The 225,913-nt window shown below is 39.4% G+C and overlaps 2 protein-coding genes across 3 annotated transcripts; one reads left to right on the plus strand and one right to left on the minus strand.

The window, feature by feature from the left end:
* Positions 1 to 13,425: 13,425 nt before the first annotated feature.
* LOC133612713 (cysteine repeat modular protein 2) lies at positions 13,426 to 74,073 on the minus strand. Its single transcript, XM_061970366.2, has 16 exons — positions 73,735 to 74,073; positions 67,775 to 67,978; positions 65,560 to 65,628; positions 65,399 to 65,441; positions 43,545 to 43,690; positions 38,588 to 38,782; positions 35,568 to 35,654; positions 35,295 to 35,496; positions 31,752 to 31,975; positions 31,432 to 31,674; positions 27,734 to 27,979; positions 25,130 to 25,325; positions 17,536 to 17,741; positions 17,337 to 17,437; positions 14,005 to 14,176; positions 13,426 to 13,943 (listed from the first exon to the last, which is right to left on the minus strand). Exons 1-16 carry the CDS (start codon positions 74,027 to 74,029, stop codon positions 13,570 to 13,572), a joined length of 3,003 nt encoding a protein of 1,000 aa, XP_061826350.1. The 5' UTR covers positions 74,030 to 74,073; the 3' UTR covers positions 13,426 to 13,569.
* A 6,962-nt stretch (positions 74,074 to 81,035) lies between these two features.
* On the plus strand, positions 81,036 to 198,749 carry otud7a (OTU deubiquitinase 7A). 2 transcript variants are annotated; one of them, XM_061970363.2, is made up of 13 exons: positions 81,036 to 81,182; positions 114,457 to 114,586; positions 123,396 to 123,549; positions 140,290 to 140,475; positions 144,735 to 144,953; positions 150,106 to 150,207; positions 153,894 to 154,021; positions 154,261 to 154,373; positions 161,308 to 161,435; positions 161,511 to 161,660; positions 192,864 to 192,978; positions 195,882 to 195,966; positions 196,039 to 198,748. In XM_061970363.2, exons 3-13 carry the CDS (start codon positions 123,465 to 123,467, stop codon positions 197,563 to 197,565), a joined length of 2,838 nt encoding a protein of 945 aa, XP_061826347.1. In that variant the 5' UTR covers positions 81,036 to 81,182; positions 114,457 to 114,586; positions 123,396 to 123,464; the 3' UTR covers positions 197,566 to 198,748. The 2 variants fall into 2 exon arrangements, with proteins under 2 accessions (XP_061826347.1, XP_061826348.1); XM_061970364.2 differs by lacking the exon at positions 114,457 to 114,586 and having other exon boundaries at positions 81,089 to 81,182; positions 196,039 to 198,749.
* The last annotated feature ends 27,164 nt before the right edge of the window (positions 198,750 to 225,913 follow it).

Consider the following 225,913-nt stretch of genomic DNA (forward strand, 5'->3'; position numbering starts at 1 on the left):
ATCTAATAACATTCTTATTGGTGTGTTTATTAATGTACTATAACAAAGTAATATACATCTATTACAAGATTATTGGTGTGTTTATTAATGTACTATAACAAAGTAATATACATCTATTACAAGATTATTGGTGTGTTTATTAATGTACTATAACAAAGTAATATACATCTATTAACAATCTTATTGGTGTGTTTATTAATGTACTATAACAAAGTAATAGACATCTATTAACAAGATTATTGGTTGTTTATTAATGTACTATAACAAAGGAGTTGTAATATACATCTATTAAACAATCTTATTGGTGTGTTTATTAATGTACTATAACAACGTAATAGACATCTATTAACAAGATTATTGGTTGTTTATTAATGTACTATAACAAAGGAGTTGTAACGTACATCTATTAACAAGATTATTGGTCTGTTTATTAATGTACTATAACAAAGTAATATACATCTATTAACAAGATTATTGGTGTGTTTATTAATGTACTATAACAAAGTAATATACATCTATTAACAAGATTATTGGTGTGTTTATTAATGTACTATAACAAAGTAATATATATCTATTAACAAGATTATTGGTGTGTTTATTAATGCACTATAACAAAGTAATATACATCTATCAACAAGTTTATTGGTGTGTTTATTAATGTACTATAACAAAGTAACACATCTATTAACAATCTTATATGGTGTGTTTATTAATGTACTATAACAAAGTAATATACATCTATTAACAAGATTATTGGTGTGTTTATTAATGTACTATAACAAAGTAAAATACATCTATTACACGATTATTGGTGTGTATTAATGTACTATAACAAATGAGTTGTAATATACATTTATTACAAGATTATTGGTGTGTTTATTAATGTACTATAACAAAATAATATACATCTATTAACAATCTTATTGGTGTGTTTATTAATGTACTATAACAAAGTAATATACATCTAATAACATTCTTATTGGTGTGTTTATTAATGTACTATAACAAAGTAATATACATCTATTACAAGATTATTGGTGTGTTTATTAATGCACTATAACAAAGTAATATACATCTATTACAAGATTATTGGTGTGTTTATTAATGTACTATAACAAAGTAATATACATCTATTAACAAGATTAGTAGTGTGTTTATTAATGTACTATAACAAAGTAATATACATCTATTAACAAGATTAGTAGTGTGTTTATTAATGTACTATAACAAAGTAATATACATCTATTAACAATCTTATTGGTGTGTTTATTAATGTACTATAACAAAGTAATATACATCTATTACAAGATTATTGGTGTGTTTATTAATGCACTATAACAAAGTAATATACATCTATTACAAGATTATTGGTGTGTTTATTAATGTACTATAACAAAGTAATATACATCTATTAACAAGATTAGTAGTGTGTTTATTAATGTACTATAACAAAGTAATATACATCTATTACAAGATTATTGGTGTGTTTATTAATGTACTACAACAAAGTAATATACATCTATTACAAGATTATTGGTGTGTTTATTAATGCACTATAACAAAGTAATATACATCTATTACAAGATTATTGGTGTGTTTATTAATGTACTATAACAAAGTAATATACATCTATTAACAAGATTAGTAGTGTGTTTATTAATGTACTATAACAAAGTAATATACATCTATTAACAAGATTAGTAGTGTGTTTATTAATGTACTATAACAAAGTAATATACATCTATTAACAATCTTATTGGTGTGTTTATTAATGTACTATAACAAAGTAATATACATCTATTAACAAGATTAGTAGTGTGTTTATTAATGTACTATAACAAAGTAATATACATCTAATAACATTCTTATTGGTGTGTTTATTAATGTACTATAACAAAGTAATATACATCTATTACAAGATTATTGGTGTGTTTATTAATGTACTATAACAAAGTAATATACATCTAATAACATTCTTATTGGTGTGTTTATTAATGTACTATAACAAAGTAATATACATCTATTAACAAGATTATTGGTGTGTTTATTAATGTACTATAACAAAGTAATATACATCTATTAACAAGATTATTGGTGTGTTTATTAATCTACTATAACAAAGTAATACACATCTATTAACAATCTTATTGCTGTGTTTATTAATATACTATAACAAAGTAATATACATCTATTAACAATCTTATTGGTGTGTTTATTAATGTACTATAACAAAGTAATAGACATTTATTAACAAGATTATTGGTTGTTTATTAATGTACTATAACAAAGTAATATACATCTAATAACATTCATATTGGTGTGTTTATTAATGTACTATAACAAAGTAATATACATCTATTAACAAGATTATTGGTGTGTTTATTAATGTACTATAACAAAGTAATATACATCTATTACAAGATTATTGGTGTGTTTATTGATGTATTACAACAAAGTAATATACATCTATTAACAAGATTATTGGTGTGTTTATTAATGTACTATAACAAAGTAATAGACATCTATTAACAATATTATTGGTGTGTTTATTAATGTACTATAACAAAGTAATAGACATCTATTAACAATATTATTGGTGTGTTTATTAATGTACTATAACAAAGTAATATACATCTATTAACAATATTTTATTGGTGTGTTTATTAATGTACTATAACAAAGTAATATACATCTATTAACAAGATTATTGGTGTGTTTATTAATGTACTATAACAAATTAATATACATCTATTAACAAGATTATTGGTGTGTTTATTAATGTACTATAACAAAGTAATATACATCTTTTAACAATCTTATTGCTGTGTTTATTTATGTACTATAACAAAGTAATAGATATTTATTAACAAGATTATTGGTTGTTTATTAATGTACTATAACAAAGTAATATACATCTATTAACAAGATTATTGGTGTGTTTATTAATGTACTACAACAAAGTAATATACATCTATTAACAAGATTATTGGTGTGTTTATTAATGTACTATAACAAAGTAATATACATCTATTGACAATCTTATTGGTGTGTTTATTAATGTACTATAACAAAGTAATAGACATTTATTACAAGATTATTGGTGTGTTTATTAATGTACTACAACAAAGTAATATACATATTTTAACAATCTTATTGGTGTGTTTAATAATGTACTATAACAAAGTAATAGACATTTATTAACAAGATTATTGGTGTGTTTATTAATGTACTATAACAAAGGAGTTGTAATATACATCTATTAACAAGATTATTAGTGTGTTTATTAATGTACTATAACAAAGTAATATACATCTATTACAAGATTATTGGTGTGTTTATTAATGTACTACAACAAAGTAATATACATCTATTAACAAGATTATTGGTGTGTTTATTAATGTACTATAACAAAGTAATATACATCTATTAACAATCTTATTGGTGTGTTTATTAATGTACTATAACAAAGTAATATACATCTATTGACAATCTTATTGGTGTGTTTATTAATGTACTATAACAAAGTAATAGACATTTATTAACAAGATTATTGGTTGTTTATTAATGTACTATAACAAATGAGTTGTAATATGCATCTATTAACAAGATTATTAGTGTGTTTATTAATTTACTATAACAAAGTAATATACATCTATTAACAATCTTATTGGTGTGTTTATTAATGTACTATAACAAAGTAATATACATCTATTAACAATCTTATTGTTGTGTTTATTAATGTACTATAACAAAGTATTAGACATTTATTAACAAGATTATTGGTTGTTTATTAATGTACTATAACAAAGTATTAGACATTTATTAACAAGATTATTGGTGTGTTTATTAATGTACTATAACAAAGTAATATTCATCTATTAACAAGATTATTGGTGTGTTTATTAATGTACTATAACAAAGGAGTTGTAATATACATCTATTAACAAGATTATTAGTGTATTCATTAATGTACTATAACAAAGTAATATACATCTATTAACAAAATTATTAGTGTATTCATTAATGTACTATAACAAAGTAATATACATCTATTAACAAGATTATTGGTGTGTTTATTAATGTACTATAACAAAGTAATATACATCTATTAACAAAATTATTAGTGTATTCATTAATGTACTATAACAAAGTAATATACATCTATTAACAATCTTATTGGTGTGTATATTAATGTACTATAACAAAGTAATAGACATCTATTAACAAGATTATTGGTGTGTTTATTAATGTACTATAAAAAAGTAATATACATCTTTTAACAAGATTATTGGTGTGTTTATTAATGTACTATAACAAAGTAATATACATCTATTAACAATCTTATTGGTGTGTTTATTAATGTACTATAACAAAGTAATATACATCTATTAACAAGATTATTGCTGTGTTTATTAATGTACTATAACAAATGAGTTGTAATATGCATCTATTAACAAGATTATTAGTGTGTTTATTAATTTACTATAACAAAGTAATATACATCTATTAACAATCTTATTGGTGTGCTTATTAATGTACTATAACAAAGTAATATACATTTTTTAACAAGATTATTGGTTGTTTATTAATGTACTATAACAAAGTAATATACATCTATTAACAAGATTATTGGTGTGTATTAATGTACTATAACAAAGGAGTTGTGATATACATCTATTACAAGATTATTGGTGTGTTTATTAATGTACTATAACAAAGTAATATACATCTATTAACAATCTTATTGGTGTGTTTATTAATGTACTATAACAAAGTAATAGACATCTATTAACAATCTTATTGGTGTGTTTATTAATGTACTATAACAAAGTAATATACATCTATTAACAAGATTATTGGTTGTTTATTAATGTACTATAACAAAGGAGTTGTAATATACATCTATTAACAAGATTATTGGTGTGTTTATTAATGTACTATAACAAAGTAATATACATCTTTTAACAATCTTATTGGTGTGTTTATTAATGTACTATAACAAAGGAATAGACATTTATTAACAAGATTATTGGTTGTATATTAATGTACAATAACAAAGTAATAGACATCTATTAACAAGATTAGTAGTGTGTTTATTAATGTACTATAACAAAGTAATATACATCTATTAACAAGATTAGTAGTGTGTTTATTAATGTACTATAACAAAGTAATAAACATCTATTAACAAGATTATTGGTGTGTTTATTAATGTACTATAACAAAGTAATATACATCTATTAACAAGATTATTGGTGTGTTTATTAATGTACTATAACAAAGTAATATATATCTATTAACAAGATTATTGGTGTGTTTATTAATGCACTATAACTAAGTAATATACATCTATTAACAAGTTTATTGGTGTGTTTATTAATGTACTATAACAAAGTAACACATCTATTAACAATCTTATATGGTGTGTTTATTAATGTACTATAACAAAGTAATATACATCTATTAACAAGATTATTGGTGTGTTTATTAATGTACTATAACAAAGTAATATACACCTATTACAAGATTATTGGTGTGTTTATTAATGTACTATAACAAAGTAATATACATCTATTAACAAGATTAGTAGTGTGTTTATTAATGTACTATAACAAAGTAATATACATCTATTAACAAGATTAGTAGTGTGTTTATTAATGTACTATAACAAAGTAATATACATCTATTAACAATCTTATTGGTGTGTTTATTAATGCACTATAACAAAGTAATATACATCTATTACAAGATTATTGGTGTGTTTATTAATGTACTATAACAAAGTAATATACATCTATTAACAAGATTAGTAGTGTGTTTATTAATGTACTATAACAAAGTAATATACATCTATTAACAAGATTAGTAGTGTGTTTATTAATGTACTATAACAAAGTAATATACATCTATTAACAATCTTATTGGTGTGTTTATTAATGTACTATAACAAAGTAATATACATCTATTAACAAGATTAGTAGTGTGTTTATTAATGTACTATAACAAAGTAATATACATCTAATAACATTCTTATTGGTGTGTTTATTAATGTACTATAAGAAAGTAATATACATCTATTACAAGATTATTGGTGTGTTTTATAATGTACTATAACAAAGTAATATACATCTAATAACATTCTTATTGGTGTGTTTATTAATGTACTATAACAAAGTAATATACATCTATTACAAGATTATTGGTGTGTTTATTAATGTACTATAACAAAGTAATATACATCTATTACAAGATTATTGGTGTGTTTATTAATGTACTATAACAAAGTAATATACATCTATTAACAATCTTATTGGTGTGTTTATTAATGTACTATAACAAAGTAATAGACATCTATTAACAAGATTATTGGTTGTTTATTAATGTACTATAACAAAGGAGTTGTAATATACATCTATTAAACAATCTTATTGGTGTGTTTATTAATGTACTATAACAACGTAATAGACATCTATTAACAAGATTATTGGTTGTTTATTAATGTACTATAACAAAGGAGTTGTAATATACATCTATTAAACAATCTTATTGGTGTGTTTATTAATGTACTATAACAACGTAATAGACATCTATTAACAAGATTATTGGTCTGTTTATTAATGTACTATAACAAAGTAATATACATCTATTAACAAGATTATTGGTGTGTTTATTAATGTACTATAACAAAGTAATATACATCTATTAACAAGATTATTGGTGTGTTTATTAATGTACTATAACAAAGTAATATATATCTATTAACAAGATTATTGGTGTGTTTATTAATGCACTATAACAAAGTAATATACATCTATCAACAAGTTTATTGGTGTGTTTATTAATGTACTATAACAAAGTAACACATCTATTAACAATCTTATATGGTGTGTTTATTAATGTACTATAACAAAGTAATATACATCTATTAACAAGATTATTGGTGTGTTTATTAATGTACTATAACAAAGTAAAATACATCTATTACACGATTATTGGTGTGTATTAATGTACTATAACAAATGAGTTGTAATATACATTTATTACAAGATTATTGGTGTGTTTATTAATGTACTATAACAAAATAATATACATCTATTAACAATCTTATTGGTGTGTTTATTAATGTACTATAACAAAGTAATATACATCTAATAACATTCTTATTGGTGTGTTTATTAATGTACTATAACAAAGTAATATACATCTATTACAAGATTATTGGTGTGTTTATTAATGCACTATAACAAAGTAATATACATCTATTACAAGATTATTGGTGTGTTTATTAATGTACTATAACAAAGTAATATACATCTATTAACAAGATTAGTAGTGTGTTTATTAATGTACTATAACAAAGTAATATACATCTATTAACAAGATTAGTAGTGTGTTTATTAATGTACTATAACAAAGTAATATACATCTATTAACAATCTTATTGGTGTGTTTATTAATGTACTATAACAAAGTAATATACATCTATTACAAGATTATTGGTGTGTTTATTAATGCACTATAACAAAGTAATATACATCTATTACAAGATTATTGGTGTGTTTATTAATGTACTATAACAAAGTAATATACATCTATTAACAAGATTAGTAGTGTGTTTATTAATGTACTATAACAAAGTAATATACATCTATTACAAGATTATTGGTGTGTTTATTAATGTACTACAACAAAGTAATATACATCTATTACAAGATTATTGGTGTGTTTATTAATGCACTATAACAAAGTAATATACATCTATTACAAGATTATTGGTGTGTTTATTAATGTACTATAACAAAGTAATATACATCTATTAACAAGATTAGTAGTGTGTTTATTAATGTACTATAACAAAGTAATATACATCTATTAACAAGATTAGTAGTGTGTTTATTAATGTACTATAACAAAGTAATATACATCTATTAACAATCTTATTGGTGTGTTTATTAATGTACTATAACAAAGTAATATACATCTATTAACAAGATTAGTAGTGTGTTTATTAATGTACTATAACAAAGTAATATACATCTAATAACATTCTTATTGGTGTGTTTATTAATGTACTATAACAAAGTAATATACATCTATTACAAGATTATTGGTGTGTTTATTAATGTACTATAACAAAGTAATATACATCTAATAACATTCTTATTGGTGTGTTTATTAATGTACTATAACAAAGTAATATACATCTATTAACAAGATTATTGGTGTGTTTATTAATGTACTATAACAAAGTAATATACATCTATTAACAATCTTATTGGTGTGTTTATTAATGTACTATAACAAAGTAATAGACATCTATTAACAAGATTATTGGTTGTTTATTAATGTACTATAACAAAGGAGTTGTAATATACATCTATTAAACAATCTTATTGGTGTGTTTATTAATGTACTATAACAAAGTAATAGACATCTATTAACAAGATTATTGGTTGTTTATTAATGTACTATAACAAAGGAGTTGTAATATACATCTATTAACAAGATTATTGGTGTGTTTATTAATGTACTATAACAAAGTAATATACATCTATTAACAAGATTATTGGTGTGTTTATTAATGTACTATAACAAAGTAATATACATCTATTAACAATCTTATTGGTGTGTTTATTAATGTACTATAACAAAGTAATAGACATCTATTAACAAGATTATTGGTTGTTTATTAATGTACTATAACAAAGGAGTTGTAATATACATCTATTAAACAATCTTATTGGTGTGTTTATTAATGTACTATAACAAAGTAATAGACATCTATTAACAAGATTATTGGTTGTTTATTAATGTACTATAACAAAGGAGTTGTAACGTACATCTATTAACAAGATTATTGGTCTGTTTATTAATGTACTATAACAAAGTAATATACATCTATTAACAAGATTATTGGTGTGTTTATTAATGTACTATAACAAAGTAATATACATCTATTAACAAGATTATTGGTGTGTTTATTAATGTACTATAACAAAGTAATATATATCTATTAACAAGATTATTGGTGTGTTTATTAATGCACTATAACAAAGTAATATACATCTATCAACAAGTTTATTGGTGTGTTTATTAATGTACTATAACAAAGTAACACATCTATTAACAATCTTATATGGTGTGTTTATTAATGTACTATAACAAAGTAATATACATCTATTAACAAGATTATTGGTGTGTTTATTAATGTACTATAACAAAGTAAAATACATATATTACACGATTATTGGTGTGTATTAATGTACTATAACAAATGAGTTGTAATATACATTTATTACAAGATTATTGGTGTGTTTATTAATGTACTATAACAAAATAATATACATCTATTAACAATCTTATTGGTGTGTTTATTAATGTACTATAACAAAGTAATATACATCTAATAACATTCTTATTGGTGTGTTTATTAATGTACTATAACAAAGTAATATACATCTATTACAAGATTATTGGTGTGTTTATTAATGTACTACAACAAAGTAATATACATCTATTACAAGATTATTGGTGTGTTTATTAATGTACTATAACAAAGTAATAGACATCTATTAACAAGATTATTGGTTGTTTATTAATGTACTATAACAAAGGAGTTGTAATATACATCTATTAACAAGATTATTGGTCTGTTTATTAATGTACTATAACAAAGTAATATACATCTATTAACAAGATTATTGGTGTGTTTATTAATGTACTATAACAAAGTAATATACATCTATTAACAATCTTATTGGTGTGTTTATTAATGTACTATAACAAAGTAATAGACATCTATTAACAAGATTATTGGTTGTTTATTAATGTACTATAACAAAGGAGTTGTAATATACATCTATTAAACAATCTTATTGGTGTGTTTATTAATGTACTATAACAAAGTAATAGACATCTATTAACAAGATTATTGGTTGTTTATTAATGTACTATAACAAAGGAGTTGTAATATACATCTATTAACAAGATTATTGGTCTGTTTATTAATGTACTATAACAAAGTAATATACATCTATTAACAAGATTATTGGTGTGTTTATTAATGTACTATAACAAAGTAATATACATCTATTAACAAGATTATTGGTGTGTTTATTAATGTACTATAACAAAGTAATATACATCTATTAACAATCTTATTGGTGTGTTTATTAATGTTCTATAACAAAGTAATATACATCTATTAACAAGATTATTGGTGTGTATTAATGTACTATAACAAAGGAGTTGTGATATACATCTATTACAAGATTATTGGTGTTTATTAATGTACTATAACAAAGTAATATACATCTATTAACAATCTTATTGGTGTGTTTATTAATGTACTATAACAAAGTAATATACATCTATTAACAAGATTATTGGTTGTTTATTAATGTACTATAACAAAGTAATATACATCTATTAACAAGATTATTTGTTGTTTATTAATGTACTATAACAAAGGAGTTGTAATATACATCTATTAACAATCTTATTGGTGTGTTTATTAATGTACTATAACAAAGTAATATACATCTATTAACAAGATTATTGGTGTGTTTATTAATGTACTACAACAAAGTAAAAGGAAAAGTTTTTTTTGTTTTGTATTTAAAAAATGTTGGGGGGGAAGAGTGTCTGTTTCTCAGTATCTGTATTATGATTTCCCTATCAAATGAATAAATACATATTATTTTAAAACATTTTAAAAATACCAACAAATTGAAGGATTAGAGTCAAATTATGACGGACACAAAAATAAAAAAAAATAAAAAAATAAAAAACACGTAAAAATCGTCTCGTTCCAGGTAGCTAGCAATGCCGCTAATTGGAGCGATTCATTTTTACCTCTAAATCACTTTAAAAATGCATTCAAAACCCGTCAACAATACTTTCTTTACGTTCTCTAACCCGTATAATAACCAAGTTGTAGCAACATTGTTACTGTAAGAGTGAACACTGAAGAACTATTTTTCTATCGTGCTTCGGTATTAGCCATAAAAGCTAACTACGGCAAGAGATAAGCTAGCTTCTACGTCAGAACGGAACGCGGTTGAGTTCGTAATACACAACACTGTGATAAAACACCAATTTGTACTGAGTAAATACCATGAACAATCATATTATAGTATCTGTAAAATATTTCAATGTTTGTTTGTACACAGCTATACAGACAGTGTATGTAGTGTAATGTATGGTGAAGTGCTGCGTGTATCATAATGACTCACTGGATGAACAGGTGTCCGTCTGGTCCAGCTGGCCGGAAAGACGTCAGTTAATTGGGGTAAATATTACATTAATTCGGCATAACTAGGCTGAAAGTTACAATTGGGGTAAATAATCCATTAATTCGGCTTAATTTGTCAGAAAGTTCCAGGTTTGCAGCGTGACCAAGTCTGCTCCAACGTTTCACCCTCCGTTCTGTCTGTAAGGCTGTCTGTCTGCTCCAACGTTTCACCCTCCTTTCGTGCTGGCTTCTAGAAGCAGCACTTCATCCTTTCATATTTAGTTTGAAAAAGATAATGTTGTCAATCTTCATTTGTCCAAAAATAGCCGTCTACGTTGTCTGTTACCAAGTCGGACATGATTACAACACACACTCGTGTTTGAGGAACAAATGTGTAACAGGAAGTCGGAAGTGCGCTGCTATGGAAACGAAAATAAATGTGCCGAAGAAATAGTTCCGTCTGTGCATAAAATGACCAAAATAAGGTAAATATTGAACATATTACATATCGTTATGAAGATGTCTGTTACTACATTATATATTTATATTATTGCAGTGTGTATATACAACGTTGATGGAGGGTTTTGCAGTCTTTAAAATCGGAAACAAAGATGTGTGTTCTTGTCTCTTATAATGATTGTGAACGATAGGCAAAATTCCCCCCAAAAACGTGCAGTTCCCCTTTAAATAAATAGTGAAGACAATTAACTATTGAGTTACTTACCAACAATTGATTGATTTCAAAATAATCAATGATTGATTTCCTTATTTTAGTATTTATTCATTGATTTAATCATCAATAGTTAATTATTGATTTAATCCTGCTATGATTTGTTTAATGATTTCATTAATTGACACACTCAACTCAATCTAATCATAATTAAAATTCGTATTTATTTACTTTGTAAAAAATACATATTTAAACAATTACTTAACATGTGTCTTTATTTAATTAATAGCAAAATGCAATCAACAATTAATTTATTCATGAAATAATGAATGAAATGACAGAATAATTTAATATAATTTTACACTAAAAACTGTATGACACATTGAAAAACAACTATATTTAATTTGGTTTGTAAAGTGGTTTTTAGTATTTATGTGTCATGTCTGTGTAATCATGTTTTGTTTTAAGTCATGTTTTGTTTAGTTTCTGGCTTTTCACTCCCTTGTCTTGTTTGCATGATTACCCATTAGTTTCACCTGTTCCACGTTTGGACTCATTGTGCACTCTTGTTTGTCACCATAGCAACCATTAGTTTTCACCTGTCACGTCACGCAACTGTTTCACGTTTTGAGTCACGCACCTGCTTTCACTAATCATGTCCATAGTATTTAAGTTCATTCATTTTCTGTTGTTCGTGCTGACGACATCCCCCCATATATGCTTCTGCACACTCTCCACACCCTTATGATCCTTGCTGCTCTTTTTTCATGCCGCTTCCATGCCAAGTAAGTTTTTGTTTATCAAGCCACAGTTAATGTTTTGTTTAATTGTTCATAGTTTCCGCCACTGTGCGTGCTTTTCATTTGTATTTTTTTTGCTATAGTCTTTTGGTTTCATAGTTTATTCTCCGCCACTGTGCGCGCTTTTCGTTTGTACTTTTTTTTATATATTAAATAAATCATGTACCTTAATTCCCGTCTCGCCCGAGCCAACTTTCCGTTGCTTCCCGGAAAAGCTAACACCCAGGACCAAGTCTTGACATTATGTATTCAAAATTAATTAAGTAAATCTTTCAATAATGATGTAGATGTCATGACACATTGAAGTTTATAATTATTAAGTCAATTATCAATTTAAATAATAATTTAAATCATACTTAATTTAATAAATTAAGTATAATACATTAAGCAAATCAATAAAATAAATCATCGAATAATGACATCAATAATCAAATAATGAAATTTAAATTAAATAAATGATTAAATAATCAAATTTAATTTAAAATGAATGACAATTTTATAACACATTTATGTATTTAATGCCAATTTTAAATGATCAATGACACATTTCATTATTTAAGTACTTACGTAAAGATGTATTTATTTATTGAATCTTGTCCCTATTTGGCCATTCATTCTTTGAGAATATACTGTGTAATAAAAGGCTTTTGTGAGATATTCATAACTCTAAATAAATATACTTTTTGTAGATATTGTCAAGATAAATTCATTCACAACTCAAATAGCAACAAATATTCATCATTTTACTTTTGAACCACTAAAACTCCTCCTATTGATACGGTGACTTGTGCCACAAAGGCTGCCATCTAGTGACCTGGCGTACACATCACAGTGTTCTCAGTTGGTACCCTTCAGGGGGGTCCGGTCTAGGACTGGTTGAGACAAGTGCTCTCGTCCACAGGATCAGCGTGGGCGTCCCGCTCGTGGATGAAACTGTAGCGCCGATACACCGAGCCTCCTCTGCTGGTGTACACCACGTCCACCTCGTCCCCGCTGTCCGGTTCAGGCACGCCGTGAGGCATGTTGGCGCTGCCGCTCAGTCTCTCGTAACTTTGCTTCCAGCAGAGCCTCTTCCTGGCTCGGGCCTTCACCAAAGCCAAGGCCAGCACAGCCAAAACCAGCACCGCCAGCAGGGCTACGGGCGCGGCCACCGAGGTGTGTTTGAGCACTCTCGATGACATGTTCATGTCGGTCACCAGCTCCTCGCCTGACCTGGGTCCGGTGATCTCCACACACAGAGCTAACACACACACACACACACACTTTTAGTAGTGAATTGTTTATGAAGATGGCGTTCGTACCTGAGCGGCTGTCACAAACACAACAGTCTGAATGGTTGCCGCCTGCCCGGCAGCAGCGGGCACAGCGACTCTCCACGGCGTGAAGACCAAAATCTTGGTGACAAATCAGACACTGGTCAGGTCTGGGACCACTGCAGTGTTTGCATGAGCGGTCACATGGCGCACAGGTTGCCTGTAAAAGTAGTTAAGGTACATTTTTTAATTTTAATTTTTGCAAAGGTGAAGAAAATAAGCAAAATAGTTGAGACACTTTGAGTCTGATCTACTTAGATCCAAAATACCAGGATAAAACTACAAAACCCAAAAGCAGTGAAGTTGTCACGTTGTGTAAATGGTAAATAAAAAGAGAATACAATGATTTGCAAATCCTTTTCAACTTATATTCAATTGAATAGACTGCAAAGACAAGATATTTAATGTTCCCACTGAGAAACTTAATTTTTTTAGGCAAATAATCATTAACTTAGAATTTAATGGCAGCAACACATTGCAAAAAAGTTGTCCCAGGTGCATTTTTACCACTGTGTTACATGGCCTTTCCTTTTAAGACACATTTTTGAAGCTTTTCAGGTGGAATTCTTTCCCATTCTTGCTTGATGTACAGCTTAAGTTGTTCAACAGTCCGGGGGTCTCCGTTGTGGTATTTTAGGCTTCATAATGCGCCACACATTTTCAATGGGAGACAGGTCTGGACTACAGGCAGGCCAGTCTAGTACCAGCACTCTTTTACTATGAAGCCCCGCTGTTGTAACACGTGGCTTGACATTGTCTTGCTGAAATAAGCAGGGGCGTCCATGATAACGTTGCTTGGATGGCAACATGTGTTGCTCCAAAACCTGTATATACCTTTCAGCATTAATGGTACCTTCACAGATGTGTAAGTTACCCATGCCTTGGGCACTAATACACCCCCATACCATCACAGATGCTGACTTTTGAACTTTGCGCCTATAACAATCTGGATGGTTCTTTTCCTCTTTGGTCCGGAGGACACGACATCCACAGTTTCCAAAAACAATTTGAAATGTGGACTCGTCAGACCACAGAACACTTTTCCACTTTGCATCAGTCCATCTTAGATGAGCTCTGGGTGTTGTTGATAAATGGCTTTGGCTTTGCATAGTAGAGTTTCAACTTGCACTTACAGATGTAGCGATCAACTGTAGTTACTGACAGTGGTTTTCTGAAGTGTTCCTGAGCCCATGTGGTGATATCCTTTACACACTGATGTCGCTTTTTGATGCAGTACCGCCTGAGGGATCGAAGGTCCGTAATATCATCGCTTACGTGCAGTGATTTCTCCATATTCCCTGAACCCTTTGACAATATTACGGACCGTAGATGGTGAAATCCCTAAATTCCTTGCAATAGCTGTTTGAGAAATGTTGTTCTTAAACTGTTGGACAATTTGCTCGCGCATTTGTTGACAAAGTGGTGACCCTCGCCCCATCCTTGTTTGTGAATGACTGAGCATTTCATGGAAGCTGCATTTATACCCAACCATGGCAACCACCTGTTCCCAATTAGCCCGTTCACCTGTGAGATGTTCCAAATAAGTGTTTTGATGAGCATTCCTCAACTTTCTCAGTCTTTTTTGCCACTTGTGCCAGCTTTTTTAAAACATGTTACAGGCATCAAATTCCAAATGAGCTAATATTTGCAAAAAATAAAAAAGTTTTCCAGTTCGAACGTTAAATATCTTGTCTTTGCAGTCTATTCAATTGAATATAAGTTGAAACGGATTTGCAAATCATTGTATTTTGTTTTTATTTACGATTTAGACAACGTGACAACTTCACTGCTTTTGGGGTTTGTATATTTGCATCCTCTCCTCCCAGTATTGTGGGCATTCTGATAATCAGCATATATTATGAATAGTCATGAAGAAATAAACATTGTATTTGATATTTTGTTTTGTAATGTTCTCTTTAAAAACATACATACTGATGTTGACTTTTTGCATGTTTTTTTAGATGGCAAATAATTACAACATTGAATATGAAAATAATGTGAATTCAAGTGATCTGTTATGTTTATGTTTGGAAATAACATGATAGTTATTTATGTGTATTGCATTGTGTTTTTTTTTGTTATAAAAAAAAAACCCAAATAATATCCTGTGACCTGCTGTGTCAAATATGATACCAATTGAAAATCATATCTGGAAATTGATTTTTGTTAAAAAAAACAAACAAACATTTGTTCAGAAGGACCAATAAAAGCTCCAGTTTTAAATAATTGGAATTTTCTGTCAATGATTTAGTGGCTCAGGCTTTAAAACCAAAATAATATCCTGTGACCTGCTGTGTCAAATATGATACATATTGAAAATCATATCTGGAAATTTATTTTTGTTAAAAAAAACAAAAAACATTTGTTCAGAAGGACCAATAAAAGCTCCAGTTTTAAATAATTGGAATTTCCTGTCAATTATTTAGTGGCTCAGGCTTTAAAACCAAAATAATATCCTGTGACCTGCTGTGTCAAATATGATACAAATTGTAAATCATATCTGGAAATTGATTGTAGTAAAAAAAAAAAAAAAAAACATTTGTTCAGAAGGACCAATAAAAGCTCCAGTTTTAAATAATTGCAATTTTCTGTCAATTATTTAGTGGCTCAGGCTTTAAAACCCAAATAATATCCTGTGACCTGCTGTGTCAAATATGATACAAATTGTAAATCATATCTGGAAATTGATTGTAGTAAAAAAAAAAAAAAAAAACATTTGTTCAGAAGGACCAATAAAAGCTCCAGTTTTAAATAATTGGAATTTTCTGTCAATTATTTAGTGGCTCAGGCTTTAAAACCAAAATAATATCCTGTGACCTGCTATGTCAAATATGATACAAATTGAAAATCGTATCTGGAAATTGATTTTTGTTAAAAAAAAAAAAACATTTGTTCAGAAGGACCAAGAGAAGCTCCAGTTTTAAATAATTGGAATTTTCTGTCAATTATTTAGTGGCTCAGCCTTTAAAACCCAAATAATATCCTATGACCTGCTGTGTCAAATATGATACAAATTGTAAATCATATCTGGAAATTGATTTTTGTTAAAAAAACAAACAAACATTTGTTCAGAAGGACCAAGATAAGCTCCAGTTTTAAATAATTGCAATTTTCTGTCAATTATTTAGTGGCTCAGGCTTTAAAAGGTTTTAAGACATTAATTTAAGCAACAACAAAAAAATCACAGGAGCCACTTGGGAGCTAAAATAGCCGTCTCCACTTAGGGAGCCGTGCCAAAAAAAACTGATAATGTAGATGACGTACTTTATAACCAAGATGTAGCAGCATCATACTGTTAATAGTTGAAATGAACAGCAAACCTCTTCAGTGAAGTACTTCCCCTCCTCACAGCGTGGATAACAGACTTTGTCCTTCAGCGTGCTGCCATTGTCGCACGTCACACAGCTCTGAGGAGAGGCGTCTGCCAAACATACGTCATCTGGTGAGGATAACCGTAAAAGCGGCCACCAATATTGACACAAAGTGCAGCACACAGTCACACATTGTGTTGGCACGTACCTGTGCAGGTGCGACAACTGATGTGGCACTGCTTGCACACCTCGTCCAGCTGGTAGAAGCGTTGTGGGCAACGTTCAACACACATCTTGGTTCCTTGCAGCTCCAGAAGAGGAGGGAGACAAGGCCGACAGGACTCTGGTCCCGGACCCGTGCACATCTCACAGGAGTGGTCGCATTTCTTACAGTGGACGCCGGCTTGGTAGTACCTGACATAAAACAATGTATGAAAACAATAAGACATTTATAAGTAGGATGTCATTTTGCAATAGCATCACAACAATAGGTACACCTGCACTACTTAAAGGGAACCTATGATAAATGTATTCTTTTCTGACATATAAATGTTGTTACAATATAGATATTTGTGTTAATACCAAAGCGTCAAATTATAAGGTTGGATGCACCTTTTTGCAAGGTTTTTGGGGTCTGGCTACATTGTGACGTCACTGCAAGGTGGACATACTCGGATGGTCTCCTGCTGGCCCCACTATGGACTGGACTCACACTATTATGTTAGATCCACTATGGACTGGACTCACACTATTATGTTAGATCCACTATGGACTGGACTCACACTATTATGTTAGATCCATTATGGACTGGACTCACACTATTATGTTAGATCCACTATGGACTGGACTCACACTATTATGTTAGATCCACTATGGACTGGACTCACACTATTATGTTAGATCCACTATGGACTGGACTCTCATTATTATGTTAGATCCACTATGGACTGGACTCTCACTATTATGTTAGATCCACTATGGACTGGACTCTCACAATATTATGTTAGATCCACTATGGACTGGACTCTCACTATTATGTTAGATCCACTATGGACTGGACTCTCACTATTATGATAGATCCACTATGGACAGGACTTTCATTATTATGTTAGATCCACTATGGACTGGACTCACACTATTATGTTAGATCCACTATGGACTGGACTCTCACTATAATGTTAGATCCACTATGGACTGGACTCTCATTATTATGTTGGATCCACTATGGACTGGACTCTCACTATAATGTTAGATCCACTATGGACTGGACTCTCATTATTATGTTAGATCCACTATGGACTGGACTCTCACTATAATGTTAGATCCACTATGGACTGGACTCTCCCTATTATGTTAGATCCACTATGGACTGGACTCTCACAATATTATGCTAGATCCACTATGGACTGGACTCTCACACTATTATGTTAGATCCACTACGGACTGGACTCTCACACTATTATGTTAGATCCACTACGGACTGGACTCTCACACTATTATGTTAGATCCACTATGGACTGGAGTCTCACTATTATGTTAGATCCACTATGGACTGGACTCTCACTATTATGTTATATCCACTATGAACTGGACTCTCACACTATTATGTTAGATCTACTATGGACTGGACTCTCACACTATTATGATAGATCCACTATGGACTGGACTCTCACAATATTACCGGTATGCTAGAACGACTATGGACTGGACTCTCACAATATTATGTTAAATCTACTATGGACTGGACTCTCACTATTATGTTAGATCCACAATGGACTGGACTCTCACACTATTATGTTAGATCCACTATGGACTGGAGTCTCACTACTATGTTAGATCCACTATGGACTGGACTCTCACTATTATGTTAGATCCACTATGGACTGGACTCTCACACTATTATGTTAGATCCACTATGGACAGGACTCTCACTATTATGTTAGATCCACTATGGACTGGACTCTCACTATTATGTTAGATCCACTATGGACTGGACTCTCACACTATTATGTTAGATCCACTATGGACTGAACTCTCACACTATTATGTTAGATCCACTATGGACTGGACTCTCACACTATTATGTTAGCTCCACTATGGACTGAGCTCTCACACTATTATGTTAGATCCACTATGGACTGGAGTCTCACACTATTATGTTAGATCCACTATGGACTGTACTCTCACACTATTATGCTAGATCCACTATGGACTGGACTCTCACAATACTTTGTTAGATCCACTATGGACTGGACTCTCACTATTATGTTAGATCCACTATGGACTGGACTCTCACAATATTATGTTAGATCCACTATGGACTGGACTCTCACACTATTATGTTAGATCCACTATGGACTGGACTCTCACACTATTATGTTAGATCCACTATGGACTGGACTCTCACTATTATGTTAGATCCACTATGGACTGGACTCTCATTATTATGTTAGATCCACTATGGACTGGACTCTCACTATTATGTTAGATCCACTATGGACTGGACTCTCACACTATTATGTTAGATCCACTATGGACTGAACTCTCACACTATTATGTTAGATCCACTATGGACTGGAGTCTCACACTATTATGTTAGATCCACTATGGACTGTACTCTCACAATATTATGCTAGATCCACTATGGACTGGACTCTCACAATATTATGTTAGATCCACTATGGACTGGACTCTCACACTATTATGTTAGATCCACTATGGACTGGACTCTCACACTATTATGTTAGATCCACTATGGACTGGACTCTCACACTATTATGTTAGATCCACTATGGACTGGACTCTCACACTATTATGTTAGATCCACTATGGACTGAACTATCACAATATTATGTTAGATCCACTCGACGTCCATTGCACCGGTCGCCCAGGGGGGGTCCCCACATCTGCGGTCCCCTCCAAGGTTTCTCATTGTCCCATCGGGTGGACTTTTTCCTTGCCCTGATGTGGGATCTGAGCCGATGATGTCGTTGTGGCTTGTGCAGCCCTTTGAGACACTTGTGATTTAGGGCTATATAAGTAAACATTGATTGATTGATCATTGATTGATTGATACTCGTTTGGACATTAAGTCAAAATCTCAGCCAAAGTGGGAGGATCTCTTCCCTCTCTGCTTCAATCTATAAAATATTACACAAAAAAGGTCAAATAAAGTATTATTTTAAATAATCCTGGCATGTGCGTAGTAACACTTGCAGTCATTAATGCTGCTAAAAATAGCAGTTTTTTTATGCAAAGTATGAATCGATGGCAAGTGTGCAGGTGTACCTAATGTTTTTTTTCGACTGCGTCTGGAAAAAAAATTCAAAATATATACAGCGCACCGGAATGTCATGTCTGTGTGATCATGTTTTTGTTTTGGTCATGTTCGGTTTTGTTTTTGGACTTTTTGTGCACTTTTGTTTTGTCACCATAGCAACCATTAGTTTTCACCTGTCACGTCACGCACCTGTTTCACGTTTTGAGTCACGCACCTGCTTTCACTAATCATGTCTATAGTATTTAAGTTCATTGTTTTCGGTTTGTCGTGCTGACGACATCTGTCAGAACTTGGACTGTGGCGTGGTTTGTTCTCCCGGGGTGCAAGTGAATTGGACCAGATGTGGCGTGAAGGTAAATACATGATTTATTTAAACACTATAACTACAAAGAAAAGGATCAAACAAAAGGCGCGCACAGGGGCGGAGGTACAAAACTAGACTATAAACACAGAACTTGCACATTGGCAGAAACTATGAACAATTAAACAAAACTTGCAAACTATGGCATGAATAAAGAAAACTTACTTGGATGAAAAAACGGCATGAAAAAGCGCAGCAAGGGTCATAAGGGTGTGTGGAGAGTATAAATGCGGGATGTCGTCAGAACGACAAACTGAAAACAATGAACTTAAATACTATAGACATGATTAGTGAAAGCAGGTGCGTGACTCAAAACGTGAAACAGGTGCGTGACGTGACAGGTGAAAACTAATGGTTGCTATGGTGACAAAACAAAAGTGCACAAAAAGTCCAAAAACAAAACCGAACATGACCAAAACAAAAACATGATCACACAGACATGACACGGAAAGTATTCACAGCCCTTCACTTTTTCCACATTTTGTCAAGTCAAAGACTGATTCCAAAGGGGAATTCAGTCATTTTTGTCCTCAAATTTCTACGGACAATACCCCATAATAACAATGTGAAAACATTTTTAAATTTAGCGAATTTATTAAAGATAAAAAACTAAAATATTACATGTACATAAAAATTCATAGTCTGCTCAATACTTTGTTGATGCCCCTTTACAGCCTCAAGTCTTTTTGAATACGATGCCACAAGCTTGGCACACCTATCTTTGGGCAGTTTTGCCCATTCCTCTTTGCAACACCTCTCAAGCTCCATAATGTTGGATGATAAGTGTTGGTTTTCATCCAGGATGTCTCTGTACATTGCTGCATTTATATTTCCCTCTATCCTAACTAGTCTAACGGTAAAATCCCCACAGCATGATGCTGCCACCACCATGCTTCACTGAAGGGATGGTATTGACCTGGTGATGAGCGGTGCCTGGTTTCCTCCAAACATTCACGCCAAAGACTTCAATCTTTGTCTCATCGGACCAGAGAACTTTGTTTCCCATTGTTGGAGAGTCTTTCAGGTGCAATTTGGCCAACCTTTTACCAAGAAATGGCTTCCTTCTGGCTTCCACAGAGGAATACGTTAGATCTGACAGAGTGACCTTCAGGTTCTTGGTCAACACCCTGACTAGACTAAGATGAATGCAGCAATGTACAGAGACATCCTGGATTCAAACCAACGCTTATCATCCAACCAAATGGAGCTTGATAGGTGCTGCAAAAAGGGATGGGAAAAAACTGCCCAAAGGTAACAAAATGTGGGAAAAAGTGAAGCGCTGTGAATTCTTTCCGGATACACAGTGAACATTTTCAAAACAATAAATGATGTTACTTTTCATTTGCAATCCGGGAACGGCTCCACAATTGAACATCTTGCAGACATACGCAAAAAGTGGGTTATAAATGTGACTTAAGAGAGCAAAATTCACAGGAAACTGACACCAAAGCATATCCAATGCACATGATCTAGAGTAGACCAGTGTTTCTTAACCATAGGGCCACCAAAAAACATATTTTTCTTAGCTGACGTCCGTATGGGCCGCAGCGGTACACCGTTGTAATGCACGTTTCCACCACTTGTGGCAGTAATGACAATGTCAAACAAACAGAAGAAATCTGAAACTAAAGTCAGTGAAGTTTCTTAATCGCAAAAATTATGACTAAAGTGGTGAAATTGTCTTTTCATTTGCACTTAAACTTTATATACAGTTTGTTTAATAAACACATATATTAATCTTATTTATTATACATTTAGTCAGGATGGATAGATGGGTGGATTTATTGCAGCACTGCGTACCGTATTTTTCGGACTATAAGTCGCTCCGGAGTATAAGTCGCACCGGCCGAAAATGCATAATAAAGAAGGGAAAAAACATATATAAGTTAAACTGGACTATAAGTCGCATTTTTGGGGGAAATTTATTTGATAAAACCCAACGCCAAGAATAGACATTTGAAATACAATTTAAAATAAATAAAGAATAGTGAACAACAGGCTGAATAAGTGTACGTTATATGAGGCATAAATAACCAACTGGTATGTTAACGTAACATATTATGGTAAGAGTCATTCAAATAACTATAACATATAGAACATGCTATACGTTTACCAAACAATCTGTCACTCCTAATCGCTAAATCCCATGAAATCTTATACGTCTAGTCTCTTACGTGAATGAGCTAAATAATATTATTTGATATTTTACGCTAATGTGTTAAGAATTTCACACATAAGTTGCTCCTAAGTATAAGTCGCACCTCCGACCAAACTATGAAAAAAACTGCGATTTATAGTCCGACAAAAACGGTAATTTACTTTTCATCAGTTTTTTTAAGTTTAAGTACATTTGATTAGTATTTATTTTTGTAATCCGCCTGACCTAAGCCTTGATAATAATCTTTGTGATTAACACATACATTCATATCGTTTGGCAAGGTTTATTTTACATTATCACCAGACCTATGTAAGCGTCAATATATACCTTGATGTTGCAGAAAAAAGACCATATATTTTTTTAACCGATTTCCGAACTCTAAATGGGTGAATTTTGGCGAATTAAACGCCTTTCTAAAATTCGCTCTCGTTGTGACGTCACATCGGGAAGCAATCCGCCATTTTCTCAAACACCGAGTCAAATCAGCTCTGTTATTTTCCGTTTTTTCGACTGTTTTCCGTACCTTGGAGACATCATGCCTCGTCGGTGTGTTGTCGGAGGGTGTAACAACACCAACAGGGACGGATTCAAGTTGCACCAGTGGCCCAAAGATGCGAAAGTGGCAAGAAATTGGACGTTTGTTCCGCACACTTTACCGACGAAAGCTATGCTACGACAGAGATGGCAAGAATATGTGGATATCCTGCGACACTCAAAGCAGATGCATTTCCAACGATAAAGTCAAAGAAATCTGCCGCCAGACCCCCAGGAAAAGAGAGCGGATGAGGGTATGTCTACAGAATATATTAATTGATGAAAACTGGGCTGTCTGCACTCTCAAAGTGCATGTTGTTGCCAAATGTATTTCATATGCTGTAAACCTAGTTCATAGTTGTTAGTTTCCTTTAATGCCAAACAAACACATACCAATCGTTGGTTAGAAGGCGATCGCCAAATTCGTCCTCGCTTTCTCCCGTGTCGCTGGCTGTCGTGTCGTTTTTGTCGGTTTCGCTTGCATACGGTTCAAACCGATATGGCTCAATAGCTTCAGTTTCTTCTTCAATTTGGTTTTCGCTACCTGCCTCCACACTACAATCATCCGTTTCAATACACGCGTAATCTGTTGAATCGCTTAAGCCGCTGAAATCCGAGTCTGAATCCAAGCTAATGTCGCTATCCATTGCTGTTCTAGCCGCCATGTTTGTTTGTATCGGCATCACTATGTGACGTCACAGGAAAATGGACGGGTATATATAACGATGGTTAAAATCAGGCACTTTGAAGCTTTTTTTAGGGCTATTGCGTGATGGGTAAAATTTTGAAAAAAACTTCGAAAAATAAAATAAGCCACTGGGAACTGATTTTTAATGGTTTTAACCCTTCTGAAATTGTGATAATGTTCCCCTTTAAACTGTGAGTAGGTTTATATATAATTATTGAACACGATTAAAAATAAAGAGTAAGATTACTAATTCAGTGTTAATTTTTGAGTGGGTCCCAGGCCCCTCTTTAGTGGAAAAGTTGGGCCCCGAGATCAAAAAGGTTAAGAACCCCTGATTTAAACCACGTGGGAGTGTTTCAAATGTATACTATAATCATCATAGGTCCCCTCTAATGAGAGAGTATTCATTTATTAAATTACATTTTTTATTAAATTAAATTTATTATTGGTGTTGTTTTGCAGTGACTACTGTACTTTATTTAGCTACATGCAGTTCTACTCTACTGCAAAACTGCGTGCTAATAATAAAAAATAAAAAATGCCAAGAAACTTATTACAATAGATCTCAAACGGATCTGGACCTAATGAGGTTGAATGTTAGTAGGATTATGGTCATAATGTGCTATTGTTGATTCATCTATCTATCTATCTATCTATCCTAAGAAAGTAACGTCCATAAATCAATTCCAGGAAGGAGAAAGCAAACAGAAACTACAAAGAGCTTACTGTACATCTCTACACAAAGTCCACACAATGGGAAATGATGACAAGGCAATCATACCCGGTAGGACAATGGCTGACACACAGATGAAGGAGGTGTAAGTATCCGGGTGCACACGCCAGGCAGTCTTTGGGCGACACCCCTGTACAGGTGGCGCACACGCGGTCACACGGTAAACAGAACCCCAGCTGGGTTCCGTCTGCCTCCTGCCTCGTCGTGTACGTACCAGCTGGACACTCGTTCACGCAAGTCCTGTCTGCAAATACACAAATTAATGCATACACACTTCTTTTTTTTTGTGCTGTACTCAACGCTAGTTCTTTACAGTTCTCACATTTTCAATAGAATGTGAGATTCTTATACACCAGTAATTATGCTGCAGACGAATTGGGCCAGTTGATGATGTCATTGACAAGAAACTGTCTTACAAGAGTATTACAAGATCCCAAAAATATGCCAATATTGGCATCAACCAGCAGAGGCAGTATTCACTCAACTTATATACTGCTGTCTAAAGCAGTGTTTTTCAACCACTGTGCCGCGGCACACTAGTATAGTCTGGTGTGCCGTGGGAGATGTTCTAATCTCACCTATTTGGGTTAAAAATATTTTTTTTGCAAACCAGTAATTCCATCCATCCATCCATCCATTTTCTACCGCTTGTCACGTTCTATAGTCTGCAAATGATGTGTTGTTGTTGAGTGTCGGTGCTGTCTAGAGCTCGGCAGAGTAACCGTGTAATACTCTTCCATATCAGTAGGTGGCAGCAGGTAGCTAATTGCTTTGTAGATGTCGGAAACAGCGGGAGGCAGGGTGCAGGTAAAAAGGTGTCTAATGCTTAAACCAAAAATAAACAAAAGGTGTGTGCCCATAAGAAAAGGCATTGAAGCTTAGGGAAGGCTATGCAGAACGAAACTAAAACTGAACTGGCTACAAAGTAAACAAAAACAGAATGCTGGACAACAGCAAAGACTTACAGTGGAGCAAAGATGGTGTCCACAATGTACATCCGAACATGACATGACAATCAACAATGTCCCCACAAAGAAGGATAAAAACAACTGAAATATTCTTGATTGCTAAAACAAAGTAGATGCGGGAAATCTCACTCAAAGGAAGACATGAAACTGCTACAGGAAAATACCAAAAAAAGAGAAAAAGTCACCAAAAAAGGAGCGCAAGACAAGAACTAAAATACTACACACAGGAAAACAGCAAAAAAAGTCCAAATAAGTCAGGGTGTGATGTGCCAGGTGGTGACAGTACACCTACTTTGAGACAAGAGCTATATTGATGCATGCTTGGTTATGCTTTAAAGTCCATCCATCCATCCATTTTCTATCGCTTGTCCCTTTCGGAATTCATATCCAACAATTGCGACAACGAGTTTGGTTTTTTAATGATTTCTGCTGGTGGTGTGCCTCCGGATTTTTTCAACGCAAAAACTGTGCCTTGGCTCAAAAAAGGTTGAAAAACACTGATCTAAAGAAGTGAAACAGGCTGTCAACATACATACATACATATATATCATACTTGCCAACCTTGAGACCTCCGATTTCAGGAGGTGGGGGGTGGGGGGGGGGGGGGGCGTGATTAAGAGGGGAGGAGTATATTTACAGCTAGAATTCACGAAGTCAAGTATTTTCTTATATATATATATCAAGAGGGACAGAGACAGCGCACAGTGCATGTGGATCACATGTTACCATGACGAGAAAACATGGAGAGACTGCCAGTTATCTAGTCTCCACCAGTTGCAGAAAATGTGCCATCAGTACAACTGGACAGTGCTGTTTCAGTTCCATCATCAGGACCATCAGTGAGTCAGACCCAAACTAGTCTCATCATTGAACCATATTCAAGGGCTGCTGAGTTGCCATCATCAGAACCCAGATCACCCACAACAAAAACCCCACCAGTGATCCGCAGTTACCCAGAAAGGTTTCGAGTACCCCCCAAAAAACTGAATCTCTGAAGACAGTATAAAAATCTGTGTTAAAGATGTACAAATACTGTTTGTATAATAAGCATGTTATTGTTTACAAATGAGGGTTAAGAGTTCAGTACTAAAAAAAAAAAAAAAGAATGTGGCTTAAGTAGAGTTTTTTAATTGAGCTGCTGCATTTTTTGGTTGGGTTGTTTGGGTGATCTATGTTTGTCTGTTGCCATCTCCTGGTGAATGTTGGCTATAGCGTACTCGGGTTACTTTTTGGTTGGCCAACGATTTACGTGGTGTTGCGCACCTGACGTCAAGTGTGTGAGTCTGTTCTGAAGTCTACAGTAAAGAGACATACTTCATCACCTCGCCTGTTTATTGCCTCCAACTCAATATATTACAACAACATTGCTCCATGCGGACCCTCCAGGTCCGCATGGAGCTGGAGGGGGCGTGGCCTCCAGGTCCGCCTGAATTTCGGGAGATTTTCGGGAGAAAATTTGTCCCGGGAGGTTTTCGGGAGAGGCGCTGAATTTCGGGAGTCTCCCGGAAAATCCGGGAGGGTTGGCAAGTATGATATACATATATATATATATATATATATATATATATATATATATATATATATATACGTATACATATAATACACACACACACAGACATATACACATATATAGATATCTAATTCCTTTTAAATCCCAAAAAGAAGAACATAAGTAGGAACTCACTGTGAAGGTATGTTGGGACAGCACAAGTGAGACACTCATGGCTGCCAGGCCCTTCGCAGGAGTAGCAGTGGCGATGGCAGCCTATGCATGTGAACTGGTCGTCGTGCAGGAAGGTCTTCGGGGGGCAGTCGCTATCACCGGTCACCCCACATAGGAGTGTGTTCGGGTCCAGCACCAGGCCCCGTTCACACTGGGTGCACTGGTTCGGGTCTGGTCCGGAGCAGCTTGTACAAGTCTGATGGCACTCTGCACATAATCCGTCATCGTCATTCAGCAGCATATGCATTTCTTTAAACAACTAGTACAAAAGCTGCATCACAAAATCAATTTATTAAATTGTCAAAGGTTCTATTCTAATGTGAGTATGTATTAACTTCTGCCATCACAATGTTTTTAATAACGGTACAGGAAATTGTTGAAGTACCATTTTAACATTGATAGTAGTCATACCACTGTAAATATAAGTCCATACCTCAACTTTAGAGTGTTTTAAGCTCATTTTTATGCTTTAAGTTGCAAGCAAAAATTTGAGTTAAAAGCATCACCGACATTAGTTAGCATAGTAAATGTCACAGGGAACCCAGTAAGATTTGACCAAAACATCCGGTCTAACTCGCTGGCATTAGTTTATAGTTAGATGTCACAAGTTATAACTGTCCTTTCATTTAATCGAGGATACGACACAGGAAGTAAGGCAGGTTACATCGCGATGAAAAGGATTTTATTTTTCTAACTATGCTATGGAAGAAAGTGAGTGTCTCACTGCTGAGAAGTGAATAATAATATTTGTATTCAAGAAATAAATCATCATAAACATGACAGTGTGTCGCCAACTGGCAAAGCAATTCAAGCCTTGTCTCCATCATACTGATGCGGAATGAGTCAATAACGCCAGTCAAGAATAGGGATGATGTTAGAAAACCGGTTCTCCCGATTGTACCATAAGAAAAGAACCGATTCCATGGATTCAAATCCCTTTTTGAGAAACGGTTCCTGTTATCGAAGAAAAGAAAAAGATTTGGTTCTTTATTCGAATCCCTGGGAACGAATCCCGTGTCACAGGAAATGTCCTGTGGCACGTCACAGGAAATGACGTAGCTCAGTCATTCGGCGGAAGATACAGAAGCAGCAACAACAATGGACCGGGAAAAAACGCTCCAAGGCATGGCTTCACTATACTAAGAAATACAAGGAGGAAACGGCTATCTGCAATTATTGCCAGGCTTCGCCTTCCTGTAAGGGGAGCAGTACAACAAACATGTTGAAACATGTTCAGGCCGTACATAACCTGAAGGTTAGAGAAAGGTGTCGTGGAGAAGCAGCGACAGAGATGACGAAGCACGCCCCTCTTCCTCTGCTTCAACCTGCAGTCCCAGTGATAGTGCCGGTGAGTAACTAACGTTAACTGTTGCCGGTTCATTTCCATATCTGCTCACTTGTAGCCTTTAGGCTAAAATAACGTTACCTCTTATGTCAACCAGGACTGCTAGACTAACATTACCTAAGCATAGTCAGTGGTAACGTTAACATTAGCCTTTTTGAATGTGTCTGACCACGTTAACGTTATCTTGTAGCCTACACCACTCCAGAGTTTGCAGGTCTGTCTAATAAATAATACAAATGAATGCAGGATTTTCCCTGCATGTATTTTTCTTAGGTGGCCCACTTAAAGGGGCACTAACAGTCAATATTTATTTATTTTATTTGATTTTTTTCTTAAAAAATAAAAGTTAGTTTTTGTTATCTGGATTCGATAAGATAATCGATAAGGAATCGGTTCGATAAGAGGATTTGATAATGGCATCGAAATCGATAATTTCTTAACAAAAATCATCCCTAGTCAAGAATATAAAATATTCGGTTGAAAAACCATCCCTGAACAGAGGAAGTGGTATGCGACAGCACCCACATTAGAGATGCGCGGTTTGCGGACACAACCGCGGAGTCCGCGGATTATCCGCGGATCGGGCGGATGAAATTTAAAAAAATAAGATTTTATCCGCTCGCGGGTCGGGTCGGGCGGATTAATTAAATTTTCTTTTTTTTTTTTCTTTTTTTTTTTTTTTGCGGGTGGCAGTTAAACCAATTGGGAAATATATATACATAGTTAAATGTTGTTACCCACATACGAAAAACGAGCAGGCACCTGCAGCATATGCCACAACAGAAGAAAAAAAAAAAAAGAGATGGACACTTTTACGGAGCGGAGGGACGCCTCGCCGGGGTCCGGGACCGAGGCTCCTTCCCCCGAGAGGGCCCCACCGGGAGCCGTAGCTGAGGCGATCCGCGAGAAGGGCCCGACGCACGTCCAGGGTCACTACCGCGCCCACCGCACCGACACCCCGCCTCGTCCGCTTTCGCCGCGGCCGGCGTCACGCGCAGCAGGTAAGCAGCTTACCTGCCCGCCACCCCCGTGGCCGGAGGCTCGTAACATGGGTCACTCCGCGCGCTCCGCCCGCGCAGCTTACCTGCTTGCTCGCAAAATGATTATTAGCATTCAGACAGGTTAAAATGTTGCTAAAACCATCACTTTTCTATCAGTCACAGTGACTTTTCAAAACAAAAATATTACAGCAAAAATCATATGGGTTGATTGACATGTTTATTCTGTAAGCTAACTTCAATAGTTTGAAATTATTTTGACAGTTAATGCCAGTTATCCTGTCAACCTTTCACAAGACTTCAATTTGTTAATTGAAAGTATAAATAGTATAAACACTTTTAACAGTATGTCGTGCTGTGAAATACAGCCGACAGGATGGCGCACCAAACACGAAGCAAGGCCATGCTGCAGGAGAACAATTAAGGACTTCTTTCATTTAAGGTTTGTGATAAACCATCAAACTCATTCGTTAAAAGGACTCTATAGTAATATAAAGCGAATTTTTCTGGACATTATCATGCAAGAAAAGTTTATTTTTGGGATCGCGATCACCGCGTAATGATTTTTAAAGGTTGCATTACATTATTAACTGTCCCATGTGATCAGCCAGTGCGATTGGAAGTCCATGCTCAATTATTGCCTCCGTAAATAAAACTTCGGCATTTATCACATCCAAAGAATCTGTTTGGGCGACGAAAAACGTTGAAAGTTTTCCACTTGTATCGCTAGCAACGGCATTAGACTTGTGTTTTTTTGTCCCAACGTGGTCTTTTACATCGCTAATTCCTCCGTGTCCGATCGAAAAATCTTGTCTGCACAAGGTGCAATTCGCGTAGTTTTCACCCTTTTTTTTAATTTTTTTATTAATATTAGATATATAACAACGGGCGGATGGCGGGCGGATGCAGTTCTGATCAAACGTTACATCGGGTGGATGGCGGATGGTTGACGACTTTCTGCCGCGGTTGCGGATGAAATAAATTGCCTATCCGCGCATCTCTAACCCACATACAACACTGTCCTTTCAACCGTTCCTAAAAGACTCTGCAATTTAGCCTCCAACAAATAACAGGAGTTAGAAACATTTGTGCCATTTGTTTACAACTGAATGGAATGCTAACGTGGGGATTCAGACTATTTTGGACTGGTAGTAGTCAATCCACAGCAATTTGGTGCATTTGCAAACAGCTAAAAATGATGTACAAAGCTTTGGAGGTTCCAGAAAAGGCCGTACATGACCTAACTAACGTGTGTGTTGACAATATAAGCATGGTTGCTAACAACACCATATTTTAACTGGCACAACAAGGCTCACCTTGACACTCTGCAGCTGCATCCTCATAGTAGGTGCCAGTCTGGCACACCTTTGAACATGTGCCCTTATAGAGTTTGGGACTGAATGTGGAGCAGGTGTCACAGTCGTCTGCCAAAGGTCCAGAACAGCTGCCACAGGTGGGGTGGCATAGACCGCAGCGGCCCACATCCAGGTCCTCATAGTAGCCCATTGGACAATTAGCCTTACATGCGCCATTTAGCATCAGGTATAAGAAACTACATTCTAAAGGGTTATGAGAGAGAAGTGGTGAACTTTCTGTTGGGATGACCTTAAGGGGAATGTTCTTCCTTCTCACTTACTGTAACAGGTCCTGTCATCGGCGCAGACGTCGCAATGTGGGGGGCAGCGTCTGCAGGTGGCGTCGTCTGCAGGGTACGTGCCCAGTGAACAGTTAAGCGTGCACACGCCGCCCTCCAAGTAGTGGCCGTCAGTGCAGGACAGACACTTTGTGCTGACAGCGTCACACGTGAGGCAGGGAGTGTTGCAGGCGTCACATGACCCCTCTGCTGTCTCAAAGTAACCCCTGGAAGAACACCAAATCACTCAGTTATTGCTTTTAACACAGCAATATTGTATTAGAAATCTGTGTTCAAAGAACTCCGGCTTATTAGTGATTCCCAGAGTCCAAAAAAAGTCTGCGGGCTATAGAGCGTTTTCTATTGGGGCTCCAGTACCCTGGAATGCCCTCCGTGTAACAGTTAGAGATGCTACCTTGAAGCATTTAAGTCCCATCTTAAAACTCATTTGTACACTCTAGCCTTTAAATAGACCCCCCTTATTGACCAGTTGATCTGCCGTTTCTTTTCTGCTCTGCCCCCCTCTCCTTCGTGGAGGGGGGGCACAGGTTCAGTGGCCACGGATAAAGCGCTGGCTGTCCAAAGTCGGGACCCAGGGTGGACCGCTCGTCTGTGTATCGGTTGGGGACGTCTCTGCGCTGCTGACCTGTCTCCATTCGGGATGGTCTCCTGCTGGCCCCACTATGGACTGGACTCTCACTATTATGTTAGATCCACTATGGACTGGACTCTCACTATTATGGTAGATCCACTATGGACTGGACTCTCACTATTATGTTAGATTCACTATGGACTCTCACACTATTATGCGAGATCCACTATGGACTGGACTCTCACTATTATGTTAGATCCACTATGGACTGGACTCTCACTATTATGGTAGATCCACTATGGACTGGACTCTCACTATTATGTTGGATCCACTATGGACTGGACTCTCACTATTATGTTAGATTCACTATGGACTGGACTCTCACACTATTATGTTAGATCCACTATGGACTGGACTCTCACTATTATGTTAGATCCATTATGGACTGGACTCTCACTATTATGTTAGATCCGCAATGGACTGGACTCTTTCAATATTATGTTAGATCCACTATGGACTTGACTCTCACACTATTATGTTAGATCCATTATGGACTGGACTCTCACTATTATGTTAGATCCACTATGGACTGGACTCTCACACTATTATGTTAGATTCACTATGGACTGGACTCTCACACTATTATGTTAGATCCACTATGGACTGGACTCTCACTATTATGTTAGATCCACCATGGACTGGACTCTTTCAATATTATGTTAGATCCACTATGGACTGGACTCTCACACGATTATGTTAGATCCACTATGGACTGGACTCTCACACTATTATGTTAGATCCATTATGGACTGGACTCTCACTATTATGTTAGAACCACTATGGACTGGACTCTCACAATATTATGTTAGATCCACTATGGACTGGACTCTCACAATATTATGCTAGATCCACTATGGACTGGACTCTCACTATTATGTTAGAACCACTATGGACTGGACTTTCACAATATTATGTTAGATCCACTATGGACTGGACTCTCACAATATTATGTTAGATCCACTATGGACTGGACTCTCACAATATTATGCTAGATCCACTCGACGTCCATTGCACCAGTCGCCCGGGGGGAGGGAGGGTCCCCACATCTGCGGTCCCCTCCAAGGTTTCTTATTGTCCCATTGGGTTGAGTTTTTCCTTGCCCTGATGTGGGATCTGAGCCGAGGATGTCGTTGTGGCTTGTGCAGCCCTTTGAGACACTCGTGATTTAGGGCTATATAAATAAACATTGATTGATTGATTGATTGATTGAAACATTGAATGTGTCTTTTTTTATATTATTCTTCCACTTGTCTCTATCAGGTGGGTGATAACCATATTGACCCGTAAAAGTTCATATGGTGATATTCTCTGACGGTTTAGGATTTACTCTGAACAACAGCTTAGTGTTTAGGTTTGTTATCTAGCGATCTTGTATCTTAATCTGCACACTTTGGTTCGTGTGAAGGGGGCCCATCCCTACGGGTTACACATGCAAATCAGCAGGTGGCGCCAAATTATTTATCTTAAGTGAGTCCGAGCTTTTCTTTCCGTCATTCACACACACAAAGGTGACCTGGAGAACATGAGCCTTCTGTACATTTCAGAATTGAATTAAGGATGTTTCCAAAATATCAATACTATCATCAGAGATGCAACGTCATCAAGCTACAGCAAATTAGCTAAGAAATATGATATCCATTTTATTGCCATCTACCATATTTTTGTTTTTACAGCAAGTTATATTATTTAACTAAATAAAAAAGCCTTCAAAAGAACTCTTCCGCCGCCTTTCTTTGCATCCAACCCGATACTGTACATTCTTGGTAGTAACATCATGTTCTTAGCGCAATCCACTATCCTTTCTTGATGCTATCTGCTTTTTAATATCAGCATAGCCATGTGAGATGTTTGTAATCTGTGCAAATATTACAGCGGACATCAGTTACAACAAGTTCTAAGGATCCGCAAATCCTCATGTGACGTCATAGGTCAACCGGAAAAGTAATTTAGTTATCCGCGCTAAAATGAAATAAGCGCATCCTTGTACTTCGCACGTAGGTGTGAAAATACAAAAAAATGAACTATTTGGGAAATCAGTGCATGGAAACGTAGTGATTGAAAAGTTTCTTAATTGCAAAAAGTATGACTAAAGTGGTGAAGCTGTATTTTCATTTTAAATACAGTTTATTTAGGTAATATCGTGGAGGGGGCGTGGCCTGCGGGCCTGCCGCGAAACGGGGTGTGCAAGGATCGGCCTCGAAGACAGCGACAGGTGAGTGGATGGCCCAGGTGGACCTTGTTATCTAATCACCTGTCGCCTTTATTAGCAGCAGCCGGGACGAGACAGTGTTGGAGTTGGAGTGGGAGCCAGAGAGAGAGAGAGACAGGACCAAAGAAAAAGACATTTTGCTGGAAAGCAAAAGGCTCTCAACATTTATGCAAATAAAACAGTGTTGTACCCTGAAATCCGGGCTCTCGTGGCAGTCCGAGGAACCCACTAGAGGGCAACCTCCACAAATATCTATATATATTATTATCATATTTTATTATTAATTCAATTACAATGTATTTTTTCACAGTGCAATTGTATATAGATGTATTTTTCTTCAATTTATATGAGTCACTTCTTTTGCCTCATATTTGATTAGTATTTATTTTGTAATCATCCTGACAATAATCTTTGTGATTAACACATGGTTTCATATCATTCCACAAGGTTTATCCTGTTAAAGTGTAAGTAGGTAAGTAGTAATTATTGGATACAATTCAAATCAAGGGTAAGATTACTAATTCAGTGTTAATATTTAGGTGGGCCCCAAAGTCAAAAATGTTAAGAACCCCCACATTAAACAGCATTGCGGTGCTCAGGGGATGTTTTTCTTTGGCATTGTTACTCAACAACACATAACATAAACAGCATTTGTAGCAATGATGAAAGTGTTATTGCAGCTTACTCTGGGCAATTTGACCAGCACATCCCTTGGTGGAGAAAGAGCTTAAAGCTGCCCTGCTTGGAGCAGCTGATGCAGTTATCGCTGGCGCCCACGCAAGCTTCGCAGTTAGGCGAGCAGCTCTCACACAGCTGAGTGGCGGAGTTAGCGTAGGAGCCGGAGGGACACTGCACCACACAAGAACTTTCCTGGTCCAGGAAATAGCCTGTGACACCACCATGCTCATGAGAGACATCATGTTTGGGATTTAAAAGCATGACAGAAAGTGTTGGTTACCTTCAAAACAAGAGGAACAATCCAGTGGTTGTGGGCCAAAGCAGGTCTTGCAGGACATGTCACAGGTGTGACATTTAGCATATTCAGCTGGAATAAAAAGAGGTATAAAAGTTATAAAATACATGCATCTCATAAATGTTAGCAGACTCCCCACATTTCAGCACCCTTTTTTTTATGGTTTATCTTCTCAAAGCAAAGTACTACCTTGGTAGTCACTTATGTTCCCACCTATTTAGACCACAATTGCTCAGTTTTGAATGATCTTTTGTGCATAATAAATAGAGAATCTTGAGCACCTTGCGATTAGATTCCGATTCTTGGGGTGATTATTCGATTCAGAATCGATTCTCGACCTAACACAATTCTTGTAATATATTATTTGGTATATAAATTATAATAGAAATGTCAGGTTCAAACACTGATGACATCTATTAAACAGACAAAGAAGCAAGGAATTAAACGGAGACAGAATTCAATTTAGCTCAATTGAGGAGAAACGTCTGGGCTGTCTCCCACCACGCTCGGACGAAAGATTGTACGCATCCTCTTTTATTTGGACTTTCCCTGTTTCTAAAGGGACAGGGGTCGTAAACAGCCGCTGCCTTTGGTCACGAAACAGTTTAAAAAAAAGGTGCCTGGAGCGGGGGTCAGGTGCTGCTTCCTCTCCGCTTTGTAGATCTCGGGTCAAGACAAAATCTTCCTGTGGATTACAATACATCAAAGAAACCGAAACCTTTATGTCGCTTCCTATCCTCCACAGTGAAGTTTTACAAGCCTTCTGCTTGGTAAGATCAAAGACAGCTTTTGTCTGCTCGCCGGCAACTCATGGCAGCACAAAGTTTTGTGATAATTTAGATACAATTATTCTGACAAAAAACTTTTCAAAACAGGCTACAGGTTACAAAAGCTCCTCTCGGCTGCTTGTGTACCACTTATACAAGCCGTGTTGGCCTTTTTACAATTACGTTTACAAAAATCACAAAATGTTAACCAATCTAATAAAAGTAAATAGAGCAACCCCATTGAGAAAACTTACAAATTCAATACTTAAAAACAAAGGAAAATCAAAAATTAATAGAAGCAACATTATCAATAATAATAATAATATCAATAATAGTTTGTAATCGTTAAATTAAAACAATGATTCTTAAAAAAACGTTTTGCAAAAAAAAACAACCCCAAAAAACATATATTTTTAAATCGATTCTCTAAAGTTATGAATCGATTAAGAATCGGAATAAATAAAAATTGTTATTTAGATGTGAATACATATTTTTAGCACCCTTAATTTAGATAATAATATATAATGCTACACAAGCTGTACACTGCATACCTCAGTGTCAATTTTGTTGACTAACAATTTCCGTCTTAGTTATTGTAATCAACCAATTTTCCCCTGACTAAAATGAGGCAAATTAAACATTTTAGTCAACAAATAATAAACAGTTAAGTTTAATTTCACTGTTTTGTACTACGTTTGTACCACTGACTGTAGAAACTTTACAGTAACGTTTTTCTGTAAAGATTCCACAATCAGCTCGGGCTTTTAGCTCGGTAGCTAGCACGTTTGTCTCTCAGGTTCGAGTCCCGAACAGAACGGAAAAGCAAAGACCGAACCAGATGGGTTACAGTAGCAGTGGAAAAAGAAGAAATGCCTGAAAAATATCTATTAATATTGATGACTAACAGTTTCCTTCCTGACCATAAAGATGAAGCTACTTTTTTGTTAAACAAATGCTTTGCTGGTTAATTTAAATAAAAGTAATTTCAAGGAAACTTTAAAAAGGCCGTTTTAATATACAGTACAGGCCAAAAGTTTGGACACAGCTTCTCATTCAATGCGTTTTCTTTATTTTCATGACTATTTACATTGTAGATTGTCACATCAAAACTATGAATGAACACATGTGGAGTTATGTACTTAACAAAAAAAGGTGAAATAACTGGAAACATGTTTTGTATTCTGGTTTCTTCAAAACAGCCACCCTTGGCTCAGATTACTGCTTTGCACACTCTTGGCATTCTCTCCATGAGCTTCACGCACACCTGTGAAGTGAAAACCATTTGAAGCTCATGGAGAGAATGCCAAAAGTGTGCAAAGCAGTAATCAGAGCAAACGGTGGCTGTTTTGAAGACACTAGAATATAAAACGTCCATCCCATCCATCCATTTTCTACCGCTTGTCCCTTTCGGGGTCGCGGGGGGTGCTGGTGCCTATATCAGCTGCATTCGGGCGGAAGGCGTAGTACACCCTGGACAAGTCGCCACCTCATCGCAGGGCGAATAAAATATAAAACATGTTTTCAGTTATTTCACTTTTTTTTGTTTAGTACATAACTCCACACGTGTTCATTCATATTTTCAATCTGTAAATAGTCATGAAAATAAAGATTGAATAAGAGGTGTGTCCAAACTTTTGACCTGTACTGTATATATTTTAGTCAACCAAATTCTAGTCAACTAAAACTAAATATAAACAACACAAAAAATAATAATTAGTCATTTTGGCTGACTAAAATATGTAATTTTGTTGATTAAAACTAGACTAAATACATATATGTTCGTCAAAAAACAGTGACTAAAACAAAATTAAAAACTGCTGTCAAAATTTACACTGGGCTACTCTAAAGTATAACCAAATTTTAATTTCTTGTCCCTTCAGACGATATACTGTGATAAAAAAAAATATTGCTGAAATGTGAAAATTGTAAGCACTTTTGCGAAAACTGTACATCGTATAAATAAAATGGTTCTTGACAATAATAGCCTGGCTGATAACATTATTGGTACTTCAGAAGTGACAAAGATCAATGTGGGTGCAGGAGCCAGGCTTTCTAGAACTGCTCCATTAAAGTGGCTCTCAGATGAGAACGTGGGTGTGCCCACTCTGCTCGAGTGCCCTCGAGCAAGACATCGACCATCAGAGAATAAACCCAGTTCGACTCTAATCTTGTGTCTGTCCAATACTAGCAGGTGGAAGGGGAAAAGTAGCCACCTTAATGGCTATGAGGAAGACTTACCATCAAAGTAGTGGCCCAATGGGCAGTTAGCCAGAGGGCACTGCCCATGAAGAGGAGGGTTTCCGGCAAGACAAAGGTCACAGTCTGTAGACCGAGGCCCGTGACATGTCTGGCAGGAGCTGTGGCAAGACTCACAGCGCCACCCAGTGGTGTCAGTGAAGGTCTGCTGCGGGCATTGTTGAACACAATTGTCTCCTAACAGGGAAGAGACAACAGTTGAAACATTTAAATCCACTATGAAAATAAATACATTGAATTATTGTGTGAATGCTCCAAAGCATTTTTTTACACCAAAATTTAAACTATTATTATTATTATTATTATTCAACTTCAACTTCAACTTTTCTCCAGATTTTGGCACACTCTACTGTCCACATTTTTCATCCGATTCAAACCGATCCAACTTTAAACTGTTCAGCCTATTCGGGAATCTCTTGACAAATTCACAGATTTCCCAGAATTCCAGGTTTTCCGGGACTTTTCCCCATTCAAAATGAATTGGCCATTTTTCAAACTTCCACCATTTCCACATTTTTCAAACAATTCAAATCATTCAACATATTCCACTCATCCTGCACATTTTTTCAAGTTCCAAAAAATTCCACGAATTCCCAGAATTCCCGTTTTTTCCAACTCGTTTTTTCACCCTTTTTTCAACCCACTTCAACCGTTCCACCGACAAATCATTCCTTTTAATCAGGACAAAAAACGAAGTTCCCGGTTTTCCGGAAATTCCAGGAATTCCGTAATACCATTTCTCAATTAAACATTTCTCGACCGATTTCAAAAATTCCAACCCCAAGCATTTTCTCATTAACTCATTCAGAAAATTCTAATTATTTTGCATCCACCATTTACACATTTTTCAAATGATTTAAATCATTCCACCTTCAACACATTCCACTCATCCTGCACATGTTTTCAAGTTCAAAAAAATTCCAGGAATTCCCAGAATTCCTCTTTTTTACAACCCATTTTTTCACCCTTTTTCAACCCACTTCAACCGTTCCACCGACAAATCATTCCTTTTAATCAGGACAAAAAACGAAGTTCCCAGTTTCCCGGAAATTCCAGGAATTCCGTAATACCATTTCTCAATTAAACATTTCTCGACCGATTTGAAAAATTCCAACCCCAAGCATTTTCTCATTAACTCATTCAGAACATTCAAATTATTTTGCATCCACCATTTACACATTTTTCAAACGATTCAAATCATTCCACCTTCAACATATTCCACTCATCCTGCACATGTTTTCAAGTTCAAAAAAATTCCAGGAATTCCCAGAATTCCCCTTTTTTCAACCCACTTCAACCGTTCCACCGACAAATCATTCCTTTTAATCAGGACAAAAAACGAAGTTCCCCGGTTCCCCCGGATTCCGTATACCATTTCTCAATTAAAAAATGTTACCACTTCAACATTTCTCGACCGATTTGAAAAATTCCAAATTCATTCAGAACATTCAAACTATTTTGCATTTTCCCAAAAATTCCCTCTTTTCCCGAAATTCCCAAATGTCCATTAAATTCCCATTGGAATGAATGGAAAATTTTTCAAAGTTCCACAACTCCCACATTTTTTTATCAACTTCAAAATATTCAGCTTGTTCAGGAATTGTGTGCCCCCTATCAACAATTGTAAAACAATTTCCTGGATTTCCTAGAATTCTCAGTTATTAGGTACATTTTCCCCATCCAAAATGAATTGGCCATTTTTCAAACTTCCACCATTTCCACATTTTTCCAAACGATTCAAATCATTCCACCTTCAATTTATTCCACTCATCCCGCGCATTTTTTCAAGTTCAAAAAAATTCCAGGAATTCCCAGATTTCCCCTTTTTTCCAACCCCTTTTTTCACCCTTTTTTCTGGTGACTACTCCTTCCACATTTTTCAACCGTTCCACCGACAAATCATTCCTTTTAATCAGAACAAAAAACAAAGTTCCCGGTTTTCCTGAAATTCCAGGAATTCTGTAATACCATTTCTCAATTACAAAATGTTACCACTTCAACATTTCTTGACCGTCCATCCATCCATCCATCTTCTTCCGCTTATCCGAGGTCGGGTCGCGGGGGCAGCAGCCTAAGCAGGGAAGCCCAGACTTCCCTCTCCCCAGCCACTTCGTCCAGCTCTTCCTGTGGGACCCCGAGGCGTTCCCAGGCCAGCCGGGAGACATAGTCTTCCCAACGTGTCCTGGGTCTTCCCCGCGGCCTCCTACCGGTCGGACGTGCCCTAAACACCTCCCTAGGGAGGCGTTCGGGTGGCATCCTGACCAGATGCCTGAACCACCTCATCTGGCTCCTCTCCATGTGGAGGAGCAGCGGCTTTACTTTGAGCTCCTCCCGGATGGCAGAGCTTCTCACCCTATCTCTAAGGGAGAGCCCCGCCACCCGGCGGAGGAAACTCATTTCGGCCGCTTGTACCCGTGATCTTGTCCTTTCGGTCATAACCCAAAGCTCATGACCATAGGTGAGGATGGGAACGTAGATCGACCGGTAAATTGAGAGCTTTGCCTTCCGGCTCAGCTCCTTCTTCACCACAACGGATCGATACAGCGTCCGCATTACTGAAGAGGCCGCACCGATCCGCCTGTCGATCTCACAATCCACTCTTCCCTCACTCCTGAACAAGACTGATTTGAAAAATTCCATGAATGAATGGGACATTTGTCAAAGTTCCACAACTCCCACATTTTTTATCAACTTCAAAATATTCAGCCTGTTCGGGAATTGTGTGCTCCCTCTCAACAATTGTAAAACAATTTCCCGGATTTCCTAGAATTCTCAGTTTTTAGGGACATTTTCCCCATCCAAAATGAACTGGCCATTTTTCAATCTTCCACCATTTCCACATTTTTCAAACGATTCAAATCATTCCACCTTCAACATATTCCACTCATCCCGTGCATTTTTTCATGTTCAAAAAAATTCCAGGAATTCCCAGATTTCCCCTTTTTTCCAACCCCTTTTTTCTGGTGACTACTCCTTCCACATTTTTCAACCGTTCCACCGACAAATCATTCCTTTTAATCAGGACAAAAAACAAAGTTCCCGGTTTTCCTGAAATTCCAGGAATTCTGTAATACCATTTCTCAATTACAAAATGTTACCACTTCAACATTTCTCGACCGATTTGAAAAATTCCAACCCCAAGTATTTTAACTCATTCAGAACATTCAAATTATTTTGCATTTTCCCAAAAATTCCCTCTTTTCCCGAAATTCCCAAATGTCCATTAAATTCCCATTGAAATGAATGGGACATTTTTCAAATTTTCACAACTCCCACATTTTTTATCAACTTCAAAATATTCAGCCTGTTCAGGAATTGTGTGATCCCTAACAGCAATTGTAAAAAAATTTCCCGGATTTCCTAGAATTCTCAGTTATTAGGGACATTTTCCCCATCCAAAATGAATTGGCCATTTTTCAAACTTCCACCATTTCCACATTTTTCCAAACGATTCAAATCATTCCACTCATCCCACGCATTTTTTCATGTTCAAAAAAATTCCAGTAATTCCCAGATTTCCCCTTTTTTCACCCTTTTTTCTGGTGACTACTCCTTCCACATTTTTCAACCGTTCCACTGACAAATCATTCCTTTTAATCAGGACAAAAAACAAAGTTCCCGGTTTTCCTGAAATTCCAGGAATTCTGTAATACCATTTCTCAATTACAAAATGTTACCACTTCAACATTTCTCGACCGATTTGAAAAATTCCAACCCCAAGTATTTTAACTCATTCAGAACATTCAAATTATTTTGCATTTTCCCAAAAATTCCCTCTTTTCCCGAAGTTCCCAAATGTCCATTAAATTCCCATTGAAATGAATGGGACATTTTTCAAAGTTCCACAACTCCCACATTTTTTATCAACTTCAAAATATTCAGCCTGTTCAGGAATTGTGTGCTCCCTCTCAACAATTGTAAAACAATTTCGCGGATTTCCTAGAATTCTCAGTTATTAGGGACATTTTCCCCATCCAAAATGAATTGGCCATTTTTCAAACTTCCACCATTTCCACATTTTTCAAACGATTCAAATCATTCCACCTTCAACATATTCCACTCATCCTACACATTTTTTCAAGTTCAAAAAAATTCCAGGAATTCCCAGAATTTCCTTTTTTTCCAACCCCTTTTTTCACATTTTTTTCTGGCGACTACTCCTTCCACATTTTTCAACCCACTTCAACCGTTCCACCGACAAATCATTCCTTTTAATCAGGACAAAAAATCCCGGTTTTCCCGAAATTCCAGGAATTCCGTAATACCAACAATTGTAAAACAATTTCCCGGATTTCTTAGAATTTTCAGTTTTTAGGGACATTTTCCCCATCCAAAATGAATCATCTATTTTTCACACTTCCACCATTCCCACATTTTTCAACCTATTCAAACCATACCAACATCAACACACTCAATTCATCCTGGACATTCAAACTAACACTTTCCCAAGTTCCAAAACCAAATTCCGGTTTTCCTGTAAATTCAAATGCTTGAACATTTAAACCATTCCAACATTCAAACTAATCTTGGATATAATACTACATTCTGTCAGCATTTCACTTTAACTTCAGAATTGGAGCATTCATACGCAATTCCTTCAGGAGTTGCCTCATCTAGTTGTTATTTTTGAGGTTATATTTATTTTTATATAATTTTAATAAGATTATGTGACATTTATCTTACCTACAACATTTTTTACAAAGAGAATACAACCTAACATGCCAATTTAAAAGCAAAAAGCCATGATTTGCATATCAGATCTTTCCCATTTGCGCACACAAACTTGATTTGCAATCCAAATGAAGACTCGTGACTGAGTGTCAACTGAATATTGCCACCTACACAGTGACTGCATGTAAAGACACTATAGTACTGCGTTGACATAAAAAAAAATGGTAATAAGAGGAGAAAATGGGAAAAAAAAGGCCAAATATGGTACCATATAAGAAGTAAGCAGGCTGGCAGGCAAGGCAGCGTGCGTCACTCCTACAGTCTGTGCAGGATGTGGGACAGGACAAACACACACCCCTGCTCCAGTCCTCATATGTGCTGCGGGGACAGTGCTTGCGACACTGGTGTCTGAAACTGGGAAGGAAAAAAGTTAATAAACAACCCGAGTGTAATACCAAACATAATATTTACGCGTACTCAACAGTAATTTGTCTAATTCCAAGCAAAGTCTATGCGAGCAAAACTGTTCAATTAATTATTGACCAAAAGTTTTGAAAGCCAATATGTTGGCCTATTGTGACATTTTAAATGGACCTTTCAAAGTGACACAATAGAAGATGAATGTTGATGGAGGCAGTTGCCGCCCACATCAAATCTGGATGAAATGACACCTGCAACTGTTTTGTTGGCAATAGAACTTCCATTCTTTTTTTTTCAAACATGTTGTGCTTATTTTTTTCCCCCCTCTCGTACGAAAAGTTAATGGCCATTTTATTTGCAGCTCAGAGGGTGACATTAAAGGGGAATTGCACTTTTTGGGGGGGAATTGTGCAAATCATTCACAATCCTTATGTAAGACAAGAACACATTTATGTTTCTTTTTTTATGCATTGTATTTTGTAAACTAGCAAATTCCCACGGAAATTTTAATGGGCCTGCTATCTGTACCCCTGGACCTCTGGCCGGGGGTCGTCGGAAGCCGCCATACTTTTAAGATGGTGCCGAGTGTCTGAATCCGTGAGTTTTAGGTGTAACTGTACAAAATGAGCTACAGAGCTAGCCTAAAACATTAAAGTTAAAGTAAAGTACCAATGATTGTCACACACACACTAGGTGTGGTGAAATGTATCCTCTGCATTTGACCCATCCCCTTGTTCACCCCCTGGGAGGTGAGGGGAGCAGTGGATAGCAGCGGTGGCCGCGCCCGGGAATCATTTTTGGTGATTTAACCCCCAATTCCAACACTTGATGCTGAGTGCCAAGCAGGGAGGTAATGGCTACCATTGTTATAGTCTTTGGTATTGACGATTGTGTTGTAAGGAGTCTTAGAACATATGGCAGACTTGAAATAGACTGGGTCAAGGGGGACAGCAAGACTTATTTTTTTTGACTTGTGCAGTGTGATTGATTGCGGGGGACATAATAGCTATTACCGTGGTAGTAACCTCTATCTTTGTTACAACTCAGATCTGAACCATTGGCATCGGAAGCAGACAACATACTCTGGTAAGTGGTGCCCATCGTCCCTTTTATGTTGTTTTGGGGGTTGACCAGACTGATACAGACTCTAAAGAAATTATTAAAATTAATGTCCTTGAGAGGGCGTTAACTACCTCTACACCCTCTGTAGCACCTAAAGTACCAGACGAAACATTAGCTGAATAAAATAAGACTATAGGAGATACAAAAGAAGTAACTCTAAATAATGGATATATGTAATTATCTGCCTCCGTCAATATGTAAGCATTAGCATGCTTACATTAAAATGTAAAACTTAAAATGTGTGCTAACGATGGCATGCTAACAGTTATCATGTCTCACATAACAAGTAACACGGCTGTAAGGTATATAGCTGCGGAAGTAAAGAAAAAAGTGAAAAAACAGCAAAAAAAAGTTAGCATGCTAATATTAGCTTGCTAGCATGCTAACGTTTGCATGCTAACAGTTAACAAGTGACACGTACCAAGTTATTTGACTCTGGGGTAAACGGAAGCAAATTTAGCTAAAACAAATATCATGCTTATGTTAGCATGCAAGCAAGCTAACACTAGTTAGCTTGTGTCGAAGGTAGACAAGTGTGTGAACAAAATGAGACGTTAAGCACCGAGCTATGTGAAAGTATGGCTGAGCTACAAGAAGAGGTAATCTTGTCTTTTTGGCGTTTGTCTCAGAGCAATCGTTTATTAAAAGGGTATGTACCCATTCAATTGGCCCAATTTTTTTTATATTTGTGAATAGCGTCACCATGGTAACAAGAAATGTTGCCAACTTAAAGTACCGCCGTAGGCGCGAGTGAGACCTTTCCGACGGTATAACATATGTGGGGGTTCGTCGGCCGGTTCGTCACGTATTAAGCATAAGAGAAACGTGCAGAACTATAATAATAAAAGTTGAAGTATGAGGAATAACAATATGGGCTTGCTGGCATTGCAGCAAGCCCATAATAAACGTTACCAAAAGTCAACTAACAAAGGAGCCAATGAGAGTCGCTCTATTACGCCTATAAAGCGCTGTAAAAAACCTACATAAATGTTTTGTTGTAAGTATATATGTAATGTAGTAACAGGCACATTCATGATCTCATGTCATATTTAGGTATTTTGCTCATTTTAAGCATACGGAGGCATATTCATTTTACAGAAGCATCACAACATTTGCTTCTCCCTTCAACAACAACAACAACACTATTAATCATGACAGATTTAATGGGAGCCATCAAAGACCACTTTTGGACAAATGATGATCTGGATTAGTATTGTGGGCGTTCTGACGATCAGCATATAGTTTGCATATTAATTAAGACAGAGACGCAAAACAGGTGCAATCCACTTTGCATACATATATATATATATATATATATATATATATATATATATATATATATATATATATATATATATATATATATATATATATATATGTATATACATATATATATATATATATACATATATATATATACATATATATACATATCTACATTTAAATATATATATATGTACATCCATATATATATATATATATATACATACATATATACATATACATACATATATATATACATATACATACATATATATACACACATACATGTATATATACATACATACATACATACATATATATATACATACATATATATACATATATATATATACATACATATATATATATATGTGTGTATATATATATATATATATATATATATATATATGTATGTATATATATATATATATATATATATATATATATATGTATGTATATGTATATATATATATACATATATTCATACATACATATATATACATCAGTGGCGTGTAAACTAGAGCCTCCGTGTTTGTTATTTTGTAGTTTCATACAGTATAGGCGACATTTATAAACCCTCGGTTACACTTTTTTAAATAGATTCAATCTTGCACGTGGAAAGTTGAAGTGAGGGCTTTAGTTGATATAACACTCCCGTCAGGGGGTGCATTAATCCAGCACAACAGCGGCGCATGGACTTCATTTATAAGTTAAGGTAAGACCATAATAACGTTTTTTTTAATTAAATGTGCTTTTTTGTGTGCTACAGTTTGTATGTGTAAAGTTAAAGTTAAGTTAAAGTACCAATGATTGTCACACACACACTAAGTGTAATGAAATTTGTCCTCTGCATTTGACCCATCCCCTTGATCACCCCCTGGGAGGTGAGGGGAGCAGTGGGCAGCAGCGGCGCCTCGCCCGGGAATAATTTTTGGTGATTTAACCCCCAATTCCAACCTTTGATGCTGAATGCCAAGCAGGGAAGAATGCTGGTATGAGCTTTTAAACATAACCTGTTAACTGCTGCCAATCAAATGGTGAATAAGATACTCTTTAGGGTTCATATGTTTGTAAATCTGACTGTGATGAAGTCAGTGCCTCACCAGCCATCAACCTCACCGCACGTCACTGATATACATACATATATATATACATACATACATACATATACATACATACATGTATATATATGTATGTATATATATATGTATGTATATATATTTACATATATACATACATTCATACATACATATATATATACATACATATATATATATATATAGATGCGCGGTTTGCGGGCACAACCGCGGAGTCCGCGGATTATCCGCGGATCGGGCGGATGAAATTAAAAAAAATTAGATTTTATCCGCGGGTCGGGTCGGGTGGTTGAAATAAAAAAAAATTAGATTTTAAATAGATTCAGGCGGGTGGCAGTTAAACCAATTCGGAAATATATATACATAGTTAAATGTTGTTACCCACATACGAAAAACGAGCAGGCACCTGCAGCATATGCCACAACAGAAGAAAGAAAAAAAAAAAGAGATGGACACTTTTACGGAGCGGAGAAGGGACGCCTCGCCGGGGTCCGGGACCGAGGCCCCTTCCCCCGAGAGGGCCCCACCGGGAGCCGTAGCTGAGGCGATCCGCGAGAAGGGCCCGACGCACGTCCAGGGTCACCACCGCGCCCACCGCACCGACACCCCGCCTCGTCCGCCTTCGCCGCGGCCAGCGTCACCCGCAGCAGGTAAGCAGCTTACCTGCCCGCCACCCCCGTGGCCGGGGGCTCGTAACAGGGGTCACTCCGCGCGCTCCGCCCGCGCAGCTTACCTGCCCGCCACCCCCATTGCCGGGGGCGCGTAACAGGGGTCACTCCGCGCGCAGTGCGCTCACGAAAGGGGTGGGGCTCACCCTGGTTGATATAGACAGCAGCTGGACGGTGGCCATGGAAGTCGGAACCCGCTAAGGAGTGTGTAACAACCCACCCGCCGAATCAACTAGCCCTGAAAATGGATGGCGCTGGAGCGTCGGGCTCATACGCGGCCGTCGCCGGCAACGAGACGCGCTTGGAGGTGCGCTCAGCGCGGCTCCCATATGATTGCGCACTGGTGTGCGTCTGGGTCGTGACAGCGTGGCACGCGAATGTCTGCATTGCATTGGATCAGTCTCCTTTCTTTAACAGGCAAAAGCTTTATAACCTCACTAATGCCTTGCATCGTCTATATTAGATATATAACAACGGGCGGGTGCGGGCGGATGCGGTTCTGATCAAATGTTACATCGGGTGGATGGCGGATGGTTGACGACTTTCTGATGCGGTTGCGGATGAAATAATTGCCTATCCGCGCATCTCTAATACATACACATTTTACCGACCAATGTGGCCCCTGAGTAAAAATAATTGCCCATGCCTGATATAGCAGCTCAAGCTGGTTAGCTCTATGTCAATCAATCAATCAATGAAAGTTGATTTATATAGCCCTTAATCACAAGTGTCTCAAAGGGCTGCACAAGCCACAACGACATCCTCGGCTCAGATCCCAGGGCCACTAAAAATAGTTTGTCTGCGTTAGCCTCTATAATAACAATATCGCTAAAACTTGGTTAATATTCAGGTCACGAGATGTAAATGCAGTATTGTTGGTGGTGAGAAGACAAGAATCAGCTGCCAGGAGGAGATCGTTAGTGATTTGTTTACAAGTGCTGTGCAGGGTCACACCAGACTGGAATTTAACAGTATGTGGGAGTGAAGCTGGGAGGAGACATTTTTTATCAAGGATGAATGGTAAATTTGAAATGTGACGAAGGTTGTTGAAATTATTTGGATCTGAGACAGGTTTTTTCACAATTGGCGTTATGGCTGCTGTTCTGAAGGCTGAGGGGAACATTTCTAGGTGTGAGGGAAGAATGGATGATATCAGCGATGAGGTGGATCAGTGAGGGGAGGCAGGCTTTAACCACAGCAGTGGGGAAATTATCTAAATGACAGGTGGATTAATAACACATTCATTCAATCACAAGCTGATTCAATGTTATTGAATAATAATAAGCTTCAAAACATCGCAACTTTTGCTGCAACTTTCTGAAAAAGCTGACACAAATTCAGGCGTTTAGGGCTGCAACAATAAAAATAAAAAAAGTGTGAAAGATTCTGGAAGGACTGACTGCAAATGAAGAACTACTCTTATTTTCTTGTGATAGAGTGATTGGAGCACATACTTGTTGGTCACAAAAAACAATCATGAAGTTTGCTTCTTTTATGAATTTATTATGGGTCTACTAAAAATTTGAGCAAATCTGCTGGGTCAAAAGTATACATACAGCAGTTTTGCTAGATACAATTTAATATGAAAAAAGACAACCACAATGTATCCCATAGGACATTGCTTACATGTCCCTTGGCAAGTTTCACTGCAATAAGGTCTTATCTTTGTCCATGTGATGTGAGATGAAACAATAATTGAGCTGTTTGGCCACAATACACAGCAATATGTTTGGAGGAGAAAAGGTGAGGCCTTTAATCCCAGGAACACCATTCCCACCGTCAAGCATGGTGGTGGTAGTATTACGCTCTGCGCATGTTTTGCTGCCAATGGAACTGGTGCTTCAAATGGGACAATGAAAAAGAAGGATTACCTCCAAATTCTTCAGGACAACCTAAAATCATCAGCCCGGAGCTTGGGTCTTGGGCACAGTTGGGTGTTCCAACAGGACAATGACCCCAAACACACGTCAAAAGTGGTAAAGGGATGGCTAAATCAGGCTAGAATGAATGTTTTAGAATGGCCTTCCCAATGTGGACAATGCTGAAGAAACAAGTCCATGTCAGAAAACCATCAAATTTAGCTGAACTGCACCAATTTTGTCAAGAGGAGTAGACAAAAAGTCAACCAGAAGCTTGTGGATGGCTACCAAAAGCACCTTATTGCAATGAAACTTGTCAAGGGACATGTAAGCAAATATTAACATTGCTGTATGTATACTTTTGACCCAGCACATTTGCTCACATTTTCAGTAGACCCATAATAAATTCACAAAAGAAGCAAACTTCATGAATGTTTTTTGTGACCAACAAGTATGTGCTCCAATCACTCTATCACAAAAAAAATAAGAGTTGTAGAAATGATTGGAAACTCAAGACAGCCATGACATTATGTTCTTTACAAGTGTATGTAAACTTTTGATCGCGACTGTATATGTATATATATATATATATATATATATATATATATATATATATATATATATATATCAGTGACGTGCGGAGCGGTTGATGGCTGGTGAGGCACTGACTTCATCACAGTCAGATTTACAAACATATGAACCCTAAAGAGTATCTTATTCACCATTTGATTGGCAGCAGTGAACGGGTTATGTGTAAAAGCTCATACCAGCATTCTTCCCTGCTTGGCACTCAGCATCAAGGGTTGGAATTGGGGGTTAAATCACCAAAATTTATTCCCGGGCGCGGCGCCGCTGCTGCCCACTGCTCCCCTCATCTCCCAGGGGGTGATCAAGGGGATGGGTCAAATGCAGAGGACAAATTTCACCACACCGTGTGTGTGTGTGACAATCATTGGTACTTTAACTTAACTTTAACTTTACACATACAAACTGTAGCACACAAAAAAGCACATTTAATTAAAAAAAACGTTATTATGGTCTTACCTTTACTTATAAGTGCGGGAACAGTGGTGTTCGTGTTGGAGGAGTTGTGAATGAATGAAATATGAAATCCGTGCTGCAGTCTGCAGGTGTACCTAATGTTGTGTCCCTGCAGTCGTTCGCGGCGCCTCCAACGCAAGCATTGTTGTTTTTGCACTTTTTGGCGTCTTGTTGAGTGACTTTTTTGAGTGGGTTCAGTCTTGCACGTGGAGGGCTTGGGTGTGGGCTTTGGTTGGTGTGGCGCTCCCGTCGAGGGGTGCGTTCTACGGCGAAGGTGCATTAACCGGCACCAGGAGGCGGGATTACGCGAGCCTCACACAGTGCGCCTTCGCAGCAGTTTTATGATTGCTCAGCACAAGAAATATGTTACACACATACAGTTGTTGACAAAATACACTGTACATTATATACCTCAGCTAACTAAACTATGGAAATGTATAATATAGTTCATATAGCAATACGGTCTCACTGCACAGCAGGCCAGTAGTTAGCCGAGTCCGCAATCCATGTTGAGGCACAACTCAGTGACGTGCCTCAACTGGCTGCTGATCACCGCACCGTCTCTTCTCAGTATTTGAACGGCAAATGTGAAAATTCAGCGATTTTGAATAAAAATAATCTAAAACTGGTGAAGTTAAATGGAAAATAACTTTATAGTATAATCACTGGATACATATAACAATTTAATTAATTTTTTTTCTTTTTACATTTTTTTTCTTTCCATGATGGCAGGTGAGGCCCCGCCTCACCTGCCTCTAGTGACCGCACGTCACTGATATATATATATATATATATATATATATATATATATATATATATATATATATATATATATATATATATATATATATATATATATATATATATATATATATATATATATATATATGTCTTAATAAGGTTATCCAAAAAATAGTGCTCGATACCGTAGTAGAGCGCAATATATGTATGTGTGGGAAAAAAAATCACAAGACTATTTCATCTCTACAGGCCTGTTTCATGAGGGGGGTACCCTCAATCATCAGGAGATTTTAATGGGAGCATTCGCATACCATGGTTTATATAGGGCACAGAGTGGGTGGGTACAGGCTGGCCTAGGGGCGTGGTGGTTGGCTCATGTGTTACCTAGGAGGTGTTTCCGTCTATGGCGGCATGTTGTTACAATTTCGCTGCGCTTGTTGAGGGATGACAGGTCTGGACGGTAAATAATAAACAGTTTCTCTTTCAAGCATAGGTTGCATCTTTTATTACCACTATTGTAAGGTCTGCTGGATGCAAGAATTTGCCATGTTATTGAATATTCAACATTATTGTCTTTGAGGTCCCAAATGTGTTTGCTGAGTTCTGTGGTATTTCGCAGGTTTTTGTTCCTGAAAGAAGCCTTGTGATTGTTCCATCTGGTTTTGAATTCACCCTCGGTTAATCCTACATATGTGTCGGATGTGTTAATGTCCTTGCGTATTACCTTAGATTGGTAGACAACTGATGTTTGTAAGCACCCCCCGTTGAGGGGGCAATCAGGTTTCTTTCGACAGTTACATGCTTTGTTGGTTTTGGAGTCGCTCTGACTGGGGGTCGACGGCTCATTTGCAATTGTTTTGTTGTGGTTTGAGATGATTTGTCGTATATTGTTCATGCAGCTGTAGCTCAATTTAATGTTGTTCTTGTTGAATACTTTTCTTAGGTTGTTGTCTTTGGGAAAGTGTTTGTCAATCAGATTGAGGAATTTGTGTCCAATGTTCGTTGAGACGTTTTTGCTGTATGGGGGGTTGTACCAGATGATGTCGTTTCGTTTTCTGTTCTTTTTTGGCTGGTTTCCTGGCGTGGGTTCATAGGTGAGGGTGAAATTGTATCCGCTTTCATCAAGGGCTTTTTGGTACGGGGGGGTTGCTTGGTCAAATTCAGCTTTGCTAGATGACAGCATCGATAGCCTTTTATTGATTCCGGTAGGTATTCTTTTCGTGGTGGTGGGTGGGTGGTTGCTGTCATGGTGCACGTATTGGAGTGTTGTGTTGGGTTTCGTGAATGGTTGGTAGCTGTTATTTCTCAGGTTGAAAGTGACGTCAAGGAAGTTGACGGTTTGCTTGTTGGCTTCAATCGTGATCCGTAGGCCGTTCTCTTTGAAAATTTGGCATAAGCGCTTCTTGGTATTCTCGCTGCTCCTTGGCGGGGCGCGACACACTGCCAGTCCGTCATCACGGTAAATACCAAGGTTCAGATTGAGGCTAGCGAGCTGGGAGAGGAGGAAACTCCCAATGAGTTCACACGTTTCTGCTCCGTCAAAACTTCCCATAGTGACGTCAAATGTTGCATTGTTCTTTTTTTGCCATGGTGTACTGTTGTGGATGAGAATGGAGTTTTTTGCGTGGATGATGATGTTTCTTTCGTTGCCTGTGATTGAGTCGTAGTCTGAGGCGAAGTCTAGTGCTTGAGTCAGTAGGTCTTGCGTGATGGAAGGGTAAAATTCCTCGATATCAAAGGAGATAAAGTTGTGCTGTTGTTTGTCTTGGATGTTGTTGAACCATTTAATTACTGCTGCTGTATTTCTCCATTGGTTGAGTGGTGTTTTGTCCTTGATTTTTGTGTTGACTCTGTCCAGGATTATTTTGCTGATGTTTCCTATTTCAGATTTAGTTGGGTTTATTAGTCGGCATGTTGGGTTATTTGCGAAGTTGGGTTTGTGGTCCTTCAATGTGATGAAGGCTTCCTTGTTCGCAAATAACCCAACATGCCGACTAATAAACCCAACTAAATCTGAAATAGGAAAAATCAGCAAAATAATCCTGGACAGAGTCAACACAAAAATCAAGGACAAAACACCACTCAACCAATGGAGAAATACAGCAGCAGTAATTAAATGGTTCAACAACATCCAAGACAAACAACAGCACAACTTTATCTCCTTTGATATCGAGGAATTTTACCCTTCCATCACGCAAGACCTACTGACTCAAGCACTAGACTTCGCCTCAGACTACGACTCAATCACAGGCAACGAAAGAAACATCATCATCCACGCAAAAAACTCCATTCTCATCCACAACAGTACACCATGGCAAAAAAAGAACAATGCAACATTTGACGTCACTATGGGAAGTTTTGACGGAGCAGAAACGTGTGAACTCGTTGGGAGTTTCCTCCTCTCCCAGCTCGCTAGCCTCAATCTGAACCTTGGTATTTACCGTGATGACGGACTGGCAGTGTGTCGCGCCCCGCCAAGGAGCAGCGAGAATACCAAGAAGCGCATATGCCAAATTTTCAAAGAGAACGGCCTACGGATCACGATTGAAGCCAACAAGCAAACCGTCAACTTCCCTGACGTCACTTTTAACCTGAGAAATAACAGCTACCAACCATTCACGAAACCCAACACAACACTCCAATACGTGCACCATGACAGCAACCACCCACCCACCACCACGAAAAGAATACCTACCGGAATCAATAAAAGGCTATTGATGCTGTCATCTAGCAAAGCTGAATTTGACCAAGCAACCCCCCCCGTACCAAAAAGCCCTTGATGAAAGCGGATACAATTTCACCCTCACCTATGAACCCACGCCAGGAAACCAGCCAAAAAAGAACAGAAAACGAAACGACATCATCTGGTACAACCCCCCATACAGCAAAGACGTCTCAACGAACATTGGACACAAATTCCTCAATCTGATTGACAAACACTTTCCCAAAGACAACAACCTAAGAAAAGTATTCAACAAGAACAACATTAAATTGAGCTACAGCTGCATGAACAATATACGACAAATCATCTCAAACCACAACAAAACAATTGCAAATGAGCCGTCGACCCCCAGTCAGAGCGACTCCAAAACCAACAAAGCATGTAACTGTCGAAAGAAACCTGATTGTCCCCTCAACGGGGGGTGCTTACAAACATCAGTTGTCTACCAATCTAAGGTAATACGCAAGGACATTAACACATCCGACACATATGTAGGATTAACCGAGGGTGAATTCAAAACCAGATGGAACAATCACAAGGCTTCTTTCAGGAACAAAAACCTGCGAAATACCACAGAACTCAGCAAACACATTTGGGACCTCAAAGACAATAATGTTGAATATTCAATAACATGGCAAATTCTTGCATCCAGCACACCTTACAATAGTGGTAATAAAAGATGCAACCTATGCTTGAAAGAGAAACTGTTTATTATTTACCGTCCAGACCTGTCATCCCTCAACAAGCGCAGCGAAATTGTAACAACATGCCGCCATAGACGGAAACACCTCCTAGGTAACACATGAGCCAATCACCACGCCCCTAGGCCAGCCTGTACCCACCCACTCTGTGCCCTATATAAACCATGGTATGCGAATGCTCCCATTAAAATCTCCTGATGATTGAGGGTACCCCCCTCATGAAACAGGCCTGTAGAGATGAAATAGTCTTGTGATTTTTTTTCCCACACATACATATATATATATATATATATATATATATATATATATATATATATATATATATATATATATATATATATATATATATATATTAAGTTAAAGTTAAAGTACCAATGATTGTCACACTACACACATATATATATATAGATAGATAGGCCAAATTATTTTAAGCCAATGTGGCCCCTGAATCAAAAAGTTTGGGGTCCCCTGATGTAATGAGTAAACATACACTTGCCTATGTCAAAGCAAGTAACATTTTCAAACTTTTGAGGCATATTTTTCCAGAAAATTTGAGAGGTTCCACTTTACTTCCGAAAAGCCAAATTCTGAAAGGCAGCGAGCTCATTAGCCACAATCCGGTAATCCTCTCAGTGTGTTGTGCCGACTTCCCCTATAAGAGTCTGACCACTGGCTGCAATCTCTTGTGGCGTTGCCATGGCGCTAAGATGCATTGGTTGTTTGAGGGGGAACAGCTGGAGGCGCCGCGCCGCATCCATCAAGTCCCGCAACAATAGCAGCTGGCTTGGACCCGACGCCGTCTCTGAAAACGCACCACTTGAGAAACTGCGGGATGTTTGAGGACCCCTCTGTGCAAATATTAGACTCTCCATTCCACCGAGACACAACAGCATTACCAAAGCAACGCCTCTTCCCTTCCCTGTGTGCGTGTACGTTCGCTGAAACACGCCGTGGGCGCACCATCAAGTTAAGCTGAAGGCGAGGAGACAAACCTGTTGAGTGTTGTCTCAGTCATTTCTTATTTCCTTAGAGAGGAAGCTAAATGTCAATAAATGCCAAACATCCATCATTTCTTCACAGAGCCAGACCACTCCAACACGCTCATTACTTTCACATCAGCGACTTATACCACAAAAAAAAAAAAAAAAAGACAACCACAATGTATCCCAGAGGACATTCTCCATCTGTTTTTGATGACAATTGCCAATTATAACATTTTAATTAGGGCTGGGCAATAAACCCAAAACAATTAGGGTTGTACGGTACACTAGTATAGTATTAGTATAGTACTAGTACTAGTACCGCGATACTAATGAATCATATTCGGTACTATACCGCCTCTAAAAAGTACTGGTCCCCCGCCCCTCTTTTTTTTAAATGGGTATTACGGCGCATCGTCACATTGTGACATTGCTGGTTTTACGAGCAGAGAAGCATGTTCGGCAGCGCACACACACAGAGTACCTACAAGCGGACAATTAAGTGGAAACAGAAAAGGGAGAATGGACGCATTTTGGCCTAAAAAGTAAAGACAAAGGTGAAGTTATAACACTGAAGTGTCCTCAGGAAGAGGTGCTTTAATACATGGCTAGCGTCCATCCGCAGTCGGCAGTGTTTTAGCTACTTCTAAACTACTAATCCTCGCCTCCATGGCGGCAAATAAAGTAAGTTGCTTACAAGTAGCATTATCACTGGAGGATGAAGAATAGCTAAACATGCTTCACTACACACCGTAGGAGGATACAATAGCTCACCGGTGTCACAATGTAAACAAACACCATGGGTGGATCTACACCTGACATCCATTGTAATGATACCAAGTACAAGAGCGTATCTAGTCGATATTAGTATGATTAGATCGATATTTTTTAACGGCACAACATTTTTTTCCCTTTTTAAAATTCATATTATGTTTAGGGAATAAGCGGTAGAAAATGGATGGATGGATGGATTATGTTTATAAACTCAGTAAACACGTCCCTGGACACATGAGGATTTTGAATATGACCGATGTATGATCCTGTAACTACTTGGTATCGGATCGATACCTAAATTTGTGGTATGATCCAAAACTAATGTAAAGTAACCAAACAAGAGAAGAATAAGTGATTATTACATTTTAACAGAAGTGTAGATAGAACATGTTAAAACAAAAAATAAGCAGATATTAACTGTAAATGAACAAGTAGATTAATAATTACATACCTGCCAACTTTTGAAATCAGAAAAACCTAGTAGCCAAGGTCCAGGGGCCGCAGGCCCCGGTAGGTCCAGGACAAAGTCCTGGTGGGGGGTTCAGGTTCGCCCCCCGACGCAAAATGATTATTAGCATTCAGACAGGTTAAAATGTTGCTAAAACCATCACTTTTCTATCAGTCACAGTGACTTTTCAAAACAAAAATATTACAGCAAAAATCATATGGGTTGATTGACATGTTTATTCTGTAAGCTAACTTCAATAGTTTGAAATTATTTTGACAGTTAATGCCAGTTATCCTGTCAACCTTTCACAAGACTTCAATTTGTTAATTGAAAGTATAAACAGTGTAAACACTTTTTACAGTAAACAAATGGTAAAACAGTACTAAACAATTCCATTAAAAAAAAAATTGGTGTCATTATTAACTTTCTGTCCAAGCTTGTATAATCTACTGCCTTGTTCAATTGTAAAAAATATTCTGTGCCTAAAATTCACATTTCTATCACAATTATCATACTGTAAACATGGTAAGCTAACTTCATTAAAATTAATAGTCCTGTCAATAGCATGGAATTACAATTCAAATGTAGTTTTTTTGTAAGCCTTTCAAAAGAATTCAAAATATGAAAAATTAATGAAAATTAATTTAAGCCATCAGACACTTGAAAAGTGGCACATCACATCTCTAATGTAATCATTTTAACTTTTCAACAGAAATAGCACTGCAAAAATATTAAGGACATACTTCTGTATTTAGGTAGTTATGCTGTCAACATTTAACAAGATTTCTTCAACTTGGACTTGAAAGCATAAATAGTATAAACACTTTTAACAGTATAACAGTACTAAACAATTCCAATAGATAACATTGGTGTCATTACCTTTTTGTGGCTAAAATCCGAAAAACGTTGAAAGTTTTCCACTTGTATCGCTAGTAACGGCATTAGACGTGTGTTTTTTTGTCCCAACGTGGTCTTTTACATCGCTAATTCCTTCGTGTCTGATCGAAAAATCTTGTCTGCACAAGGTGCAATTCGCGTAGTTTTCACCCTTTTTGGAACGGATAATTATTCCCGGATAGGCTTTTGAATATTTTTCACGGAATGACTGCAGTTTTCTTTTCGGTTTAAGACTCGTTTGCGATTTTTCTCCGGCTGATTCCATGATCGTTCGCTCGTTTGGAAACAATGGCCTCGTGCTTGGCAGCGGTGCTATAAATAGCCTCGCGCATGGCATTCGGAATGGCTCGATAGGAAGTTACGGGAAGCAGTGTCGATTGTCATTGTTGTTACGCGATTTCGTGAATAAAACTTAAAAAAATAAAATAAAATGTAATTAATGAAAAATCTTATTTTTTATCACTGCAACCGTAACCCGGAATAGGTTGATGAAAACCGTACTAATTACGGGAAAACCGGAGTAGTTGGCAGGTATGTAATTAATTTTTACAGCTTGTCCCTCATAATTTTGACAAAATATTATAATGGAAATATGTTACTGCATACGTCAGCAGACTAATTAGGAGCCTTTGTTTGCTTACTTACTACTAAAAGACAAGTTGTCTAGTATGTTCACTATTTTATTTAATGACAAAATTACAATAATAAACATATGTTTAATGTACCCAATAATGACATTTTTTTGTGGTCCTCTTTATTTAGAAAAGTACCGAAAAGTATCGAAATGCATTTTGGTACCGGTGCCGAAATATTGGTATCTGGACAACCCTACCCTTGACAAAAAATACATATTTCAATCAAAAATAACATTCTGATGTATTCACATCTCACTTATTCGCAATTATAACTTTGAAACATGACATTCGTGTATTAGTTAACATTACCTTTTACCACTCTGTAGTGTCATTTCCAACTGAAAGACACCAGATAAAAAATAAAAAAAATAATTTGACTTAAAATTTTGCCAGGGCATTTATAATTTTATGGCTTACTAATACAAAATGTTGCACACGCGCACATATATGTTGAAGAAGAGCAGTAAACTGTCATCCCATGTTGACTTTTACCTTACAATCACCTGCTGCTGTGATTCACAAGTGGTGACACAAACACACCAGCTCCTCCCTTCTCTTTGCACACACCTATTATTACCTGTTTGAAGCAAACCTTTCCCTCTGAGCTCCCAATGGCTCAGGTAACAGTGTTGCAATCTGAATAGAAGGTAACCGGACTCACATAATACCAGAAAGTGGGGGAGAAGCTCACAATCAGAGGTCTGTTTAAGCTCTCTAACCGCTGATACAAAGTAAAAGGGAGATTGATTAGTGGGAAGTGAAACACTGAAAATATTATATAAAATGTATTTTGCGACACAAGGTCATTTCAAGGGGGAATTTCACAGCAGCTTTGAGTGCAGCTGTCCTAACAGTTGTTTCATTTTGACCAAAATAGGCTACACAAGTCAAACCTTTGTACTTCCAACCACCTTCATGTCTGTAAATCATGCGGGGCTTCAGATCAGTGCTTGCTTTTAACTTATAATTTTTCTTGTAATGAAATCACATGACCGTGATGGTAAGGAGAAATAGAACCGGAAATGGGACTGACTGCAACGTAGCAAATATCTATATTCGTCCAGTACAACATAGATAAAACAATTCATTAGACCAGGGGTCAGCAACCCGTCGATCGCGATCCACCAGTTGATCTTTGGGACCTTATCGGTTGATCGCGAAAATATTAGAAACATTTTTTTTTATCAATATGACATTAGTGACACCCCCACCCAGAGTAGGATTGTCCTGATACCAATATTTTGGTACAGGTACAAAAATGTATTTTGATACCTTTCTAAATAATAATAAAGGGGACCACAAAAAATGGCATTATTGTCTTTATTTTAACAAAGAATCTTAAGGTACATTAAACATATGTTTCTTATTGCAATTTAGTCCTTAAATAAAATAATGAACATACTAAACAACTTGTCTTTTAGTAGTAAGTAAACAAACAAAGACTCCTAATTAGTTTGCTGACATATGCAGTAACATATTGTGTCATTTATCATTTTATTATTTTGTCAAAATTATGAGGGACAAACTGTAAAAAATTATTATTCATCTACTTGTTCATTTACTGTTAATATCTGCTTACTTTCTGTTTCAACATGTTCTATCTACACTTCTGTTAAAATGTAATAATCACTTATTTTTCTGCTGTTTGATACTTTACATTAGTTTTGGATGATACCACACATTTGGGTATCGATCCGATACCAAGTAGTTACAGGATCATACATTGGTCATATTCAAAGTCCTCATGTGTCCAGGGACATATTTCCTGAGTTTATAAACATAATATGAATTTTAAAAAGGAAAAAAGATTTTGTGACGTTAAAAATTATCAATGTAATCATAGTAGTATCGACTAGATCAAATCAAATCAAATCAAATCGAATCAACTTTATTTATAAAGCACATTTAAAATTTACCACAGGGGTAGCCAAAGTGCTGTACAATGGACAGGTTAAAAGATAAAACGAGTACCGAGCAAACACAACACAACACAAACAGAACACGATAAAAAATAAATAAATAAAATAGAATAAATAAAAACATAAAAACATAAAAACAGGTTCACAGCAGGTGTATTATGGGGCGCCATTGCAGGATGGATATCACTCAGTGTTAAAAGCCATGGAATAAAAGTATGTTTTTAAGAGAGATTTAAAAACAGGAAGAGAGGAGGCTTGTCTAACACTCAGGGGTAGGTCGTTCCAGAGCTTGGGAGCAGCAACGGCGAAAGCTCTGTCACCTCTAAGCTTCAGCCTTGTGTCAGGGACCGTCAGTAGCAGCTGATCGGCTGATCTTAAGGATCGGGTGGGGCAGTAAGGCTGAAGGAGGTCTGAGAGATAGGTTGGCGCGCGGTTGTTTAGACATTTAAAAACAAATAAAAGGAGTTTAAAATGTATTCGATAACGCACAGGGAGCCAGTGAAGGGACGCTAAAATAGGGGTGATGTGCTCACGTCTGCGGGTCTGTGTTAGCAGACGAGCAGCAGAGTTCTGCACAAGCTGCAGGCGGGCGAGAGAGGCCTGGCTAATGCCTACATACAGGGCATTACAGTAATCAAGACGAGTCGAGATAAAGGCGTGGATTAATTTCTCAAGATCATGTCCTGATAGAAGCGGTTTCACTTTCGCTATTTGGCGTAATTGATAAAAGCTTTTTTGTACGACGCTGCTGATTTGTTTTTCGAATTTAAAATCTGAGTCGAACTTTACCCCCAGGTTTGTGACACAGTCGCTGAGATACGGGGTCAGAGTGCCGAGGTCAACGTTGGGGGAGGGAGAGCGACTTGGACCGAACAACATAACTTCTGTTTTATCTTCATTTAGGCTCAGGAAGTTAGCTGAAAGCCAGACTTTGATGTCGTGCAGGCAGTCAATAAGACGTTGGACCGTGTTATTTTGTGCCATGGGAAAATAAATCTGGCAATCATCGGCGTAAAAATGAAATGCAATACTGTACTTCCTAAAAATAGAACCAAGGGGGAGAAGGTAAAGCGCAAATACAATTGGGGCAAGGATTGAGCCCTGGGGGACCCCATGTGGTAAAGGAGCTGTGGAAGACATAAAACTGTCTACTTTTACACAAAAACTCCTGTCGGTTAGGTACGACCGGAACCAGTTGAGGGCGGCGCCCTTAATGCCCACACAGTTCTCAAGACGAGTGATTAAGGTGGCGTGGTCGATGGTGTCGAACGCAGCAGACAGATCTAAAAGCACCAGGACAACATATTTACCAGAATCAGTTGACAGGAGGATATCGTTAAAAACTTTTAGAAGCGCTGACTCTGTGCTGTGGAGGGCTTTGAAACCGGACTGGAACAGCTCAGTGATACCATTATCCTCTAAGAAGGGCAACAACTGACTGTAGACAACCTTCTCTAATATTTTGGAAATGTATGGAAGATTAGAGATAGGTCTGAGGTTAGAGACTAGAGACGCTCTTGTACTTGGCATCATTACAGTGGATGTCAGGTGTAGATCTACCCATGACATTTGTTTACATTGTGATGGCGGTGAGCTATTGTATCCTCCTACGGTGTGTAGTGAAGCATGTTTACCTATTCCTTGTCCTGCAGGGATGATACTTGTAAGAAACGTACTTTATTTATCGCCATGGAGACGAGGATTAGTGATTTAGAAGTAGCTAAAACACTGCAGACTGCGCCTGGACGTTAGCCGCTAGCTCGCTAGCCATGTCTTAAAGCACCTCTTCCTGAGGGTGTTTCAGTGTTATAACTCCACCTTTATCTTTACTTTTTAAACCAAAATGCGTCCGTTCTCCCTTTTCTGTCTACACACTGTGTCTGCTTGTAAGTACTCTGTGATTGTGCGCTGCCGAACATGCTCCTCTGATCGTAAAACCAGTGTCGTCACAACGTGAAGACGACGCGCCGTCATGCCCGTTATAAAAAAAAAAGGGAGGCAGGCACTGGTACTTTTTAGAGGCGGTATAGTACCGAATATGATTCATTAGTATCGCAGTACTATACTAGTACCGGTATACCGTACAACCCTCCCGGAAAGTGAGCAATAAGCACGCATTTTAACCCCTGAACACGTCTGCACGCTTTTCCTCTCTTCAACCTCACATCCCACTCTCGACACCGCAAAATATATTGCAGCCTCCTCTGATAACAATACAGTATGTACAGTACCACAATATGCAATTTGGTAGAACCATTTGCCATAAACCATAAATAGAACCATTTCAAAACGGATTAAAAAGGCCCTCAATTTGGCTGCTGACGTATGCCGTAACATATTGCATCATTTGCGGTTGTATTAGTTTGTTCAAATATTAATAATTCACTTGATAATTCAATGTTAATATTTTGGCTACTTTCTGTTGTTAGATGGTTCTATCTACGCTTATGTTCAAATGTAATTATTCTTATTATTCTGTTGTTTGGATACTTTACATTAGCTTTAAGCAATACCACATATGTAGATGTCCAATACCAAGTAATTACAGGGGCAGTATTGGTCATATTAATGCTAATACTCATACTTGAAATGTTTAAATCATTGAATGATTACATTATTTATCACAATTATAATCAGACAAAAACACAGGATGTTGGTGTAACACTATCAATTAAATATTTAAAAGATTTCCTAATATTGGCTCTGATTTAAATATTTACTTGTTTGCTGTTAAAGCACCCCTGTGACCAGGGACTTGTTTTCTGGGTTTGTAAAAAATAACAAAAACAACAACATTTTTTGAGATAGTGAATGTGGAGGGGGGCGTGGTCGGCAAGGGAGTGTGTATGGCCCGGCTTCGAAGCCCAGCTGACAGGTGAGTAGATTGCCCAGCTGGGGATAGCTATCTAATCACCTGTCTCCTTTATCAGCAGCGTCCGAGGCCATGAGGGGGAGAGAGGAGCAGACACGCACGAGTGAGCAGGAGGCCGCGAGCGAGACAAACCGAGAACATTGCCCAACATAAAAAGGAAAATAAAAGACTTGTTGAACCTTGGATTTGGGTCACAAGGATTCTGTCGGTCCCCGGGGAACCCACACATAAAGACTTCCGCAGTGAACAATTATCGATCTAACAACTGTGGTATCGACCGTATTGTTATGAGGTGGTCCAATACAGCGACCGTCGTGTTCCCAGGATGCGAAAAGACAGGAAACGGCAGAACAAGCGTACAGGTCAGAGTCTTTTAACTTCATATAAAAGGTGAAAAGCAAAAACGACGTGCCGCTTGGAAGCGCACAGAAAGAACAGAAAAAGCTGGGCGAGGTTAGCAAACGTGAACTGTTGCATAAAGCGAACAACAAGAAAGTCTTACCGTAGCGCTAAGCAAATAGTAGCCAAAAGCAATCCCACATAATTTTCGCATAGAAAGTATGCACAAGGAAACCAAAGTAATTGTTGCATAGCGTGAACGGCGAGACGGGTATAGAACAGAGCGTAATTAGTGCCGCCAGCAGGTGGGGACACTAATAATAAACAGAAACTAGCAACCAGAACATAAACAAAGCAAGAAGCGCTGAAACAGAAACAGACTCAAAACCAAAGAGAATAACAACAAAAAGCATGACAAAGCATTACCTGACACACACTGTATTCTGTTACTATACTTGGTATCGTTACTCTCGATATGTGTATCATTCAAGAGCTCGAACTGAGCATTTAGCATTTAGCATGGCTTATTGTATCCTTCTCTGGTGTGTAGTGTAGCATGTTTCGCTAGGGATGACACTTGTAAAAAACCTGGAAGCGAGAATGCTGACTTAGAAGTGCCTTTGCAATGTGGAGGGACATTAGCCGCTCACGAGGACGTTACATTGCGTTGAGGATGGGTTTGTACGCTTGTTGCTGTCAAATTTGCAGACACAGCGAAGTATGTGTCATCAATATGCATTTTCTTGATATGACGATTGCATTAAAATTTATATCGTCGGTCATCCATTCATATTTATATAATTTATATGATATATTGTCTGTATCGAGTAACCCTATTAGGTAGACAATTTGATAAGCATATACAAATACTGTAGATTTACTGAGGTCATGCTAGCGGCGAATGGCTAGCATAGAAATGATGAGAAAAGCCTGTCGAACAAACATTTTCTTGTTCACTGGCTGTGAAGTTTTGTTTGGCATCTTCAAATGATAAGGAGATTTATTTTATTTAAATTTATCTGGATTGTTTTAAGACTGGTAAACTTCTCCACGTAAAAATCAATTAAAGTTAAAGTACCAATGATTGTCACACACACACTTGGTGTGGCGAAATTATTCTCTGCATTTGACCCATCACCCTTGCTCACCCCCTGGGAGGTGAGGGGAGCAGTGAGCAGCAGCGGTGGCCGCGCCCGGGAATCATTTTTGGTGATTCAAACCCCAATTCCAACCCTTGATGCTGAGTGCCAAGCAGGGAGGTAATGGCTCTCATTTTTATAGTCTTTGGTATGACTCGGGCGGGGTTTGAACTCACAACCTACTGACCCCAGGGCAGACACTCTAACCACTAGGCCACTGAGTAGGTTAATGAACTTTATAATATTTACAGGATCATGGGTATGGATTACGGGATTGTTTTGCAACGTCTTGAATTTGAGATTCCAGTATTTTTACTTTCCGAATCAATTTCTAAACGGTATAAAAACGTTCTCCCCCCAAGGTCTTTCCATTGTATCCTATTTTTAAAAAACCAGAGTAATGACTAAAGACACCTTCATCATAAGAGAGTTAGAAACTGTCACTCAGTAAAAGATCAAATGAAAGGAAAATAAAAAAAACTCACAGAAAATAACCTTCGGCACAGCTGTTGCACATCTCTGGCTCTTCTGTAAAAAAAAATGGAAGAATGACAACAGTGTTGCACTGAGTTTCATAGATGTACATGACCTTCAGTGCAATAATACACAAGAATGCCAAAGTAGGACTTTTATGAGTGACTTTTACCTGTGGAACATGTTTTACAGCCTATTTCACAGTCAATGCACTCGCCGGTGTCAGGATCCTGAACCTGTCCTGGAACACAGACATGCAAATCTTACCATCTGTAGCATTTCTAATGACTTTTTTGCATCTAAGTTCCATTTTTAATACAATGAATATGGTAAATGATCGCATTAAAGGGGACCTATTATGCAAAACCAACTTTTCCTAACTAATGGTACCTGTTTTGGCGTATTTGGGATCCGCATACTTTGAAATCAAACCATGGAGGTTTCGGAGATATTTATAAAACTATCTCGCCTTCCTTCATACTTCCTCCAAACGAGTTGTTTGGAATTCGCCCCACTTGTGACATTTTCCCCATTGGTGCCGTAAACAGATATCTCCATACATGGTAAAGTTTTACCAGAAGAGCTTTGCGCAAGTCTGCCATTGTAGTCAATAGGTGTCATAATAATTGTATCTAAGTTATCACAAAACTTTGTGTTTCCATGAGTTCCCGGCAAGAAGACAAAAGCTGTCTTTGATCTTACCAATCAAAAGGCTTGTAAAACTCCACTGTGTAGGATGGGATGTGACATGAAGGTGTCGGTTTCTTTGATGTATTGTAATCCACAGAAAGTTTTTGTCTTGACCCAAGATCTACAAAGCGGAGAGGAAGCAGGACCTGACCCCCATCCAGGCACCTTTCCTTTGAACAGTTTTGTAACCAGAGGTCACGGCTGTTTACGACCCCCGTCCCTTTAGAAACAGCTGTTGCCATGTAATCAGGGAAAGTCCAAATAAAAGAGGAGACGTACAATCTTTCGTCAGAGCGTGGTGGAAGACTGTACAAAGAGTACAGCCCAGACGTTTCTCCTCAATTAAGCTCTCTGTTTAATTCCTTGCTTCTTTGTCTGTTTAATAGATGTCATCAGTGTTTGAACCTGACAATAGGTTCCTTATTTTTCATATATATATATATATTGTAGCTGAGATAGGCTCCAGCGCCCCCCGCGACCCCAAAGGGAATAAGCGGTAGAAAATGGATGGATGGATGGATGGATATATATATATATAAAACCCTAACCAAGGGTTAGGGTTAGGGCTAGGGTTAGGATTATGGTTAGAGTTAGCGTTGGGGTTAGGGTTAGATATACACATATACAGTATGTATATATATACAGTATATACAGTATATATATATATATATATATATATATTTTTTATTTTATTTTTTTAACAAAATGGATTAAGCGTCAAATAGACAGGTGTGTTGTGTTATTTTCCTTCTGCTCATTTAGGGTTAGTTTTGATGCCTTCAGTGACAACCTACAATGTGAATAGTCATGAAAATAAAGAAAACGCATTGAATAAGAAGGTGTGTCCAAATTTATGGCCTGTACTGTATATATACACATATACAGTATTTATATATACATACATATATATATATATATATATATATATATATATATATATATATATATATATATATATATATATATGTATATATATATATATATATATATATATATATACATATGTACATACCCTAACCCTAACCCTAAGGGTTTTATTTATATATTTACAAAATGGATTTAGCGTCATATATACAGGTGTGTTGTGTTCTTTTCCTTCTGGTCATATATATATATATATATACACAGTATATGTATATATATATACACACATTCATATATATACACACACACATTTATATATATATATATATATACACACACATATGTACATATATATATATATATATATATATATATATATATATATATATATATATATATATATATATATGTGCAGCAAACTAATTTTGCCATTGAGCTTGCTACAATTCTCTGGGGATAGCTTCCCCTGTAGCTTAGCTACATTTAATTGGGGGTAAATAGTAGCATAGTTAACTACATTTCCCAAGAAGCTTGCCCATCACTGGTTCTAACTTATATCAGGCTGTAGACTCGATATAGAAGCGCTAAAAACTAAAATATGGCTGACCTGGAGAAGACACAGTTTAAGTGGAGTTATGTAAATAAGAAGAAATGGCTTGAAGATGGTCTGTCAAACAAAATGTATGCAACAATTTGACCAAGGAACCACCATTACATGTTATGTAGATCCCAAAGAAGTGTTTTCAATTTAGAAAAAAAACATAATATGATCCCTTTAAGTAACAGTGTGTCAATGCAACTAACTGTAACACAAGATTTAGCTTCTCGTTTACCTATATCACAGAGCGCTGTTTGGCAAAGCCCATTGTGGAGTTTGTAGTGTTCTCGACATTTGGCACATATGTTGCCATCTGTGCAGAGTTCACAGTTGGCTTTGCAGGGCAGGCAGGCATAGTGACCCCTGTCAGGATACAGTCCCCGCGGGCAGTGGGTCCGACAGCGACCTTGGTGGAGGAAACGTTCCTGTCCATCTTCATCTGAGCAGGAGGAAAAGAACACAACACACCTGTTTATGTGACGCCTAATCCATTTTCTTCTCCAAGGATAATGCCATTAACCTGAACAAATCCCTACATGGCATCCCTTTTCCAAAAATGTTGTGGATGAAGGAAGTTTGGCAAAAACAAAATGTGTTTTATGTGGTTTTCAAAATGTTTTGTTTTGGTTGTACACAGCTGAGCTAGCCAGACTGCGTATGTACTGTAGATGTACTAACACACATGTGTCATGTCTGTGTGACCATGTTTTGTTTTGTTTTGTTTAGTTATTGGACTCTTTAGTTTCTGGCTTTTCACTCCCTTGTCTTGTTTCCATGGTTACCCATTAGTTTCACCTGTTTCACGTTTGGACTCATTGTGCACTCTTGTTTGTCACCATAGCAACCCATTAGTTTTCACCTGTCACGTCACGCACCTGTTTCACGTTTTGAGTCACGCACCTGTTTTCGTTAATCATGTCTGGAGTATTTAAGTTCATTGTTTTCAGTTTGTCTTGCTGGCGACATCCCGCATTTATGCTTCTGCACACTTTCCACACACCCTTAAGACCCTTGCTGCTCTTTTTTCATGCCGGTTTCTCGTCCAAGTAAGTTTTCTTTATTCATGCCATAGTTTGCCAGTTTTGTTTAATTGTTCATAGTTTCTGCCTTTGTGCAAGTTTTGTGTTTATAGTCAAGTTTTGTACTTCCGCCCTTGTGCGCGCTTTTCGTTTGTTCTTTTTTTTTTATATATAGTGTTAAAATAAATCATGTACTCCCCTTCACGCCACATCTGGTCCAAATCTTTTGCACCTCGGGAGAACAAACCACGCCACAGTCCAAGTCGTGACAGCATGACGTGCTGCGTGTATCATGATCGATATTAAAGTGGCTCACTCAATAGACAGTTGTTCGTCTGGTCCAGCTGGGTAAGCAATCCATTTATGTCGAAATAGCTTGTCTCCAAGTTCCATATTTATAGCTTCAAAATCGTTTTCACCCCCTTTCCCGGCTTCCTAACGTTTCACTCTTCCTTCGTGCTCGCTTCTATAAGCAGCAGTATATTCAGCTTCAAAAAGATAAGGTTGTGAGTCCTCATTTGTCCAAAAATATTCATCTTTGTTGTCTGTTACCAAGTCTGCCATTGTTAGAAAACACACTCATGTTTGATTCCAAAAGTCGGAACACACATGTTGCCAGAAGTCAGACGTGCGTTGCTATGGAAACAGAAATCAATGCGCGTGATAAATCAGTCCCGGAAATAATTGAAATATTGAACATATTACATATTGTTATCAATGTTTCTGTTACTACATTATTTATATACTTGCAGTGTGTATATAAAACGTTGCTGGAGGGTTTAGAAGTTGTTGTAGAGGGCTTTGAAGGCTACAACGGTGACCCCCTTTACCCACATCTTTCTAGTATTTTTTAATCATCTATAAAATCTTTAAAAAAAAAAATAAAAAAAAGACATGCATGTTCTTGCCTCTTATAATGATTGTGAACGATAGGCAAAATTAAAAAAAAAAAAGCGCAGATCCCTATAACTCAGAGCTGGACAAATATTTTGACTCGGGGGCCACATTGAGAGAAGAAAATGTGTCTGGGGGGCCAAGGTGTATGTGTGTATACACATTTAGCTGTAAAATAATAAGTATGTGTACCTTTTTTTTCAGGAACACTAATACCAAAAGTCACAATGTCCGATAGAGTTCCATGACAGACCACCTCAAAAAAACGGAATGGAATGTTATAGTTTTTTACTGAATGAGACACCCAAAATGTACATTGAAATAAAGAAAGTGGGATTTACAAAATAAACTATGAACAATAAAACACTGAATACTAACAACATATGAATGTCGCTCCTCTTTTACTTCTCAGACCAAGCAAAACGCAACAAAAATTTTAAAACCAGCAAAATATGAATGCAAAGTCTAATAAACACCTACAATATGATATATTATCATGTAAAAATCTGCTTCCGCATCTGTTTCTGATAAACGTGTTTCTCGGGCTGGCTGCTCTGAAAACAAACCCCGCCCACTCTGGTTTGTTCTTCGTCTGAGCTGCTGTGGCATAGATTACCGTAATAACTCCTATAACACCCAAAAGTGCAGATTTCGACCATTGAAATACTTTGTATAGTTCAAGATTTACGGTCATTTAAAAACAGCACTGCACATCATAATGGCGGCGACAGTTTTAGAATAGAATACAATAGAATAGAAAGTACTTTATTGATCCCTGGGGGAAATTCAGCACCACAGTTTGCTCAAAATAGACAATAAACACTTAGGTATTTTTTTTACATGTGAATAATATAAATACAGTCTATTATACAGCATTATTCACATATGAATAATATAAATACAGTCTATTATACAGCATTATTCACATGTGAATAATATAAATACAGTCTATTATACAGCATTATTCACATGTGAATAATATAAATACAGTCTACTATACAGCATTATTCACATGTGAATAACATAAATACAGTCTATTATACAGCATTATTCCCATGTGAATAACATAAATACAGTCTATTATACAGCATTATTCACATGTGAATAATATAAATACAGTCTATTATACAGCATTATTCACATGTGAATAATATAAATACAGTCTACTATACAGCATTATTCACATGTGAATAACATAAATACAGTCTATTATACAGCATTATTCACATGTGAATAACATAAATACAGTCTACTATACAGCATTATTCACATGTGAATAACATAAATACAGTCTATTATACAGCATTATTCACATGTGAATAACATAAATACAGTCTATTATACAGCATTATTTACATGTGAATAATATAAATACGTTATACATTTACAGTACATGTACAGTCAAAGGAACATATGCATTACACAGTCTGATGGCTGTCGGTATGAAGGATGTTATTGTTCATAGTTAATATTGTAAATCCCACTTTCTTTATTTTCATGTACATTTTGGGTGTCTCATTTTGATGTTAAAGTTGGGGGCCGTATTTTCCCCAGATCTGCTTTAACTCGTGTTCGATTCTCAGTCAGGGCACATTTTCCAATTTACGAGTTAATAAAACCTAATACTTGGGTTGATACAGAATCAGGTTTTTAATCGGAATTGCCAAACATACAAAAGGTGTTAACATGTCTGAAAATGTTCCCAAATATTTACAATACTGTATTCGGATTTAATACAGGAATATGTGCCCATGTAAACATAGGCAATGCATATCATGTCTCACTTACTGAGAACCTCAAATTTCGATACAAAACCGTGTGTTGTGCTATTGTACACAACTTGCTAAGCCCTACGTTGCTCATACATGCTGTGGGCTAAGCATTGACACCTGAGGGACCCCTAGAAGCAGCCGGGTCACAATATTACCTTAAAAAGTTGAGTTGGGACAGGAGAGTAACCACAGGCTGCACCTGTTATTGGCACTGCTCCACACACACTACATGACAATAGACATTGCAGAGTCTGGCGAGGACCGTGATGTTTGATGCTCTTTGATTAACAACATCAAAGCTGTATACCGCATAAACAATCACTATACTGCAGAATACAACTGTGACAACCACACAAGTCTGTGTGAAGCAGAGAGGTTAAGCCCAGTGAACTGCTCAGGTAATTCTAGCCAAAGGGGATATTTTTTTTCCCCTTTCCCTCGGATTATAACAAAGAGCCTATTCTGACATGATCAGATTACACTGAAAATGTTGGAGAAAAATGATCACACCTACACTTTTTTAAGAATGTCAATGGTACTGCTGTGACTTGAGATGCTAGGAAGGGCACCTGTGATTGTTTAACAAGGGTAAATGTTAAACCACAAACTACTTTGGAATGTTTTTTTACTGGTCATCCATTACATTTTGAATTCACCTGATAGGAATGTTCTTATGTTCTTTCATCTAGATAAAGTCAAATAGAAGAAGCTATACAGCAACCTATGATGAAACAATAATCAATGTATTCGCTCTATAAAGATAAGCACTACAATACACATCAGACAGACAGGAGTAGCAAGAGTGTCAATATTCTTTCATTGTAAAAAAAATAAAAATAAAATAAAAGTCCATCCCATACAAGCAAAACTATACTGTGTACCAGACCTGGGCAAAATACGGCCCGCGGCCCATTAAGATTTTCGATCAGGCCCGCCGGACGTTCTACATAATTTTTTTTAGACCTTTAACATCAAAACTGTGGCCGCCATTATGATGTGCAGTGCTGTTTTAAAATTACCGTAAGTCTTGAACTATAGAAAGTATTTCAATGGTTGAAATCTGCGCTTTTGGGTGTTATAGGAGTTATTACGGTAATCTACGTCACAGCAGCTCAGACCAGGCACAAAGCAGAGTGGGTGAGGTTTGTTTACAGAGCAGCCAGCCCCAAACACATGTGTCAGAAACAGATGCGGAAGCAGATTTTTACAACTAAGTTCTGCATAAAAGTGATAATATATCATATTGTAGGTGTGTATAACACTTTGCGTTCATATTTTGCTGTTTTTGACATTTTTGTTGTGTTTTGCTTGATGGTAAAAGATGTCTATCGAGGAGCTGGTCTGAGAAGTACATGAGGAGCGACGTTCATATGTTGTTAATATTCAGTGTTTTATTGTTCATAGTAGGGTTGTACCGGTATTAGTATAGTACCGCGATACTAATAAATCATATTCGGTACTATACCGCCTCTAAAAAGTACTGGCCGATTCTAGTCTAGTCAATACTACTATGATTACATCGGTATTTATTTAGCATCAGAAAATCTTTTTTTTAAAATTTTTTTTATTGATATTATGTTTATAGACTCAGTAAATATGTCCCTGGACACCTGAGGACTTTGAATATGACCAATGTATGATCCTGTAACTACTTGGTATTGGATCGATATCTAAATTTGTGGTATCATCCAAAACTAATGTAAAGCATCCAAACAACAGAAGAATAAGTGTGTATTACATTTTAACAGAAGTGTACATAGAAGATGTTAAAAGAGAAAGTAAGCAGATATTAACAGTAAATTAACAAGTAGATTAATAATTAATTTTCCACTGCTTGTCCTTAATAATGTTGACAAAATAATAGGTAGATAAATGACACAATATGTTACTGCATACGTCAGCAGACTAATTAGGAGCCTTTGTTTGTTTACTTACTACTAAAACACAAGTTGCCTTGTATGTTCACTTTTTTATTTAAGGAAATTGCAATAATAAACATATGTTTAATGTACCGTAAGATTTTGTGTTAAAATAAAGCCAATAATGCAATTTTTTGTGGTGCTCTTTATTTAGAAAAGTATCGAAAAGTACCGAAAAGTATCGAATTACAAAAAACTTGGTATTGGGACAACACAATCTAGGTTCATAGTTAATATTGTAAATCCCACTTTCCTTATTTTAATGTACATTTTGGGTGTCCCATTCAGTAAAAAACTGTAAAATTCCATTCCGTTTATTTGAGGTGGCCTGTCATAACGTTTTTAGAACTCTATCGGACATTGTGACTTTTGGTATTAGTGTTCCTGAAAAAAAGGGACCCAAACACACATACTGTACAGCATATTTTTTTTACAGCTAAATGTGCATACATCATTTATACACACATACACATTGGCCCCCCCAGACACATTTTCTTCTCTCAATGTGGCCCCCCGAGTCAAAATATTTGCCCAGCTCTCCTATATGCTTTTTCTTTAGGCGATCCAACTTTACTGGACATTCTTACTCACCCACTCCACAGGTAGTGCATTCAAACAGCTCATGCCCCTGGCACTCAAAGCAGGTGGGATGACAGAGGACGCACTGGCTCTTCAGCAGAAACTGTCCGCTCGGGCAAGGCGATGGAGCTTTGCAGCCAGCGTGAGAAACACAGCAACACAGGAGGAAGATGATCCGGATCGCACCGGAGAAGAAGCGGAAGACGAAGAGGGACCTCATTGCCGTGGGAGCCGGGGGACTTTTGTGCGGCAGCAAGTGGGGAAGAGGAGGCAGCGCTGCTGACCGACTCCCACCGACGCAGTGCATGCAGCAAGTGAGGCACTCTCTCTCACACACACACACACACACACACACACACACACACACACACACACACACACACACACACACACACACACACACACACACACACACTCGTTCTTGTATTTCTTACCTTCTTGAGACCTCTGAAAAATGCCTACCTCTTTAGACCACCCTTTCTAGATATATTTGTATTTACAACATTAATAATATACATACTATGCAAATATAAAAAAGGTAAGTTTTTGTACATTTTTAGACTTGTTTTGTTTCTAATTGGTTTTTAATCTTCATTATTTACTACAAGAGTCTCTTTATACATTTTTAATTTTTTTAATTTTTATTCATTTTGGCCAAAGGGGGCCCATTTCAATTTCTTACACACACTTGTTATTTCATATGTTGACCAGAGGGGGAACCCTTTTAAAACCGACAAGCAGTCAATTTGAAAAAAAATCCCTCCTTTTTGGGACCACCCTCATTTTGATAGATTTCACCACCAAGGGTGCAAATCCATCCATCCATTTTCTACCGCTTATCCATTTCGGGTCGCGGGGGTGCTGGAGCCTATCTTAGCACCCCCGGGGATGAATAGGCAAGTCCTTCTTTAGCTGCCGTCTTGTTTTATCGAATATTACTGCCTTTGCAGCTGTCAATGTTTACTTTTTTATGCACATTAAATCAACAAAAAATCCTGACTTTGGAGCAATGTTCACAGACTCTAGTATTTGGCTCTCTATTAGATGCAATGGTTTTCCGTATTGGGACCATGATTTCGGTCCGGACTTGTTCACCGGTCCTCATATGGAAGGTACTTTTCCTTGTTGATGTCTCAAGTAGGGTAGAAATACAACACACACACACACACACACACACACACACACACACACACACACACACACACACACACACACACACACACACACACACACACACACACACACACACACACACTCGTTCTTGTATTTCTTACCTTCTTGAGACCTCTGAAAAATGCCTACCTCTTTAGACCACCCTTTCTAGATATATTTGTATTTACAACATTAATAATATACATACTATGCAAATATAAAAAAGGTAAGTTTTTGTACATTTTTAGACTTGTTTTGTTTCTAATTGGTTTTTAATCTTCATTATTTACTACAAGAGTCTCTTTATACATTTTTAATTTTTTTAATTTTTATTCATTTTGGCCAAAGGGGGCACATTTCAATTTCTTACACACACTTGTTATTTCATATGTTGACCAGATAGGGAACACTTTTAAAACCGACACACAGTCAATTTGAAAAAAATCCCTCCTTTTTGGGACCACCCTCATTTTGATAGAATTTCACCACCAAGGGTGCAAATCCATCCATCCATCCCATCCATCCATCCATTTTCTACCGCTTATCCCTTTCGGGTCACGGGGGGTGCTGGAGCCTATCTCAGCACCCCCGGGAATGAATAGGCAAGTCCTTCTTTAGCTGCCGTCTTGTTTTATCGAATATTGCTGCCTTTGCAGCTGTCAATGTTTACTTTTTTATGCACATTAAATCAACAAAAAATCCTGACTTTGGAGCAATGTTCACAGACTCTAGTATTTGGCTCTCTACTAGATGCAATGGTTTTCCGTATTGGGACCATGATTTCGGTCCGGACTTGTTCACCGGTCCTCATATGGAAAGTACTTTTCCTTGTTGATGTTTCAAGTAGGGTAGAAATACAACACACACACACACACACACACACACACACACACACACACACACACACACACACACACACACACACACACACACACACACACACTATTGTATTTGTTACCTTCTTGAGAACTCCGAAAAATGCTTACCTCTTTAGGACCACCCTTTCTAGATATACACTATATTGCCAAAAGTATTTGGCCACCTGCCTTGACTCACATATGAACTTGAAGTGCCATCCCATTCCTAACCCATAGGGTTCAATATGATGTCGGTCCACCATTTGCAGCTATTACAGCTTCAACTCTTCTGGTAAGGCTGTCCACAAGGTTGCGGAGTGTGCTTATAGGAATTTTTCGACCGTTCTTCCAAAAGCACATTGGTGAGATGTTTACTTTTGTATGCACATTAAATCAACAAAAAATCCTGGCTTTGGAGCAATGTTCACAGACTCTAGTATTTGGCTCTCTATTAGATGCAGTGGTTTTCCGTATTGGGACCATGATTTCGGTCCGGACTTGTTCACCGGTCCTCATATGGAAGGTACTTTTCCTTGTTGATGTCTCAAGTAGGGTAGAAATACAACACACACACACACACACACACACACACACACACACACACACACACACAAACACACACACACACACACACACACACACACACACACACACACACACACACACACACACACACACACACACTCGTTCTTGTATTTCTTACCTTCTTGAGACCTCTGAAAAATGCCTACCTCTTTAGACCACCCTTTCTAGATATATAAAGATTTGTATTTACAACATTAATAATATACATACTATGCAAATATAAAAAAGGTAAGTTTTTGTACATTTTTAGACTTGTTTTGTTTCTAATTGGTTTTTAATCTTCATTATTTACTACAAGAGTCTCTTTATACATTTTTAATTTTTTAAATTTTTATTCATTTTGGCCAAAGGGGGCCCATTTCAATTTCTTACACACACTTGTTATTTCATATGTTGACCAGATAGGGAACACTTTTAAAACCGACACACAGTCAATTTGAAAAAAATCCCTCCTTTTTGGGACCACCCTCATTTTGATAGATTTCACCACCAAGGGTGCAAATCCATCCATCCATTTTCTACCGCTTATCCCTTTCGGGTCACGGGGGGTGCTGGAGCCTATCTCAGCACCCCCGGGAATGAATAGGCAAGTCCTTCTTTAGCTGCCGTCTTGTTTTATCGAATATTACTGCCTTTGCAGCTGTCAATGTTTACTTTTTTATGCACATTAAATCAACAAAAAATCCTGACTTTGGAGCAATGTTCACAGACTCTAGTATTTGGCTCTCTATTAGATGCAATGGTTTTCCGTATTGGGACCATGATTTCGGTCCGGACTTGTTCACCGGTCCTCATATGGAAGGTACTTTTCCTTGTTGATGTCTCAAGTAGGGTAGAAATACAAGAACACACACACACACACACACACACACACACACACATACACACACACACACACACACACACACACACACACACACACACTCGTTCTTGTATTTCTTACCTTCTTGAGACCTCTGAAAAATGCCTACCTCTTTAGACCACCCTTTCTAGATATATAAAGATTTGTATTTACAACATTAATAATATACATACTATGCAAATATAAAAAAGGTAAGTTTTTGTACATTTTTAGACTTGTTTTGTTTCTAATTGGTTTTTAATCTTCATTATTTACTACAAGAGTCTCTTTATACATTTTTAATTTTTTAAATTTTTATTCATTTTGGCCAAAGGGGGCCCATTTCAATTTCTTACACACACTTGTTATTTCATATGTTGACCAGATAGGGAACACTTTTAAAACCGACACACAGTCAATTTGAAAAAAATCCCTCCTTTTTGGGACCACCCTAATTTTGATAGATTTTACCACCAGGGGTGCAAATCCATCCATCCATTTTCTACCGCTTATCCCTTTCTAGTCACGGGGGGTGCTGGAGCCTATCTCAGCACCCCCGGGGATGAATAGGCAAGTCCTTCTTTAGCTGCCGTCTTGTTTTATCGAATATTACTGCCTTTGCAGCTGTCAATGTTTACTTTTTTATGCACATTAAATCAACAAAAAATCCTGACTTTGGAGCAATGTTCACAGACTCTAGTATTTGGCTCTCTATTAGATGCAATGGTTTTCCGTATTCGGACCATGATTTTGGTCCGGACTTGTTTACCGGTCCTCATATGGAAGGTACTTTTCCTTGTTGATATCTCAAGTAGGGTAGAAATACAACACACACACACACACACACACACACACACTATTGTATTTGTTACCTTCTTGAGAACTCCGAAAAATGCTTACCTCCTTAGGACCACCCTTTCTAGATATACACTATATTGCCAAAAGTATTTGGCCACCTGCCTTGACTCACATATGAACTTGAAGTGCCATCCCATTCCTAACCCATAGGGTTCAATATGATGTGGGTCCACCTTTTGCAGCTAGTACAGCTTCATCTCTTCTGGGAAGGCCGTCCACAAGGTTGCGGAGTGTGCTTATAGGAATTTTCGACCGTTCTTCCAAAAGCACATTGGTGAGATGTTTACTTTTGTATGCACATTAAATCAACAAAAAATCCTGACTTTGGAGCAATGTTCACAGGCTCTAGTATTTGGCTCTCTATTAGATGCAATGGAGGGCTTCACGGTGGCAGAGGGGTTAGTGCATCTGCCTCACAATACGAAGGTCCTGAGTAGTCTTGGGTTCAATCCCGGGCTCGGGATCTTTCTGTGTGGAGTTTGCATGTTCTCCCCGTGACTGCGTGGGTTCCCTCCGGGTACTCCGGCTTCCTCCCACCTCCAAAGACATGCACCTGGGGATAAGTTGATTGGCAACACTAAATTGGCCCTAGTGTGTGGATGTGAGTGTGAATGTTGTCTGTCTATCTGTGTTGGCCCTGCGATGAGGTAGCGACTTGTCCAGGGTGTACCCCGCCTTCCGCCCGATTGTAGCTGAGATAGGCTCCAGCGCCCCCCGCGACCCCAAAGGGAATAAGCGGTAGAAAATGGATGGATGGATGGATAGATGCAATGGTTTTCCGTATTCGGACCATGGTTTCGGTCCGGACTTGTTCACCGGTCCTCATATGGAAGGTACTTTTCCTTGTTGATGTCTCAAGTAGGGTAGAAATACAACACACACACACACACACACACTATTGTATTTGTTACCTTCTTGAGAACTCCGAAAAATGCTTACCTCTTTAGGATCACCCTTTCTAGATATACACTATATTGCCAAAAGTATTTGGCCACCTGCCTTGACTCACATATGAACTTGAAGTGCCATCCCATTCCTAACCCATAGGGTTCAATATGATGTCGGTCCACCATTTGCAGCTATTACAGCTTCAACTCTTCTGGGAAGGCTGTCCACAAGGTTGCGGAGTGTGCTTGTAGGAATTTTCGACCGTTCTTCCAAAAGCACATTGGTGAGATGTTTACTTTTGTATGCACATTAAATCATACTTGTCAACCTTGAGACCTCCGATTTCGGGAGGTGGGGGTTGGGGGGTGGGGGCGTGGTTGGGGGCGTGGTTAAGAGGGGAGGAGTATATTGACAGCTAGAATTCACCAAGTCAAGCATTCCATACACACACACACACACACACATATATATATATATATATATATATATATATATATATATATATATATATATATATATATATATATATATATATATATATATATATATATATATATATATACATATATATATATATATACACATCCTGAAAATATGCAAACAAAACTGTGTTTAGATAATTGATACTTCAAACTTGCATAAATAAATCTTAATGAATGTAACATAACTTGGCTTCTGAGAGCTTCAAAATGTAATGAATAAAATGCTAAAATTGTTGATAAACAAGCAATTATTTTAATAATTAGATATGGTCATTTTAAATGAATTACTATGATCATTTAAAATTAATTATTTCAAACATGTTCATTTAAATGTATAATTCTATGGCTGGATGTAATAAGGAGTCAGAAAAAATACAAATAAAAATACAATTAATTTTTATGTTTTTAGCAAAATATAGTAACAATTTATTTTATTTTTTATTTTTTAATTAACAAATATATTTATTTGTTGGTAAGATAAACATAATAATACAATTTATCTCTAGTCTGGATGATTTAGTTCTTGTCACCCTGTTGTCCTCCCGTCATGAAAAAAGGCTGTCCTCACTTAGGTCTGCATGGAGCTGGAGGGGGCGTGGCCTCCAGCTCCGGCTGAAAACCGGAAGATTTTCGGGAGAATATTTGTCCCGGGAGGTTTTCGGGAGAGGCGCTGAATTTCGGGAGTCTCCCGGAAAATTCGGGAGGGTTGGCAAGTATGCATTAAATCAACAAAAAATCCTGACTTTGGAGCAATGTTCACAGACTCTAGTATTTGGCTCTCTATTAGATGCAATGGTTTTCCGTATTGGGACCATGATTTCGGTCCGGACTTGTTCACACCTCCTCATATGGAAGCTACTTTTCCAAGTTGATGTCTCAAGAAGGGTATGAATACAAGAACACACCCACACACACACACACACACACACACACACACACACACACACACACTGGGCTCTTAATGTGAATAAGCATGGATTAATAATGTTGACAAATAGCTATCGTTTTGGTTGTTTACATATGTGTAAATGTGCATGCATGCATCCAAAATATGTGCTTGTTAAACCAGCTGACCTAGATTCACCCAAAAAACAAATCTAGGTCGCGCCCGGTTTATTGTGGTTTAATACGACTGTAGGTAGTGCGATTCTGTGGTTTACAACTCAGATAGCGATACAAACACAACATGCAGTATTAATGGGGGAATCATAAAATATGTAAAAATCAAAACTGAAACAATGCGTGGTAATGTATCACATTATAGACGAATACCTTGTTCATTTTTATCATATATTCATATTGTATGTGTGTTTGTTACTCTGGGAAAAGAATGCCTGCCACCAACGTTTACTCTTAAACAATTCAAGTTTTCTGCGTATAAATGCATTATAAGAAGAAAAAAAAGTTGTATTTAGTAGCAAAGCTACCACAGTGTGTCACAACATACCCGCTGAATTGTCTTGTTGGAAGTCTGAAGTTGAGATAATTTTTTTTTTTTTTTTTTACTCAGGCACTACAGCGGCCTCTCGCGGGCTTTCGGGTCCTGCTCACGCTCGCCTACGTGCGCGCATGCGCGCTCGGTCCGAGCCGACCGGTGGTTTACGTCACACGGCAGCCGGAGGGGGGCGTGGCTTAAACTCTGCTGCAGCGGAGGAATATGACATGGGGATGAGCAACTGTGAGAGAGAAAGACCGAGAGAGGTGGGAGGGAGGCGGCCAGGCAGGAATTAACGGTTCGTCAAGCAGCCCCGGGACTTGAAAACGTTACAATGGGGAGCAATGACTGACGACAGAACGGTAAGACACGCTCGGGTTTTAATATTTTGTAAGGGGTTTAGGGGGGCTTCCCATCAAGGACCGACAGGCCCTGTTCTACGGCTTCCGCGCACAATAGGTTAGCACTGCGGACAGGTGCACCTGTCTTGATATGCGTCTACGTGCCTCCATGCGTGCAACTTTAGCGTTTATTCTCGCTTTAAGGCTCAAACATGCAGACGAATAACGGCGAGTGATGGCGAAGACTCGGACGCTGTTAACATGGATGCGAGGCTCTGTGTGCTTAGTCACATTGAGATGTTTGTGATGTACAGTGGCAATGTAACATGTACACGGGAATTGTCACAGCGTTATTTTTGGTAATGGTGGCCCGTTTTCAAAGCACTAAAGCATGAGCTCACTCAACTGAAATGTGTCGCCACACACACGGAGAAAATCATAATAAGCAGTTGTTGTGTCATTAAAGTGCAGACGTGCAGAATGAGTAGTTTTGCATCTGCTCTTCATACATTTCTTTAATCAATGACCTGGTTTATGTTGTCTCTTTCCTCAGTAGGTGTCTCAATTTATGACAAAACTGCTCTATATTTTGCTTGGTAATTGTTATATATTATATAAAAAATATAACATATCAGTATATAACATATACTGTATATATAATATGTAAATATTACATCCATCCATCCATCCATCCATCTTCTTCCGCTTATCCGAGGTCGGATCGCGGGGGCAGCAGCCTAAGCAGGGAAGCCCAGACTTCCCTCTCCCCCGCCACATTGTCCAGCTCCTCCCGGGGGACCCCGAGGCGTTCCCAGGCCAGCCAGGAGAGATAGTCTTCCAAACATGTCCTGGGTCTTCCCCGTGGCCTCCTACCGGTCGGACGTGCCCGAAACACCTCCCTAGGGAGGCGTTCGGGTGGCATCCTGACCAGATGCCCGAACCACATCATCTGGCTCCTCTCCATGTGGAGGAGCAACTTTGAGCTCCTCCCGGATGACGGAGCTTCTCACCCTATCTCGAAGGGAGAAACTCATTTCGGCCGCGTGTACCCGTGATTTTGTCCTTTTGGTCATAACCCAAAGCTCATGACCATAGGTGAGGATGGGAACGTAGATCGACTGGTAAATTGAGAGTTTTGCCTTCCGGCTCAGCTTCTTCTTCACCACAACGGATATTGTGGTGATATTATATAAATATTACATATATGTTATATTTTATATTGCTACTACGGTTAGGGGTGTAACGGTACACAAAAATTTTGGTTTGGTACGTACCTCGGTTTAGAGGTCACGGTTCGGTTCATTTTCGGTACAGTAAGAAAACAACAAAATATACATTGTTGGGTTATTTATTTACCAAATTTGCAAAATCTTCCACCAAAAATATTTTTCTTAGTGGAATATTTGATTGGATAGGTAAATAATTCATAATAACATTTATTTTGATTCAATATTATGTTTGAAAGAAAAAAAAACAGCTTTGTTTTTAGTCAACATTGCAACCTTTTCTAAATTACATTTAACCTTTAAGCTTTTTTATTTCACTTTTGTTATGTTTTTGTTTATTTTAATAGTATTTTTAGAATGTGCCGTGGGCCTTTAAAACATTAGCTGTGGGCCGCAAATGGCCTCCGGGGCACACTTCTGACACCCCTGTTATAGATAATAAAAAATTAAATGTGATAAATCTATGGATAAAAAGCAGAGCCTGGCGACGCATGCGTGTTTATCATAACTCTCTCTCTCTCTCTGTCTCTGCCCCTCCCTCACCAATGCTGCTTTGATTGATTGATTGAGACTTTTATTAGTAGGTTGCACAGTGAAGTACATATTCCGTACAATTGACCACTAAATGGTAACACCCAAATAAGTTTTTCAACTTGTTTAAGTCGGGGTCCACTTAAATTGATTCATGATACAGATATATACTATCAGATATATACTATCATCATAATACAGTCACCACACAAGATAATCACATTGAATTATTTACATTATTTACAATCCGCTCAATTTGTTTTGTTTTTAACCCCTTCTTAACCCTGAACGTACATTGAAAATACACGCAACCCTAACTCAAAATGCCGGACATTTGAGGTATTTAAGAAACTCCGCCCTGACAGTTCCGCAAAAGAGGACATGTCCGGTGAAAAGAGGACGTATGGTCAGTCTATCCTAGCCCGTTAGCTGCTAGCATGCCGTGTGTTGTGCCTCGGTGTGCATTGTTTACACAACGTGCGTTACGCTACTTAATTTGTCCGTGTGGTAACTCGTTCGGTACACCTCCGAACCGAAACGGTTCAATACAAATACACGTACCGTTACACCCCTAACTACGGTACATTTTTAGTCTTACTTTATACCTGCATTATCCTTTCCATCCATACCCTTTCCATCCTTTGTAAGTGAGCTACTGTGTGGAACAATTTCCCTTGTGGATCATTAAAGTTTGTCGGTAGTTAGGGGTGTCCAAACGTACGGCCGGAGGGCCCGCGAAGAGGTTTTATCCGGCCCGCGGGATGAGTTAGCTAAGTATAAATATCAACCCTATAATTTTTTAATGAAAGAAACAGCTGTTCTAAATGTGTCCACTTGAGGTCGCAATAGCAATTCTTTGTATTTTTGTAGATGATGCTACATGTGTACAAAATAAACCACATGTTGTTATTGCACCAGTCGAGGAAAACGATCAAAATACATAAATAACATACTGTAATTTGATTTTGATATAATTTTTTTACCTTGATAGATTGAAAATTAACACCAAAAAAGGGACAAGCGGTAGAAAATGGATGGATGGATGGATGGAGTTGACTGATGAACATTATCACATAAAGTATTCAGAAAATATAAATAACGACAAATAAAGATACAATACTATTAACCGCAACATGTAATTGTAAAAAAAACTATTAAGTATAAAAATTAACCCTGTAATTTTTGAATGAAAGAAACAGCTGTTCTAAATGTGTCCACTAGAGGTCACAATAGCAATTCTTTGTATTTTTGTAGATGATGCTACATATGTACAAAATAAACCACATGTTGTTATTGCACCAGTCGAGGAAAACGATCAAAATACATAAATAACATACTGTAATTTGATTTTGATAAAAATTTTTTATCTTGATAGATTGAAAATTAACACCAAAAAAGGGACAAACGGTAGAAAATGGATGGATGGATGGAGTTGACTGATGAACATTATCACATAAAGTATTCAGAAAATATAAATAACGACAAATAAAGATAGAATACTATTAACCGCAACATGTAAGTGTAAAAAAAACTATTAAGTATAAAAATTAACCCTGTAATTTTTGAATGAAAGAAACAGCTGTTCTAAATGTGTCCACTTGAGGTCGCAATAGCAATTCTTTGTATTTTTGTAGATGATGCTACATATGTACAAAATAAACCACATGTTGTTAGTGCACCAGTCGAGGAAAACGATCAAAATACATAAATAACATACTGTAATTTGATTTTGATATAATTTTTTTATCTTGATAGATTGAAAATTAACACCAAAAAAGGGACAAACGGTAGAAAATGGATGGATGGATGGAGTTGACTGATGAACATTATCACATAAAGTATTCAGAAAATATAAATAACGACAAATAAAGATAGAATACTATTAACCGCAACATGTAAGTGTAAAAAAAACTATTAAGTATAAAAATTAACCCCGTAATTTTTGAATGAAAGAAACAGCTGTTCTAAATGTGTCCACTTGAGGTCGCAATAGCAATTCTTTGTATTTTTGTAGATGATGCTACATATGTACAAAATAAACCACATGTTGTTAGTGCACCAGTCGAGGAAAACGATCAAAATACATAAATAACAAACTGTAATTTGATTTTGATATAATTTTTTTATCTTGATAGATTGAAAATTAACACCAAAAAAGGGACAAACGGTAGAAAATGGATGGATGGATGGAGTTGACTGATGAACATTATCACATAAAGTATTCAGAAAATATAAATAACGACAAATAAAGATAGAATACTATTAACCGCAACATGTAAGTGTAAAAAAAACTATTAAGTATAAAAATTAACCCCGTAATTTTTGAATGAAAGAAACAGCTGTTCTAAATGTGTCCACTTGAGGTCGCAATAGCAATTCTTTGTATTTTTGTAGATGATGCTACATATGTACAAAATAAACCACATGTTGTTAGTGCACCAGTCGAGGAAAACGATCAAAATACATAAATAACAAACTGTAATTTGATTTTGATATAATTTTTTTATCTTGATAGATTGAAAATTAACACCAAAAAAGGGACAAACGGTAGAAAATGGATGGATGGATGGAGTTGACTGATGAACATTATCACATAAAGTATTCAGAAAATATAAATAACGACAAATAAAGATACAATACTATTAACCGCAACATGTAAGTGTAAAAAAAACTATTAAGTATAAAAATTAACCCTGTAATTTTTTAATGAAAGAGACAGCTGTTGTAAATGTGTCCACTAGAGGTCGCAATAGCAATTTTTTGTATTTTTGTAGATGATGCTACATATGTACAAAATAAACCACATGTTGTTAGTGCACCAGTCGAGGAAAACGATCAAAATACATAAATAACATACTGTAATTTGATTTTGATATAATTTTTTTATCTTGATAGATTGAAAATTAACACCAAAAAAGGGACAAACGGTAGAAAATGGATGGATGGATGGAGTTGACTGATGAACATTATCACATAAAGTATTCAGAAAATATAAATAACGACAAATAAAGATACAATACTATTAACCGCAACATGTAAGTGTAAAAAAAACTATTAAGTATAAAAATTAACCCTGTAATTTTTGAATGAAAGAAACAGCTGTTCTAAATGTGTCCACTTGAGGTCGCAATAGCAATTCTTTGTATTTTTGTAGATGATGCTACATATGTACAAAATAAACCACATGTTGTTATTGCACCAGTCGAGGAAAACGATCAAAATACATAAATAGCATACTGTAATTTGATTTTGATATAATTTTTTTATCTTGATAGATTGAAAATTAACACCATAAAAGGGACAAACGGTAGAAAATGGATGGATGGATGGAGTTGACTGATGAACATTATCACATAAAGTATTCAGAAAATATAAATAACGACAAATAAAGATAGAATACTATTAACCGCAACATGTAAGTGTAAAAAAAACTATTAAGTATAAAAATTAACCCTGTAATTTTTGAATGAAAGAAACAGCTGTTTTAAATGTGTCCACTAGAGGTCGCAATAGCAATTCTTTGTATTTTTGTAGATGATGCTACACATGTACAAAATAAACCACATGTTGTTATTGCACCAGTCTAGGAAAACGATCAAAATACATAAATAACATACCGTAATTTGATTTTGATATAATTTTTTTTATCTTGATAGATTGAAAATTAACACCAAAAAAGGGACAAACGGTAGAAAATGGATGGATGGATGGAGTTGACTGATGAACATTATCACATAAAGTATTCAGAAAATATAAATAACAACAAATAAAGATACAATACTATTAACCACAACATGTAAGTGTAAAAAAACTATTAAGTATAAAAATTAACCCTGTAATTTTTGAATGAAAGAAACAGATGTTGTAAATGTGTCCACTAGAGGTCGCAATAGCAATTCTTTGTATTTTTGTAGATGATGCTACATATGTACAAAATAAACCACATGTTGTTAGTGCACCAGTCGAGGAAAACGATCAAAATACATAAATAACATACTGTAATTTGATTTTGATATAATTTTTTTATCTTGATAGATTGAAAATTAACACCATAAAAGGGACAAACGGTAGAAAATGGATGGATGGATGGAGTTGACTGATCAACATTATCACATAAAGTATTCAGAAAATATAAATAACGACAAATAAAGATACAATACTATTAACCACAACATGTAAGTGTAAAAAAACTATTAAGTATAAAAATTAACCCTGTAATTTTTGAATGAAAGAAACAGCTGTTCTAAATGTGTCCACTAGAGGTCGCAATAGCAATTCTTTGTATTTTTGTAGATGATGCTACATATGTACAAAATAAACCACATGTTGTTAGTGCACCAGTCGAGGAAAACGATCAAAATACATAAATAACATACTGTAATTTGATTTTGATATAATTTTTTTATCTTGATAGATTGAAAATTAACACCAAAAAAGGGACAAACGGTAGAAAATGGATGGATGGATGGAGTTGACTGATGAACATTATCACATAAAGTATTCAGAAAATATAAATAACGACAAATAAAGATACAATACTATTAACCGCAACATGTAAGTGTAAAAAAAACTATTAAGTATAAAAATTAACCCTGTAATTTTTGAATGAAAGAAACAGATGTTGTAAATGTGTCCACTAGAGGTCGCAATAGCAATTTTTTGTATTTTTGTAGATGATGCTACATATGTACAAAATAAACCACATGTTGTTAGTGCACCAGTCGAGGAAAACGATCAAAATACATAAATAACATACTGTAATTTGATTTTGATAAACATTTTTTATCTTGATAGATTGAAAATTAACACCAAAAAAGGGACAAACGGTAGAAAATGGATGGATGGATGGAGTTGACTGATGAACATTATCACATAAAGTATTCAGAAAATATAAATAACGACAAATAAGGATAGAATACTATTAACCGCAACATAAGTGTAAAAAAAACAAACACAGATTTGTACAATTTCAGAATGTGCTTATTCTATTTTTAAACAAAGAAAACAATCTGATGTTGTCTTTATTTTTAAGTTGTCATGACGTGATTTTACCAGTCCGGCCCACTTGGGAGGAGATTTGACACCCCTGGTCTAAGTCTAAGTCTAAGCCTCCTGTATCATTTTTGCAGCATTACACATCTGCATTACACAAACACTCAAATTGAAAATCCTTCTGTCAGTGTCGCTCCTTGGTTTTCAACCTATCCCCTGCTTTTGGTGAAGGCGGTCAGCTGATTTGGATAAGCCAGGCGCATGAGTGCCATGCCATCCCATGCCGAGTTCCACAGATGGCTCAAAGCTTGGCACCCGATCATTTACCGCTGAGAATTATGTTCATGTCAGTGATATTTAGCTGCAGAAAACCAAGACAGCAATAGATGATGACTAGTGTTGAACTCAGCTCATACTTCCATGTCACTCACGCCCGATGCCCGGTGGCATTCCTTTGGGAAGATGCCTACCAACTGCCTACTATCCTGAGTAAACAAAACAACCCTATCATAAGCTTTAATTGTAGAAAAAAAATCAACAACATTGGTTTCCTTAAAAAAACAAAGCACCTGCTAGCTATGGCTTTGTGTTATGTTTCGACACAGGAAAACTTTGGCCTTCATTTGAAAAGAAATAAGTCAAGAGCCCCATGTAATCAACGTCCAATCACTGCAGCGCTTTAAAGTGGACCCTGTGCTTCAGACGTCTCGACGGGCGAGGAGGCGAAGTCAAGTGTCTGCCAGAACGTAAAGAGAGAGAGAGAGAGAGAGAGGTCATCCAGACGCCACGAAGGGGGCTCGTCTGTTTTGACTCTTGGAATATTAAAAAAAGAAGTAAGGAGCTATTGTTCCCAGGGTAGCCTTACAAATGTTTGTATGCCAACAAATGTACAGTCATGGGGAATAATGAGTACCGTATTTTTCGGACTATAAGTCGCAGTTTTTTTCATAGTTTGGCCGGGGGTGCGACTTATACTCAGGAGCGACTTATGTGTGAAATTATTAACACATTACCGTAAAATATCAAATAATATTATTTAGCTCATTCACGTAAGAGACTAGATGTATAAGATTTCATGGGATTTAGCAATTAGGAGTGACAGATTGTTTGGTAAACATATAGCATGTTCTATATGTTTTAGTTATTTGAATGACTCTGACCATAATATGTTACGTTAACATACCAGTTGGTTATTTATGCCTCATATAACGTACACTTATTCAGCCTGTTGTTCACTATTCTTTATTTATTTTAAATTGCCTTTCAAATGTCAATTCTTGGTGTTGGCTTTTATCAAATAAATTTCCCCCAAAAATGCGACTTATACTCCAGTGCGACTTATATATGGTCTTTTCCTTCTTTATTATGCATTTTCGGCAGGTGCGACTTATACTGCGGTGCGACTTATACTCCGAAAAATACGGTACATCTCTCGGTTAATTTTTCAAAAGATTGAAAATGAACGTTCGTATTACCCACTATGGGGTGTGCTCAAAATGCTTTGGAAGACATTTTAGCACACATGTAATACAGATGTCCTTGTCAATGACTTATGGGCAATTAGTGACTAAGTCTCGTTTGTGTCACGGCAGACGTCTTGTTTTCCCCCCAACATTGCTCAGGTTTTATGGACTTGTGCATGTAAGTCTTCTGAAAGTGTGTACAAAATGCCTTAAAGATACGTTTTGCTATTACCTGGTTTTTCCATCATCCAGAGGTCATGCAAATATGATAAAAATATTCTGAAAAAATACGCCTCCAAATGCGGAAAGCTTTGGAGTTCGAACTGTAACCGACCTTCTCTCTGCAAGCATCAAAGCAGTTCGACCTCGGTCCGTTCTAACTGGCATTTGAACCGATTGTGTTTGACCCCAAAAGGCTTAATGCTGACTTAACTACAGGTTGTCACTAGATACAGTAGATGACTTACCAAATATGTCCTCTACTCAAGTACTGTAGGATTATTCTACTACTGTATTCTGACGGACAGCTTTTTATCTCTAATGTTTATTAGCACTGCTTTGTTTACTAATTTGTACACCAAAACCTCTGCTGGTTTGCATGTTTTGAACCCGCATCTGACCAATGAGAGAACATACTGGTCTCACATGGTTTGTTGTGATGCTTTTGGTTTGTGCCGATAGTATCCTGTGTGAAAAGAAAACATTAAAGGGGAACATTATCACCAGACCTATGTAAGCGTCAATATATACCTTGATGTTGCAGAAAAAAGACCATATATTTTTTTAACCGATTTCCGAACTCTAAATGGGTGAATTTTGGCGAATTAAACGCCTTTCTAATATTTGCTCTCGGAGCGATGACGTCACAACGGGAAGCAATCCGCCATTTTCTCAAACACCGAGTCAAATCAGCTCTGTTATTTTCTGTTTTTTCGACTGTTTTCCGTACCTTGGAGACATCATGCCTCGTCGGTGTGTTGTCGGAGGGTGTAACAACACGAACAGGGACGGATTCAAGTTGCACCAGTGGCCCAAAGATGCGAAAGTGGCAAGAAATTGGACGTTTGTTCCGCACACTTTACCGACGAAAGCTATGCTACGACAGAGATGGCAAGAATGTGTGGATATCCTGCGACACTCAAAGCAGATGCATTCCCAACGATAAAGTCAAAGAAATCTGCCGCCAGACCCCCATTGAATCTGCCGGAGTGTATGAGCAATTCAGGGACAAAGGACCTCGGTAGCACGGCAAGCAATGGTGGCAGTTTGTTCCCGCAGACGAGCGAGCTAAACCCCCTGGATGTCTTGGCTCACACCGTCCCTTATGCCACCGAAGATGATCAAGAGAAGAATATCGACCCTAGCTTCCCTGGCCTGCTGACATCAACTCCAAAACTGGACAGATCAGCTTTCAGGAAAAGAGCGCGGATGAGGGTATGTCTACAGAATATATTAATTTATGAAAATTGGGCTGTCTGCACTCTCAAAGTGCATGTTGTTGCCAAATGTATTTCATATGCTGTAAACCTAGTTCATAGTTGTTAGTTTCCTTTAATGCCAAACAAACACATACCAATCGTTGGTTAAAAGGCGATCGCCGAATTCGTCCTCGCTTTCTCCCGTGTCGCTGGCTGTCGTGTCGTTTTCGTCGGTTTCGCTTGCATACGGTTATGGCTCAATAGCTTCAGTTTCTTTTTCAATTTCGTTTTCGCCACCTGCCTCCACACTACGACCATCCGTATCAATACATGCGTAATATGTTGAATCGCTTAAGCCGCTGAAATCCGAGTCTGAATCCGAGCCAATGTCGCTATAGCTTGCTGTTCTTTCCGCCATGTTTGTTTGTGTTGGCTTCACTATGTGACGTCACAGGAAAATGGACGGGTGTATATAACGATGGTTAAAATCAGGCACTTTGAAGCTTTTTTTAGGGATATTGCGTGATGGGTAAAATTTTGAAAAAAACTTCGAAAAATATAATAAGCCACTGGGAACTGATTTTTAATGGTTTTAACCATTCTGAAATTGTGATAATGTTCCCCTTGAAACCAAGTTGGGAAACTGATGTATAACATACATACTATCTCATTGAACAGTTCTCTCAGAATCTTGGTTGAAATGTGTGTGGCTCAAGTGCCGAAAAGAGACCTGTATCAATTTGACCAATTCGACCCTAAAATCTTATGAATGATATGATTCAAACCTAAATGCCATCTTTTCCCCTTCTATATTCAATACTGAGTCAGTGTTAAGTCTTTTTTGAAGCAGGCTGCATTATGTTTCAGTCAAACTGAGCTGTTTGAACTGTGAAAGTATTAAACTAACTGCGGTACCACTTTCACCTTGAAAGTCACATTTGTCTGCTAATTGCATAGATTTGAAAAGATATCTAGTTTTAATGATATGAAGCCGAGCTTTACCAGACAGCTTCATATATCCCCGCTGCCCGTGTGGCTTTGACATTTTGATGACTTCATAACAGACTAGTATGATATTTATCATGACAGAGCCTAATTCAAGATGCATTGATCTTTGCTATTATTATGTAAAGCAATTAATGGTTTATGACATTCTAATTAACCCTACATTGTCACAAACAATGATATATCTGAAACATTTCCATGTAAGCCAAAGCTGGTTTTATTATTAAGGCTTTTCCATTATAGTTTTTTAAGCTTCCTCGTTTTTTAGCCGTGCGAAAAGTCCAAAGCCATACATGGAAATAAAATCCCCCTGATGTAGTATAAATGGGAATTTAATTGAATCATACCTCTTAAAGATTTGGATTTCAAACTGCGTATGATCTAAACTAAGCAAACATCAAATGATTAAATCTGGGTTTGCTTTTTCTTTGTCTTTTTTGCACTTATTTCAAAAAGATGGATGACATTTTGTATTCACGTTACGTCAATGTTTATTTATATAGCCCTAAATTACAAGTGTCTCAAAGGGCTGCACAAGCCACAACGACATCCTCGGTATAGAGCCCACATAAGGGCAAGGAAAAACTCACCCCAGTGGGACGTCGATGTGAATGACTATGAAAAACCTTGGAGAGGACCGCATTTGTGGGTAGCCCCCCCCCCCTAGGGGAGACCGAAAGCAATGGATGTCGAGTGGGTCTGACATAATATTGTGAAAGTCCAGTCCATAGTGGATCCAACATAATAGTGAGAGTCCAGTCCATAGTGGGGCCAGCAGGAAACCATCCCGAGCGGAGACGGGTCAGCAGCGCAGATATGTCCCCAACCGATGCACAGGCGAGCGGTCCACCCCGGGTCCCGACTCTGCACAGCCAGCACTTCATCCATGGCCACCGGACCTGTGTAACTCCCCCTCCACAAGGGAGAGGGGGGCAGAGGAGAAAATAAAATAAACGGCAGATCAACTGGTCTAAAAAGGGGGTCTATTTAAAGGCTAGTGTATACAAATGAGTTTTAAGATGGGACTTAAATGCTTCTACTGAGGTAGCATCTCTAATTGTTACCGGGAGGGCATTCCATAGTACTGGAGCCCCAATAGAAAACGCTCTATAGCCCGCAGACTTTTTTGGGCTCTGGGAATCACTAATAAGTCGGAGTTCTTTGAACGCAGATTTCTTGTCGGGACATATATTACAATACAATCGGCAAGATAGGCTGGAGCTAGACCGTGTAGTATTTTATACGTAAGTAGTAAAACGTTAGAGTCACATCTTAAGATATTACGGAGATGAAAGAAGGCCGTTTTAGTAACACTCTTAATGTGTGACTCAAACGAGAGAGTTGGGTCGAAGATGATACCCAGATTCTTTACTGATTCGCCTTGTGTAAATGTTTGGTTGTCAAATGTTAAGGTGGTATTATTAAATAAATGTCGGTGTTTAGCAGGACCGATAATCAGCATTTCCGTTTTATTGGCGTTGAGTTGCAAGAAGTTAGCGGACATCCATTGTTTAATTTCATTGAGACACGCCACATGCCTCCAGCTGACTGCAATCCGGCGTGTTGGTCAGCTTTAGGGGCATGTAGAGTTGGGTGTCATCAGCATAACAATGAAAGCTAACACCGTATTTGCGTATGATGTCGCTTAGCGGCAGCATGTATATACTAAAGAGTGCAGGGCCAAGGACCGAACCCTGAGGAACTCCGCACGTTACCTTAACATAGTCCGAGGTCACATTATTATGGGAGACGCACTGCATCCTGTCAGTAAGATAAGAGTTAAACCACGACAAGGCTAAGTCTGACATACCAATACGTGTTTTGATACGCTCTAATAAAATATTATGATCGACGGTATCGAAAGCAGCGCTAAGATCAAGAAGCAGCAACATAGATGACGCATCAGAATTCATCGTTAGCAGTAGATCATTAGTCATTTTTGCGAGGGCTGTCTCCGTAGAGTGATTTGCCCTGAAACCGGATTGAAAAGGTTCACAGAGATTGTTAGACACTAAGGTGTACACAGGAAGCCAGTGCAGGTGAGCCAGTATAGGCGTAATATGATCAAACTTTCTTGTTCTTGTCAAAAGTCTAGCAGCCGCATTTTGTACCAACTGTAATCTTTTAATGATAGACATAGGGAGATCCGAAAATAAAACGTTACAGTAATCGAGACGAGACGTAACGAACGCATGAATAATGATCTCAGCGTCGCTAGTGGACAAAATGGAACGAATTTTAGCGATATTACGGAGATGAAAGAAGGCCGTTTTAGTAACACTCTTAATGTGTGACTCAAACGAGAGAGTTGGGTCGAAGATAATACCCAGATTCTTTACCGAGTCGCCTTGTGTAATTGTTTGTGTACGTAAACGCAGTAAAGCTTTCCGCACTTGTTGTCAAAAGAATCTTTATTGGACAAGTATGTAACAGACAAGACATTTGACTTGGTATTGTGCTCAAGGTTTTATTGTTTAATTTTTGCTCCCTTGTCAGTCAGTCTGGAAAGAGGTTTGTTGCAGAAGACATTTACCCCACCAGGGTCAAGCGGGCACAGCTATTCCCCGCCTTGCCTCGATTCACCGGCGCTGGGACGTTTTTCTGAGATCAAACAGCACACAGTTGCACAGTATGTCGTTGGTGGCTCAATTCAGATTCATGAAAACCCACAGTGTAGGTCATTTTCTTTCACTCTGAAAAGGAGGTCAGACCTCCATTTCTTTGTGAAAAAAGCCCTGTTGGAAGCTCTCCATTTTGTCTAGCGCTTTTTTTCTACTGAAGAAGGCACTATACAGAAAACGCAGGTTGAAATCTGTTGCTTAGCTGTCGCTTACTCTCGATCTTAAGATGAGAAAACAAATGTTCTGCTCTCTGCGAGTGTCTCATCGAATGCTTGACAAACAAAAGAATGACAGCTTGTGGAGTAGAAGCTCGAGTAACTGTGCCCTTTTCTCAACTGCAGTAATACCGCACCCGTTAGCCGCTGAAACAAAAGAGAGGAAATTGGAAATGACTTCGGGTCAACAGGGAGAGTAGCTTATTTTTTGGACACTGTGCTGCCCTAATAAATAAGTGAAGTAGTATTTGATTACTTGACTGAACATTTAGCCAAACCTGCTACCTCTGGACATTGCTGACCTGCTCAGTGGTTAGAGTGTCCGCCCTGAGATCGGTAGGTCGTGAGTTCAAACCCCGGCCGAGTCATACCAAAGACTATAAAAATGGGACCCATTACCTCCCTGCTTGGCACTGAGCATCAAGGGTTGGAATTGGGGGTTAAATCACCAAAAATGTTTCCCGGGCGCGGCCACCGCCGCTGCCCGCTGCTCCCCTCACCTCCCAGGGGGTGAACAAGGGGATGGGTCAAATGTAGAGAATCATTTCGCCACACCTTGTGTGTGTGTGACAATCATTGGTACTTTAACTTTATACTGTATACTCCATAGTCTCCACTGTGCGGCATTGGTCTTTTAACAAATAGCTCATTGAAGACCCTTATTCTAATCCAGACCTGGGCAAAATACGGCCCGCTTGCCACATGTGGCCCATTAAGATTTTCAATCCGGCCCGCCGGAAATTCGACATTATTTTTTTAGACCTTTAACATCAAAACTGTAGCCGCTGTTTTGATGTGCAGTGCTGTTTTTGAAATGACTAAGTCTTGAACTATAGAAAGTATTTCAATGGTTGAAATCTGCGCTTTTGGGTGATATAGGAGTTATTACGGTAATCTACGTCACAGCAGCTCAGACCAGAAACAAAGCAGAGTGGGCGGAGTTTGTTTTCAGAGCAGCCAGCCCCAAACGTGCGTGTCAGAAACAGATGCGGAAGCAGATTTGTACAACAAATGTCTGCATAAAAGTGATAATATATCATATTGGAGGTGTTTATTACACTTTGCATTCATATTTTGCTGTTTTTTACATTTTTGTTGTGTTTTGCTTGATTGTAAAAGATGTCTATCAAGGAGGGATGTTCATATGTTGTTAATATTCAGTGTTTTATTGTTCATAGTTGATATTGTAAATCCCACTTTCTTTGTTTTCATATACATTTTGGGTGTCCCATTCAGTAAAAAAATTTAAAATTCCATTCTGTTTTTTTGAGGTGGTCTGTCATAACGTTTTTAGAATTCTATCGAACATTGTGACTTTTGGTGCTAGTGTTCCTGAAAAAAAGGGACCCAAACACATACTGTACAGCATATTTTTACAGCTAAATGTGTATGTGGAGGGGGGCGTGGTCTGCGGGCCTGCCGCGGAGCGGGATGTGGAAGGACCGGCCTCGAAGCACAGCTGGCAGGTGATTGGATGATCAGCCGCAGCTGGGTAATCCAATCACTTCGAGGCCGGTCCTTCCACACCCCGCTCCGCGGCAGGCCCGCAGACCACGCCCCCCTCCACAGTGTATATATCATTTATACACACATACACATTGGCCCCCCAGACACATTTTTTCTCTCCCCGAGTCAAAATATTTGCCCAGCTCTGTTCTAATCCATTGTTGTTTGTTAGCCTGTCAATTTGCTCAAAATCCGACAAAATTCTCAAGATAACATGCTCAAAGGACTAAACTAACCCAAACAGGCCAAAGTGAAATGCACTTTGGGTTCCAAGTGAGCTGGTGAGAACTCCTAAGAATGTTTGCAAATTTCTCTCAGCATAAACTCAATAGCAAACACAAGCTGGCCTGTTTTTCTGCTCGGCAATCAGAAAATAAATACACAGATGAGTACCGCTTTAGCTTTGTACAATTTCCATACTGACACTTTATTATGTTTATTCTCCTTTTTTGCAACTTCTTCATATGTTCAGAAGGGGAAGAATGTTCTGTTTTCGAGGGGGATTTCACTTTTTTAGCCCTCGCTGTGTGCTCGTAACTTCCGTTTGGAAATTTCCCAGTGGAGAGAGCAGGGTTTGGTTGCAGTGATAGTAGATCTGGGGTGGACTGACATTTAAGAGGGGTTATGATCTTTTGCTGTGCCCCTCAGCAACCACATCTTTGTTTTGGCCAAACGCTGCACACAGCTGAGCCCAAGCTTGGACTCGGCCATAAGGTCACATGTAACAAATGTTGGCTTCTGTGTTCGCTTGTGGTGTAGACATGCTATACCTGTCAACCTTGCTGTTTTCGAAGGGAAATCCGGTTTTATGTCCTTCTTTCCCGGCGTCTATCCACTCAACTGAAGCCTTGTTACAGGATTCAAGCATATGAACAACACGAGAGAGATGGATGGACAAAAAGACTGGGGTTGCAATGATTCATTTGATAAGAAAAAAAAAACAATTTATATTCTGTTCCTTCGATTAATTGTTTAATGAGTGTAACTTACAAAAATGTATCAATCAATCAATCAATGTTTATAAAACCTGAACTGCGTGGAGTGCCCAGAGTTTTAAATTTGCCGACATACTGTAGTTTCAGCAGATCCTTGGCAATAGGGCGCACATGAGAACAGTGATGTGTGGAGAGTTTTTGTTTTTATTAATTCACACATGCTAAAAGTGCAATTTCAATGTTGATGATGTGAATTTGGTAGAAAACAAGAATAAAGGTTATGGCAAGCAGAACAATATTTGTTCATTAGTACTGTATTTTTCCTAAAATACACATTGAGGCTATAAAGTGTGTTTTAACCGATTACTTGATTATTCAAATAATCTAATCCAGGGGTGTCAAACTTGTTTTCATTGAGGGCCACGTCGCAGTTATGTCTGCCCTCAGAGGGCTACTTGTAAATATGATTTTTTTTTTTTTTTAAGTAAGGCTTCGGCTCATGATATTGCATTATTGTCTAAGCATTTGATTATTCGCTTCTTTTACGTTCACTTAAAAAAACCAAAATAGATTTTAGTGTAAAAACCTTGCTCAGTTGCTAGAATTTTATCGTAAAAGTTGCAGTGGTTTTTTACGGCATATATGGGGAGAAGGAAGTCTGGGCGTCTCTGCTTAGGCTGCTGCCCCCTCGATCCAACCTCGGATAAGCGGAAGAAAATGGATGGATGGATGGAATGGAAAAACAGTACCACTCTTTATTTACAGTAAAATCTAGAGTGGTTGATTTTATAGTGTATTACTGTAAACACAAACAGTACCAAAGTTGTTTTGTAGTAAAAACAAAAACTGGCAGCTCAGTTGCCAGAATTTTACCGTAAAGTCTATTGTCATTTTTACAGTGCACAATTTGATAGCTTGCTTTAAAATCATAAGTCAAGCTGATATTCAAGTGCTTATTTTTATTTTTTTTTAAAGTTTTGCATTTTGTTGCATTATTAGATAATATTACATTTTAATAAAGATATGTATATAAAGATTAAATATATGTATGTAAAGATAAGCATGCAGTTCATGTATCTTTTGAATATCAAATTGAAAAGAACAAATACATTTAGTAAGAAAATATTCTTTATTAAAGTATATTATTACCATTTCGCGAGCCATATAAAATGTTGTGGCGGGCCAGATATGGCCCTCGGGCCTTGAGTTTGACACCTGTGATCTAATCGATAGAATACTTGATTACTAAAATAATTGATAGCTAGAGCCCTATTAAAGACGTCGGAAAAACATCCCTGTTAAAAACCAAACCTGTAAAAAACTTGACAAATAGGAGACTTATTATCTTTACATAAAGAAAAGCAGGCAGCTTCTCACACATACTTTATGGTGGAAATAAATGGCGTGAGTCAGCTTAAAAAAATGTCTCAACTATAAGTGCCATGAAGGAGACTAGAATTGTTTTTAATTTTCATTTACACAATATTAGATGGTTCCTCACTGGGAACTCGTTATAACCTGCCAAATACAGTAAGTGTGCCAGGGTGGACCGTGGATAGCATAGTGGTAAATGACATGTTCTTGTTACACAAGAGACATGGGTTCAGGTCCCGTTCAGGCCAATAACAAATACATATTAATTAAAAGCATACTTGCCAACCCTCCCGGATTTTCCGGGAGACTCCCGAAATTCAGCGCCTCTCCCGAAAACCTCCCGGGACAAATTTTCTCCCGAAAATCTCTCGAAATTCAGGCGGAGCTGGAGGCCACGCCCCCTCCAGCTCCATGCGGACCTGAGTCCGCTTTCCCACGATATAAACAGTGTGCCTGCCCAATCACATTATAACTGTAGAATGATTGAGGGCGAGTTCTTGGTTTCTTATGTGGGTTTATTGTTAGGCAGTTTCATTAACGTCCTCCCAGCGCGGTAACAACACACAACAACAGCAGTCATGTTTTTGTCTACCGTAAAGCAGTTCGTCTGCCGTAAACAGCAATGTTGTGACACTCTTAAACAGGACAATACTGCCATCTATAACATCAATAACATATACGGCTTTTAGAGAGTGCAGTGCACAACTGCGCACACAACATGAGACGAAGCAGAAGAACGAGGAAGATACAGCCATGGCGACGCCGACGACGAGTAAGATGAAGAAATACGCTTTGTTGCACCTTTCCTGCCTGAGTCCGGCGATTAGTTGCAAATCTTGCTTTATTGATTGCTTGCACACAGCCAATCCAACACAAAACAAACTAGTCCCGCCCGCACTCACTCTACCGCTCCCTCTCTTCTCTCGCCCACACACTCACTGACGTCACCCACCTCACACGCTCACCTATTAAAGGGCCACACACACACACATACGCTACTCTCATAACAGCTTGTAAGTTCCAAGCCGCAGCTGCGATTGGACCTGGATAGCCTCCAGGAAGAAGTAGTGGACTACCAAGTGCTTGGCACTGAAGATCTTCCTCAGGAAGCAAAGATTGACCGGTTTTGGGCCATGCTAGGGAGAGATGGAAGACTGCAGACTCTAATGCATTTGATGAAAGCACTTTTGTGCGTGCCACACAGCAATGCATCATCAGAGAGGGTGTTCAGCATGGTTAGAAAAATAGTGACAGAGAATAGAACAAGGATGGACAATTCAACCCTTAACTCAACAATGAGTAGATGAGTGTTATGTGTGTGTATATGTGTAAATAAATGAACACTGAAATTCAAGTATTTATTTTATTTATATATACATATATATAATTAAAAAAAAAAATATATATATATAGCTAGAATTCACTGAAAGTCAAGTATTTCTTAGATATATATATATATATATATATGAAATACTTGACTTGGTGAATTCTAGCTGTAAATATACTCCTCCCTTCTTAACCTCGCCCCCGCCCCACCCCCGACCACGCCTACCCCACCCCCTCCCCCCACCTCCGAAATCGAAGGTCTCAAGGTTGGCAAGTATGATTAAAACAAAAAACATTTGTATTGGTTTAACGGGAATTTCTGATGGAAATGACAATTTTGCCCATTTTCCCGAAAAAAAACTCCCCTATTTTGAAATAGAATTGTTTTGATGTAGGTAAACATTGTTGTTGTCTTCCTCAGGTCACTAGTGTGCTTTCTTTGTAGCGCAACACTGATTGAAACATACCTCTTAAGATTCCTGTCCTAACAACAAGTCCCAGTTCCATGCACACGCTTGCTGATCTCGCAGTGTGCAGCGTGGCAATGAGATGTAAAGTGACATTATTGCTTCCTGCAGCATTTCTCGCCGAGCATGTGAAGCATGGGAGTCTAGACTTAAAAGCCCAGGAGTTGTAAAAGGAGAGCAGCCACGTCACGTCTGTGTAATGATGTTTGCAAATGGATCAGAATGACTGTGGCCTCCTGTTTTCGGCATTTTCCAGAGGGTAGATACCCTGTGGCCAGGAGCTGATAAGCAGCTGTCTGTGCCTATACTGCACAGTCACCCCCCCCAATGGCAAAAGCAAGGTGTGTGTAAGGTGATGGTGTGTTGTTGTGTGTTTGAGGCCACAGGTGTACAGTTATTTAAAAACAACATTTATTATGCTATGCTTTTTGACCATAGATTATTAGTGTTACTTAAATGTGCACTTCAGCATGGCTGAAAGTCGATGCTGATATCTATTTTGTCTTTTGTTTGTTTATTTATATTCATTGCACACCAAATTAGATTTTTTTTGCCCTCAAGTGACTCAGATCTGATTTTTTTGGGCCAGTCTAAATGCTCCAAAGGGCTTCAAATCTGATCTTTTTGCATGACATTTAGGCCACATCAGGAGATAGTCCGAACCCGATTGGAATCTGATATTTTCAATTGTAAGTTCAGTCTAAATCAGTGGTCCCCAACCACTGGGCCGCGGCCCGGTACCAATCCGTGGATCGGTTGGTACCGGCCCGCACAAGTAAAAAAAAAAAAAAAAAAAAAAAATCAACATAAAAAAACACAAGATACACTTACAATTAGTGCACCAACCCAAACAACCTCCCTCCACTCATTCACACAAAAGGGTTGTTTCTTTCTGTTATTAATATTTCTGGTTCCTACATTATATATCAATATAGATCAATACAGTCTGCAGGGATACAGTCCATAAGCACACATGATTGTATTTTTTTTATGACAAAAAAGGAAAAAAAATACCATACCAAATGCACCCCACTCTAAACCCCCAGTGAACCTGGCGGTGTTTCTGGGTGTTGTTGATAAGTGGCTTTCGCTTTGCATAGTAGAGTGTTACTTGCACTTACAGATGTAGCGACCAACTGTAATTACTGACAGTTGTGTTCCTGAGCCCGTGTGGTGATATCCTTTACACACTGATGTCGCTTTTTGATGCAATACCGCCTGAGGGATCCAAGGTCCGTAATATCGCTTAAGTGCAGTGATTTCTCCAGAATCTCTGATAAAATTCCTTGCATTAGCTCTTTGAGAAATGTTGTTCTTGAACACTTGTACAATTTACTCAAGCATTTGTTGACAAAGTGGTGACCCTCGCCCCATCCTTGTTTGTGAATGACTGAGCATTTCATGGAAGCTGCTTTTATACCCAATCATGGCACCCACCTGATCCCAATTAGCCTGTGCACCTGTGGGATGTTCCACATAAGTGTTTGATGAGCATTCCTCAACTTTCTCAGTCTTTTTTGCCACTTGTGCCAGCTTTTTTGAAACATGTTGCAGGCATCAAATTCCAAATGAGCTAATATTTGCCAAAAAATAACGTTTTCCAGTGTGAACATTAAATATCTTGTCTTTGCAGTCTATTTAATTGAATATAAGTTGAAAAGGATTTGCAAATCATTGTGTTCTGTTTTTATTTACCATTTACACAACGTGACAACTTGATTGGCAACACTAAATTGGCCCTAGTGTGTGAATGTGAGTGTGAATGTTGTCTGTCTATCTGTGTTGGCCCTGTGATGAGGTGGCGACTTGTCCAAGGTGTACCCCCGCCTTCCGCCCGTAGCTGAGATAGGCTCCAGCGCCCCCCACGGCCCCGAAGGGAATAGGCGGTAGGAAATGGATGGATGGATGGACAACTTCACTGCTTTTGGGTTTTGGAATATATAAATATATATTTTGATCCCGAAGAAATAGCGATTGTTGAAGGACCAGGATTGACGCTTACATGTTACGAACATTGCGTAAGTTGTTTACCCAAGTGAGTTGAAAAATAAAGCTAACGTAGATCCACACAGATGTTCGTGTGTTGCCTCTACTTAACAGTAGTGAAGTGAGTTATATTTATATAGCGCTTTTCTCTAGTGACTCAAAGCGCTTTTACATAGTGAAACCCAATATCTAAGTTACATATAAACCAGTGTGGGTGGCACTGGGAGCAGGTGGGTAAAGTGTCTTGCCCAAGGACACAACGACAGTGACTAGGATGGCGGAAGCGGGGATCGAACCTGGAACCCTCAAATTGCTGGCACGGCCACTCTGCCAACCGAGCTATACCGCCCCAGTAGTGATGTGTTGGTTGAGAACGAGAGCCGGGCGACGGGAGCCGGCTCTCGATCAAGAGCGATTTCTTTTTAATTGTCTTTTAAAGCCACATAGGTGATTGCCGTTTTATCGATTTAAGATGAGTGACCGCAGGAAAAGGAGTAAGATTTGGACACATATTAAAGTGTTAGACAGAGTGTACACTTTGTAAAATAAAAATGTCATATCTAGCAAGCGCCACAAACAACCAGCACAGGTACCGTATTTTTCGGAGTATAAGTCGCACCGGAGTATAAGTCGCATCTGCCGAAAATGCATAATAAAGAAGAAAAAAAATAATATAAGTCACACTAGAGTATAAGTCACATTTTTTGGGGAAATTTATTTGATAAAAGCCAACACCAAGAATAGACATTTGAAAGGCAATTTAAAATAAATAAAGTATGGTGAACAACAGGCTGAATAAGTGTACGTTATATGAGGCATAAATAACCAACTGAGAACGTGCCTGGTATGTTAACGTAACATATTATGGTAAGAGTCATTCAAATAACTATAACATATAGAACATGCTATACGTTTACCAAACAATCTGTCACTCCTAATCGCTAAATCCCATGAAATCTTATACGTCTAGTCTCTTACGTGAATGAGCTAAATAATATTATTTGATATTTTACGCTATTGTGTTAATAATTTCACACATAAGTTACTCCTGAGTATAAGTCGCACCCCCCCGGCCAAACTATGAAAAAAACTGCGATTTATAGTCCGAAAAATACGGTATATGCGGACTAATCCTCCAACAGTGCAATTAATGGAGTTGGAAAAAAGTCCAGCAAGGGACTCTGCTAATTAAGGTCCTGCAACTGTTGCTGCTCCTATGTGTGGAGCATCAGCTAGTATGTCAATCACCACCACAGCAACCTAGTACACTTACATCCCAGGACTCTATGAGACATTTTTTGCAAAAGGCTATGACCCCAGGAAAACAAGACTCAATTGATGAGAAACTTTTACAAATTAAAAAAGGGATTTTTTTATTTAAAGTTAATTTATGTATATGTAAAGTTTATTAATAAAGGCATATAAATACTACACATATTTTATATTTGATATTTTTTACATTAGTTATGTATTTTACACATTATTTGATAATACATTAATTTAAGCCAGTGTTTTTCAACCACTGTGTGCCGTGAGATACAGTCTGGTGTGCCGTGGGAGATTATCTAATTTCACCTATTTGAGTTAAAAATATTTTTTTGCAAACCAGTAATTCCATCCATCCATCCATCCATTTTCTACAGCTTGTCACGTTCTATAGTCTGCAAATGATGTGTTGTTGTTGAGTGTCGGTGCTGTCTAGAGCTCGGCAGAGTAACCGTGTAATACTCTTCCACATCAGTAGGTGGCAGCAGGTAGCTAATTGCTTTGTAGATGTCGGAAACAGCTAGAGGCGGTGTGCAGGTAAAAAGGTGTCTAATGCTTAAACCAAAAATAAACAAAAGGTGAGTGCCCATAAGAAAAGGCATTGAAGCTTAGGGAAGGCTATGCAGAACGAAACTAAAACTGAACTGGCTACAAAGTAAACAAAAACAGAATGCTGGACAACAGCAAAGACTTACAGTGGAGCAAAGATGGCGTCCACAATGTACATCCGAACATGACATGACAATCAACAATGTCCCCACAAAGAAGGATAAAAACAAATGAAATATTCTTGATTGCTAAAACAAAGTAGATGCGGGAAATCTCGCTCAAAGGAAGACATGAAACTGCTACAGGAAAATACCAAAACGAGAAAAAGCCACCAAAATAGGAGCGCAAGACAAGAACTAAAACACTACACAGGAAAACAGCAAAAAACTCAAACTAAGTCAGGGTGTGATGTGCCAGGTGGTGACCGTACACCTACTTCGAGACAAGAGCTATAGTGATGCATGCTTGGTTATGGTTTAAAGTCCATCCATCCAGCCATTTTCTACCGCTTGTCCCTTTCGGAAGTCATATCCAACGATTTTTTATTGTCAACTGAGTTTGGTTTTTTAATGATTTCTGCTGGTGGTGTGCCTCCGGATTTTTTCAACGCAAAAACTGTGCCTTGGCTCAAAAAAGGTTGAAAAACACTGATTTAAGCATCAAGAAATCTGAGGAGCCACTTGGGAGCCGAAAGAGTTGGCTCTTTTTAGTGAGCCCAGCCAAAAAAGAACCGGAATTCCCATCACTACTTAACAGCAGTGGCGGGCTGTGCGTTTCTCACCGAGGCCTTCAGTGATGTCCTACTTAGTGCGACTTCACCGTAATTGATGTCACCACATGGACACGGCTGGAGATACTATACAGAAACACACTTGCACACTACTGTCCATTGAATCCCCTCAACTGTGTACAAAACGGTCTATTTTTTTGGCGAATTTATCATTCAATAAACCCGCTTCAGCAATTAAAACATATCTGACGTGGTACTGTCAAAATCAAAAGAATTGTAAAAAGTAAATGAAACATGAAAAAATAAAAAAATTGAATATTTGAACTCACAATTTGTAGCACCCATTCGACGCTGTATAAGCCAGTGGTACCGCTCGTAGTGAAAGTGGCGGGCAAACCATTACACCGCTTCCGGTGTCGGTCGACATCGTCTCACAAGATGTAGTTTCTCTTAAGTATCCTTCTTGAAAATGGCCTTGCAAATATATATCTGCCACCTAATCAACATTTTGCTCTGCTTCTTTGTGAGTACCGGCGAGTTTTCTGTGGCTTTCTATGGCTCGTATGGCTCCGGTGCCACTTCCTGTTTTTCGCAACTTGTGATTGGATACTCACTTGGGACTCCCAAGTGAGTATCCAATCACGGCGTAAGGCACTGACAACAACTCGTGATCTGATTGGCTATGGCCATTATCCATCAACTGTATGTGCCCGTTCACTTACAGTACACAGACGCCTGCATTGTTGATTCTGAATGTCCCGGGCAGGTTTCGTACAGCATGGCAACATAAGCTAGCTGAATTCTGATTGGATACAAACTCTAACTTAAAAACAACAGCACTGGAAGGAGCATAATATGACGTGAAGAGAATATGAATACGTTTAGATACTTAGGAAAAGTAAATTAAAAATTACTTTATTTTGTGTGGTGTTCGGGTCTGTGGGACCTGTTTTCCTTTTTTTATTAAAAGAAAAACGATACAATTAATTAATTTTTCAAACTGAGACTCACTGACTTTGGCTCATTTTATGTGAAGACCATGACCACACACCATACACCCCCCCCCTACACATTTCTATTACATATAAGATGTCCGGGTCCACTGGACCCGGGGCTAATAGAAGTGTGGAAATTGATGTTCTGTGTACACTCTTAGAAATAAGGGTTCTAAAAGGGTTCTTCTACAAGGGCTGAGGTTCTAACTGGAACCATTTGCTTCTGAAAAACCCTTTCCCGAAGAAAGGGTTTTTCAAGGGTTCTTGGTAACGCTAATGGTTCCAGTAAGAACCATTTTGATCCAGAGAACCCTTTAAAACCCCTTTTCTGAATAATTGGTTTTAAAAGGGTTCTCACTAACACTAAGGGTTCCAGAAAGAACTATTTTGATCCAGAGAACCGTTTTTGGAAGAAAGAGTTCTTCAGGGATTGTTGAAAGCATGGGTAAGATCCTGTGTCACCAGGGACATACTTCCTGATAACATTTGCCAATAATGGTGCCTATCTTTAAATAAATGTTTTTCTCATTAAAATGTTTTGAATGTTTGTTCAATGTCAACATGATAAATGACCACAATATAATATGAACTAAACTGATCTGTAGAATACAATATGGTTCTTTATAGAACCCTCAGAAGACAAGACGGTTATCGGTGAAAACCTTTGAAAAGGGATGTTTTTAGAACCCCCTGTGTCAGATCTAGATGAAACCCTTGAAACATGAAAGAGTTCTTTGTGGAACTCCCTGTGTGAGTTCTAGATGAAACCCTTGAAACTTGAAAGGGTTCTTAGTGGAACTCCCTGCATAGGTTCTAGATGAAACCCTTGACAAACGAAAGGGTTCTTAGTGGAACTCCCTGTGTATGTTCTAGATGAAACCCTTGAAATACGAAAGGGTTCTTAGTGGAACTCCCTGCGTGGGTTCTAGATGAAAGTCTTGAAATACAAAAGGGTTCTTAGTGGAACTCCCTGTGTGGGTTCTAGATGAAACCCTTGAAATACGAAAGGGTTCTTAGTGGAACTCCCTGCGTGGGTTCTAGAAGAAAGACTTGAAATACAAAAGGGTTCTTAGTGGAACTCCCTGTGTGGGTTCTAGATGAAACCCTTGAAATACGAAAGGGTTCTTAGTGGAACTCCCTGCGTGGGTTCTTTGTAGAACCTCTCATGGGGGGTTCTGGGTGGAACCTTACACACACAGTTCTAGGTAGAACCCTCCAAAAGGGTTCCAGGTGGAACCTTTATAAAAAGGTTCTACCTGGAGCCAAAAAGGGTTCTCCTATGAGGACGAGCCGAAGAACCATATATGGTTCTACTTAGCACTTTTATTTCTAAGAGTGTACCACACACACACACACACACACACACACACACACACACACACACACACACACAGCAGGCCTAGACAGGAGGAGGACAGAGTGTAGGTACACAGAACATCAGAGGGCCAAATGTGCGAGAAAATGAGAGCAGACAGTGTTGACAAACAATATTGCAACCTTGTGTGGGAACCGCAGGTGCAGAAACGCAAAAGAAGAATCCCTGTGGGATGCAGAAACTGGCAGAGAAATTTTCCGTGCAACGTTCATATTGTTGTTACTTGCGTTTGTGGGTCTGATGGTCCCACAATCAAACACTTTTATGTTAAAATACTGAACAGATAACATCTGTTCAGTATTTTAACATAAAAGTGTTTGATTGTGAGGCATTGAAAGCCAAAAAATGCTACGGGTCCATCAGACCCACAAACGCTGGCTGAGTAACAACAATATGAACATTACACAAAGGTTAATTATGATGATGATTTCTGGTTATTTATTTATCATTTATTATGTTAGGCCAGCAGAGAAGGCCTTGCTCGCCCTGACGGCACACCACTGATATATATCCATTCATACATTATATTACTTTAATTTATTTGTACGTAAAAAAAACACGTTGTGTTGTTAAGCTGTTGCGACTTGTATTTTATTTTGTCGTAGTACTAGTAGCGACTTCCTTGTTCAGTTAGTCAACTTCCTTTGTTTTTACTTTATCGAATTGCACATGCAAGTGGCGTTGAGGCCACATTGCAGCCTGTGCATGTTTTTACTGAAGTCTCACAAAGATCACATTTTATTTGCAGTGTAAACAGTCAGATGGAAAAATCTGATTTGGGCCACTTTGGCCTTCAGTGTAAATATAGTCATGGAGACAGAATGGGATGTCACCTTTTTGTCAAGACTTGGCCCTTGGGGTTTGTTTTTCCGGAAGGCAACGGAAAATTGGCGCGGGCAAGACGTGAGTGTGAGTACATGTTTAATATTCAAACTCAAAAAGCTCAAAAAGGTATAAACAAAAGGCGCTCACAGCAGAGGTAAAATAACTTGGCTATGAAAACAAAAGGCGCGCACAAAGGCGGAAAACTATGAACAAGAAACAAAAACTTACTTGGCATGGAACTGTGAACATGACACGAAGAAGAGTGATCATAAAGTGTGCAGAGCATAAATGTGGTTTCGCCAGGCTGACCAACAGAAAATGAAAAGCTTAAATAACACAGACATGATTAACAACAGGTGCGTGACTCAAAACGTGAAACAGGTGCGTGACATGACAGGTGCAAAAACTAATGGGTTGCTATGGTGACAAAACAAACAAAAGTGCACAAAAAGTCCAAAAACAAAACCGAACATGACTAAAACAAAACATGATCACACAGACATGACACTTTTTTGTTTTTGGTCAAGTTACTGTCCAATAACCATGATTTACACAGCTCATGAAAACTTCACCTATGTCTGATATCTTCTATAAATGAATGTGTTTCATCACTTTTCTCTTGACCATGCCGTACTAAAATAAGTACAGCAATGTAGCATAATTCCAAAAAGACAAATAATGCAAGAATAATAGATTTTCTCAATTCAAGCTATAAATATACCTGTAAGAATCTGCGGCCACAAACCTTCACCTTCACATGTATCTTCCTATAATGGAGACGAAGGCGTGCAAATATGAGTACAAGTCACCTCCCACTTGCTGCATCTCTCTGCCTTGCACGTGGGTGACTATTAACTCACTGCGCTTGGCTATGATGCCCATGTATATGCAGTGAATTTAGAGCAAAACAACAGGACATCGGAGGAAAAATAAAATCCTTCTCTTGGCTTTTGCTTTTGTCATTTTGCAGAGGCGGTAGTGCCATGTAGTCAAAGCAGCATGTGTTCATGCGTAGTGCGAGAGAGGTACATTTAATTTCATGTCGTCCATCATTTGCGAGTTCATGTGTTAGTGTTGCATGATTTAAACCTCAGTCCTTACAGGGTTGTGGATGACATGTAAAGAATGGCAATTTTGTGACCCACAGTGACTTGACTTAATGCAATCACTAACGTATGGGCTTCTCAGGAGAAAGCCGATAAGAGACGAACACTAATTGGCTGCAAGGTCATTTTCCCCAGTGGTCTTGGACCCAAATGCTTGTATTTGAACCTAAAGATTAAATGTACAACCTGTGGTCTTTTTTATGTTTTGAGAAGACAATGGCGTAGATTAGTGGTCCCCAACCACCGGGCCGTGGATCGATTGGTACCGGGCCGCACAAGAAATTTAAAGGGGAACATTATCACAATTTCAGAATTGTTAAAACCATTAAAAATCAGTTCCCAGTGGCTTATTATATTTTTCGAAGTTTTTTTCAAAATTTTACCCATCATGCAATATCCCTAAAAAAAGCTTCAAAGTGCCTGATTTTTAACCACCCGTCCATTTTCCTGTGACGTCACATAGTGAAGCCAACACAAACAAACATGGTGGAAAGAACAGCAAGCTATAGCGACATTAGCTCGGATTCAGACTCGGATTTCAGCGGTTTAAGCGATTCAACAGATTACGAATGTATTGAAACGGATGGTTGTAGTGTGGAGGCAGGTAGCGAAAACGAAATTGAAGAAGAAACTGAAGCTATTGAGCCATATCGGTTTGAACCGTATGCAAGCGAAACCGACGAAAACGACACGACAGCCAGCGACACGGGGGAAAGCGAGGACGAATTCGGCGATCGCCTTCTAACCAACGATTGGTATGTGTTTGTTTGGCATTAAAGGAAACTAACAACTATGAACTAGGTTTACAGCATATGAAATACATTTGGCAACGACATGCACTTTGAGAGTGCAGACAGCCCAATTTTCATCAATTAATATATTCTGTAGACATACCCTCATCCGCGCTCTTTTCCTGAAAGCTGATCTGTCCAGTTTTGGAGTTGATGTCAGCAGGCCAGGGAAGCTTGGGTCGATATTCTTCTCTTGATCATCTTCGGTGGCATAAGGGACGGTGTGAGCCATGACATCCAGGGGGTTTAGCTCGCTCGTCTGCGGGAACAAACTGCCGTCATTGCTTGCCATGCTAGCGAGGTCCTTTGTCCCTGAATTGCTCACACACTCCGGCAGATTCAATGGGGGTCTGGCGGCAGATTTCTTTGACTTTATCGTTGGAAATGCATCTGCTTTGAGTGTCGCAGGATATCCACACATTCTTGCCATCTCTGTCGTAGCATAGCTTTCGTCGGTAAAGTGTGCGGAACAAACGTCCAATTTCTTGCCACTTTCGCATCTTTGGGCCACTGGTGCAACTTGAATCCGTCCCTGTTCGTGTTGTTACACCCTCCGACAACACACCGACGAGGCATGATGTCTCCAAGGTACGGAAAACAGTCGAAAAAACTGAAAATAACAGAGCTGATTTGACTCGGTGTTTGAGAAAATGGCGGATTGCTTCCCGATGTGACGCCACGTTGTGACGTCATCGCTCCGAGAGCGAATATTAGAAAGGCGTTTAATTCGCCAAAATTCACCCATTTAGAGTTCGGAAATCGGTTAAAAAAATATATGGTCTTTTTTCTGCAACATCAAGGTATATATTGACGCTTACATAGGTCTGGTGATAATGTTCCCCTTTAAAAAAATATTTTTTATTTTATTTTTTTTAAATTAAATCAACATAAAAAACACAAGATACACTTACAAACAGTGCACCAACCCAAAAAACCTCCCACCCCCATTTACACTCATTCACACTCATTCGCACAAAAGGGTTGTTTCTTTCTGTTATTAATATTTCTGGTTCCTACATTATATATCAATATAGATCAATGCAGTCAGTAGGTATACAGTCCGTAAGCACACATGATTGTATTTTCTTATGACAAAAAAAAATCCATACAACACTTTTTTTTTTGACGATACCAAAATAATACCTTACTGTAGCCTTAATACCGTGATATTGTACCGTGACATTTTGACATTGTTACATCCCTAGTATTGACACATGCATGTGACTGCTATTGATGTTTTTCCATTGGCAAACCTTTGTCCTACAAACCACGAATTCTAGAACCTGGTCAATGCCACTTCCAAGCCATTGTATTTAAACAAAAAAATTATAACCGTATTATGTATGTCCTTTTATGGGTTCTGTCCAAAACATCAATTAATTTATGTTGGGTTCATTTAGATATAAGTCTTTATTTACACTTAAATTGGACTTTCAAAGCTGTCATAAGAATGGAACTCTCGACGAACCACTGCTCGTAAAGAGCTGAGAGCATATTCAATCTCGGCCCTTTCCACATTCCAAGACGAAAATACAGGTGACACTCATTCTTCTACATTTTTTGTTCTTTAACGTGTCTTGTTCCGACCGTTTTGCGCAGTAGAAAAGCAGCAATGGTTTAGAATATTGTTGTTTTTTTTTGCTTCTACGACAAATTTTGTGTCAACACATCAAATTTGTTGATCTAAACATGTCACATGACCTCTGCTGGTTGTGTGTCATTCACTGGAAGATAACATCCACAATAGTGACCCCTCCGTGCCTTAAGCAACATCAGCATGTTGACACATTGTTGTGTATAAGCAAAAGCTAGCGTTTCACTTTTTCTAACCAGGTTTGTGTTGTTTTCTCATGCATGTCGGCATTTTGTTGAGTGAACAGTGATGATTCTGTCCAATGAATACGATTGGGCTGATGGACTGTAAAATGGCAAAGATTTCACCATGCTTTATACCTACCGTATTTTTCGGACCATAGGGCGCATTGCCGATGAGCGGGTTGAGTCAGGTCTATTTTCATACAAAAGGTGCACCGGATTTTAAGGCGCATTAAAGGGGTCATATTATGATTTTTTTTCTAAATGCAAAATACTTCCTTGTGGTCTACATAACATGTAATGGTGGTTCTTTGGTCAAAATGTTGCTTAGATTATGTTTTACAGACCATTTTCTAGTAGCTTTCTGAGCATCTCTTCAAGATGCGCCGTTTTGTGGGCGGTCTTATTTACGTGGCTCACCTTTGACAGCGTCTTCTCCCCGTCATCTTTGTTGTAGCGGTGGAGCGTGCAAGGACGGGAGTGGAAGAAGTGTCAAAAGATGGAGCTAACGGTTTCAATGACATTCAGACTTTACTTCAATCAAGCAGCATCTTCTCATCCGTGGCTCAATAATGCCGGGAATGTGTCCCGTGAAAAACCGTCCGACCGTAACCCTCTAATAACTACAGTTTCGTGTGTGGATTATGTAAACCAGGGGTGCTCACACTTTTTCTGCAGGCGAGCTACTTTTCAATTGATCAAGTCGTGGGGATCTACCTCATTCATATATATAATTTATATTTACTTATTCATGAAATATATGTTTTTGGTAACAAGTTAAAGGTGTTTAATGATAATGCAAGCATGTTTAACACATATAGTTAATATTGTTAAAAAATTAAAGGTGTTTAATGATAATACAAGTATGTTTAATACATATAGTTAATATTGTTAACAAGTTAAAGGTGTTTAAAGATAATGCAAGCATGTTTAACACATATAGTTAATATTGTTAATAAGTTAAAGGTGTTTAAAGATAATACAAGCATGTTTAACACATATAGTTAATATTGTTAATAAGTTAAAGGTGTTTAAAGATAATACAAGCATGTTTAACACATATAGTTAATATTGTTAATAAGTTAAAGGTGTTTAAAGATAATGCAAGCATGTTTAACACATATAGATTCCTTTCTTTCATGAAGACAAGAATATAAGTTGGTGTATTACCTGATTCTGATGACTTGCATTGATTGGAATCAGACAGTGGTGCTGATAATGTCCGCATTTTCGAATGGAGGAGAAAAAAAGTCCTCCTTTCTGTCCAATACCACATGAAAGTGGTTGGTTTTTGGCATCTTATTTGTCCAGCTTCCGTACTCCTTTGTATACACTTTACAAGAAATACATTGTCGGCAAACTCCGTAGCTTGCTAGCTTGTGCACGCCAGCTTTCTGAGACTCTTATTTTGTTAGCGCAACTGTGCAACTGTGCAGTCGGTCTTTGGAGTTTTGACGACAGGTACGGTGCCAGAGTCTGTTGAAATAAAGTGTTTCCCGCCTTCCAGTCGGTAATTTTAATGAGCTGGCAGCAGCCAGCGTCATCTCAGAAGACCCTCGGGTGCCGTGAATGTCAATCAAGTGACGAAAGTGACGTCATAGTGAAGATTTATGATCGCTCATTTTTAGAACTATTTTTTTAATGCCTGGCCGGTGATCGACTGACACACCCTCCGAGATCGACCGGTAGCTCGCGATCGACGTAATGAGCACCCCTGATGTAAACCCACTACAGTTTTTAGCGCTTTGATAGCTATTTTACTGACAGACGTAAGTAAGAACTTTATAATAGAAATGGCAACAGCGGAAGATGAATGTCCCATAACAAGAAGATAGAGAAAAAGAAGAAGCTTATCGACTACGGTGTCATCACGGACAACAATGGCGGACCCGCGCAAATTTTCAGTACTTATGCAGATCCCAAATACAGATCAGCAGGTAGAAGGTAAGAAAAAGTTGGTTTTGCGTAATATTGCGAAACAAAACGCCAGATATTGTCTGCTAATAGGTGCCATTTTGCGGTGCTTATACACACACCATAATAATACTCGTATGTTTAATCAAGCGGTGCAGCTTCACAGTTTACCGAAGTCGTACTAAAACATTTTGACAGATTTTTGAGTTCCGTGTGTAATGTTCTATATTCTCAATGGAACATTTAAAGTTTTGGTGTTGTTTACTGGCGTCATCTTGCAGTTTACACGTATCTCTAATGTGTGACTGATCGCACTTATCATTACACCATGTACCAAATAAAATAGCTTCGAGGTCGGTAAGCACAACCAGAATTATGCCGTACATTAGGCGCACCGGGTTATAAGGTGCACTGTCAATTTTTGAGAAAATGCAAGGATTTTAAGTGTGCCTTATAGTCCGAAAAATACGGTACTTAGTACAATTTTGAATTTAATCACCTAACTTTGAACCAGTTTGAACCACTAATACACATGGCATTACATGTGCACTAAACACCTTCGGTCTCTGTCAGTAGCCGTACTACAGTTGTTTTTTTGATCATAGGAATCAACAAAAAAATGCATTATTGTGATTTTACAGCTGCTGACAAGCAATGAGACACATATAGCATTGCAACTCCCTTTGTTCCTACTGTGAACAACTGAAATGACTGCAATTGTTTCCCAAAGATCAGAGCAATACTCACTTGATACGAATAATAGTTCGACTGTAATGTTTCCATTTGGTGTTTTTTTTTTGTCTTACCACAGCATGAAAAACTTACAGAGGTTTATGGTTTCCTGTATTGTTGCGTGTATTTCAGGGTTCTTTGCGTCCCCACTGTCTTACTCCGCTTCGGGCCCTGTGAAGTCATGGACTAGAACTCCGTCTGGTCCCGACAGTCCCACGGTCATCTGATGGCTTGTCATCAAACCTCAGCAAAAATACAGAAAGTAAGTTTGATCTCTTCAAAAATTCTGCTCCGAGTAGAACAGCACTGACATCAATGACAGCCATTGGACTCTTAAAGTGTACAGTATTCTCAGTGATACTTTTTTTATTTTTTTATTGCCGATAAATCTCACGACAAACCGCAGATCTGTACTGCATTGATTGCATTTTCAAGTAGTAAAAAGGAATGAGACTATCTTTATGGTTGTTGCAACAACGCTCACACTCCTATGACAGGCTTGACTCATATAACGCCTCATTAGTACTCTTCTCAGTTAAACACACAAAGCCTGTAAGATAAATCTAGTGGGGAAGTAGATACAGGCCACAACATTAGGCACACCTGTATAGTCTAATGCAGGTTCTGCGTTGTGTTAACTACAACAGCCACAGTCAATAAATAAAAGACAAAATAGATACTAGGCTAATAGTTTAATTCCAAGCGTGTCCATTGTTAAGTGAAAAAAATTGATTTTCAATACCATTTTAATGCACTTTTACATTCCTGTTTGAATATTACGTTACACATTATCACGATCCTAAACTTGGAAAACCTTCTGCATTGTGATTGTATTATATTTTATATTTGTTCTATGTGTTTATGGTTCTTGATTTTGTACTCTAACTAGCTCTGGTTCAAGTGGAATTTCTTGATTTTGTAATCTAACTAGCTGTGGTTCAAGTGAAATACAGTTTTACATACTAGAAACCAACCTGTAAGTACCTTGAAATCTATTAACAGGGATTTATTTTCCTTGTAGGTCCAACTTATAAATGCAACAGTAGTAGTGAAGTGCTTCTTTTGTTTATTTCTTTTTTTAGTTCTCTAAAATGCCTTATGTATGACAGGCAAAATGTTTCAACGGAATGACGGACTCCCACCCACACGGTTATCATGTCAGATGTGGAACATGTAGTCGGTTGTTTCTGAGTCACAGTTACCTCCTACAGTGGGGGGGGGGGGGGACTGTTGTGAACATGGCTGCTCTTAAAGGGAAACTGCACTTTTTTTTATGTTTTCCATGTCATTCACAGTCCCTATGTAAGACAAGAATACAAATGTTTTTCTTTGTTTTATCATACCTGCCAACTACTCCGGTTTTCCTGTAATTAGTACGGTTTTCATCAACCGGGTTACGGTTGCAGTGATAAAAAATAGGGTTTTTCATTAATTAAATTTTTTTTTTTTTTTTAAAGTTTTATTCACGAAATCGCGTAACAACAATGACAATCGACACTGCTTCCCGTAACTTCCTATCGAGCCATTCCGAATGCCATGCGCGAGGCTATTTATAGCACCGCTGCCAAGCACGAGGCCATTGTTTCCAAACGAGCGAACGATCATGGAATCAGCCGGAGAAAAATCGCATACGAGTCTTAAACCGAAAAGAAAACTGCAGTCATTCCGTGAAGAATATTCAAAAGCCTATCCGGGAATAATTATCCGTTCCAAAAAGGGTGAAAACTACGCGAATTGCACCTTGTGCAGACAATATTTTTCGATCGGACACGGAAGAATTAGTGATGTAAAAGACCACGTTGGGACAAAAAAACACAAGTCTAATGCCGTTGCTAGCGATACAAGTGGAAAACTTTCAACGTTTTTCGTCGCCCAAACAGATTCTTTGGATGTGATAAATGCCGAAGTTTTATTTACGGAGGCAATAATTGAGCAAACAAAAAGGTAATGACACCAATGTTATCTATTGGAATTGTTTAGTACTGTTATACTGTTAAAAGTGTTTATACTATTTATGCTTTCAAGTCCAAGTTGAAGAAATCTTGTTAAATGTTGACAGCATAACTACCAAAATACAGAAGTATTTCCTTAATATTTTTGCAGTGCTATTTCTGTTGAAAAGTTCAAATGATTACATTAGAGATGTGATGTGCCACTTTTCAAGTGTCTGATGGCTTAAATTAATTTTCATTAATTTTTCATATTTTGAATTCTTTTGAAAGGCTTACAAAAAAACTACATTTGAATTGTAATTCCATGCTATTGACAGGACTATTAATTTTAATGAAGTTAGCTTACCATGTTTACAGTATGATAATTGTGATAGAAATGTGAATTTTAGGCACAGAATATTTTTTACAATTGAACAAGGCAGTAGATTATACAAGCTTGGACAGAAAGTTAATAATGACACCAATTTTTTTTTTTATGGAATTGTTTAGTACTGTTTTACCATTTGTTTACTGTAAAAAGTGTTTACACTGTTTATACTTTCAATTAACAAATTGAAGTCTTGTGAAAGGTTGACAGGATAACTGGCATTAACTGTCAAAATAATTTCAAGTTAGTTTACAGAATAAACATGTCAATCAACCCATATTATTTTTGCTGTAATATTTTTGTTTTGAAAAGTCACTGTGACTGATAGAAAAGTGATGGTTTTAGCAACATTTTAACCTGTCTGAATGCTAATAATCATTTTGCGTCGGGGGGTGAAGGAACCCCCCACCAGGACTTTGTCCTGGACCTACCGGGGCCTGCGGCCCCTGGACCCTGGCTACTAGGTTTTTCTGATTTCAAAAGTTGGCAGTTATGTTTTATGCATTCAAATGTTGTAATATACTACAAGTACAAGGTGACTATCAATAAAGCTCATGTATTGCGCCCATAATGCCCTCTAAAAAACATCCAAAAACCGCCAACAATGCTCCATTTAAGTGTCGTGACCCACGTATTAACCAAATATTAGCGACATTATTAGTCCAAGAGTTAATAACACTGAGGAACTACTTTTAGTGGCGCCGTGATCACAGAGGTAGGTGTGACATGTGGAATGTTTTTAATGCATTCAATGTTTTCCTACAAAGTGTCAATGTTGCATTGGGTAATACCTCCTAAATGCTTGAAATTGATCAATTCCATATTTAACCATATTTTTCTTTTTTATTAAAGGGGAACATTATCACAATTTGAGAAGGGTTAAAACCATTAATAATCAGTTCCCAGTGGCTTATTTTGTTTTTCGAAGTTTTTTTCAAAATTTTACCCATCACGCAATATCCCTAAAAAAAGCTTCACAGTGCCTGATTTTAACCATCGTTATATACACCCGTCCATTTTCCTGTGACGTCACATAGTGATGCCAACACAAACAAACATGGCGCATAGAACAGCAAGCTATAGCGACATTAGCTCGGATTCAGACTCGGATTTCAGCGGCTTAAGCGATTCAACAGATTACGCATGTATTGAAACGGATGATTGTAGTGTGGAGGCAGGTAGCGAAAACCAAATTGAAGAAGAAACTGAAGCTATTGAGCCATATCGGTTTGAACCGTATGCAAGCGAAACCGACGAAAACGACACGACAGCCAGCGACACGGGAGAAAGCGAGGACGAATTCGGCGATCGCCTTCTAACCAACGATTGGTATGTGTTTGTTTGGCATTAAAGGAAACTAACAACTATGAACTAGGTTTACAGCATATGAAATACATTTGGCAACAACATGCACTTTGAGAGTGCAGACAGCCCAATTTTCATCAATTAATATATTCTGTAGACATACCCTCATCCGCGCTCTTTTCCTGAAAGCTGATCCGTCCAGTTTTGGAGTTGATGTCAGCAGGCCAGGGAAGCTAGGGTCGATATTCTTCTCTTGATCATCTTCGGTGGCATAAGGGACGGTGTGAGCCAAGACATCCAAGGGGTTTAGCTCGCTCGTCTGCGGGAACAAACTGCCGCTATTGCTTGTCGTGCTACCGAGGTTCTTTGTCCCTGAATTGCTCACACACTCCGGCAGATTCAATGGGGGTCTGGCGGCAGATTTCTTTGACTTTATGGTTGGAAATGCATCTGCTTTGAGTGTCGCAGGATATCCACACATTCTTGCCATCTCTGTCGTAGCATAGCTTTCGTCGGTAAAGTGTGCGGAACAAATGTCCAATTTCTTGCCACTTTCGCATCTTTGGGCCACTGGTGCAACTTGAATCCGTCCCTGTTCGTGTTGTTACACCCTCCGACAACACACCGACGAGGCATGATGTCTCCAAGGTACGGAAAACAGTCGAAAAAACGGAAAATAACAGAGCTGATTTGACTCGGTGTTTGTAATGTGTTTGAGAAAATGGCGGATTGCTTCCCGATGTGATGTCACAACGTGACGTCATCGCTCCGAGAGCGAATAATAGAAAGGTGTTTAATTCGCCAAAATTCACCCATTTAGAGTTCGGAAATCGGTTAAAAAAATATATGGTCTTTTTTCTGCAACATCAAGGTATATATTGACGCTTACATAGGTCTGGTGATAATGTTCCCCTTTAAACACAATACATGGATTTGCTTGCCTTCAATTGTATATATCGTATTTTTCGGACCATAAGGCACACCGGATTATAAGGCGCACTGCCGATGAGCGGGTCTATTCAGGTCTATTTTCATACAAAAGGCACAAGGGATTATAAGGCGCATTAAAGGGGTCATATTATGATTTTTTTTCTAAATGTAAAAGACTTCCTTGTGGTCTACATAACATGTAATGGTGGTTCTTAGGTCAAAATGTTGCATAGTTTATGTTTACAGATCGGGATGGTAGTGGAAGAAGTGTCAAAAGATGGAGCTAACTTATTTAATGACATTCAGACTTTACTTCAATCAATAACGAAGCAGCATCTCCTCATCAGGAAACAATAACATATGTCAAATGTGTCCCGTGAAAAACCATCCGACCGGAACTCTCTAATAACTAAAGTTGAATAATGTAAACTCACTACACCGGTATGTTTTAGCGCTTTCATGGCGAGTTTACTGACAGATATAAGTAAGAACTTTACACTACTTTATATTAGAAATGGCAACAGCGGAGGATGAATGTCCCATAACAAGAAGATAGAGGAAAAACAAGAAGCTTATCAACTATGGTGTCGGCACGGACTACAAAGGCAGTTTTTTTAGGATTTATGCAGATCCGAAATACAGATCAGCAATTACCAGAAGGTAAGAAAAGTTACTTTCGCATAATATTGCGAAACAAAACGCCAGATAATATGTCTTACCTTATACATACACCATAATAATACTCCTATGTTGAAGCACAGTACAGTCCATCAAGCGGTGCGGCTTCATAGCTTACCAAAGTCGTACTAAAACATTTTGATAGATTTTTGTGTGCCGTGTGTAGTTCTATATTTTCAATGGAACATATAAAATGTTGGTGTTGTTTACTTACTACCATGAATTGATTTACGTGGACCCCGACTTAAACAAGTTGAAAAACTTATTCGGGTGTTACCATTTTGTGGTCAATTGTACGGAATATTTACTGAACTGTGCAATCTACTAATAAAAGTTTCAATCAATCAATCAAACTTGAGTCCTATTGCCATCATAGAGCAGTCTACACATATCTCTTATGTTTGACTGCCATCTACCGGCCACACTTATCATTACATCGTGTACCATATAAAATTGCTTCGAGGTCGGTAAGCAAAACCAGAATGATTGCGTACATTTGGCGCACCGGGTTATAAGGCGCACTGTCGAGCTTTGAGGGGAAAAAAGGATTTTAAGTGCGCTTTATAGTCCGGAAAATACGGTAATTGCTTTTTAGATACACTGATATTAAGTCTAAATTAATTGTGTTCTTCATGGCGTTTTTGAAAATGCAGCAATTTTTTCCTCAGATTTTTTAACTATCTTTGAAGTGTTTTGTCAAGAGGATTATTTGTGGTATGCACATTTTCAGAATGTGCTTGTTCTATTTTGGGCCAAAGTAAGTAAAAAACTGCCAAATTTATATGCCTATTTCAAAAGGCCACGGCCCCCTGACACCCCTTCTCAACTGTCTATGCGACGTCAAGGCTTGGTTAGCCCAGAATTTTTTAATAATGAATGAGGGAAAAACTGAAATTTTAGTGTTTGGTCCGGCCCTCACTGACTTGGGACCATTGCAAAATTATGTGCGTCCCAAAGTCACCAGCCTTGGCGTCACTATAGGCAGCGATTTTAAACATGACAAACAAGTCAATGGCGTTTTAAAATCGTGTTTTTATCATCTTCGTCTTTTAGCAAAGGTAAAACCGTTTTCATCTTTTAACCTTTTTGAACAAGTCGTGCATGCTTTTATTTCAAGTCGCCTGGACTACTGCAATGCACTTTATGCTGGCATTAGCCAAAAAGCTCTCTCCCGGTTGCAGTTAGTCCAGAATGCGGCAGCACGCCTTTTAACAGGGGCCAGGAGACGCCAGCATATAACCCCAATCCTTGAGAGTTTGCACTGGCTCCCTGTTCATTTTAGAATTGATTTTAAAACCTTGCTGTTTGTTTTTAAAGCTTTACATGGACTGGGACCTCAGTATATCTCGGACCTCATCCAAACTTACAATCCTGCGCGCGCTCTGAGGTCCGAGAGCCAGCTCCAGCTCGTGGTGTCCAAGACGAGACTTAAAACCAGGGGAGACAGGGCCTTCTCTGTGGTCGGCCCTAAGCTCTGGAACACTCTGCCCCTCCATGTTCGAACTGCTCCCACAGTGGAGTGTTTTAAGTCTCGTCTTAAGACCAGAGGTGGGTAGTAACGCGCTACATTTACTCCGTTACATCTACTTGAGTAACTTTTGGGATAAATTGTACTTCTAAGAGTAGTTTTAATGCAACATACTTTTACTTTTACTTGAGTATATTTAAAGAGAAGAAACGCTACTTTTACTCCGCTACTTTTATCTACATTCAGCTCGCTACTAATTTTAATCGATCTGTTAATGCACGCTTTGTTTGTTTTGGTCTGTCAGACAGACCTTCATAGTGCCTGCGTTTCAACAAATACAGTCACTGGTGACGTTCACTCCGTTCCACCAATCAGATGCAGTCACTGGTGACGTTGGACCAATCAAACAGAGCCAGGGGTCACATGACCTGACTTAAACAAGTTGAAAAACGTATTCGGGTGTTATCATTTAGTGGTCAATTGTACGGAATATGTACTGTACTGTGCAATCTACTAATAAAAGTTCCAATCAATCAATCAAAAGTGTGAAGGAAAAAAGACCCTTTTTTATTTCAACCGTACATCCCGTCAAAAGCCTAAAGACTGACTGCACAGTTCCTGTCTTCACAATAAAAGTGCCGCTCCATCGCGCCTGCGCTTTCAAAATAAGAGTCTCCGAAAGCCAGTGCAAACAAGCTAGCAAGCTAGCAAGCTACGGAGTTTGCCGCCAATGTATTTCTTGTAAAGTGTATAAAAACGAATATGGAAGCTGGACAAATAAGAAGCCAAAAACCAACCACTTTCATGTGGTATTAGACAGAAAGGAGGAACTTTTTTTCTCCTCCATTTGAAAACGTGGACGTTATCAGCACTACTGTCTGATTACAATCAATGCAAGTCATCAGAATCAGGTAATACACCAACTTATATTCTTGTTTTCATGAAAGAAAGGAATCTATATGTGTTAAACATGCATGTATATTCATTAAAACACCTTTAACATGTAAACAAAAACGGCAAAATAAATACATATAAATTATATACTGTATATATCAATGTATGTATATATATATGTGTATATATATGTGTGTGTGTGTATATATATATATATATATATATATATATATATATATATATATATGTATATATGTGTGTGTGTATGTTACCCAACAGTTACTCAGTACTTGAGTAGTTTTTTCACAACATGCTTTTTACTTTTACTCAAGTAAATATTTGGGTGACTACTCCTTACTTTTACTTGAGTAATAAATCTCTAAAGTAACAGTACTCTTACTTGAGTACAATTTCTGGCTACTCTACCCACCTCTGCTTAAGACCCACTTTTATTCTCTGGCTTTTAACACTACGTGAGTTGTGTGGTCCTCTGTTGTTTAAAATGTTGCTTTCTATTTACTGTTTTAATTGGTTTTACCCTTTGAAATGGTTTTTAATCATATTTATTTTATATTGTTTTTAATTGTGTTTAATATTGTTGTGCAGCACTTTGGAAACATTTTGTTGTTTAAATGTGCTATATAAATAAAGTGGATTGGATTGGATTGAAAAGAAAACAACCTGAAGTTGTCGAAGTTGTATTTTTAATTTATTATGTCATGATTTTACCCGTCCGGCCCCTGAGCTAAAACGAGTTCGACACCCCTGATCTGAAGTAACTGAGAGGACATTTTGAAGCCAAGATGATTGGTGGGTTGAAATGTCATGCGGACCGTGGCATAGTGACCGACTGCCAACGCAGGCACGAGCCCTTCCAGTAAGCTGCAGCTCCTCCTCGGTCAAAGCTCCAGCAACCTCTGCTTTGTACCCAGAAGCATGTTGTTGTTGTTGTTGTTGCTGCTGCAGACCTGTGGGGGTTTGTTTCTCTCTGCTCTCTGACCTCCTCCCCCCCCCTCCACGCCAGAGGAATGAAAGTTATGCATGAACTCATTCATTCCGCAAAACGAGGGCGGGAACGCTTCTCAATAGCGTTGTTTGTGACCGAGCAAGACTATTGACCACGAGGGATTAGGTGGCTGTGTTTCTACCACGTAAACATGCTCTCTTGGTAAGTAGAGCAGTGATGCGGTTGAAGATATTCAATCACAGCCAGGAGCGCACAGAGGCAGGAAGAGAGTTGGCATTGTTGTGATTACAGGCGGAGCGCCAGAGGCTTTTGGAAACGGGCAGGTGTGTCCTGGATACGACCTCTGGCTGTGACTTTGTTGATATTAAATCTGTGAGACTGGGTGTTCTGTTATGACTGTGAGTAAGATGAGGCGGAGCGCCGCTCCCACTTGCTCGACCCCAGCACTTTTAAAGTTGGGATGCAACAAGTTGTATTCTAAAACATCTTTTTTTTTCATGTCTTCATCAGATGAGAACGTGAAGGCTGGCGTCCACCAAGGCCTCCGCTGCACCTTGGGCAGCGCACACACATGATCACATGACTCTGGACATGGACGCGGTCCTGTCAGACTTTGTTCGGTCCACGGGGGCAGAACCTGGTCTGGCAAGAGACCTGCTGGAAGGTAAGAGACTACTGATAACGACTAACAAGGAGTGGGTGGTCCGGTTGATGGTCTACTCCCTGATGTGGGCTGGGTTCTGAGATTAGGAGTTGGGAGAGGACATGAGGTGGAAAAAGGAGCAGAAAGGAGACAAAAGGAAGGGAGGGAAAGACAGGGGCTCACAACAGAGGGCCAGGCCACTGATTTAGAAGCCGCGGTGACGTTTTTACGAGAACTCTCCCAAGAGACGGCTTTGTGTGCGTTCACTGGGTCGCATTGAGGAGCCAGGCGCTACTGGCATGTAAGCTTAACTCACTTAGCCACATTGAACACAACAAAACACTGGAGTGCAAAAGTTCACAAGCCAACAGAAATATGGGGCATGGTTAGTGAGATCGGCGCCAGTGTCCTGAGTAAATAGAAATTAAAGAATGAAGTTCAGATCAGATGTAGTATGTTCTGGACAGAGACAAATACAGTATTTGTTTCTTCTGTGAATGAGTATTTTGCTGATTAAAAATATAGTGACAAGAAATTGAACACTGGACACAGAATGTATGTTTTGAACGCAATCTAAAGTCATGACTGAAAATGTGAGTGTTGAGAATCAAAAGTAAGTTCGTGTTAATTCACTTCTGCACCTTTAAAGACTTATCACTCCAAACCCACTGTATAAAATATGAGTTTGTCCCAAAAAATAATTTCTTTGTATTCTGAATTTACCCACACTAAGTTACTTTACGACCAGTCACTGGTGCTCCTATGATTCACTTCAAGACTTCCAAAGATTCTTTACTGGAAATTGTTCTACTGTCTAATGATTGCATCAGCAGTGACTAAAAAGTGACCAATCACATTGAGATCGTGCAAGAGGGGCTGGACCTGTGCACCCCCATGGAGTTGTGCTACTGAGTATACGTATAACAAGGAATAATAAACACATAGTCACCCTAGTAACGGTAAGGAAACCTGTTTTAAATATTCTAACCATCGAACTGTGCACCCCTTTTTGAAGGACTCTTTCACTTGAGTGGAATTTTTAAATTAGGTAAGGACATATTAGTATGTTTTTGTCACGAGGGGGTCGCATATTGGTGCGGGATCGTTCCTTCAGTGCAACACGGACACTCCGGACAAAAACGTGAAGGTATGAGGTGATTTATTTACACAATAAACAGAAAACAAGCAAAAGAAAAGCGTGCCGAACGCACGGGAAGCTAAGGCTAAACTTAGCACAGGACTCAGGAACATGAAAACAAACCAACGTGATGTAGCTTACCGCAAACAAGGAGCACAGGACGAGTGAACAGAAAGGCCGGCTTAAATAGTGTCAGTGATGGAAAACAGGTGCGTGTCGGGAACACAAGCGGCAGGTGAAAATAATAAGTAACCATGGTGACGAAACAAACTCACAGGTGCACAAGCAATAACTAAAGGAGTCCAAAACTAACCAAACATAACTAAACAAAACATGATCCGGACCACGGATCATGACAGTTTTATCATTTAATATACACATTTTAAACTATAAGCAATTAAATGATGAAATGAAAATCAACTTGTGTCGCGTTATTTACTTTGACAATAGTTAGAAAGTGTCATGTCTGTGATCATGTTTTGTTTAGTTACGTTTTGCTTGGTTTTTGGACACTTTTTAGTTCCTGGTTTCACTCCCTTGCTTTGTCACCATAGCAACCATTAGTTTCACCTGGTTCACATCCTCATGTCACGCACCAGTCTCACGTTTTCACATTTTGAGTCACGCACCTGCTTTCACTGATCATGTCACTATTTAAGCCAGTCTGTTTCTGTTGTTCGTCCTGGTGACATTATCATATCTATCTATCCTTTCTACCTCTGCTACCTGTCATGCCAAGCCATTGTTCCATGCACGTTTTTCATGCCACAGTAAAGTGTTGTATATTTCATGTTTAGCGTTTTTGCCTTGGTGCAAGTTTTTGTTTCATTAGCCAAGTTTTTGTACTTCCGCCTTGTGCGCGCTTTTCGTTTGTTCTTTTTGTTAGTGTAAATTAAACATGTACTCACATTCACGCCTTGCCCGCGCCAACTTTCCTTTGCACCATGGGAAAACAAACCACGCCAAAGTCCACGTTCTGACAGAAAGCTGCATAGTAGGGCTGCAATGGTATTGTAGATACTACGGTATTTCGGTTTCAAAGTCTTCACGATATTTCCTTGACGCCTGACGGTATCAAACAAAAACTTAGTATGCAGTTTTTTTCAGCGCTGTAGCGTTGGCCGGGTCTGAAATAAACTACATCTCCCAGAATTCTCTGCGCAGTGCGGTGCGCTAAGGTGGGGCGTGGAAGGCCTTAAGCATGAAGTGCAGCATGTTCGTAGTCCATCCATCCATCCATCCATCCATCCATCCATCCATCTTCTTCCGCTTATCCGAGGTCGGGTCGCGGGGGCAGCAGCTTAAGCAGGGAAGCCCAGACTTCCCTCTCCCCAGCCACTTCGTCCAGCTCCTCCCGGGGGATCCCGAGGCGTTCCCAGGCCAGCCGGGAGAGATAGTCTTCCCAGCGTGTCCTGGGTCTTCCTCGTGGCCTCCTACCGGTCGGACGTGCCCTAAACACCTCCCTAGGGAGGCGTTCGGGTGGCATCCTGACCAGATGCCCGAACCACCTCATCTGGCTCCTCTCCATGTGGAGGAGCAGCGGCTTTACTTTGAGCTCCCCCCGAATGACAGAGCTTCTCACCCTATCTCTAAGGGAGAGCCCCGCCACTCGGCGGAGGAAACTCATTTGGGCCGCTTGTACCCGTGATCTTGTCCTTTCGGTCATGGCCCAAAGCTCATGACCATAGGTGAGGATGGGAACGTAGATCGACCAGTAAATTGAGAGCTTTGCCTTCCGGCTCAGCTCCTTCTTCACCACAACGGATCGATACAGCGTCCACATTACTGAAGACGCCGCACCGATCCGCCTGTCGATCTCACGATCCACTCCCCCCCCCCCCCCCCCACTCGTGAACAAGTCGATGAGAGGAATTGTTTTTTGCGACATTTCCTGAAAAACATCTGTAGAGGTTGCCCTCTAGTGGGTTCCTCAGACCACCACACACTGCCACGAGAGCCCGGATTTCAGGGTACAACAATGTTTTATTTTCATAAATATTGATAGGCTTTTGCTTTCCAGCAAAATGTCTTTTCCTTAGTCCATGTCTCTCTCTCCCTGGTTCCCACTCCAACTCCCACAACTTGTCTCGTCCCGGCTGCTGCTAATAAAGGCGACAGGTGATTAGATAACAAGGCCCAGCCGGGCAATCTACTCACCTGTCGCTGTCTTCGAGGCCGGTCCTTGCACACCCCGTTCTGCGGCAGGCCCGCAGGCCACGCCCCCCCCTCCACAATACCATATCCATTACTTTTTAAGTTATGTTGCTACCAAACAGACAGACAAACCTTGGTGAAAACAGAACCTCTTTGGCGGGGGTAAGAAAGTCTGCGGTCTGCAAAGCAATGCGTGCCGCTTTCGTCTCCAGCGTTTCTAAGGCCACACAGTACCAGCCAGTCATATTGCAGCGCATGGAATTATTCACCAAAAAAAAAAAAAAAAGTTCAATGCTGGAAAATGAGAAAACTTGATAAATCCTCAACCCATCATCCATTTTATACATCTTGTCTCTCTCGATGACGCGGGGTGGCTACAGCCTATCTGCACTCTGGCGGTAGGCAGCATACATCCTGGACAAGTCGCCAGCTCATAAACTGTCATCCAGAAAAAGGTATTTACAGTCTGCGAAGGCAAACATTAGTTTGTGAGGTAATTGCATTATTTAAAGTTAAATTGTTAGTTAACGTTTCTGAGAAACAGCATATTGCAAACTGATATAAACATGTCCACTCTGGTGGACGCTGATTCTCAGAAAGAACAAGTTGAAAAACAACAAATTGTACATTGTTGTTTTACACTTTGGTGTAAAACATTGGATGTTTACATTGCCACTTTAAAGACGTTGACTGTAAGTTTAAAAAAAATAATTGCTTAAAACAGTGAATGTCCTTGCATAATTTTTTGCACTTAAAAATTGACGTTTGTTGCAATAAATATGATTAGAACATTTTAGCATTATGTTTGTGTTCAATTACAGTGAGTGTTATCCTAAACATTCCTCCCACTTCATTTTGCAGACTATAACATTTTTAAGTCTTTTTATTTTTTTTGACATATACCACAATTATATCGCACCGTGGCCTTAATGATAATATTGTACCGTGAGATTTTGATACCGTTATGTGTTGGCCCTGCGATGAGGTGGCGACTTGTCCAGGGTGTACCAAATGCAGCTGGGATAGGCTCCAGCACCCCTGCGACCCCGACCGCAAGAGTAATAAGCGATAGAAAATGGATGTATGGACACATCCCTACTGCATAGCCAGGTGAAATACACACCGTTAGTACATTATTATTATTTTTAATAATGTTTTCCACCAGGAACTGATGTTACCATCAATTTAGATTTAAAAAAAAAAAAAAAAAGGTTCACAAACCAATGTTATATTTCATTTTAAAATAATAAAATAATCATATAACAAAACCACCACTATCAGCAAGGTAATATTACAATTTAGTTAGTAAATCCCTATTAAAATCTTCCTTACACGTGTCCATGTTTGGTGCTGGGGGGAAAGTGTGAGAATTCTATATTCGACGAGTTCAAATAATACGTTTAATGTATTATTATTGGTATGTTATTATATTAGTACCGTAAATTCCGGACTATAAGCCACCACTTTTTTTCCTACGCTTTGAAGCGTGCAGCTTATAAAACGGTGTGACTAATTTATAAAAAAAAATTCCGCCAATGACCATAATGCAAATAGTTTTCATAAAACACAAGCAAAGACAACTGAAAAGGTGTGTTGGTGGTAGCGGGGGTGTATTTTGTAGCGTCCCGGAAGAATTAGTGCTGCAAAGGATTCTGGGTATTTGTTCTGTTGTGTTACGGTGCGGATGTTCTCCGGAAATGTGTTTGTCATTCTTGTTTGGTGTGGATTCACAGTGTGGCGTATATTTCTAACTGTGTTAAAGTTTTTTATACTGGCACCCTCAGTGTAACCTGTATTGCTGTTGATGAAGTACGCGTTGCATTCGCTCGTGTGTGCGTACAGAAGCCGCACATAGCTTGTGACTGAGTCTGAATGATGTTAGAATGGATGAAAAGCGGACGTGACGACAGCTCGTAGAGTACGTTAAAGGTTAATTTGTTCAACCTTGGCCCGCGACTTTGTTCAGTTATAAATTTTGGCCCACTCTGTATTTGAGTTCGACACCCCTGTTCTAGAGTATTTCCTTCTGTTGTGCTTTGAACCGGAAGTACAAGTGCCATTCCGTCTTCTAGTCGTCTATAGCAGTGGTCCCCAACCGGTACCGGTCGTTGGATCGATTGGTACCGGGCCGCACATAAAGAAAAATAATTTAAAAAATTAAATTAAATCAACATAAAAAACACAAAATACACTTACAATTAGTGCACCAACCCAAAAAACCTCCCACCCCCATTTACACTCATTCACACTCATTCGCACAAAAGGGTGTGTTTTTTCTGTTATTAATATTTCTGGTTCCTACATTATATATCAATATATATCAATACAGTCAGCAGGGCTACAGTCTGTAAGCCATACTTGCCAACCCTCCCGGATTTTCTGGGAGACTCCCGAAATTCAGCGCCTCTCCCGAAAATCTCCCGAAATTCAGGCACACAATATAAACAGGTGCCTGCCCAATCACGTTATAACTGTAGAATGATCGAGAGCGAGTTCTTGGTTTCTTATGTGGGTTTATTGTTAGGCAGTTTCATTAACGTCCTCCCAGCGCGGTAACAACACACAACAACAGCATTTCGTCTACCGTAAAGCAGTTCGTCTGCCGTAAATAGCAATGTTGTGACACATTAAACAGGACAATACTGCCATCTAGTGCAGCAATGCATCATTAGTGGTTCAGCATGGTTAGAAAAATAGTGACAAATAGAACAAAGATGGACAATTCAACCCTTAACTCAACAATGAGTAGATGAGTGTTATGTGTGTGTATATGTGTAAATAAATGAACACTGAAATTCAAGTATTTCTTGTATATTTGTATATATATATATATATATATATATATATATATATATATATATATATATATATATATATATATATATATATATATATATATATATATATATATATACATGAAATACTTGACTTGGTGAATCCTAGTTGTAAATATACTCCTCCCCTCTTAACGCCCCGCCCCCAACCACGCCCCCGCCCCCCATCTCCCGAAATCGGAGGTCTCAAGGTTGGCAAGTATGCTGTAAGCACACATGATTGTATTTTTTTATGACAAAAAAAACAAAAAATTGTTTGATTACCCATTTTACTGCCATGGTACAGGCAGCAATTGGAAACAATTAAGGTATGTAAATAAACATTAACAAAATATTTCTGTGTAAATAACTCATTTCACAACGTATATATCCGCGGCTTATTACCTTTTTGGAGCACGAGTCCGTAACCATATTTTTAGTGGTGTCACATTTAATAAGTCAATCCCCTATGGCAGTGGTCGGCAACCTTTACCAGTCAAAGAGCCATTTTGACCAGTTTCACAAATTATAGAAGACAATGGGAGCCGCAAAAAATTTTTTAAATTTTAAATGAAATAACACTGCATACAAAGTTTTTTTTTTGCTTTGTGCTATATATAAACCAGGGGTCTCAGACACGCTGCCCACACCTTTAAGTGGAAGTTGAAAGCTGGTGCGGAACGCGGGTTTTAAAAGCATGCCGTTTGTCAGCGTCATGCGTGCCGTGTTGGTGCAGCATATAGCACCCACTACAGCCAGCGTGCCTGAACAGCCACACGTTGTATGGGGCTTCCGCTTGCTTACGTAGGTGACAGCAAGGCATACTTGGTCAACAACCACACAGGTCACACTGACGGTGACGGTATAAAAAAAAAAAACTTTAACACTCTTGCTAATAATGCGCCACACTGTGAACCCACACCAAACAAGAATGACAAACAAATTTCGGGAGAACATCTGCACCGTAACACAACATAAACACAACAGGACAAATACCCAGAATCCCATGCAGCACTAACTCTTCCGGGATACATTATAACCCCGCCCACCTCAACCGACGCACAGAGAGGGGCGGGGGGTTGATGTGTGAGGGAGCAGGGTTGGGGTGGGGTGGGGTTTGGTGATAGTATAATGTAGCCCGGAAGAGTCAGGGCTGCATGGGATTCTGGGTGTTTGTTCTGTTGTGTTTATGTTGTGTTAAGGTGCAGATGTTCTCCTGAAATGTGTTTGTCATTCTTGTTTGGTTTTGGTTCAAAGTGTGGCGCATTATTAGTTAGAGTGTTAAAGTTGTTTTATATGACTACCGTCAGTGTAACCTGTGTGGCTGTTGACCAAGTATGCCTTGCTGTCACGTACGTGTGCAAGCAGAAGATGTATATTGTATGGCAAGCATAGGGCTGACACGCTGTTACTACAGATTGTAGCGGGCGCCAAATGTTGTACCATCATGGCACGCCCTTATTATAACCGTAAGGGTGTAAATCGGTGAATATTAATCCCGGGAGTTTTCTGCGAGAGGCACCGAAATCCGGAAGTCTCACGGGAAAATTGGGGGGTTCAGCAAGTTAGATGCTGAGCCGCATCAGAGTGATCAAAGAGCCGTATGGGGCTCCGGAGCCGCGGGTTGCCGACCCCTGCCCTATGGTTACATACCTGCATGAATCATGCTAATATGTCGCTAATGGATGTGGGTAACCATGTTAATAATTTGTCAGCTCTTCTTTTTGCTGACGACAACCATTTGAAACGCAGCAGAGAACTGTTTCCATTGCATGCTTGCGGTACGGATGCATTTAGGGACCGTGCATTAGCGGCCCTGCTGCAGGGTTTTGATCACCTCTGAGAGACGCTCACTAAATCCGTTTGCATTGATTGGCTTGAGAGACAGCAATCAGCGGTTCCAAGTCTCATGTTCAGTTTAGCGAAGAAGCATCATGTCTCGTCAAGAGGAAATAGCCTAACTTCCGCTCATAGGAGTCCATTAGGGGCTGACATACATGGTCAGGTTACAAGCCCCTGATAGGTGCATACTTTTATGAATGTTTTCAGTTGCAAGCGTTATAGGAGCAGATTATTCTTTCATTATCAGAAGCATCGGTATCCTTTACTCTTTTTTTTACTATCACACTCTTTATAAGCCGTGCTTCTGTAGGAAAAAACACTCATCTCTTTTGCTGCTAAATGCAGCACTATGCTTCAATGAATGTGCAGACTGGGCGTTAAGAGCTTTCTTTCCAAATACAGCTGCCTGCTTCCTTCCACAAAGAACGCCATGAGAGTGATAAGAGAGAGGCCAAACGGAGCCAAGAACCTGACAGTTAAACAATGCGCTTACACTTACGCTCTTTTATCCAAAGCCAAGTCAGAAGATAGTCGCATTACGTCGTTATTTAAAGAAGCAAGATTGATTTCAATTTGACTGCTTTTGAATTTGATCAACACTATTAATAATGATGGATTAGATTTATATAGCGCTTTTCTAGACATTCAAAGCACTTTACAGTGAAAACTGAGAACCCGTCATTCATTCACTCCACATTAACACTTTGATGGTGGTAAGCTACATTTGTAGACAAAGCTGCCTTGGGGTCGACTGACAGAAACATGGTTGCCAATTTGCGCCTACGGCCTCTCCGACAACTACCAAACATCCATACACCAGTGTAGGGATGTCCCGATCCAGGTTTTTGCACTTCCGATCCGATACCGATATTGTTTTTGCACTTCCGATCCGATACCGATACTGACCGATACCGATACTGGCCTATCCGAGCATGTATTAAAGTTTAAAGGTATTTAGCCTACTTAGTTGTCAGAATCATGTTGAAAATGGTTTTAGTACTCTTGATAACAACTAGCCAGCTGAATTAGGGGAGTTTGAATAATACACAATGGTTGGCAACAAGAAACTGACCTGTTTATTCAAGGATAAACACAAAATAGACAAAATTATACATGACAAACAGAAATGGCATCATTGAAACTAGGGCTGGGCGATATGGCCTTTTTTTAATATTGCGATATTTTAAGGCCATATTGCGATACACGATATATATCTCGATATTTTGCCTTAGCCTTGAATGAACACTTGATGCATATAATCACAGCAGTATGATGATTCTATGTGTTTGGATTGATTGATTGAGACTTTTATTAGTAGGTTGCATAGTGAAGTACATATTCCGTACAATTGACCACTAAATGGTAACACCCGAATAAGTTTTTCAACTTGTTTAAGTCGGGGTCCACTTAAATTGATTCATGATACAGATATATACTATCAGATATATACTATCATCATAATACAGTCATCACACAAGATAATCACATTGAATTATTTATAATCCAGGGTGTGGAGGGGGGCGCCGGATGTAAGTGTCAAAAAGACAGCCAAAAGAGTTTGATATGAGAATAAATCTAAAGTTAAAATATAGGGTAGAAATGCACCCATTTGCAGGAAATGTAGTCTTGATTTTCAAAATTTTCTTTCAAGGCTTGCATGTCTTCATTAAAACATTCTTCTTTATACTGCATTAATATATGCTACTTTTAAACTTTCATGCAGAGAAGGAAATCACAACTAAAAAAATCACTAATTTTTTCATACGGTGTTGATCTGGAAATGTTTGCCTCGGCATTTTGATGGTGTGGACGTGTGGCACCGAATGGAGATAAGCGTCTCGACAGACGTTACAATATTTGAACAATGATGACGAAAACTGTTTTCTCTGTCGTGTCCGTGTGTCGAAAATTGTTATGCACTTATTTTTTTATTTGATTTTGTGCGTGGCATAGATTTGCCGTGCGCAATTGCACAAGCGCGCACCTTAGAGGGAGCGTTGCTAGCATGGCTGCGCTAGCATCACAGCTAACGTTAGCCATGCTACCTCTGCTCGGGGAGGGCGTATACGTATGTGACGTATGACGTGACAGTATGTGACGTATGACGTGACATACGTGTCTCGACAGACGTTACAATATTTGAACAATGATGACGAAAACTGTTTTCTCTGTCGTGTCCGTGTGTCGAAAATTGTTATGCGCTTATTTTTTTATTTGATTTTGTGCGTGGCATATAATTGCTATGCGCAGAGGACGATTGAGCAGTGCGTAATTGCGCAGGCGCGCACCTTAGAGGGAACGTTGGTCACACGGCTGCGCTAGCATCACAGCTAACGTTAGCCATGCTGCTACCTCTCTGCTGGGAGAGGACGAATACGTATGTGACGTATGACGTGACAGTATGTGACGTGCGTAAAAAGGTGCGCTTGCTGTCTGTGAGAGGGAGACACAGGAAAGAGTGAGAATAGCCTGTCGTGTAATGCCAGCAGCTAAAAGCAACTGCGTGAGAATCCACAGACCTGTGGATGTGTTGAAGGTATGCTGGAAAATGCGGAACGGAAATTAGAGAGCAGCAGAAAAGTGGAATGTATTATTTAAATCGGTGCGTTGAAAAACACGGACCGGAGTTTTTTTTAAACTGGATCTGGATCGGCATTTTCCCATGCCTTGCCGATACGCATTTTTTGGCAAATATCGGCGGCCGATCCGATCCAAATATTGGATCGGGAAATCCCTACACCAGTGTCGGGTTGTCCCGATACCAATAATTTAGTACCAGTACCAAAATGTATATTGATACATTTCGATACTTTTCCAAATAAAGGGAACTAAGAAAAATTTCAATATTGGCTTTATTTTAACAGAATATCTTACACTACATTTATCCCTCACAGTAAAAGCACAATTTTACAAGGTTAAAATATAAATTAAAAGACATTGAAATGGCATCGACCCTGAAGGGAGTCTTCCCTGTGCTCCTCGACTACAGTCTGCACCGGACCGAACAGTAGGACAGGTGTAACAACATTATTACCTCTCACTTTTTATAACTCCTTGTGCAGATCTAGGGATGATGTTTGATAAGAAATTATCGAGTTCGAGCCCATTATCGAATCCTCTTATCGAACCGATTCCTTATGGATTCTCTTATCGAATCCAGATAGGTTGTTGTATATGGAAAAAAACACAATATTTGGTTCAACAAAAGCTCACTTTTATTTTATAAGAAAAAATAAATAAATAAATAAATAAATAAATATTGACTGTTAACCCCCCTAAAAAAAAAAAATAAAAATAAAATATTGACTGTTGTTACCCAAAGTATATTAAGTGGTATTTTTCAGAAAAAAAAAATATATACAGTAACACAAAAACAACCTGTCTCTGTGATCACTATAGGTGTATAAATAATAATATAGTGTTAAATAAAATCAGTCCCTTGGGCACAAAACTGAAAATAATACAGATCTCCAAAAAGTGCACTTCTGCTGCTATTGGAACATACTAACTACACACACTATGCCACTAAGAACACCACAGTCATCAATCAACAATTCTTCCCCCCTTACATGAGAGCGAAGCCTGGCAATAATTGCATATTGCCTGTTCTGCCCTCACTATACGTGTTGAGGTTATACAGCTTGGCAGACAGCTAACAAACAATCCAAGACATCTAATAAAGTTCCAAAGCAGATTAATCCATGTAGGTTCTTTATTGTTGTTGATCTTGCTTTGTCTTTTCCTATCTTTACTTTTGTCTTGCACTGGACTGTTTTTGTTTGTTTTTTAAACTGAAATACACACAATGACAAATGTATAAGCTATGTGATTCAATTAACATACTGAAATGTAATACACAATATGTAAATATTAACTTCACACAAATATACAGTACTATCATCAAACAAATACTTCTGAGTGTTGAAACTATTTCGATGGTGGAAATACATGACTGGCAGCCATTTTAAGTCCTCAAAACATCCATTGAAACAGTGCACAAAAATCGTTTTTCAATAAACATGTTAGTATCAAATTTAATCACTTTCCACCTTAATATTGAGTTACATAAACAAGTTAAACAGTTTACTTACAGACTTATCTTTTCCAAGGCTTGTAAGAGCTAACACAACTTATCTACTTCTCAATTGTCTCATGAACTGAACTGACGTCGCCAACGTGGAAGTGCCCAAACTAATGACGCGTAGTATTTTCCTATCGCCACAAGGTGTCAGTAAGAGTCTACAATCAAATGGGCATAACATTGCCGGTCCACAGGGCATTTCCTGTGGGAAGGGATTCGTTCCCAGGGATTCGAATAAAGAACCAACTCTTTTTCTTTACTATAGTGGCCTGGATAACGGGAACCGGTTCTCAAAAAGGGATTCGAGTCCATGGAATCGGGAGAATCGGTTTCGAACATTATCCCTATGCAGATCTAAATGCTTATTATTTAAATGTTTACCTACGTTTGAAGCAAAGGTGGAAATATTAATCGCCACATTTGGCGAAGCGTGTTTTAAAGCAGCTGTTGTGAGAGGAGCGTATGTGTGTGTGTGCCCCTTTAAGAATGGCAGTATGTGGGGTGAGTGACGTGAGTGAGTTAGTTGGCAAGTTAGGAGAGGTAGCGCTGGCTTGTGCAGGAGTGTTAATAGCATGGTGGGTGTCCGGTTGTGCCCTGTGGAAATTATAAATAAAGTGACCAAGTTGTAACTAATTGTCATGACTTGGTCCTGGGTGTTTGCTTTTCCGGAATGCAACGGAAAGTTGGCTCGGGCGAGACGGGAATGTGAGTACATGATTTATTTAATATATCAAAAAAAAGTACAAACGAAAAGTGCGCACAGTGGCAGAGAACAAACTATGAAACCAAAAGACTATATAGCATTAATAAACAAAAACTTACTTGGCTTGGACAAAAGTAGCAGCATGAAGGATGGACATGAAAACAAGTGTCAGAAATGTACAGAGCAAAAATGTGAGATGTCACCAGAAAGACAAACTGAAAACAATGAACTTAAATACTACAGACATGATTAACGAAAACAGGTGCGTGACTCAAAACGTGAAACAGGTGCGTGACTCAAAACGTGAAACAGGTGCGTGACGTGACAGGTGAAAACTAATGGTTGCTATGGTGACAAAACAAAAGTGCACAAAAAGTCCAAAAACAAAACCGAACATGACCAAAACAAAAACATGATCACACAGACATGGCACTAACCGACAGCCTCTTCATTCCGACCAAAGAGCGGAGCTTTAAGGACCCATTGTGAAGTGAAAGTGACCACGATCTGGGAGCCGACAAGCAGGAAAGGTGTAAAACGAGACTTGCAACGCGGTGCCTCCATGTTTAAAGTTTACCTTTATTGTTAGTTTTGAAGCCCAAATACCTCCACATTGTACTTCGCCACCCTCTTTATTAACCAGTAGAATTGTAGTTTTTTGCCATTTTTGCTCTCCAAGATGTTTTTACTTGTATGCACTTTGTGTGTGCGTTTTGACACACTCAACATCATGCGCCTCGGCTCTGTAGTCACCGCCGCACAGCGGCATTCAGATGAAAGAACGGTACCGTGACTTTTCAAAGGTGGTATAGTACAGATTTCAATTGATTAGTACCGCGATACTTTGTTAGTACCGGTATACCGTACAACCCTACACCAGTGTGAATGGCACCAGGCGCAAGGTGGCTAAAGTTTCTTCAAACTTGAAACTGGGATTTGAACCAAGAACCCTCATGTTGCTGGATGGCCGCTCTACCATCCGAGCCACGCCCTGTCTGATGTGCGCACACAATTTCTTCAGCTTGAGTCTTAACAAGAGCGTGTGCACGCTCAGGTTTCTCCTACGCATCAGGATATTGCTGTCACTCTGTTAATGGATCTGTCTGGCTGCAGCATCTTCACTGGTCTGACCCTACCCAACCTCAACCTTTTACTCTGTTTGAGATGGAGCATGTGTTCCTTACAAAAATACCATATTTCTTTGCTCTCTAGTCTCTATATGAATTGCTTCTAAGACTATAATCTACTAAAAGGCACCTATTATGCAAAACCAACTTTTCTTACCTATTGGTACCTGTTTGTATGCATTTGGGATCTGTATAAGTCCCCAAAATTGGAAATCAAACCATGGAGGAATGGCGGAGATATTCATAAAACTATCTTGCCTTTCTTCATACCGTATTTTTCGGAGTATAAGTCGCACCGGAGTATAAGTCGCACCTGCCGAAAATGCATAATAAAGAAGGAAAAAACATATATAAGTCACATTTTTGGGGGAAATGTATTTGATAAAAGCCAACACCAAGAATAGACATTTGAAAGGCAATTTAAAATAGATAAAGAATAGTGAACAACAGGCTGAATAAGTGTACGTTATATGAGGCATAAATAACCAACTGGTATGTTAACGTAACATATTATGGTAAGAGTCATTCAAATAACTATAACATATAGAACATGCTATACGTTTACCAAACAATCTGTCACTCCTAATCGCTAAATCCCATGAAATCTTATACGTCTAGTCTCTTACGTGAATGAGCTAAATAATATTATTTGATATTTTACGCTAATGTGTTAATAATTTCACACATAAGTCGTTCCTGAGTACAAGTCGCACCCCCGGCCAAACTATGAAAAAAACTGCGACTTATAGTCCGAAAAATACGGTACTTACTCCAAACAAGCCTTTTTTCCAACGTGTGACGTCAGCAAATATCTCCATATATGGTATAAATTTACCCGAAGAGCTTTGCGCGAGTCCGCCATTGTAGTCAAAATAGACTATATTCATCTTAATGGAAAATACTACTAACTGACTGGGCATAGTCTATACACTGCTGTTATCGAACATCTTGGAATGGCAACTGTATGCAAAGTCTGCCATGTAATACTTGCAAATGAGACTAAGAAATGTCAGAAATCAAGATATACCTGGACAGCACAGTTATCATTATCAGCACAGTTTCAAATGATAAATACAATGTTTTTATATTTTATTATTTAACAAATTCACATTTATTAACCCATGAACCCACCCAGGTGTACCAAAAATTGGTACCATTGAGCACCGGTATTCAAATGTGAAAGGTACTTAACCCTAACTTCATTGGGGCAAGAATCTTTCAAATGTTCTGAACTTCTATTTCAATGCCAGTGTTGTGTTGAGCTGAATAATCCTGACGCCATGTTGTTCTTTAGACTAGTGTTTTTCAACCACTGTCGTGAGATACAGTCTGGTGTGCCGTGGGAGATGATCTAATTTCACCTATTTGGGTTAAAAATATTTTATGCAAACCAGTAATTATAGTCTGCAAATGATGTGTTGTTGTTGAGTGTCGGTGCTGTCTAGAGCTCGGCAGAGTAACCGTGTAATACTCTTCCATATCAGTAGGTGGCAGCCGGTAGCTAAGTGCTTTGTAGATGTCAGAAACAGCGGGAGGCAGCGTGCAGGTAAAAAGGTGTCTAATTCTTAAACCAAAAATAAACAAAAAGTGAGTGCCCCTAAGAAAAGGCATTGAAGCTTAGGGAAGGCTATGCAGAACGAAAGTAAAACTGAACTGGCTACAAAGTAAACAAAAACAGAATGCTGGACGACAGCAAAGACTTACTGTGGAGCGAAGACAATGTACATCCGAACATGACATGACAATCAACAATGTCCCCACAAAGAAGGATAAAAACAACTGAAATATTTTTGATTGCTAAAACATAGTAGATGCGGGAAATATCGCTCAAAGGAAGACATGAAACTGCAACAGGGAATTACCAAAAAAAGAGAAAAAGCCACCAAAATAGGAGCGCAAGACAAGAACTAAAACACTACACACAGGAAAACAGGAAAAAACTCAAAATAAGTCAGGGTGTGATGTGACAGGTGGTGACAGTACACCTACTTTGAGACAAGAGCTATAGTGAAGTGAAGTGAAGTGAATTATATTTATATAGCGCTTTTCTCTAGTGACTCAAAGCGCTTTTACATAGTAAAACCCAATATCTAAGTTACATTTAAACCAGTGTGGGTGGCACTGGGAGCAGGTGGGCAAAGTGTCTTGCCCAAGGACACAATTGCAGTGACTAGGATGGCGTGATGCATGCTTGGTTATGGTTTAAAGTCATATCCAACAATTGCGACGATGACTTTTTATTGTCAACTGAGTTTCGTTTTTTAATGATTCCTGGCGGTGGTGTGCCTCCGGATTTTTTCCACACAAAAAATGTGCCTTGGCTCATAAAAGGTTGAAAAACACCGCTTTAGACCACAAACAACAGCGCCTCTGCTGGTTCTAGCCAAGTAGTGCACTCTATATACCCTCAATTGCTATCTGTGTTGGCCCTGCGATGAGGCGGCGACTTGTCCAGGGTGTACCCCGCCTTCCGCCCGATTGTAGCTGAGATAGGCTCCAACGCCCCCCGCGACCCCGAAGGGAATAAGCGGTAGAAAATGGATGGATGGATGGATGCTTCAAGATGCAGTTCTACACAATCAATAGAATCTTAATAGTTGACGATTGGTTAATCGCAGATATTAAATTTTGTTTTATTTTAAATTTTTTTACAAATTAAGTTTTCTTTTGATTTCAATACCAGGTTATCACTTTCTGCTCTCAGTAGCACTTCCAAGATAGCAGTGTTTATTATTGTTTACAGTAAACTGCTGTCAGTAGTTTTCATGTTGCCACACATCTGTGGGAACATTTCCAGTCAGCTTTTTGAACCGCTGAAAAAATCTGTTTTACTGATAATTAATTGGAATTTCTTGAGACTTGATGGTGTTTTTCTTCATCATTATTATTGTGTGACCCCACAGGTAAAAACTGGGACCTCAGTGCTGCTCTGAATGATTATGAGGAGCTCAGGCAGGTCCACACTGCCAACCTGCCGCAGGTCTTCAACGAGGGCCGCTATTACAAACAGCCGGAGGCGCGTGACACACCAACCCCTGTCAGCAAGATCGACAGGCCGTGTGCGCAGAAGCAGGACGACAATGCACAAGGTAGACACAAACCTATTGCATCGGTTTTGTTGGATTTACTTTGAAAAATAACTATAAGTAGTACAATTGGGATTTATGTTTTAATTACCGTATTTTCTTGTTTCATCCAGTGCTTCTTCTCAAATACTGTAGATGCCTGATGAAATACTTGATAAGCCCATTTGAACTTTGTTGCTAAACCACAAAAAATGTTTACCGTATTTCATACTTGCCAACCTTGAGACCTCCGATTTCATATATACATATATATATATATATATATATATATATATATATATATATATATATATACATATATATATATATATATATATATATATGTATATATATATACATATATATATATATATATATACAAATATATATATATATTTATTTTATTATATGTATGTATGTATATATATATATATATATATATATATATACGTATATATATATATATATATATTAATTGTATTATATATATATATATATATATATATATATGTCTTAATAAGGTTATCCAAAAAATAGTGCTCGATACCGTAGTAGAGCGCAATATATGTATGTGTGGGAAAAAAAATCACAAGACCTCAATCATCCTGATGATTGAGGGTACCCCCCCTCATGAAACAGGCCTGTAGAGATGAAATAGTCTTGTGATTTTTTTTCCCCACACATACATATATATATATATATATATATATATATATATATATATATATATATATATATATATATATATATATATATATATATATATATATATAAAATAAATACTTGAATTTCAGTGTTCATTTATTTACACATATACACACACATAACACTCATCTACTCATTGTTGAGTTAAGGGTTGAATTGTCCATCCTTGTTCTATTCTCTGTCACTATTTTTCTAACCATGCTGAACTCTGATGATGCATTGACACAAAAGTGCTTTCATCACATGCACTAGATGACAGTATTGTCCTGTTTAAGACTGTCACAACATTGCTGTTTACGGCAGACGGACTGCTTTACGGTATGCAAAAACATGACTGCTGTTGTTGTGTGTTGTTGCCGCGCTGGGAGGACGTTAATGAAACTGCCTAACGATAAACCCACATAAGAAACCAAGAACTCGCCCTCCATCATTCTACAGTTATAACGTGATTGGGCAGGTATGCTGGTTATATTGTGGGTTAGCGGACTCAGGTCCTCATGGACCTGAGTCCGCCTGAATTTCGGGAGATTTTCGGGAGAAAATTTGTCCCGGGAGGTTTTCGGGAGAGGCGCTGAATTTCGGGAGTCCCCCGGAAAATCCGGGAGGGTTGGCAAGTATGCCGTATTTTCCGGACCATAAGGCGCACTGCCGATGAATGGTATATTTTCGATTGTTTTCATACAAAAGGCGCGCCGGATTATAAGGCGCATTAAAGGGGTCATATTATCATTTTTTTCTAAATGTAAAAGACTTCCTTGTGGTCTACATCGGTGGTCCACAACCACCAGTCCGGGGACCGGTACCGGTCCCTGAAGCATTTGCTACCAGGCCGGAGAGAAACATTAAATAATTTATAAAGGACTGCATTTTCTCCTACTTAACTTTGGCCTGTCCCACTAGACCAGGGGTGTCAAACTTGTTTTCATTGAGGGCCACACCGCAGTCATGGCTGCCAATAGAGGGCCGCTTGTAACAGTAAATAATTAATGAATTTGCCTATGAATTTACAGCAAATATTTTGCTTTTTTTTTTTTTTATGTAAAGAGTAAAAAAAATCTGTGGATTTGACCTTTTTTTTTTTTACAGAAAAAAATTGGCAGCTTAGTTGCCAGACTTTAACTGTAAAATATATGGTGTTATTTTATTATTATTACAATATATTACTGTAAACAGAAATACAGTACCGCTGTTTAATTTTATTTTGGCAACACAGAGGCCAGTTTTTTACCAAAATAAAATGTGGTAGCATAAAATCATCAACCGTGGATTTAAAAAAAACAAACAAACTGACAGCTCAGTCAACAGAATTTTACTGTAGAAAAACAAACATCGGTCGGGTTTTTTTTCAACTTACAGTAATATACTGTAAAAAACTCCCTAAATTTTACAGTAAAATCTATTGGTCATTTTTATAGTGTACAATTTGATGGATAACTTGCTTCGAAACCATAAGTTAAGCAGATATTTAAATATGTGTTTGGATTTTGACCATAAAAGTTAGATACTGTAATATTTGTTGCAATATTGGACACAATATTTTCCCTGTCAAACTAGAAAAAACCCCAAATACCTTTAGTAAGAAAATAAAAAAGTAAAGAAAGAAAATATAAGGTATTTTATTGACACATATTGTTTCCAAACTTGTGCAGGCCATATAAAAGGACGTAGAGGAGCAGATCTGGCCCTTGAGTTTGACACCTGTGCACTAGACACACCAATGATGTACAATAAAACTCCTCATAGGAAGTTGCCATTTATTATAACTTTGAGACATGATACGATGCACATTCATGAACATCCATCCATCCATCTTCTTCCGCTTATCCGAGGTCGGGTCGCGGGGGCAGCAGCCTAAACAGGGAAGCCCAGACTTCCCTCTCCCCAGCCACTTTATCCAGCTCTTCCCGGGGGATCCCGAGGCGTTCCCAGGCCAGCCGGGAGACATAGTCTTCCCAACGTGTCCTGGGTCTTCCCCGTGGCCTCCTACCGGTCGGACGTGCCCTAAACACCTCCCTAGGGAGGCGTTCGGGTGGCATCCTGACCAGATGCCCGAACCACCTCATCTGGCTCCTCTCGATGTGGAGGAGCAGCGACTTTACTTTGAGCTCCCCCCAGATGGCAGAGCTTCTCATCCTATCTCTAAGGGAGAGCCCCGCCACCCGGCGGAGGAAACTCATTTCGGCCGCTTGTACCCGTGATTTTGTCCTTTCGGTCATAACCCAAAGCTCATGACCATAGGTGAGGATGGGAACGTAGATCGACCGGTAAATTGAGAGCTTTGCCTTCCAGCTCAGCTCCTTCTTCACCACAACAGATCGATACAGCGTCCGCATTACTGAAAACGCCGCACCGATCCGCCTGTCGATCTCACGATCCACTCTTCCCTCACTCGTGAACAAGACTCCGAGGTACTTGAACTCCTCCACTTGGGGCAAGATCTCCTCCATATCAGATATAAATGTGACATTGTAGCCAAAGGCTGATTTCCATCAGCATTTCATTGCAAAGAAAGAAGCCCAGGGCTCCCACTACTTCAGCGTTATCGTGAGTTGTATTTTTCACAAGTGGGAAGCCGGTCCCTGAAAATAATGCCTACATTAAAACGGTCCGTGGTGCAAAAAAGGTTGGGGACCACTGGTCTACATAACATGTGATGGTGGTTCTTTGGTCAAAATGTTGCATAGATGATGTTTTACAGACCATCTTTAAGTCGCTTTGTGACAGTCGCACTTCAGAATGCACCGTTTTGTGGGCGGTCTTATTTACGTGCCTCCACTTCGACAGCGTCTTCTCCCCGTCATCTTTGTTGTAGCGGTGTAGCGTGCAAGGACGGGGGTGGAAGAACTGTCAAAAGATGGAGCGAACTGTTTTAATGACATATTGACTTTACTTCTATCAATAATGGAGCAGCATCTCCTCACTAGTGCAACAACAACGCCCGAACTGTGTCCCGTGAAAAAACGTCCGACCGGAACTCTCTAATGTCTAAAGTTCCTTGGGTGAATAATGTTCTGTGCAGTCGGTCTTTAGAGTTTTGACGAGAGTCTGTTGAAATAAAAAGTGTTTCTCGCCTTCATGTCAGTCATTTTTTCTTAATAATGATCTGGCAGCAGCCAGCGTCATCTCACAAGATCCTCGGGTGCCGCAAATGTCAATCAAGTAATGAAAGTGACGTCTTGGTGAAGATTGATGGCTGCTAATTTTTAGGTCTATTTTGTTAATGCCTGGCTAGCGATGGACTGACACACCCTCCACCATCGACTGGTAGCTCGCCATCAACGTAATGTGCACCCCTGATATAAGGGATTCTTTTGTCAAAATGTTTTATTTTGGTACCAGATACGCACAACGTGACCACCATACTGCTTGTATTTTGGAGTGCATTTACCGCAGGGGTTTAAGTAGCTTGTGTAGGTGCTGTGATGCTGGAAAATAGAACGTAGTTTACTGCTTAAAATGGCATGAATTAACAATAGAACACGTTGGAACCGAACCACTAGCCTAGAACATGGTCTCCACTATTGACCCCACTTCTTTCCCCTACATCCATTCACATCTGTCTCCATGTTCCTCTCCAGAGAAGCGTCTGTCCCGGGGGATCTCCCACGCCAGCTCCGCCATTGTCTCCCTGGCGAGGCTGCAGGTGGCCAACGAGTGTACCAACGAGCAGTTCCCTCTCGAGATGCCCATCTACACATTCCAGCTTCCGGACCTCAGCGTGTACAGCGAGGACTTCAGGACCTTCATAGAGAGAGACCTGATAGAGCAGTCCACCATGATGGCCCTGGAGCAGGCGGGTCAGTTTCATTACACTTGTTTGGACGGAATGTTTTACTTAAAGGGGAACATTATCACAATTTCAGAATGGTTAAAACCATTAAAAATCAGTTTACCCATCACGCAATATCCCTAAAAAAAGCTTCAAAGTGCCTGATTTTAGCCACCCGTCCATTTTCCTGTGACGTCACACAGTGATGCCAATACAAACAAACATGACGGAAAGAACAGCAAGCTATAGCGACATTAGCTTGGATTCAGACTCGGATTTCAGCGGCTTAAGCGATTCAACAGATTACGAATGTATTGAAACGGATGGTTGTAGTGTGGAGGCAGGTAGCGAAAACGAAATTGAAGAAGAAACTGAAGCTATTGAGCCATATCGGTTTGAACCGTATGCAAGCGAAACCGACGAAAACGACACGACAGCCAGCGACACGGGAGAAAGCGAGGACGAATTCGGCGATCGCCTTCTAACCAACGATTGGTATGTGTTTGTTTGGCATTAAAGGAAACTAACAACTATGAACTAGGTTTACAGCATATGAAATACATTTGGCAACAACATGCACTTTGAGAGTGCAGACAGCCCAGTTTTCATCAATTAATATATTCTGTAGACATACCCTCATCCGCGCTCTTTTCCTGAAAGCTGATCTGTCCAGTTTTGGAGTTGATGTCAGCAGGCCAGGGAAGCTAGGGTCGATATTCTTCTCTTGATCATCTTCGGTGGCATAAGGGACGGTGTGAGCCAAGACATCCAGGGGGTTTAGCTCGCTCGTCTGCGGGAACAAACTGCCGCCATTGCTTGCCGTGCTACCGAGGTCCTTTGTCCCTGAATTGCTCACACACTCCGGCAGATTCAATGGGGGTCTGGCGGCAGATTTCTTTGACTTTATCGTTGGAAATGCATCTGCTTTGAGTGTCGCAGGATATCCACACATCCTTGCCATCTCTGTCGTAGCATAGCTTTCGTCGGTAAAGTGTGCGGAACAAACGTCCAATTTCTTGCCACTTTCGCATCTTTGGGCTACTGGTGCAACTTGAATCCGTCCCTGTTCGTGTTGTTACACCCTCCGACAACACACCGACGAGGCATGATGTCTCCAAGGTACGGAAAACAGTCGAAAAAAACGGAAAATAACAGAGTTGATTTGACTCGGTGTTTGAGAAAATGGCGGATTGCTTCCTGATGTGACGTCACGTTGTTGAATATTAGAAAAGGCGTTTAATTCGCCAAAATTCACCCATTTAGAGTTCGGAAATCGGTTAAAAAAATAAATGGTCTTTTTTCTGCAACATCAAGGTATATATTGACGCTTACATAGGTCTGGTGATAATGTTCCCCTTTAAAATCCACAAAGTCTGCAATTCAGATGGGGCAAAGGGTGAGAGTTCAGTTTGAGAATAATACCAAGACATTTGGATGAAGCCACTTCTTCAGGATCCCCAAGGATTCATCTTCCGGCTCTAGCTTTGAACTCGACGGGAAACCAGCAAGTGAAGTTTCCCATCTCCCCACGTAACACCATTCTCTCCGGTTCTTTCTATTGGAACCTCGCCACTGGGAGGAAACATATTCATTGTAGTTAATATATTGACCTATGCACTAATTATAATGTTCTAAATTAATTTCAGCAAACAAATTCCAATCAATCAAGATGGGCTCAAGAAATCTGTTTTTGAGATGTCAAATTGAAAAACAATTAGGACCCCGTTAATGGATAAAAATGCAAGTCACCAAAAGTTATTGATTGCTTAGCCCATCTGTGTACTGTTAAATAAATAATTCAGTCATTTCAGCTGGAAGGAGGGAGGCTCACTGCTTGTGACTATGCAAGGCTAAGGGCTGTCAAGACTCCTTCCTTCCACTAAGGGCCACAGGCTGAGGGTGTTGTCACCCCGTCTAAAGAATATTGTAATATTTAGCATGACAAAGAATTATTTCGCACCATCAAGCAAAGTGAGATCAAATATTTGGCACTTTTTTTATAGGCTCAAATTTAACCACAGCAACCGCAGCAAAAGCCGCGACCGCCAACTTGCCATAATGCCCTAAAAAATTTACCAGCATCGACGGCAACAACCGCCCTTGACTTTTTAGTTGTTAATGGACGAGGGATGTAAACGGTATAATGATCATTCGTAATAAAATCCCCGACGGTTCGTAATACCGTCTAATTTTTTAATTACCAAAAAAAACGTCATTTATTAATGCATTTTAGGCAACACAAAGTCAGGCCCATGCAGACTAGCGTCGTTTGGCTTGATAATCATGGCGGACAAGCTACGCAGACTTTGCTCCAGAGATTACCCCTCGGAGTAAACGGAGCCAAGCGCTTGGTTTAACGTCATTTTCCCTCGCTTCCCGCCGTGCGTTTAAGAGCGCACTGCTGTGTTTAGATGGAGACAGGTGTGGGCAATATTGGAGACAGACGCACTTGTCCCCACACTGAAAGGATACAGCAAAGGAGAGAACTATTTGATGTTGCTTTTATTTTCTCAATACAGCGTCCGTCAGCTGGTGTGACTGAGAGGTAATGACGTGAGGAAACATGGGGCATGCATTGGCACAACTTGTTTATAAAGTCTTTAGTTTGTTGACTGGGATGTTTACTCCGCTATTTAACTGCCAAACTGTATCAGTGTTCAAATAACGTCAGTATTAGCTCGAATGTTTTGTCATCTCAATCGAATTGAACGCGGGCTGTGTAGATTGTGTATTCGATGTGAGAGGTTGCACCAAACTACAAGGAGGGGATGTTGGAGAAGAACAAAGATTGTTTATTCGACTACATCTTCATTAGACAAACTGCTTTGAGTTTTATATTAATATCAAAAAGTAAACGCCATGTTTTTTTTTACATTTCTTGTGTTTTTTTCATGTCAGAAACGTATTACTTCAAAAACCATTCATGTGACACATCATTTTGTCAATGTTTAATTGTGTATAGTTAATTCCTATATGACATATTTCTGCTCAAACTCTTAATGGCTCTGTCCCGATACATCATCTACATGTACATATACATGTACATGTAAATGTACATAACTTAAAACCATAAATAAATAATAATAAAAAAATACCTCCCTCAATCAAAATGTAAAAATAGAGGTAAAGGTATCATGTAATGACAAAAAGCTGACAAAAATATGAGCCTTCTTTTAAGGCAACAAAATTTAATTCAAGGCCTCAGCTATAATATATTATTTACATGCTGAATAAATATCATGGCCTTGGACTATTTTTAAAGCTTTTTTTTTTACAGGTATAATTTATTTGATATTTAACCCAAAACAGCAACACACTGTGCATTGTGTATAGTACTTGTACAAACTTTGACATATACTAATGCCATGGCATACTGTTCTAACAGATTTTTGGTCAGAAAACCATATTGCTGCAGCAGTGACGTGCAGTCACTAGAGGCAGGTGAGGCCTCTAGTGACGGGGCCTCACCTGCCATCATGGAAAGAAAAAAAATGTAAAAAGATTTTTTTTTAATTTAAATTGTATCCAGTGATTATACTATAACGTTATTTTCCATTTAACTTCACCCGTTTTAGATTATTTTTATTTAAAATCGCTGAATTTTCACATTTGCCGTTCAAATACTGAGAAGAGACGGTGCGGTGAACAGCAGCCAGTTGAGGCACGTCATTGTGCCTCACCATGGATTGCGGACTCGGCTAACTGCTGGCCTGCTGTGCAGTGAGACCGTATTGCTATATGAATTATATTATACATTTCCATAGTTTAGTTAGCTGAGGTATATAATGTGCAGTGTATTTTGTCAACAACTGTATGTGTGTAAAGTATTTATTGTGCTGAGCGATCATAAAACGGCTGCAAAAGACGCACTGGCTGAGGCTCGCCTCCTGCACCCCCGCCGTAGAATGCACGGCAACCCCTGACGGGAGTGTTATATCAACTAAAGCCCACACTTAAACTTTCAACGTGCAAGATTGAATCTATTTAAAAAAGTTATTTCATAAGAAGCCAAAAAGTGCAAAAACAATAATGTTCGTGTTGGAGGAGTTGTGAATGACTGCAGGGCCACAACATTAGGTACACCTGCAGACTGCAGGTGTACCTAATTCACAACTCCTCCAACATGAACATTATTGTTTTTGCACTTTTTGGCTTCTTATTAAATAACTTTTGTAACCTATTTTTATGGGCTTTCCTCTTTGTGATGTTAAGTTCCTGTTATGCGCTGTTATACAGTATATGCCTTGAGCTCTTATTTTGAAGGCGCTAAGAGCGGAAGTGATGACACTTTTGAGTGGAGCGGAAGTTTTTGAAAGAAGGTAAATAAAGTGGTCCTCGTGTAAACTGGAGCCTCCGTGTTTGTTATTTTGTAGTTTCATACAGTATAGGCGACATTTATAAACCCTCGGTTACACTTTTTTAAATAGATTCAATCTTGCACGTGGAAAGTTTAAGTGAGGGCTTTAGTTGATATAACACTCTCGTCAGGGGGTGCATTAATCCAGCACAACAGCGGCTCGTGGACTTATTTTATAAGTAAAGGTAAGACCATAATAACGTTTTTTTTTTTAATTAAATGTGCTTTTTTGTGTGCTACAGTTTGTGTGTGTAAAGTTAAAGTTAAGTTAAAGTACCAATGATTGTCACACACACACTAAGTGTAATGAAATTTGTCCTCTGCATTTGACCCATCCCCTTGATCACCTCCTGGGAGGTGAGGGGAGCAGTGGGGAGCAGTGGGGAGCAGTGGGCAGCAGCGGCGCCGCGCCCGGGAATAATTTTTGGTGATTTAATAACCCCCAATTCCAACCCTTGATCCTGAGTGCCAAGCAGGGAAGAATGCTGGTATGAGCTTTTAAACATAACCTGTTAACTGCTGCCAATCAAATGGTGAATAAGATACTCTTTAGGGTTCATATGTTTGTAAATCTGACTGTGATGAAGTCAGTGCCTCACCAGCCATCAACCTCACCGCACGTCACTGTACTGCAGATTGTTTCACCACATAGTAGGAAACTTTAACTCTACTTCTGTAGGAAGCTCTATTTAAGCAAAATGATTTAACTTCTCCATACCAGGTCATCCAACTTTGAGCTTTCAGCATGTGTGTTCCTTCTGTTTGCAGAAGTGCTCTTTTTGCACGTTCGGTGTTATATAGTGTTTTGTATGTGTTTGTGCAGGTCGTCTGAACTGGTGGTCCACCATGTGCACCAGCTGTAAGAAACTGCTTCCTTTGGCCACCACTGGAGATGGAAACTGCCTCCTTCATGCTGCTTCTTTAGGTTGGCCTCTAGAGTATATTTGACTTGAATTAAACTGGAAGAACTGCAACTTAGGGGATGCAAACTGTGTGTGCAATCTATAAAATAGCGTGTACTATTACTAAGACTGCATGTGCAGACCGCCTTATTTAAACGAGGATTGTGCGTGTACCATACGGGGCATCACCACAGAGACACTCATTTACTGCACATTCATGTTTTCATGCTCCTACCTCTGGCGTTTTGCTGTTTTCAAACATGCAGGAAACATGCACCACTTCTATGTCTGTCATTGCTTCTACAATGAAACCACTTTTAAATGTTTTGCAGCCGGAAGTGCGCTAATTGGAGGGAGGCTTTACAATGCATATTTGAAAAAGTAATTTTTTCATCTAATAAATATTTTAATATTGTATATTCAATGTGAAAAAACTAACCTTATTCAAAAAAATACTAAAGGCCACCAAAACGCATCAATTAAATGTGTTTTAATCAGCCCCCTAAAGTCCTCTAGCAGCTATAAAATTATAAAATGATGTTGCTGAATAGAAGATATGTCTTAATATTTTTTTTTTTTCTGATCGTCCAAAATGTAAGACGGAGGATTCTCGTCTGTCTTTGCAGCAAAAGCACTGATCCTGCAGCCGTGTGTGGAACTGTCAGTTTGCACGTGCTAAATAAAACGCAAAATAGTGCTCGCAAAACAATGACGAGTGTTGATAAATCACATTGCGCGTTAAAAAATAATTGTATTTGCATCTTCTCCTCCAAGTATCGTGGCCGTTTTATTGTTCAGCATATATTTTTCCTATTAATGAAGACAAAAGGATTATTCTGCTCATTTAACAGACGCAATCCATTTTGCACACGTGTAGTAGATCAGCTCTGCGTGTGCTATCAGGTTTGCACGTGTTTTAGTACACGCAAACCTCCAGTAAATCAGGCACTTAATGTTGGCTGGACAGTTGAATTTGTTTTAATCAGCCCCTTAAAGTCCTCTAGCAGCTATAAAATTATAAAATGATGTTGCTGAATAGAAGCTATGTCTTAATATTTTTTTTTATTTCTGATCGTCCAAAATGTTGACACACACGTAAGATGGAGCATTCTCGTCTGTCCATCGTCTGTCTTTGCAGCAAAAGCACTGATCCTGCAGCCGCGTGTGGAACTGTCAGTTTGCACGTGCTAAATAAAATGCTAAATAGTGCTCGCAAAACGGTGATGAGTGTTGATACATCACATTGCGCGTGCTAAATAATTATATTTGCATCTTCTCCTCCCAGTATTGTGGGCGTTTTATTGTTCAGCGTATAGTTTGCATATTAATGAAGACAAAAGGATTATTCTGCTCATTTAACAGACGCAATCCATTTTGCACACGTGTAGTAGATCAGCTCTGCGTGTGCTATCAGGTTTGCACGTGTTTTAGTACACGCAAACCTTTAGTAAATCAGGCCCTTAGTGTTGGCTGGACAGTTGAATTTGTTTTAATCAGCCCCTTAAAGTCCTCTAGCAGCTATAAAATTATGTTGCTGAATAGAAGATATGTCTTAATATATAATTTTTTTTCTGACCGTCCAAAATTTTGACACACACACACACGTAAGGCGCAGGATTCTCGTCTGTCCATCGTCTGTCTTTGCAGCAAAAGCACTGATCCTGCAGCCGCGTGTGGAAATAAAACGCAAAATAGTGCTCGCAAAACGGTGATGAGTGTTGATAAATCACATTGCGCGTGAAAAATAATTATATTTGCATCTTCTCCTCCCAGTATTGTGGCCGTTTTATTGTTCAGCATATATTTTTCCTATTAATGAAGACAAAATGATTATTCTGCTCACTTAACAGACACAATCCACTTTGCACACATGTATTAGATCAGCTCTGCGTGTGCTATCAGGTCTGCACGTGTTTTAGACCACGCAAACCTTTAGTAAATCAGGCCCTTAGTGTTGGCTGGACAGTTGAATTTGTTTTAATCAGCCCCTTAAAGTCCTCTAGCAGCTATACAATTATAAAATGATGTTGCTGAATAGAAGATATGTCTTAATATTTTTTTTTATTTCTGATCGTCCAAAATGTTGACACACACACGTAAGATGGAGCATTCTCGTTTGTCCTTGCAGCAAAAGCACTGATCCTGCAGCCGCGTGTGGAACTGTCAGTTTGCACGTGCTAAATAAAATGCTAAATAGTGCTCGCAAAACCGTGATGAGTGTTGATACATCACATTGCGCGTGATAAATAATTATATTTGCATCTTCTCCTCCCAGTATTGTGGGCGTTTTATTGTTCAGCGTATAGTTTGCATATTAATGAAGACAAAAGGATTATTCTGCTCATTTAACAGACGCAATCCATTTTGCACACATGTAGTAGATCAGCTCTGCGTGTGCTATCAGGTTTGCACGTGTTTTAGAACACGCAAACCTTTAGTAAATCAGGCCCTTAGTGTTGGCTGGACAGTTGAATTTGTTTTAATCAGCCCCTTAAAGTCCTCTAGCAGCTATAAAATTATAAAATGATGTTGCTGAATAGAAGATATGTCTTAATATTTTTTTTTATTTCTCATCGTCCAAAATGTCGACACACACACGTAAGATGGAGCATTCTCGTCTGTCCATGGTCTGTCTTTACAGCAAAAGCACTGATCCTGCAGCCGCGTGTGGAACTGTCAGTTTGCACGTGCTAAATAAAATGCTAAATAGTGCTCGCAAAACGGTGATGAGTGTTGATACGTCACATTGCGCGTGCTAAATGATTATATTTGCATCTTCTCCTCCCAGTATTGTGGGCGTTTTATTGTTCAGCGTATAGTTTGCATATTAATGAAGACAAAAGGATTATTCTGCTCATTTAACAGACGCAATCCATTTTGCACACGTGTAGTAGATCAGCTCTGCGTGTGCTATCAGGTTTGCACGTGTTTTAGAACACGCAAACCTCCAGTAAATCAGGCACTTAATGTTGGCTGGACAGTTGAATTTGTTTTAATCAGCCCCTTAAAGTCCTCTAGCAGCTATAAAATTATAAAATTATGTTGCTGAATAGAAGATATGTCTTAATATATTTTTTTTTTTCTGACCGTCCAAAATTTTGACACACACACACACGTAGGGCGCAGGATTCTCGTCTGTCCATCGTCTGTCTTTGCAGCAAAAGCACTGATCCTGCAGCCGCGTGTGGAAATAAAACGCAAAATAGTGCTCGCAAAACGGTGATGAGTGTTGATAAATCACATTGCGCGTGAAGAATAATTATATTTGCATCTTCTCCTCCCAGTATCGTGGCCGTTTTATTGTTCAGCATATATTTTTCCTATTAATGAAGACAAAATGATTATTCTGCTCACTTAACAGACACAATCCACTTTGCACACATGTAATTAGATCAGCTCTGCGTGTGCTATCAGGTTTGCACGTGTTTTAGACCACGCAAACCTTTAGTAAATCAGGCCCTTAGTGTTGGCTGGAAAAATTGCCAGTGCTGTTAGATAGAATAATAGGTGATCACAGTCTTACAGTATGTTCCGAAAAGGGATAGTTTCAAAATAAAATTCCTGGGGACACGCCAATGTTTAATTTGGGGTCTTGTAAATGTTGTGCTGTACGCGTGCTGGCATCAAATACAGTGTATTGTTCCTTTAGGACTCGCAGTTGTACCTTTCTCCAGATGCAGTAATAATGGCATGCATCTATCTCCGTCAGGTATGTGGGGCTTTCATGACAGAGACCTGATGCTGAGGAAGTCCCTGTATACCATGATGAAGAGTGGAGCTGAAAGAGACGCTCTGAAGAGGAGGTGGAGGTGGCAGCAAACCCAACAGAACAAAGAGGTTGTGGAGGCGTGTCCACTGTCGCTCATTGTACCACAAATGGCTGATAATCTTAGAATCTTCTCAGAATTAGGAGCGCTACTTTCGAATCAGGCTTTTTCATTAGTAGCTGTAGGTTGAGCAAACCTCTTGGTTGGAAATGGCGACACTGAATGATGAAAGGAATAGTGTGCATGTGTGTGCATGTGTGTGTACGTGTAGGCGAGCATGTGCTCACCACAGTTATGTTGCTTGTGCAGTCCGGCCTAGTGTACACCGAGGAGGAGTGGGAGCGGGAGTGGAACGAGTTGCTCAAGTTAGCCTCCAGCGAGCCTCGCACGCATCTCAGCAAAAACGGCAACGCGAATGGAGGGTAAGCTGTCTCACATTTATGTTTCTCCCACAGTGATGCTTTAAAACTATTTGCAAATAAAGGGCATCTCTCAAGGGGAATGCCGTACTCCTGTAGCGGTTTGGTGCCTGCTGCAGTTAAGTAAATATACACTAAAGGTCATTTCATGAGAAAGTACAGACAGTTGTCATTTTACCACTCTTTTTTTATGACTCACTCTCATAAGTTATTGAATTAGTAATACAATTCGGAAAAAGACAAGCGCACATGCTCAGAAAGGGCCAACGTGGGCTGCTTGCGTGGTCTAAATACAGGTAAAAGCCAGTAAATTAGAATATTTTGAAAAACTTGATTTATTTCAGTAATTGCATTCAAAAGGTGTAACTTGTACATTATATTTATTCATTGCACACAGACTGATGCATTCAAATGTTTATTTCATTTAATTTTGATGATTTGAAGTGGCAACAAATGAAAATCCAAAATTCTGTGTGTCACAAAATTAGAATATTACTTAAGGCTAATACAAAAAAGGGATTTTTAGAAATGTTGGCCAACTGAAAAGTATGAAAATGAAAAATATGAGCATGTACCGACACCAGCAGATGACATGGCACCCCAAACCATCACTGATGGTGGAAACTTTACACTAGACTTCAGGCAACGTGGATCCTGTGCCTCTCCTGTCTTCCTCCAGACTCTGGGACCTCGATTTCCAAAGGAAATGCAAAATTTGCATGGTTGGGTGATGGTTTGGGGTGCCATGTCATCTGCTGGTGTCGGTCCACTCTGTTTCCTGAGATCCAGGGTCAACGCAGCCGTCTACCAGCAAGTTTTAGAGCACTTCATGCTTCCTGCTGCTGACCTGCTCTATGGAGATGGAGATTTCAAGTTCCAACAGGACTTGGCGCCTGCACACAGCGCAAAATCTACCCGTGCCTGGTTTACGGACCATGGTATTTCTGTTCTAAATTGGCCCGCCAACTCCCCTGACCTTAGCCCCATAGAAAATCTGTGGGGTATTGTGAAAAGGAAGATGCAGAATGCCAGACCCAAAAACGCAGAAGAGTTGAAGGCCACTATCAGAGCAACCTGGGCTCTCATAACACCTGAGCAGTGCCAGAAACTCATCGACTCCATGCCACGCCGCATTAACGCAGTAATTGAGGCAAAAGGAGCTCCAACCAAGTATTGAGTATTGTACATGCTCATATTTTTCATTTTCATACTTTTCAGTTGGCCAACATTTCTAAAAATCCCTTTTTTGTATTAGCCTTAAGTAATATTCTAATTTTGTGACACACGGAATTTTGGATTTTCATTTGTTGCCACTTCAAATCATCAAAATTAAATGAAATAAACATTTGAATGCATCAGTCTGTGTGCAATGAATAAATATAATGTACAAGTTACACCTTTTGAATGCAATTACTGAAATAAATCAAGTTTTTCAAAATATTCTAATTTACTGGCTTTTACCTGTATATACTAAAACCAGTGAAGTTGTCGCGCTGTGTAAAAGGTAAATAAAAATAGCATATTTGCAAATCCTTTTCAACTTATATTCAATTGAATAGACTGCAAAGACGAGATTGTAAACTTTGTTATTTTTTTGCAAATATTAGCTCATTGGGAATTTGATACCTGCAACACATGGTTAAAAAAAGCTGGCACAAGTGGCAAAAAAGACTTGAGAAAGTTGAGGAATGCTCATCAAACACTTACTTGGAACATCCCACAGGTGAACAGGCTAATTGGGAACAGGTGGGTGCCATGATTGGGTATAAAAGCAGCTTCCATGAAATGCTCAGTCATTCACAAACAAATGCCTGAGTAAATTATCCAACAGTTTAAGAACAACATTTCTCAACGAGCTATTGCAAGGAATTTAGGGATTTCACCATCTACGGTCTAATATCATCAAAAGGTTCAGAGAATTTGGAGAAATAACTGCAGGTAAGCGGCAATGCCAATGACCTTCGATCCCTCTGGCGGTATTGCATCAAAAAGCGACATCGGTGTGTAAAGGATATCACCACATGGGCTCAGGAACACGTCAGAAAGCCACTGTCAGTAACTACAGTTCATCGCTACATCTGTAAGTGCAAGTTAAAACTCTACTATACAAAGCCAAAGCCATTTATCAACAACACCCAGAAACGCCGCCAGCTTTGATGGGCCCGAGCTCATCTAAGATGGACTGATGCAAAGTGTTAAAGTGTTCTGTGGTCTGACGAGTCCACATATCAAATTGTTTTTGGAAACTGTGGACGTCGTGTCCTCCGGACCAAAGAGGAAAAGAACTATCCACACTTTTATAGGCGCAAAGTGTAAAAGCCAGCATCTGTGATGGTACGGGGGTGTATTAGTGCCCAGGTCATGGGTAACTTACACATCTGTGAAGGCGCCATTAATGCTGAAAGGTACATACGTTTCGGAGCAACTTATGTTGCCATCCAAGCAACGTCTTTTTCATGGACGCCCCTGCTTATTTCAGCAAGACAATGCCAAGCCACATTCTGCACGTGTTACAACAGCGTGGCTTCAAAGTAAAAGAGTGCGGGTACTAGACTGGCCTGCCTGTAGTCCAGACCTGTCTCCCATTGAAAATGTGTGGTGCATTATGAAGCCTAAAATACCACAACGGAGACCCCCGGACTGTTGAACAACTCAAGCTGTACATCAAGCAAGAATGGGAAAGAATTCCACCAGAAAAGTTTCAAAAATTGGTCTCCTTAGTTCCCAAACGTTTACTGAGTGTTGTTAAAAGAAAAGGCCATGTAACACAGTGGTAAAAATGCCCCTGTGACAACTTTTTTGCAATGTGTTGCTGCCATTAAATTCTAAGTTAATGATTATTTGCAAAAAACAATATACGTTTCTCAGTGTGAACATTAAATATCTTGTCTTTGCAGTCTATTCAATTGAATATAAGTTGAAAAGGATTTGCAAATCATTGTTTTCGGTTTTTATTTACGATGTACACAACTTGCCAACTTCACTGGTTTTGGGTTTATATATATTTAGCTGTAAAATATGCTATACAATGGGTAGTTAAGACCATTTTTTCAGGAACACTAACACAAAAACTCAAAATAATGTCTGATGACAGACCACTTAAATAAACGGGATGGAATTTGACAGTTTTTTTTACTGAATGAGACGCCCAACATGTACAAGAAAATAAAGAATATGGGATTTACAATATTAACTATGAACGATAAAACACCGAATATTAACAACATTTGAACATTGCTCCTCTTTTACTTCTCAGACCATCACCTCGATTGATATCTTTTACAATCCAGCAAAATGCAACAAACGCGGCAAAATATAACGCAAAGGGTAAAAAACACCTACAATCTGGTATAATATCACTTTTCTGCAGAACTTTGTTGTAAAAATCTGCTTCCGTCTCTGTCCCTGGCATCAGTGTTTCACGCTGGCTGCTCTGGAAACAAACCCCGCCCACACTTGCTTGGTGCCTTGTCTGCTGGCAGCTGCTGCGACGGAGATTACCGTATTAACCTGTATAATACCCAAAAGCGCAGATTCCAACCATTAAAATACTTTGTATAGTTCAAGACTTACGGTCATTTGAAAACAGCACTGCACATCATAATGGCAGCTACAGTTTTGATGTTATAGGTCTAATAAAAACAATGTGGAAACGTCCGGCGGGCCGGATTAAAAATCTTTATTAGCCGTAATTTGCCCAGGTCTGGTCTAAACCGTGGGCAGCACGGTGGAGGAGGGGTTAGTGTGTCTGCCTTACAGTATATAATATACACTGATATACCATATTATTATATTATATTATATTTTTATATAATATATACAATATATAACAAATCCCAATTACTATAACATCCAAAATATGCTCAATTTGTTGTTTTGCACTAAAAACATAAATTGTTGGGAAATGTATGTGACGACCGGGGCGCATGGTGATGCGGGGTTTCGTTCTCCCAGGATGCAACGGACTTCGGACACAGCGTGAAGGTAAAAGAAATTATTTATTTACGGAATAACTCAGAAGAAACAAAGAAAAGGGTGCTCATATAGCACATAAGGTAAAACTAAGGAAGACTAGCGTGGGAGCTAGCGAGTAACAGAACCTAGCGTGGAAGCTAACAGGTACAGAGCCAGAACAAAAGTCGTCAACTGTTGCAAAAAGCAAACTACGAAGCAAGAACGAATGACAGGGAAGGCAGGCTTAAATAATAATGTCAGTGATGACAAACAGGTGCGTGTCGGGAACAAACGCGGCAGGTGAAAATAATAAGCAGCCATGGCATCAAACTCAGGTGTACAAAACAGGCACTCAAGGAGTCCAAAACTAACCAAAAACACAAGTATCTTGAAAACTTAAAACAAAAAATATGATCCGGGCAGCGGATCATAACAATGTATTTCCTATGAATTTGTTTTAGAACAAACATGCATCAAATTAAAATAAAGTTTTGATTAAAAAAGCATTACAATTAGGGCTGCAACAACTAATCGATTAAAATCGATTATAAAAATAGTTGGCGATTAATTTAGTAATCGATTCGTTGGATCTATGCTATGCGCATGCGCAGAGGATTTTTTTTTTAATGGTTTTATTTTTTATAAAACTTTATTTATAAACTGCAACATTTACAAACAGCTGAGAAACAATAATCAAAATAAGTATGGTGCCAGTATGCTGTTTTTTCCCCCAATAAAATACTGGAAAGGATAGAAATGTAGTGTGTCTCTTTTATCCGATTATTAATCGATTAATCGAAGTAATAATCGACAGATTAATCGATTATCAAATTAGTTGTTAGTTGCAGCCCTAATTACAATTGTTTGATATAAAAACAAAAATTCAAAAGTGTGAAAAATATAATGGAAGAGAAGGTTTCAAAATAAAGTTCTGCTTAGAATTTAGCCGGGTGCGGCGGCCCTGCTTATGTCTAGAACTTTTAGGACAGTGACAGTGTCTTTATATGTCAGTCAAGCGTAATTTGTTTGAGAAAAAGTGTTAATACTGAATTTTTATAGATTGTTTTACTAAATAAAACACTCTATGTGTATAAAGTACTGTTTTAAGGACAAGGGTGTTTGGAGAAAGTGACATAATTGTAAATATAACCAAAATCTTCCATGCTAAAAAATTAAATCCCCAACCTTTCCTAATGCAAAACAGTAATTTACCACAGCTTGAAGTACATGCTGTCAGTTGACATGGTATTATGCCATCTAGTGACAGATTGTGGTATTATTCATCTCAGCCCTCCCTCCTACTGAGATGTGACTTCCTTGTTGCATAAACAAGAATGCAAGCAGGTTTATTAAAGCAGATCGGAAACAAACAGGTTTCCTCCTCCTCCGCACACAGAAACCATCATCATGGTTTCTCATTTCCGTTCTCCAAGCAGGTGTTATGTGTCGACATAAAAAAAAAAAGACAAACCGTGTGTAATTTTAGCTTGTTTTCAGTAGTAACATGTAAACAACCTCCCGTTTTGAACAGCATCATTAGTTTGGTTGTTCTAAGCTGTCATTGAGCTTGACTCTAACACAGTAATCAAGTTTGGAATGTTTGATGGTCCGACTGTGAGAGGAGTCCCTAAATGGGATGAGTGGGAGTCGCATATTAAGAGGCTCTTCATTAGAGCTAATTTGGCGGCGTAGGCTGTTTGTGTGCCCCACAACTTAATTGTTGCACATTTCCTTGTTCCCTTGTGTCTGAGCCTTCTGCCTCCGCGCTTACTTTCGCTCGCTTTCATACAAACACGTGTCGAGCCTGCACAGATGGACCTATTGTTGTCCCGCCAGGTGAAAGCGGTGAGAGCATGCTTAGCCGATACATTTCCTATTTTTGCGGCAAGTGTGCTTGCACCCTGGACTGATACGAGACAAGCTCTACCAGCTCAGCGTGCCCGACTCCCTCTGCAGTTGGATCAATGACTTCCTGACGGACAGAAGACAGCACGTGCGGGTGGGGAAGATTGTCTCGGACAGTCGAACCACGAACACTGGTACTCCTCAGGGCTGTGTACTTTCCCCCTGGCTCTTCTCCCTGTATACAAACTGCTGCACCTCCAGTCACCAGTCGGTAAAGCTGCTCAAGTTTGCGGACGACACTACTCTCATCGGGCTCATCTCGGATGGCGACGAGTCCGCCTACAGGAGAGAGGTGGACCGGCTGGCGTCCTGGTGCAGCCTCAACAACCTGGAGCTGAATGCCCAGAAAACAGTGGAGATGATCTTGGACTTCAGGAAAGTCACAGCCCCACCATCCCCCCTCACCCTGATTGACTCTCCCACCCCCGTCTCCGTTGTGGACTCCATCTGTTTCTTGGGCACCACCATCACCCAGGTCCTCAAGTGGGAGCCGACCATCAGCTCCCTCATCAAGAAGGCCCGGCAGAGGATGTACTTCCTGCGGCAGCTGAAGAAACTGAAGGTGCCGACCGAGATGCTGGTGCAGTTTTACTCAGCCATCATCGAGTCCATCCTCACCTCCGCCATCACCGTGTGATGCATCGACTGCTGCTGAGAAGGTTATTGGCTGAAAACTCCCATCCCTCCAGGACCTGTTCTCCTCCAGGACCAGGAGGCGTGTGGGTCGGATCACAGCTGACTCTTCTCACCCTGGACACAAACTATTCTCCCCTCTCCCATCAGGCAGGAGACTACGGTCCATCCAGACCCACACCTTCCCGCCACCTAAACAGTTTTTTCCCCTCGGCCATCAGGCACATGAACAATAACAAGATCTGATAGCTCAGTTACAGCTCATGTTATTCTACTCTGTGTTATATGTGTTTTATGTTGTACGATTGCGCCAAGTAAAATTCCTAGTTTGTGAACCCGTTCTCAAACAATGGCAATAAAAACTCTTCTGATTCTGATCTGATTCTGATTTTTCTGATTCTGTACCGACTCGGGAACTTGAAATCCTGCGTGTTTCTATCTGCAGGGTGGATAATTCAGAGGATCCGGTCTATGAGAGCCTGGAGGAGTTCCATGTGTTTGTGCTGGCCCACGTGCTGCGCAGGCCGATTGTGGTGGTGGCCGACACGATGCTCAGAGACTCGGGAGGAGAAGGTAGCCTTCACCGTGTCTTGATCTTTCCAACAATGGAGAAATGTCCAACTCTAACGTCGTGGTCCTGACTCCTAGCGTTTGCTCCCATCCCGTTTGGTGGCCTCTACTTGCCTCTGGAGGTGCCTCCCAGCCGCTGCCACTGCTCCCCGCTGGTGTTGGCTTACGATCAGGCACACTTCTCCGCCCTGGTGTCCATGGAACAGAGGGACCAGCAGCGAGAGCAAGGTAGAAGTGAGCTTCATTGCAGATTCTTGGTGTGATCTACAGGGACTGGCAGTTTAAGGTGTTGTGTGCGAAAGTCATTGCTTCCGATTCAGGTTGGGAGATTGTGAGTGGTCTGGCTGTCCTGCTGGAGGTGAATAATGAATGAAATAGCAGTGGAGCTGTGTGTGATTCATTATTGAAAGATGCCAGTTAGCAGCAGGAACCAGAGAGTGGCCAGAAAATGGGCGGGAGGTTCACTTCTTATTCAGCACTAATACCGTATTTTTCGGACCATAAGGCCAGGGCTCAAATTTAACCACGGCAACAAAGCCGCGACCGCCCTCGTCATTTACCGTAAGCCCTACAAATTGACCAACATTTGCGGCAAATGTCATGACCGCCCTTGACTTTTTACTTATTAATGGACGAGGGATGTAACAATAAACGGTATAATGATAATTTGCGATAAAATTCCAGACAGTTAGTAATACCGTCTAATTTTTTTTATTACCGAAACCCTGTCATTTATTAATGCATTTTAGGTAACACAAAGTCAGGCGCATGCACACTAGTGGCGTTTGGCTTGATAATCATGGCGGACGAAGGACACAGACTTTACTCGGGAGATTTTGCTGGATGTAAACGGAGCCAAGCGTTTGGTTTAACGTAATTTCCCCTCACTTCCCGCCGTGCGTTTAAGAGCGCACTGCTGTGTTTAGATGGAGACAGGTGTGGACAATATTGGAGACACTTGTCCCCACACTAAAAGTATACAGCGAAGGAGAATGCAGCAGGTGATGTGTCGTGAACGTTCTCACAAATTGTTTATAAAGTCTTTAGTTTGTTTACTGGGATGTTCACTCCTTCTTTATTTAACTGCAAACTGTATCAGTGTTTAATTAACATCAATACTAGCTAAAATGTTTTGTCGTCCCATCGAACTGAACGAAGGCTGTGAAGATTCTGTATTCGATGTGAGAGTTGTCACATTGTTTGTTGGCCAAAATGTTGTACTGAACCAAGAGATGAACAACGCTTGTTTATTAGACTTCATCTTCATTAGCCAATCTGCTTTTTGTTTTATTTTGATATCAAAAAGTAAACACAAGGTTTTTTTTACATTACTTGTGTTTTTTTCGTGTCACAAAGGTATTACTTCAAAAACCATTCATGTGACACAGCATTTTGTTACTGTGTTGTTGTGTATAGTTCATTCCTATATGACATATTTCTGCTCAAACTCTTCATGGATCTGTCCCTACATGTACATATAAATGTACATAACTTTAAAAAAAAATAAAAACATTTTTAGAAAATACCTCCCTCTATCAAAATGTAAAAATAGAGATAAAGGCATCATGAATTGACAAAAAGCTGACAAATTTATATTCCATCTATCCATCCATTTTCTACTGCTTATTCCCTTTGGGGTCGCGGGGGGCGCTGGAGCCTATCTCAGCTACAATCGGGCGGAAGGCGGGGTGCACCCTGGACAAGTCGCCACCTCATCGCAGGGCCAACACAGATAGACAGACAACATTCACACACTAGTGCCAATTTATTGTTGCCATATTATTAATGAATAAAAAAAAGTTTATATATATATATATATAAATATATAATTTATTGTTGCCATATTATTAATGAATAAAAAAAAGTTTATATATATATATATATATATATGTCCTGCCTTATATATATATATATATATATATATATATATATATATATATATATATATATATATATATATATATATATATATATATATATATATATATATATATATATATATATATAAACTTTTTTTAATTCATTGATAATATACATTTGTCAGCTTTTTGTCATATACATATACAGGTAAAAGCCAGTAAATTAGAATATTTTGAAAAACTTGATTTATTTCAGTAATTGCATTCAAAAGGTGTAACTTGTACATTATATTTATTCATTGCACACAGACTGATGCATTCAAATGTTTATTTCATTTAATTTTGATGATTTGAAGTGGCAACAAATGAAAATCCAAAATTCCGTGTGTCACAAAATTAGAATATTTCTTAAGGCTAATACAAAAAAGGGATTTTTAGAAATGTTGGCCAACTGAAAAGTATGAAAATGAAAAATATGAGCATGTACAATACTCAATACTTGGTTGGAGCTCCTTTTGCCTCAATTACTGCGTTAATGCGGCGTGGCATCGAGTCGATGAGTTTCTGGCACTGCTCAGGTGTTATGAGAGCCCAGGTTGCTCTGATAATGGCCTTCAACTCTTCTGCGTTTTTGGGTCTGGCATTCTGCATCTTCCTTTTCACAATACCCCACAGATTTTCTATGGGGCTAAGGTCAGGGGAGTTGGCGGGCCAATTTAGAACAGAAATACCATGGTCCATAAACCAGGCACGGGTAGATTTTGCGCTGTGTGCAGGCGCCAAGTCCTGTTGGAACTTGAAATCTCCATCTCCATAGAGCAGGTCAGCAGCAGGAAGCATGAAGTGCTCTAAAACTTGCTGGTAGACGGCTGCGTTGACCCTGGATCTCAGGAAACAGAGTGGACCGACACCAGCAGATGACATGGCACCCCAAACCATCACTGATGGTGGAAACTTTACACTAGACTTCAGGCAACGTGGATCCTGTGCCTCTCCTGTCTTCCTCCAGACTCTGGGACCTCGATTTCCAAAGGAAATGCAAAATTTGCATGGTTGGGTGATGGTTTGGTGTGCCATGTCATCTGCTGGTGTCGGTCCACTCTGTTTCCTGAGATCCAGGGTCAACGCAGCCGTCTACCAGCAAGTTTTAGAGCACTTCATGCTTCCTGCTGCTGACCTGCTCTATGGAGATGGAGATTTCAAGTTCCAACAGGACTTGGCGCCTGCACACAGCGCAAAATCTACCCGTGCCTGGACTTGGCGCCTGCACACAGCGCAAAATCTACCCGTGCCTGGTTTACGGACCATGGTATTTCTGTTCTAAATTGGCCCGCCAACTCCCCTGACCTTAGCCCCATAGAAAATCTGTGGGGTATTGTGAAAAGGAAGATGCAGAATGCCAGACCCAAAAACGCAGAAGAGTTGAAGGCCACTATCAGAGCAACCTGGGCTCTCATAACACCTGAGCAGTGCCAGAAACTCATCGACTCCATGCCACGCCGCATTAACGCAGTAATTGAGGCAAAAGGAGCTCCAACCAAGTATTGAGTATTGTACATGCTCATATTTTTCATTTTCATACTTTTCAGTTGGCCAACATTTCTAAAAATCCCTTTTTTGTATTAGCCTTAAGAAATATTCTAATTTTGTGACACACGGAATTTTGGATTTTCATTTGTTGCCACTTCAAATCATCAAAATTAAATGAAATAAACATTTGAATGCATCAGTCTGTGTGCAATGAATAAATATAATGTACAAGTTACACCTTTTGAATGCAATTACTGAAATAAATCAAGTTTTTCAAAATATTCTAATTTACTGGCTTTTACCTGTATATATTAAGGCAGGACATATATATATATATATATATATATATATATATATATATATATATATATATATATATATATATATATATATATATATGTATGTATGTACAGTGTATAGGCAACATTTGCCTTGACCTTAAAAAGTTAAAATTTGAGGCCTGTAAGGCGCATCGTCGATGAACGGGTCTTTTTGGGTCTACTTTCATACCCAAGGCTAAGGCGCATTTAAGGGGTCATATTATTTTTTTTTTTCTACATTTAAAACACTTCTTTGGGGTTTACATAACATATGATAGTGGTTCTTTGGTCGACATTTTGAATAGTTGATGTTTTACAGACCAACTTCAAGCCTTTTTCTGACCGTCTCTTCAGGATATGCTGTGTGGTGGGCGGTGTTATTTACATGGCTCCACTTCTACTGCATCTTTTACCCGTCATCTTTGTTGTACCTACCGGAGCTTTTTTTTAGTGCTTTTATAGCGAGTCTCCTGACAGATATAAGTTAGAACTGTATGCTACTTTGTATTAGAAATAGCAACAGTGGAGGATGAATGCTCCACAACAAGAACATAGAGAAAAAGAAAGAGCTTATTGACTACAGCAGATGGGCACGCATATTTTCGGTACTAATGCAGATCCCAAATACACATCACCAGGTACCAATAGGTAAGAAAAGTTGGTAATGCATAATAGGGCAAAAGAAAAAGCCAGATAATGTCTCTCGATAGGTGCCATTTTGGGGTCCTCATACACACACCATAATAATACCCGTATGTTGCAGCACAGTACGTCTAACTAATGTAGCCGCAACGCTCCAACAATCAATGAAGTGATGTGGCTTCATAGCTTACCAAAGCTTACTAAAACATTTTGAAACATTTTTCAGCGCCATGTGTAATGTTCTGTATTCTCAATGAAACATCAACGTTTTGGTCTGGCTCGCTGACCAGTACTCGCTAGCGTCATTTATTGAACAGGCATCAACCTGCAGTCCACACAAATCTCTTATGTATGACTGCCACCTATTGTTCACACTTATCATTACACCATGTACCATACAAAAATTGGTTCGAGGTCAGTAAGCCCAACCAGAATTAATCCATACATTAGGCACACAGGGTTATAAAGTGCACTGTCAATTTTTGAGAAAAATAAACAATTTTAAGTGTGCCTTACAGTCTGATAAGTACGGTCCTAGAAATCATAAATCCACCCGTCCATTTTTAATTCGTAAGAACTATGTTGATTCTGTGGAATTGTATTTCATTTTGCTGTGTTATAGCTTGATCTTGAGGCATTTAGTACGTTTAGTGCTCGCAGGCCCGATTAGTTTATGTACTGCACTATTTTGTTGTTGAAATGTTCATACCATATTACATACTGAACAGGTTCTGTATTTAAATAAATGATAGATACAATAAATAGCAACACATTCAAGAAATACATTTTCGATTGTTGGCTTGATGAACCATTCATTGGGTCTCTCAATGGACACTGTGATGTCAGACTACTCCATCTTAATGAAGCGCATGTGTATCCAACATTGTAACAACATTTATAAGTCAGTAAAGACAAAAATCATCGTAGGTCCTCTTTAAAGGGTAGTGCAAAATGAGGTACCGTATTTTTCGGACTATAAGGCTCACTTAAAATATATTTTTTTTCTCAAAACTCGACAGTGCGCCGTATAACCCGGTGCGCTTAATGTACGGAATAATTCTGGTTTTGCTTACTGACCTCGAAGCTATTTTATTTGGTACACGGTGAAATGATAAGTGTTTTTGATTGATTCATTGAGACTTTTATTAGTAGATTGCACAGTACAGTACATATTCCGTACAATTGATCACTAAATGGTAACACCCGAATAAGTTTTTCAACTTGTTTAAGTCGGGGTCCACGTTAATCAATTCATGGTAAATGAATTGATTGACTGGTCACAACTACATGTGACCAGTAGATGGCAGTCACACATAAGAGATACGTGCAGACTGCAATATGATGGCAGTCACACACATGAGATACGTGTAGACTGCAATATGACTAAAGTAAACAACACCAACATTTTATATGTTCCATTGAAAATACAGAACATTACACACTGCGCTCAAAAATCTATCAAAATGTTTTAGTGTGACTTTCGTAAGCTATGAAGCTGCACCGCTTGATGGATTGTACTGTGCTTCAACATAGGAGTAATTGTATGGTGTGTGTATAAGGTAAGACATATTATCTGGCGTTTTGTTTCGCAATATTATGCAAAAGCAACTTTTCTTACCTTCTGGTACCTGCTGATCTGTATTTGGGATCTGCATAAGTCCTGAAAATTTGCACGAGTCCACCTTTGTAGTCGGTGCCGACACCGTAGTCGATAAGCTTCTTCTTTTTCTCTATCTTCTTGTTATGGGACATTCATCCTCCACTGTTGCCATTTCTAATATAAAGTAGTGTAAAGTTCTTACTTACATCTGTCAGCAAACTCGCCATCAAAGGGGAACATTATCACAATTTCAGAAGGGTTAAAACCATTAAAAATCAGTTCCCAGTGGCTTATTTTATTTTTCGAAGTTTTTTTCAAAATTTTACCCATCACGCAATATCCCTAAAAAAAGCTTCACAGTGCCTGATTTTAACCATCGTTATATACACCCGTCCATTTTCCTGTGACGTCACATAGTGATGCCAATACAAACAAACATGGCGGCTAGAACAGCAAGCTATAGCGACATTAGCTCGGATTCAGACTCGGATTTCAGCGGTTTAAGCGATTCAACAGATTACGCATGTATTGAAACGGATGGTTGTAGTGTGGAGGCAGGTAGCGAAAACGAAATTGAAGAAGAAACTGAAGCTATTGAGCCATATCGGTTTGAACCGTATGCAAGCGAAACCGACGAAAACGACACGACAGCCAGCGACACGGGAGAAAGCGAGGACGAATTCGGCGATCGCCTTCTAACCAACGATTGGTATGTGTTTGTTTGGCATTAAAGGAAACTAACAACTATGAACTAGGTTTACAGCATATGACATACATTTGGCAACAACATGCACTTTGAGAGTGCAGACAGCCCAGTTTTCATCAATTAATATATTCTGTAGACATACCCTCATCCGTGCTCTTTTCCTGGGGGTTTGGCGGCAGATTTCTTTGACTTTATCGTTGGAAATGCACCTGCTTTGAGTGTCGCAGGATATCCACACATTCTTGCCATCTCTGTCGTAGCATAGCTTTCGTCGGTAAAGTGTGTGGAACAAACGTCCAATTTCTTGCCACTTTTCGCATCTTTGGGCCACTGGTGCAACTTGAATCCGTCCCTGTTCGTGTTGTTACACCCTCCGACAACACACCGACGACGCATGATGTCTCCAGGGTACGGAAAACAGTCGAAAAAACGGAAAATAACAGAGCTGATTTGACTCGGTGTTTGTAATTTGTTTGAGAAAATGGCGGATTGCTTCCTGATGTGACGTCACATTGTGACGTCATCGCTCCGAGAGCGAATAATAGAAAGGCGTTTAATTCGCCAAAATTCACCCATTTAGAGTTCGGAAATCGGTTAAAAAAAAAAAAGGTCTTTTTTCTGCAACATCAAGGTATATATTGACGCTTACATAGGTCTGGTGATAATGTTCCCCTTTAAAGCGTTAAAACATACCGGTGTAGTGAGTTAACATTATTCACCCAAGGAACGTTAGTTAGTAGAGAGTTCGCGTCGGCCGGTTTTTCACGGGACACATTTCTGGCGGATGAGGAGATGCTGCTCCGTTATTGATTGAAGTAAAGTCTGAATGTCATTAAAACAGTTAGCTCCAACTTTTGACACTTCTTCCACTCCCGTCCTTGCACGCTACACCGCTACAACAAAGATGACGTGGAGAAGACGCTGTTGAAGGTGAGCCACGTATATAAGACCGCCCACAAAACGGCGCATCCTGAAGCGACTGTCAGAAAGCGACTTGAAGATGATCTGTAAAACATCATCTATGCAACATTTTGACCAAAGAACCACCATTACATGTTATGTAGACCATACTTGCCAACCTTGAGACCTCCGATTTCGGGAGGTGGGGGGCGGGGGGCGTGGTCAGGGGTGGGGCGGGGCGTGGTTGGGGGCGTGGTTAAGAGTGGAGGAGTGTATTGACAGCTAGAATTCACCAAGTCAAGTATTTCATACATAAATATATATATATATATATATATATATATATATCCTGAAAATATGCAAACAAAACTGTGTTTAGATAATTGATACTTCAAACTTGCATAAATAAATCTTAAGGAATATAACATAACTTGGCTTCTGAGAGCTTCAAAATGTAATGAATAAAATGCTAAAGTTGTTGATAAACAAGCAATTATTTTAATAATTAAATATGATCATTTTAAATGAATTATGATCATTTAAAATTAATTATTTCAAATATTTGTATTTTATTTTATTATTTATTATTCACGGTGGCAGAGGGGTTAGTGCATCTGCCTCACAATACGAAGGTCCTGAGTAGTCTTGGGTTCAATCCCGGGCTCGGGATCTTTCTGTGTGGAGTTTGCATGTCCTCCCCGTGACTGCGTGGGTTCCCTCCGGGTACTCCGGCTTCCTCCCACCTCCAAAGACATGCACCTGGGGATAAGTTGATTGGCAACACTAAATTGGCCCTAGTGTGTGGATGTGAGTGTGAATGTTGTCTGTCTATCTGCGTTGGCCCTGCGATGAGGTGGCGACTTGTCCAGGGTGTACGCCGCCTTCCGCCCGATTGTAGCTGAGATAGGCTCCAGCGCCCCCCGCGACCCCAAAAGGGAATAAGCGGTAGAAAATGGATGGATGGATTTTTATTTTAAAGTATAATTCTATGGCTGGATGTAATAAGGAGTCAGAAAAAATACAAATAAAAATACAATCAATTTTGATGTTTTTAGCAAATCTAGTAAAAATGTATTTCGTTTTTGTTTTTTTTAATTAGTAAATATAATTATTTTTAGGTAAGATAAACATAATAATACAATTTATCTCTAGTATGGATGATTTATTTCTTGTCACCCTGTTGTCCTCCCGTCTGAAAAAAGGCTGTCCTCACTCAGGTCCGCATGGAGCTGGAGGGGGCGTGGCCTCCAGCTCCGGCTGAAAATCGGGAGATTTTCGGGAGAATATTTGTCCTGGGAGGTTTTCGGGAGAGGCGCTGAATTTCGGGAGTCTCCCGGAAAATTCGGGAGGGTTGGAAAGTATGATGTAGACCACAAGGAAGTCTTTTACATTTAGAAAAAAATCATAATATGACCCCTTTAATGCACCTTATAATCCGGTGCGCCCTATGGTCCAGAAAATGAGGTACATTACTTGGCTGCAACCAGCAGAGGCACTGTTGATTCACTCTCAACTAGTTTGCGGGCAGTACAACAACATGCTCAGGCCTTCATCTGTCTACAATACAATTGCAGTTTAAAGTTCATTGAGGTCAAATCTGTGACTTTGTCGCTGTGTTGTATTTTCCTCATGTGGCCGCAGGACTCCTTCTTCTTGCGCCTGTTAAAGTGCCAATGTTCCTACACTGAATGCTTTGCTTATTCTTGAGGTCAGAATAATCCTCACATGTTCCTTTAATTGACAAACAGAGCGGATCTCCTTGACAACCAGCCTGAGTAGTCACGCCACTTTTGTGTATCTGACTCAGTGGGTGGAACTCGCATGTCATTTAAGTGGGCCGCCGGCCAGAATCGCTTCCCTGTCGTCTCTTTCTCGCGTACAGACGCTCGCACCGACCGCTTCTCCACGGCCTGCCTATTCTCAGCATGTAAACATCAACCCGGCTATTAAGTCCGAGTCAGACTAGCAGACAGACGTGATTACAAATTCCTATTCCGCCAATCCCTTTTACAGCCAGCAGCACTTCAAATGCACCAAAGTCCTCACAATCATTACCTACTCAGCAACCTATTTTTGAATTTGGGTGTGGCATTCTATCTCGTGCCCACTAGATGGTGCTTAGGTCCACAGAAGCTGCTGTAACATCATCAGTACTTTGTCCACGCCTGCACTATTCCTCTCTGGTACATGGCGTTCTTTGCAGGAACATTTTAACTGCAGTGTCTCTCCAGGATGTTATGAAAACACTTTTGAGGAGGACTCACATTACACAGCAGTGGCACTCTTGTGTCTTGTCAGATTTGTGAGAAATGCCTTCATATGCTTCAATAGTCAAATATTGCGAGTTTGGCTCAGGTTTCTGACCGGATGCCAGGCATCCAAGATGTGAACCGAGGAAAAGGTCACACTGAAAAGCCTCCGTTGCCAATTAGGGCAGAGCAGCTACTAGGAAGCCCTTAACCACATCACCACATATGGGCAGGGTCCTTGGGTTGCCGTAGACCCCCGACAAACCGAGGCTCTCTCCTGACAGGCAGACCACTGTGTGTGGATGTCTCAGGTGTAGGCCTGCTCTCCATTCAGCGCCCCAACACACACAAATGCGCACACACCGCAAAGCCCGCCAGAGGGTCTGTTGGTGGTCGTGTGTGTTCAGGTGCCACGGGCTGCTTGGAATACTGACTCTTTTCTTTAGGTCCTCCATGTGGAGGATTAAAGCACAGTCCCTCCCAGTAACTTGATTCTAGATTTCACAGAGGCATCGTGCTACTAGAGCCTTGCATGGCTGCTCGATGGTGGGAGGGTCCATGGCAGAGGGGTCATTGGTAGAACATCAGTGCTTCATTATCATGGTGTTTTTCCATGAAGTTATTTCAGGCACACCAAAACCAACTTCTGCAGTAATGATGTGCATTCCAAACCGCTGGGATTCTGTTGATTATGGATCATTCATTGTTGTTGAAGCAAAATGTAGTGCACTACTTGCCTGTCACCAGCAGAGGCGCTGCTAATTGAGCCTACCAGGGTTGTACGGTATACCGGTATTAGTATAGTACCGCGATATACTATACCGCCTCTAAAAAGTACCGGTCCCCCGCCCCACCGTAGACGTCAAGTCGTGACATTGCTGGTTTTAGGCGCAGAGGAGCATGTTCGGCAGCGCACACACACGGAGTACTTACAAGCAGACACAGTGTGTAGACAGAAAAGGGAGAACGGACGCATTTTGGCTTAAAAACTGACAAAGGTGAAGTTATGACACTGAAACGCCCTCAGGAAGAGGTACTTTAAGACATGGCTAGCTAGCTAGGGGCTAAAGTCCATCCGCAGTCTGCAGTGTTGTATCCATCCATCCATCTTCTTCCGCTTATCCGAGGTTGGGTTGCGGGGGCAGCAGCCTAAGCAGGGAAGCCCAGACTTCCCTCTCCCCAGCCACTTCGTCCAGCTCTTCCTGTGGGACCCCGAGGCGTTCCCAGGCCAGCCGGGAGACATAGTCTTCCCAACGTGTCCTGGGTCTTCCCCGCGGCCTCCTACCGGTCGGACGTGCCCTAAACACCTCCCTAGGGAGGCGTTCGGGTGGCATCCTGACCAGATGCCCGAACCACCTCATCTGGCTCCTCTCGATGTGGAGGAGCAGCGGCTTTACTTTGAGCTCCCCCCGGATGACAGAGCTTCTCACCCTATCTCTAAGGGAGAGCCCCGCCACCCGGCGGAGGAAACTCATTTCGGCCGCTTGTACCCGTGATCTTGTCCTTTCGGTCATAACCCAAAGCTCATGACCATAGGTGAGGATGGGAACGTAGATCGACCGGTAAATTGAGAGCTTTGCCTTCCGGCTCAGCTCCTTCTTCACCACAACGGATCGATACAGCGTCCGCATTACTGAAGACGCCGCACCGATCCGCCTGTCGATCTCACGATCCACTCTTCCCTCACTCGTGAACAAGACTCCGAGGTACTTGAACTCCTCCACTTGGGGCAAGATCTCCTCCCCAACCCGGAGATGGCACTCCACCCTTTTCCGGGCGAGAACCATGGACTCGGACTTGGAGGTGCTGATTCTCATCCCAACATGCAGTGTTGTAGCTACTTCTAAATCACTAATCCTCGCCTCCATGGCGACAAATAAAGTAAGTTACTTACAAGTATCATCCCTGCAGGACGAGGAATAGCTAAACATGCTTCACTACACACCGTAGGAGGATACAATAGCTCACTGGCGTCAAAATGTGAACAAATGCCATTGGTGGATCTACACTTAACATCCACTGTAATGATACCAAGTACAGGAGCGTATCTAGTCGATTCTACTATGATTACATCGATATTTTTTGGCATCACAACATCTTCTTTTGTTTTTTTAAAATGTATATTATGTTTATAAACTCAGTAAATACGTCTCTGGACACATGAGGACTTTGAATATGACCAATGTATGATCCTGTAACGACTTGGCATCGTATTGATACCCACATTTGTGGTATCATCCAAAACTAATGTAAAGTATCAAAGAAGAGAAGAATAAGTGATTATTACATTTTAACAGAAGTGTAGATAGAACATGTTGAAAGAGAAAATAAGCAGATATTAACACTAAATGGACAAGTAGATTAATAATTCATTTTCTACCACGTGTCCTTAAAGGGGAACATTATCACAATTTCAGAAGGGTTAAAACCATTAAAAATCAGTTCCCAGTGGCTTATTTTATTTTTCGAAGTTTTTTTCAAAATTTTACCTATCACGCAATATCCTTAAAAAAAAGCTTCAAAGTGCCTGATTTTAACCATCGTTATAAACACCCGTCCATTTTCCTGTGACGTCACATAGTGATGCCGACACAAACAAACATGGCGCATAGAACAGCAAGCTATAGCGACATTAGCTCGGATTCAGACTCGGATTTCAGCGGCTTAAGCGATTCAACAGATTACGCATGTATTGAAACGGATGGTTGTAGTGTGGAGGCAGGTAGCGAAAACGAAATTGAAGAAGAAACTGAAGCTATTGAGCCATATCGGTTTGAACCGTATGCAAGCGAAACCGACGAAAACGCCACGACAGCCAGCCACACGGGAGAAAGCGAGGACGAATTCGGCGATCGCCTTCTAACCAACGATTGGTATGTGTTTGTTTGGCATTAAAGGAAACTAACAACTATGAACTAGGTTTACAGCATATGAAATACATTTAGCAACAACATGCACTTTGAGAGTGCAGACAGCCCAATTTTCATCAATTAATATATTCTGTAGACATACCCTCATCCGCTATCTTTTCCTGAAAGCTGATCTGTCCAGTTTTGGAGTTGATGTCAGCAGGCCAGGGAAGCTAGGGTTGATATTCTTCTCTTGATCATCTTCGGTGGCATAAGGGACGGTGTGAGCCAAGACATCCAGGGGGTTTAGCTCGCTCGTCTGCGGGAACAAACTGCCGCCATTGCTTGCCGTGCTACCGAGGTCCTTTGTCCCTGAATTTCTCACAAACTCCGGCAGATTCAATGGGGGTCTGGCGGCAGATTTCTTTGACTTTATCGTTGCAAATGCATCTGCTTTGAGTGTCGCAGGATATCCACACATTCTTGCCATCTCTGTCGTAGCATAGCTTTCGTCGGTAAAGTGTGCGGAACAAACGTCCAATTTCTTGCCACTTTCGCATCTTTAGGCCACTGGTGCAACTTGAATCCGTCCCTGTTCGTGTTGTTACACCCTCCGACAACACACCGACGAGGCATGATGTCTCCAAGGTACGGAAAACAGTCGAAAAAACGGAAAATAACAGCTGATTTGACGCGGTGTTTGAGAAAATGGCGGATTGCTTCCCGATGTGACGCCACGTTGTGACATCATCTCTCCGAGAGCGAATATTAGAAAGGCGTTTAATTCGCCAAAATTCACCCATTTAGAGTTCGGAAATCGGTTAAAAAAATATTTGGTCTTTTTTCTGCAACATCAAGGTATATATTGACGCTTACATAGGTCTGGTGATAATGTTCCCCTTTAATAATGTTGACAAAATAATACTATGGAAAATGACACAATATGTTACTGCATTCGTCAGCAGACTAAATTAGGAGCCTTTGTTTGCTTACTTACTACTAAAACACAAGTTGTCTAGTATGTTCACTAGTTTATTTAAGGACAAACTTGCCATAAGAAACATGTTTAATGCACCATAAGATTTTTCGCCTTTATTTAGAAAAGTATCGAAATACATTTTGGTACCGATACCAAAATATTGGTATCGGGACAACACTAGAGCCTACTAAGAACAGCGACATTACGTTAGCCCGTTTCTGCTCAATGCAGCACCGACTTCAAAACAGGGGTTCAGTACATTCATCCCATAAAAATAACAATTAATTATCCCCGTTATTGATTAGATGTGGCATTGAATCCCCATCCCTATACTGCAGACGCTGTTCGCAGTGCCTTTTCATTAGCCCGCCTGTGTTAGTGTGGTCAAACTGAGTGCAACTGGTGCACTGGAAAACTCTATTTCTAGCCCTGCTCCCAAAGCCATTACGGGTTTTCTTTGGCAGCCCTGCACCAACCCCTCCATCTTCTATTTGAATGAAGTAAAAGGCTGTCTTTTACACAAAAAGACCACCTACAGAACAGCCGTGTAACCTCCCGGCGCTGGCTGGGTTTCACTGCTCTATCTATTAAAGCCCCATAAATGTTTTACTCACCAGGCCGTCCGTTTAATTGAATCGACGTGGCAATCAGAAGTAAAACGTTACTTGTTGTGGTTTCATGTGTTGCTTCAAATGGGCTCGGGCTTGAATTAAACCGCCAGGGTTCCGTTGTTAAAAAAAATCTACAGCAAGAGGCTCAGGTTGGGTTAAAATATGTTTACTCTGCTGGTGAACTAAAACCTCTAAATGTGCTGCTGTGCACTAACCAAAGTCAGGAATTTCTGTTTTCTAGACAGTACAAATTGTTCTTGAACATATGAAACATTGGCTCAGTGAATCCAGTCAATTTTGTTTGGACTAAAACAGACAAGACAACCTTCGGGGTGCGACACATGATCTGCTGAGAACAATATTTACAGTGGCATCTCCAAAGTTCTGTGACACTGGTTGACTTCAACGTCAAACAAATGTTCACATTGGAATCCTAATGCCAATTGAGACACCTGGAAACATCAATTGAAATGAGAATAAAATGACCATAAAGCCGCTCTGATTTACCGTATTTTCCGCACTATAAGGCGCACCGGATTATTAGCCGCACCTTCAATGAATTACATATTTCATAACTTTGTCCACCAATAAGCCGCCCCGGATTATAAGCCGCGCCTACGCTGCGCTAAAGGGAATGTCAAAAAAACAGTCAGATAGTTCAGTCAAACTTTAATAATATATTGAAAACCAGCGTTCTAACAACTCTGTCCCAAAATGTACGCAAATGTGCAATCACAAACATAGTAAAATTCAAAATGGTGTAGAGCAATAGCAACATAATGTTGCTCGAACGTTAATGTCACAACACACAAAATAAACATAGCGCTCACCTTCTGAAGTTATTCTTCATTCGTAAATCCTTCGAATTCTTCGTCTTCGGTGTCCGAATTGAAAAGTTGCGCAAGCGTGGGATCCAAAAATGGCCGGCTCCGTCTCGTCGAAGTCATCGGATTCAGTGTCGCTGTTGTTGTGCAGCAGTTCTGTGAATCCTGCCTTCCGGAAAGCTCGGACCACAGTTGTGACCGAAATATCTGCCCAGGCATTTACGATCCACTGGCAAATGTTGGCGTATGTCGTCCGGCGCTGTCTGCCCGTCTTAGTGAAGGTGTGTTCGCCTTCGGAGCTGTGTGAAAAAAGCCACCCGGCCTCTTCGCGTAAACTTCCCTTAACCACTCGCTCATCTTTTCTTCATCCATCCATCCCTTCGAGTTAGCTTTTATGATGACGCCGGCTGGAAAGGTCTCTTTTGGCAAGGTCTTCCTTTTGAATATCACCATGGGTGGAAGTTAGCATGGCAAGCTAGAACCACAGTGAAGGATGACTTCTCATTCCCTGTGGTGCGAATATTCACCGTACGTGCTCCCGTTCCACAGTGCGGTTCACAGGAATATCAGTTGCTGTGAAATACGGTAGTAATCCGTGTGCGGATGGAGAGATTGCGTCTTTTTATGAACCGGATCCTTGTCGCTTTGTAGGAGCCATTTTGTGGTCTTTACAGATGTAAACAGGAAATGAAACGTACGGTGATATCCGCGCGTTTTTTCTTCTTCTTCCGGGGGCGGGTGGTTGCTTACAGTAGAAGAAGAAGCGCTTCCTGTTCTATGGGGGCGGGTGCTTTCCTTGGCGGTTGCTTGCGTAGAAGAAGAAGCGCTTCCTGTTCTACCGGGAAAAAAGATGGCGGCTGTTTACCGAAGTTGCGAGATCGAAACTTTATGAAAATTAATCGTAATAAAGCGCACCGGGTTATAAGGCGCACTGTCAGCTTTTGAGAAAAATTGTGGTTTTTAGGTGCGCCTTATAGTGCGGAAAATACGGTAACTATCAAAAATCTCGTGAGTGCGACGACTGCGGAAGGCGACCTAGTGTATACCGGCCGTGTTTGGACATCCTGGTACTAACATACGTTATACATTTCTTCTGGACAGACAGCCATGAGGCCATCATTGACCTATGTGACTATTTAATAGAAAATACTGGTATAATGTACAACACCCAAAACAAGTGAAGTTTGCACCTTGTGTAAATCGTAAATAAAAACTGAATACAATGATTTGCAAATCCTTTTCAACTTATATTCAATTGAACGCCGGCGCCGTTTCTGGGTGTTGTTGATTAAATGGCTTTCGCTTTGCATAGTAGAGTTTTAACTTGCACTTACAGATGTAGCGACGAACTGTAGTTACTGACAGTGGGTTTCTGAAGTGTTCCTGAGCCCATGTGGTGATATCCTTTACACACTGATGTCGCTTTTTGATGCAGTACCATCTGAGGGATCGAAGGTCACGGCTTACCGTCATACCAAAGACTAAAAAAAAATGGGACCCGTTACCTCCCTGCTTGGCACTCAGCATCAAGGGTTGGAATTGGGGGTTAAATCACCAAAAATGATTCCCGGGCGCGGCACCGCTGCTGCCCACTGCTCCCCACTGCTCCCCTCACCTCCCAGGGGCTGAACAAGGGGATGGGTCAAATGCAGACAACAAATTTCACCACACCTAGTGTGTGTGTGACAATCATTGGTACTTTAACTTTAACTTAACTTTGCCGCTTACATGCAGTGATTTCTCCAGATTCTCTGAACCTTTTGATGATATTACGGACCGTAGATGGTGAAGTCCCTAAATTCCTTGCAATAGCTGGTTGAGAAATGTTGTTCTTAAACTGTTTGACAATTTGCTCACACATTTGTTCACAAAGTGGTGACCCTCGCCCCGTCCTTGTTTGTGAATGACTGAGCAATTCATGGAAGCTGCTTTTATACCCAATCATGGCACCCACCTGTTCCCAATAAGCCTGTTCACCTGTGGGATGTTCCAAATAAGTGTTTGATGAGCATTCCTCAACTTTCCTAGTCTTCTTTGCCACTAATATTTGCAAAAAATAACAAAGTTTACCAGTTCGAATGTTCAATATCTTGTCTTCGCAGTCTATTCAATTGAATATAAGTTGAAAAGGATTTGCAAATCATTGTATTCTGTTTTTATTTACCATTTACACAACGGGACAACTTCACTGGTTTTGTGTTTTGTACAAGACCGTAGTTTCTGGCGATTTGCAACACGATGCGCTGGTCCTCATGGGGAATGTGGTCGTCCTTCTGGCCAAACACTACCGCTTTAGTGCATTGGCGCAGCCAAAATCAACCAAAACTGAAAGTTCTTAAGTGGGGCTTTAATTAGATGTATTATTATATGATTGTATTTTGTTGCGTTTTTGGAGCTCACGGTGGAACAGGGGTTAGTGCATGTGCCTCACAATATGAAGGTCTTGAGTTCAATCCCGGGCTCAGTTCAATCCCGGGCTCGGGATCTTTCTGTGTGGAGTTTGCATGTTCTCCCCGTGACTGTGTGGGTTTTCTCCGAGTACTCCGGCTTCCTCCCACCTCCAAAAACATGCACCTGGGGGTAGGTTGATTGGCAACAATAAATTGGCCCTAGTGCAGTAGTTCTTAACCTTGTTGGAGGTACCGAACACCACAAGTTTCATATGCGCATTCACCGAACCCTTCTTTAGTGAAAAATAAAATGTTAGTTTTTTTTCAAATTCAAGAAAAAGTCATGTTTTTTTACTGGTGCACAAAATGAACCGTGCATGAACATCACCTTGTTCAAAGAACAAAATCAACACAGTGCATGAACTGACAACAAATTACACACCTTACACTCATTACCATGAATTGATTAACGTGGACCCCGACTTAAAGAAGTTGAAAAACGTATTGGGGTGTTACCATTTAGTGGTCAATTGTACGGAATATGTACTGTACTGTGCAAACTGTACTGTTTCATTAATGTATTCTCTTCCTTTGCAATCTGCTAGTAAAAGTTTCAATCGATCAATCAAACAACCTGCAAATCAGATGGAAAATTAGAGGGAACATATCCATAATACGCCGATAGGGAGAAGTTTTTATTTATATGATAAGTCAGATGTGTCTTTACCTCCGCCGAACCCCTGAGGCCGACTCACCGAACCCCTCGGGTTCGATCGAACCCAGGTTAAGAACCACTGCCCTAGTGTGTGAATGTTGTCTGTCTATCTGTGTTGGCCCTGCCATGAGGTGGCGACTTGTCCAGGGTGTACCCCGCCTTCCGCCCGAATGCAGCTGAGATAGGCTCCAGCACCCCCCGCGACCCCGAAAAGGACAAGCGGTAGAAAATGGACGGATGGATGGATGGAGGTTTCACGGCTGCAATGCCAGCAGTTGACACCAAAGTTCTCTCTCCTCTGTTGACTATGTAAAGCAAGGATGCAAAAAGGTTAAAGGGGAACATTATCACAATTTCAGAAGGGTTAAAACCATTAAAAATCAGTTCCCAGTGGCTAATTTTATTTTTCGAAGTTTTTTTCAAAATTTTACCCATCACGCAATATCCCTAAAAAAAGCTTCAAAGTGCCTGATTTTAACCACCCGTCCATTTTCCTGTGACGTCACATAGTGATGCCGACACAAACAAACATGGCGGATAGAACAGCAAGCTATAGCGACATTAGCTCGGATTCAGACTCGGATTTCAGCGGCTTAAGCGATTCAACAGATTACGCATGTATTGAAACGGATGGTTGTAGTGTGGAGGCAGGTAGCGAAAACGAAATTGAAGAAGAAACTGAAGCTATTGAGCCATATCGGTTTGAACCGTATGCAAGCGAAACCGTCGAAAACGACACGACAGCCAGCGACACGGGAGAAAGCGAGGACGAATTCGGCGATCGCCTTCTAACCAAAGATTGGTATGTGTTTGTTTGGCATTAAAGGAAACTAACAACTATGAACTAGGTCAGGGGTCGGCAACCCGCGGCTCCAGAGCCGCATGCGGCTCTTTGATCAGTCTGATGCGGCTCAGCTGCATACTTGCCGACCCCACCCCCGATAGTGCCTCTCCCGGAAATCTCCCGGGGCAAACATTCTCCGATTTTCACCCGGACAACAATATTGAGGGCGTGCCGTGATGGCACTGCCTTTGACGTCCTCTACAACATGTCGGCGCGTCCGCTTTAACACCATGCTATCTGCGTGGCGGCCCGGTCACATGTAGTATGCGGCCTCTGCTTACACACGTAAGTGACTGCAATGCATACTTGGTCAACAGCCATATAGGTTACTTATTTATTTATTTATTAGCCTTTATTTAACCAGGTAAAATCCCATTGAGATCAAAGATCTCTTTTCCAAGGGAGACCTGGCCAAGAGGGCAGCAGCAAGGTTACATTAAAAACAGTAAACAAATACATAAAACATCACATTTACAACATTAAAACTTGCTCACATGACACATGTGCATACAGACAAGGTAGACTGCAATCCTTTCACAGAAGCTTTAAACTCATTCAACGTAACTAGGGTTTGAAGTTTAATGTTCGATTGTAGGTTATTCCAAGCCTTCGGTGCTGAAAACCTAAATGCTTTCTTGCCCAGTTCAGTTCTTACTTTGGGGACGACAAATTGCAGAACATTCATTGAACGAAGATTGTGACTTCCTTGTTTCTTTGTTAAAAGACAAGACAGATAAGATGGAGTGATACCCAGAATGGTTTTGTAGATGAAAACATACCAATGATTGAGGCGTCGAGCACATAAAGATGTCCAGTTAACCATTGAGTATAACACACAATGGTGAGTAAGGGGAGCGCAGTTGTTACACTGAGGGTTGTGATATAAACAACTTTAACACTCTTACTAATATGCGCCACACTGTGAACCCACACCAAACAAGAATGACAAACACATTTCGGGAGAACATCCGCACCGTAACACAACAGAACCAATACCCAGAATCCCATGCATCCCTAACTCTTCCGGGCTACATTATACACCCCCGCTACTACCTCCGTGCGTCGTTTGAGGTGGGCGGGGTTGTATAATGTAGCCCGGAAGAGTTAGGGATGCATGGGGTTCTGGGTATTTGTTCTGTTGTGTTTATGTTGTGTTACGGTGCAGATGTTCTCCCGAAATGTGTTTGTCATTCTTGTTTGGTGTGGGTTCACAGTGTGGCGCATATTAGAAAGAGTGGTAAAGTTGTTTAAACGGGCACCCTCAGTGTGACCTGTATGGCTATTGAACAAGTATGCCTTGCAGTCACTTATGTGTGTCTGCAGAAGCCTCATACAACATGTGACTGGACTGGCATGCAGTTTGTACAGGTTGTAGAGGGCGCTAAAGGCAGTGCCATCATAGCACTGGGTGAAAATCAGCAGACAGTCGAGAGAATAGTCGCTCTGAAATTCGGGAGTTTCCCGGAAAAATTGGGAGGGTTGGCAAGTGTGATGCTGTCAAGCGGCATTCATATAAAACTTGCACTAACATTACATTTTCATATTGAGGTGCGGGCCGCGTGTCTGAGACCCCTGGTTTATACATAGCACAAAGCAAAAAAAAACTTTGTATGCAGTGTTATTTCATTTTAAATTTCAAAAGAGTTTTGTGGCTCCCATTGTTTTCTTTATTTTGTGAAACGGGTCAAAATGGCTCTTTGAGTGGTAAAGGTTGCCGACCCCTGAACTAGGTTTACAGCAAATGAAATACATTTGGCAACAACATGCACTTTGAGAGTGCAGACAGCCCAGTTTTCATCAATTAATATATTCTGTAGACATACCCTCATCCGCTCTCTTTTCCTGGGGGTCTGGCGGCAGATTTATTTGACTTTATTGTTGGAGATGCATCTGCTTTGAGTGTCGCAGGATATCCACACATTCTTGCCATCTCTGTCGTAGCATAGCTTTCGCCGGTAAAGTGTGCGGAACAAACGTCCAATTTCTTGCCACTTTTCGCATCTTTGGTCCACTGGTGCAACTTGAATCCCGTCCCTGTTCGTGTTGTTACACCCTCCGACAACACACCGACGAGGCATGATGTCTCCAAGGTACGGAAAACAGTCGAAAAAACGGAAAATAACAGAGCTGATTTGACTCGGTGTTTGAGAAAATAGCGGATTGCTTCCTGATGTGACGTCACAGCCCTTTGAGACACTTGTGATTTAGGGCTATATAAATAAAGATTGATTGATTGATTGAAATGCCATTGGTGCATCTACACTTAACATCCACTGTAATGATACCAAGTACAGGAGCGTATCTAGTCAATACTACTATGATTACATCGATATTTTTTGGCATCACAACATCTTTTTTGTTTTTTTAAAATGTATATTATGTTTATAAACTCAGTAAATACGTCTCTGGACACATGAGGACTTTGAATATGACCAATGTATGATCCTGTAACGACTTGGCATCGTAATGATACCCACATTTGTGGTATCATCCAATACTAATGTAAAGTATCAAAGAAGAGAAGAATAAGTGATTATTACATTTTAACAGAAGTGTAGATAGAACATGTTGAAAGAGAAAATAAGCAGATATTAACACTAAATGGACAAGTAGATTAATAATTCATTTTCTACCACTTGTCCTTAAAGGGGAACATTATCACAATTTCAGAAGGGTTAAAACCATTAAAAATCAGTTCCCAGTGGCTAATTTTATTTTTCGAAGTTGTTTTCAAAATTTTACCCATCACGCAATATCCCTAAAAAAAGCTTCAAAGTGCCTGATTTTAACCATCGTTATATACACCCGTCCATTTTCCTGTGACGTCACATAGTTAAGCCAACACAAACAAACATGGCGGAAAGAACAGCAAGCTATAGCGACATTAGCTCGGATTCAGACTCGGATTTCAGCGGCTTAAGCGATTCAACAGATTACGCATGTATTGAAACGGATGGTTGTAGTGTGGAGGCAGGTAGCGAAAACCAAATTGAAGAAGAAACTGAAGCTATTGAGCCATATCGGTTTGAACCGTATGCAAGCGAAACCGACGAAAACGACACGACAGCCAGCGACACGGGAGAAAGCGAGGACGGATTCGGCGATCGCCTTCTAACCAACGATTGGTATGTGTTTGTTTGGCATTAAAGGAAACTAACAACTATGAACTAGGTTTACAGCATATAAAATACATTTGGCAACAACATGCACTTTGAGAGTGCAGGCAGCCCAATTTTCATCAATTAATATATTCTGTAGACATACCCTCATCCGCTCTCTTTTCCTGGGGGTCTGGCGGCAGATTTCTTTGACTTTATCGTTGGAAATGCATCTGCTTTGAGTGTCGCAGGATATCCACACATTCTTGCCATCTCTGTCGTAGCATAGCTTTCGTCGGTAAAGTGTGCGGAACAAACGTCCAATTTCTTGCCACTTTTCGCATCTTTGGGCCACTGGTGCAACTTGAATCCGTCGCTGTTCGTGTTGTTACACCCTCCGACAACACACCGACGAGGCATGATGTCTCCAAGGTACGGAAAACAGTCGAAAAAACGGAAAATAACAGAGCTGATTTGACTCGGTGTTTGTAATGTGTTTGAGAAAATGGCGGATTGCTTCCCGATCGCTCCGAGAGCGAATAATAGAAAGGCGTTTAATTCGCCAAAATTCACCCATTTAGAGTTCGGAAATCGGTTAAAAAAATATATGGTCTTTTTTTCTGCAACATCAAGGTATATATTGACGCTTACTTAGGTCTGGTGATAATGTTCCCCTTTAAGTTTAACAGCCAGGTTGCGAATAAAAAATAAAATCCACTTTACCTTGGCATGCAGCGGATGAAGGGTTGGGGTCTTTGTCGACAACGCTGTGGATACTTTTTAATTGGTTCAAACCACACATTGCTTGTCCGTTGTAGTCTTTGGAATCATGTTAGACTAGACTTAGACTTCCTTTTATTGTCATTCAAATTTGAACTTTGCTGCACAGATAAGAACGAAATTCCGTTGCATTAGCTTGTTGTAGTGCAGGATAAAAGAGCAATAAGGTGCAGAGTGTTTGCATTTACAGAAGAAGGTGCAGATATAAATAAATTACTGTACAGATAAATATATTGCTCTTTTGCATATGCTTCCACGTTTATGGATGTATGTGATATTGTCTTTATAGTCCAGCGAGTTAATCCCTTTTTGGGGGGAATTGAGGGGATTATTTTGATGCGTTCAAGAGTCTTATGGTCTCATCGCTCCGAGAGCGAATAATAGAAAGGCGTTTAATTCGCCAAAATTCACCCATTTAGAGTTCGGAAATCGGTTAAAAAAATATATGGTCTTTTTTTCTGCAACATCAAGGTATATATTGACGCTTACATAGGTCTGGTGATAATGTTCCCCTTTAAGAAAGGCTGTTGTCCATGATGTCATCCTAGCGTACGCTGTGGGAATCGGTCATTCAAGGACCTGCAACACAAGGCTGCAGGCAGGGCGGGTAAATACATTACAGCATAGTTTCGTCCCCCGGAGCTCCGCTGGCAATCTCGGAATCTGGCCGCCCTCCAAGTGGCAGCAGGAGCACACGCAGCACTTTGGAAAAGCGAGGAATTAGGACAGCTGCGTTTGTGCTGCGGGAGCCAAGAGGCCACCTGACGGACCCTCCCTGCCTGCAGCGTGACCCCGACATGAGAGCTAGGTCTGTGTAGGGTGTGTGTCTGTGAACAGCATCTCTCATCATGCTTGTGCCACGAGCATTAGTCATGCCCCTTTTTATCTAGCTGGTGGGACATGTTAGTACGGTGTAAAGCCAACCTTGACATCCTGCAGACAGACTTCTAATAGGCAGCTGTACTCCTTGTGATATGTTTACTCCGCTTGAAGGCACGCCGGCTACTGGTGTCACATCCAATTTAGCCTTCATGGTAAACGTGCTAATGCATTTCTAGAGGCCGTGACCCCGCACCGGGCGTCATCGCCGGCGTTGTGACGCTTGTCACATACACATGGGCACTTAAAAAGGATGCCAGTGCGAACGCTGTGACCCCGCACTGTCTTCAGGGACAAAAGAGGTCGGTGTGTCGCTGCAGAGAGGAGCGGCCTATTGGCTGTAGAGGAAGTGAGCAAAGAGGGAGGAGACTGCCTCGTCCATCTGTGTGAAGCGACCTCAACTTGTGGGATAGCAAACCTCCCCACGCTCACCAGCCCCAAGGAGATACAGTATGTCACAGGAAGAATAGAATAGAATAGAATGGACTTTATTGTCATTATATTTGCATATAACGAGATTAAGGACTCCAACTGAAGGTGCGGTAGTGAAAAATAAATCACAAGTAGAAATGTCCGATAATGGGTTTTTTGCCGATATTCCGATATTGTCCAACTCTTAATTACCGATTCCGATATCAACCGATACCGATATATATAGTCGTGGAATTAACACATTACTATGCCTAATTTTGTTGTGATGCCCCGCTGGATGCATTAAACAATCTAACAAGGTTTTCCAAAATAAATCAACTCAAGTTATGGGAAAAAAATGCCAACATGGCACTGCCATATTTATTATTGAAGTCACAAAGTGCATTATTTTTTTTAACATGCCGCAAAACAGCAGCTTGGAATTTGGGACATGCTCTCCCTGAGAGAGCATGAGGAGGTTGAGGTGGGCGGGGTTGGGAGGGGGAGGGTGGTAGGAGGTAGCGGGGGGGGGGGGTGTATATTGTAGCATCCCGGAAGATTTAGTGCTGCAAGGGGTTCTGGGTATTTGTTCTGTTGTGTTACGGTGCTGATGTTCTCCCAAAATGTGTTTGTCATTCTTGTTTGGTGTGGGTTCACAGTGTGGCGCATATTTGTAACAGTGTTAAAGTTGTTTATACGGCCACCCTCAGTGTGACCTGTATGGCTGTTGACCAAGTATGCCTTGTGTGTGTGAAAAGCCGTAGATATTATGTGATTGGGCCGGCACATAAAGGAAGTGCCTTTAAGGTTTATTGGTGCTCTATACCTCTTTCTACATCCGTGTACACAGCGGCGTTTTGAAAAGTAATACATTTTACTTTTTGAAACCGATACCGATATTACATTTTAAAGCATTTATTGGCCGATAATATCGGCAGTCCGATATTATCGGACATCCCTAATTGAAATAAACAGACAACTATCCAATAAAAACAATAAGCAATCCTGCACAATATACAAAACAATATCAATCAATCAATCAATCAATGTTTATTTATATAGCCCTAAATCACAAGTGTCTCAAAGGGCTGCACAAGCCACAACGACATCCTCGGTACAAAGCCCACATACGGGCAAGGAAAAACTCACCCCAGTGGGACGTCGATGTGAATGACTATGAGAAACCTTGGAGAGGACCGCATATGTGGGTAACCCCCCCCCCCTCTAGGGGAGACCGAAAGCAATGGATGTCGAGTGGGTCTGACATAATATTGTGAGAGTCCAGTCCATAGTGGATCCAACATAATAGTAAGAGTCCAGTCCATAGTGGGGCCAGCAGGACACCATCCCGAGCGGAGACGGGTCAGCAGCGCAGAGATGTTCCCAGCCGATGCACAGGCGAGCGGTCCACCCCGGGTCCCGACTCTGGACAGCCAGCACTTCATCCATGGCCACCGGACCTGTGCCCCCCCCCCCTCAAGGAAAAGGGGAGCAGAGGAGAAAAGAAAAGAAACGGCAGATCAACTGGTCTAACAGGGGGGCTATTTAAAGGCTAGAGTATACAAATGAGTTTTAAGATGGGACTTAAATGCTTCTACTGAGGTAGCATCTCTAATTGTTACCGGGAGGGCATTCCATAGTACTGGAGCCCCAATAGAAAACGCTCTATAGCCCGCAGACTTTTTTTGGGCTCTGGGAATCACTAATAAGCCGGAGTTCTTTGAACGCAGATTTCTTGCCGGGACATATGGTACAATGCAATCGACAAGATAGGACGGAGCTAGACCGTGTAGTATTTTATACGTAAGTAGTAAAACCTTAAAGTCACTTCTTAAGTGCACAGGAAGCCAGTGCAGGTGAGCCAGTATAGGCGTAATATGATCAAACTTTCTTGTTCTTGTCAAAAGTCTAGCAGCCGCATTTTGTACCAACTGTAATTTTTTAATGCTAGACATAGGGAGACCCGAAAATAATACGTTACAGTAGTCGAGACGAGACGTAACGAACGCATGAATAATGATCTCAGCGTCGCTAGTGGATAAAATAGAACGAATTTTAGCGATATTACGGAGATGAAAGAAGGCCGTTTTAGTAACACTCTTAATGTGTGATTCAAACGAGAGAGTTGGGTCGAAGATAATACCCAGATTCTTTACTGATTCGCCTTGTGTAATTGTTTGGTTGTCAATATACAAAAAACTGTACAATATACAGAACAAAACAAGAGTACTGGAGTAATAAAGTAATGACAATCAGTGTCGGACATATTGCACTCGAAGGGTAATATTGCACAGTAGGGTATTGGGTTGGGATATTGTATAGGTGTGAATAACCTATTATAAGTTTGAGTTCAGGATGGTGACAGCTGTGGGAAAGAAGATGTATCTGAGCCTGTTTGTTCTGATGCACCTGTAACGCCTGCCCGATGGTAGCAGGTGGAACAGGTGGAAGCCAGGGTGTGTGCTGTCCTTGGTGATATTTTTTTGCTCTGTTGAGGCAACGGGAGTTGTGTAAATCCTTCAGGGAGGGAAGGGGGCAGCCGATGAAGTGCGGAAGCAAGGGTGCGGGCGTCTGTTTTGTGTTCTGTGTCCAGTGATTAGCGCTTAGGTCCTCTTCCTGCCTGTGACAAACTGATCCTATCAGTGGAGGATGAATGAAATCATCTGGCCTCTTACTACATGCTGCCGTGTCTGAATGTGCTTTATTATGATAGCAAATCAACTTGCACAACCTCCTCCATCAGTTAGAGAAGCACTCACTTCCTCAAAGGCTCAACAACGGGGGATGCTTGGCCTAAACTGCTCCACTTTCCTGGTAAACAATTCATTTCATCTCACTGGATCCAGTACAAGAGCGGCCTCAAAACCTTTGCGTTTACCGTATTTTCTGGACCATAAGGCGCACTGCTGATGAGCGGGTCTATTCAGGTCTATTTTCATACAAAAGATTATAAGGCACATTAAAGGAGTCATATTATTATTGTTTTCTAAATGTAAAAGACTTCCTTGTGGTCTACATAACATGTAATGGTGGTTCTTTGGTCAAAATGTTGCATAGATGATGTTTTACACATCATCTTCAAGTCGCTTTCTGACAGTCGCTTTAGGATGCGCCGTTTTGTGGGCGGTCTTATTTACGTGGCTCACCTTCGACTTGTAGCGGTGTAGCGTGCAAGGACGGGGGTGGAAGAAGTGTCAAAAGATGGCGCTAACTGATTTAATGACATTCAGACTTTACATCAATCAATAACGGAGCAGCATCTCCTCATCCGTGGCTCACTGGTGCAACAACAACGCCCGAAATGTGTCCCGTGAAAAACCGTCCGACCGGAACTCTCTAATAACTAAAGTTCCTTGGGTGAATAATGTAAACTCACTACACCGGTATGTTTTAGCGCTTTCACGGCGAGTTTACTGACAGATATAAGTAAGAACTTTACACTACTTTATATTAGAAATGGCAACAGCAGAGGATACATGTCCCATAACAAGAAGATAGAGCAAAAGAAGCAGCTTATGACTAGGGTGTCGCCACGGACTACAATGGCGGATGGGCGCAGATCCCAAATACAGGTCGGAAAGTAAGAAAAGTTGATTTTGCGTAATATTGTGAAACAAAACACCAGATAATACAGTATGTCTGCTAATAGGTGCCATTTTGTGGTCCTTATACACACACCATAATAATACTCTTATGTTTAGTGCACTGACAATCCACCAAGTGGTGTGGCTTCATAGCTTACCGAAGTCGTACTAAAAACATTATGACCGATTTTTGAGTGCTGTGTGTAATGTAATGTTCTCAATGGAACATTTAAAGTTTTGGTGTTGTTTTCTGGCGTCATCTTGCAGTCTACACCTATTTCCTATGTGTGACTACAGTACCTATCTACTGGTCACACTTATCATTACACCGTGTACCAAATGAAATTGCTTCGAGGTCGGTAAGCACAACCGGAATTATGCCATACATTAGGCGCAGCGGGTTATAAGGCGCACTGGCGATTTTTAGAAAATGAAAGGATTTTAAGTGCGCCTTATAGTCTGAAAAATACGGTACGTTATGCCATAACGTAGTCACACCCGCCTTGGGTCTTTAAGTGTGGTATCGATTGTCACCTGTGGCACACATGCGGATTTATAGGAGAACTGCACTTTTTGGGGGGGAATTTTGCCTATCATTCACAATTCTTATAAGACCAGCGCAAATATGATTTTTTTTTTTTTTGCATTCTAACTAGTAAATAAATAAATGCGAGCAAACGTCTGCTTACCATGGAGCCTAAGGAAGTCGCTCTATTCGACCTTTAAAGCGCTTAAAAACATCCAAACACTTCCATCATTGTTTTATATACACAATGTAAGTATATACTTAATGTAGTAACAGGCACATTCATTACAATACGTACAAAACCCAAAACCAGTGAAGTTGTCACGTTGTGTAAATGGTAAATAAAAACAGAATACAATGATTTGCAAATCCTTTTCAACTTATATTCAATTGAATAGACTGCAAAGACAAGATATTTAACGTTCGAACTGGTAAACTTTATTTTTTGCAAATATTAGCTCATTTGGAAGTTGATGCCTGCAACATGTTTTAAAAAAGCTGGCACAAGTGTCAAAAAAGACTGAAAATGTTGAGGAATGTTCATCAAACACTTATTTGGAACATCCCACAGGTGAACAAGCTAATTGGGAACAGGTGGGTGCCATGATTGGGTATAAAAGCAGCTTCCATAAAATGCTCAGTCATTCACAAACAAGGATGCGGAAAGGATCACCACTTTGTGAACAAATTTGTGAGCAAATTGTCGAACAGTTTAAAAAACAACATTTCTCAACCAGCTATTGCAAGAAATTTCGTGATTTCACCATCTACGCTCCATAATGTAATCAAAAGGCCGAAAACCAACATTGAATGCCTGTGACTTTCGATTTCTCAGGCGGTACTGCATCAAAAACCCACATCAGTGTGTAAAGGACATCACCACATGGGCTCAGGAACACTTCAGAAAACCACTGTCGGTAACTACAGTTTGTCGCATCTGTAAGTGCAAGTTAAAACTCTACTATGCAAAGCGAAAGTCATTTATCAACAACACCCAGAAATGCAGACGGCTTTGCTGGGTCCGAGCTCATCTAAGATGGACTGATGCAAAGTGTAAAAGTATTCTGTGCTCTGACGAGTCCACATTTCAAATTGTTTTTGGAAACTTTGGACGTCATGTCCTCCAGACCAAAGAGGAAAATAACCTTCCGGACTGTTATAAGCGCAAAGTTGAAAAGCCAACATCTGTGATGGTGTGGGGGTGTATTAGTGCCCAAGGCATGGGTAACTTACACATCTGTGAAGGCACCAATTAATGCTGAAAGGTACATACAGGTTTTGGAGCAACATATGTTGCCATCCAACTAACGTTATCATGGACGCCCCTGCTTATTTGAGCAAGACAATGCCAAGCCACGTGTTACAACAGCCTGGCTTCATAGTAAAAGAGTGCGGGTACTAGACTGGCCTTCATAATGGCCAAATGTGTGGCGCATTATGAAGCCTAAAATACCACTTAAGCTGTACATCAAGCAAGAATGGGAAAGAATTCCACCTGAAAAGCTTAAAAAATGTGTCTCCTCAGTTCCCAAACGTTTACTGAGTGTTGTTAAAAGGAAAGGCCATGTAACACAGTGGTAAACATGTGTGGCTACCATTAAATTCTAAGTTAATGATTATTTGCAAAAAAAAGTTAGGTTTCTCAGTTGGAACATGAAATATCTTGTCTTTGCAGTCTATTCAATTGAATATAAGTTGTAAAGAATTTGCAAATCATTGTATTCTGTTTTTATTTACCATTTACACAACGTGGCAACTTCACTGGTTTTGGGTTTTGTAAATGCAAGTTGATCAAATCCGATACTTGTTATTTTGCTGACATCAGACCGATATATCGTATTGAGAAACCCTTACATTGGAGGCATATCTTTCCATCACATTTTACCGGAACCACCAAATTGTGAGTTGCACTGTAGCTCAAAATACATATTTTTCGCTGAATAGCAACAATACCTAACGTATTTTTCGGACTATAAGTCGCAGTTTTTTTTCATAGTTTGGCCGGGCTCCAGTGCGATTTATATATGTTTTTTTTCCTTCTTTATTATGCATTTTCGGCAGGTGCGACTTATTCTCCGGTGCGACTTATACTCCGAAAAATACGGTAATTGTTGTGTAAATATTGCCTAAAAAACCGCACATATAATTGTTGTTTAGTAAAACAACAATTTTTTTAAACTACCACAAATGGTGAGTCCTCTTTAAATGCGTGTCAGGCTTGGACGAAGGAAGGGACTCAGATGCAGAGATGTGATTCTAAATAAAGCTTTTATTTTGAAAAACTCTTTAAGCCTCCAGAGCAGAGTAAATTCAAATACTATGAAATCACAAAAATAGATATCGAAAAATGTTCCAAAAGGGAAAAACCGAAAATCACTCCAAAAGGAGGAAATACAAAAATAAGGACAATAATAATTAGCACCGTATCTGTTATCAAAAAACTTTAACAAAAAAACGCTCCAACAGGAGGAAGAAAATAAAGACTATAAAACTTACTACTCTAATAAAAAAATCACTCAAAAACTTTGAGGAAATATCATTAGGGAAAAATTATAGCTCACCACTGCGGTAGAAAAAAGTCTAAATAACAAAAGTCGCTCTGAGGGAGGAGAAAAAGTTAATTCAAAATTACAGCTTGGGATATTCTGGAAACAAGGACGTAGACGTGGGACAAGGCAAGGCATGGACATAAACATGAACATGGAACGCAAGACAGGCACGAGACAATCTGGCACAGAACAAGGGGAGGCATGGGCTTATATAGAACATGAGGGTAATGGGAAACAGGTGGAAACAATCAAGGGTCAGGAATGACGTCAGACTGGTGACACAAGAGGAAGGACCCGTCATCTGAAACAAGAGGAGTTGCTTTTCAAAATAAAACATGTAAATCACAAGACAGAAAAAAACCAAGACAAGACTTCCCTCACCGCGGTGTGACAATACAAGTGTCATCACTACCCTTTTCTTGTTTACTTGTTGGCATTTAGATTATTCTTCAATTTGTTTTCCTTGAAATGTTAGGATAAATTCCATCTTTTTTTTTTAATCCATCGAGTAAGTCCGAGGGTCTCCCGTAGTTTTTGTTCTTGTCAACGTAAACATCTTACCTTTGGACAATGTTCTTTCTTCCAGCTGTTATCCCGCTCACTGACTCGGAGCACAAGCTGCTGGCCCTCCATTTTGCCGTGGACCCTGGCAGGGACTGGGAGTGGGGCAGGGATGACAACGATAACGCCAAGCTCGCCAAGTAAGTCTCACCCACAGTAGTAGCATTAGTACGTACCAAACAAGAACACAAAAAACGAGAACGTCAAAAAGCAATTTTTGGCGGTGGGCTGGGATTTAAATGTGAACATGAGCTCGGGCTCAAGTCACTTCGAAGTGTGAGCACGGAAAGAACAAATTGTGAGGGCCGTCAGTCATCCTGAGGGTTCCCCGTGGACGGCTTCACTGGAGCAGCAACACCCGCTATGAGTTCAGGAAGGAGTTTTTATTAGGCGTTTCTGTTTCACATTCCTGACAGGGCAGGGGGTTATGTTCATCCTCCACAGCGCCACAACGGAACCTAGTAGAAATGACAAATGTGGAACCATGCACCTATTAAAAATGATACTCTTTAAGGGGAACTGCACTTTTTTTAATTGTGCCTATTGTTCACAATCTTTATGAGAGACAAGGATACATTTTTGGGTTTTTTTGCCTTCGAATTTGTAATAATCGGTGACTGTATTCAAGATTCAAGATTGTTTATTGTCATATGCACCGTTAAACAGACAGTTTGCCGTACAATGAAAATCTTACTTTGCTAGTCCACCCTTCAACAAGTCACACGGTACTTAGCTAAAAATAAAAAATAAAAATAAAAATGTATATACCGTATTTTTCGGACTATAAGTCGCAGTTTTTTTCATAGTTTTGGCCGGGCTCCAGTGCGACTTGTATATGTTTTATTCCTTCTTTATTATGCATTTTCGGCAGGTGCGACTTATACTCCGGTGCGACTTATACTCCGAAAAATACGGTGCAAGGCACAGTAAGTAACATAACATTATTGCACATTCTGATTGACAGTCAACAGTATAAATATGGAGGTGACCTTGGGTCACAGCAGCAGTTAAAGTGTCTTTAGTGATCAAAGGGGAAAAGTGTCTACAGTGATGGTTCACAGTTCGGGGGTGGTCATGGCATACTTGCCAACCTTGAGACCTCCGTGGTTGGGGGCATGGTTAAGAGGGGAGGAGTATATTTACAGCTAGAATTCACCAAGTCAAGTATTTTATATATATATATATATATATATATATATATATATATATATATATGTATATATATATATATATATATATATATATGTATATATATAAGAAATACTAAGTCAAGTATTTCTTATATGTATACATATGACAGCAAGGCATACTTGGTCAACAGCCACACAGGTTACACTGACGGTGGCCATATAAAACAACTTTAACACTCTTACTAATAATGCACCACGCTTTGAACCAAAATCAAACAAGAATGACAAACACATTTCGAGAGAACATCTGCACCTTAACACAACATAAACACAACAGAATAAATACCCAGAATCCCATGCAGCCCTGACTCTTCCGGGCTACATTATACACCCCTGCTACCACCAAACCCCGCCCCCACCCCAACCCTGCTCCCTCACACATCAACCCCCCCCCCCCTCTGTGCGTCCGTTGAGGTGGGCGGGGTTTGGTAGCGGGGGTTTATAATGTAGCCCGGAAGAGTTAGGGCTGCATGGGATTCTGGGTATTTGTCCTGTTGTGTTTATGTTGTGTTACGGTGCAGATGTTCTCCCGAAATGTGTTTGTCATTCTTGTTTAGTGTAGGTTCACAGTGTGGCGCATTATTAGTAAGAGTGTTAAAGTTTTTTGTTTTTTATACCGACACCGTCAGTGTAACCTGTGTGGTTGTTGACCAATTCTGCCTTGCTGTCACCTACGTGAGCAAACGGAAGCCCCATACAAGGTGTGGCTGAACAGGCACGCTGGTTGTAGTGGGTGCTATATGCTGTACCATCACGGCACGCATGACGCTGACAAGCCATTCATATAAAACCCGCGTGTCGCACCAGCATTCAAATTCCATATTAAGGTATGGACAGCGTGTCTGAGACCCCTGGTTTATACATAGCACAAAGCAAAAAAAAAAACGTATTATGCAGTGTTATTTCATTTTAAATTTCAAAAATGTTTTGTGGCTCCCATTGTTATCTTTAATTTGTGAAACTGGTCAAAATGGCTCTTTGACTGGTAAAGGTTGCCGACCCCTGCTCTAACAGAAAATCTGCTTAGTGAGAAGAATTATCTTATTAGACAGAAAATAAGCAAATATCACCCTTATTTGAGGTATTTAATCTTACTTAGATTTCAGTTTTTGCAGTGTATTTTGTGAACTCATCCTTAATGGCGGTTCAAACTATGAAATGTTGGTCAATTTCCGAATACTATCTGATGATTTTTGGGGTTGCTTCATGACTGTCACGTTCAAACACAGGACATCTATTACACAAGACAAAAGGCAAGGAATCAAACAGTGACAGAATTCAATTTGGACTCAATTGAGGAGAGACGGCGTCAACCTGTAACCTCTTACAGTGTCTTAGCACGCTCTGACGAAGAAGGTTTTCGTCTCCTCTTTTAATTCAGATGTTCCATGTTCACGCACCAACATATGTCACAGCAGGAGTGGTAAGTGTGTAAAAGAGTCATTGTTTTCGGTCGCTTTGAAGTCCAAGAAGCGGATTTCTCGGGCTTGGGCTCTTCCTGGATCCAGCCGGGGCAGGTGTTGGAGGACAATGGATAACCCCTCCCGTCTCCTGTCCACAGCAACTTCAAGAGGGCAGCGGGTCGTAAATAGCGTTGCCCAAATAGTTGGAAGAGAGTTTGTGAATTACTTCAAAGAGAGTTCGTTTAACACTTCAAAGAGAGTTCCTCCGGGAGTTGAGCAGATCCTGCCATCTGTCCGTGTTGAAATCACAGTGGCGTTTCACGAGCCCTCCTCCTCCCGTTAGGCCTCGAAATACAGCATTCATAATACAACTTTTCTTTTGTGATAACTTACAAACAATTATTCCAACAATGACTACTCGCACTTCACCTTCTACATCTTCTTCTGCAGTCTTATCTTATCTCTGGAGGCTAAACTCAACCTGTTGCACAACTACATGAATGTAACATGGATTCGAATTCCATCAGAAACAAGGGTAAGTTCTTCTTTGTAGCGTTAAATACACTTTAGAGATGAAATGAATTGTGAATTGTTATGATTCATGCAGGCTCCCCTGGCTCAGCCTGAGTCTCCGACTGCGTCCGCGGGCGAAGACGTGCAGTCCCTGGCCGAGTCCATGGACTCTGACCGCGAGTCGGTCGGCAGCAACTCCAACGTCAACACCGGAAAGGCCAGCAAGGACAAGGAGAAAGAAAAGCAGCGCAAAGACAAAGACAAGAACAGGGCCGATTCTGTAGCCAACAAGCTGGGTAGCTTTAGCAAAACACTGGGAATCAAGCTGAAGAAGAACATGGGGGGGTTGGGGGGTCTCGTGCACGGCAAAATGAACAAATCCAACTCTGGCTCGGGTCGAAATGGCGAGAACGGCACGGAAAAAGCCAAGAAGAAGGACTTAAAGGCCGCTAAAGGAAGCAAGGACGAGTCAGGACACTCGGCCAGTTCCACCTCCTCGGAGAAGGCCACAAGCCCCTCCCCTACAGACAGAGACAAACCCTCTAGCTCCTCCCCTACGGACAGAACGGACAGCACGGGAAGGGTCTCGGGGGACAAGAGCCTGGAAAACTGGAAATACAGCACCGACGTCAAGCTGAGCCTCAACATCCTGCGAGCCGCCATGCAGGGCGAGCGCAAGTTCATCTTCGCCGGCCTCCTCCTCACCAGCCACCGCCACCAATTCCACGAGGAGATGATCAGCTACTACTTGACCAACGCCCAGGAGCGCTTCAGCCAGGAGCAGGAACAGAAGAGGAAGGAGGCGGAGAAGAAGCCCCCCGCCCCGAGCGAGGCGGCGGCCAAGAAGGGCGAGCACGAAAGCGTCTTCCAGAGGGAGCGATCGGACAGCTCGCCCCCAGAGAGTTACTCCCCCGCCCCGGCCCACCATACGTACGCCCCCCAGCCCTCGGCGGGGCTGAAGATGCAAGGCAGGAACAGTCCCACTCCTCACGTCTCTTTCCCGGTGCCGCCGCTCACCCCGCCCATATCCTCCCGCCCCGTCCCCGCGCCTTACTCCTCGCCCAGTTTTGGTGCTAAGAGACCCGGGCCAGTCCCCGTGTCCGCCCACTACAGCCATACCCCCCCCATCCAGAGGCTCAGCGTCATCCACCTACAAGATGTCAACATCACGCCCTCCATCTTCCAAGACCCCTACAAACCCGTGGTGGGCACCCTCAAAACGTGCGCCACCTACCCGCAGCAGAACCGGTCGCTGTCGTCGCAGAGCTACAGCCCGGCTCGCCTGTCGGGCGTGCGCACCGCCAACACCCAGGAGACCCTGCCCTACAACATGCCCGCCGAACACAAGTCCCACACCTACACCAACGGCTTCGACGCCGGCGACATTCAAGACTGCCTGAAGTTTGCGGACGAGGACAACTCGTCCCACACGTGGCTCAACCAAGACAAAACCAAAGGGCGGAGCTCCGGGAGTCCTCTGTTCTGCTTTCAGCAGCGCCGCTGCAAGAGGGACAACTGCTCCTTCTACGGGAGGCCCGAAACGGACAACTACTGCTCCTACTGCTACAGGGAGGACGTGAAACGCAGGGAGAGGGAGGGCAGAGTGCAGAGGCCCGCGTAGCCGCCGGCGCCGTTTTTTGCATCCACAACAACACGGTGAACCTTTTTTTGTTCTGTTGAAGAATCTCCCTTGTTAGTCAAGATGAGGGAAGCAGTTCACACAGGCTCCTATTCTCCATGCGCTTAAGGGGGAAAAAAAGGTTCTCGCTATGCAGACTTTTAAGTCTGTCATCTAAGAACAAACCTTAAATGTGGCATTCCCTGTCAAATCTGGCCTTTTGCGTATTCTCCCATCAACTTGAGTACTCTCATGTTGAAGTTAGGACGCCGTGTACACCGCACATAGTGAAGTGAAGTGAATCATATTTATATAGCGCTTTTCTCTAGTGACTCAAGGCACTTTTACATAGTTCAAAAGTTAAAGTACCAATGATTGTCACACACACACTAGGTGTGGTGAAATTATTCTCTGCATTTGACCCATCCCCTTGATCACCCCCTGGGAGGTGAGGGGAGCAGTGAGCAGCAGCGGTGGCCGCGCCCGGGAATCATTTTGGTGATTTAACCCCCAATTCCAACCCTTGACGCAGAGTGCCAAGCAGGGAGGTAATGGGTCCCATTTTTATAGTCTTTGGTATGACTCGGCCGGGGTTTGAACTAGGGATGTCCGATAATGGCTTTTTTGCCGATATTCCGATATTGTCCAACTCTTAATTACCGATACCGATATCAACCGATACCGATATATACAGTCGTGGAATTAACACATTATTATGCTTAATTTGGACAACCAGGTATGGTGAAGATAAGGTCCTTTTTAAAAAAATAAAATAAGATAAATAAATTTAAAAAAAATTATTGGATAAAAAAGAAAGTAAAACAATATAAAAACAGTTACATAGAAACTAATAATTAATGAAAATGAGTAAAATTAACTGTTAAAGGTTAGTACTATTAGTGGACCAGCAGCACGCACAATCATGTGTGCTTACGGACTGTATCCCTTGCAGACTGTATTGATCCATCCATCTTCTTCCGCTTATCCGAGGTCGGGTCGCGGGGGCAGCAGCCTAAGCAGGGAAGCCCAGACTTCCCTCTCCCCAGCCAATTCGTCCGGCTCTTCCTGTGGGACCCCGAGGCGTTCCCAGGCCAGCCGGGAGACATAGTCTTCCCAACGTGTCCTGGGTCTTCCCCGTGGCCTCCTACCAGTCAGACGTGCCCTAAACACCTCCCTAGGGAGGCGTTCGGGTGGCATCCTGACCAGATGCCCGAACCACCTGATCTGGCTCCTCTCCATGTGGAGGAGCAGCGGCTTTACTTTGAGCTCCTCCCGGATGGCAGAGCTTCTCACCCTATCTCTAAGGGAGAGCCCCGCCACCCGGCGGAGGAAACTCATTTCGGCCGCTTGTACCCGTGATCTTGTCCTTTCGGTCATAACCCAAAGCTCATGACCATAGGTGAGGATGGGAACGTAGATCGACCGGTAAATTGAGAGCTTTGCCTTCCGGCCCAGCTCCTTCTTCACCACAACGGATCGATACAGCGTCCGCATTACTGAAGACGCCGCACCGATCCGCCTGTCAATCTCACGATCCACTCTTCCCTCACTCGTGAACAAGACTCCGAGGTACTTGAACTCCTCCACTTGGGGCAAGATCTCCTCCCCAACCCGGAGATGGCACTCCACCCTTTTTCCGGGCGAGAACCATGGACTGGGACTTGGAGGTGCTGATTCTCATCCCAGTCGCTTCACACTCGGCTGAGAACCGATCTTCAGCTCTCACACACACACTAGGTGTGGTGAAATTATTCTCTGCATTTGACCCATCCCCTTGATCACCCCCTGGGAGGTGAGGGGAGCAGTGAGCAGCAGCGTTGGCCGCGCCCGGGAATCATTTTGGTGATTTAACCCCCAATTCCAACCCTTGATGCAGAGTGCCAAGCAGGGAGGTAATGGGTCCCATTTTTGGGGGGGTTCTAACTAGGGATGTCCGATAATGGCTTTTTTGCTGATAACTGATATTCCGATATTGTCCAAGCAGGGAGGTAATGGCTCCCATTTTTATTAGGTCTTATTTCATACTTGCCAACCTTGAGACCTCCGATTTCGGGAGGTGGGGGCTGGGGGCGTGGTCGGGGGTGGGGCGGGGCGTGGTTAAGAGGGGAGGAGTATATTGACAGCTAGAATTCACCAAGTCAAGTATTTCATACATATTTTATATATATATATATATATATATAAATCTACATCCTGAAAATATGCAAACAAAACTGTGTTTAGATAATTGATACTTCAAACTTGCATAAATAAATATTAAGGAATATAACATAACTTGGCTTCTGAGAGTTTCAAAATGTAATGAATAAAATGCTAAAGTTGTTGATAAACAAGCAATTATTTTAATAATTAAATATGGTCATTTTAAATAAATTATTATGATAATTTAAAATCAATTATTTCAAATATGTTTATTTGGCTGGATGTAATAAGGAGTCACGAAAAAATACAAATAAAAATACAATTAATTTTGATGTTTTTAGCAAAATATAAAAAAAATGTATTTAGTTTTTTTGTTTTTTTTAATTAATAAATATATTTATTTTTAGGTAAATTGAACATAATAATACAATTTATCTCTAGTCTGGATGATTTAGTTCTTGTCACCCTGTTGTCCTCCCGTCATGAAAAAAGGCTGTCCTCACTCAGGTCCGCATGGAGCTGGAGGGGGCGTGGCTTCCAGCTCCGGCTGAAAATCGGGAGATTTTCGGGAGAATATTTGTCCCGGGAGGTTTTCGGGAGAGGCGCTGAATTTCGGGAGTCTCCGGGAAAATTCGGGAGGGTTGGCAAGTATGTCTTATTTCCACCCAATGAGCCGTCTTCATTCCAGATTGAATCACCTCTGCCAAACTTCCGTGGAGCGGGCGTGTCCAAAGACTGAATGGGAGAATACGAATAAAACTCTTAAGCGCAAATGTGAGAATAGGGCCCTTCTTCGCCTTTTACTTGTTTTAGAGTAAAAGTCATCTCTCTTTGTGACGTCGCCAGGGGAACCCTTTTTTCTTTTTCATTGTAGAAAAAAAGATCTCACGGAAGCATTTGAAGCTAATCAGTTTGAATGCAATACCTCTGCTCAGTTCCCCAAAATGTCCACTTGTTTTTTGCAATCAAAAAGAAGGTGAAAGGGGAGAGCATTATTCTCCTGGAAAGCAATAAATTGGTGATTTCCTGCTACTCTCTCCCACTTGTCTATGCACCAAGAATATATAGATACTGTAGGTGTCCTGTACATTGTCAGAGATTGGAGGAGTCGCCATGTGTCCGCAATATAGAGCAGTGTTGGGTTAGGTTTGTTAACTCAAAAGCGGAAGTTCCAGAACAAGTGGAACCTGTGAAATAATCGGTCAATGTCTTAGCTGAGAAGAATTGTGGGTAGTAAGAGCAAGAGTGTTGACTTCGCCCGTCCCGTCCTGTCTCTCACGCGCCTCACCCGCAAACGCTCGTGTCCAGTTCGTCCGCACGCAGAGGCCGTTTTTTTTTTTTTTTTTGTGGTTTTGTTTCCCCAAGAAGCACCTGCTGCTAATATGAGCACCTCAAGCCTTTTGTGATCATCAGTGCTTTAACCAATCAGTGGGGCCTCCAAGTGCTTTCTGCTCATTCTGAACATGACGACTGTGTTTGTGTTTGTTCTGGTGATGCTGTTTGCCGATAACGATGTACCATGCTGTCCTTAACAAAAGTCTGTCCTGGCCAAGGATGTCCGCTGAGGTTGGCTTTCCTGTCGCTCCTCCTCTTCGTCTCCACGTGGACCCCCGCTCCTCCCCCCCCCAACATGTTAGGACTGTAAGATATGATTTTGTATTCCTTTCAGACTTTTACACGACTTTAAATTATTGATTTGCACATTAGGTACAGATGTATATATGAAAAAAATAATAGTTTATTGTTACAAACGTTGTGCGTCTGTGTCTTGTGTTTTTCCCCAATTCTAGTTTGACTACAAAACCCAAAACCAGTGAAGTTGTCACGTTGTGTAAATGGTAAATAAAAAGAGAATACAATGAATTGCAAATCTTTTAAACTTACATTCAATTGAATAGACTGCAAAGACAAGATACTTAACCTTCATTTTTTTTCTGCAAATAATCATTAACTTAGAATTTAATGGCATTGCAAAAAAGTTGTCACTGGGGCATTTTTACCACTGTGTTACATGGCCTTTCCTTTTAACAACACTCAGTATAGGTTTGGGAACTGAGGAGACACATTTTTGAAGCTTTTCAGGTGGAATTCTTTCCCATTCTTGCTTGATGTACAGCTTAAGTTGTTCAACAGTCCGGGGGTCTCCGTTGTGGTATTTTAGGCTTCATAATGCGCCACACATTTTCAATGGTAGACAGGTCTGGACTACAGGCAGGCCAGTCTAGTACCCGCACTCTTTTACTATGCAGCCACGCTGTTGTAACACATGCAGAATGTGGCTTGGCATTGTCTTGCTGAAATAAGCAGGGGCGTCCATCATCCATGAAAAGGACGTTGCTTGGATGGCAACATATAATAATAATAACTGGGATTTATATAGCGCTTTTCTAAGTACCCAAAGTCGCTTTACATGTAGAACCCATCAATCATTTACACCTGGTGGTGGTAAGCTACTTTCATAGCCACAGCTGCCCTGGGGTAGACTGACGGAAGCGTGGCTGCAATTTGCGCCAACAGCCCCTCTGACCACCACCTATCATTCATCATTCAATTCACCAGTGTGAGTGGCACCGGGGGCAAAGGGTGAAGTGTCCCGCCCAAGGACACAACGGCAGCGATTTTTGGATGGTAAGAGGCGGGGAGCGAACCTGCAACCCTCAGGTTTCTGGCACGGTTGCTCTACCCACTACGCCATGCCGCCCTGTGACATATGTTGCTCCAAAACCTGTATGTACCTTTCAGCATTAATGGTGCCTTCACAGATGTGTAAGTTACCCATTCCTTGGGCACTAATACACCCCCATACCATCACAGATGCTGGCTTTTGAACTTTGCGCCTATAACAATCTGGATGGTTATTTTCCTCTTTGGTCCGGAGGACACGACATCCACGGTTTCCAAAAACACTTTGAAATGTGGACTCGTTAGACCAGAGAACACTTTTCCACTTTGCATCAGTCCATCTTAGATGAGCTCGGGCCCAGCGAAGCCGTCGGCGTTTCTGGGTGTTGTTGATAAATGGCTTTGGCTTTGCATAGTAGAGTTTTAACTTGCACTTACAGATCTAGCGACCAACTGTAGTTACTGACAGTGGTTTTCTGAAGTGTTCCTGAGCCCATGTGGTGATATCCTTTACACACTGATGTCACTTTTAATGCAGTACCGCCTGAGAAATCGAAGGTCCGTAATATCATCGCTTACGTGCAGTGATTTCTCCAGATTCTCTGAACCTTTTGATGATATTACAGACCAAAGATGGTGAAATCCCTAAATTCCTTGCAATAGCTGGTTGAGAAATGTTGTTCTTAAACTGTTGGACAATTTGCTCAGGCATTTGTTGACAAAGTGGTGACCCTCGCCCCGTCCTTGTTTGTGAATGACTGAGCATTTCATGGAATCTACTTTCATACCCAATCATGGCACCCACCTGTTCCCAATTAGCCCGTACACCTGTGGGATGTTCCAAATAAGTGTTTGATGAGCATTCCTCAACTTTCTCAGTCTTTTATGCCACTTGTGCCAGCTTTTTAGGAACATGTTGCAGGCATCAAATTCCAAATGAGCTAATTTTTGCAAAAAATAAAGTTTTCCAGTTCGAACGTTAAATATCTTGTCTTTGCAGTCAATTCAATTGAATATAAGTTGTAAAGGATTTGCAAATCATTGTATTCTGTTTTTATTCAGCATTTACACAACGTGACAACCTCACTGCTTTTGTAGAAATTAGACATAATTGCTTAAATCCATTCAAAGCTGTCGCTCGGACCTTCAAAGTAAAACGCAAGGTAATATTTGGAATGTAAAATTGTTGTGAAATGAATAGGAAGTGGTTAAAAGGGGGCATAGTAACAATGATTACTAATATTACTCTTGATTTTAATCGTATGCGATGATTATATCTAACCTACTTACAGTTTACAACCTTATCAAATGATATGAAACCATTTACAGTATTTAACAAGTAAACCTTAGGCTTAGGTCAGGCTGATTTAAAAAAAAAAAAGGACTAACCAAATGTTCTGTATTAGATGGGACTGACAAAAAATGAATTTACATGCAATTATGTTGTGCTCAAATAAATAAATTAATATATGTATATATATATATTTATATATATATATATATATATATATATATATATATATATATATATATATATATATATATATATATATATATATATATATATATATATATATATACATATACACACAAAATATATATGTACATATCTCGGAAATATATTTATTATTATTTTAGGGTTAGGTTATATATATGTATATATACAACCTAACCCTAAAATAATGAATATATTTCCTAAATATATACATATATTTAAGAAATATATTAATTATTAAATATATACATATAACCTAACCCTAAATGTATATATATATATATATATATATATATATATATATATATATATATATATATATATATATATATATATATATATATATATATATTATTAATTTAGAGTTATGTTTTATATATATATATATATATATATATATATATATATATATATATATATATATATATATATATATATATATATATATATATATATATATATATATACATTTAGGGTTAGGTTATATGTATATATTTAATAATTAATATATTTCTTAAATATATGTATATATTTAGGAAATATATTCATTATTATTTTAGGGTTAGGTTGTATATATACATATATATAACCTAACCCTAAAATAATAATAAATATATTTCCGATATATGTACATATATATTTTGTGTCTATGTATATATATATATACATACATATATGTATATATATATATATATACATATATATATATATAAAACCTACCCCTAAAATAATAATAAATATATTTCCTAAATATATACATATATTTAAGAAATATATTTATTATTAAATGCGTTAATATATTTAAGAAATATATGTGTATATTTAAGAAATATATCCATTATTATTATTGTATATACATATTCATTAATATACTGTGTATATATATATATATATATATATAAATGCATGTAATATATTTATAAATTATTAATTAATATAGTTCTTAAATATGTGTATATATTTAAGAAATATATACATTTTTAATTATTAATGTATATATATTCATTAATATATATTTCTATATGTTAATGAATATATATATATGTATATATTCATTAATATATATTTCTATATGTTAATGAATAAATATATATATATATATATATATATATATATATATATATATACATGTTAATGAATATAAGAAATATATTCATTAAATACATTTAATAAATTAATAATTAATATTTCTTAAATATATGTATATATTTAAGAAATATATTCATTATTAATAATTATATATATATGGAGTCTACTGACAGATACAAGTTATACACTTATTTTTTTATTAGGAATGGCATCAGTGGAGGATTTTAGCTTGCATGTGCATGTACGAGCCAGTCTGCCCCACAACAAGAAAAAGAAGGAACTTATGGAAGACAACTTTGAATAACAATGGCGGATTGGCACAAAGATCTTTGCGTAAACCACTACCGCATATGGAGAGATCCGCTCGCTTGGCGCACATTTGGAAGAAGGCAAGATTGTTTTATAAATATTTCTGCAGTGCCTCCTCGGTTTGATTTCAAATGTTGTGGAATGATGGGGTTGCTGGATACACTAAAACAGGTACCAACAGGTAAGAAAAGTTTGTTTTGCACAATAGGATCCTTTTAAATAACAATGTGTTTAGCCTGAATTTGAACATTGCCGATGTTAAAGGCCTGTCTCACATCTTGTGGAAAACCTTTTCAGATTTAAAGTTAAAGTACCACTGATAGTCGCACACACACACACTTGGTGTGGTGAAATTAACTTCTGCATTTGACCCATCACCTTGTTGAGGAGCATTTAAAACACTTCTTTTTCATGACTATTTACATTGTAGATTGTCACTGAAGGCATCAAAACTATGACACCTGTGAAGTGAAACCCATTTCAGGTGACTACCTCTTGAAGCTCATGGAGAGAATGCCAAGAGTGTGCAAAGCAGTAATCAGAGCAAAGGGTGGCTATTTTGAAGAAACTAGAATACAAAACATGCTTTCATGCCTTCAGTGACGATCTACAATGTAAATAGTCATGAAAATAGGGAAAACGCATTGAATGAGAAGGTGTGTCCAAACTTTTGACTGTACTGTATGTATGTATGTATATATATATATATATATGTATATATATGTATATATATATATATATATATATGTATATATATATATATATATATATATATATATATATATGTATATATATATATATGTATATATATATATGTATATATATATATATATATATATGTATATATATGTATATATATGTATATATATATATATATATATATATATATATATATATATATATATATATATATATATATATATATACATTTTCTAAAACTTGTCCCTTTTGGGGTCATGGGGGGGTGCTGGATATATATATATATATATATATATATATATAAAAATAAAAATCTGTCTGGAGCCTCAAAAAATTAAAAGCCATATATTAGTGTTATAATGAAGACAACACATGGGACAAGCGGTAGAAAATGGATGGATGGATGATGTAAGTGTCTATATTAGCTATATTAGCCTACTATCAAAATGACTTTAAAAGTCTTATATAAGTGTTATAATGAAGGCAACACATGATGTAAGTGTCTATATTAGCTATATTAGCCTACTATCAAAATGACTTTAAAAATCTTATATAAGTGTTCTAATGAAGGCAACACATGATTTAAGTGTTTATATTAGCTATATTAGCCTACTATCAAAATGACTTTGAAAGTCTTATATAAGTGTTATAATGAAGGCAACACATGATTTAAGTGTTTATATTAGCTATAATAGCCTACTATCAAAATGACTTTAAAAGTCTTATATAAGTGTTATAATGAAGACAACACATGATGTAAGTGTCTATATTAGCTGGATTAGCCTATCAAAATGACTTTAACAGTCTTATATAAGTGTTATAATGAAGGCAACACATGATGTAAGTGTCTATATTAGCTATATTAGCCTACTATCAAAATGACTTTAAAAGTTGTATATAAGTGTTATAATGAAGACAACACATGATGTAAGTGTCTATATTAGATATATTAGCCTACTATGAAAATGACTTTGAAAGTCTTATATAAGTGTTATAATGAAGACAACACATGATGTAAGTGTCTTAATTAGCTATATTAGCCTACTATCAAAATGACTTTAAAAGTCTTATATAAGTGTTATAATGAAGACAACACATGATGTAAGTGTCTATATTAGCTGGATTAGCCTACTATCAAAATGACTTTAACAGTCTTATATAAGTGTTATAATGAAGGCAACACATGATGTAAGTGTCTATATTAGCTATATTAGCCTACTATCAAAATGACTTTAAAAGTTTTATATAAGTGTTATAATGAAGACAACACATGATGTAAGTGTCTTAATTAGCTATATTAGCCTACTATCAAAATGACTTTAAAAGTCTTATATAAGTGTTATAATGAAGGCAACACATGATGTAAGTGTCTATATTAGATATATGAGCCTACTATCAAAATGACTTTGAAAGTCTTATATAAGTGTTATAATGAAGGCAACACATGACGTAAGTGTCTATATTAGATATATTAGCCTACTATCTAAGGCTAATGCAAATCTTTGTTGACAGAAATGTGTATTTTAATTTTATTCTACACATTTTTGCAACATGAGTAAAATGGAGGCTTCTCAGATAACTTCTGGAAATGACTGGCTCAGAATGGTGTCTTCTTCTGATGGATTTATTACAATCTTTGCAAGCTGCGTAATGTTTGCTGTGGTCAAGTCCAGAAAGCAAAATTCCATTGACATCATGACTGCAGCTATACTTGAAATATGGTTCTGTCGCTTCCCGGCATGCTCGTGCGCCACAACATTTGTGTGTTTGTTGTTAGTTGTTATGTCATTTTGGATTCTAGTTCAAAATAACTTTCTAGAACCTTTCATAAGACGACGTTGTTGCTATTTCCATTCTAGTACTTTGCTTGTGTAAGACGCTGACCAGCAAAACAATAGACGGCGGAACACATGGTGCGCCTCACACACACACACACACACACACACACACACACACACACACACACACACACACACACACACACACACACACACACACACATGTTCTATCTACACTTCTGTTAAAATGTAATAATCATTTATGCTTCTCTTCTTTGATACTTTACATTAGTTTTGGATGATACCACACATTTGGGTATCGATCCGATACCAAGTAGTTACAGGATCATACATTGGTCATATTCAAAGTCCTCATGTGTCCAGGGACGTATTTACTGACTTTATAAACATTATATACATTTTAAAAGAACGAAAGAAGATGTTGAGATGCCAAAAAATATCGACGTAATCATAGTAGTATCGACTAGATACGTGCCTGTACTTGATATCACTACAGTGGATGCCAGGTGTAGATCCACCCATGGCATTTGTTTACATTGTGTGGCGGTGAGCTATTGTATCCTCCTACGATGTGTAGTGAAGCATGTTTAGCTATTCCTCATCCTGCAGTGATAATAATACTTGTAAGAAACGTACTTTATTTGCTTACTTGATTAGTGATTTAGAAGTAGCTAATGTCTTAAAGTACATCTTCCTGAGGGTGTTTCAGTGTTATAACTTCACCTTTATCTTTACTTTTTAAGCCAAAATGCATCCGTTCTCCCTTTTCTGTCTACACACTGTGTCTGCTTGTAAGTACTCTGTGTGTGTGCGCTGCCGAACATGCTCGTCGTGACTTCGACGCGGGCGCGGATCGGTACGTTTCAGAGGCGGTATAGTACCGAAAACGATTAATTAGTATCGCAGTACTATACTAATACCGGTGTACCGTACAACCCTACCACAAAGTAAACAAAAACAGAATGCTGGACGACCGCAAAGACTTACAGGGTGTGGAGCGGCAGACGGCGTCCACAAAGTACATCCGTACATGACATGACAATCAACAATGTCCCCACAAAGAGGGATAAAAACAACTGAAATATTCTTGATTGCTAAAACAAAGAAGGTGCGGGCCGTAGCGCTCCAAGGAAACCATGGAACTGCTGCAGGAAAATACCAACAAAAGAGGAAACGGAACTAAAATAGGAGCGCGGGACAAGAACTAAAACACGACACACAGGAAAACAGCAAAAAAAAAAACAAATAAGTCAGGGCGTGATGTGACAGTACACCCGCCGTATTTTCCGCACTATAAGGCGCACCTAAAAACCTCCAATTTTCTCAAAAGCTGACAGTGCGCCTTATAATCCGGTGCGCCTTATATATGGACCAATATTGAGCCACAACAGGTCTCGCCACTACGGGATGCATAAAGTAACCCCAGCCTCTACTGTAGCGTCTATTCTATGCGCCTTATAATGCGGTGCGCCTTATATATGAACACAGTTTTAAATAGGCCATTCATTGAAGGTGCGCCTTATAATCCGGTGCGCCTTATAGAGCGGAAAGTATGGAACACTGTAAAAAAAAAAAAAAATCCTATTTTTATGGTTAATTTACTCTAAATTTCTACTGTAATTTTTCTATTTTTTTAAAATAGTTTATAAAACTGTAGAATTGAAGACATTATCTGTAAATAAACAATCCGCCTGTTATTTTAAGTAATATGCCAGTGATGACAAACTATGTATATTTGTATTTTTTTTTACAGAAAAATACCAAATTAATTATACATAGCATTTTCTGTTTTCTTAAATTACTTTCAAATTCATGTAAAATTACAGTAATTATCTTTCATTAAATATGTAGCTTGTTATATAAAAATCTATGTCCATACTAACAATCTAACACAGCGGTGTCAAACTCAAATACAGAGTGGGCCAAAATTTAAAACTGAACAAAGCCAAGGTTGAACAAATGAACCTTAAACGTACTCTACAAGATATCGTCACGTCCGCTTTTCATCCATTCTATCATCGTTCAGACCCAGTCACAAGATATGGGCGGCTTCTGTACGCACACACGAGCGAATGCAACGCATACTTCATCAACAGCGATACAGGTTACACTGAGGGTGCCAGTATAAACAACTTTAACACTGTTAGAAATATACGCCACACTGTGAACCCACACCAAACAAGAATGACAAGCACATTTCGGGAGAACATCCGCACCGTAACACAACATAAACACAACAGAACAAATACCCAGAATCCTTTGCAGCACTAACTCTTCCGGGACGCTACAATATACACCCCCGCTACTGTCACGCCAAATTTCTTCCCCCTACAAAAACCTTCCCCCCCCCCCCTATTTACTTCCGTACAGAGGTGTGGACTCGAGTCACATGACTTGGACTCGAGTCAGACTCGAGTCATGAATTTGATGACTTTAGACTCGACTTGACAAAATGTAAAAAGACTTGCAACTCGACTTAGACTTTAACATCAATGACTTGTGACTTCACTTGGACTTGAGCCTTTTGAATTGACATGACTTGACATGACTTGCTACTTTCCCCAAAACCCAAAGATGAAAAAGTTATTCGGGAGCGCTCCGTATTTTTCATTGTGTACTTGTCTATCAGCGTTGCGTGTGTCAGCTGGTGTGCTCTCAGTACAACAGCCAATCAAATTAGATCTACTTTGTTTTCATCACACAGCATTCATCCAATCAAATTGCAGGACAACCAACGAAGAAGACATGTCCAAACCACACGCCAGTGAACAAAAAATGATACCTAAAATAACTTTGTTTGGGTATAAAAATTACGAGGTGGTCAACACAAAACGGTTTGCAGTATGCAACACATGCGGTTCGAAAATGACTGATGGAGAGGCAACAACTTCCAACTTCGTCCAGCATTTGAAGTTGCACAAAGAACGGTAAGTTTTGAATGTAAGAAAACGTTTATTGGCTAAGTAACGTGACTTTTATTTGCTGTGTAGTTAAATCAGTGAGGCTGTAAACTCACTGCTAACGTTATAACGTTATTGCAAACACGGGAATCTGTTGCAGTTCACTACCTTATTCATACTTTTTGTTCAGTGATTTTTTTCAAGCAGGGTTACGTTAGTCAATATATCACACGTAACGTTAGACGGCGGTCAGCAGCACCGCGTATTTTAGCCACCTAAAAAAAGACAAAAATAGTAAAATAAAGGTCAGTTAAAATGTATACTATATTATGAATATGTGTACCGTTTTAGCTAGCTTTCTGACATACTGTTGGTTGTTTACCTCAGTGGTCCCCAACCACTGGGCCGCGGCCCGGTACTGGTCCGTGGATCGATTGGTATTGGGCCGCACAAGAAATAATTTTTTTTTCTTTTCTTTTTTTAATTAAATCAACATAAAAAACCCAGGATACACTTACAAGTAGTGCACCAACCCAAAACAACTCTCTCCCCCATTTTGTTCTGGGCATTGAACATGAAGACTCTTCCTTCACTGTTCCGAGTGGCCATGAGAGTCTTGGCAGTGCCTGCCTCCAGTGCTCCAGTGGAGCGAGTTTTCAGCCATGGTGGCATCATACTACGCCCCCATCGTGCACAAATGACTGACAGACTCTTGGCTAATTTGGTCTTTTGCAAATGCAATGCAGCATAGGGCCCTGACATATAAAAAGTACAACTTTTTTGTTATGTTCACGTATATGTCATGTTTTTTCATGTGTTTGTTCTGTAAAAGAATGAGTTAATGTTTAAAATGACTGGTTAATAGTGCTATTATAAAGTGCAATGTCAGCACAATTTTCTTTCCTGCAATTTAAAATGCACTTGTTTTAATAAATAAATACAGCGTTTGAAAAGCATACACAATCTGTGTTAATATATTAGTCTGTGGTTAAAAGGACTTGAAAGGACTCGAAACTCAAAATGCAGGACTTAGGACTTGACTTGAGACTTTCCAGTCTTGACTTTGGACTTGACTCGGGGCTTGCCTGTCTTGACTCGGGACTTGACTCGGACTTGAGGGCAAAGACTTGAGACTTACTTGTGACTTGAGACTTACTTGTGACTTGCAAAACAATGACTTGGTCCCACCTCTGCTTCCGTAGTCATTTCCTCTTACGTCATTTCCTATTACTTCCGTAATTTCCTCTTACGTCATTTCCTATTACTTACGTAATTTCCTCTTACGTCATTGACAGCGATCGATAACACTTCGGCTTTGACACAGGACAGCAGCACACACAATATTGTAGTGAAATGGTTTCAACAATAATGTTGATTTAAAGTACAGACATTTAACAGTATTATATATTAATTAATATTTTTTGCACGTTACCAACGAAGACAGAAGTTCCCAGCAGCGGGCCTAACACTCCGCCTGGAATTTTTTCGAAGCCTGCTGGTGTTTGACATAAGTCCCCTGGGAAAGATAAAGACAGATGTCATTCAGTGACACCACCATTTTCAGGAGATTTGGATTCTATCGATCGCTGTCAATGACGTACAGAGGTGGGTAGAGTAGCCAGAAATTGTACTCAAGTAAGAGTACTGTTACTTTAGAGATTTATTACTCAAGTAAAAGTAAGGAGTAGTCACCCAAATATTTACTTGAGTAAAAGTAAAAAGTATGTTGTAAAAAAACTACTCAAGTACTGAGTAACTGATGAGTAACATACACACACATATCATATATATATATATATATATATATATATATATATATATATGTGTGTGTGTGTGTGTGTGTGTATGTATATATATATATATACATATATACACACACACATATATATATATATATATATATATATATATATATATATATATATATATATATATATATATATATATATTTATATATATACATACATTGATATATACAATATATAATTTATATATATATTTTTTGCCGTTTTTGTTTACATGTTAATAGTGTTTTAATGAATGTACATGCATGTTTAACACATATAGATTCCTTTCTTTCATGAAGACAAGAATATAAGTTGGTGTATTACCTGATTCTGATGACTTGCATTGATTGGAATCAGACAGTAGTGATGATAACGTCCACATTTTCGAATGGAAGAGAAAAAAAGTCTTCCTTTCTGTCCAATACCACATGAAAGTGGTTGGTTTTTGGCATCTTATTTGTCCAGCTTCCATATTCGTTTTTATACACTTTACAAGAAATACATTGGCGGCAAACTCCGTAGCTTGCTAGCTTGTTTGCGCAGGCTTTCGGAGACTCTTATTTTGAAAGCGCAGGCGCGATGGAGCGGCACTTTTATTGTGAAGACAGGAACTCTGCAGTCAGTCTTTAGGCTTTTGACGGGATGTACGGTTGAAATAAAAAATGGTCTTTTTTCCTTCACACTTTTGATTGATTGATTGGAACTTGTATTAGTGGATTGCACAGTACAGTACATATTCCGTACAATTGACCACTAAATGGTAACACCCCAATAAGTTTTTCAACTTGTTTAAGTCAGGTCATGTGACCGCCTGGCTCTGTTTGATTGGTCCAACGTCACCAGTGACTGCATCTGATTGGTGGAACGGAGTGAACGTCACCAGTGACTGTATTTGTTGAAACGCAGGCACTATGAAGGTCTGTCTGACAGACCAAAACAAACAAAGCGTGCATTAACAGATCGATAAAAATTAGTAGCGAGTAGCGAGCTGAATGTAGATAAAAGTAGCGGAGTAAAAGTAGCGTTTCTTCTCTATAAATATACTCAAGTAAAAGTAAAAGTATGTTGCATTAAAACTACTCTTAGAAGTACAATTTATCCCAAAAGTTACTCAAGTACATGTAACGGAGTAAATGTAGCGCGTTACTACCCACCTCTGATGACGTAAGAGGAAATGACCCCGGAAGTAAATGGGGGGGAAGGTTTTTTTAGGGGGAAGAAATTTGGCGTGACACTGCCACCAAACCTCCCCCCCCCACACACACACACACCTTGTAGCGTCCCGGAAGAGTTAGTGCTGCAAAGGGTTCTGGTTTGGTGTGGATTCACAGTGTGGCGTATATTTCTAACAGTGTTAAAGTTTTTTATTCGGCTACCCTCAGTGTGACCTGTATCGCTGTTGATGAAAAATGTGTTGCATTCTAATGTGTGTGTGCACATGTTATGTGACTGGGCCAGCACTTGTTGGGCTGGCTGGCTGGCTGGCGTTTGGAAGACTTCCGGGAGGATTGATGGGCCAGCTTTAGGGTTAACTTGATATCGCCTCAAGGGCCAAGAGTTTGACACCCATGCTGTAGAATAAAGGTATTTTTCTGCAGAACTGTTTGCATCGTCACTTTATTAAAGGTGGTTGATCTTAACAATTCAGAAAAAATCTGTAAAATAATCAATCAATCAATCAATCAATGTTTATTTATATAGCCCTAAATCACAAGTGTCTCAAAGGGCTGCACAAGCCACAACGACATCCTCGGTACAGAGCCCACATAAGGGCAAGGAAAAACTCACCCCAGTGGGACGTCGATGTGAATGACTATGAGAAACCTTGGAGAGGACCGCATATGTGGGTAACCCCCCCTCTAGGGGAGACCGAATGCAATGGATGTCGAGTGGGTCTGACATAATATTGTAAGAGTACAGTCCATAGTGGATCCAACATAATAGTAAGAGTCCAGTCCACAGTGGGGTCAGCAGGAAACCATCCCGAGCGGAGACGGGTCAGCAGCGCAGAGATGTTCCCAACCGATACACAGGCGAGCGGTCCACTCCGGTTCCCGACCCCGGACAGCCAGCACCCCATCCATGGCCACCGGACCTGAGTGTCTCCCCCTCCACAAGGGATAGGGGGGAGCAGAGGAGAAAAGAAAAGAAACGGCAGATCAACTGGTCTAAAAAATGGTATTTTTCTGCAGAACTGCCAGCATTGTCACTTCATTAAAGGTGTTTGATCGTAATAATTTGGAAAAACTCTGTAGAATAAAGGTATTTTTTCTGCAGAACTGTTTGCATCGTCACTTTATTAAAGGTGGTTGATCTCGATCATTTAGTAAAAATCTGTAAAATTACGATCTTTTTCCGCAAAACGTTTCATGAAAATTTCTGTAAATGTTTTTGATCATTATTTGGTTTACAGTGTTTTACTTTAATTTTATGGTTTTCGTTTGGCAGTGCCAGTCGATGACCGTTTTTTTACATAATTTTTTTTTTTACAGTTTTACAGGTTTGCCAATGGAAAAACATCAATAGCAGTCACATGCATGTGTCAATACTAGGGATGTAACAATGTCAAAATGTCACGGTACAATATCAAGGTATTAAGGCTACAGTAAGGTATTATTTTGGTATCGTCAAAAAAAAAAGTGTTGTATGTTGTTTTTTGTCATAAAAAAATACAATCATGTGTGCTTACGGACTGTATACCTACTGACTGCATTGATCTATATTGATATATAATGTAGGAACCAGAAATATTAATAACAGAAAGAAACAACCCTTTTGTGCGAATGAGAGGGAGGTTTTTTGGGTTGGTGCACTGTTTGTAAGTGTATCTTGTGTTTTTTATGTTGATTTAATGAAAAAAAAAAAAAAAAAAAAAAAAAATTTTTTAAAGGGGAACATTATCACCAGACCTATGTAAGCGTCAATATATACCTTGATGTTGCAGAAAAAAGACCATATATTTTTTTAATTGATTTCCGAACTCTAAATGGGTGAATTTTGGCGAATTAAACGCCTTTCTAATATTCGCTCTCGGAGCGATGACGTCACAACGTGACGTCACATCGGGAAGCAATCCGCCATTTTCTCAAACATCGAGTCAAATCAGCGCTGTTATTTTCCGTTTTTTCGACTGTTTTCCGTACCTTGGAGACATCATGCCTCGTCGGTGTGTTGTCGGAGGGTGTAACAACACCAACAGGGACGGATTCAAGTTGCACCAGTGGCCCAAAGATGCGAAAGTGGCAAGAAATTGGACGTTTGTTCCGCACACTTTACCGACGAAAGCTATGCTACGACAGAGATGGCAAGAATGTGTGGATATCCTGCGACACTCAAAGCAGATGCATTTCCAACGATAAAGTCAAAGAAATCTGCCGCCAGACCCCCATTGAATCTGCCGGAGTGTGTGAGCAATTCAGGGACAAAGGACCTCGGTAGCACGGCAAGCAATGGCGGCAGTTTGTTCCCGCAGACGAGCGAGCTAAACCCCCTGGATGTCTTGGCTCACACCGTCCCGAAGATGATCAAGAGAAGAATACCGACCCTAGCTTCCCTGGCCTGCTGACAAGAGGGTATGTCTACAGAATATATTAATTGATGAAAACTGGGCTGTCTGCACTCTCAGAGTGCATGTTGTTGCCAAATGTATTTCATATGCTGTAAACCTAGTTCATAGTTGTTAGTTTCCTTTAATGCCAAACAAACACATACCAATCGTTGGTTAGAAGGCGATCGCCGAATTCGTCCTCGCTTTCTCCCGTGTCGCTGGCTGTCGTGTCGTTTTCGTGGGTTTCGCTTGCATACGGTTCAAACCGATATGGCTCAATAGCTTCAGTTTCTTCTTCAATTTCGTTTTCGCTACCTGCCTCCACACTACAACCATCCGTTTCAATACATTCATAATCTGTTGAATCGCTTAAGCCGCTGAAATCCGAGTCTGAATCCGAGCTAATGTCGCTATAGCTTGCTGTTCTTTCCGCCATGTTTGTTTGTGTTGGCTTCACTATGTGACGTCACAGGAAAATGGACGGGTGGTTAAAATCAGGCACTTTGAAGCTTTTTTTAGGGATATTGCGTGATGGGTAAAATTTTGAAAAAAACTTCGAAAAATATAATAAGCCACTGGGAACTGATTTTTAATGGTTTTAACCATTCTGAAATTGTGATAATGTTCCCCTTTAAGCACAACATAATTGTGTGTATATGTAACATAATTGTGTGTACGGTACTTAAAGACAAAAAAATGTGCCTTGGCTCAGAAAAAGGTTGAAAAGCACTGCCCTCGAGCATCAGCACGAGGCGTTAACGCGGCGCCCGCGGCGCCGGCGACCAGCTGAATCCCCCTCCCCCCCCTCGCTAGCCATCCTCATCCTTCCCCGGCCAGGGCAGCGATCGACGCGTCCTGAATAGGGTCAGCGCTGACCAGTAAATGGGTGCAAAAAACAAAAACGGCGTCCGCTTGACTTTGCTCTTTTAGGCCGTATTGTGTGGCGTGGACAAAGGCAACACGCCGCGATGAGAGGGAACAATGATGGCCGCACAAAGTCAGAGGTCAAGGGAGTGACGAGGGTTCCAGCCTGGGGGTCAAGGGAGTGACGAGGGTTCCAGCCTGGGGGTCAAGGGAGTGACGAGGGTTCCAGCCTGGGGGTCAAGGGAGTGACGAGGGTTCCAGCTCGGGTCTATGGACAAAACTTCATGCATACGAGAGAGAGAGAGAGAGATCATCTGGCTGTTCTCTCGCCGTTTATGCGACATTCTGTCGACGAGTGCAGGCTGTAGCACTTTGTCCTCTGCTGCTGGCGTGCCGGGGAGGCGGCAGCAAGGCGAGGGGGGGGGGGGGAGATTAACATAGGGCTGAAAAAGGCTGCCTGTGTTGTGTGGCTCCACACGGACAGCCTGGAGGCACCGGCAGAGGGAGGATGACGAGCATATTGAACTGGTCACCTCCCACCAGCTAACCACTCATGCAGTGACCTTCACTTAGCCCCCCTCCGCCTGCGACACGCTCCGCCATCCATCCGCTTTACACCGCCTACCCTGTTCGTGGTGCAGGCTGGAGTCTATCCCAGACAAGGACTTTAGCGTGTCAATCACAGATGGGCAAACGACCTTGCACACCAAAAGGTTAAAGTTAAAGTTAAAGTAGCAATGATTGTCACACACACACTAGGTGTGGCGAAATTATTCTCTGCATTTGACCCATCACCCTTGATCACCAGGTGAGGGGAGCAGTGAGCAGCAGCGGTGGCCGCGCCCGGGAATCATTTTTGCTGATTTAACCCCCAATTCCGATCCTTGATGCTGAGTGCCAAGCAGGGAGGTAATGGCTCCCATTTTTATAGTCTTTGGTTCGGGGTTTGAACTCACTACCAACCGATCTCAGGGCGGCCACTCGAACCACAAGGCCACTGAGCAGGTCCATAATGCCATGCTTGCTGCATGTTTCAAACATTTTGCTCAGGCATTTGTTGACAAAGTGGTGACCCTCGCCCCGTCCTTGTTTGTGAATGACTGAGCATTCCATGGAAGCTGCTTTTATACCCAAATCATGGCACCCACCTGTTCCCAATTAGCCCGTTCACCTGTGGGATGTTCCAAATAAGTGAAACAAATTCCAAATGAGCTAATATTTGCCAAAAAATAACAAAGTTTTCCAGTGTGAACATTAAATATCTTGTCTTTGCAGTCTAGTCAATTGAATATAAGTTGAAAAGGATTTGCAAATCACTGGTTTTGGGTTTTGTATATAAAACCCTAATGAAGGTGTTTTTAGGGACCCTATAGGCAGAATTCAAGGGCTCCCATAGGCTCCACTGTAAGCGGACTTTTGATCATCCATCCATCCATTTTCTTCCGCTTCCGCTCAGCCTAAGCAGAGAAGCCCAGACTTCCCTCTCCCCAGCCACTTCGTCCATCTCCTCCCGGGGGATCTCGAGGCGTTCCCAGGCCAGCCGGGAGACATAGTCTTCCCAACGTGTCCTGGGTCTTCCCCTTGGCCTCCTACCGGTCCCTAGGGAGGCGTTCGGGTGGCATCCTGACCAGATGCCCGAACCACCTCATCTGGCTCCTCTCCATGTGGAGGAGCAGCGGCTTTACTCTGAGTTCCTCCCTGATGGCAGAGCTTCTCACCCTATCTCTAAGGGAGAGACCCGCCACCCAGCGGAGGAAACTCATTTGGGCCGCTTGTACCCGTGATCTTGTCCTTTCGGTCATAACCCAAAGCTCAGGATGGGAACGTAGATGGACCGGTAAATTGAGAGCTTTGCCTTCCGGCTCAGCTCCTTCTTCACCACAACGGATCGATACAGCGTCCGCATTACTGAAGACGCCGCACCGATCCGCCTGTTGATCTCACGATCCACTCTTCCCTCACTCGTGAGCAAGACCCCTAGGTACTTGAACTCCTCCACTTGGGGCAAGATCTCATCCTCAACTTGGAGATGGCACTCCACCCTTTCCCGGGCGAGAACCATGGACTCGGACTTGGAGGTGCTGATTCTCATCCCAGTCGCTTCACACTCGGCTGTGAACCGATCAAGTGAGAGCTGAAGATCCTGGCCAGATGAAGCCATCAGGAGCACATCATCTGCAAAAAGCAGAGACCTAATCCTGCAGCCACCAAACCGGATCCCCTCAACGCCTTGACTGCGCCTAGAAATTATGTCCATAAAAGTTATGAACAGAATCGGTGACAAAGGGCAGCCTTGGCGGAGTCTAACCCTCACTGGAAACGGGTCCGACTGACTGCCGGCAATGCAGACCAAGCTCTGACACTGATCATACAGGGAGCGGACCGCAACAATCAGACAGTCCGATACCCCATACTCTCTGAGCACTCCCCACAGGTCGAATGCCTTCTCCAAGTCCACAAAGCACATGTAGACTGGTTAGGCAAACACCCATGCACCCTTAAGGTCCCTGCCGAGAGTATAGAGCTGGTCTACAGTTCCACGACCAGGACGAAAACCACACTGTTCCTCTTGGATCCGAGGTTCGACTATCCGGCGTAGCCTCCTCTCCAGTACACCTGACTTTTGATCATATTTATTTAATATTTAGACCTCAGTTCGGTACCTCCAACCTTGTTGGAGGTACCGAACCCCACCAGTTTCATATGCGCATTAACTGAACCCATCTTTAGTGAAGACAAAGTTATGTTTTTTTTACGGGTGCACAAAATGAAAGAACAAAACCAAATCAAAGAACAAAACCAACACAGTGCATGAACTCACAACAAATTACACACCTGCAAATCAGATGGAAAATTAGAGGGAACATTGTTTTGTGGTATCCATAATACGCCGATAGGGAGAAGTTTTTCTTTACACGATGAATCGGGTGTGTCTTGACCTCCGCGGTGGAAGCTCCGCCGAACCCCTGAGGCCGACTCACCGAACCCCTAGGGTTCGATCGAACCCAGGTTAAGAACCACTGATCTAGACTGCATTTTTAAAAAATCATGTCTTTCCTCTTCATCCATCTACCTCACTGTCCCTTTATTTAAACTGTCCACCATGGGGGCCCGAGCTTTCAGCCGCTCTGCCCCACATCTTTGGAACTCTTTGCCACCAGACCTTCGTAGCTTGGAATCAATATCCCTCTTCAAATCAAGACTCAAAACACACCTATTCCTGACTGCTTATTCATTGTAATCATCTTTTCTTCTCTTTCTTTGTTGTTGTTATTAGGGCCCGCATGGCCCATTGTAAAAGGAATCCCGAAGGGAGTCCTTTTACAATGGGACAGAGGACCTATTGAATTTGTAACGTTTTATTCTTTCTTATTAGGGCCCGCATGGCCCATTGTAAAAGGAATCCCAACAGGAGTCCTTTTGCAATGGAATATAAGGACCTATTGAATTTGTAACGTTTTATTCTTTCTTATTAAGAGCCGCATGGCCCATTGTAAAAGGAATCCCAACGGGAGTCCTTTTGCAATGGGACATAAGGACCTATTGAATTTGTAAGGTTTTATTCTTTATTATTATTATACCGGCCGCCTCTTTGAGCTGTAATTTGACCCACTTAACATGCTTCAAAACTCACCATATTTGACCCACACATCAGGACCTGCGAAAATTGCCTTTTAATAAAAAAACCGAACCCCAAAACTCAAAATTGCGCTCTAGACTGCCTGTAACTTTTATTAGGAAGGTCGGAGAGACATGAAAAAAAATACCTCTATGTAGGTCTGACTTAGACCTACATTCCCCCTTCAAGACAAAAATGTACTAAAAACAGTCACTTTTGCCTCTTTGAGCTGTAATTTGACCCCCTTAACATGCTTCAAAACTCACCAAACTGAACACACACATCAGGACTGGCAAAAATTGCAAACTAATAAAAAAACCTAAACCCAAATCTCAAAATTGCGCTCTACCGCAATTTTGGAATAAAACGCAGAAAAAACTGCTCCTTTGAAGAAAAATATGACAAAACTGACCGTAACTCCCACTGGGAAGGTCGGAGAGGCATGAAACAAAAACCTCTATGTAGGTCTTACTTAGACCTACATTTCATTCATTGACATCTTTCAGCAAAAATCTACAGGAAGTTTGCTATTCCCCCTTCAAAACAACATTTTTGTTAAAACCGGTCACCTGTCTTCAAACATTATCTCCTCTGAGCGGGTTTGTTGTTTCAGCTTCAAACCAACACATTGAACCTTTCTGATACCACTGAACAAAAGTATTGGGACACTTCGGAGTAAAAGTACACAGAAGTATTGGGACACTTAGGACTAAAACTGGACAAAAGTATTGGGACACCTACACTGGACAAAAGTATTGGGACACTTAGGACTACAACTTGACAAAAGTATTGGGACACTTAGGACTAAAACTGGACAAAAGTATTGGAACATTTAGGACTACCACTGGACAAAAGTATTGGGACACCTACACTGGACAAAAGTATTGGGACACTTAGGACTACAACTTGACAAAAGTATTGGGACACTTAGGACTTGCACCTGCCAAATATGCGGGCTTGACCAACGCTGCTTGCAGCTTTAATTATTGTTGTTTTTATCCAATTTGATTTTTTTGTTTTGATTTTGTACGGTGTCCTTGAGTGCCCAGAAAGGCGCCTTATAAATCAAATGTATTATTATTATTATTATAATGATTGTGAACGATAGACAAACTTCCAAAAAAAAAAGTGCATTTCCCCTGCAAGGATTCAATGGAAATGTTTAATGACAAAAGCTGATCAGTAATTCATGACTAAAAACATGTTTATTGTACTTTGTTTGTACTTGTAACCAGACCTCTAATGTTGTCCCAGTCAGTCATCTTGTCGTCGCTCATGTTAGGTGAGCTAATAAGTGCTCGATCGTATGTAACCGGTAGATCTTGCTCGACGGCGGCCGGACCAGATTTTGTGGCAACAAGATGCAGTTTCAACTTGTCTCAGATCCGCATGATTGACTCATTGAACTCACTCACATGACATGAACTCCATCCTGAGGTTCTTTTGTCCTCACCACCAATATTCCACCCGTGGCAGGTAAAACAACACACATACGGAGTTATTTTGGGGAATTTAGGAAAAACATGTGCCACACCAGCGCCTGACTAATCCCGCTTTCTTCTTCACAGGTGAAAGAGCAGCGTGCTTTGTCATCATTAGTCATGGGAGCAGTTGTTGGTGTGTCACTCAGGATGAGTGAGCTTTGCTGAACAACAACAAAAGAGAGACAATGGAACAAATAGGTGGTAAGATTATAGTTTCATTGAGTCAGTAACGGTCTTAGTAGCGGTGTTGGGTTTCCATGAAGAGACCTACATTCAGAATCGCTTGGCCTGATAAAAACAGCAAATGGGCCACGTTTTATTAGCTTTTTGCTAAAGGTTCAGGGACCTGTGCTAACTTTGAACAGAAAGGAAAAGCACAGGAGAGTCGGTCAATGATTGCGTGATCACCAACACTGTTAGTTAATGAGTAAGAGTCAAAGCCGTTTTCACCCGCACGTAATCCAGTTCTGTTTGCACTGATTACCTACAATTGTCCAAAGAAATATACAGTCCAGGCCAAAAGTTTGGAAAACATCTTCTCATTCAATCTTTATTTTCATGACTATTTACATAAATTGTAGATTGTCACATCAAAACTATGAATTTATTTTTTGGACTATAAGTCGCAGTTTTTTTTTCATAGTTTGGCCGGGGGTGCGACTTATACTCAGGAGCGACTTATGTGCGAAATTATTAACACATTACCGTAAAATATCAAATAATATTATTCATCTCATTCACGTAAGAGACTAGACGTATAAGATTTCATGGGATTTAGCGATTAGGAGTGACAGATTGTTTGGTAAACGTATAGCATGTTCTATATGTTATAGTTATTTGAATGACTCTTACCATAATATGTTACGTTAACATACCAGTTGGTTATTTATGCCTCATATAACATACACTTATTCAGCCTGTTGTTCACTATTCTTTATATATTTTAAATTGCCTTTCAAATGTCTATTCTTGGTGTTGGCTTTTATCAAATACATTTCCCCCAAAAATGCGACTTATGCTCTAGTGCAGGGGTCGGCAACCCGCGGCTCTAGAGCCGTATGCGGCTCTTTAGCGCCGCCCTAGTGGCTCTCTGGAGCTTTTTCAGAAATGTATGAAAAATGGAAAAATATGAGGAGAAAAAAAAAATCTTTTTTTTGTTTTAATATGGTTTATGTAGGAGGACAAACATGACACAAACCTCCCTAATTGTTATAAAGCACACTGTTTATATTAAACATGCTTCACTGATTCGAGTATTTGGCGAGCGCCGTTTTGTCCTACTAATTTTGGCGGTCCTTGAACTCACCGTAGTTTGTTTACATGTATGACTTTCTAGGACGTGTTTTATGCCACTTCTTTTTCTGTCTCATTTTGTCCACTAAACTTTTAAGGTTGTGCATGAAAGGTGAGTTTTGTTGATGTTATTGACTTGTTGGAGTGCTAATCAGACATATTTGGTCACTGCAAGCTAATCGATGCTAACATGCTATTTAGGCTAGCTATATGTACATATTGCATCATAATGCCTCATTTGTAGCTATATTTGAGGTCATTTAGTTTCCTTTAAGTCCTCTTAATTCAATTTATATCTCATGACACACTATCTGTATGTAATATGGCTTTTAATTTTTTGCGGCTCCAGACAGATTTTTTTTTTGTATTTTTGGTCCAATATGGCTCTTTTTACATTTTGGGTTGCCGACCCCTGTTCTAGTGCGACTTATATATGTATATAGCAAAATAAAATATTATATTAAAAGTATTATATATAAGATATACAATTGTTATATAATAAAATACATCGATTTTCACGGGAGAGTCCCGAATTTCAGTGCCCCTCCCGAAAATCTCCCGGGGCAACCATTCTCCCGAATTTCTCCCGATTTCCGCGTCTTCTACAACCTGTCGTCACGTCCGCTTTTTCCTCCATACAAACAGCATGCCTGCCCAGCCACATAACATATGCGGCTTTTACACACACATGAGTGATTGCAAGGCATACTTGGTCAACAGCCATACATGTCACACTGAGGGTGGTCGTATAAACAACTTTAACACTGTTACAAATATGCGCCACACTGTGAACCCACACCAAACAAGAATGACAAACACATTGGGGGAGAACATCCGCACCATAACACAACATAAACACAACAGAACAAATACCCAGAATCCCTTGCAACACTAACTCTTCCGGGACGCTACAATATACAACCAAACCTGCCCCCTCATTCTGCCCCCCCATCTCCCGAATTCGGAGGTCTCAAGGTTGGCAAGTATGCTCGGGGGCCACATTGAGAGAAGAAAATGTGTCTGGGGGGGCCAATGTGTATGTGTGTATAAATGATATATACACATTTAGCTGTAGAAATCTGCTGTACAGAATGTGTTATGTTTTTGGACATCGCAACTTGCCGTAGTTGTGTCGTTGTATTGAAGTGCCGGCTGAAATAAAGACACGCTAAGACATAGCTCCGTGCCCGTCTACTTTATGGGTCGTAGACAAACCTACAAATAATGGGGACATATATAACAGTATGTGTGTTTGGGTCCCTTTTATTTCCAGGAACCCTAATACCAAAAGTCACAATGTCCGATAGAGCATACTTGCCAACCCTCCCGGATTTTCCGGGAGACTCCCGAAATTCATTGCCTCTCCCGAAAACCTCCCAGGACAAATATTCTCCCGAAAATCTCCCGATTTTCAGCCGGAGCTGGAGGCCACGCCCCCTCCAGCTCCATGCGGACCTGAGTGAGGACAGCCTTTTTTCACGACGGGAGGACAACAGGGTGACAAGAAATAAATCATCCAGACTAGAGATAAATTGTATTATTATGTTTATCTTACCTAAAAATAAATATATTTATTAATTAAAAAAACAAAAAACTAAATACATTTTTACTATATTTTGCTAAAAACATCAAAAATTATTTGTATTTTTATTTGTATTTTTTCTGACTCCTTATTACATCCAGCCATAGAATTATACATTAAAATAAACATATTTGAAATAATTAATTTTAAATGATCATAATAATTCATTTAAAATGATTAAAATTATTATTATTAAAATAATTGCTTGTTTATCAACAACTTTAGCATTTTATTCATTACATTTTGAAGCTCTCAGAAGCCAAGTTATGTTATATTCCTTAATATTTATTTATGCAAGATTGAAGTATCAATTATCTAAACACAGTTTTGTTTGCATATTTTCAGGATATATATATATATATATATATATATATATATATATATATATATATATATATATATATGAAATACTTGACTTGGTGAATTCTAGTTGTCAATATACTCCTCCCCTCTTAACCACGCCCCCAACCACGCCCTGCCCCACCCCCGACCACGCCCCCCACACCCCACCTCCCGAAATCGGAGGTCTCAAGGTTGGCAAGTATGCGATAGAGTTCTAAAAAAGTTATGACAGACCATCTTAAAATTGAATTTTATAGTTTTTTACTGAATGGGGCACCCAAAATGTACATTAAAATAAAGAAAGTGGGATATACAATATTAACTATGAACAATAAAACACTGAATATTAACAATTGTGAGCGTCGCTCCTTTTGTACTTCTCAGACCAGCTCCTCCATGAACATATTTTACACAACAAAAATGTAAAAAACAGCAAAATACGAATGCAAAGTGTAATAAACACCTACAATATGATATATTATCACTTTTATGCATAAATGTGTTGTAAATATCTGCTTCCGCATCTGTTTCTGACACACAAACAAACCCCGTCCACTCTGCTTTGTTCCTGGTGACGTATCCATCCATCCATTTTCTAGTGCTTGTCCCTCTCGGGGTCGCGGGGGGTGCTGGAGCCTATCTCAGCTGCATTCGGGCGGAAGGCGGGGTACACCCTGGACAAGTCGCCACCTCATCACAGGGCAAGATTACCGTAATAACTAGTATATCATGCAAAAGCGCAGATTTCAACCATTGAAATACTTTCTATAGTTCAAGA

Source organism: Nerophis lumbriciformis, linkage group LG10 (genome assembly GCF_033978685.3).
Source record: "Nerophis lumbriciformis linkage group LG10, RoL_Nlum_v2.1, whole genome shotgun sequence".
Classification (NCBI taxonomy): Eukaryota; Metazoa; Chordata; class Actinopteri; order Syngnathiformes; family Syngnathidae; genus Nerophis; species Nerophis lumbriciformis.

What these genes read in the sequence shown, in the direction of transcription:
- LOC133612713 (XM_061970366.2), bottom strand. Translation starts at nt 74,029, where the DNA reads ATGCACTGCGTCGGTGGGAGTCGGTCAGCAGCGCTGCCTCCTCTTCCC. An exon ending in CTGTAAAACATGTTCCACAG is followed by an intron (nt 65,442 to 65,559) that starts GTAAAAGTCACT and finishes TTTTTTTTACAG; the next exon opens with AAGAGCCAGAGATGTGCAAC. An exon ending in TGTTTGTGACAGCCGCTCAG is followed by an intron (nt 13,944 to 14,004) that starts GTACGAACGCCA and finishes TGTGTGTGTTAG; the next exon opens with CTCTGTGTGTGGAGATCACC.
- otud7a (XM_061970363.2), top strand. Translation starts at nt 123,465, where the DNA reads ATGACTCTGGACATGGACGCGGTCCTGTCAGACTTTGTTCGGTCCACG. An exon ending in AACGGCAACGCGAATGGAGG is followed by an intron (nt 154,374 to 161,307) that starts GTAAGCTGTCTC and finishes TTCTATCTGCAG; the next exon opens with GGTGGATAATTCAGAGGATC. An exon ending in CAGAGACTCGGGAGGAGAAG is followed by an intron (nt 161,436 to 161,510) that starts GTAGCCTTCACC and finishes CCTGACTCCTAG; the next exon opens with CGTTTGCTCCCATCCCGTTT.